At 44.3% G+C, this 288,358-nt stretch overlaps 1 protein-coding gene across 1 annotated transcript; it reads left to right on the top strand.

Moving 5' to 3' along the window:
* The first annotated feature begins 62,962 nt into the window (after positions 1-62,962).
* Positions 62,963-266,299, top strand: LOC124775761 (sodium/hydrogen exchanger 9B2-like). The gene is made up of 12 exons (XM_047250591.1): positions 62,963-62,980; positions 63,047-63,392; positions 169,609-169,732; positions 182,544-182,743; positions 194,445-194,619; positions 196,385-196,567; positions 208,951-209,126; positions 212,968-213,074; positions 216,936-217,100; positions 242,014-242,157; positions 243,973-244,074; positions 263,176-266,299. Exons 1-12 carry the CDS (start codon positions 62,963-62,965, stop codon positions 263,494-263,496), a joined length of 2,061 nt encoding a protein of 686 aa, XP_047106547.1. The 3' UTR covers positions 263,497-266,299.
* The last annotated feature ends 22,059 nt before the right edge of the window (positions 266,300-288,358 follow it).

Below are 288,358 nucleotides of genomic sequence, written 5' to 3'. Positions count from 1 at the left end.
GCCACTGTATGTGGTTTTGTTAATTCACATACAACACTTCGGCAGTGAATTCGTTAGACAATGCATGTTGTAAGCTTACAGAATGGGTCAAAGGGTTCCATATGCGTACGAAAATAGGAGAAAATTAGAATTAGAAAGTGTGTTCGAGAAATCCGAGTATCCTCCTATTCCTGCTTTTAATCTCGTCTATATTGTTCCAGTATTGAAGTTGCGACGCCTTGCTGATAAGAGTGGACGCAGTTACACTGTTGATGAGCGGATATGGGCGTGTGTATGGCTATAGGAACATCCACATATAGGGAAAACAGTGACAGGGACAATGAGTGCACTTTAGAAATTGCTTTGTCAGTAATGCAGACTGTGGTTTTCTGGTGAAAGGAAAATCACCATGAAGTGCCAAGATTTTCTCTTGATATGGGCTGGGATGTCATTACGAAACCTGATCAGACCAATTTTTTTGAAGGGTACATGAACGGAAATTCATATTTGGACATATTGAAAAAGTGGTTAAGAGTTGGGGTCGAGGACCTGAGACTAATGGCTCAAATATAGTCACGGCAGGGAGGAACTCATGCACATTTTCGTATTAAGGTTTGTGAGTTCCTTGAAGAATTGTAGGCCGCGTGATTGGGCGTGTTTCAGAAACATCTTCAGCCCCACTGAAATAAGTATCACGAATCCCGGACCTTACCAGGCTAGACAACTCATTACAGGGAATAATCACTCCCCGTGTGGCTCAATGTCGGTACAAGACTAAAAAATTGTGCGAAACCATAACTCGTCAGATCCTCTAAAAGATGTTAAGGAGGACTTGGAGAAACATAGATCACTTTTTAAGGCACTACGGTGCCTACACAGATCAGTTGGATACGTCTATTTTATACTGAATGGTTGTAATTGAAGTACAGCTACTCACAGAGGTACTGTGTGTGTTGTAAATATATAAAAAAATGGTTCGAATGGCTGTGAGCACTATGGGACGAGGTCATCAGTCCCCTAGAACTTAGAACTACTTAAACCTAACTAACCTAAGGGCACCACACACATTCATGCCCGAGGCAGGTTTCGAACCGGCGACCGTAGCGGTCACGCGGTTCCAGACTGAAGCGCCGAGAACCGCTCGGTCACAGCGGCCGGCTTGTAATTATCGTATGGTAGCGAAACTTGGTAGGTATGCTATGCGTTAATGCTGAACTGATTTACGCTGGAAAAGAAATTAGTTCCAATTGTGATTACCAGGTGCATATCTGGCGCTATATGTTGTTTGTATAAAGGTACCGCATCCACGCTCCCGTTTGACAAACCATAACGTGAGTGAACAGTACAGCTATCGAGAAGTGAGGCACTGCGCTATTAGTGAAACTGTTTTATGTGAACGGCAGCAGTTACAGTGCTGCATTGAGAGAGTATCGTCGACTGAAAAGTCTGAGGAGACGCCCGATGTCATTAAATGGTCTAAAGAAGATAACGAAATTCGGAAACACGAGTGAGCTTGGTGTGGCACCTAAAAGAGGAAGGCGTCCTATCCAGGTGCAAATTATTGACGAGGTTTCTGTTGCTGTAACTGACCATGAAGCTCATGCTCGGGGTGAGCTAGTTATCGTGCAGTCTCATCCCATGGTCAGCAGTACAGAAAGTCTCCCGGTCTACTTTACACTGATACCCGTACAAGGTCCAGATGGTGTGGCAACTGAAACCACATGATCCGCAGAAACGTTCTGAATTTTCGTTTCGGTTTCTGGCACGTACCGGAGTTGATGACATGTGGCCGGGCAATATTATACGCAGCGGCGTGACACATTTCTACTCTACAGGATGTGGTGAATACACAGAATTGACGAATTTGCGGCATTGTTGAACAGCACCTTCTGCGATAAGAGCCATCGCACTCACTGTACGTGATTGTGTGCTCTGGATTGGCAAGTACCTTTATTTTCGGTCCGTTCTTCTTTGAAGAGAGTAACCCAAGTCAGGTGCACCGTGACATCTGCAAGTTATCGAGACCCCTTGTACAGGACATGATTCCTGCAATGGAAGAATACTACTGTATGGAAACCACATTTTTCATGCAAGATGGGATAACACCTCATGTCGCTCGCCCAATGAAAGATCTGTTTAATGCAACCTTCCTCGAACGTGTTGTCTCCAAAAGTTTTCTAGATGCATGGCCTACAAGATCACATGATCTGAATCCATGTGACTTTTGAAACTGGGGATATCTAAAAGAACGCCTTTGCCAGAGTCACATACGGTCTCTACCTGATACGAAGTCCGGATAAGGGAACGCGTGCTCATTATATTCCATCGGAAATGTTTCCAGCAACTACTGATCACATCTGTCTCATATTCAACAAATTGTGTAAGCGTCGGTTAACATTACGTCTGTCTCACCTGTTTGACTTTTTCTGCCCACGTCCCGTTCCTAATTCCTTACTTATGGAAACATTTCTATGCGTTTTTCTTGCATTCACAGCGCCAGATTTGCACCTAGTGACCAAAACTGGAACTTTTGTTTTCAGTGTAAATCGGCTCCGCATTAGAAAACCAACCAAGTTTCGCTGCCATACGATAGCTATAGCCCTCAGTGGACAGCGTAAGTAGAGGAACTTTAATTACAACCAAGAGGCGTTAAGTGCGCAACAATACAATATAGTTTTTGATATAGGAATACAGGGACTTCTTGGACACTGTACTGCTGCACTGCATAGACCTGCTTCTCTTCAAGCAACTGAACGAAGTGTCGCAGCGGTCTAGTCATCGGACTCGCATTTGGGAGGTCTGAGCTCTTCCGTTTGTCCTGGGTCATACGCTTTAGCAGATTGCTGAGGTGGTTCCCTTGAAAAGAACGCTACCAGTATCGTGCGCCATCCTTGTACACTCAGAACTAGTGTTACGTCTGAACCCGTCAGTTGTACTCTTCGGCACAAAATTTCTGACATTTCTTTGAGACTATCTAGTAACTGAAGGAAAGAAAACGAAGTACAGATGCGGCTGCCATTTGTTCGTGGATAGTAGCCATCAGTCACAATCTCTTCAGCCTAGATAATCTTTATTTTTGGAAATGGGCTACCAAATGGCACTCAAGATAACATGCCCATTATTTGATTAGCTTTTTCCATCGTTGTCAACAGTATCGCACAGTACAAATTTTCCGATTACGAGATCTATACAAATGGCAATCATCTCTGAAACATGAAAAGTGCTCTGTATGAACCGAAGTGGGAACAAGATTAACAATAAGATGGCGCACTACTGCTGTAACAATTGGGGAATTCACAAAAAGATCTCCTTATAGTTTTCAACCTTTCTACTAGTTTGATGCCGCTCACAATTTCTCCCTATCTTCCTCTCTTCTGTTAATGTAGCAAGACACAAAGAAATTATAGACACTAGCTATCAGTGGGCATTGATTTGTATCTACATCTACATTTATACTCCGCGAGCCACCCAACGGAGTGTGGCGGAGGGCACTTTACGTGCCACTGTCATTACCTGCCTTTTCTGTTCCAGTCGCGTATGGTTCGCGGGAAGAATGACTGCCGGAAAGCCTCCGTGCGCGCTCGAATCTCTCAAATTTTACATTCGTGATCTCCTCGGGAGGTATAAGTAGGGGGAAGCAATATATTCGACACCTCATCCAGAAACGCACCCTCTCGAAACCTGGACAGCAAGCTACACCGCGACGCAGAGCGCCTCTCTTGTAGAGTTTGCCACTTGAGTTTGCTAAATATCTCCGTCACGCTATCACGCTTACCAAATAACCCTGTGACGAAACGCGCCGCTCTTCTTTGGATCTTCTCTATCTCCTCCGTCAACCCGATCTGGTACGGATCCCACACTGATGAGCAATACTCAAGTATAGGTCGAACGAGTGTTTTGTAAGCCACCTCCTTTGTTGATGGACTACATTTTCTAAGGTCTCTTCCAATGAATCTCAACCTGGTACCCGCCTTACCAACAATTAGTTTTATGTGATCATTCCACTTCAAATCGTTCCGCACGCATACTCCCAGATATTTTACAGAAGTAACTGCTACCAGTGTTTGTTCCGTTATCATATAATCATACAATAAAGGATCCTTTTTCTATGTATTCGCAATACATTACATTTGTCTATGTTAAGGGTCAGTTGCCATTCCCTGCACCAAGTGCCTATCCGCTGCAGATCTTCCTGCATTTCGCTACAATTTCGTAATGCTGCAACTTCTCTGTATACTACTATCAATGGGGCAAGTTAAAAATGTGTGCTCGATCCGGGTCTGCTGCTTACTAGGCAGACGTGCTGACCACTACGCCATCCGGACACAGCGGTTACCGCAATCGCATGGACTAACCTAGCACACCTCCCGTCAGACCCAAATTCTCGACATGTACCACACACTACTGATGTAGTGCCCTGTTCATTAGGCTCGCTACTCGCGGAATCTCTTCATTGTCGTAAGTGTTCGAGCTTGGCGTGCGTCTGCACTGACGGGATCACAGGCTGTCATCGCCGTAATTATATATTCGTTGTGTCTGTTCTATCGGATCTGTCTGTTCTTTCGGACATGCCCGAAAGAACAGGCACCACATAGACACTGAGGTTATTTCTCGCAATTTTGCTTCTCTGTCAGCACTGAAAACTCTACATACACGGCACTGACCTCGGTCGTGAAGGGAAAGCCGTCGCCCATTGCATTGTCTGTGGTGAGAGGTAATGCCTGAAATTTGGTATTCTCGGCACGCTCTTGACGCTGTGGATCTCGTAGTATTGAATTACCTAACGATTTCCGAAATGGAACGTCGGATGCGTCTAACTCCGACTACCATTCCGAGTGCAGAGTCTGTTAATTCCCGTCGTGTGGTCATAATCAGGTCGGAAACCTTTCCACGTGAATCACCTGAGTACAAATGACATCTCCGCCAATGAACCGCCCTTTAATGTCTTGTGTACGCGATGCTACCGCCATCTGTATATGTTTGTATTGCTAACCCATGACGTTTGTCACGTCAGCGTATTTTCACTGGTGTCGGGCGTCACTAGTAACTGTGATACACCAAATACAAGTTGATAAAATCTACTCACCAATACAAAAATCGCGCAAGGGTACTGTATTACGTAATGGAGAGAATTGTCAGAGACTCCAGCCGAGCTGTCGCTATGTAGTGATGCGCTTTTAACAATGCAAAACTTTAAGTACGCTGCAGCACACTTTTACAGTAATGAATGCTCTGATAGTTAGCTTGAACTGGTGGCTATATATTTCTGATAACATGCGAATTGCCTTTTAACGTTGGAGTAAGTGATGGCAGGAATTGTATGCCTCTCCGGTTGGGAGTCACTTCACTTATTATATATTCCCAACGTTATTGCAGATAAGTGTCACACATTAAGCTTCATACAGATAAAGGAAACGAGTTTAATTAAAGATGCATCAAACGCTCATTGCTGTCACATTTCTTCACGCATTTAATTGTTCGTAATTTCTTATTGACATTTTGCTTTTAGTTCTGAAGCATGTTAGCAGCTCATAAACCGATATGTTTTATAGTCAAGATATTTTACTTTATGAATAATGGTTGCTCTTGTATGTTCTTCTACGATTATTTCAACTGCAATTGAGCTACACCGCTAGGCTTTGTTTAAAATTGTTATCACTAGTATATTTCCGTACATTCGGGCTAAGGGGGGGGGGGGATGAGCTCTGACGTCACATTCATTCACATCCCAGATCCGTTCGATTGGGTTCAGATCTGGAGAATTGGTGGGGGCGGGAGGGGGGAGGCAGCATATCAATTGGAAGTCGACACTGTGCTCCTCGATCCACTCCATCACACTTGTGGCCTTGTGAAATGGCGCATTATCTTGTTGAAAAATGCCATTGCAGTCAGGAAACATGATCGTCATGATGGGGTGTACCTGGTCTGCAAACAGTGTACGATACTCCTTGGTCTTCGTGGCGCCTTGTACGAGCTCCACTAGATCCATGGATGCCCACGTGAATGTTTCCCTGAGCATATTGGAGCCGCCGCTAGCTTGTCTCTGTCCCGCAGTACAGTTGTCATGGAGCTGTTCCCCTGGAATACGACGGACTCGTGCCCTCCCATCGGCATGATGAAGAAGGTGTCGGGGTTCATCAGGCCATGCAACACCCTGCCACTGCCACAACGTCCTGTGCCGATCGGCACGTGCCCATTTCAGTCGTAGTCGCCGATGCCGTAGTGTTAACATTGACACATGCACGGGTCGGCGGCTGCGGAGGCCCATCGTTAGGAGTGTTCGGTGCTCTGTGTGTTCAGACACACTTGTACTCTGCCCAGCATTAAAGTCTGATGTTAGTTCCGTCATAGTTCTCCGCCTGTCCTGTTTTACCAGTTATGCCCAGCCGACGACTTCCGACATCTGTAATGAGGAGTGGCCGCCCAACCCCACGACGTCTGGACGCAGTTCCACCTCGGTTTCGCCACGTGTTGAAGACACTCGTTACAGCACTCCTCGAACACCTGACAAGTCGTGCAGTTTTCGGAATGCTCGTGCCGAGCCTCTGGGCCATCACAACTGCCGTCGGTCACACTCAGATAGACCGAGTTCCTTCCCCATTCCACAAATGGTACTAGGAGTAAATGCTCCGTGCTGTGTCTGACTAACAGTAATTCCTCTCCAGGTGACGCTGCTATCGCCCGGACGTGTTTATGTCGATAGTAGGTCGGCGGTCATATTGTTCTGGTTGATCAGTGTATCTCGCATTTGTGGCCAAGATTCCAAACGCACGCCTGTGCGGAAATACTCGGCACGGAACGCAGCCGGTTCGATTTCTGGCAGTGGAAGAAATTGTCACAGGGGGAGGGGGAGAGAGGTGTTGTCTTAAAGTGCCTTGCTTCTAGATTTTCCGCCAATCTCCTGGATTAAAGTCCAGACCTCCTCGCAGTGAGGGCATGCGACACTGTCGATGGCGATCCGACCGTCAGGGGAGGGCGTTGAGCTTGGTAGCCCCGTTGGTGCTATTCGAGAGGAGTAGGATATGTGCCGGCACCACGTTTCACTCTCTCCCTCGTCTCACACAACACAAACGTGACACCACAGTTTAGAAACTTATATTACACTCAGCTAAAATCAAGAAATACACTTAAGATGCAACTCTCACAATTTGCGAAAAAAGGGACAATTGTGCGTGGACGAAGACACCTTTTCCGATTAGACGCGTGAAACACTACTTTCACTCTGAGTCTCGCAATAACAACGCCCTACATTTCTTTTGTTATTAATACATAAATTATCCCCTCACCGACTACTATGATCCATGCCGCGGTGGTGTGGCTTGTGTGCCTCAATGATTAATTGCCATACCATAGGTGCAACAAGATCGGGTAGTCGAGTATGGAAACACCGTCTTCGTAATTACAAGGCGGTCATAATTAAACTCTAGGTACTTAAGAGAGCCACTTTGGAAAACGAGTGGTCGTAGGACAATGAAACGATGTGGAAGCTTTTGTAAATGCATCCGGAAGATAAATAACGAAAGAAATAACGAAAGAAACACATTTTAATTTCCACATGATAGGCTATCATAAGTTAATTGTGTACCATGTTTACCTTCCAGATTAGAAGTGTTGCTCAATGTGACGACCATCTGCATGCATGACAGCCTGTGACCGCATTAAAGATATTATTTCACAGTTGTTCGCAGCATATTTCAAACGGTGGACCGGGGAATATTCAGCTGTAGTGACACAGGTCGTACGCTCTTGAAGATCGCACATAGCTTCCAGCATTCTGAGCCATGGCAACAGTAACTTCGTCAACAATTTTTGGCGCAATTAACCGTCGAACTCTCCCAGGAGCAATTCTCAAATCGCCAGTTAATTCGAACTGTTCTCCAACGCCGGTGCGAAAACAGGACCTCTCCGTATTCTTTTAATGAGTCGATACTCGCGCAGAATAGTAGCACTATTGCTTTACGAGTAAAGCCCTGCTCATCTAGCCCAGTTCCATGTTGACTGCCTGCAACTGTAATGCACACTGAAACTTGTGTTTCACCCCTCCGTCGCCATACAAGTATCGGTGCTTAGCGGCAAGTCACGACACTAACACTGCAACAACTGAAACCCCGGAGCTCATTGTCTGAACATCACTCCAATAAAGAGCGATACCCATACGATAAACAGTTTTGCGCCTACACTGTAGCGTAAGTTTAACTGTAACTACCCCGTATTTCGACACTAACCGCTCTCTTTTTTTTCTGCCTTCGAACTAGGCGGCGCAGTGATAACACACTGGACATTCATTCGCGAGGATGATGGTTCACATCCCCATCAGCCACTCAGATTTTTCGTAATTTCCTGAAATCACTTGAGATAAATTTCAGGATCTTTCATCTGAAAGGGCCCTGCCGATTTTCTTACCATCTTTCCCCAATCCCAGCCCACGTACCGTCTCTATGGACTTCTCGTCGTACTTGACGCTAAACCCTAATCTTCCTTGTTTTGCATCTCCTATGATAAATTTCGAGATGTCACACTTCTATGATTCACCTGTAAATCTCATTTGGCATACTTCAGACGAACCTGTTCGATAATTTTTACCAGGAAGTACACATTGTAAGATTCAGTAACGCTGAACAACTGCGAGTGAAAGCACCAATAGGTGATATAATGTGACTGGGTTGACACAGCTCCACAGCGTAGTCATTGTGTGTACTAATTATCCTGGCGTCAAAGTTTCACACGAAACTGAAAGACATTGATATAATTTGAAAAGGGTTGCCACAGACAGAAGTTACTATGTGCTTATATAAATTATCAAAGGAATAGGTAATAGAAACACAACAAGAAAACAGTTCTATGAAGAACGCACATATCTGCTTTGCATTTAGAAATGATTAATGTCGCAGTCGAAAAGTGCGTAAAGGAAAAATATAATAGGGGTAGACAAAGGCTGAGAGTCGGGATGTTGGTTGTAGAAGGCATGTAGACGCATTAACAGACCATACAATGAGGTGACAGTAGTCCTGGGATAGCGATGCTCACATACACAGATAGTGTAAGTGTCGCATACACGAGGTAGAAAACGGCAGTGTATTGATGGGTTTGTCATGAGTACTCAAGTGATTGACGTGAAAAGGTTTCTACCTGATTATGGCTGCAAGAAGGGAATCAACAGACCTTGAACGCGGAATGGCTGTTGGAGCTAGACGCATAGGAAACTCCGTTTCAGAAATCGTTAGGGAATTCAATATTCCGAGATCCATAGTGCAAGAGGGTGCCGAGAATACCAAATCTCAGCCGTTACGTCTCAACACGAACAGTGCAGTGGCCAACGGCCTTCACCTAACGACCGAGAGCAGTGGCGTTTTCGTGAAGTTGTCAGTGCTAACAAACAAGCAACACTTCGGGAAATAAACTCAGAAATCAATGTGGGACGTACGACGAACATATCTGTTAGGGCAATGCGGCTAAATTTGGCGTTAATGAGCTGTGGCAGCAGGCGACCAACGCGTGTGCGTTTGCTAACAGCACGACGTCGCCTGCAGCACCTCTTCTGGGCTCATGGCCATATCGTTTGGACTCTAGGCGACTAGAAAATCGTGACCTGGTCAGATGAGTCCCGATTTCAGTTGGTATGAGCTGATGGTAGGATTGGAGTGTGGTGCAGACCCCATGAAGCCGTGGCTCCAACTTGTCTAAAAGGCACTGTACAAGCTGGTGGTGATTCCATAATGATGTAGGCTGTGTTTACATGGAGTGGACTGGGTCCTCTGGTCCAACTGAACCTATCTTTGACTGTAAATGGTTACTTTCGGCTTCTTGGAGACTATTTGCAACGATTCATGGACTTTATGCTCCCAAACAACAATGTGATGTCACCAGGCCACAAGTGTTCGCGATTGGTTTGAAGAACATTATGGAGAATTCGAGCGAATGATTTGCCCACCCTGATCGCCCGACGTGAATCCCATAGAACATTTATGGGGCATAAATGAGAGGTCAATTCGTCCACAACATTCTGCACCGGCAAAACTTACGCAGTTATGGACGGCTGTAATGGTAGCATGGCTCACTATTTCTGCAGGGGACTTCCAACGACTTGTTGAGTCCAGGCCATGTTGAGCTGCTGCGCTACGCCGGGCAAAAGGAGGTCCGACACAGTATTAGGAGGTATCCCACGGCTTTTGTCACCTCAGCGTATACCACAATAGAACCAAAAGTGTTCTCGTACACGTCGGTACACAAACGAGCCGTTTACGAGATAAGGGCAAATGTGTGGTAGCGTGTCGCTTCCATGTAACACAGCGCCTTCGTTGATGTTGGAAATTGCAGATTCATGAGGTTTAGACTACATGTAAACCCCACTATTAATGAAAGCGATTATTTTTAAGGCACGAACTATTTTTTGAGCTCATCCAGATCCCTGCCTTATTTAACAACAGTCGACGGATTGAACTTTGCACGTCTCTCGTACATGCTACCTTTAATAAGAGAGATAGTTACCTCAGTCTTGCTTGTTTGTTGGCAAAAGACATTCTCTTCAGGCACCACAGGAAAATAGTACACAGTAGACGCAGTCAGTCGCTGCGCTGCCGAAGGTAATGAGACCTTCAAGCCTGTACTCTCTTGCCTTAGAAATATTGATGGAGGTATGCTTAAAACATAAACAAGGGTCAAGCAGATCTCGATATAATAATTATTCTTTGTTGAAGCTTTGTTAACCTCCTAGTGCAAATCTGAACCCCATTAAATACATGCAAATTAAAGCTACATAGAACGCGCTAGTTACTAATATACACTGATGAGTCAAAAGACAATCTCATTAATAGTGTGTTCCTCCACCTTTGGAACGCAGTACAATAGTGATTCTGCGCGGCATGTCGTTGGTACATTTCCCAGGGCACGTCATAGTAGATGTCTACGCGCGGGTCACGCAAATCCCATAAATTAGCGGGTGGGGATTTGTGGGCGCGGACTTGGAGCCCGATGGCATCCCTGATGTTTTCCATGGGGTTCAGATCAGGGAAATATGTTGGCCAATTCACTATCATGCACCTCAGAGTACCGTAGCATTATTATGATTTTGTAACGCGGTTTGTTATTCTGCTAGAAGATGTCATTACTGTCAGAGAAGACATCAAACGTGAAGGGATGGAGGTCACCCGCTATAACGTTCGCGTAGTCAAATGGTTCAAATGGCTCTTGGCACTATGGGACTTAACATCTGAGGTCATCAGTCCCCTAGAACTTGGAACTACTTAAACCTAACTAACCTAAGGACATCACACACATCCATGCCCGAGGCAGGGTTCGAACCTGCGACTGTAGCGGTCGCGCGGTTCCAGACTGAAGCGCCTACAACCGCTCGGTCACAGCGGCCGGCGTTCGCGTAGTCCATAGCAGTTATGATGTCTTCAGTTACTATCACAGGTCCTATGGTAAATGTCCGTCACAGCATAATATTGCCCCCAGCGGCCTGAGACCGCGGTACGGTCCATGTTTCGAGCAACCGTTTGCCTGGATGGCAGCGTGAGCATGGGAACTCGCAGGCGTCATCTGCTGCGAAGCCCCAGATCTGCCACACATCGCCGCCTATCGTGCTTTATTGAGCGGGCAGGTCTCCGATCTCCGAGCTCTGTGACGAGGCATCGACGTCTGACACCTTTTCACCTACTCCTTGTTTCATAGTCCCTCAGCCAGTCTCCATAGATGATCACGATAGCAGCACGCGAACTACATACTCGCTCCTAGACGCCGTACCATAACAATCTGCCCATTGTCAAAGTCGCTTACGTCAGTGTATTTCCTCATTTTGGGCCAGTATCGTCACTAGAATGATTCGCCATTCATCTCTACACCGCTTATACACTTTCCTTAGCGCGCTACGTGCCCACAACGACACCAGGCGGCATTCATTTACGCGGTAGGGAATAGTATTATATTTTTGCTCCTCAGTGTGTTGTTTCTTGTCACCATGTACAATGCTGTAAGATGGTCGTATAGTACAAATCATTTGCGTCGAAGGAGCCTACCCGACCAGTTGTAAGTAAAAAACATAGAGAAACATTAATCCCGCAAATGATAATCGGCAACAGGGAAAGAGCAGACACTCTAAAACACTTCTGAGCTCTTGCATTAAATGCTTCTTTTATGTGGTTATGCGCCAAACCTGTGATATGAGTCCTGTGTGTCACCTATGTTGCTCGTGTCAGCACAAGCGATTTATAAAGAAGACTGCAATTCGGATAAGAACTAAACAAATATCTCAGCACGTATGTCATCAGCTGGTAAGACACCACGTACTATTTCACTCGAATGGAGGAATTATTTTTTAATAAGACTTCGGTCGATTATTTGTGAAGCTTTTCTCAAAACTGTTGTTATTGGGACCGGGCCGCGGGTGTCTACACTAACCATCGCCCCGTAATAAGGCGAATTTCAGCTGTGATTGGCAAATTGAGAGCTTTGTACTACGAATATAATGCCGATTGGGATATCTGTGTATGACTTGACTGTATGTCACATATGGTATGACAAATTGACATTATCTGTGGTTGCTTCTTTTGTAAATGGCATATCGTGATATCATTGTAGCGACAGGTTAAAGTCATTGCGCTTGACGAAGGCAGCCGTTATCTGTTTTCGGAACTTCACGTATGAAAAGAAAACGGAGGAACGTATTCAAGGGGATTTTTATTTTTTGTTAGGATATCATTCTGAACTTACCGACCAATCTCTGCAGGATCATCCATGACAGCGCAAGACGTCCGTCAGTGTTCTAATTGCTAGAGACATTTATCCGTGCCGTTTCCTCGAACAAAAGTTACAACTTCCAGCCAAATCAAGTTAGGTTGGTTAGTTGGTTGGTTTGGGGAAGGAGACCAGACAGCGTGGTCAACGGTCTCATCGGATTAGGGAAGGATGGGGAAGGATGTCGGCCGTGCCCTTTCAGAGGAACCATCCCGGCATTTGCCTGGAGTGATTTAGGGAAATCACGGAAAACCTAAATCAGGATGGCCGGACGCGGGATTGAACCGTCGTCCTTCCGAATGCGAGTCCAGTGTCTAACCACTGCGCCACTTCGCTCGGTATCAAGTTAGGACATAAGATAGCGCAAAGGGGTAAATGAACACGTTTGAAGATGACAGTTGGAAACGGATTCATTAGGGACATATCAACATTTCTGAAGCTCAACAATTTGGTGATGTGATCGTGAAGTGGAAACAAAAGAATGGTTCAAATGGGTCTGAGCACTATGGGACTCAACATCTGAGGTCATCAGTCCCCTAGATCTTAGAACTACTTAAATTTAACTAACCTAAGAACATCACACACATCCAGGATTCGAACCTGCGACCGTAGCGGTCGCGAGGTTCCAAACTGAAGCGCCTAGAACCGCTCGGCCACACCGGCCGGCGAAGTGGAAACGCGAAGCTCATGAAATCAGGGGAAGGAATATCACGAGTTCCAAAGTATAACCAACAGTTCAACTAATCAATACGTAAGGAATTAAAAAAGAGTGGGGAACAATGGTCGAGGAGCTCCCCATAAGACATGTAGTTCCGTAGTCAATGGTAAGCGACGCTTGAGGTGGTGTAAGGAGCCACGCTACCATACAGTGGATGACTGGAAACGAGTGATTCGGGCTGGTAAGTTACTCTGTACCTTGTGTTAATCCGATGGATGAGGTTGGTTTGTCGAATCCCTGGAGACGTACCATCATATGTAGTGCCAACAGTGAAGTACAGATGACGTGGTGTTACTGTATGAGGTTTCTCTCGTGGTTAGGATGTGCGTCCGTTATTTTTCTTAAGAAAATGTTGACTGCAGAATGATATAAACACACTTTATAACATTGTGTTGTGCGTACAATAGAGGAACAATTCGGATACATAATTACATCAGCATAAGTATGCACCCTGTTGTGAAGCAGCATTTTTGAGACGATGGTTTGTGGACAATAATATTCCTGAAATGGGCTGGCCTCCGCAGAGTCTCGAACCCAGAGGAACACGTTTGGGATAATTTAGAACGTCGACTTCTTTCCAGATACGCTGCGTCCGACATCACTAGCTTCTCTGGCTTCGGCTCTTGACGAAGAATGGGCTACCATTCGTCCACAGACACTCTGACACCTAGTGGAAAGTGTCACCAGAAGAGTTCAAGTCGTCATGAAGCAAAGGACGGACACATCCCATATTAATATTCCCGTTTTGATCAGATAACGTCTATCAAGAGGCACTTGGAAGACGGTCGAGGCTAGTGGGTGTTAAGTGAAGAACACAGATTCTGTCTTGGCGTCTGTACACCAAAAAACGCATCTGGCGTGTTATTTGCCCGAAGTAATGTGTTATCGATAGAGATTGTCAAGTTGATTCAGTATTTCTAGATTTCCAGAAGACTTTTGTCACCGTTCCATACAAGCTGCTTTTAATCAAACTGTGTGCCCATTGAGTATCGTCTCAACTGTGTCAGTGGATTCTTGATTTTCTGCCAGAAAGCTCGCAGTGCGTAATAACTGACGCAAAAGTCATCTGGTGAAACTAAAGATATATCTGGCGTTCTTCAAAGAAGTGTTATAGGCCTTCTGCTATTAATGATCTTTACAAACGATTTAAGAGTCAATCTGAACAACCCTCTTAGATTGTTTGCTGAGGATGCCGCCGTAAACCGTTTAGTAATCAGAGGATCAAAACAAATTACAGAATGATTTAGACAAGATATCTGCAGTGTGATCCTGAACAATAAGAAGTGTGAGATCCTCCACAAGAGCCCTCGAATTGCTCCGTCAAATTTCGGCTACAAGATCAAACACAAATTTAGAGGTAGTAGATTCAATTAAATATCTAGGGATTACCATTACGAACTACTTAAATTGCAACATACAGGAAATGTGGAGACGGTGACCTAAAGACATTTATTTAAATCTACTATAAAGACAGCCTCCACTACGCTTATCCGACAGCTTCTGGAATATTGCTTCCCGATGTGAGATCTTTACCAGAAAGATGATAAATCGAAAAAATTCAAAGAATGGCTGCTCATTTCTATTATCGTGAAATGGGGCCCAAGATATCTCTGATATGATAGGCAAGTTGGAGTAGCAGTACTTCAAACAAAGGTATTAATCGTTGCGGCGAGATCTTTTCACAAAATCTCAAGCACCAACTTCCTCCTTCGAATGATAAAATATTTTGTTGACTCCCAGCTAAATAGGGAGAAATTAGATCTTGCATGAAAACATTTAGGTGTTCTTTTTTGCCGTTTGCTATTCGGGAGTGGAACAGTCAAGAAATAGTCTGAAAGTGGTGCACCCTCTGCCAGACACTTAAGAGTGAATTGTAATCAAGTAGATGATGTAGACCTAGAGAGAGGCATCTATCGCAGAACGCAATGCTTGTAAATCGGCGAGATGTACTCTTATAATGCGACAACGTAAACGCACGTACTTCTCGCGTTGCTGAACAGTCTCTCGGGATCTACATGTACATCATCTTCATACTCCGCATTCTACCTAGCGGTGTGTGGAGACGGGTATTCCTGGGAATGATTGTCGGTAAGCCTCTGTGTTAGCTCTAATTTCTGGAATTTTCTCGTCCGTGATCATGCACAACTTTCTTAGCCAGAACGATGACGAGACACGTTCTACATAAAATAGCTTGAGGACATGATTGGATGATATCTGATCCGACTTGGATTGTCTACAATTAATCTTGAGCAACTGCGACAGCGGAAGAAGGAAGGTTGGCACGTTATACCCCAAGATGACATCCATCCACACTATCGTCTCCGCACACGATAGTACGTGTTGTATCCTAGAGAAGTCTAAATAATAGCTGAAATTTTTTTCATACACGATCTGGCTGCACGTGTATGACCTCTGATTGTGAACACATGCAATGTACAGCCGGCCGGAGTGGCCGTGCGGTTCTAGGTGCTACAATCCTCAGGCATGGATGTGTGTGATGTCCTTAGGTTAGTTAGGTTTAATTAGTTCTAAGTTCTAGCCGACTGATGACCTCAGAAGTTAAGTCGCATAGTGCTCAGAGCCATTTGAACCAACATGCAATGTACAACTCACGTAATTTGTAAACTTTCATTGAAGTGTGACTATCTGTTCAGCACACATATTTATTCGTTTTTCAGTGTTCGTAGTGTGTTGTTAGCACTAGATTATGAAATACAGAAGAAATCACGATTTATTGCTGTTTAACTTCTTTCGTAATCACGACTGTCCAAATAATATCTTGTTGATTCAAACGTTAGACGGCAGAATAAAATTTAATCTGAAGAGGATGTAGGAATCACAATATTGTATAGATAATGTTACACGATAGCCTTGTATCTCAACATCGCTGGGCGCTGGTGCACGATGACGGAAACTGAAACAGCTGCGTCCACTTCTCGACAACTTGTTGCTGTCTCCTGCAGCAGTAAGTGAGTTTTCTTGTATCGATAACAACTAATACCCCGGGCGGAATGGCCACCTCATGCGGAACACAATCGTGTCGGGTTCGGAGATCGAACTGTGACGCAAAACGACCTGCATGTGGGAAAATTCTCATCAAGAGTCTTTGGAATAAGTCCGAAACTTCAGTTTCAGATTCTTCTGCATCAGCACTGCCCCTTGAAGCGTAAGGCTTATTCAAAAAAATGGTTCAAATGGCTCTGAGCACTATGGGCCTTAACATCTGTGGTCATCAGTCCCATAGAACTTAGAATTACTTAAACCTAACTAACCTTAGGACATCACACACATCCATGCCCGAGGCAGGATTCGAACCTACGACCGTAGCGGTCGCGCGGTTTCAGACTGAAGCGCCTAGAACCGCTCGGCTACCAGAGGCCGGCGTAAGGCTTGTTCTTGCAACGGATGATTATAAGATGCTTTACGCCGCCACCTCTTCTGCCCTTGCCGGCCAGGTACTGTCTGTGAAACTTATCTTCCCCCACTGAAATTAAATTCGGCTTCCTTCAGGCGATCTCGGCTGCGGAATCACTGCGAATTATAAGATGAAACACGACAATATGTGAATTCCGACTAATTGTGTGCCAGGAAAAAGCACTAGTGAAATTGCACAACTCTACGATAATTCGTCCTACCGCATGCAGTGCCATAGTACAAGGGTTGCACAGAAATATGGAAACACCGGAAGAAATTCAAGCCTAAACATAAATTCAGATACTATCCGAGCCTGCAGGGTGCACTGTTGTTTTTGACCACAGCAGCCGGCCGGTGTGGCCGAGCGGTTCTAGGCGCTTCAGTTTGGAACCGCGCGACCGCTATGGTCGTAGGTTCGAATCCTGCCTCGGGCATGGATGTGTGTGATGTCCTTAGGTTAGTTAGGTTTAAGTAGTTCTAAGTTCTAGGGGACTGATGACCTCAGATGTTAAGTCCCATAGTGCTCAGAGCCATTTGAACCATTTTTGACCACAGCACCTGTGCCGTGTCCTCAATACGTTGCAAGCGTCGGTCGTGGTCACAACAGTGTTCCGTGTAGCTGTGAGTGCATTCGAACGTGGGCAGTTTGTTGATGCTCGTAAGGTGGGTGTTTCCAAGGTAGTCGCAGTGTTTGGTGTTTCGAGATGCCCATATCGAATGCAGGGAAAGCGGAAACACATCGTCCGATAACCCACAACACAGGCAAAAGTGTGTGTCGAGAGATCCTGACAGGTGGTCGTTGAAGAGGGATGTGACGACAAATATACAGCTGCAAAAGTCACAGCAGAACTGAATGTCGCACTCGTGAATCCTGATAGCAGGAAACCAGCACGATGTGAGCTCCATAAGCAGGGAATTGCAGGGCGAGCAGGAATTCCGAAACCATTCATCAGTGGTGCAAATGCCCGTAGCAGCGAAACGTAGTGCCCTGAGGATGGAGCAATGAAAGATTTTGACTTAGTCGAATGAGTTTTGTTTCACACTGTTTCCAATTTAGGCGGGATTTACGTCCCAAAAGTGAACCATGGCGGGGATTCGGTGATGATTTGGAAGGTACATCGTAGTATTCTGTAGGACATATGATTACTCTGCAATATCTCATTATTGTCAAGGTTTATGTGACCAAAGTGGCTCTGTGTATCTGACATCAATAAATTTTCGCCACTCCAAAATAGTGAATAAGGAAATTTTTAGCTACGAAATTAAACAAAAACCTCAATTAATTCAGTTTATTAATCGAAGTGTGCATTAAATCATCAGTCAAACATTTACAGTACCAAACTATTAATTTGATATATCTGGATGAAGGGTAGAGCGTCTAAATCAACAATATTTGCAAAGTCGTACCATGATTGCTGAAATGTTAGTATCAAAAGTTAGATAGCGCTATAGGAGGGTACGCGTGAGCATCTGTGGCTGGAATCGAAACCATACTGATCGTAAAATTCTGCAACAAAGTCTTCAGAGTGAAAACATCTCACTCTCTGTCTCCCTCACTCTTTCGCGGGCACACACACACATACAGAGATAAACACCCCCCTTAAAAAATCTCTCTCTCTATCTCTCTATCTCTCTCTCTCTCTCTCTCTCTCTCTCTCTCTCTCTCTCTAGGGAGAAGATATAAACACTAACAGGTCGATAGCAGACACCTCCACCACTATCAAAACAAACAAAATACCAATGTGTGTGTTTGTGTGTGTGTGTGTGTGTGTCTGTGTGTCTGTCTGTGTGTGTGTGTGTGTGTGTGTGTGTGTGTGTGTGTGTGTGTAAGTACAATCTAACTTCTGCACAATTTCAGTGCAGTAATGTGTTCATTGTAAATAAGTATTATAGTAGTTGTTTTACATGTTTATTACCTTATAAATAAATAAAAAACTTGTTTATTTTAAATTCAGTGCATTGGTATTTGTAAAATGACTTTCATATAGTGTTCATTAAAAAATGACGATCATTCCACGTGGGACCTGTGGAATGGTACATTAGCTTATTTGTTTTAGTTGTAAATATTTGTCATGTATTGTTGTTTTTCTGACATGTTCCACATCCTGGAGGACCTCCTCACTACGGATCAATTGGAATATATATAAACCTGACCTGACCTGACCAACACCTCCCGCAATAAAGCGAAAAGCGTTTGGTCTGAATAAGACTTTTATTAGAGTTGCTAAAGACGGAGCTTGAAAATCACTCAAACTCAGCAGTAGCGATTTGACTGTGCCCCACGGTTCGTCGCCGGCCGCCGTGGCCGAGCGGTTCTAGGCGCTTCAGTCCGGAACCGCGAGACTGCTACGGTCGCAGGTTCGAATCCTGCCTCGGGCATGGATATGTGTGATGTCCTTAGCTTAGTTAGGTTTAAGTAGTTCTAAGTCCAGGGACTGATGACCTCAGATGTTGAGTCTCATAGTGCTCAGAGCCATTTGAACCGTTTGAACCACGGTTCGTCTCGCTGTTGCGGCTAGATCTCACGGTGTTTATCTGTAGGTGGAGGATGATGTGGTCCTGAAAATCAGTCACTGGTTTCGCTCCCATTATCTGCCCCTGCGGCTAAGTGCGACTCAACCCACGTATTCCAACTCCGCCAGCTCATCTGCTCGGAGAGGTGCCTGGCTGCTCGGCTGGCGATATGCGGCGAAGATGTCTTACGATGAAGTGTGGCGATGAGGTGATATTGTTCCGTCTGGTTCCGAGAAGGAAGACTCGGGTTTCCGCTTTTTCATTCTTCGCGTCGTTTTTGATTAGCCAATGGTATTCCAAACGCTGACCAGTAAAGCGATGCCATAAAAGAAACGGGTCCCCTCTCTGTCTCTGATTTCAGAAAGCTAAGCAATAAAACGTTTCCTAACATCTGGCGCTGAATATCTGCGTTCTGCCCTCTCTCTGTCTTTTTCTACGGACAATAAGGTGAGTACTCGACAGCACAGTCATGTCTCTGTTTCTGTCTCCTAGTTTATTTACGTTATCCAGTCCAGGCGTCTCTTACATCAAGTTAAACATTCTGTCTTTGCAGTGACAGTGTTCGGTGGTGCCTCACGCTCACAAAGGTGGTTTGATGGTTCTCACTTCACGTTTCGATCTTTATCTCCTGGGGGCGGTGCGTATTTCGAAAAACGCCCTGTTTTCTACGTTTTTCTCGCAAAAGCATGTTTCTGGACCTTACTAAGAACGGCATTTCTCCTCCTTCCACATTGCATTGTAAAACAGTTTCTGCTGGTGTTCTTACGGGAGATGCTGTTGTTACTTCAGTGACCGGCGCCGTGTGACGTCGCCTCAAAGGAAAGTTAGTCAGTCTCGTGGCGTTGACCTGTGCGGCTCACGGCTGATCCCTTCCGGGAACTCGTAGGGAGTTGGCCTTTCCTGTCATCCTGCTTGACCTAACCACACCTGCTCGCTTGCAGCTCAACTTCATATGTTTTCAGACTGGTCCTTTATTTATACTGAACCATGCAGTATAGCATAAGAAAGTAAACTACACATCTACAGATTTATGTCTTATTGGTTTGTCGGGATTAATTGTTCTGATATGATTAGTCTTTTCAACTCTGATTTTGCACAGGGTGAGTCAAGAGGAAAGCTACATGCTTTGAGTAATTGATAGTTCTGAACAAACAACTTCAAATGAACATACCGTGTCCGACATATAGGTGTTTGAAAATCACATGTGTCAGTCGCCATGTCCTTCATCACCAGCGCTCACATGCGAATATAACCAACGCTACGTTAAGCTACTTAGTGTTGTCTTTCCTGACCATTTCAACGTGCACTTCACTGCAGAAGTGTACATGTTGCTTAGCTCACGTTTTAGTACAACGGTGGTTACCCAAGTGTACTACAATTTTGTTATGTGCACAGTAAAAAGAGTAGGGGTCAGTGTAGAGAAACTGCCACAGGTCTTCACACATGCAGATTATCGTGACATGACCTCTGTGTAAGTGTTTTACAGTTATAATTCTAGAGCTGCTGTTCACGAAAACAAATGACGATTTCTTAATCACAAAGTTCCAGATTGGCAGATTGAGTGAGCTTAGTACGCTTCCCATTGTTCGTGTTGTATCTGAATGTCCCAACCAACAAGACCTTAGTGAAGTTAAGAACATGTTGAAATGGTAAAACTCAACCCCACTACCAGCTCTACAGGAATTGCTGCACAGCTTGGTATTCCACAAACGTTAGTGATGAGCACAGTACATGAGCATGGTCTGCATCCAAAACAATGGCAGAGTGTGCAACATCTGCATGTAGGCGATGCAAAACGAAAGGAATTCTGTCAATGGACCATTAACAAAGGAAGCTGTATTCCGCCAATGCGCCAATGGTTCAAATGGCTCTGAGCATCATGGTCATCAGTCCCCTAGAACTTAGAACTACTTAAACCTAACTAACCTAAGGACATCACACAACACCCAGTCATCACGAGGCAGAGAAAGTCCCAGACCCCGCCGGGAATCGAACCCGGGAACCCGGGCGCGGGAAGCGAGAACGCTACCGCACAACCACGAGATGCGGACTATTCCGCCAATGAAAGCTGTGTTCTACGTAAGAGTATTTTGTTCACTGATAAGTCAACATTTATCCGCAGTGGCATCAATTACACCTGAACCTCTCAAGTGTGGGCAGATAAAAATCTGCATCTTACTGTGGGAACAAATTTTCAACGATATTTCTCTGTGATCATGTGGTGCGGTATTACTGATGACGAACTCACCAGTCCAGTTGTTTTACAGAACTGTCTTAATGGAGTACGGTATCTTCATTTCCTTCTAAATGTGTTACCAGAATAGTTGGAGGACACTCCTTAGGCAACAGGACGTCGTACGTATCTTCAGCATGACGTAGATCCTGTGCATTCTGTACAGGCAGTGACACAGTACCTCACTGAAACGTATCCTGGGCGTTGAATCAGTTGTCGTCGAGTTGTTTTTTAGCCACGGAGGTCGCCGATTTTACTCCATTAGATTACTGTTTGTGCGGTTAGCTTAAGAGCGAAGGCTCCAAGCGCAAAGCGGACACAAAGGAGAAACTTCTGACTTGTGCTTTACATGCGTGTGTTCAAGTAAATGACCGTTAAGCTCAGATCAGCAGTACTGCAGCTGTCTACAAAAGCTGCAAAATTCCATGGCAATTGACAGTGGACTTTTTGAACATCTTTGTGAGGAAATGCGGAAACTTAAATAAAACGTTAGGTTACAATGTTTTGTGTACTATCGCCCACATTTGTCCTGTTCCCCACTGTTTTGACTAGTTTCCTCGAAAACCCTTAGCAACAGGACATATGTTCATCTGAGGCTTTTTGTTCAGAATCACTAACATTATCACCCCTAAAAGCACATACTTTTCCTCCTGATTCACCCTGTATTGGGGCGGGACAGTTTTTTTGAAAAATGGTCGAGTGACATCGTAACTTTTGGTCGCTTAGTTTATCGTCTCGCTGATGGATGTTAACAAAATGGTTCAAATGGCTCTGAGCACTATGGGACTTAACTGCTGTGGTCATAAGTCCCCTAGAACTTAGAACTACTTAAACCTAACTAACCTAAGGACATCACACACATCCATGCCCTAGGCATGATTCGAACCTGCGACCGTAGCGGTTGCGCGGTTCCTGACTGGAGCGCCTAGAACCGCTCTGCCACTCCGGCCGGCCGATGGAGGTTAGTTTGGTGATGCTGGGTAACCAACGTACATGGTTTCAGATATGGTGGTAGAAGACATTATTATCAGCAATGTTAAACCAGTTGAACTATTGTAGTCAAATTGAAAGGATGGTGACTGTTGTTCTGTACCTAATTACTAGACTATCCAGGTTCATTATTCATCGTCTCTTAAACCTCTCATACACCGAAAGCTTATGATATGACACCGTCGATCTCTTTATTCATCCCCATACCCATCCGTAACAACATAAACACAACTGCATTGCACTATAAATTATCAACACTATAATGGTTCAAATGGCTCTGAGCACTATGCGACTTAACTTCTGAGGTCATCAGTCGCCTAGAACTTAGAACTAATTAAACCTAACTAACCTAAGGACATCACACACATCCATGCCCGAGGCAGGATTCGAACCTGCGACCGTAGCGGTCGCTCGGTTCCAGACTGTAGCGCCTAGAACCGCACGGTCACTCCGGCCGGCAACGCAATAATGGTACATGCTTTCCAGACTACAACGGAGACAAGGCACAAGACAACCCTTATCCCAGTATTTCATTATGTACCATGAATCCATTAAAATGGCTCACAATGTTTCTGTTTGTTACATATTGTACAGATTACATTCTTTTCTCTCAACTGAATCATGGTTTTGATTTCTTAACACGCAGTAGTACATTATTCCTTCATAATACCTCCTTCGTCTCTTTGGCGAAGAGAATCCTTGGTCCAGTTTGGTTTGGAATAAACGGTGTGCAAATCAGATGAGAAATTGCTACGTTGTCGCAGCAAATAACAGTTGGGCGCTTTAATTGACGCCTTTAGGCTGGGCACACAGTGGAAACTCACAGCAAGCACGGCCTACCTCGCCGTTCTAATCGCCGCCGTCGGCCCATGTTTGACTTCCGTATTTCGTGGCCGGCATGAGAAAACACCGTGCGAACGGTGAGTCAGCTCCTGCAAACGAAATGTCCCTCGATATGCTTTGGCACTCCAGTGACTTCGAAAGTTCCCAAAATCAGACAACTTATAACACCACGACATATGTTGCATAACAACTACCCAGTTACCACGGTTTTCTAGAGGAAGTCAGCACTTTTTTAAGAATCTGGCACTGCTAAACTTAACAAACTGGGGCCTTTTTCCGAAAATGACGCGTCTAAAAGTATAATTAACACATGCAGGTCTAAAATTCAAATATATATCCCAAAATTCCTGGTTTATTGCCTTCAGTCAAAGTATTACAACGAGAAGAGTAGTAAAGTTTTAACGTACCTTTTGTCGGTTGCGTCGGGAAAACGTACTAATATACGTTCAACTGCTGGACTGTTCGCTCTTTTGAATGTGGACATATCACTATCAAAATTGTTTTCGACCTCTTTGTGGTCCAAATGAATATTTTACAGTGACTTTTGTATCAGGAAACTATTGCGAAAATAAATTGCTACAGTATTATGTTTACAGTATTATGTTTAACTACATGAAACACAAACGATGCTTCCGTAGCTATCCCTTTTTCTTGGTATGTACTTCCATGAGACGTGAAATAAGAACTTACCTCCAGCTGCGTTTCCGAGGCCAACTCATGTGCTGCACTGCTTGTTGTTTTTTAACGTCATTTTTGCCTTCTTGAGACATACTAACACATGATAGGCGCACAGTACAGTAAGAATTATAATCATCTTTGCTAAGCCCTGAGTCAGCCTTACATCATTCATCATTAAACTTAATTTTTAATCTCAACTTTTACTACTTTTTCGGAAATGGTACTATATTAGTTCAACTGACTGGTGACGAATCCATTTACAAAAATAGCTTCATCATCATCACAAGTCGTTGTGTGCATTGTTAAGTGTCGTGACCCCAGAACCAAGCGTCTCGATCTCGGACGGTTACCAGCTTCTCTTGGAGCCTGCTGAAGAGGTAGACTGAAGATTTGATTTGATCTATCCACCTGCTCGCTGCTCTTCCTCTCGATCACGTGCCATCGATGTTCCCTTACACGATTGTTTTGTTTAGATTTTATTTATCCCTTCTCACAATATGGCCAAAGAACTAGAGAATTTTTTGATTGACACAAGAAGAAAGGAGCCTGGAAATACTAAGTTACTCAATAATGGACACATTTGTTCTTCTTGCGATCCATTTTATGTGCAGCAACCTGCGCCAGCACCAAAGCTGAAATGCATCAATACGATCTCTCTGGCCTCAAGCGTCCACGTTTCGCAACCATAAAGAACCGGAAAACACGAATGTTTAAACAAGCCGGATCTTTGTGGTATTCGTTATCGCTGTATTCTGCCAATGATGGTGAGCTTCTTTATAGCCACTCGCCCTAGCGTGATCCGTCTTCTTATCCCTTCTTCACTGCTTTACGTGTCGCAGATGATTGACCCTAGACAAATGAAAGAATTCAAGACTTCCATTTCCTTTGAACCTGTGCTCCTAGCTGAGCTATCACGAGTTTGAACTTACTGAGATTGATGTCTAAACCATATGATAGACTAATGTCCTTTACTTTTGCCAGTTGCTCAACATGTTCACCTTCGCTGCTGGCTAAAAGCAGGTGTCATCAGCAAATCGGAGTTGTTAGCAGTTCTATCGTCATCTGAGATGCTTTTAGTCCAACTATCAAGAGCGTTCCTTATGACATGTTGTGCATGGATGCTGTTCAGTTGCGAGGATAGAGCACAATCTTGTCTGACACATTTTGATATACTGAAGAAATGAGACGTTCCAGCACTTGCCTTCACAGCTGCTAGGTGATTACTGTACAGACTGTGGCTGTCAACTGTGGTGGGACACCTAACTTTCCAAGCACTTGTCACAACTTTTCCTAGACATCACAGTCAAATACAAGGAAGCAGATGATAACAGAAATACAGAACTTTGCGATTTTTCGCTTATTTGTTGTACGTTAGGAGTCTGTTTACAAATTCCTTTTCCTTCAACAAAAGCTGCTTGTACTGTGGATATGTGTGGCTGAATATACTGTTTCAGACGTCGGTTTCAAGACGTAGAGCAAATTTTTGCTTGCGTGGGTTATGAGATCAATAGTTCGGTTGTTGGAGCAGTTCACAATTGACCTCTTCTTGTGTAAGGAGATGAAGAGGGACTTCGACCAGTCCTCTGGCCACTCCCCAGTTTCTTATATACCTGTCACAATGCAGCACATAAACACCTCTCTGCCCCATTTCTTTGATCCTCTCCCCAGATATAGTGTCTAGACCGGAGGATTTAGAGTTCTTCGGATGTTGAATTGCTTTTTCTATTTCGCTGCGTAAAATTGTAGGTTCTAATGTAAGTTGCTCAACTGTCCGCACCGTTGTTAATTCCAGAATATAACATTTCACAATACAATTTCCTTCTCGTAACACCGTCTTCCTTGTCTCCGACGGTGTTGCCATCCTCATCGTCTACCACTCACATAAGAGCATTAATGTTACCTCTGAATTCTGTTTGATTTTTTGAAATGAACAAGATCTTTCTTTCCACAATTTAGTTGTATTTCTTTGCGCAGGTGCTTATATCTTTATTGATCCTGGGTAGTGTGGATGCCAGGATTTCTTCATATTGCTCCTCTCTTCAATTAACTGTAGTATGGACTGTGATATTCAAGGTTATTTTGCACTTTGTGATCGTTCTGATGTCGTTTGTGACGATAAAACGACTCCCCTTCATTCGGTCCCATGTTTGTGATGCTGGTGCTTCCTTATCAAGACTGATGTAGTTAAGTTTTGGCCTTATAAGGTCTCTAAATTCCCGAAGAGTGTTCTTTTTTTGGGCCTTAGTTGTGTTTCATCGCTCTTCTTAGTGTATTTGAGCTGAATCCCATTTTAATGAACAGCAGATTGTGATCACTTCCAAAGTCAGCTCCAGGAAAGTTCATACTGTCCAAGACCGAAGTCTTGCAACGTCTTCGCACTATAACGAAGTCAGTCTGGTTTCTATCATCAGGTTATATTCATGTGTATAGTCATCTTGGGTGATGTTGGAAGATAGTGTACAGTTAGTCATTTCGTTACTCACACAGAAACCTAGTAAGTACCTGCCTCGAAAAATGGTTCGAAAGGGCTCTGAGCACTATGGGACTTAACATCTGAGGTCATCAGTCACCTAGAACTTAGAACTACTTAAACCTAACTAACCTAATGACATCACACACATCCATTCCCGAGGCAGGATTCGAACCTGCGACCACAGACTGTTAAGTGCGTTTCTTGGGTATTATGTCCAGTTTTAGCATTGAGGTCTCCTTGAATTATTGAATGTTCTTTGTTAGAGAACTTAAAGCACGTATCCCAGTTATTCACAGAACTCCTGTGTCTCCTCGTCCTTCGCTGTACCAGTAGTGGCATGGAGCTGAATGATGTTGCGTTTACATGGGGGAGCATTAGTTTGACAGAGACTGATTCTGTCAGTAACGAGTTCATAACCGATAACACAGTTGTTCGAATTTCTAGAAACTGTTGCAGCACCATTTCTGGCTTGGTCACCACTCCGTGAAAAGTACACAGTTTTCCTTCCTTGGGTCATGAAGTGTCCACTTCCTCTCCAGTGAGGCTCACTAAAGCCAAGAATGTCCAGGTCATTCGCCTTAGTTCTCATTTTATTACGGTAAATTTTCCCATTTGAAGTTGTACATGCACAATCCATGTTGCAATTATTCTTGCAGTACGCAGGGATAATTTGCACTGTGGTGTTGGACTAACGACTACTTTCAATCCTGCTGCCCCTCCCCCTGTCACCCTATCCCCCTCCCAGAAGATCTGACTGGGGAATTTGAAGCACAGGATAATTTAGAACTGAGGTAAGTCATGGATTCTTATGGGGAAATTATCAGTGGTGGTTTCCCGTTGCCTTCCACTGAGCTTCAAATCCTGTCTGCTCATTGAATCAGTACCCCGCTTGTGTTGGTTACCCAATCTTCCGCTATGTTGCTTGTCTTAACGGAGGCACCACGCGAGGGTAGGAAGTTTGAGAGTTGAAGTGACAGAGGCTAATAGAATCCTCCTGCTGAGTTATTGAAATTGCGTATCACCCCCATATTTTCTTGCCAGGTTCTCAAGGTGTTCATAGATAGCCCACATTATTTCCAGGGTTCAAATACTTTACAAGCTGGGAGAGGCACAGTGATAACCACTAATCGCCCTTTTTATTGGTCTTACTGAATGCGAACTGAGTGTAGGTTTGCCAACTTGTCTCTGCAAGGACCAAAAAAACCCGAATTTTTAAATTCAGTTATATTTATGAGAGTGGCTATTAATTTAAACACTCGCATAATGTTATTTGAAATGTTATCCGCTTTGGTGTGATTGGAATTTTTACGTACCCTAACAAGATTTGACCTGGAGTTTGATTTTCATCAGGAAAATCAAGACAGTACCGCCTAAATCTGGGTGTCTAATAACCCTGATCGTAACACAAGTGCTAATGTGATATGCGAGGAAGTTTTATTTGCACATCTATTTAAAGGAGTCGTGTTTACTTCTAGTATATGAACGGACATAACATGCCGCCACAAAAATGCATTTCTTAGACGAAGTATTGACAATGCAAACTCATACAACGCATCGATACCTTCACGTTCAGCGGTTAAAAAGCTGGTAGTTGCACCATCTAGTGTCTTAGCCGAACACAGAGTTTAAGGAAAGCTTTTGTCTGCTGAACAGCAGAGTGGAAGAAATCCTAACTTACAGACAGAATCGAACGATGACAAGTTATGTGGCTCAGTTACTATAATTTCTGAAATATAACAACTGTGGGGACCTGTAACAGCAATCATCTCTTAATCACAGTGTCTATTATCATACTCTACCGAACTTGGACTAATGAGGAAAGCCAAATTCCACTAGTGTGAAGTTTCCACTTTGTTTCCATTTACCAACAGATACGTCAATCGCAATTACTTGGTTGCCGGACAGCCAACATTTTCAGTAATAAATTTCATTTGGATTTCAACAGAATATTCGTACAAGAGGCATTTTCTGCTATGAACTCATTTTTCACACAGCAGAGATTACGGAAGGCTATTACGTCTTACTTCTCTTTAATGATAGATCACTAGTAGTATAAAATTTCTGTCTATTTTCCTCGCAAAGCATTTTTATTAACATATGACCGGTTTCAGTACATCATGCAACGTTATGAATAGCACGTCAATGTAAACTTCTGTATCACAACCAGCAGACTGAAACAACAAAAAAATAAAATTACTAATAGTATTGCCGTGCCTACATCACAGTGGCTGTCTCACCATTCTAGATACTTCATTCACTAACGTGTGAAAGGTGGGGAATATATTTAGTTATTGCAGTTTGGTACCATTTTACTCGTCACGTTACTATTCCAAAGTTTTAGCATAGTACTTACATTAAATGCTTCACTCGCCAATTTATCCGTCTCATGGTGGAGATTTTGTTGACTCTGCAGAACTTCGGAATCTATTATTTGTTTGTTGTTCATGTCTCTGAACTTTGATGTCGTTCCTCACCTGCCAACCAACCTTACGTCACTGACCCTCCTGGTACAGTTGCCATTGCGACCGTATTCCCGCTAAGCCTCTACCCGCTAATTTCCCCGACAGGAGACGATTGACACCTGGTGGACTGGACGGAAAGAATTAAGCCGTTGGGTGCGCCGGCCTTACAGTCCGTCGGTTATCATCAGTTGCATCCCCTCAACCGTCGCGCGATGTGGCAGGGATTTTCCACACATTGAGACGTGATGATACAAGCTATTATTTTCCAATCTCACGGTTTAAATGCACAGTCATCGTAGAAAAAGCGCTATGTGTAAAATATTATTCTTCAAAGGGAAACCATTTCACTATTTGCTTTTGTGTAGTGTATAATCATTTAAAATTACCACAGTTCTAATTGCAATATTAACTCCCTTTATCAGACCCAAATCCCGAAAAAACCGTGGTTTACATAGCTCCATTTTGGGAGTGAATGGTGAGTAAGTAGCTCCTTGCCTGTATGAAGCCCATCTACAGGTAGCTTTCCCATGAAGCGACAACAGAACAACAAACAACACAGAAATCCTAAATCAGGCTGTCGAAACAAAATACTGCATCCAATCTCCACCGAGTACGAGGCTGGTGAGCTACAACTGTACTATGAAACTCAATTATTCAGAACAAACTTAAGCATGTTTTTAATGATATAGTTTATGATATTTCCATAACGCTTCAGTAAAGTATTTTACCTATTACAGAAACGAGGAAAAGCGTCCGACGTGGCGCCAAAAAAGAAAAAAAAGCACCGTAGACGTACACGAAATGTGCTAAATTCAAATAATGTTCTGTTCAAGCAGAGAATAAGGCAAACGACGGGATAGTTTCGGTAAGGACACCATGATTCACTCTTTCTCTCATTCTTCTCCAGTTGAGTTAATGTTCGGCCTTCAGTTCTCTCTCTTTGACAATGCCTAAACGTCATCAGACAAAAAATGCAGAGAATAATGAAAGTAGGAAGCTGTGTGTCACAGGCTTAAACGCACTCTTAAGCAAGTCGTTTTGCACAGAATGAAATTTACTTTTAATTTTCTTTTACGCATTTATTATGGGCAACTCTACACCAATATCTTGCGGGTAACTCCACGAGACAAGCAGGCTGCCCGCGTATAAGTAAACATTTGCTCCATACACATTTTGCGTGCAGTAGTGCTGTATATCAGGAGAGATTTTATCTCATTCCAGAATTTATTTATTTTTTATGTATTCGTGGCAGTAATGCGAAACCGTGCCACAGTATTTAAAACACGTATTTTAAGAAAAAACATCACGAGACACAGTGCTATGAGTAATAGACGGTGCATCTAGTCGACATTCAGTTTCATTCCATTTATTAGGCGACATATAGAAGGGGTCGTTGCAATGACCGTGTGTGTCTTCTTTTCAGAGGTTCTGTTTCTGATACGGGAGGCCCGTGCACACTGTCTACAACAGTGGTTCCCAACTTTTCCTACCAGGTGCCCCCTACCCCACCACCTCCCACCCCCATCTATGCAGCCACAGAATATCTCATGCCCCCATCCTTATTAATTTATTTACTTATTTGCTTCTTTCGAAGAACTTTACTTGACAGTAATCTGCAGTCCAAACTTTAGTAAAAGATGGTTTCAAATGTATAGTAACAGAAAATTATACTGTTTCAACTAGCTGTTCTTTCACATTCAAGACCATTTCTTCGATAGTACGTTGCACAGTGTTGTTTAAAAGATGTATCTTGTCTGTTTTTCCTAAATGTGTTCTACCAAAAAGAATTCTAGTTGTTTTAAGAGTATGAGTTTTTTGTTTTTTGCCATTAAGACAGTAATTTCATATGATGTTCCAATAACATTCTCACTTTCCTGCTGCACTCCAGTTTCATGCGATTTAAAGTATTTCTTTTTCCAGCAAAAAACTCTTTTTTTATTTTTCAACCCCGGGTGAACTGTTGTCAGATGAGGTCCCAGACGGATAGGCCGCAATGGGTCGTCACTGAGGACATTTCTAACATTGAGTTAAGAATGCAGAGTGCAGACCGAAGAACGTGGTGTATCAACAATAACTAGGTGACGCACAAGACAAAACTGATGTTGCTAAAACTACAAAAAATGCATTCGCTAGCACTACAAAGAATCCAAAATGTTTTACTTGTCTGCCGTAGTAGGTATCTGCTTTCAAATGAGGTCTCTGCGCCACCCGGCCCCACTTAGTCTATGACGATTGATGTTCGGAGTCGCGTTATTCCCTCACGGCCGTTTCTCGCAGCAGGTGCAGGTGGAGCAGCTCTTGGAACGAGGCGATACATTTTGGCGCCTGGACTGACATGCCCTTTCCCCGAAATTAAATCCCATCGTAATCAAATCCCATCGAGCACGAGTGGAGTGCGTTGGGAAGACGTACTGTAACACGTCCATATGCACCAACAACCATCCAGAAATTGTAAACAGCGCTAAATGGAGGAATGCAAATTTCTACCACGAGAACTCCTTAACAACCTTGTGGCTAGCGTGAGAGCACGTTGTAGAACGTGCACTGCAGTCCGTGGTGCACATCCTATTCAGAACCATGTCCCGGATTTTACACTGTCCGGATGACCACAATAAATAGCTGTGACTTCAGTGTAATTTATGTTTTTGCACATAAGTATCATTCCGTTCGTCTGATTGCGTACTTCTCTCAGTAAGATTGTATACTATAGTGCAACAGTTCTTTCTACGTGTGGTACAGGTTTCATCTAGCTATGTTTCTTGGTAGTAATACACCGTACGAAATTTACATTGGTCCTTAAGTTTTGCACACCAGTGCATCTCGTCATGGGTTGACAAGACACTGGTATGCCACCACTTGCCTGTACTGCTACTGGCGAGCTCTGGTGTAGAGTTGAAGCACCGTGGAATGACGTACCTGCTATCTCCCACCCAAGACAGTTTGGCTAGATGCCCAGCGCAGTTCATAACTGTTATAACTGCCACATATTGTAGGGGAACGAGATTTTCTAGATATTTCCTAGCAAAACTTTGGAAACAAATAATTTCGTTGAGTGGAAGTGAAATCTCGTGCTAATTTTGAGTATGAAGAAACAGGCTTTATTAGTAGAACTATACACATTTTTGCTATCGAGGATAATCGTTCAGAATATAAAGTTTTAATTATTATGTAAGAAGATTTATTAGGGGACAAGTCATGTTTTGTGTATTTTATTATCGAGGTAACTTAAAATATAAACGAATCCTAGCAATATGGCAGATCTGTGTACTAAATTTCGCACCATGGATACTCTTAAATCACTCCTCAGAGCTGAGAGGTCATCTACATCTACATGGATACACATTTAAGTGCTTGATAGAGGGTTCATCGAACCACCTTCACACTAATTCTCTGTTATTCCACTATCGAACAGCGCGCGGAGAAAACGAATACCTATGTCTTTCCGTGCAAGCTCTGATTTCCCTCATTTTATTATGATGATCGTTTGTTCCTATGTAGGTCGTCGTCAACAAAACGTTGACGCGTTCGAGGAAGAAACTTGCTAATTGAAATTTCGTGGGAAGATCCCGCCGCAACGAAAAACGCCTTTGTTTCAACGATGCCCATCCCAAATCTTGTATTATGTCATTGACACTCTCTCCCCTACTTCGCGATAATACAAAACGTGCTGCTCATCTTTGAACTCTCTCGATGAACTCCGTTAATCCTGTCTGGTAAGGATCTCAGACCGCGCAACAGTACTCCAAAAGAGGGCGGAGAAGCGTAGTGTAGGCAGTCTCTCTAGTAGATATGTTACATTTTCTAAGTGTTCCGCCAGTAAAACGCGGTCTTCGGTCTGCCTTCCCCACAACATTTTCTATGTGTTCTTTCCAATCTAAATTATTCGTAATTCTAATTCCTAGGTATTTAATTTGCGGGCCCTCGATTTGACTGATTTATCGTGTAACCGAAGTTTAACGGATTTCTTCCACTCCATATGTGGCATACAGCAAACCAGTGCTTAACAGTATTGGTTAAAAACAGTGTTGGTTGCAATTTTAGTTTTTTATTTTTCAACTACGCGTTTCCGAGGGAGTCCCTCGCGTCAATTTAGAAAAGCTTTTACTGAGTTTAACGAAGGCGATGTTGGCCTGATTTATTCGACGACGCCCATTGGCTACACTGTCTAAAGGATTCTTCTAAGAAATACCAAATTAAGTTAACCTGAAGATGCCTAAATAAAGCGAAACGCGTAGTTGAAAAATAAAAAACTAAAATTGCAACCAAGACTGTTTTTAACCAATACTGTTTAACGGATTCCTTTTGGCACTCATGTGGATATCCTCACACCTCTCATTATTTAGTGTAGATGGCTGTCATGTGGAGGAACCTAGTTCGGTTCTCCGCACTGCCGAGAACTTTTCCTTGGTGGGAGGACTGGTGCGGGGTGCACTCAGCTTCGTGATGCCAATTGAGGAGCTGCTTGACCGAATGGCAGTGGTTCAACGGTCTGGAAAGTCTACGAAAACGTTTGGGAGAGCAGCGGTGTGCTGACCACACGCTCCCTCCTCAATCCCCCTCCCCGCCTTCACACCGCATCAGCATGTCGCCTTAAGGCAGAGAATGTCACGGCGGCCTGTAGACATCGCTTGGGCCTTCACGGCCAGAACGAGGAGCTCGTTCTTTTACTCGTCCCATTCACCTACAAATTTAATGGTGTATTCTCACTACTGTTCCATATATGCACAGTAAGCGAGATTTATTTATTTATTTGCTATTTTTAACGGCTAACAATGAATTTACTCGGATGTGGAAGGAAGGAGAGAGTTTAGGGTCCAGTCGATGACGATGCCATCACAATCGCAGCATAAGCTTGGCAGCAGATCAACTCGTATGCCGCTTTCGGCACCAGGCTCTGTGTCGGAATTTTTTTTGTAGAGAGACAACTGCCCCTCTCGGAAGGTCCACAACAACAGTGTTATTGATGTTGTGACGTAAGGAAAGTTACGTACGAGAGCGCAGCCTCGGCGAGGACGCAGCAACAGATTCGCGACGGACAGTGGGCTGTGCCGCGCATGCGCGCATCTGCCTTGCCCGCGCGCGCGTCTTCCGCGGGGTCGCAGTCCTTTGCAGGCTTGGTCGACGTCCGCATGCATTTCCTCACCGTCTACACAGGTAGGAGCGGACGCGGGGACGGACGGCCGCGTTCGTCGCACTCTTATACTCTCGGTCCAGCGGCTATACGGCAGGAATGCAGTGACCATGTGATTAAACAACGAATACTTTTGTTGCTATTCACCGAAGAAGTTAAAAAACGATTTACTCCAATATGCATCGCTATCTATCTTAATCTAACATTCTTTATGCGACATGGACGTGAAATTTTCTTCAGCACACGGAATAACTTGCAGCCTCTAAAATATGGAGCTTTTTCGTAAAAGTGATTCCAGTTTCTTTCTTATTTCCAGCACTTTTAATTGTTGATTGTTTATACAGGGTGGAGAAAAATACAATCAGAACGTCGAAACCAACAAAACTTTCCATATAGCAGTGGGTCGGAAATTCCTCGTTGTGGCCAGCCGATGTGACTGAGCGGTTCTAGGCCCTTCAGTCGGGAACCGCGTTGCTGCTACGGTCGCAGGTTCGAATCCTGCCTCCGGCATGGATGTGTGTGATGTCCTTAGGTTAGTTAGGTTTCAGTAGCTCTAAGTGTAGGGGGCTGATGACCTCAGATGTTAAGTCCCATAGTGCTCAGAGCCATTTGAACCATCCTCGTCGTGGAGTTACGACCACAGGACGACAGTCAACCTGCGAAGAGCGCGTGGGCACTGGTCCAGTAAGCGAACGTGTTTTGTGACCACGATAATCATGACACGTATCCGTGAGGGTGCGCAACTTTGTAGCGGTGTTGGAGGCGAAAATTCGGGCATTTGCTGTTAAAAATTCCTCTTGAAAAAAAGGAGTGTTTAAAATTTAGTTTCATTTCCATCATTTCTAGTTCACTCTTACCTATCTACTACTGTTGTTAGAATAAAAGTTCACTCATGCTCTCTGTAAGTCGCCAAAAATTAAGACAAATGACCTTTAATTGCCATTATTTTTAATGCAGCACCTTAACAGTACCACATGTCGAATATCGCACTGCAGTGCTATTCCTGTAGTCCAGCTTACAAGTTAATGTCATTACAATAGTTTTAGCGCAGCTGGTTTAACAGTCAACATGCACCCAGTAAACTTCACAGAAAATTCGCACGGAACATAGTCTTGGATGGAAATTTATGCTTTGCCTAATACCAGCCTAATACCAGCTGAAACCATTATCTTCGCCTAATTTAATCAGTAATTGTGCTCTTTATCATAACAGGCACTGGCTGTCGTAAGATAGTTTAAATGCATAATCTGTGCGCACGTCGTTGTTTGGCTGTCGTTTAATGGCCGCAGCTCCACAACAATTAATTTTCGACCCAATGCTGCTTGGAAAATTTTGCTCGATTGGATGTTCCCTAGCCTGCTCTGACCTTATTATAATGTTATTTTTCTCCAACCTGTGTAGTGCTCTAATGTCACTTGCGCACGCTGCTCATCATACATGTTCTCGATGCCCACAGAATGTTAAGGCCAAATGTTAATTCAGTTACGGGCATCTCACACACTCAATAAGAATAAGCGAAAAAAAAGTCTTCCGCATATATCGACACAGAGTCGAGAGTAAAATTTATTCGCATAGTTGGACCATTCTTTCTCTGTACCGGCAGTGAACGTGTTGCTCTCAACTGCGTTAAGAAGCCATAGTTTCATTTCCTCCAAGTTTCTCATGGAACGAACTGAGATTTGTAAAATTTCGTTACATTACGTGTCTTTAGCCATTTTATTACCAAATAAAACCAGCCTCGAATCATTTCGACAGCTCACTGCTATCATCAGATGCCTAAGTAAATATTGGAGACTGTACCGAATGTTACCAGGAGAGAATGGTTCAAATGGTTCAAATGGCTCTGAGCACTATGGGACTTGACTTCTGAGGTCATCAGTCCCCTAGAACTTAGAACTACTCAAACCTAACTAACCTAAGGACATCTCACACATCCATGCCCAAGGCAGGATTCGAACCTGCGACCGTAGCGGTCGCGCGGTTCCAGACTGTAGCGCTTAGAACCGCTCGGCCACTTCGGCCGGCACCAGGAGAGAAATTCACTTTTTACTCTCAGTCTCTTATTACCTGATGTAATGTGACGATCCCTCGCCAAAAACAAATATAATATGTAAGTTAATAGGTCGAACGTGTGCTTGTTCTGAAAAATGCACAAGAATGAGATTTGATCATGACATACGTATGTTTAGCAGCACAGTTAACGCAGTGAACAAACTGAGATTCAAAATGGCAAAAAATTCTGATGGTTTTTAATGCAGCGTAAAATACCCGTATAGGCGCATGAATGAGCAGTTTGCTATCTCAAAACGTTTTACCAATTTCACTCTGCACCTAATTTAGTGAAATTCTTAGAATCCTGTTCGTCTCACAAAAGTCATCTGAAAATATTCAGGTATTGTGGCTATAAACTCACTTATCTGGATTTACGTTTTAAAATAGCCACCTGAATAATACAGAGCGAGGTGACACAGTGGCTAAAAGCACTGGACACCCATCGCGAAGATAGTGTTTCAAATCCGCGTCTGGATGGCCGGAGAGTTTGCCAATATTGCTGAAGGCACATGCCAGGGTGATTCCTTCGAAAATTGCACGGCTGATATTTTTCTTCATTCCTCTCCAATCCAAGTTTTTGCTCCAATTCTAATGGCTTCGTCGTCGACGAGGAGTCAGGCACAAATATTCCCACCACCTACGCGTAATTGTTGTTATATTTATTTCACACACGGTCTCAGTTACTCAATCTGGCTTTTCCCTATAATACTGACAGAACTAACATCTTTATCGAGGCATCTGTCTCACCTCTTTTTAACCTGAGACAGCGGTCTTAAGAGGTCGTGTGGCAGCACATTTAGACTGGAAACTTTCATAGTCTTCGTCAGGCCAGCTTGCTGGTATATAACTAAAAAGAAGACCAGGGCTACGTGAGGTATATTTTTCACTGTTAGTATCTTTTTCCGTTAAATCGTACTTTATACGAGGAGAACAACATCAAGGAAATCGATTTCACACTCCATTCGTGTTGCCCATTTGAATAATTTTCTGGATATTTGAACTGTCTAAAATGATTAGTACGGTAACATACTGACATTAAATTAAGTGTGAAGGAGTCCAGTGAAGTTGTTACGGTAGCCGTACGTGGACATTTTACAGACTCTCGAGAATGGAATCTTATCACAAGCAGAACGTTGTAAAAAGCATGTACACCTAATGTTAGTATACTCTGCTACAAAAATGGTTATTTTTGCCTTAAAATCACAGTAATTAACGATACGGCTAACAAGACTTGTTGTTGGTTTAAGGGTGTAGGAAGACATGGGAAAGATTAGTTTTCGAACATTTTAAACAAATGCTAGTGAGATCTCATGCGAAAAATCTGGAGTTAATTAACATTCGTTTGATACTGTAACTAATAATTAACACACACTGTGTCAATAATCGAAGTTGTAGCTGTGCAGTTGTTTCGTCATGTTAAGCGTATCGTGTACTATAAATAGCCATTGACTACTCCCGTGTTCGGCCGCCTCCATAGCGTAGTAACAGCCGGCACGGTAGCTCAGTGTGTCCGGTCAGTGGGTTAATTGCCCCCTGTAATAAAATAAAAAAAAACTCAGTGAATGGATCAACGATGAACTTGAACAAGCGTCATGGGACGTCCGCCCCGAACAAATACAATGATCAATAACGAAGAAAATGAGATTAAAAAAAAAACAGAAAGTGGTCAGCATGTCTGGCGTCCATCCGGAGAGCTCGGGTTCCGTTCCCTATACTGCCCGCGATTTTTTCTTTGTTTTGTTACTGGACTGGAGCGGGGTACACTTAGCCTCGTAATGTCAAGTGAGGAGCTACTTGACCGAACAGTAGCGGCTCTAAGAACTGGAACGCTGACGGCGGCCGTGAGAGCGGTATGCTGACCTCACGCCCCTCCGTACTGCATTCAATGATGCCACCATCAGAGGACGACACGGCGGTCGGTCGATCCCGATTGGCCCATCAGCGCCAGAGCATGGTGCTTTGCTTTGTTACTTCTTTGTCCAAGAAAGTGGTCGCGAATCGCCAGGAAGTCTCCGTTCACGCAACCATCATCGTCTGCTTTTGCAACTGAAGCACTTATCTAGTAAACGAATAGCGCTGTAGAATCACCGCCACTTGGAGAGATAAGAACAGATGAAACCTCTAGTCGCTCTGTCATTCAACAAGCGGGTTTCTGGGAATGTGTTTTTCATATAGCAACTTTGTACAAGGCGTGAAAGATTTATTATACGAGCTAAAAACTGTAACTCTATGACGTGCGCACAATTAGGTGATCAGTTTGGACAAGCTGATTCACTTAACGGGAAATATTATGTCTGGCACAGTTTGGAGTACATCTGCGTGAGTGAATAACGAAACATTGTTCAGCTATTAGAAATTCGGGAGTTGGGGTTGGTGGGTGCTAGTGATCACTTCCGTACAAGTGAAATGGCTCTTAGTGTGAGGAACGTGATTTCCAGAACCTCTGAGTCGACGAATCATTTCTAGAGCAGAATATTCTCAGTGAGAATGTTCAATATCATATCCCACTAGAGGGGCCTAAAATACAGTTTCACAGATAAGGATTCACTTCCAAATAGTGGTAGGTAATGGGGGAAAATTAGTGTACATTATCGAGCAGTAGGCCTACAGCAACAGACACTCGTTACTTCGTGTTCGCTTTCCTTCGGGTTACGCGTCAACATGCAACACAACTGTAAACAACGACATGACACAGAATACCAACCCATCTTGTCCGCAATGTCGTCCCGTAAAGATGCCCTTTTTCGTGTATACTCAGATGTTGTATGCCCCATTAAAAACTGCGTGGAGTAACATCAGAGCTGAAGACATCGAATGTAGCCGAGTTTTGCTCTCTTACCAGTCGCTATTTTTTGTCCAGCTGATAAATAACTCATTTAATTTCGAGAGAAAGCGAAACAAATCCACATTTTTCTGCGAAATATCCCAACGTAGTGGTACCGGACTGATGATGTGGTAAGGACTGAAGACTCGTAGACAGATGGAACTCCACGTCGTCCTGCAACCATTCTTCGAGTGTTCTAGAATGAGAGGATGAAAATCCGAACATTTTGTCCGGCCATTTACTATAACCATTAGTAATAGTTTATTTTTGTGAATGACAACCTAATCAAATCAGTTAGGTGGAGTAGGCGCTGCACTGCAAGGTAAGGGCACCAATCAAAGGCCATGATCAAAGGGCGTTATGGCCTTACAAGCAGAACATGTGTGGGATTCGCTTGGAAGGTGTGTTACAACTACGACAGCTTCGCTTCCACCCCCCCCCCCCCCCTTTCCCAAATTACTCCAGAGCTGTAGAACATGCAGCTTCACAGGAATCAAATGCAGAAAATAAATGCGTGGTATAATGACTGACGTCATCTCTCAATATTAGTAAGTGTAACTTACTGCGTATAACGAGTACAAAATAAATGCCCAGTCTTGGAAAGCGGTAACATCTGTCAAGTATCTAGGTGTAACTATTCAAAATGATCTCAAATGGAATGATGAGATTACGCAAGTAACGAGCAAGGCGAACTCTAGATTGCGGTTATTGGTAGAATCCTGAAGCGATGCAGTCTTTCAACAAAGGAAATTGCTTACAATACGTTAGTTCGCCCAGTCTTTAGAGTATTGGTCGTCTGTATGGGACCCTTACCAGTTGGATCTGATTGAAGAGATTGAGAAGGTCCAAAGAAGAGCGGCAAGATTCGTGGCTGGAACATTTAGCCATCGCGAGAGCGTCACAAATCTCATAGAAAGTTTGAAGTGGGACACACTTGTAGATAGACGACGCTCTAAACGGAAGGGGCTGCTCACTAAATTTCGAAATCCGATCTTCGCCGAGGATGTGGAGCATATATTATTACAACCAACCTTCAAGTCGCGCAATGATCGCCATTCAAAGATAAGGGAAATTAGAGCTCGTACTGAGGCGTTCAGACAGTCGTTTTTCCCTCGCGCGATCCGTGAGTGGAACAGGGGGGGACGGGGGGAGGGGGGGGAACATGACTTTGGCGCGAATTGCGCCCTCCGTCACACACCGCTTGGTGGCTAGCGCAGTATATATGTAGATGTAGAAATACCTTTGAGGAACTTATCAATGATTTTGTGAAATTCTTTCCACTCTGTTACAATCCAGTACTTTGTTAAGAGACGGTAGTTACGACTGATTATCCTGCTCGTGACATTCCTCAAATGCGAAAATTACTCTCACATCACAAACTTTTAGACAAGAATTATAAAGACACTATATTACACTTTTTTAAGCGCATCTGGAAGTAAATATTTCTGTGTAGGATATCAAAGTGAGTAAAGAGCGTATATTTTCATTATGTCTTATCATATCAGATAACTGTTTTGATTGTTGTATTAAAATTGTCTAGTACAAGAGTTATTTGAGGCAGATAAGCAGAACTTAATATTCGGCTCCATCTTGTGCATGTTTTTTGTGTCATCAGTCCTCTGACTGGCTTGATGAGGCCAGTCACGACCCTTCGCCTGTGCCAACATCTTCATCCCAGAGCAGTTCTTGGACCCAACGTCTTCAATTATTTGTTGCATGTATTCCAATCTCTGTATTCCACTACAGTTTTCACCGTAAGGGGTTTCAAACAATTTGATCGTTTCTTCAGTTCGAGATACGAATGGTCCAGTGAGTAGCGTAGTGGCGGTGAAATGCCAATGAAGAATAAAACTTGTTTGACAGATCATAGAAAAGATGATTTGTTGTAAGCCACTCCATGAAAAAGAAGTCTGCAACAGCTGAATTAATTTTAGATTCAGTAAGTATTAGTAAGTTCAGCTTCGCTTACTTCTTCGGAAGACATTCCTGCGTTTATCATGCATCATTCAACTCTGAAACTAAAATTTTAGATAATGCTGCAGACAGAAGAGGAGAGAGAAGAACTATTATTTTGGTTTATCAGCAAAATATTCAGATGGCACGTTAAAATTCCAGTACAATCATAATGACCTGGCTACCTCGACACTTGATATGAACGTCTGAAGGATATTTCCCGGAATCAGGCGTCAGCAGTGCGTCACAATGAAGAACAAATTACGCCAATATCTTTTACAACGCCATTTCGAAATAAAAACGGAATGTGTTAGTAATTAGTGAAGGAACGTTTAAGGAAGTGGAGGCAAAAGATGTTCTTAATCATGTCAGAAAACTTGTTATCACAATGATATCACAACACGAATCAAGCGATCTTCTCCTCATAGATTCCGTCTGATGAGGCACGGAACGTTTATTATGTTGGCAGACCACTTAGTTGCTTGTCTGTAGCTGTGATAGCAACGTTATTCTGAGAAAGGTAAGGCGTGCTGCTGAATTTCCGCCACTGCCAGGGGGTCTGTAATCGCTACTGTACAGTGTTATGTTCCGCTACACGGTGCGTGTTGAATTGATATTTACATTTGGTCTCATTTTTGCGTGAATAATTAGGTCATTTGACTAGATAAAAATCTCAAACTTCTTCTGGTGCCCACCTTCGAAAAAATGTAAAGAATGGCATTGTGTCCAACAGCCTGTTAGTTTCCACTAGAACTGTATGGGGAAATACATCTACATCTACATCTATACTCCGCGAGCCACCTTACGGTGTGTGGCGGAGGGTACTTATTGTACCACTATCTGATCCCCCCTTCCCTGTTCCATTCACGAATTGTGCGTGGGAAGAACGACTGCTTGTAAGTCTCCGTATTTGCTCTAATTTCTCGGATCTTTTCGTTGTGATCATTACGCGAGATATATGTGGGCGGTAGTAATATGTTGCCCATCTCTTCCCGGAATGTGCTCTCTCGTAATTTCGATAATAAACCTCTCCGTATTGCGTAACGCCTTTCTTGAAGTGTCCGCCACTGGAGCTTGTTCAGCATCTCCGTAACGCTCTCGCGCTGACTAAATGTCCCCATGACGAATCGCGCTGCTTTTCGCTGGATCATGTCTATCTCTTCTATTAATCCAACCTGGTAAGGGTCCCATACTGATGAGCAATACTCAAGAATCGGACGAACAAGCGTTTTGTAAGCTACTTCTTTCGTCGATGAGTCACATTTTCTTAGAATTCTTCCTATGAATCTCAACCTGGCGCCTGCTTTTCCCACTATTTGTTTTATGTGATCATTCCACTTCAGATCGCTCCGGATAGTAACTCCTAAGTATTTTACGGTCGTTACCGCTTCCAATGATTTACCACCTATGGCATAATCGTACTGGAATGGATTTCTGCCCCTATGTATGCGCATTATATTACATTTATCTACGTTTAGGGAAAGCTGCCAGCTGTCGCACCATGCATTAATCCTCTGCAGGTCCTCCTGGAGTACGTACGAGTCTTCTGATGTTGCTACTTTCTTGTAGACAACCGTGTCATCTGCAAATAGCCTCACGGAGCTACCGATGTTGTCAACTAAGTCATTTATGTATATTGTAAACAATAAAGGTCCTATCACGCTTCCCTGCAGATTTTGAACCGTTAAGAATGACATGTTGTGTTCTTTCTTCTAGGAAATCCTGAATCCAATCACAAACCTGGTCCGATATTCCGTAAGCTCGTATTTTTTTCACTAAACGTAAGTGCGGAACCGTATCAAATGCCTTCCTGAAGTCCAGGAATACGGCATCAATCTGCTCGCCAGTGTCTACGGCACTGTGAATTTCTTGGGCAAAGTTACACAGTATTATGACAGGCCAATTAACTTTTACTGAATGCACACAGATGCACGACACTACTTTCCATTATAGTCACCAAGCGTCTGTAAACAACGGCCGGGACGCTTTACCAATCGCTCACTTTCTCGACGACAGGAATCCGCTCCTGCGTCACGGAGCCATTTGTTAACCGCTGCTATTGCTGCTAATCAATTCCTGGACATTACCATCAGTGGTCGATGTCGATGACCTCCATACCCGATTAACATCTGTCACGTCTGCGCCCCTTGGTCAGTTTGTTGGATCATTTCACTACAGCTGGACACGGAACTGAACTTGGTCCATACATCGCCAGAATTTCACGGGGAATCTGTTTGCATTTTAGACGTTTTGTCCACAAGAATCGTATTGTCACGCGTGCTTCAACTTTGTAGTACGCTTCCAGTTGCCGCGCCATTTCATTCGCACACTGTTATGCACCTGTAGCAGTGCCGCAGCAGAACTGTGCCTGCGGAAAACCCGGCGCATGTACTCACACTTAACGATGCGGCATTCTTGTTGCGCAGCGGTCCTGGCGAGGCCCACGAGCAAGACAGGCCGTGGCTTGTACGTCACAGCACGACACACTGCAGGTCTTACGACTGCCAGCAGATGTCTCCAGCAGGGAGCGAGTAACTATTTCAGACGAATTTAAATATTCTCGACTGCTTGTTTAAATGTATGCAAGTTCTCGATAGCACATGACAAAATTAAGACCTTTGGTGGGTAAATTTTCAATTAAATATTGATTTCCCGTGGGCCCAGTACAGAGCCGAGCGTTCGCGAAGTGTGGCGAACAAGCCGATTAGTGTGACGTCACAAGTTCGTTGCAGGGCCTGTGTATCTCGTTCGCCCCGGGTCTTGGCGTGGGACGTCATGCCTAACTTACTGTATGAAGTCCACTCGCAGACACTTTCGTACCTGTACTCGTTCTCAAATGCACAATGGATGTGGAAACACCAACCTCGTAAGTCGTTTACAGCAGAAATCACAAGGCGTACACGGCGTGGTCGATGAGGTGGCTACATCCATTGTACATTTGAGAATGAGCACACGATCGAAACTATCTATTACTACTTAAAAAAGTAATCATTTAAACAGTCTGATGGAAACTCAACATTGTCCTGTTCATGCGTGTGTGTGCGAGAGAAAGAGAAATGGCGGGGAGGGGGCGGGGGGTGAGGGAGGGAACGAGGCAGGCAAGAAGATGGAGGGGAAGAGAAGGAGGGATGATTAGTGTTCAGTGTCACACTGGCCACAGAGCACAAGCTGTGATAAGAGAAGGACGAGGAAGTAAAACAGCCACCTACTTTTTAATCATATTGAGGTTGAAGCTCGTCTGCCCCTGCTTGACTACAAATACGTACACCAAAAATGTTTTGCATCACCCCGGTTCCCAGAACTCCTGAAGACAGACGTTGACTGTGGATATTGTATCAAAGACATAGTCCCTTTGACTGTTCACAGATGTCACTAAACCCGCCCAAAGATGTAAACGATCATGCACGAGCAGCACCTATTAGACGGAGGGGGTCCGACACCCGATCAGTTCCAGTCATTCCACTAGGAAGGAGGTACACGGCTCGTGTTGTCTGTAGTTCAACCACGCCTAGACAGACTGTCAATACCGCGATTCTATCGCTTCCGCATTGTTACTTTGTGCCAAGAAGGGCTCTCAGCAAGGGAAGTGTCCAGGCGTCTCGGAGTGAACCAGAGCGATGTTGTTCGGACATGGAGGAGATACAGAGAGATAGGAACTGTCGAGGACATGCCTCGCTCAGGCCGCCCAAGGACTACTATTGCAGTGGTTGACTGCTACTAACGGATTACGGCTCGGAGGAACCCTGACAGCAACACCACCATGTTGAATATTGCTTTTCGTGCAGCCACAGGACGTCGTGTTACGACTCAAACTGTGCGCAATAGGCTCCATGAAGTGCAACTTCACTCCCGACGTCCATGGCGAGATCCATCTTCGCTACCACGACACTATGCAGCCCGGTACAGATGGGCCCAATAACAGACCGAATCGACCGCTCACGATTGGCGTCATGTTCTCTTCACCGATGAGTGTCGCATATGTCTTCAACCAGACAATCGTCGGAGACTCGTTTGGAGACAACTCAATCAGGCTGAACGCCTTAGACACACTGTCCAGCGAGAGCAGCAAGGTGCTGGTTCCCTGATGATTTAGGGTGGCATTATGGGGGGCCTAGGTACGCCACTGGTGGTCATGGAAGGCACCGTAACGGGTGTACGATACATGAATGCCATCCTCAGATCGATAGTGCAACCATATCGGCAGCATAATGGCGAAGCATTTGTCTTCATTGGCGGCAATTCGCGCCCCCATCGTCCACATATTGTGAATGACTTCCTTCAGGATAAAGACGTCGCTCGACTGTAGTGGCCAGCATGTTCTCCAGACATGAACCCCATCGAACAATCCTGTCATGGATTGAAAAGGATTGTTTATGGGCGACATGACCCACCAAGCACTCTGAGAGATCTACGTTGAATCGCCGTTGAGGAGTGGGACAATCTGGACCAACAGTGTCTTGATGAACTTGTGGGTAGTATGCTACGACGAATACAGGCTTGCATCAATGCAAGAGGACGTGCTACTGGGTATTAGAGGTATCGGTGTTTAGAGCAATCTGGACCACCATCTCTGAAGCTCTCGCCTTATGGTGGTACAACATTCAATGTGTCGGTTTCATGAGCAATAAACAGGGCGGAAATGATCTTTATGTTGATTTCTATTCCAATATTCTGTACAGGCTACGGAACTCTCGGAACCGAGGTGATGCAAAACTTTTTTTTTATTTGTGTAGATTTGTTTTTGGAGAGGGTCTGCCTTGAGAAAACACAATTTCCTTATTTTTCTTTTTATTCCCGAGACATATTTTTTACGAAACAGGAAAAATACTTTTTACTACAAACACACATATAAATTTGAGTTTCCAAAGTCAGTATTTACATATTTGAAAAACCGATAAGATTTTATGTATATAATCTTGTTACCACATTCTGTGGATTTCCTGGATTTTACGTATTTCAATGTTCTTCTTCTGTTTCACAGTTTGTCATCTGCAACCATATAGAACTTAACGTAGAACAGTTCTATATGGGCCGGCCGGGGTGGCCGAGCGGTTCTAGGCGCTTCAGTCCGGAACCGCGCTGCTGCTACGGTCGCAGGTTCGAATCCTGCCTCGGGCATGGATGTGTGTGATGTCCTTAGGTTATTTAGGCTTAAGTAGTTCTAAGTTCTAGGGTACTGATGACCTCAGAAGTTAAGTCCCATAGTGCTCAGAGCCATTTGAACCATTTTTTCTATATGGCTGCAGATGACGAACTGTCAAACAGGACAACCACACTGAATTACATAAAATCCATGAAATCCACAGCATGTGGTAACTATATATATATATATATATATATATATATATATATAATTTTATCGTTTTTTACATATGTAAATACTGACTTTACGAACTTAAATGTATGTATGTAATAGTAGTAAAAAGTATTTTTTCTGTTTTATAGAAGATAATACAAAACCCACTGCTGATGCTGTAACTTCAGCAAAACATGTTTGGGGAATAAAAAGAAAAATAAGAAAATTGTATTTTGTTCAAGGCAGACCCTCTCCAAAAACAAATCTAACTTAGTTTTTAAAGGAACCTTCCAAACAATTTAATCAAGAGATTTATAGAACCCACGGAAAACGTCAATTTTAATGGCCGGTTGGGGATTCCACAGAGAGGGAAGTTGAAATGGGGCCTCCCGGCCAACAATGCCATACGATCATTTCATTTTTTTTTTTTTTTTCATTGCACAAAACGTTTCCATCGACGCGCACTGATCGTTGTTAAATTATCAAACACTGTTTACTTTCCCAAACGAACGCCATGCGACCACTGCCAGAGAAATCTCTGGTCAACGCTTACTGGTCTTCGTTTAACATACACTCGGCCAATTTCATTGTGAAGGGATTATCACCCAGGCGAGAAATGGGAAGTTATTGCAGAGAATGCGGGTTGATAGAGTGACAAAAATACACAGCAATGATTGGAAGTGCTCTACGAATACCACCATGGACTTCCTACTTCCTCTTCTAGTAACTTTGTGTGTGAGGACACAATTTGGCATTCAAATCGGACTATCTCAAGTCGTGTACTCTCATCTCTGTAAGCGCAATACCTCCGGATACCTGAAGTAACATATCAGCAAGTTATGCATGACTTCGAACCATTTTAAAAACTGTGATCACTGTAGACATTACAGCTTTTTTTAATATCTTGTGTTCCTGATTTTATCTGGCATATTACACTGTTTGCACTCGATCAATCTTACCGGATCATGGAGAGTTGTAACTTATCTTTGAAGCAGAATAGTGCAGCCATAAACCAACGGAAGAAATGTCGTGTACGCCATCTGCATATAGCGTTCACTTTACTGCACGAGATTCCGTATTTTAATCGCTTCCGTAGGTTTTGACAAGACATAGTCGGAGAAACAGTCTGACACTGGACTAAACAGCAACAGGAGACGACCTAGCGATACAACCAAGCTGGTCAGCGCATCAAGCCAATGGATGTTCATCCAATACAAAGACTTGATCCTGGCCTGGTTGTCCCCCAGATTCACAAACTAGCAATTTTATACTATAATGACAGTTCACCCGGAATGTTAACTGTTTCCATGTAGCAGCCCCATTTGAACTTCTTACATTTATTTAGAGAGTATAAGAACTCTGCGAATCATTCACATGACACTATTACGTTTTAGTGTGCATGTAGCATCAATAGATGGCAGCTCCTACTGGATGGCCAGAACGCTCGCTTGTCGCAGCAAGCAGAAGGAAGTAACTTATGCTGTAGATGTTTGAGATGATCTACGTTCCAATAATATAATAATTTGATGGTTAGTTGCAGTTTATTCTTATTTTCATACGATAGCACTCCGTCATCAGGCCACAAGTGGCCCATCGGGACCTTCCATCCGCCGTGTCATCCTCAGCTGAGGATGCGGATTGGAGGAGGGTGTGGTAAGAACGCCGCTCTCCCTATCGTTACGATGGTTTTCTTTGACCGGAGTCGCAACTATTCGGTCGAGTAGCTCCTCAATTGGCATCACGAGGCTGATTGCACCCCCGAAAAATGGCAACAGCACATGGCGGCCCGAATGGTCACCCATCCAAGCGCCGGCCACACCCGACAGCGCTTAACTGCGGTGATCTGACGGGAACCGCTGTATCCACAGCGGCAAGGCCATTGCCCCTCATATGATAGAGTTTTATGTACATTGAGAGACAAACACTTATATGAGGCATCTTAGTAACGATATCAGACTTGTAACAGGCGAGTACTTATGGTGAGTTCCAAATGGACCCACTGGGAGAAAGTGAACGCGAAGTAAGGTTACGATGGGAAATTTTAAATTTGTGAATTAAGTGGATATATTACTTTCAGATGTCCGGGTTATGCGATAAAATGATTCTGGAGTTTCTAAAAAAATGTTCAAATGTGTGTGAAATCTTACGGGACTTAACTGCTAAGGTCATCAGTCCTTAAGCTTACACAGTACTTAACCAAAATTATTCTAAGGACAAACACACACACCCATGCCCGCGGGAGGACTCGAACCTCCGCCGGGACCAGCTGCACAGTCCATGACTGCAGCGCCTCAGACCGCTTGGCTAATCCCTCGCGGCTCTGGAGTGTCTGACGAATGGTGATGTACGTGGTGAGGAGCTGTTTTTGGCGGTTTTGATGAATACTGTGAAACTAACATTACCACGGAAAACATGCAAGATATACCTGAGGATTCCTTAGTGACGAGGGAAAAAACACTAATCTGAATATGTCTCTGATCTGTCTGTCATTCTTTATCATCTGTCTGTCATTCATTATCCGACTGCTTCAGGTACTTCTAACAAGTAACCTACTGATCTACGTAACGTTTCATTAGTGCATAAGCTTAGTGTAGCACAGAAAAAGAGAAATACAGTGGTAGTAAAATTCAGAAGCTGTGATTTTGGTGTGTCTAAACTTGATACTCTCAGAAGGTCCTCACAGATCTGTCTCATCCAATTTTTGAAAAAATAATTAAATTAATATTTTGTGTAAATGAGACTATCTGAAAAAGACATAAATCAAAATGGTGTTTTTAAAGAACCCCATAATTCTGGCTAAAGGGTTAAGTGGTGCGTACAGTAATGCAAATGTATGGGTTTAGTGGTTATTGCGTGGAAAGAAGAAAGATGTACGTGACAATATGGGCTTGGTAGTAGCCAAAAGACAGAATAAAGGCTAAATGAATTCTGGAGTTAATTTCAGCGAGTAACAGAGAGTATGTCCGCTGTTGTTTTCTATCTACATAAATGATCTTTTGGATAGGGTGGATAGCAATGTGCGGCAGTTTGCTGATGATGCTGTGGTGTACGGGAAGCTGTCGTCGTTGAGTGACTGTAGGAGGTTACAAGATAACTTGGACAGGACTAGTGATTGGTGTAAAGAATGGCAGCTAACTCTAAATATAGATAAATGTAAATTAATGCAGATGAATAGGAAAAAGAATCCCGTAATGTTTGAATACTCCATTAGTAGTGTAGCGCTTGACACAGTCACGTCGATTAAATATTTGGGCGTAAATTTGCAGAGCGATATGAAGTGGGACAAGCATGTAATGGCAGTTGTGGGGAAGGCGGACAGTCGTCTTCGGTTCATTGGTAGAATTTTGGGAAGATGTGGTTCATCTGTAAAGGAGACCACTTATAAAACACTAATACGACCTATTCTTGAGTACTGCTCGAGCGTTTGGGATCCCTATCAGGTCGGATTGAGGGAGGACATAGAAGCAATTCAGAGGCGGGCTGCTAGATTTGCTACTGGTAGGTTTGATCATCACGCGAGTGTTACGGGAATGCTTCAGGAACTCGGGTGGGAGTCTCTAGAGGAAAGGAGGCGTTCTTTTCGTGAATCGCTACTGAGGAAATTTAGAGAACCAGCATTTGAGGCTGACTGCAGTACGATTTTACTGCCGCCAACTTACATTTCGCGGAAAGACCACAAAGATAAGATAAGAGAAATTAGGGCTCGTACAGAGGCATATAGGCAGTCATTTTTTCCTCGTTCTGTTTGGGAGTGGAACAGGGAGAGAAGATGCTAGTTGTGGTACGAGGTACCCTCCGCCACGCACCGTATGGTGGATTGCGGAGTACGTATGTAGATGTAGATGTAGATGTATGTGGAATGAGGAGATTCTCCACATAATGGGCTAAGAAAGGGACATGTGGATGGCACTGACAAGAAAGGACAGACTGACAGGACATCTGTTAAGATGTACTAGAGGGAGCTGCAGAGGGTGAAAACTGTAGGGGAAGACAGAGACTGCAATATATAAAAAAAAAAAAAAAAAATAGCGAGGAAGTACTACTCGGAGGTGAGGACGTTGGCACAGGAAAGGAATTTGTGGCGAACCGGGCCGCGCTAAACCAGTCAGAAGGCTGATGACGTAAAAAAAAACAGCGGGAAAAGGGGTAGAGAAGCGAGCCGGTCGCGGCTGGCTGCACAGCGAGCGGTGGTGGTGCCGGCCGGCGTCCTCCGGCAGCGCTGGCTCGCCTTCCTCCGCTCTTATCGTTGCCATCGACCTCTTGCGGCGTCGCGGCCCCTGCCTTTGTGGGTTCTGCGGCGCACGACGCGGCCGCCCGTGCACGACCTACTTGTGCGATAGCGCCAGCTCTGACACCCACCGCCGCCGTTCGTCCCAGCCCTGTGCCGCGTTCGCTGTTCTCACACAACTGATCGCACTTCCACACAGACGAACCGCGGGGTCGAATAGAAGCTAGACAGGGCGGTTCCGTGAACACGTTACAAACTTTCATGAGCGATGGAGAAGGGTAAATGTTTCAATTTAAGGTAACGATAGTGCGTTTTCTTGTTGTTAAACGATAGCAACACGCAGATCTCAAAGATATGGCGCAGCCACCAGCCTTAATATGTCAGAAATGTAAAGACTGCTATCCAGATTATCGACTATGCGAACAAGAGGTGATCGTATTGTTTACCCAATGGCACTGCACACCAACACGCCAGCCGGCCATTGTGGCCGAGCGGTTCTAGTCGCTTCAGTCTGGAACCGCGCTGCTGCTACGGTCGCAGGTTCGAGTACTGCCTCGGGCATGAATGTGCGTGATGTCCTTAGGTAAGTTACGATTAAGTAGTTCTAAGTCTAGGGGACCGATCACCTCAGATGTTAAGTCCCATAGCGCTCAGAGCCATTTGAACCGACACGCCAGTATTGTATGACGACCTCGAATGCAGTCTGGCAATGCTCAATCCCCTCGGAGCCTCCACACACGGATACAATCACCGTGATGTTATTCAGGACGACGTGTACGCAGTGTTCTGCGTCCAGTGTTGATGGGCCCCCTACTGCCGCCACACCTCTCCTGCCACCGCAACAAGGGGAGCCGCAACAATAGTCGGCGCGCTCACAGTCGATGGAACTCCAAAAGCCGTCGCATTGTCCATATGGATACTTGTTGCAAACGACTCTAGTTCAAGTTGTGCGACGTGGCTGTGCGACCCTACACAGCTGAGCGAACAATATCATCACGTGTTACAAGTAATATGTCATCCTCTTGGGCGTTGGTCTCGATTGGACGCGATCCTGCTGCTGTCAAATTCTGATACGTACTGGGTTCAAATGGTTCTTAGCATCATGGGAGTTAACATCTGAGGTCATCAGTCCCCTAGACTTAGAACTACTTAAACCTAACTAACCTAAGGACATCACACTCATCCATGCAAGAGCCAGGATTCGAACCTGCGACCGTAGCAGCAGCGCGGCTCCGGACTGAAGCGCCTAGAACCGCTCGGCTACAGCGGCCGGCTCTACGTGCTGGGAGACGTTTCTCCTTCTTAAAGTAAACATTGCCCGATCTTCACACAAATAACACATTCTAATACGATCTCTGAATGATATTGCTTTATTTACAGAATGTAGATGGTGTTGGTTCTACCTGCTTAGTGCGGTTGCAGTGATATGCTAATAATTCGCATATCCAACCACACAGTACTCTTGTACTAATGCAGATTACACATCATTCCAATTTCACGACAGTTGGATAACGCCTTCGTGGTGTTGTAATTTTAATGCCAAGCAGTGCATTTTTGTAAGTCATAGATGAACTACATATTATTCTGCCCTGGCGATAGTTCACAGCATTGCAATATTGGCTTAGAGTTATGTTGCAACAGTGGTCCCAGTGACGAACACCAATACCGTTTTCGATGTACTAAATAAACACTCGAGTCACCTAGAACAATAGAATCGTCTGCAAGTGTGGCAGAACAAGCTTTTCCTTAAATTATTGAATGAGAATGGCAACGCACTTTAGTTCATCGTAAAGCTTTCGCTAACGTCTACAGTACAGTCAGATGTATGTTCGACGTCAGCATGCAATAACTACTCATAGACTGCAAGTGGCAGCACTAGCAGTGGAGGGTGCACAAAGCACGTTGGGGGAGATGCGGAAAAAGAATGCAGTCATTGTCGTATGCGAAAGCGAAATGGGCATGATCATTGGCTTTCGGACCAAGGGTGGAAGCACCCCCGAAACGAGTAAGTTTGTGACTGTTCACGTACCCCCGTGATTAAAATAAACAGCGCATGGCAAAATGGCGTTATCCAAAACCGTCATGGCCATAAGTGACAAGGGTGAACGAACGCTACGAATATGTGTACGGGTGGACAGACGTGCAACTGTTGAGTAACTGACCGCCCAGGTGAAGCAAGGGGCTACCAACAGTGTCTCCTCATCGACCGTTCGGCAAACGTTGCTTCGTATGGGACTTCGCAGCAGGTGTCCGGCTCATGTACACACGCTGACTGCTGCTCGTCAATACCGGAACTTCACGTCCACCGAGTGGCGACTGGTGGCCTTTCCAGATGAATTGCGTTTTGTGCTCCATCTGACGTCGTTGGTTTGTACGGAGTGAAACGTCTGAAAGCAAATTCGCTGCAACAGTCGTCGGAAGGGTCCAGACCGGAGGAGGGAGCATTATGGTCTGGGAAATTTTTCGTAGTATTCCCTGTGTGATTTCGTTATGTCCACCCTTACATGCAGTTATGTTTTCTTCGGCACAATGGCATCTACTAGCAGGACCATGCAACGTGTCACACAGCTCACAGTGTATGAGTATGGTTCTAAGAGCATCAGGATGCGTTTTCCGTACTCCCCGGGCCACCAAACTCCCCGGATTTAGACCCGATCGAGAATATGTAGGACCTCCTCGATCGCGCTGCTCGCAACATGAGTCGTTAACCGAGAAGCCTAGCACAGCTGGCCACGGCACTGGAATCGGCTTGGCTCCACATCCCTGTCGTTACCTTCCAGAAACTCAGTAATTCTCTTTGTTCACGTCTCGCAGCGGCCCGCGCTAAAAAATGTGGTTATTCAGGCTTTTGACAGGGCGTCACATTAATCTGACTAGACAGTGTATTTATACAGGATGTCCCAGGAGGAGTGGTCAGTATTCGGAATCATGGCAGAAACGACCGTTCGAAACAAAACAACAACAACAAAAAATTTAAAAAGTCAAGTAAACATTGGCTCTAAAATGCATACTTTAATGGCTATGAGGACTTTTTCATATTCGATATTGTGGATCAAATCTCTTCTACTGCAAGCTCTTTGCTATCTGTATTTTGAGACGATTTAGTATGGACCAAAACAAGAAAACTCGTCTCAGAATGGTCGTTCCTGTCATACTCCTGATCATTCCTCCCGGGACACCCTTTATATATTGAGCTCCGGCAATAGAGCCCTCGCTTGCATTAATTCATTACAATCTTCACAGTACTTCATAAGAAAGTAGATATTGCCAAGTAGGTACATTTCTGCTAGCGATATAAATTAAATGAGCGTATTACCTGTGCCAATAATGTCTTTTTAATTCGTCCCCCGTTCAAAAAAAGTCGATAGAACACTGGTAATGATATCATTTCAAACATCACAGAGCAATTCCCAAAACAGCTGCTTAATAACATTGTGTATATGATGAAAAAACTTGAGAAGTAGGTCTTTTTCGCACAGTGTTGTCACCAAATAGCTGTACAAGTAGTACTTCACCATCCATGATAGTAGTTGTAGGACAGGGAATCGACATCGGCGCCTAGACGAGTATGAAAGATGGTGATTGTAGCTCGTATGACTCGTAAATGCTGTTCAGAAAATGCCGTATTAAGAATGAAATAGGGATTCCTTAACTACTTGTTAGCCATAGACGTCTTATCGCGTTAGCGCATGACATACTAAATCGAAAAGGATACTTTCAGTGGAAAAACATTTCTGTAGCCTGTGGAAAAACTGGAAGTTGCTCCTACATCTCGTGAATATGGAGGATGTGTCAAAATTTCGAATTCTAATCTCCAGCGTTTCGCTTTCCAAAAGAAACCCTGCTGGCCGATGCATTCTGCTGATGGAACGTTCCTTTTTCAGTTGCAATCCTTGCATTTTCACAAGCATTTTTTCTTTTGTTTCTGAATTAATACCATGACCATTCTCTGAGCATACCGAGAAAATTCCGTCGCCATAATAAAATTACAAACATCTGTTTGTAACTTTTATGAAAAGTTGACGTTCGATCACCAAAATGTGATGAAATAAATTTTCTCTCTCACGAGCTGTTGCCAGTTTCGAGGTCTGGGCAACAAGCCATCTAATTAGTGGCCCTCCAGAGTTCTAACTATTGTCTGCAGAGCAGCCCCTTACGCCGTCACAGCACATTATCGAGTGGCCGCTAACAGCTTTATTCCCGTGCGAATAGGTCTGTCATTGGCGAGTTTACCCTTGGTCGTGACTCTGGTACCGAGCGCTCACGGCTTGCTAGTTAGTGAGTCCATTGTGTCGAATGCGTCATTATTGGTCCCTTCACACAGCACACGTTCTGCGAAAAATGACCTGATTCCATAGCCTTCTTACATTTCTATGTTACATTACAAAGAATTAACGGTACACATCAATTTCGTAGCTGTTTTTTGGTCTCCTCTTTCCTTAAATTTATTAAATAGCTGGCTGATCTCTTGTTTCCACCAGGATACTTGCTCAGATGAATAACTGCATGTCGCTCTGTAGAATACCTAAGACCAGGAGGAAGTCCCTAGTCGTAGGCATTCTAAAACCTGGTAAAGAACCAGATGACCCTAAGAGCTACAAGCTAGCTTCATTACCATCCTTTATTTATAAAATTTCCGAAAGGATATGATATCAACAGGCTCGCAGAAATACTGAAGCATCTTCTGATCCCACAACAAGCTGGCTTCATAGAAGGCAAATGTCGCACATTGCAGGTATTTAAACCAACGCGGCACATCGAGGATGGATTCGAGGAAAGAAGAAACACTGAGGCTGTGTTCATAGATCTATCAGCTGATCACGACACAGTCAATCAGCTCTTGCTCCTACGCAAAAAAGATTCAAACCAAGTAAAGACTATAGCATGACACAACCGATTGGAAATCACCTCCACAGTAGAAGACCCTTTGTTGATTTCCAAGAGCAAAGAAGATGGTGGAGAACACAGAAGAATGACTTACCGCAGGGTAGTGTACTGGCTCCATTGCTTTTCAACATCTATACTAATGATCAGCCACCCACTGTCAGAAGGCACTCAAAGCTTTATATACGCAGATGACTGTGGCATTACAGCCCAAGCAAATAACTTTGAGACCGTCTAAAAGAAATTATCAGAAGCTCTTGAACTACTGGCTGTCTATTACAAGGAAAACTAACACAAACCTAACCCGTCGAAGACACAAACATGTGTTTCTCACCCGAGAAATTGACAAGCGTCAAAGACGCTACAAGTAGCATGGGAGGGGAAACGACTAGAGCATTGCACGACCCCAAAATACTTGGGTATCAGATTAGGTAGAGCACTAACGTATGAGAAACATTGAATGAACACGAATCATAAAGTAGCTGCTACAACAACATCTTGTGTAAACAAGGAAACACTACATGGGCTGCACAACCCGTATCGACATCTACATCTAAATCTACATTGATACTCTGCAAATGACATTTAAGTGTCTGGCAGAGGGTTCATCGAACCACCTTCACAATTCTTTATTATTATAATATCGTATAGTGCTCGGAAAGAACGAACAGCTACATCTTTCTGTGCTGCTCTTCTTTGAACTTTTTCAATGTACACCGTCAATCATATCTGGTAAGGATCCGACATCGTGCAGCGGTATTCTAAAATACAGCGGACAAGCGTAGTGTAGGCAGTCTCTTTAGTAAATCTGTTATTTTTCTAAGCGTCCTGCCAAAAAACGCAGTCTTTGCTTAGCCTTCTCCACAACATTTCCTATGTGTTCCAACTTAAGTTGTTCGTAATTATAATTCCTAGGTATTTAGTTGAATTTAAGGCCTTTAGATTTGACTTATTTATCGTGTAATCGAAGTTAAACGGATTTCGTTTAGCACTTACGTGCATGATCTCACACTTTTCGTTACTTAGGGTCAATTGCCAATTTTTGCACCATACAGATATCTTTTCTAAATCGTTTTGCAAATTTTTTTGATGTTCTGATGACCTTACTAGTTAACAAACGACAGCGTCATCTGCAAACAACCCAAGACGGCTACTCAGATTGTCTCTCAAATTGTTTATTGGGAGCAAATGCGTTAGTTCTCCGAGGAGAAACTCTTTCGTTGGTATGTTCTGCAGTACAATATTGCGCACTGGTTTGGCTCCGTAGCGCTCATGTGAAGAAGGTTGACGCTCATTGGAGTGCAGCTATGAGAACCATTAATGGTACAGTCAGATCTACACCTACATGCTGGCTGCCAATACTATCGAACATCTAGCCAGCTCATTTTCGTAGAAAAGGGTCTCTCTACAATCTTTGCCATCAAGTTTCTAAAAGTGAATCAATCCCTCTTCACGAAGATTTACTCTCGTTCTCTCGGAAACGCCTCAGATCCAGGAAAGCAGCAAAGGAAGGAGTTCAAATGCTCTCCACTGGGTTCAGCCGGGACTTTATATGGAAACGTGAGCGGCAAGCCTCGAAAACACGGAACCACGAACTTACTGTCAACCCAACTGTTGAAGTTTCAGCCCTTCATCATGTTAGTGACGTATGGGCCTAGCTTAACAGATTCCGGACTGGAGAAGATTTGAGGGAATACAACATGTTTTAGTGCTGAAGAACATACCAATGAAAGAGTTTCTCCACGGAGAACTAACGCATTTGCTCCCAATGTACAGGCTGCGAGATTCCTCACTGTTTACTCGAGTTTGTATCTTTTATCGCTGTGTTACAAAGGAGTTTGTGATGTGACGGCGTTGTGTCTAATGTGACACCATGGTATTTTGGCTTAACGTTGTATTTGACTAGGCCAAGAGAGCCAAACCGCAGGCTGATCTTGGGTTGGGCGAAGCTAGACGATTAGAGAGGTGAAAAAGACATGTTTACGTTTTACAAATGTTATGTCTAAGATACCATGATCCGAAGAGTTTAGTGAGGCTATTTGTTAGGGGTTTTTCACATTCAGAAATATCTTCACTCTGATATGACATTCGAAGGCCATCTGCACGTTGGGATTTCCGGTAGGTCAAGTTCAGCAGGTCTGCTGTGTAGAGACTGAATAACAACGGAGCAAGAACAGGACGATAAGGCAACCCATCACTGAGTACGCGCCATCTGCTTTTCTTTTAACTTTGGTGCACTTTAAACTGCCGATTGCTCAACATGTTGCGTAAGAGGGCATTGTTTTCAGAAAATTCAATATAAGACCCTTGCCGAAATCATACCACTAACAGTACGTATTACTGTGGTGATATTCAGACAATGAGCGATATTGCAAATGAGTGCCCTAACAGACGCTTCCCTGGTGGTATCGGGAGTCTATATGAAGAATCTGACGAGGCGATGCGCTGGACTGTTTCGAAACTTCTGTGTAGTCTGAGTCGTTGAATGTTTACATAGTGTAAATAGTGGCATATGCCTATTTTTTGGATAAATGTGTGTTGGATTTGTTGTTGTAATTGATGCACACGATAATAATAATAACAACAATAATAATTATTATTATTATAATAACGGGCACACAGACAATTAGATGTCACTGCCTCCGTATAAGGATTAGGAATTTTACTTTTAATGTTGTTGGTTTCGAGCACACTAACAATTTTTTTCGTTAACAGCGGGATCTTGTTTGATTCTGCTACATTTCATTGTTAGCATTTTGATAGAGCGGATCACTTTGATACAATGGATTTATGATAGAGAATGTAGTATGCCTTCCAGGTGCTCTGAGTGTGTTATTGAACGAGCATACAGGTGTAGAAATACACTTTTAGCGGAAATATTTCACTGGGGCTGGATTGACAACCACTTGTTCACAAGTGCAATTACGTGTATTAACTCACTAAAATTTTCTACAGCTTTATAGTATCTCACATTTCAGCGCTGTCCGTACGCGTTACATTTATGTAACAGCAGGCGTCGACAATCTGATATTCTTCCCCACAAATTGTGACTGTAAAAATAATAAGAAGGTGGTGCACAGCGGCGGTTGATAAATGTCATATAGAATGTGAGTAAACAGACTGAAGGGGAGGAATAACGCCAAATTATTTGGTTTGTAGAATAGTGAATTACTACCCGCTTCCTTAACCGAGGCACATTACTCACACCTGTGCGGTGGAGCTCTTATTCTGAAACTTTCTGTTCGAATGCTGAAGTGAAAGAAATATCACCATCAGGATCTGATCGGCAAGGGAGGAGATGCAGCGTGAAGTTATTGATCATTTTCGTGGATTCCATATCTTTACGCAGTTCACGTAGAGTGAGAACGTATGACAACATTGAAACTTCCTGGCAGATCAAAACTGCGTGCCAGACAAACACTCGAACTCGGGACCTTTGCTTTCGCAGCGAGTTGTTTTGCGTGGCACTATCACAGCACAGTCCTACACTAAAGTTTCAAGCACCTTCTTGCTTCCCACTGTTGAAGAGCAATTCGGGGATGGCGACTGCATCTTTAAACACGATCGAGCACCTATTCAAATGCACGACAGCAACATCCCTGTAATGGACTGGCCTGCACAGAATTTCTGACCTGAGTACTAAAAAACACCTTTGGGATGTTGTGGAAGGCCGACTTCGTGCAAGGCCTCGCCGACCGGCATCGATACCTCTCCTCAATTCAGCGCTCCGTGAAGAATGGACTGCCATTCCCCAAGAAACCTTCCAGCACCTGATTGAACGTATGCCTGTGAGAGTGGAAGCTGTCATCAAGACTAAGGGTGGGTCAACACCATATTGAATTCCAGCAACACCGATGGGGGGCGCCACGAACTTGTAAGTCAATTTCAGCCAGGTGACCGGATACTTTTGAGCACATAGTGTATCAGCACATTTACAAGCTGTATTACATAATAGGAACAGCGCGACCGTTACGGTCGCAGGTTCGAATCCTGCCTCGGGCATGGATGTGTGTGATGTCCATAGGTTAGTTAGGTTTAAGTAGTTCTAAGTTCTGGGGGACTGATGACCTCAGAAGTTAAGTCCCATAGTGCTCAGAGCCATGTGAACCATTTTATTACATAATAAAATAGTGGTTGATAGAATGCGTGTTATTAATATAGCCCATAAGGCTACGGCCGAGAGGCGGCGTGTGGTATGTTTGTCACATCTGAATAAAACTTATACACCGACACTGAATTAATAACAATATTAGTTTGTCTGGCGAGACTGGAGGTACTTAATTAAAATCTGTGGTCTGTCGACGTTAAGAGACGTTATAAACACGCTATTTGTAGTTTAACAGACGGATATCGTCAATGTTCATGACGTTGCTGTAGGCATGTCTTCGTCGCGGTTTGCTACCTCGTGCGATCATTGTTTTGGTGTTGCTCCGCGAGCCGATCAGTGATCTGCAGACGGCCGCAGATGGCCGCACAGGTTGCCGTACGTCTTGTAATTCACAAATATTTTATAATGTTTTTTAGTGTCTTTTAACATTGAGAAACCATAGAGTAAATATCTCTGGAGTGAGCATTCACATGCGCAGAACAGATTTTGTGTTGTCAACATACATTGTCGGCCTGGTCACGTGATCTCGGGACACCGTGTTTGTCCGTATAGCGCCCTGTTTATTTAGAATGTCACTACATCCCTAGTACAGACGGATTCTTTTCGTACGTGTCGTGGATTATTTATATATGTTGCGCAGACATTTTAACAGTATCCATTTTATACCGGGAATAAACCAGCTACGTAACTTTTAAGGGCAAGTGATATTACATTCTGCTTCTTTGCGATAGGTATCATAGTTCACATGCACTCGATTTTTGGTAGTTTTCGGTATGATACGGCACTTTATAGTATTACAGAGCCTGACGTACATTTTTGCAGTGATACTCCTGCAAAACGACTTGACAGTACGCTAGTACTTTTGCAAGAGTCCGAAAAACACCGAATTTGCCACACATTAGCGATTATATCCCTGCTAATTCGTCCTTTTTACTTGTATTTGTGAGTATTTATTTTCTCGTTTTTGCGACCTAAAGCACAATTTTTCTTACTGGTGGCACTTTGAGGTATTTATTTAACGCATTTTAAGTACTTTCTCCCAGTTTATTAAATAAATAGTAGACTGAGTAATCTATATACATAATCGACAAGTTACTGATAAATGCATGGAGGATAGTATTTACTGAAACAACTAACCTTTCACTTTCCTGTTCCACTAGCAAATTCACGAGAGGAAGCGATTGTTTGTAAGCTTTTGTACAAGTCGTGATATCTGTTTTATAGTCATAAAATAGTAGAAAAATAGGTCTACAGAATCAAGCCTTAATTATTAGGCGTCTCGAAATTTTTAAACATGTACAGTGTCTCTTACTAATATGATAACTATAATTAGAGCTACATGGTATGTACCCATGAAAAGTTACTATTCCTCCTTTCACATATTTTTCTTTGCATCCGTAGCAACAACAGTAATTCACCCTCGCTATTACACTATCAACAAGCGTTGAGACACAACAAAAACTCTTGATATTATAAACTTCAAACGCTGCAGAAAGCACACAAGCACAGTGAAGTCCCGAAAACACGTGACAATCCTGGTTTAATGTTGACAACATGCGCAGAACGCAATGCTCACTCCAGAGATATTTACTCTATGTGAGAAACCGAAGATTATTATTAAGTACCTCCATTCTCACCAAATAAATTATTATTATTACTAATTCAGTGTCGGATTATTCGTTTTATTCAAACATGACAAATGTACCAGCCGCCACATGTCGGCAGTAGCTTTGTGGGCTACATTAATAACGTGCATTCTACCAAACCATTATTGCATTGTATGAGGTAACACGTAAATTTACTGACACTTGGACAGGTTACTCTTGTAACCGATACATTCGGGTACGTTCTAGTGCATTTGATGTTTGATTTTTTAACTGTATCGTAATATTTTTATTTCGTAGAGTACTTGCTAATTAATTATTTTGCTGTTGTCTGCAGATCTGAGGATGTTTCATGTCGAATAGAAAATGGTTAGTTAAAGAAAAACGGGTATAATCAAGACGAATAATAAATTAGTTTGAAAATTATTGACTGCGGATTTGTTCTCTGCGGACATACGTCAGTTTTCCAGAAGAGCTTTATGGAATCTGACTTCTGCCGAAAATGTCTACTGACTTGCCACTTACTGCACTTCTGTTACGTTGAATAATTCTCCTCAGTCGTCGTTGATCCCGTTCTTGCAGGATCTTTATCCGGTCGCATCAATGTCGGAGATTTGATGTTTTACCGGATTCCTGATATGTAAAACTGGTACACCTGCCTAATATCGTGTAGGGCCCCCGCAAGCACGCAGAAGTGCCGCAAAACGACTTGGCATGGACTCGCCTAATGTCTGAAGTAGTGCTGGAGGGAACTGACAACATGAATCCTGCTGGGCTGTCTATAAATCCGTAAGAATACGAGAGGGTGCAGACCTCTTATGAACAGTACGTTGCAAGGTATCCCAGAAATGCTCAATACTGCTCATGTCTGGGGAGTCTGGTGGCCAGCGGAAGTGTTTAAACTCAGAAGACTGTTCCTCGAGCCACTCTGTAGCAATTACGGATGTGTGGGGGGTCGCGTTGTCCTGCTGGAATTGCCCAAGTCCGTCGGAATTCACAATGGACATGAATAGATGCAGGTGATCAGACAGAATGCTTGCGTACATGTCACAGTAGTGTCTAGAAATATCAGGGGTCCCATATCACTCCAACTGCGCACACCACACACCACTACAGAGCCTCTACCAGCTTGAACGGTCCCCTGCTGACATGCAGTGTCCATGGATTCATGAGGTTGATTCCATACCTGTTCACGTTCATCCGCTCGATACAATTTGATGCGAGACTGTTCGACCAGACAACATGTTTCCAGTCATCAACAGTACATTGTCGGTGTTGACGGGCGCAGGCGAGGCGTAAAGCTCTGTCTCGTGCAGTCATCAAGGGTACACTACTGGGCCTTCGGCCCCGACGACCCATGTCGACGACGTTTCGTTGAATGATTCGCACACTGACACTTGTTGATGGCCCAGCATTGAAATCTGCAGCAATCTTACGAAAGGGTTGCACTTCTGCCACGTTGAACGATTCTCTACAGTCGTCGTTGGTCCCGTACTTGCAGGATCTTTTACCCGACGCTTCGATGTCGGAGGTTTAATGTTTTACCGGATTCCTGATATTCACGGTACCCTCGTGAAATGGTCGTACGGGAAAATCTCCACTTCATCGCTATCTCGGAGATGCTTTGCCCATCGCACGTGCGCCGACTGTAACACCGCTCACTTAAGTCTTGATAGCCTGCCATTGCAGCAACACTAACCGATCTAACAACTGCGTCAGACACTTGTCTTACATAGCCGTTGCCGACCGCGGCGCCGTATTGTGCCTGTTTACACCTCTCTGCATTTGAATACGGATGTCTACACCAGTTTCTTTGGCGCTTCAGTGTATTTGTATGACGCGAATGCAGCAGCCATTGAGGGCGCGACTGATTTGACCGCTGGTTGTTGCAGATGGCGGCGACGCGGGCAGCGATTCCAACCAACAGCCGCCGGCCTCGCCGCCCGCGGGGTCCACGCTGCCGGTGCCGCCGGCGGCGAGAGACAGGTCGCCGTCCCCGGGAGGGACGGAGACCCGCCACCGGCGCGTCAGCATCGCCTCCGACCCCGTCGTGGCCAACGAGCACGACCCACCGCGCCTGCGCCGCATCAGCTCCGTCTCCGAGCCGCACGAGCGCCGCAAGTCCATCCTGCACAACCCGCTGACACCCCCTCCGCCCCCGCCGGGTTCGCCGCCGCCGCCCCCGCTCGACGGCTTCCCGCACCTCGGCCTCTACACGCACGGGCTACCCTCGCGTTCACCGCTGCCCTCGCCGCCGCCCATACACCGCGACGGTGAGTACGCAGCACTCTTGGGTTCTCTATAAATATTGTACAGGATGTATCAAAAACAATTATCCAATCTGGCACGTCTGCATCCAGTTTGGCATGTCTGTATTTCTGAAACTTTTAAACACATACAAAGAATTTTGTTTTGTGATGAACGGAAAACACAAAAAGTTGTTTTCATACCATTCCGTAGGTTTTCAATGTGCCCCCCTTGAGATGCACAGTGTATGTCAATGCGGTATTCAAATTATTCCCACACTGCAGCAAGCATGTCCTGAGTTACAGCTTCCACAGCTGCTGTTATGCGATGTCTCAGTTCATTCATTGTTGTTCTTAACGGAGGCACATCAACAGAGTCTTTTATAATTCCCACAAGAAATAATCACAAACAGTCAGGCCCGGTGATCTTGAAGAGCAGTAATGTAAAGCTGAATCATTTGGTCCAGTGTGACCGATCCATCGCTCAGTAATGCTTCGATTAAAAAATTCCAGCACTTCCAGATGCCAGGCTCGCGCTGCCCCATCCTGTTAGTAAATGAAGTCGTTTGAGTCAGTCTCCAACTGTGGGAAAAGAAAGTCCTGTAATAGTGTTCTCGACAAAGAATAATGGACCATGCACCTTCTCCCGTGAAACTGCACAAAACACATTCCATTTTGGAGAGTCACTCTCATGTTGTACAACTTCATGTGGTTGTATCGTACCCCATATTCTCACAATACGAGGTTTCACCTTTCACATTAAATGGATGTTGCCTCGTCGCTAAACAATAAGTGTGGAAGAAAACAGCCATCCTCCATTTTGCCAAGAACTAAATTGCATAAGTTGTTTGGCGCCGACACGAAGAGCTTGAAGTAGCTGAATTTTCTATGGTTTCATGTGTAAATGTCGACGCAACATGCGCCAGACGGACATCGGGGGCACGTTGAGCTGTCGAGCTACACAACGAACTGATTTCTGCAAACTCCTTGTGAAACTATGGTGGATGCGTTCGACTTCTGTGTCAGGCACTCGGGGACGGCCCGGCGATTTGCCTTTACACGAACAATCTGTTTCTCGCCAATTGTTCATGCCATCGTCTAATGCTCTGTAGGATCCTCACCAGCTATTATTGACCCGCACTGCGCAAAACGTAGAACACAAAACGCTTTCTATTGGCCCGACATAATTTTTACTAGAACAGAAGTGGGCGCACACTGCTGGTACCTAGCGAGAACCACGTAAAATTCGAGAGTTTGCTCTTTCCAACAGTACATTGTTCACGCATATATCTCAAGTAGCAAAACAGTTATGATTTTTTTAAAATCGAATGATTCTTTTCGATACACCCTGCATATATCGTTCACCATAAGAATAACCCTGATGTAAACATGAACAAACGCGAAGATTCGTCAGCAGCCGCAGCACACGTACACGGCTGTTGTTACGCTCTTGGAAGTAGGTCCTACTTGCGTATTATTTTTTTTAATGCATAACGTTGTGCTGTCTGTAGTAATGTTGTTTTACTTTGCTACCGGTTTCGGTTCTGAACCATCACCAACGGCAGCTGTTCAGCACATAAAAGTCGACAATGTGACAAAGCCAACAGAAAAAATGTTAAATCGATCAAAACATGAAAATTATCACAAATGTATCACATGTCAGACATGCTTTGAAGTAAGATATCACTGGAAACCATAATTGCCAAGATAACATAAAATCAAGAGTTGTAACAAGATAAAAACATGTTGGCACAATGACACAAGGACGACAAGTTATGTACGGCAATACAAGTCAAAGAACTTCAAAGTCAAAGATAACAGTCTTGACTGAATCCAAAGAAGTTGCCAGCAACCAATTAGGTGATAATCACATTACAGTACTAAAGCATAAATAGTTCTTCACTTGATTGAGATTACATAAAAGCACCAATAAAATAAAATATAAAATTCAAGTAAACAAGTTTGCTGAATGTAAGAATTACAATATTTTACAATCCATTTAACAAATACAAGCTACAGATCAATCGATGAAATTAAAATCAGTCAAGCGATCATACAAAAATACACATTAAATTAAATTAATATGAAGGAAATACAATTTTTAAGAGTGAAGAAAAATTTAAAAGGGCTTTAGAATATGTAGAATCAAACATATGAAATTTTATACATATGACACATTATAACGAAAAATTTTTATAAAGAAACTTAACTAAACTTTTACACATTGGTTAGAAAAATATGTCATGCAAATGAGTAGACAATCATAAAATGAAATTAAAATTCTATTTATCATATAGATATAAATAAATAAAAAGACATGGTATGAATCTACACAGTAACACAGTGGTTAACAAATATTTCATCAACATTGCTACATAGTCATCAGACACAATCAAAAAAGATCATTTAGCATACTGATAAATACTAACAAAGGAAGACAATACTGAATTATAAAATCAAAACACAGAGAAATGATCATATCATATGATTATATATATTTATTGACAAAACTAGGGATACAATGGGGAAAATAAGCTGTGGCTTTTAACACTGTCCTTAAACATATTATAAAAGTAATACAACTGTGAAAATAATAAAATATTATGGAAGTGTTTGTAGGAAGGGCATAAGGAAGAGGAATTAAATATATGATAAAACTTACAAAGTCATGATGTCAAAAATTGACACAGTCATAAAAAGTTACAAAAGGAAAGAAGTAAGGGACATATCCTACAAAGACATGGAACTTACAGAAACGTTCAAAACAGAGACCACAATAATTATACCCAGTCTAACATACATGATATTTCATATCAAAAATAAATAGAAATAGAACACAGATGCCAATACATAGAATTTGATCAGAGTTACCGACCAGAAAGCCAAAACCATTGATGACAATATCTACATTCAATCATGATGCTAACCATAAGCTGTTATATGGTTAGGAAAGATAAATTATAAGGAGAAGTGTTATTAATATTACATCAAATGTTCGTTATCTTTGTTATTATGTTTCAGTAAATGAATCTTTAAGATATTCTAATACATTAACAGCCATCAAATTTTTTCTTAATTATATTTTAGCTATAAGCTTTTATTTCAACAATCGTGGACAGTCGCAGTCTCTCTTTATTGTGCCCTGCTTATCGCGCTGTTAAAACAGTGCTTAGGTGAAAATGGCTGACGTTGCTTCCTATTCAGTAGTGAGACACGCTCATAGAAACATGTTGTTCGTAATGTTTTTCACAATTTTACAGGAAAAAAATCAGCATTGAACTTTTCTGAGGAAATGTACTTATTAAATTAAGAGCTACTAGAGTATAGGCTGCATTGTGGAGTCGTTAGCATTGAAGAAAGAGATGGGTTCAAACTTCATTTTCGTCGTTATTTATTTGGTTTGTTCAGATGTCTGTCTGCTTAGCTTAGTGGTAACATGCTTGCCTCCCATGCAGTGGACCTGGGTTCAATTCCCGGCCCGATTTTCTCCGCTCATGAACTGGGTGTTGTGTTGCCCTCATCGTCATTCCATCCTCATAATGGGCACGCAAGTCGCTCAATGTGGCAACGACTGTAATAAGACTTGCACTTTGCGGCCGAACCCGAATGGGACCTCCCGGCCAACAATGCCATATGATCATTTCATTTCATTTGGTTCAGATTATAATACCTACATCTTTTATGTGTCAAATTCATCAAATATATGCTAATTAAAACATATCTAATCATGTTAATGAAAAATGAACCTCTCCTAGTTTTAAATAAATAAAGCACGCAAAATTCCTGTTTTCATTAGGAAAATAAATTCTTTACTATTCATATTTTATAAAAAATTGTTACCAGGTTTGGTTAAATTAAGAAAACATGACAATCAAATTTTTATAACAAAAATGAAAAATCAAATATTTTCATTGGATTATGCCCATTGATGTGGTCTCTCACGAGCCAGAGTGATAAGTGTTGCGGAAACATAGACAACAATAATTTTTGCAGCATTGAGCACACCATAAAATGCTGCATTTCTACATTTGCCACTGTACAATTACAATATGAACCCAACACAACTGATCTGGAGAAAAGTTAAGGAATTTGCGGGGAGAAATAAAAATACATTTAAATTGTCAGATGCAGTCCCGCACGAAGCATTGTCTCGCGTCACTGTCGAACGCTGGAGGGATACAAAATGGCATGTGCCGTAGATGAAAAGCAGAAAATGGGTTGCTTGTATGGCTTCAAGGATTCTGTTGTCGATTGAGTCATTATCAATGTAGCAGATGACAGTTTCAGTACTGAAACGTATTTCGCGGATTTGGAGATGAAAGAAACTGAGAGATTACCAGGCGACTGACAGTAACTAATACCTTCAATGTCTTCAGTATTGAACTATACCGTGAAATCCCTGCAATAAGCTTTTGCGTCACACATTTCTAGTGCAGAACAATTACCTCAAATTTTAGTTACAAAATTTTGTACTCTTGTTTGTAATTACAACGCTATGTTAGCTACGAACAAGAGCATGATATGCTTTCCGTCTCCTCTGCTAAAAAGGGGCGGTATTGCTGGTGTTTTGCTGAATATTATGTCATTCTGTTTAAAAATTAAATTACATTCGAAGCTATATTGTTTCTTTCTCGTTACTTTTTACGTCATAGGTGCAACTGCTAACGTCACTGCAGATTAGTTAGACCAGCTGAGTAGCCAGTACGGTCCAAATTAAATGGGCCGGTAAAGCTGTTGTCCTGTATTATCGCTCAGTCGACATAAGGTATCATTAGCCGGCCGCTGTGACCGAGCGGTTCTAGGCACTTCAGTCCGGAACCGCACTGTTGCTACGGTCGCAGGTTCGAATCCTGCCTCGGGCATGGATCTGTGATGTCCTTAGGATAGTTAGGCTTAAGTAGTTCTAAGTTCTGGGGGACTGATGACCTCATATGTTAAGTCCCATATTGCTCAGAGCCATTTGAATCATTTGAATGTATCATTATTACCGTAATTGGTTCCACTCGAGAGAGCTTCCGCTCCTCGTGAAACGAAATCCGGTGAGATCCCACCAAACGCGGAATAATACATTGTGTAATGTTGATATCTAGTTTTTTCTTATGATGAACACAGGACAGGCCTGCCAACACTTGAATTGCCGAAACTGGGCAAAGACGTCGAAAATACTGAAAATTTGGGCTAAATCGGATTATTTTCCCGGACACATATAGTTTGTGTACGATAACTTGGTCGACAACGCGGCACATCTGGGCGGCTCGGCGCACGAGATAGATTGTTGGCGGCTTCTCATTGTTCTCAACAAAGAAGTATGGAAAGTATGGGTATTAGGGGTATAAGAGCAGATATGTCTATTGATGACTGATGAAATTGTACTGAACAACGTTACATTAGGGTTTACCTCATTTGAGACTAACATTTATATCTAATACGAGCAGTATGTTTTTATGTTGGTTAGTACCTCCAAGTGTGTGTGTGTGGGGGGGGGGGTCAGAGTAAGTCATTAAAGTTTATTTTCCTCTGGGCAGCAGGTCCGGTATCGAAATGCAGACGCAGGGACGCAAAATGGATAGCCTATACTGACAGGCGTAGTGCACTTCATGGTGCAGTTACGACCGTGTAGAAAAAGTCAGGTATTAAATTATGTGAGGTCTGTAAGACTCAGAGAAAGAACAACTCAACACACTGAGGTGAGTACTTATTGGGCCATCAATTATCACAGTATCTGTACCTATACCCCTATACCCTGTACATATAGGAGATTGTCTAAGAGTCATCACCACTGGTTTTTTAATAAAATATGAACAAACCTAATCACGCGCCAGTCCCCATTCAGTGAATTTTAATTAAGATCTGTTAAAATCTATATTTCCAATAAATCTAATTTCTCCAGAAACAGTGAAAGGTCCCGATTGACCCTGGACAGTTGTACAAACAAAATTTAAAAAATAAAAAAAGGCCGCTTTTGTACACCTGCAAAATTAGGACAAATCTGGGTAAACCTGGATGTATGATACTACTATCTACAACCTAGAGTCACGTGGTCTACACCACGAGTTTATCCTTGTATAGACTGTATCATGAAAGAAGAGCCCTGACATTGAAAATGGGTATTGAGGTATCTTGGACGAAGTGACCTTCTCGATGCCAACCAGCCTTGAAAGCCATGGACCAAACCATTCAGGTAAATGTAGTATTTATTGATTTCTAAAAAGCTTCGAGTTAATACCACACTTGCGCTTATTATCATATGACTATCAAACGAAATCCGTGACTAGATTGAGGATGCAGCATGTTATCTTAAATGGAGAGTTATCGACAGATGTGGAAGTATCTGCAGGCGTGACCTACCGATGAGCACAACCGAATGAAAACAGTCGGTTTTTGGAAAACAATCGACTCATTCGGTTGTCGTTTTACGTATTATATGTATGCATCTGTTCTTTCGGATATGTGCGAAAGAGCAAACACCACGCATTCATATAACTGATTCTAGTAGATTGGCAATGAATCCACCTTCTTCAGTGCAGATGAGCTATTACGTCCGACCTCCGCAGGAAACTCAGGTTCGCGAACATGGAGGAAATGGACACCAACTGCGGACAGATGGCGCTCAGTGAGAGTGTGGGTCGGCCATGAGACGTGCCGAGGTATCACGCGTAGTTGCGATGAACACTGCATCCCGGATGGCGCAGTGGGTAACACACCTGCCTGGTAAGGAGGAGATCCTGCGTTCGAGTTCCGGTCTGGCACAAATTTACACTCGTCGCTGCTGATTCCGCGGTTCCGGTCTGGCACACATTTACACTCGTCGCTGCTGATTCCGCGTACCATTCCAATGCAGCTGACATAGGTAATGCTCTCTCTTTCATTTCCTTTCTCGCCCTCAACCATCAATTTACATATAACGGAAAGTAGTTTTACGTATCGGTTGTCTATCCATTCCTTGTTTCGAGTGAACCGAGTCTGTGAGAGGAACTGAATCGAAACAGTCGACGCATTCCGGCGTATTCAGTTTGAACAGAAACATTCGATCGTTTTGCAGGCGCATCATCAAACATAGTTTGATGATGTAATGTTTTGATTTGTGTCTGTTTTATGGGCATAGCTCAACATCACTTTTTAGTCTGCAATCTTCTGAGCTCTTACAGACCCTGTATCTAACATAGCATTTCATTTTAGGGATACAAGTGCTCTAAAAGATGGAAAACGGCTGTCACAGAATATTATGAAACTTTGGTGTTTTTACCAACATGAATTATAAAATCATATAATACTCGAGAAAATCTAGATACTGCAAACATCTTTATGCCCCAGAATGAGATTTTCACTCTGCAGCGGAGTGTGCGCTAATATGAAACTTCCTCACAGATTAAAACTGTGTGCTGGACCGAGACTCGAACTCGGGGCCTTTGCCTTTCGCGGGCAAGTGCTGTACCATCTGAGCTACTCAAGCACAACTCCTGAGCAGGAGAGCTTCTGTAAAGTTTGGAAGGCAGGGGACGAGGTACTGGCAGAAGTAAATCTGTGAGGGCGCGTGCTTGGGTAGCTCAGATGGTAGAGCACTTGCCCGCGAAAGGCAAAGGTCCCGAGTTCGAGTCTCGGTCCGGCACACAGTTTTAATCTGCCAGGAAGTTTCATCTTTATGCCCCATTTATGAGGTTTATTATTCATGTATTGTCTATAACCAAATCTTCGTTTGAAAGGAATGATGATTTCATCAACAGGTGTATATTCTTCAGGTTTAGTTTTCAAGAAATTTTCTCTGAGGTCATCAACAGGGTTTAAAGTTAAACTTTTTAATCATATGCAGAGGCATCTCTGCATAACACATTGACGTTGTCATTGACATAAAAACGTGGTCTGAGCTTATGATATGGTTCCTTGGCACATTATCAGTAACAATAGGAAAGCAAGTACTCATTACTCAAAACGTTCTATAGCTTAGCATCTTCACTATGGCATAGTAAATGTGTATACTAATCAACTGTTCAATTCAAAGAGCTTAGTATTAATACCGGTACAGCTTTTTAACTGAGTACAGATTTGTATGTTGCGAAAAATTTTCACAAAATACTAGGTTTTGACAATTTATTTCCTACATACTCTTCATTTACTATGTGTTGAATGTAAGCAATCCCCGTTTTACAGACAACCATAATCACAAAACTGGTTGAAGTACATTATAGGTGTTAAATTATTGCATGGTGGAGGAGAAAACTGCTGCATATTACAGACAGAGTCCACAAGTTCGGTATCACGATATCTCCATCTTGGTGTGAAGTGTAATTCATCATTCCTTGTATCTACACTCCTGGAAATGGAAAAAAGAACACATTGACACCGGTGTGTCAGACCCACCATACTTGCTCCGGACACTGCGGGAGGGCTGTACAAGCAATGATCACACGCACGGCACAGCGGACACACCAGGAACCGCGGTGTTGGCCGTCGAATGGCGCTAGCTGCGCAGCATTTGTGCACCGCCGCCGTCAGTGTCAGCCAGTTTGCCGTGGCATACGGAGCTCCATCGCAGTCTTTAACACTGGTAACATGCCGCGACAGCGTGGACGTGAACCGTATGTGCAGTTGACGGACTTTGAGCGAGGGCGTATAGTGGGCATGCGGGAGGCCGGGTGGACGTACCGCCGAATTGCTCAACACGTGGGGCGTGAGGTCTCCACAGTACATCGATGTTGTCGCCAGTGGTCGGCGGAAGGTGCACGTGCCCGTCGACCTGGGACCGGACCGCAGCGACGCACGGATGCACGCCAAGACCGTAGGATCCTACGCAGTGCCGTAGGGGACCGCACCGCCACTTCCCAGCAAATTAGGGACACTGTTGCTCCTGGGGTATCGGCGAGGACCATTCGCAACCGTCTCCATGAAGCTGGGCTACGGTCCCGCACACCGTTAGGCCGTCTTCCGCTCACGCCCCAACATCGTGTAGCCCGCCTCCAGTGGTGTCGCGACAGGCGTGAATGGAGGGACGAATGGAGACGTGTCGTCTTCAGCGATGAGAGTCGCTTCTGACTTGGTGCCAATGATGGTCGTATGCGTGTTTGGCGCCGTGCAGGTGAGCGCCACAATCAGGACTGCATACGACCGAGGCACACAGGGCCAACACCCGGCATCATGGTGTGGGGAGCGATCTCCTACACTGGCCGTACACCACTGGTGATCGTCGAGGGGACACTGAATAGTGCACGGTACATCCAAACCGTCATCGAACCCATCGTTCTACCATTCCTAGACCGGCAAGGGAACTTGTTGTTCCAACAGGACAATGCACGTCCGCATGTATCCCGTGCCACCCAACGTGCTCTAGAAGGTGTAAGTCAACTACCCTGGCCAGCAAGATCTCCGGATCTGTCCCCCATTGAGAATGTTTGGGACTGGATGAAGCGTCGTCTCACGCGGTCTGCACGTCCAGCACGAACGCTGGTCCAACTGAGGCGCCAGGTGGAAATGGCATGGCAAGCCGTTCCACAGGACTACATCCAGCATCTCTACGATCGTCTCCATGGGAGAATAGCAGCCTGCATTGCTGCGAAAGGTGGATATACACTGTACTAGTGCCGACATTGTGCATGCTCTGTTGCCTGTGTCTATGTGCCTGTGGTTCTGTCAGTGTGATCATGTGATGTATCTGACCCCAGGAATGTGTCAATAAAGTTTCCCCTTCCTGGGACAATGAATTCACGGTGTTCTTATTTCAATTTCCAGGAGTGTACATTATCTCACTACTAACCGGCCAACTGGCATCTGTAGCTGAGTTCTCTATCCAATCAATCAGACGCATGTCGTCTACATCAACTTTGTCTTGATTTCTAATCTCAGCAGTCAGGTTTTGGGGAATTTCTGTTGTATGACAGCTAACTTCTTCCAACTCAGTTGCTACTGCGTTTCCTTCATCTGCAGCTGAAAGAATGCCCTCGTCAGAAACATCTCTTTCAAGAGTTAACATGAGTCCTGAAGAGTTTCAGTATCCTTTAATCCTTAATTAATTTGAAATGAGTAACACATAAAACAGACTTTTTTTACAACTACAGTGTACGTACTGCATCCTGTTTTATATTCTGAAATGCTTTTCAGCAGTTTACACATAAAATAATTAAATTCCTAACCGTAATAAAAATTAAGACTAAATAATAAATTATTTCCAAACAAAATGTCCAATGTAACCAAATGGCACAGAAGCCTTAAGCCTGGTCAGACTAATAAAAATATTATAAATCAACGCTTCAGTAACTGGAAAAAGCTGCATTGTTGGAATAAAATCTTACTTACCTTCCGTGTCTAAATTGACAAAAGGCTTCCTTAACCTCAACAGCACAAACGAAAGCAATTTGTTTTACCAACAACTGAACACTAATTATGAAATGAAAGACATCTCTGAGAGCCTCATTAACGCTTATCTCCTGCAATCAATAGGAACGTCTCTTAACTAACACAACATAAGCACCTCATATTCGTATCTGGGAACGGGACTGAAAAACAGACGTTATTGTGTGAGGTAGAGGGGCAGGCAGCCTGATGCATTCGTAAAATTATGGCAAAAGTTCTTAAATCTCTGTACAGGCCTGAAGGAGCCTTCTGTTGCCCTTTTGGTGATTATGGCAGTTATTCTGTATTTTGAAATACAGTTATCAGTTCTAACAAAAAAACTGACTAAATAACGTAAGAATTCTTTATTGAAGGAAATGTAACTCAATGCTAACGTAGAAATGTCAATGCTATTTGGAAAATATCGTTGTTTTATAGAAATAATATTGATTCTCAGATATCGATGTTATACTGACGATATGTCAACAATATCATGACTCCATCAGATAATGGGTTTCCACAATTCTATTTCCTATATACCGTCCATTTATTAGATGTTGAATGTAAGTACTCCCAATATTCCACACAGCCATCCAAATAAACTCACTCAAACGAAGATTCATGAATTATCACATTCATACACTGCATCTCAGCCTATTTATAAGGTAATAGTCTAATTATTTTTTAATAAACTCATTTTTCGTCTTGGTATTCTAGATATTTCACATATATCACACAAATTCGTGTTTTTCACTCATTGTAAACGTTTAAGCCTCGGTTAATGTATTTAAAACTGCCCAGTCGGTGAATTGCCAAAGGCTTTGCCACCGGTTACCGTCAGATCACCGACGTTAAGCGCTGTCGGCTTTGGCTAACACTTGGGTGGATGACAGTTTGGGTCTGCCGAGCGCTGTTGACAAGTATGGTGCACTCAGACCTTGTCAGGCGATTTGAGAAGCTACTTAACTGAGAAGCAGCGACTCTGGCCACGAAAACTGACCATGACCAGGAGAGCGGTTTGCTGACCACTTTGCCCTCCGTATCCACATCGAATGATGCCTGTCATCTGAGGATGACACGGCGGTCGGACGGCACCGTTGTGACTTCCGAGGCCTTTCCGGACAGAAAGGAATCGGTGAATTCCCCTCCTGTCTGAATCTAACGAATCTATATCTCCCCTGCTTATCTTAAATCTACAACTCTTTACAACCTGTCGTAATAAGTCAGTGCAATGTTGTCTGCGGGAAACTACCCATTGATGAAGAGGTATATTGCATTCTTCTCTGTGTGAGATGTAAGCAACTAAGGTAGCGAAGTGGGAAATGGACTGCAAAAGCAATGTGCGGAGTCATTTCACAAAAGAAATGCGACAAAATTTAATATTTCAGGGAAGGGATTTCGCAAATGTATGGTCACATCTCGTTGCAAGTACTGCACACAATCAAGCAAATGAGATGCGCACTTGTCTTGCACTGCGATCCTCGACTCAGCAGAAATATCCCTCTGTTTGTCAAAACCTGTAGCAGACAGTTATAGAACGCTGTAGAGACATGAAAAATCTCAAGCATGTGTCCTCGACGCTTAGTGTTTTAATAACACAGGACTTGAATGTTACTGCGACTTCTCTCCCAATAGAGAGGTTGCTTACAAAAGCTAGCAAAACCATTATTGTAAAAAGGAATAACCCAAGCAGTAATCTCTTAAATGTCTCTTTTGATTCGACTCTTAAAAAATATTGTAAAGAAAGTATGTATCTCTTGTTTCAGTCACAATATATGCTCAAAAATGGTGTAACTTCCTTTTTTAAAAGAAAGAGATAGGGCAAGAGATAGAAAAAACAGAAAATGATTATACGGCGTTGTAAAAGTGAATATACACGATATTTTACACATCATCAAATCTTTAAAGAGTGAGCCTATTCTTGAATTAAATTTTCTTTGTTAGTATTTAAACTGACACAGCTTTCGAATGTGATGCCACTGAATCAACGCTGAACTGACGTAAACTACGGCAACTTAACGAAATGTTACTGTTGATGATTTCCATATAAACTTAAAAAAATTATTTTCTCTTTGTATCTTTATTAATACAAGTTTATTGTAATTAGCGAGCTCTATTAATTTTCTTTAATTTCAAAGCAATGTAAACGCTGCACAGTACTTTATAAAAATGTAACTTATTTCTTGATAACACTTGTTTAAATCGACTGTGCCAGACCGCTCATTTAACAAATTTAAATAGTACCAGGTTTCTAATTCAGACGTTACAGATATGGAAAAGCACCAGTTTGTGAGGTATGACAAATACTTACAACTTTATATTTACAGAATTTCAGTCGCATAAACTACGAAGAATTTAATTCCAGGTCGTTAGCTCCCTGAAATTTAGCAAAGCATCTAGTATTATAAAGAGTTTAATATAGTAGGAAATACAGCTGACAAGAGAAATTGTTTATTTATTATTTGATTATATATGGTAATATTAACAACAACGAAGTCCAAGAACATCACAATCGCATTCGTCGATTCCACATTTGTAAATTCCAGAATTTTTTGACATCACTCGTTACAAATATCTTGTACACTATCTGTGTGTCTCAGTTGTGCGACTGGATTCCTTACTTCCTGTCAAGAAAGTCACAGTGCATAGTAACTGATGGCAAGTCATCTAGTGAAACAGAAGTGACAGATGTGAAATAAATGGTTTAGGTGACAACTGCGCAGCCCTCTTAGATTATTTGCAGATGATGGTGTCTTTTACCGTCTGGCAAAGTCATCAGAAGATCAAAACGAATTTCAAAATAAAAGTGGCAATTAGCTCTAAACAGCAAAAAGTGTTAGACCATACACATGTGCGCTAAAAACATCCGTTACACGATAAGTTACGCGATAAATCACATATATTTAAAGTTTGTCGATTCAGATAAATGCCATTCTATCACAATTACGGACGACTTAAGTTGGAACCATGACATAAGAAACATTCTGAGGAGACGAACCAAAAACGGCATTTTATTGGGAGAGCGCTTGCAATTAGAGGATGCAACAAATTTAATAAACTGCATATTCTGCGCTTTTCCGCCCTCTTCTGGATTATTGCTGCTCGGTTTGAGATCGTTTCTAGACAGGTATACGGAGATATCGAAAAATTTCAACGAAGGGCAGCTCGTTTTATGTTACCGCGAAATAAAGGAGAGGGCGTCATGGATAGGACAAGCGCGTTGGGATGGCAACCAATTAAAACAAAGGCACTTTTCGTTGCGTGCGCGAAAACTGAGTCACCAACTTCTCGTCTGAATGCGAAAATATTTTGTTGAATATCCCAGTACAAAAGGAAGAAATTATCGTAGTAATAAAAGGAAAAGAATCAGTACTCGTACGGGAATATTTAGGCTTTTATTTTTTCCCATGTGCTGTTGGAGAGTGGAAGGGTGAAGAAATACTCGAAAAGTAGTTCCATGAAGTCTGTGTCAAACACTTACCAGTGAATAGTCCAGCTGAATTCGTTGACATGTATGGCATCTCATTTTTAGACGTTGACCAAGTCATCCTCAGTTTTATTTGAAATGCGAGTTACCTTCATAAGGAGTACCATTAGATGGAGCTTCCTTCAAACTAATGTGTGGAAAATAATATATGTGACTACGGTTTTTCCATTAAGAGAGAAAAGCACAGTATTTTGACGTCATTTGGCTGTTTAGAAAGATACAAGACGTAAAGAATTAAGTAAAACGACGATATACACCGCTATCCAGATATTGTTCTGTTTTTAGTCAGTTGTTTGAGTAGAGTGAAAACAAGACTTCCCCTATAAATTACACGCTGGGTTTTTGTCCAGATTTTCATAGCTGTAGGAAGAGTGGGAAGTGGAGAAATGGGGTATGAAATCGGTCAGCGAGAGTTATAGCTTCGCAAAAGTAATGTTTAATTGCTTGAAAGTAAGCAGAGTAATTAAGAAAAACTTAATTAGTGATTTGAAAATAAATTGCAATATTTCTCGAATAGCTACTGCTACCCATGGAAACCAGGTGTCAGAAAGTTCTATTTAAAATGTAGGTATTTTGCATAAAACAGTTGCGTTATTGTGATATTTCATTTCCAAAATGGTTTTCTTCCAATCAAGTACTAAATTTAGGATATTTAGAGAACAGGAGACACTGGAAGACAAATGAGGTGTCAAAAAAATTAACCTTTTGAAGGTCTAGCAATTATGCACGTAAAAAGTAACAGTGATGTGACAGTTAATTGTCGAAATATATTACTTCGAATCAAGTGTAAAGTTCAGGACATTTCGAGAACATACGGCGCTAGAAAGGCAAGTGAGGTGTCCACAAGATGAAGCTTTCTGAAGGAAACTTGAAAATAAAAAATCGAAATAAATCCGGTCAAATGTTTTGTGAAACGATTTGTATAAAAGGAAGAAATGAAACTGATTAGAGAAACATTTGAGGCGCCTCTCAATGAAACTCGAAATCGCGTACAGCAAATGAGGTGCGTCAATTTTTTCTCTGACCTATTTTATTCCTTAATTTTAGACAAATAATTTCAGGGAAAGCAGAAAGGTGGAAGGAGTATATAAAGGGTCTATACAAGGCCGATGAACTTGGAGACAATGTTATGGAAATGGAAGAGGATGTAGATGAAGATGAAATGGGAGATATGATGCTGCGTGAAGAGTTTGACAGAGCACTGAAAGACCTAAGTCGAAACAAGGCCCCGGGAGTAGACAACATTCAATTAGAACTACTGACAGCCTTGGGAGAGCCAGTCCTGACAAAACTCTACCATCTGGTGAGTAAGATGTATGAGACAGGTGAAATACCCTCAAACTTCAAGAAGAATATAATAATTCGAATCCCAAAGAAAGCGGGTTTGACAGATGTGAAAAATACCGAACTATCAGTTTAATAAGTCACGTCTGCAAAATTCTAACGCGAATTCTTTACAGACGAATGGAAAAACTGGTAGAAGCCGACCTCGGGGAAGATCAGTTTGGATTCCGTAAAAATATTGGAAGATGTGAAGCAATACTGACCCTACGATTTATATTAGAAGATAGATTAAGGAAAGGCAAACCTACGTTTCTAGCATTTGTAGACTTAGAGAAAGCTTTTGACGATGTTGACTGGAATACTGTCTTTCAAATTCTGAAGGTGGCAGGGGTAAAATACAGGGAGTGAAAGGCTATTTACAATTTGTGCAGAAAGAAGAAGGTAGTTATAAGAGTCGAGGGACATGAAAGGGAAGCAGTGGTTGGGAAGGGAGTGAGACAGGGTTGTAGCCTCTCCCCGATGTTATTCAATCTGTATATTGAGCAAGCAGTAAAGGAAACAAAAGAAAAATTCGGAGTAGGTACTAAAATCCATGGAGAAAAAATTAAAACTTTGAGATTCGCCGATATTGTAATTCTGTCAGAGACAGCAAAGGACTTGGAAGAGCAGTTGAACAGAATGGACAGTGTCTTGAAAGGAGGATATAAGATGAACATCAACAAAAGCAAAACGAGGATGATGGAATGTAGTCGAATTAAGTCGGGCGATGCTGAGGGAATTAGATTAGGAAATGAGACACTTAAAGTAGTAAAGGAGTTTTGCTATTTGGGGAGCAAAATAACTGATGATGATCGACATAGAGAGGATATAAAATGTAAACTGGCAATGGCAAGGAAAGCGTTTCTGAAGAGGAGAAATTTGTTAACATCGAGTAGAGATTTAAGTGTCAGGAAGTCGTTTCTGAAAGTATTCGTATGGAGTGTAGCCATGTATGGAAGTGAAACGTGGGCGATAAATAGTTTACACAAGAAGAGAATAGAAGCTTTCGAAATGTGGTGCTACAGAAGAATGCTGCAGATTAGATGAGTAGATCACATAACTAATGAGGAGGTATTGATTAGAATTGGGGAGAAGAGAAATTTGTGTCACAACTTGACTAGAAGAAGGGATCAGTTGGTAGGACATGTTCTGCGGCATCAAGGGATCACCAATTTAGTACTGGAGAGCAGCGTGGAGCGTAAAAACCGTAGAGGGAGACCAAGAGACGAATACACTAAGCAGATTCAGAAGGATGCAGGTTGCTGTAGGTACTGGGAAATGAAGAAGCTTGCACAGGACAGAGTGGCATGGAGAGCTGCATCAAACCAGTGTCTGGTGTGAAGACCACAGCAACAACAACAATTTCACAAAACGTTTGACTATTGACTTTTCAGTTTTTTTATTTTACATATTTTTCCATGAAGACGCTGATAGTTTGAAATGTTTGCACCTTTCCGTTCCCAGCAGTGAATATGCTTTACCATGCAGCTTCCGTGAAGAACATCCATCAATAATTTGCTTCGACTGTTAATAAATTCTACCGCTATTGCCAGTTCCGTGCTCGATGGACGGTCCCTCATAGCTTTCATCGACCAGTACTGGGAAGTTAGACGGAAGTCGTTTTCGTAAAACGACACCCCGGCAAGTGGGAGCACAGGAGTTCCATGACGTGGCTTGACGATCTCTTGACGTCCAGTGTGAATTGGGCTTACATCAGCACTAGCATAGCCGGGAGGTATCTGAGTGCCGCAGTGGAAACGTGCAACGAGTCAGTACGAGTACCGGGAAGGTGGCCTCTGCGGAGTGGTGGCGGACTGGTCCGCGTGCCGAGGCCGCTCTGAGGCGCCACAGGTGGCGCTGGTGGCGGCGACGCCGGCGTCCCCAGAGCGCGCCGCCTGGAGGAAGCGCCCAATTGTTGGCACGCGTTGGCGCTCCCACACGCATGCGTCCCATGTAGCGCACGCACTGCCAGCCTGCGATCGGCCTGCAAAATGTGGCGCACATCCAATGCTGTCCACTGCCCGCGGCTCCTCACATTTTCTGCCAGTCAGGGTGGGTCCCATAGTTCGTTAAAAATTACTTGATAGTTGACGTCTGTCACTTTTCGCTGCAGTGCTGCCACATCGGCTATCGCTCTGTTAAAGGAGACACGCAAACACGGTGGGTCCCTTCACAAGCGCTGAAATTCTGTTCATGTAATGCGGAGCAGTGCTGGAAACTGGTGCCACTAGATGCGGTGGGAGCGCGAGATGCTCTGTCCACAGCTGATTTTCAATGACCAATGACTGAACTGCGGGACAATGCGTGCCATGAATTTTCATTCGTATCCTAAACTAATCAAAACCTCATCAGGTTACCTTCCATTCAGAAGGTTGTTGCACGCAGCGATTGTTATATTGACTTGTAAATAATAGATTTCAGCTATCACTCGTCCTTTTGAAATTTTATTGACAGATCTAGATTTTAGCTAGAAACTAGCCATTCTCAATGAACTGTGGATGTAGCCCGACCAACAGGCAATACATGCATTGATCAAAAATGATAGTGCATTGAGAATGCAAAAGGACGACTGATAGCTGAAATCTATTATTTACTAATCACAATCACTTAATACTCGTATGCAATGTGTCCGAGAAAACGGCGGTCAGCCAGCTGCGGCAGAACTATTAAACATGCTCGCTTTGCTTGCGGCGATTAAAGCTGACCTGTACGAACAAACTCAAGACAAAATTCAGCTTTAGCTTTAGCGCTAAAAGCGAACTGTAACTTTTCGTTTTTTCTACGCGAGCTGACGTGACACTGAGCGATGAGCAGTCCTGGTTGAAACTCATATACAGGCTATAGGCAACACTGGCAGATTCCAAACGAAAGAAGAATGTTAAACGGAAAAATAAGAGCAAGTAAAAAGTCAAGATGCAACAAAAGAATAAAAATAGAAAAATTAGACTGAAATCAATTAATTGAAAATAATAATACTCAGTCTTTTTGGGAAAGATTTAAAGAAGAAATAATATATTTTCATGTGTCACTAGTCGAACCACAATCCTGTTGCACCGTAGACTGTGACGTTACCACTGGATGACCTTAAAATCGTATCGCCATATTTAATTGTCTATAGAACGGATTTTCCCCTTGAAGTATGAAGTTTATATACTGTAGGCCGATCTCTCTGATGATAATTGAATATTTAAAGCCGAATCGCGTCTTGTGCGAAAGAATCAAGTAGTGTTTGGCTAATGGTGTGTACCCAATGCGCGTATTTCGTTACCATTAATTGACCATTTGTTGTGGAAGTTTGGCAACGGCGAACACTTCAGGCGTGACGATGAGAGCTCTGATTCGGGGAAGACGCCTCCAATACGTGAAGTGTCAACTATCAAGTAATTTTAATCAGTTTATAGCTAGGACAGAGAAGGGTGTGGGTATCCGAACGGAGGTTTTGTTAAACAAGAGTTAAATTGATACAAGGTCAATATATTCTCCAACACAGAATAAATTTGGGCGCGCCTGTTTCGACCTGCGAGACCGTCTGCCAGTCAAAGTGGTTATACAAAGATGTTCGTGTTGGCGTCGTCATAAAATCCGAAGGATAAGAAGCGAGAGGAGATGGTTCGCGTCATAGCTAGCTGACCAGTCGGTACCAAATAGAGCATCTAGCCCCTTTCCGACAGGCGGTGCGTAGTGAATTGTTGCTTAGCACGTTTCACGGGAACGTACAAACCCTGGAGAGGTAAGGGTCCTATGCGGCCCGTGGGCCGCAATGAATTGTACTCGAACACTGCAGACAAAAATTTAAGCGGCAAAATTTTAGAAATAAAAATAAAAATTCATTCTACCCCCAGACTGGCTGGGTGACCTGCACACACCTTGGTTCTTGTTCTCTGACTGTCATACGGTAACTTTTCCCTGTTGTCCTTTGTAGCATACACTCGACCAATGTAATTCCCATGAACAACAAAATCCATTTTTTGTTGACGATGCCGCCGAGAGGACCTTTAAACGTTTAACGTGTGGCAGTTATGGCACTGAATGTAAATTACATTTTTTAGGTTGAGTCATGTGATTTACTTCACTTAATGCTGTTGTTGTATACTCTAATTTCCACTCACAGGTGTGAAGATGCTCTCGTCTGTAGAATAAAACAAGTAATAAGGATAAATAATCCGTGACGGGTGGCGATTTATCTCTACGTTAATAATTCCTAATGGTGGCTGTGTCCCATGTAGACGATATTTCGTTTGTTAAGACTTATATTTACTGCGAGAATTCTGGGAAAGACACTATAAGTACACTGCACATTTCGAAGGAGTTATTGAATTTCATGGTTATGTATACACTGCCTGACATTAAAAGTGAAGAACCGAGAAGACATAGTCGGGTATGTAAATGATTAGAGTAGGAATACTCTGTGACAGGTAGAACGGCCAGCAAAGTGCTTTAGTGTTGTTCTTGTTTAGTATTGTTACCAGACGTGATAGGATATACAAAAGTACGTGAATAGCGCCAGATGTTGAGAGAGAAATGAAATTATCGTATGGCATTATCGGCCAGGTTATTCCGTGTGGGATTGTTCGGCAGCCTAGGGCAAGTCATTTTATTTGACGCCACTTCGACGACATGCGTGTCGATGATGATGAACTGATGATAAGGATGACACAACACCCAGTCCCCGAGCTAATAAGATCTCCTACCGGGAATCGAACCTAGAACCCTTCATGGCAGTCAGCCGCGCAAACCACTCCGCTACGGAGGCAGACGGTTGAGTGATCACTCTAAAGAACACGGAGATGCCGCTTACTCGTGTGAGACAAAATTTGAAAGAGGGTTCATTGTGTGTTTCCATTTGGCCAGCTGGTCGAATCATACAATATTCAGATTTGTGGAGCATTCGGTAATGGTACTAGCCTGATGTTGGACTGCGTGGAAACTCGTCAAAGTCCTCTAGGTTCGAAAAGCAGCCGAACTAGCGAATTCGGCCCCATGTGCGGACTGCCGTTAACCACGCAACACAGACGGCTGCGTTTGGAGTGGGCCGTGATCGGGAAGCATCGACTACTGATAAGAGGTGTCGTATTGTGTTCAGCGGTAAATAGTGTTCCTGCACTATCTCGAATGACCATTGTCGGCGAGTACGACGGCGAGCTGTGGAGAGGTCCTATTCTACCAATATTTTGCAGAGGCACAGCGGTGTCACCCCTGGCGTCGCCGTGTGGGAGTGGCAGAACTTCGAGTCACGGCTGGTAGTGATTGAGAGAACTCTTGACAGCTGAACGGTTGCGTCACGAGGATCCTGCATACCCGTATGTTACCTGTCACACGCCAGTATCGTAGTACCATTTTTCAATAGGACAATGTTCGTCCGCAAATGACACGTGTGTCTAAGAACTGTCTTCCTGATGCTGAGGTACTCCTGTGGCCAGCAAGATCTTCAAATGTGTCCCCGATACAATAGGTTGGCAGTATCTCGCACGTCAATTCCGTCTCAGCGCCAGTATTCAGAATATCAAGGGCGAGTTACAACAGGTGTGGGCCAGCTTGGCCCAGGAGAGGATGCCACGCCTTTATGACACCCTTCCCAATCGAAGCAGGGCGTGCATCAAGGTCAGAGGGAGTACAACGCCATACTGATACATGGGCTTATACTAGTAATTTCTTTGTATATGACTCGATTTTGTAATCATTCCAATAACAAAAAAATGTTCAAATGTGTGTGCAATCTTGTGGGACTTAACTGCTAAGGTCATCTGTCCCTAAGCTTACACACTACTTAACCTAAATTATGCTAAGGACAAATACAAACACCCTTGCCCGAGGGAGGACTCGAACCTCCGCCGGGACCAGCTGCACAGTCCGTGACTGCAGCGCCCCAGACCGCTCGGCTAATCCCGCGCGGCTATTCCAATAACAGCACATACAATTTCAACCCCGTGAAGTTTCCGCTTCCTCTTCTGGGTGCTTCACTATTTTTGAAAGGCAGTGTCAATAAACAATTAGACTTATTCGTACAACAGACTGTCATGTTTTTTGTCTGAGACCTACTGCCAATATTTAATTTGCAAAGTAGTTCGCGTCTCCGGCTCTCACTTAGTTGTAAGGTAAACGTTCCAAATATTCGCATTTGGGTCTCCATCTTCCACACTACCGACTCGTCTGTTAGGCCGTTCTGCCCTTAGGGGTAGAGAACGAAAAAGAAAATGTGGGAAAGTGCATGACACCTGGGAAGTGGTTCAGGTCTTCAGTCCTGCTAGAATTTTGAGGCTGTTATCCAGATCGGACTAAAAGAGAAGTTCGAAGAAATTCAGAGATACGTTATTGGTTTTGCAATCGCCTACCTCAGTCAGTAACCTCAGGGATCTCACAAGGAGTACTTCAAATATGGACGACCATCTTCTTGTGAGAATTAATATTTGAGACAAACAATTAAACATGGGAAACCTGTTTACACCGTACGTCTTGTGGTATGTCTATAAGAACTAGATACGACAAACCTGAGCGCGTGCGGAGTCATGTAGTCAATCATTTTTCTCGCAATCTCGTCACGAGCGAAACAGGATATTCATAGACTAACGATATCAAGTACTCTTTGCGACACACTCTACATACGGAGAATCTTACACGACTGTGGGATCCTGAGCATGGCCGGTGGTGCACATCTACAGAACGTCCGATTAGTCTCATTTTGATGTCTCAGAATAAAGCGAAACACAAGGGTTCAGCTTGCGCCGCGAGGACAGGCATGTGTTTTTGAATTATCTTTACTGTGGGGCTCCCATGTAAGCATCTGTCTACTTTGGCTTCTAAATTCATGTGAAATGTAGAATACGGATGAAAAATAAGTAAATCAATTGTAAACTTTAATGTGTGATGAGGATATCTCAAAATGGCAGATATTTCGACATTGATGTTCTGACTGCATGGCAGAAGTAGCCAAAAGTGACTGTCTTTGAACAAAAACCCGGAGATTCAAGAAACTCCGTAATATGTCCCAGCAGAAACCGAGTCATGTCAACGTTCTGCGCCCTATTTCTCAGGCAGGATGTCGTAACCTAAGAGATCGCATCTATAGCTCGGAAGCAATTTCAAACTGTTTCAGTTACATAACTGATAAAGAAAAAACAGTGGGCCAGTGGATATCTGATAGATAACAGGTAAACGTCCTACTTTACATTTAGAAGTGATGTCGGAAATGATACTGAGGGGGGAAGACATAAGAAGGTCGCACAAGTGACTCAACGGCCGAACGAATCACTGGAGTGATTAAGACTTATTTTGACTAGGGACCTGGGGAAGATTTCGTCCCTCCTCCTTAAACTGTCACCCTGCGTTACTGAAGGGAAAAATTTAAATCGTTCCGTGTTCAAAGACTCGGGAGTGAACTTTGGAATGGTCCCCAATGCTCTGTAGTAACATCGAAGGCTACGGGACGTGTTTAGGCATTCTAGTAATCTTTCTCTATATACACGAAAAATTTAATTCGCTAAATCTTTCATTTTTCTCAAATTTTCGTTAATGACAAACATAATTGCTAGGGAAATGGAAGAAGCTAGCAATTAAAGGAACACATTAGAAGAAAATATCACTCCAAAAGGACACTTGACGTATAACGTGCCATCACCATCAAGGTCATTAGAGCACCCTAGTTAGTTCTAGGCTCCACAAGAATAACGAAAAATGATGCCATTTCTACTCATAAGACTACAGCGTAGCATAGTAGAGCAATAAAATGAATTTCTGCCTCATATTCCACTTTCTCGATACGGTCGCAAAGGGGTCCATCAAAAGGACGAGGCACTGGTGCACTGGTGGGTGGTAGTGTGGGTACATTCTGCGCTCTCAGCAATCCCGTGTACGTACAGTTTGGAAGAAAACATTCTAAAATTTTCGTATGAACGGTAGATTCGCTTTCGTCGTATTTCCAAGAGAGCAGTACAGAAAGGCAAGGATGCAACCATCTAGTAAAGGGAACAGCTAGCGAATGGCCTGAATTATGTGGTTACAGTATCCTACTTACAAACTGCTGCGTGACGCAGTTTATGAATTGGCGCAGGGAGAGAGATTCGTCATGCTATACCATCATCATAACCTGAATTTCATCACGACTAGTTTCTATTTCATTTGCTTTTCATTTTATTTACTTTAGCAATAAAACCTAGTAGTCTAATTAAGTATTTACTATATATGATGAATGATCTTGTAGCTCCCCATATGTCGCAAAGCAATTTTGACCTTGATAAGCATTTTCCCAGTATACGCTTTTGTTTCTCCGACTACGGAAACGACGATTCCCACGAGGAAGAACATACCTTTTTTTCTGCTTAGGCTAAATGCACTTCTGTCCTGAACTTGGCTGTTGCTTCATTATCACGTTGCATTTCGCGTTTCTGACACACGTGCTATCGTGACAATCTAGTTACAACCGGCTGACGATGAGAAGCCTCTTGTCAGAAAGTTCATATGCTCCAATTATATATCACAAATCTTACTTCTCTGGTCACAGGCTATGTTACTGAATCTACTATTATGTAAGGTGATACTATAAATTAATGTCAGATGTTCCTGACAGCTAGATAAACTGAAACGACTAATCAGTGGAGCTCCTCGTCTGTTCGAAGCAGACTATGCGTCAGTATTAGCGAAGGTGTGAAAATGATAACTCTCGTCAACCAGTTGTTACCTAATACATTGGTATGCAAAACAAAATCGAAAGAAGCTTTTTTATAACGTATCACCGTCAAGTAACATGGATCGATGAAATTCGGACCACACACAGAAAGAACTGTGACTGTATAGTACAAAAGGTAACGGAAAGCTATAAGTAATGAGAAAGACAGAAATCGCAGTTTTACTCAAATAATTCAATTGAAGCCGCAGCGGTTCATGATGGTCCGATGGACATTACAAGAGGCGGTGATTCCTAATAGAGTGTGTAATTACTACGCTCGGCAGTGGATCGTCTGCAACGTATTTCAATACTGGCCACAATGTTGATAAGGAGTTCTTGCGGTAGGGTATTCTATTCTCCCACCAGCGCATTTACAGCTGCCCAACGCATCCCACACGTACTCGGCGGAATTTCAGTCGGGGGGAACGGGCAAACAAGTCCATTCGCCGAATACCCTGTTGTTCCACAAGCTTCTCCGCCTGCATTGTCATCTATAAAAATAAAGTCGGGGCCGTATGCATCCCTGAAAAGACGCACCCGGGGAAATAATACACTGTCATAATTACGTTGACCGGTGAATGTACCGTTTCAAAGATCTGGAGGTCAGTACGCTCATGCAGCTTTATGCTTCAGCACAACTGGACCACCAAAACGATCATTTTCGTTTATATGGGCGTACGCTCATTGGTGAGATGTAGGGACACGTAATGCGTAATGCAAGCAGCAAAATTGTCGAACACGATCGTTTAGGTGGTTCAAGCATTATGGAGTGGGGAGGGATAATGTTGCGCAGGCGTACCGATCTCCAGATCTTTGAACACGATATACTCACCTGTGAACGTTATTTGCGACACCCTACCCTTCCCCATGTGCGTCTTTTCAGCCGTGACTTGATATTTACGGATGGAAATGCGTGGCCGCATCGAACTGCGCTGATAGAGAGCCTCTTGGAACGGGAGGACATCAGGCGAATGCACTGGCCTGCCCCTTCCTCTGACTTAAATTCCAACGAGCACGTGTGGGATGCGTTGGGGAGACATATTGCAGTACGTCCATATGCACCAAAGACCATCCAGCAATTGTCAACAGCGCTTATGGAGAAGTGGAACGCCCTACCAGAAGAACTACTTATCAACCTCGTGGCCAGCATGGAAGGAAGTTTCAGGACATGCACTGCAAACCATAGTGATAACACACCCTATTAAGAACCAAGGCTTTCGACACCGTTCCTCACAACCGTCTTCTAACCAAACTGCGTGCCTACGGAGTATCGCCTCAGTTGTGCGACTGGATTCGTGATTTCCTGTCAGAAAGGCCACAGCTCATAGTAATAGACGGAAAGTCATCGAGTAAAACAGAAGTAATATCCGGCGTTCCCCAAGGAAGTGTTATAGGCCCTCTATTGTTTCTGATCTATATTAACGACATAGTAGACAATCTGAATAGCCGTCTTAGATTGTTTGCAGATGATGCTGTCATTTACCGTCTTGTAAAGTCATCAGATGATCAAAACAACTTGCAAAATGATTTAGATAAGATTTCTGAATGGTGCGAAAAGTGGCAGTTGACCCTGAATAACGAAAAGTGAGAAGTTGTTCACATGAGTACTAAAAGAAATCCGCTAAATTTCGGTTACGCGATAAGTCACACAAATCTGAAGGCTGTAAATTCATCTAAATGTATAGGGATTACAATTACAAATAACATAAATTGGAATGATCACATAGATAATATTGTGGGTAGAGCAAACCAAAGACTGCGATTCATTGGCAGAACACCTAGAAGGTGCAACAGGTCTACTAAAGAGATTGCTTACACCACGCTTGTTCGCCCTATTCTGGAGTATGCGTTGTGGGATCCGCATCAGGTGGGACTAACGGATGACATCGAAAAAGTACAAAGAAGGGCAGCTCATTATGTATTATCGTGAAATAGGGCAGATAGTGTCACAGACATGATACGTGAATTGGAGTGGCAATCATTAAAACAAAGGAGTTTTTCGTTGAGACGGGATCTTCTCATGAAATTTCAATCACCAGTTTTCTCCTCCAATTGCGAAAACATTCTGTTGGCACCCACCTACATAGGGAGAAATGGTCATCACGATAAAATAAGAGAACTCAGGTCTCGCGCAGAAAAATTTAAGTGCTCGTTTTTCCCACGTGCCGTTCGAGAGTGGAACGGTAGGGAGACAGCTTGAAGGTGGTTCATTGAACCCTCTGCCAGGCACTTTATTGTGAATAGCAATTTTTGTGGCGGCGTTCGTAGCGACAAACAATTCGCTGTAGAAACGGCTTACGAAGTCACCGCCACACTTTTAATAGCGGGCCGACCGGTCCGCTGGAACAGTGAACAGAAAGATGAAAACCCAAACACTCTGATTAAATAAAAGTCGGTACTTATCTTTATTAACGAAGATACAGAAGCACAGTAGTGAACTCAGTGTCTACAGAAATCTGTCTAGTTCGAGTCGGAGCGGCTAGGTCAGCGTCGGCTGACGACAAACAACAACTCTGCTGCGATGAACACACAACTGACTAGCAAGTACACAATTCGGTGGCGAGTATACAACTGAGCGGCGAATACAGAACTGTCCTAGCGCTCGCGACTCCAGAGCTTAAGAAAACCCAGAAGCCAGCGGTGGCGCGCGCAGACTTGCGGCGATTTCCTGTCTCGCTGGCGCTGCTTATGCGGACGGCGTCCGGACTTTGATGCTGCCAACCTTTTGGCAGCGGGCTCGGGTGGAATTACTGGCTAGGATATAACAGCAATCACGTAGATGTAGATGTTCCTGCGACTTTTCGTCTGAAAGCACATTCCATTCACTTACCTTCTCCACTATACTGTTGCAGTTCTTTCTATGTATGGCCCAAGTTTAGGGCGAGCCATGTTACTTGGCAGTAACGCCTCATGCGAAAGTTACCTTTGTCCATAACATTTGCGTGCCAGTGTAAATTACGCGTTTTACGACAATGATCAAACTGAACCTTAATCTGAAAACCTGAAATAAACTGCTCGAAACCTTTTTCTTGAGCAGCCTGCATCACTGTGAGCGTGGGTAGGCTTAGACTGAAGGGGAACAAGGAATGAAAAAATAATCTTGTAAAACTAAAAAGAAAAACTTTACTGTAAAAGAAAAACAAGCAGAAGATTAGATGAGTAGATCACGTAACTAATGAGGAGGTATTGAATAGAATTGGGGAGAAGAGAAGTTTGTGGCACAACGTGACAAAAAGAAGGTACCGGTTAGTAGGACATGTTCAGAGGCATCAAGGGATCACAAATTTAGCATTGGAGGGCAGCGTGGAGGGTAAAAATCGTAGAGGGAGACCAAGAGATGAATACACTAAGCATATTCAGAAGGATGTAGGTTGCAGTAAGTACTGGGAGACGAAGAAGCTTGCACAGGATAGGGTAGCATGGAGAGCTGCATCAAACCAGTCTGAGGACTGAAGACCACAACAACAACAACAACCAAAACAAAGGGCGCGTATTGGAAAGTGAAAATCTTTGCACTGTGTCATATCAAATTCTGCTGCTGGTTAACATTCAGTATCATGCGCTCCACGCCGTGAATTATAACAAGCTTGAATCCTTCTTGGCATGCTGTCCACAAGAGGGTCGAAAGTTGCTACTCCCTACGGTTACCCAGTGTGTGAAGAGGGTTCCTGCGATGTCACATTGCATGATTCATCTAGTCCAAAGCACATTCAATCGATTTCCTGTGATCATGTGTCGCAAGCTATTCTGTTCGGTTGATTACTGCCTCTTGGACAAAGGTCTTCTCGAGATGGACGCTGTGTAGGGCCTACTTGTACTCAAGTTTTACTGAATTGATCGCGTTTTACACAGCTAATGTTAATCATGCTTAACAAACAGAAGGCAAAAAGTTCTGCTGCATAATTCAAACTATGTTGGAAGAGCATAAAATTTGCCAATTTGGGGTCCACTCCTATTCGGTATATGTGTGAATGACTTTTCATTTAACATTCAACGAGCATAGTTGCCATTTTTAGGGACAATGCTAATGTTATAATAAATATCATTAGAGAGAAAACCACAGAATAGACTAATAATGCTGTTTTTCAAAGAATTATTAAATGGTTCTCTGAAAATGGACTCGCTCTTAATTTTGAAAAAAAAAAACACTATATTCAGTTGTGAAGGACAAAAGCCCCGTACCAGCAACTGACGTAACACGTTAACAAGAGGCAATAAACAGTGCGGAGTGCTGGAAATTTTTGGGTGTACATATTGAAGGAAACGAACTAGAAGAAGCATATTGCCGAGCTTTTCAAACAAATTAGTTCAGCTACTTGCTAGTCTAGGAAACAAACCAATTAACCTCGCTGACACATTTCACGTATTACCATTTAAAAATGTCTTGTGGAATAATTTTCTGGGATAACTCACCGCTTAGAAAGAAAGTACTGATTACACAAAAGTGAGCAGTAAGAACAATATGTGGTGTTCATAAACGGACGTCATGTAGATACCTCATCAAGGAACTAGGAATTTTAACTGTTAACTGCACCATTGCTACAGATATGTTCCCTAATGAAATTCGTCATAAATAATCCACCACAATTTGAGAGGACCATCAACGCTAGAGGAATATATTACCTGTATTATGCTTTATTAGAGCCGTTACTGGCTCAGGAAGGAGTTCAATAAACAGCAACAAAACTTTTTGATCATTCGTCCAATAAAATAAAATGTCTGACAGACAGCACAGCAAATTTTAAATCTAACCTGAAATCGTTTCTTCTGGACATCTGCTTGTATTCCATGGACGGATCTCTGTTTGAAAACTAACAGCTTGTAAAAAAGAAAAAAAGAAAGAAAAGCTTTCTTTTTAGGTGCAGTTGCATTATTAGGACCACAAAATAATGTGTTCATCAATGTTATCGCTACTCATGTATAAGTGTCTTGTAAACTGACTCATTCCCCATTATTTCGATTACACAATCGTTCAAATGATTTATGGAAGGTGTTACTAACTGACGTGATCGTCATGAAAGACAAACGCGCATCGCCGAAACCGTGACTGTAAAGTTGAACAATAGACTGGAGGATCTTGTTCCGGTACTGCACAACCTGCAAATTACCTTCGATGGATGTTCAAATGCGTGTGAATTTCTAAGGGACCAAACTGCTTAGGTCATCGATCCCTAGACCTACACACTACTTACGGTAAGAAGAACACACACACCCAAGCCTGAGGGAGGACTCGAGCCTCTGGCGAGAGGGGCCGCGCAGTCAGTGACGTAGCGCCTCTAACCGCGCGGCCCCTTGATAGAGATAAGAGCCATTTTGACACCCAACCTGAAACCGACCGAAGACAAGACTGATACACCTCCCGGGTGGACGCGTGAGATGCATGCCTGGGACGTGCGTTACTATTTAGCCTCTTCCATTCATTTCTGGGCGGTCACACAGGCGTCAGAGAAATACTGGATTCGTCGGCGAAGTGAACCTGGCGCCGTTAACCCAGCAATTCGGCGGACAAGTTCCCGCACTGACAATCCTTCTTTCCGCAAAGGGACCATTCGCGCACTGTCGAAGCTCGAAATGATCTTTAGGGGCAAGTTGACAGACTGAAAGGCCCAACTGGACGGTCCACATAAGCCACGTTGTTTCCTCTACGATTGGAGATTCTGCTGAAACGGGCTGGGAATGCAGATTTACTTTCAACTCTAATACGTAGGTATGCAAACGTTTCCTACGGTCAAAATAGTAATGAGAAGGAGACTTTCGGTAAAAAAAAGAACCAGGCAAACTGTGAGCGTGATTCAAAACTTTTTTCTCCACTTAGAAGCGTAGAGTTGACAGTTTCCCACTGCAGATTGTTAACGAAGATCCGAGAATACGAAGATACTTTAAGTAATAGAATCCAGTACGGTGTCCTGGACGCCAAGTGTTCAGACACCCGGGTATCGTCATGAATGCCACAGGAAAATATGACAGCAACGCTCTTGTTTTCTTTATATGTGTATAAATGATCTAACGATCTAACAGGCAGGTGAGCAGCAACCTGCAGCTGTATACTGATGACGCTGTAGTGTATAAGAAAATATCGTCGTTGATTGCCTACAAGAGAACAGAGGATGATTTACAAAAAAATGATGTGATGAATGGCAGCGTACTGTAAACGTAGAAAAATGTAATTTAATGCAGATGAGTAGGAAAATAAACCTGTAAGTTCAATTACAGGCGTGCTATTAGCTTGTTACAGGTAGGTTCTATCAATACGCTAATATCAACGAGATGCTTCGTGAACTCAGATGGAAATCCTTGGACGGAAGACGACGTCCTTTTCGCCAAACATTGTTGAGAAAATTTAGAGAACCGGCATTTGAGGCTGACTGCAGAACTATTCTACTGCCGTGAATGTACATTACGTGTAAGGATTATGAAGACGAGATAAGAGAAATTAGGCTTCCTACGGAGGCGTATAGGCAGTCCGTTTTCCCTCGCTCCATTTGCTAGTGGAATAGGACAGGGAATGACTGGTACCCTCCGCCATGCAAAATATGGTGACAAGCAAAGTATGTATGTTGATGTAGATGCGCTAAAGTACTGCTGTAGATATTATGAAGAAAAGATGATTTGCATTTGTCTCCAACAGAAGTGAAGGAGACAGAGACAGATTCTCTGGAAAGATACAGTATTTTCTTAACTATTATGTATACGTTTCCTAAGACTTCTGTAGAAGTTCCTGGCTGGGTTTCCTTCGCTGGGCCACTGTTTCATCTCGTGTTATTATCATCGATGGACTGAACTGGAGTTTTCTCTCTTGCCGTTGCACGATATGGAGCAAAATTCTCCGTCAAATAACAATTGCCGGCCGGTGTGGCCGAGCCGTTCTAGGCGCTTCAGTCTAGAGCCGCGCGACCGCTACGGTCGCAGGTTCGAATCCTGCCTCGGGCATGGATGTGCGTGATGTCCTTACGTTAGCTAGGTTTAAGAAGTTCTAAGTTAGAGGGGACTGATGACCTCAGATGTTAAGTCCCATAGTGCTCAGAGCCATTTGAACCATTTTGAATAACTATTAGGATTTTATGATCATATTCCCGTTACTTCAAATACTTTTGCTATCGTAACTATTGTTGCTGTCCAGCAGTAGGTGTTTCTTAATAAATCGCCACAGAGTTAAGAATACTCATGCACGAATGTTAAAAAAACTAAAACTAAACTACTTCCGAACAAGTCTTGGAAGACCCATCGGTACTGACCGGCCGCCGTGTCATCCTCAGACTATGGGCGTCACTGGATGCGAATATCGAGGGGCATGTGGTCAGCACGCCGCTCTCCCAGCCATTGTCTTTTTTTGTGACCGGAGCCAAACGAGGGCTGAGTGCATCCTGCTTGCCAACAGCACTCGGTAGACCGGACGGTCACCCATCCAAATAGCTGGCCAAGTCCGATAGCGCCTATCGTCGGTGATCTGACGGGAACAGTTATTACCACTGCGGCAAGGCCGTTGGTGCACTAAAATTTAGTAAATGATAAATGTATCGTTCGATTCCATCACTTGACAGACAGCTGCTACTGTTTGGACAAGGGGACAGTACTATTTAGAATTAACCACTCGTACAATGAATTGAATTGCAGTTCCTGTTTGGGTGAAACAGCCTATACTACGAGGTGCAGACGTTACTTGCGATCCTAAAAGACATAATCGGCAGTGAGTCGGTTCTAAAACAGCTCTCGTTCCACATCAGAGCAAGGAATGAAAGGTATTTAAAAAAAAATAGCTTGAGCATGTGAGAGACAATTTTTGTGTCCCTTGCTTGTATAGCACGTCTCTGTTTCACTTAAAACATTCCCGTTTAATTTATTTTCGTTGTAGAGCCACTTTCGTAACTCACGTACAAACAACACGATTACTGAGTATGAGAATTATTTCTTCCGTCAACAGCAAACAACTCTCACAGTTGACATAGCAGTACTTTCCAGGTAAATAGCTTGCTAGTTCTATTTTTTTTTAAGACTGAGATTTTCTAAAAGTTTACCTTGGTTCTACGGTAACGGCGGCAACTGGAAATCACCTGCAAAATATTCCCAATTGGGATATCCTCTAACCCGTATCAATTGTCCTGATACCTGACTGAAAAAATTTTGACTGTGCAATGGCTAGTGATCGACCAGCTCGTCATATCCCTCAGAGAAGAAAGCGAAAAGTGTACAAAGGTATCTTTATTAATAATCTATACTATGACTCTGATTCTCAGACACCTAAGGTAGAGTAATCTACTGTCGAAAGAAGTCGACAAAAAACCCCATTGTGCCAGTGTTTCAGAGCTATTCCTCGGTCTCACACCCTTACCAAAGTGAGATTAAGAAAAGAGGCAGAGGAAACTACTCTGTGATTCGTTATTCGTTTCTAGTTAGCTATTGAGCGTCACGGGAACGTTCAACAAAGTTCATTGGCAGACGCTGCAAGAAAAGTGGAGGGCCTCACAGATTTTCGAGGATCCAGATTCCAGTAAGTGCAAAAATACATACCGGAGTGGAAAAAGAGAGAGTTTAAAGGCTTATACAACAATCCTTCTTCCACTTACGGGAAATTTGGTCAAGGGCATTCGTCTTCGAAGAGAACGCACTAAGTTTTCCTGTGTCGTCTACACTTGGCAGGAAACAGGCATTGGACAGCCATTGTAACGATGCGTAGTGACGTAAAAGAACAGACAACTGCTTTATTCATCATGGGATCCGGGTAAGAAAGCGTTTTTGTTAGCATAAAGTGTAACACGCGCACCTCGCAGTTTAAGTGGCTTAAACCAGTCACTGCAGTTTAATTTATTGTACTCGTAGTTAATTCTGCTTAGTACTTCCTTTTCGAGGTGGTGGCAGCTGCTGTTATGCGGTGGGGTCTAACGATACATTTGTCAGTGTACAGCGATGGTTTATTCAGAAATGCGTGCTGTTGGACAGCAATGGTGAAGATAGGACAAGTATTTCAAGTAACGGGAATATGACCATACTCTCCTCATGTTTATTCGGCGGAGAATTTTGTTCCTTCTCCTTTAACGGCAATAGAGGAAACTGAAATTCAGACCATCGAGGATAATAATATGAGAAGAAACAGTGGTCCAGCGAAGGAAATCCAGCCAGGCACTTGTAAGAGGGAGCTGGGATTGCAATGCCAAAGGCACTCACCCTTTTCTGAGATCCGTGCTTTGCCAAAATTATCGTCAGTTGACAGAAGGAAGTGGAAGGCGGAAAAAACGGAAATCCTCTTCGCATCACCGGTGATGAACACTCGGACAGAAACAGAAGAATGAGGTGGGGATGGAAAACCGAAGAGAAGAGAGAAAAACAAAATAGGATGTTCTAGGACAGACAAACCTCATTCTGCAAAAATGAAATTGCTTATAAATCCTCATAAAATTAATTCCAGACGAAAATGTATTTGTCCGAGGAGCGGATGTGATTTTGATGATAATTGGATACAGCGTGCAGAATGGTGGCAGGTAAACTGTTCGGGTTATGAAGCTGTAGGATGTTATTCTCTGTGACCACTGCTGAAGAATTTAAAGAGCAAACTATTGCCCGACTAAATGCGTACTGTTATCCACCTGTGCGATTTTATATTCTCCCTCTTACTGTGTTTGTCTTAAGAGCAAAAACGCATTCATTTCTACAATGATTAATGAATGCAAGCTTAACTGACAGAATAATGTATAAACAGTTAGGGTTTTACAACAAAAAATAAGTAGTTACCTGACGAATCCTTAAATGTGAGCACTTACCTGACCTTTCCTTACCATCCCCGAATTCAACAGGTTGGGTGGGCTGGAGGAGGGAAGGGTATACGTCGTGTACCCTCCACCACATATCTCCGATTGCAGAGCTCAGATGTAGACGCAGGTTTGTGACACGGATGGCTGATAGTGACATAAAGATATGACAGGCTGTAAACATTGTAAGTAGGCTGTTTAGGTTTTTATGTTGGTAACGTCACGTAGCGCTCTGTATGAAAATCACTGGCTGTGCTGTGTGCAGTCTGTGGCTGGTTGGCATTGTTGGAATATTCGCTATCGTAGTGTTGGGCAGTTGGAAGTGAACAGCGCGTAGTGTTGCTAAGTTGGAGGTGAGCCGCCAGCAGTGGTGGATGTGGGGAGAGAGATGGCAGAATTTTGAGAGCGGACGATCTGGACGTGTGTCCATTAAAAAGAGTAAATTTGTAATACTGTATATCATGAACTGACACATATATTCTTTTTTAGGGATCATTGAAAGTCAGACTGCGTTGCGCTAAAAATATTGTGCGTCAGATTAATGTTGATCAGAATAAGTAAAGAGAGAAATGTCTGAGTACGTTCAGTAATGCTCAGATGTTTGAAAATCAAATAACGTAAGGGGTTTACCAGCAAATTCATTTATAACTTTCCAAAGGGGATGTTACAACCTTATTCTTGGAGCGGAACAGCTGAGGGACTTATTCTTATGGCACTGTTCGTCAGACTGGTGTTTTATTTGTGTCCCTGAATTGGAGACCTTTGAACAACATTTTGCTATCACTGGTAGATAATTTATGTTTGAACACTTCCTTAATAGATATCCAAAAGTTAAGAAAAGCCCTACAAAACAAGTTTCATAAAATGCAACTTCATACTGCGTCTCCAATGGAAGTTTTCTCGACAGTAAAATCGTCAGGTGCTTATGATGAAACCTGCACTGAAATAATGAAATGTTGTTCAGTTTGAACTTAGCAATATATTGAATTGCTTATTTAATGAATCTTTTCACATTAATACTTTCCCAAAGAGACTTAAACAATCTATTATCAAGCCACGTCACAAAAGGATGATAAAACATTAACAAAGAATTACCAACCATCTCATTACAACAAACATTTTCTAAAAAAAAAAAGAAAATCGCGATTATCGTGCGTATTAATAATGAAGCGCCTGAGTTCAGCTACGTTTGCAGCCCGCATGAAAGCATGATTGCTGCTGTAGCTGAGATCAAATGGAGAATATAGTTAGTTCCGTAGTTTCCATTCACTAATGAGTCACAGAATGAATTCGTGTGACAACTCAGCCTGCAGACACACTGTTTTCAGAATATACTATGAAAGTGGGTTATAAGAATTATATCCGACGATTAATTCTAAAATATCCTGCAGAGTTCTCTTCAAGAAACGGTATTTTTACAACTACTTTACAATGTATGTACTCACCATTGTCCTTTGACAGTATCGACTTTTCTCTTTTCTCAAAAAATAGTGAAAAGCATAAATATAACACTACCACAAAAACCATCCAGCACAGAGGCTTCAAGAGTTAACATTAGTACTTCGTTGTTGTCAAATCCTACCTTGGGCAGGAAGGTCGTAGGATCTCTCACCAATTGAGAACATTTCGATCATTGTGTCGCAGTGTCCTCCAATCATCTCGAGATTTTTACGATCTAACGCGCCAGTTGGACCGTATTTGACACGATATCCCTCAGAAAGACATCGAAAAACTGTTAATCAGTGTCAAGCCGAATAACTGCTTGCATAAGGAACAGATGTGGACCAACGCATTATTGACTTGCTCAGTGAAGCTCTTTGCTCTTGAATAAATCATACATTTTTTTCTGATATTGTAATCATTTGTTCGTCTGCGTGTGTACATCACATCTACCGATTTCCACCCCGTTCGGATAATTATTCTCGGTGAGTCTTTTTTTTGTTTTAGAGTGTATGTTTTGTTCCATAAGCCAATGGATAATCCATAGAATCCACGGAATAGGAATAGTGTGATGTAATTTATGTCATTGTTACTGAATTCTGATAATCTTTGATGAGCCTGTTGTTGGAAGAAATCATCTCTCGTGATTTCATTCGGCGACTTAACTGGAACAGATCCACATCAGGAACATAGAGATATTTATTGTAATATGTAGGCGGGTTGGATGTTATGTCTAGCATATGATTAACATGAGAAGTGTTCAAAGGGAGAGGTACAAAACAATACTGTGGGCACAACTGAAGTCAACTATCCCTCTGTTTCACAAGCTGAAGGATTACCTGTTCCCAGAATTCCTGTGGCTGTTACAGGAGTCAGTCCACCATCGTCCGAGTTGAAGTTCTTGCCTCTGAGATGTTTATTTCTAGGATGAAACAAGTCACAGAGGGCATGTTCAGGTCTTAGGACGGATACTCAAGTTGCTCCCACTCCAACTTGGCCATTACAATTTGTGTGATCTTGGAGACGCGGGCACACGTATTATCATGGAGCAGAATCATTCCCTTCGTCAGCAGCAAAGGACTTTGAACTTGCATAAGCTACAGAATGTCTCACAGTTCACGTCACTGTTAACGTCCATGCTCCAGGATTTTGAGAAGTATCGGTCCTCGGAGTCTAAAAAGACGGTGAGCATTGCCTTGCTTGCTGAGGGCACAGCTTTGAATTTTTTAGGGGGAGGTGATATCACTACATTTGCGTCCCATTACGTTAACCCAAAATGACATATGCGAATTTCAACTGGTCTGGTTGTTACGGCGTTTTGTACCTTTTCACTTGATTATAATTTTCTTGTGAAGGTACAGAGGAAGTTGTTCACTGAATCAAGAATATGGTACGGCCTGTGGAAGGACCCAGAGACAACTACATTCTTCTTGAGACCAACACACTCAGTACTATCAAGGCTAATGACGACAATGGTTATCTTTTCACACCAATACACTTCGTTTTCCTCCTCTGCAGTACTCTCGAAATCAAGTTTACGAAAGTAAAATATAGTAGTACAGTTCCGTGTTCTGGCCTTAGACGGGCCAATCAGGCTCGACCGACCTCCATGTCATCCTCTGACAATGGCGACACTGCATGCGATATCGAGGGGCATGTGATCAGCACACCGCTCTCCTGGTCGGTTTCGGGTTTCCCGACCTTATAACCCCTACTGATAGGTCGAGTAGCTCCTCTAGTGGCCTCATGAGGCTGAGTGCATCCCGTACCAGTCAGTACTCCGACTGAAAAAAAAAAATCGCTGGCAGTAACGGAAATCGAACCTGCCACCCCCCCCCCCCCCCCCCTCAAGGCAACCAGCCACACTAACCACTCAGTTAGAGGGCTGGACATATTTATAACGATTACAGTAAATAAAATTTTTCTTGGGCACAATGTCCTTTACTAAACTCTACGAGATGCAGAGGCTTCCTGATGTTACAATTCCAAGGACAATCTGAGGCTGGTAACTTATCCTTTGCTATATGGTTATAACTGTTCACCGTAAAATTCTTGAAGATGGAGACTTGATCTTCCAAAATAGCAAATAACATAGGGATGGCATTAACTGAAAATTTAACCATCGTACTAGGAACTTCCAATGCTCAGAAACGTTTCACTTGTTCTACTGTGTCAGCCTGTGTTTATCAGATCACGGGTGGTCCTTTCTACTAATCTTCATTAATTTCGCTTTTCCTTTTTGGTGCATAAATCATATTTTATATTTAGTTTGCTCACCATTCAATTTAATAGTTCTTTTAAGTCATGTTTAATCTCCGGTAATTAGAAATTTATATTTGAACCAGAGAGCAAGAGTAAGAATAGAAGGTGTGATGAGTGAAGAAATTGAACTGGGAAGAGGTGTTTGCAAGGTTGTTGTTTATCACTAACACTGTTCAATATCTATCTGGAGGAAATTATTAATAAAAGTTTTGATGGAAGGAGAGGAGTTTGTATAGGGGGTCGGAGAGTGGAGTGTATACAATTTGCAGACGACATGGTTGTGATGGCAGAGAGTGCAAGAGAGATGGAACAAATGTCAGCTGATATAAACACAAAATTATAAGACTATGGAATAAAGATTAACAACAAGCAAACGAAAAGCATGATAACTGGGGGAGAGGGGAAAAAATACCGTATGAAAATAGGGGGAGAGGAAATAGAGCAAGTGAATAACTACAATTACTTGGGACGTGCAATAATGGATGATATGTATTGCTGAATAGAAATTAGGAAAAGAGTTGCAATCGCAAAATAGGAATTCAAGAGGAAACAGAAATTACTTTGCGGGCCATTAAACAAACATCCGAGGAAAAGATCTGCCAAATTTTATAGCTCGAGCATTGCACTGTATGGTGCGGAGACCTGGACATTGAGGAAGGAAGATGAAAGAAGATTGGAGGCACTAGAGATGTGTATGTGGAGAAGAATGGAAAAAGTAAAATGGGTAGACCGAGTAAGGCATGAAGAAGTATTAAGAAGAGTTGGAGAAGAAAGAAACATGCTGAAAGTCATCAGAAACAGAAAACAGAACTGGACTGGAATTGTTTGAGGAGGGACTGTTTATTGAAGGAAGCAATAGAAGGAATGGTGGAGCGAAAAAGGGTAAGAGGAAAAAGAAGGTATCAAATGCTGGACAATATCAAAGGAGACAAATATTCAGACAAAAGTGGAAGACGCTTAACCCATGACAAGACCTGCCATAGGGCAGAATATCATACTACTACTACTCTCGATCGTAAGAACTACGCCATCTGCAACACCGATAGTTTCTATTCCCTTGTGCTATTATTAATATTTCACACAAGGTTGTTATAACTGATTAAAGCGACTTCACGGAGTTGCTGTAGCTAGATTATTTGACATATTGTCGTAGGGCTTTGCATACACATAGAAAAAAAATCAAAGAATTTTTTTTTTTTTTTATATTAGTGTTCCACATGTGGCCCCTTATCCTGCAGATATCAGGTTCTTTCCACATTCGAAGAAGCATGTTCCTAACACTCTGTTCAAAAGCACTGTTGATGTAGGCTCGCAGTTCTGAGAGTTTTGTTGGTACAGGTGGCGTAAACACTGAATCGTTCACATAGCCTCCTACAAAAATATCGCTTTGGGTTAGGCTGGAAGAGAATGGAAGCCATAACATTAACTGCTGAGCGTCAACCCCAACACGAATGATCCATAGGTTTCTGAGTTTCTTGTTTAAGAATTCATAAACATCATGATGGAAGTGTTGTGGAGTAGCATCCTGTCGGTAGATGAAATCCGCACTGTCATTCTCCAGCTGTTGCATGATCCGATTTTCCAACGTATCGAGATACACGTGTCCTGTAACGGTATTTTTTCAGAAGAAAAAGGGGCTATAAACTTTAAACCGTGAGACTGCGCAGAACACAATAACTTTTTGTTGAATCTCGAGTATGCTGCACAGTATCATGGGGATTCTCTGTCCTCCAAATTCACACATTGTGGCTCTTCACTGTGCCATTCACAAAAAAATGTTGCTTCATCGCTGAAGATGAGTTTCTCACAGAAACTGTTGCAACAGTGCCGAAAATTCACTTTGTCACCAGCAGTCAGGGCTTGTAGCGATTGCAAGCGGTAAGGCTTTGACTTCAGTCGTTTCCTAAGGACCAACGAATCGGTCGGCTGTGGTATGTTCTGCGCTCTGCTTGCTCTTTCCGTCGACTTCTGTGGGCTACGTGCGAACCTCTCCCGCAAGTAATCGATAGTTTCTTCACTCACTGCCAGCCCATTGATTTCCCCTTGCAGAGGCATCCTGTAGCTTCAAATTGGGCATACAATCACCAAATGGTGTTGGTAGTTGGTGTGTCTTTGTTGAACTTCGTTCTGAAATGTCGTTGCTCTGTTACGGCAGACTGTTGTGAATGCATTTCAGGCACAATATATACTTCCTCGACGCCTGTCGCCATCTTACCCAACCGCTCACTGTTGCGCCCTTGAGTTGCACCCTGAAGTTCAGGTGCAACAAAACAAAATTTTTGAGTTTTTCTGTATGAGTGTTGAGTTTTGTGACAATATGTCAATTAATGAAACAAAAATGAATTTATTAAATTGCTTCATTCATTTATGATAAGCTTGTATTTCTTTCCAGTTTCTTTGTTTTCTCATTATATGAATTTAGCGAAAGTAGTGATGTGCTACAATCTTGCCTCCAGACCTTCGTAACATAAATATATCTTTCATAGTTTCTTCCTATCTTTTCACCAACTTATTATTGATGTTATTATTGTTATAAAACCTCCATTATTCTCAATATTTCGAACATTTCGTTCTGCTCTACCAAACTGTTTAGATTATACGAAATATTGGATGTGTATGCTAATATGTCTTTATTGTTCTGGGTATGTCACAATAAACAGTACTGACAATAAGTTTTTGAAATATGGTGTACCGATAATTGATGAAGAAATACTGAACAGAATCGGGGAGTAAAGAAATTTATGGTGTAACTCGACTGAAGTAGGATATGAATTGATGGGACACATCCTGAAGCAATTTTGTCAAATAAAGGGATGATTGGAGACCGTGGCTGTTGTATGAAATAAATTGTTGATGGTGTACACTTTTTATTTAAAAAGTACTGTCACCGGTTTCGAATTTCTCACAATTCACCATCAGACGGTTTTGCCATGCTTTCATCAAAAAAATTATACATCATTTTCCTGTGTGTTGCCCTAGGATAAACAATAATTCACAATTATAAACGTGTAACCAAATGAATGCGCTATATATTTGTGTTGGAATGCAACTTACATGAAATGTCCATCTGGCGCATTTGTTCTTCCAGTTTTATTGAAATGAAGTACATTCTCAATTATATTTGTAGTTTCACAGTCACAAACGTTGCGCTGCAGTGTAAATCACTTTCGTTAGGTAACGAATCGGATTTTCAAGCCTTGAGGTATCAAGGTGTGTTCTTTGTTGCTAATCTCATTAGTCATAAACATCAGTTTCGCATCTATAGGAAACTCACTACCACAGATGTCGGTATTGACAACTGCTCGTTTCCTATTAATATATGCATCTCTACTAACAGTAAATTCCACTGAAAAGTGAGCCATGATATAAATCTCTTCAAGGCTCCTTACAGTAAATCAGGAATATACAAACTCCAATGTGATTCGTGTCCAAAATTCTACATTGGTCAGACAGGCAGAAGTTTTGAGATTAGATACAAAGAACACCTCGATGCCTTAAGGCTTGCAAAATTAAACAGATCTACATTTGTAGCCCACATTGCAGAAGAAAAGTGGAAAACACTGAGCCCGCATCTCGTGGTCGTGCGGTAGCGTTCTCGCTTCCCACGCCCGGGTTCCCGGGTTCGATTCCCGGCGGGGTCAGGGATTTTCTCTGCCTCGTGATGGCTGGGTGTTGTGTGATATCCTTAGGTTAGTTAGGTTTAAGTAGTTCTAAGTTCTAGGGGACTGATGACCATAGATGTTAAGTCCCATAGTGCTCAGAGCCATTTGAACCATTTGGAAAACACTGAAGGTAGCATGAAAATATTACATTTAGCAGAAAAAGAGCCCACTACGAATATATTAGAGGAAACAGAAATACATACACACAAAAACACTTCCCCTGATAATATCCTTAATGATCAGACTGAATTGGCCAACACCCCTTTCCTGAAAAACTCCCAGAGCGTACTTTCTATGCTCCAATATAATATATTTCTACACCTATCAAGTAACTAATCTTATAATATTGTATGTAGTCAGTATTATTTATGGCACTAAATACTAATAAATTATAATGTACCATTGTCATCGAAAATGAAGGAACACATAAGAATTTCACACACTTCTTGCACACCTTCGTATCTCTATCGTTATATAAAATAAGTTTGTAGTGCTACTCAAAGTCTGTTCAAAAAAGTTCTCCAACTTCGTCCATAAAATTTTTCTACGCTTATCTTTTACTTATTGTGCATGGTCTCCGAAATACTCTCCTCAATAACTGATACACCGCTCCCAACGCGGTCCCCACTTCCGGAAACAGCCTTGATATGCCTCTCGCTGGATCGTGAGAAGTGCCATCTGCGAATTTTCTTTCATGTCGTCTACCGTTGCAAATCTTCGTCCTTTCAGCAGGTTTTACAACTTTGTAAATAAAAAAAGTCAGCAGGGGCCAGGTTCTCATTTGTGCGATCTAAAAGCTCTTCACAAATTGTGAGGGGAAGGCCTTTCTGGTCTTGACTCATGAGTCGTGGGACGATCATGGTGACAGCACGATGCATTCAGAGATGCTGTGCCAAGATATCATGACATGATCCAACATAAATGTTACATCCTCCTGCAATGTCTCTCGGACAATCAGTCTTCGATTTGCACGCACAACTTCGTTGACGTTCCTGCCATGAGCGTCGTCGGTAGATGTCGAAGGACGTCCTGAACGAAAGTCATCTTTACCATCCGTCCGTCACTTTTCAACCGTGTGGACACTCGTAACACCGAGTGCGGCGTAAGCACTCATCAGCGTAGGCTTCCTGCATCATTTGGTGTGTCTCTGTGAAGGTTTTCTTGAGTTTCACGCAACTCTGCCATCTAGAAATCCGCAAATAGTGCGAGACAACGTTCTACCCAATACAGAACTGAACAATAACTACAATCATACAACAATGACTTCCGGCATACAACAATGACTTCCGGCAGTTACACATTAAACACAGACGTGTGCAGGGATGCCAACTTCGTTTCGCTCCAGCACACCATTGGCGCGACATTGCGAACGTTCCGGATTTTTTGAACAGACCTCATAATTCACAAAATCCGACGAATTTATTGTTTCTGTCTGCATGTAATGCCCTAGTTTTCATGCAGAACACTTTGTCAACCTAAAAAAAAGTAACTGACGCTTCCTAAAAAAAAATAAAAAAGACGTATGTATCTTTGTATCACTGCACTGCAGCATCTTCGACACTCACGTACCTTGTAAGATGTGTATTTGTTTTTGCATGTTGTCAAAATGGTTCAAATGGCTCTGAGCACTATGTGACTTAACTTCTGAGGTCATCAGTCCCCTAGAATTTAGAACTACTTAAACCTAACTAACCTAAGGACATCACACACATCCATGCCCGAGGCAGGATTCGAACCTGCGGCCGTAGCGGTCGCGGGATTCTCGACTGTAGCACCTAGAACCGCTCGGCCACTCCGGCCGGCGCACGTTGTCAATTAGAACATGTGTTGCACATTGAAAACTCGTTTCATGACCTAAAGAGAGTGATTTACAATGCAGTGCAACGTTTGTGTCTGTGAAAATACAAACGTCATTGAGAATGTATTTCATTGCAAGAAAACTGCAAGAACAAATGCACCAGATGGACGTTTCACGCAAGTTGCATTCCAACACAAATATATAGCGCGTTCGTTTGGTTACACGTTTATAACTGTGAATTATTGTTCATCCTAGGGCATCTCACAGGAAACTAATATATAATTTGTTTTGATGAAAGCATTATATTGGTTCAAATGGCTCTGAGCACTATAGGACTCAACTGCTGAGGTCATTAGTCCCCTAGAACTTAGAACTAGTTAAACCTAACTAACGTAAGGACATCACACACATCCATGCCCGAGGCAGGATTCGAACCTGCGACCGTAGCGGTCTTGCGGTTCCAGACTGCAGCGCCTTTAACCGCACGGCCACTTCGGCCGGCGAAAGCATTATAAACCGGTCTGATGTTGAACTGTGAAAAATTCAAAACCGGTAACTATAGTAAAGACGGTGGATGTAAGCTGCAGTTGTTATATAAAGAGAAGAGTTCTGTACGAGAAAGGCTAACTTGGAGAGCTGCATAAGGTTCAGTAACAGCTACTTATCATATTCGCCGTACATTCTGTGGGGAACTCAGCATACTGTTCCAGTCTGAGGGCGCTTTGTGGTTCATCTTATTGTGTCTGACGTCTGAGCTCCGACACCATTATCTACGGAGAGCCGTTAGCACCTGTGCCAGTAAAGATGTTACGGCCATTACTCATCCTCAGGAAACTTCGATTCAACAGTTAAAGCGCAATTTCGGCTGCTGACTGAATGGAATATTATTCACGATTTTACGATCACTTTCTGGTCTGTGTATAGGCCAGAGTAAAGAGGTGCGGCGACATTCACGTGGGAAGTTGATGATAACGCAATGTACCATTGTCTCCGTCGGGGCGTTGGGTCCACACAAGGTTCATATCCGCTGCGAATTGTCATGACTCCGAGTCCATACACTTTCTACTCAAGATCTCTCCTTTCTCACAGAATGGTAGCCATCTTGAGCTGCATTCAGGAAAACGCTATAGAATTCCAAAGTTACCGTCATAGGAAACGCGTAAGCATCTCTCTTGGCGATAAAAATTCCTATTACCAAGACTGAAACTGTATTCTTCGGCAGCTGCGACTTTCTCAGGCAATAGACATTATTGAAATTACAAATGGTTCAAATGGCTCTGAGCTCTATGGGACTTAAGATCTGAGGTCATCAGTCCCCTAGAACTTAGAACTACTTAAACCTAACTAACCTCAGGACATCACACACATCCATGCCCGAGGCAGGATTCGAACCTGCGACCGTAGCAGTGCGCGCTTCCAGACTGAAGCGTCTAGAACCGCCCGGCCACCGAGACCGGCTTGAAATTACAATTAGATTTTAACACTGTAGGTTTTGAACGGACTGCAGAGACAAAGCACTCATCTTTCTACGGGCAAACGTACGAATATCAAGGTTGTAAACAGTCTTCTTGAAAGCACTGAACTGGCTCCTACGAGTGGTCTCCGTGTGTCGAAGGCAGGTTGCAGTCCATATCCAGCGCCTAATTTCTTCCTTGATTTATTTTTAATAACCTCGAGGATAGGAAATAAATCCAGAACAGAAAATAAGCAGTGAGGCAATAATATGGAGACAGACGTTGTTGCTAGGCAAAAACTCTTTATTATTCGAAAATTTGATTGTACGAGTATAACATTTTTACACTTTTACACCCTAATTTTTACGATTTTCTAATAAGCCATTGTTCCATATCCGTTCACATTAACTTACATAGCTCGCATCTTAAGCGTATCCGAGCTCATTTTTCTCGAAATTCTTATTGAGACGCATAGTTAAAGCCTCCCAGTATACATCGCAGCAATCTAATCACTTGATGGATACGTTCGCTTCTGAATCCCAACAGTCTGAAGTTCAGTTTTGTTTGTTTCCTCTTGTCTTTATTTCCCTTCTCCTTTCAGTCAAAATGTTCATTTTCGCTTAGTATCAGATACGACGTAATCTGATATTACCTTAGTCAGCACATTACAATGCATTCTTACGCTCCCCATTTCTTATCTCTACTATTTTTGACAAAAGTATCGTAACGCCCTACACAGTTGCACTAACACACACACTCACTCACACACACACACACACACACACACACACACACACACACACACACACACACACACACACACACGCTACCTCACGCGCTAACTCACGAACAGTAGCGACTCGGTCCGGTTTCGCATGGTAAGCAGTAAATAAGTACACTGACGGAACAAAAATCGCAACAACAAAAGGGAGATGTGCGACATAAACAAAAGTTGTTAGGCGTGTTTTTACATCTGAAAGATGACGCATTCAAATTTTGCGCCAGTTGCATAAGAGTGGCGCTAGTAGCGCCACTATGAAGATGCAAATCAGGTTTTCTTTAAATACTCGCTGTAACGGTAATGAGCATTAGTTGCGTTTGAGATTGGACGTGGTGAGCCGATGTTAGTCAAGAATGCCTTTAAGGCGACAAAGACACCATTGTCAACACTCACTGACAGTGAGCTAGCTGGCCGCTGTGGCCGAGCGGTTCTAGGCGCTTCAGTCCGGAACCGCGCTGCTGCTACGGTCGCAGGTTCGAATCCAGCCTCGGGCATCGATGTGTGTGATGTCCTTAAGTTGGTAAGGTTTAAGTAGTTTTAAGTCTAGGGGACTGATGACCACAGATGTTAAGTCCCATAGTGCTTAGAGCCATTTGAACAATTTTTTGACAGATACGAGAAGCTGAATGTTCCTTCAACGAAATTGCAGAAAGACTTGGCAGGAATGTAGCCACTGTACAGGATTGCTGGCAGTGGTGGTCACCGGAATGTACAATCGCAAGAAGACCGGGCTCCGGACGGCCACGTAGCAGTACTGAGAGGGAAGTTCATCATATTCGGCTTGGAGCTTTTGCGCATCGTACTGCATCTGCAGCAGCAATATGAGTAGCATTTGCCACTACAGCGACACAACGATCTCATACAAATCGGTTACTTCAAGGACAGCTCAGAGCTAGACGCCCTGTAGCATGCATTTCATTGACCTCAAACCTGCGCCGTTTGCGACTTTAGTGTTATGAAGCGAGAGCTTGTTGCAGGGTAGGGTGGAGGTCTGTTGTGTTTTCTGATGAAAACTGGTTCTGCCTCGATGCTAGTGAAGGCCGTATGTTCGTTAAAAGGAGGGCAGTTGAGGGCCTGCAGCCAACCTGTCTGCTACATGGACACACTGGACCTACACCTGGAGCTATGGTCCGGGGTGCCATTTCGTATGACAGCGGGAGAACCCTCGTGGTTATTCCACGCACCCTGACTGCAAATTTCTACGTCAATCTTGTGGTTCGACCTGTTGTGCTGGCATTCATGAACAGTATTCCAGGAGGTGTTTTCCAACAGGATAACGCACGCCCACATATCGCTGTTGTAACCAACATCTGTACAGAGTGCTTGGTCATCAGATCTGTCTCCAGTCGAGCACACACGGAACTCATCGGACCACAGCTCCAGCATCATCCACAAACAGCTTTAACCGTCTCTATATTGACCGATCAAGTCCAACAGGCATTGAACTCCATCCCACAAACTGACGTCCCGCACCTGTAAAACACAATGCATGCACATTTGCATACTTTCATTCAACATTCTGGCGGCTACACCGATTATTAATGTACCAGCATTTCACATTTCCAATGGCTTATCTCGTGCCTAAATCAACCTGTCTACTTGCAATGTTAATCACTTAAATATTTTACCTAGACGGATGTACTCCAGAAATTTCATTATTCTAAATTAATTATTTTGTGGTGCTGCGATTTTTTTCCGTCAGTATATCTACCGCCAGATGACTTGTCTGATGTAGCGGTAATAAATTATATACGGAAACCTTCGTCGTGAGTCAATCTATTAGAGAACAAAAAAAGCAAAGCAAAGCTGCACTATCAAAATTGTTATAATAATTCCTCAGATTAGCCTTCATATTCAGACAAAAAGACGTACATAATAATACGTGTAGATCGTGGCGAAGTTTCGCTGATCTCTTGAGCTGCAGCGGTCATTTACTTTGTTGCTTTTCCTGGCAGATACCGTCTTTTCTGTAGGTGGCCAGCTCGTAGCCCCCATCATTTATGAATAATTGGGATCAAAGGGATGGAAAAGAACCTGGATGGGAAAGAGACAGGAAGGAAATAATGACTTCCATCCGCACAGAGTACTGCGGCAATGCAAAGACGAGAGTTGAAAATTTATGTCGGTTGTAACTCGAACCCGGATGCTCCTCTTCTCTAGAATGCCTGCCTTAACCACCTCGGCCATCCGGACCCGCTTTTCGCCCCTCCCCCCCCCCCCCCCAAATTCCCAGGTTCCCGCTCGCCGCACCGCAACGACCTCCAACCATCAATGGCTCAGTCCTCTAGAACTTAGAACTACTTAAACCTAACTAACCTAAGGACATCACACACATCCATGCCCGAGGCAGGATTCGAACCTGCGACCGTAGCGGTCGAGTGGTTCCAGACTGTAGCGCCTAGAACCGCACGGCCACTCCGGCCGGCCATCCATCAATACTCGTAGTTTTCTGGTGCCCGTAGGAGTTGAGACATTGGTTGTACATCCATACTGAAACTTTCTCATCAAACAGCTGTCGCGCCCATACAATTATAGTTATGAGTGATATTTGTTGTGACGGAGACCACAATGCTCCCATGACTACCACTAAGTGATCCCCCAAGCGACAATTACATATAGAGTAATTAACAATAAATATATTGCACACTCATCGTTTCTATAATTAAAAAAACATACACAAACTTTCCTCCTGAATCAGCCTATGTATTAATGAAAAGCGTATAAAATCCCTACAGTAGTTCCTTAGATTAGCCTTCACATACGATCGCAAGAACGCAGCGGGAGCTTTATGTTATTAGACCAAACTTGGAGTAGAAATGACTAGCCATCTATAATAAAATGTGGCACACAGTCTATGGGATGGGAATAGCCGTGAAGGTGGTAAGCAATAGTATGTAAAAATAATCGAAATTACCAACATTAGTGTCGAATCAATAATTTTCACGGTCGATAGACTCATGATGATAATCCCAATGAGATGCAACTCATATTTTATTCGAATAGTACGAATAAATATCTGTAGTACCGTGTAGAAGGAACCGAACGTGCAGGAAATCATTAGATAAATGAGTAGCGAGGCAACATTAGAAAATTAACATATAGAAGTTACGCTCACGTTTGTGTCGACAGATTATTCTTAAGGAACAGGTGCTCGTGCTACTGCTGATAAAGCGGAGCACTGTGATTTTTTATCCTGTAAATCACATCAAAATAAAGATGGAAGGCTAAATTGCATTGTGCCTCAGAATATAAATTGTTCCGAGGTAGGATAAATCACAAAGGCTGCAGCGGGAGTGAAAATAATCGTGTTTGGTTTGCAGATAAGCTGGTATTTACACAATCTCCCCGCTGAACCTGATTCTGTGCGTTGTTACCATTATTTTTTCCTGTTATGGTGAAACCAGGCGCAGAGATCGTCGAGGAAAGCGATAAGCTGGGCGATGGCTGACCGTGTTAAACTGGGGCACAATGCGATGAAATATGTTGCAATGCAAACGCAAGAACGGTCGAACTGAGTATACCAACAATTTACACTGAACATTCTAATATGCTAATATGCATATGACAGCACTTTGATGGCTCGTAATCGTCACATCACCAAATGTCCGCTTTCCAGCGGAATGAAACTGCTGAAACATGTAGTAAACTTGTAGACTCAATAAGTGATAATTAAGATCATATTCAATAGATAGTAAGTTTGACTGAATAGCAAGATTATTATTCATAATTAATTTAAAGCTACAAACATGGCGATCTTGCATCCATCTAAAGAGAATAAAGGGTGTGAAGTATGTAGGACTCTAAGGAACTTCTTTTCATATAAAAGAATTTTGGTCTTATGTCAAAGGGGTAGGTGGATCAAAGCAAAATGTCCAGACACTCTGTGACCAAAATGGTACTGAAACAGAGGATGACAGACTAAAGGCCGAAATACCAAATGTCTTTTTCCAAAGCTGTTTCACAGAGGAAGACGCACTGTAGTTCCTTCCCTAGATTGTCGCAGAGATGACAAAATGGTAGATATCTAAATAGACGACAGAGGGATAGAGAAACAATTAAAATCGCTCAAAAGAGGAAAGGCCGCTGGACCTGATGGGATACCAGTTCGATTTTACACAGAGTACGCGAAGGAACTTGCCCCCCTTCTTGCAGCGGTGTACCGTAGGTCTCTAGAAGAGCGTAGCGTTCCAAAGGATTGGAAAAGGGCACAGGTCATCCCCGTTTTCAAGAAGGGACGTCGAATAGATATGCAGAACTATAGACCTATATCTCTAACGTCTATCAGTTGTAGAATTTTGGAACGCGTATTATGTTCCAGTATAATGACTTTTCTGGAGACTAGAAATCTACTCTGTAGGAATCAGCATGGGTTTCGAAAAAGGCGATCGTGTGAAACCCAGCTCGCGCTATTCATCCACGAGACTCAGAGGGCCATAGACACGGGTTCACAGGTAGATGCCGTGTTTCTTGACTTCCTCAAGGCGTTCGATACAGTTCCCCACAGTCGTTTAATGAACAAAGTAAGAGCATATGGACTATCAGACCAATTGTGTGATTGGATTGAAGAGTTCCTAGATAACAGAGCGCGGCATGTCACTCTCAATGGAGATGAGTCTTCCGAAGTAAGAGTGATTTCGGGTGTGCCGCAGGGGAGTGTCGTAGGACCGTTACTATTCACAATATACATAAATGACCTTGTGGATGACATCGGAAGTTCACTGGGCTTTTTGCGGATGATGCTGTGGTATATCGGGAGGTTGTAACAATGGAAAATTGTACTGAAATGCAGGAGGATCTGCAGCGAATTGACGCATGGTGCAGGGAATGGCAATTGAATCTCAATGTAGACAAGTGTAATGTGCTGCGAATACATAGAAAGAAAGATCCCTTATCATCTAGCTACAATATAGCAGGTCAGCAACTGCAAGCAGTTAATTCCATAAATTATCTGGGAGTACGCATTAGGAGTGATATAAAATGGAATGATCATATAAAGTTGATCGTCGGTAAAGCACATGCCAGACTGAGATTCATTGGAAGAATCCTAAGGAAATGCAATCCGTAAACAAAGGAAGTAGGTTACAGTAGGCTTGTTCGCCCACTGCTTGAATACTGCTCAGCAGTGTGGGATCCGTACCAGATAGGGTTGATAGAAGAGATAGAGAAGATCCAATGGAGAGCAGCGCGCTTCGTTGCAGGATCATTTAGTAATCGCGAAAACGTTACGGAGATGATAGATAAACTCCAGTGGAAGACTCTGCAGGAGAGACGCTCAGTAGCTCTGTACGGGCTTTTGTTAAAGTTTCGAGAACATACCTTCACCGAGGAGTCAAGCAGTATATTGCTCCCTCCTACGTTTATCTCGCGGAGAGACCATGAGGATAAAATCAGAGTGATTAGAGCCCACACAGAGGCATATCGACAATCCTTCTTTCCACGAACAATACGAGACTGGAATAGAAGGGAGAACCGATAGAGGTACTCAAGGTACCCTCCACCACACACCGTCAGGTGGCTTGCGGAGTATGGATGTAGATGTAAATGTAGATAACGAAATTATTCCGTTGACTCTAGCTCATCGAGTTCATGGATATATACATCTTTCTGCACCCTAGTTAATCAAACGACAAAGTTTGATTTGTTCTACAACTCAGTCAAATTGGTGGTACGAACGAATGGTGAAAAAACGCTAAAATTCGAAAGGAAGCAGCGAAGGTTGGAGTTTATTGTGCTGTCGAGAATGAGGGCGTCAGCTGGGGAACGAGAGCTCGCAAAGGCATAGATAGAGCGGGGCGAGAAACCTGACACGGTATTGTTAAGACAACTGCCTCGGCACTCTCTTGAAGAGATTTGAGGAAACTAACCATTATAGCTGGAGGTCTATTTAAATCCTTCTCCTCCCGTGAAGCCATATTAGAAAGTTACTGCCAAAGCAAAGAGAGCTTCATCTCCGAATAAAGCGTAGTCAAAAATTAGAGTACAATGAAAAGCTGAATGATGCCAAAATGAGAGCTAGGAAAGCGACGCGAGAAATATTCCACGAATTTCGAAGAGTAACTTTGTCTAACGATCTGACTAAGAATTTTAAGAAGTTTGGGTTTTATTTAATGTCTACAGGGTCGAAATCATCTGTTCAGTCGCTTGGTGATCATAGTGGCACTGAAATATAAGATAGCTCGGGTAAGGCCGAAATACCGAATTCGATATTTCGAAGTTGTTTTTCCGCGGAAGCCTGTAATACGGTCTCTCCTTTCAACTATTGCAGAACAAAAACGAATTTACACTGTTCAACAGTGTAAAAGCAACTAGGCGGTATGGGACACCTGTGAGGCTCTGCAGAGATTATGTGAAAGAACTTGTTCCCCCACTATTGACGACAAAATCTTCTTGAGATATTCCGCAACTGAAGAGATATTTAAGATAATTCTCATCTATTGTTCCGTTTCAGTTGCACATTTTTAATCAGATTACATGTTTTGTTCAATCTGGATCACCTTCAGATCTGAGTAGTGTCAGCAGCCTGTCTTGTCTACTCAGAACCACCAACTACTTAGATTAGAAGATGTTCCAGAGTTATCGAAACATGCAGTCTAATTAAAAACATGCAACTGAGACGGAACAATAAATGAGAATAATCTTTAAGTTGTTCCCCTTCTAGCAGTAGTTTATCTTAAGTCACTGGAGCAACAAAGGGTACTTGGTGACTGGAAAAGAGCACAGGTAAATCATTTGCAAGAAGAGTGGTCGGACAGACGCTCATAACTGTAGGCCTATATCACTGTCGTCAATCTTCCGTAGAATCGTGATTAGTTAGTGAGTTACATGTTCCGTAGATCATTTTGAACGACATCATAATGATGCTGAGCGAGCCATTTTACATTCACATCACAAATCAATTTGTCATACGGCTACATTCTTAACATTTCTAAGTTTTATTATACTAAAAGGAAAAGGATATATAGATGTGAGTTAGTAATTCCTACCCAACACCTTTCATCATTACCACATCACAGCGATATAAATTCGTCGATTGAATAGAAACTGTCAAGGAGAATCTTTCTCGGTTTGTTTTATAATTTTACTTTGATGTCTGTCAGGCATTTTATATCACTGGGTACGTGATCAAAAATTGTTGTTGCAGCATTGTGCACCCGTTTTTGTGCTAAAGACAACCTTAATGTGGAGGAATGTGGTACTGCAATTATGCACCTCATTGTTCCTTTTGAACTGTAGTGGATTGTTTACAACAAACTTCTTGAGGCAATAAATACACTGTGAAGCAGTAGTCACAATGCCCATCTCCTTAAACAGGCGCTACAGTCTGGAACCGCGCTACCGCTACGGTCGCAGGTTCGAATCTTACCTCGGGCATGGATGTGTGTGATGTCCTTAGGTTAGTTAGGTTTAAGTAGTTCTAAGATCTAGGGGACTGATGACCTCAGATGTTACGTCCCATAGTGCTCAGAGCCATTTGAACCTTAAACAGGTGATCGTGGTTGAGCACCACATATTATTCTTATTGCACGTCTTTGAGCAATGAAGACATTCCTTCTTAAAGATGAATTACCCCAGAACATTATTCCACATGACGTTATTGAATTGAAAATATGCAAAATATGTCAGCTTACTGATTTGTCTGTCCCCAATATTTGCAATCATTGTAGCCGCAAATGTCGCTGAACTAAGTTGTGGCACATGTTTAGGACGTTTTTGGAAATTGAAATTCTCCCCTATAAATAATCAACATGGATTCCGCAAACAGAGGGCGAAAGAGAGTGCGAAACATAACTCGCGCTGTTCCTCCATGAGATCCAGAGTAACGTAGACAAAGGTATTCAAGTTGAGGCAGCACTATCCTTTAGAGAGCAAAATACCAGTTTATTGAGTACTGGAGCAGATTCACGATTGGATATAGGACTTCTTTGCAAATGGAACTCAGTACGTCGTTGTTAGAGGAAAAATTACACATGTAGAGGTAATTTTGGGAGTGCACCAAATGAGTGTTATAAGGCCACTGGTATTTACCATTTATGTCAGTTATCTGGCGGACAACGCTGGGATTCCGTAAGGCTACTGGTGGACGCTGTTGTCTACTGGAAGGTTGCAGCGCCGGAAAACTGTAGCGAACTGCTGGAAAACCTACAGATGATTGATGACTGGTGCAGAGATTGGCAGTACATTCTGAACGCAAAGCTATGTGACGTATTGGGCATAAATAGGTCAAGAGATCCACTACTTCGCGATTGCGCTATTGGCGGCAGTCACTGAAAAGAAGTAACCAGCATAAAATACTTAGCAACAACCATATGGAGCGACCTAACATGGAATGTAACCACCATAAAATACTTAGCAACAACCATATGGAGCGACCTAACATGGAATGAACACATAAAAAATGTAGGAAAAACAGATTGCAAGTTGAGATTTATTCAGAGATCCTCGAGGAAACGTGGCACGCAAAACTCTCCTTCGAACAATTCTTGAGTACTGTTCATCAGTCTGGGATCTTACCAAGTAGGATTAATGAAGCGATATGGAATATCTTCCTAATAGCGGCACGTTTCGTCACTGGATCGTCTGTTCGGGTTCGAGAGCGTTACGGAGACACTGAAAAAAGTCCAGCGACGGTACAAGAGAGGCGCTGTGCAACATGAAGAGGTTTACCGTTGAAATTTCGCAACCTCACGTTCCAAGAAGAGCGGGATGACATATTACTTCCTCCAATATGCGTCTCTCAAAATGAATGCGATGACAAAATCAGAGAAATTAAATGCCATACGGAGGTTTACCGACTTTCATTTTTCTCACGAGCCATTCTATAGTGCAACAGAAAAGCGGGACGAGATAGTGGTACCAAAAGTATCTTGAGTCACATACCGTAAGGTGACTTGCGCAGTATAAATGTGGATCAAGATACAAATTAAGCACGTCGTTACCACTGTGCGAAGTGTGCTCTATCTTCTGTCGTTTTTCCGTGTTGTTGTTGTTGTTGTTGTGGTCTTCAGTCCTGAGACTGGTTTGATGCAGCTCTCCATGCTACTCTATCCTGTGCAAGCTTTTTCATCTCCCAGTACCTACTGCAACCTACATCCTTCTGAATCTGCTTAGTGTATTCATCTCTTGGTCTCCCTCTACGATTTTTACCCTCCAATACTAAACTGGTGATCCCTTGATGCCTCAGAACCTGTCCTACCAACCGATCCCTTCTTCTGGTCAAGTTGTGCCACAAACTTCTCTCCTCCCCAATCCTATTCAATACCTCCCCATTAGTTATGTGATCTACCCATCTAATCTTCAGCATTCTTCTGTAGCACCACATTTCGAAAGCTTCTATTCTCTTCTTGTCCAAACTATTTATCGTCCATGTTTCACTTCCATACATGGCTACACTCCATACGAATACTTTCAGAAATGACTTCCTGACACTTAAATCAATACTGGATGTTAACAAATTTCTCTTCTTCAGAAACGCTTTCCTTGCCATTGCCAGCCTACATTTTATATCCTCTCTACTTCGACCATCATCAGTTATTTTGCTCCCCAAATAGCAAAACTCCTTTACTACTTTAAGTGCCTCATTTCCTAATCTAATTCCCTCATCATCACCCGACTTAATTAGACTACATTCCATTATCCTTGTTTTGCTTTTGTTGATGTTCATCTTATATGTGTTTGATGTCCTTAGGTTAGTTAGGTTTAAGTAGTTCTAAGTTTTAGGGGACTGTTGACCTCAGAAGTTAAGTCCCATAGTGCTCACAGCCATTTGAACCATATTGGACTGCATGCAGACTCGTCGCCAAGGTTCCGAGCGACCATATCTGTTCACCACAAGTGAGTATCGCCATATTGTGCATTAAGAACATCGTAACCCTTCAACATGTGCACCTGTTATCCGAGGACTTCTGGACTTCCTGTAACATTCTGTCTCATCCCGCACCTTTGGTCGGGGATCAGCATCATCCAGACTAGAGAATTACCGTCCCCTCTACGAGGTCTGTTCAAAAAATTCCTGAAAGTTAGTATTTTTATTTATTTAGCATATGGCTAATACAGAAATATCATGAAATTAAATTACATATACATATGTACATATTGACACACAAGAAACTTAAGTTTGTCTTTACAACTGAATATCCAGTCGTTCAATCCAGCGCACTGCATCTGGAGTTGCTAGCAGGAAGTCCTCTTTGGCGCCGTGATAGGCTCGAATCCTGCATTCACTGACAATGTGGTGAACAGTCTGGTATGGAGCCCCGCAGTCACAGGCTGGATCAGGCAGCTTCTTCCACTTAAAGAGAGTATCCCTGCATCGGCCACGGCCGGTACGGATTCTGTTGAGAGTAGTCCAGTCTCGCGTGGTAGGTCGAATCCACTTGGAAGTTTAGCACCTGAGAAGATGTTATGCAGGTGCACATCTGTCACTGCTACCCACCGACATTTCCATTCTTCAAGAGGTTTGAAATCCTTAGCAACCATGTCAGCACCATAGCACAGAGTTGGATAGTGTGATTTCAGTCTCTTACGATTTAAAAGTGGCAGGTCGCTATGCACGGGTAGGTTAGAATTCCTGGAGATCTTGTGTAATTCTCTCATAAGGGCAGTACATCTGCGTAGATCAGGAGGCATTATACCGGTTAACAGTGGAAGACAATAAACTGGAAAGTTAGTAAATTCGCACCAATGGTGTGTTGGAGCGAAATGCGGTTGACGTCCCTGCACACGCCTGTGTTTGATGTGTAACTGCCGGAAGTTTCATTGTTGTATGTCTGTTACTTATTGTTCAGTGCTGTATTGAGTAGAACGTTGTGTCGCCCAGCATGCGAAGTTCTAGATGGCAGAGTTGCGTGAAACTCAGGAAAACCTTCACAGATACACACCAAATGATGCAGGAAGCCTACGTTGATGAGTGCTTAAACCATACTCTGTGGTGTGAATGATTCACATGGTTTAAAAATGGCCGGACGGAAGTTAAAAATGGCCCTCGTCCAGGACGCCCTTCGACGTCTACCGACGACACTCGTGTCAGCAACGTCAACGAAACTGTGCGTACCAATCTAAGACTGACTGTCCGAGAGACTGCAGAAGAATGTAACATATCAGTTGGATCATGTAACGAAATCCTGACACAGCATCTTGGAATGCATCGCGTTGCCGTCAAGCTCGTTCCACAGCTCATGAGTCAAGACCAGAAAGACCTTCGCCTCGCAATGTGTGAAGAGTTTTTGAATCGCGCACATCAGAACGTGATGTTGCTTAAGAGAATCATAACGTGATGAGACGTGAATCTACGATTACGATGCTGACACCAAGGTACAGTCTTCACAACAGGTCGGGAAAGGTTCTCCAAGACAAAAAAAAATAAAAAAATAAAAAAATCTCGTCCGATCGGGTCAAATGCCATAGCAATGCTGATAGTTTTCTTTGACTTTGAAGGATTAGGTCATCATGAGTTCGTGCCCCATGCAAAAACTGTTAATCGATGGTACTGTCGGGATGTGCTGCGATGCCTGCGAGAAAATATAAAAAGGAAACGACAGACGAGGTAAAAGAAAATTCGCAGACGGCTCTTCTCGCTATCCAGCACGAGGCGACCAACACTGCTTCCAGAAGTGGATACGTCGCTGGCAGCGGTGTATCAATTGTGGAGGAGAGTATTTCGAAGTGGACCACGCACAATAAAAGGTAAGAGTAGAAAAATGTTGTGAACAAAGTTGCGGAATTTTTTGAACAGACCTCATATAGTAGTAGTGCTGTGATCGGTAAACATATATTGGTGATGAAAGGCGTCGTTTTGTGTTCAACCATGAATCGAGGTTCTGAACTACCTCAATGGCAATCGTCGGTGAGTACGACGATTACCTAGGGAGGGGGTCCCTTTCTTCCAATTTTTGGAGAGTCTCACCAGTATTACTCCTTAAGTCATGGTGCGGGGAACCATCGGGTATGACTTCAGGTTATGGCTAGTACTAATTGGAAAAACTCTGACGACGCAAAGGTATGTCATGGAGATCCGGTATCCTCATGGGTTACCTCTCATGCGCCAGTACTGTGATGCCATTTTGCACAGTGATTCCATTTTGCAGCAGGAAAATGCCCGTCGACACAAGACCCGTGTCTGTACGAACTGTCTGCGTGGTGCTGAGGTACTCCCGTGGCCAACAAGTACCCCAGATCTGTGACCCCAAATTCAGTACCCAGGATATCAAGCTCCAGTTATAACAATTGTCGGCCTGCTTGCTTCAGAAGAGGATTCAACGGCTTTATGACACCCTTCCGAATCGAATAAGGGCATGCATCGAGGAGAGAAGGGGTGTATCGTCATACTGGCAAGTGGACTCATATTGTCAAGTTCTTTCTAAATTTGACTCGCTTTTGTAACCAGCTGGTGCTCAAAATGATGTCCCTCTGTGGTAAGCCTGACATCTCCTGAACACATTAGGAAACACTCGATTGCCGAAATCTGGGAAATGAGTAGCCGAACCCTGCCATCCAGCTCTTCGAGTGTGTGGTAACTGGTGCCATACACCTTGTCTTTTAACATTCCCCAAAGATAAAAATCACACGGATTTAGATCTGGACAACGAGGAGGTCAATCAACTATCCTATCGTTAGAAACACTTCGTATTGCTGCCGTAGAAGCATTGGCGATGGGTGACCTTGCATTGTCCCACATGAAATAACTTTACATCTTTTTTTAGGTGTTAGTTCTCGAAAAAAAGGCTGCACTACATTTTTCACATTCCTATCAGAAAGTATTGCTTCGTGGAAAAAGATTGGTCCAATAATTTGTCTTGCACTAATTGCACAACTCCGTAGAAATGTTGGAACACATGAGGCAATACTGACCCTACGACTTATCTTAGAAGAAAGATTAAGGAAAGGCAAACCTACGTTTCTAGCATTTGTAGACTTAGACAAAGCTTTTGACAATGTTGATTGGAATACTCTCTTTCAAATTCTGAAGGTGGCAGGGGTAAAATACAGGGAGCGAAAGGCTATTTACAATTTGTACAGAAACCAGATGGCAGTTATAAGAGTCGAGGGACGTCAAAGGGAAGCAATGGTTGGGAAGGGAGTGAGACAGGGTTGTAGCCTATCCCCGATGTTATTCAATCTCTATATTGAGCAAGCAGTAAAGGAAACAAAAGAAAAGTTCGGAGTAGGTATTAAAATCCATGGAGAAGAAATGAAAACTTTGAGGTTCGCCGATGACATTGTAATTCTGTCAGAGACAGCAAAGGACTTGGAAGAGCAATTGAACAGAATGGACAGTGTCTTGAAAGGAGGGTATAAGATGAACATCAACAAAAGAAAAACGAGGATAATGGAATGTAGTCGAATTAAGTCGGGTGATTCTGAGGGAATTAGATTAGGAAATGAGACACTTAAAGTAGTAAATGAGGTTTGCTAAATAACTGATGATGGTCGAAGTAGAGAAGATATAAAATGTAGACTGGCAATGGCAAGGAAAGCGTTTCTGAAGAAGAAAAATTTGTTAACATCGAGTATTGAGTTAAATGTCAGGAAGTCGTTTCTGAAAGTACACTCCTGGAAATGGAAAAAAGAACACATTGACACCGGTGTGTCAGACCCACCATACTTGCTCCGGACACTGCGAGAGGGCTGTACAAGCAATGATCACACGCACGGCCCAGCGGACACACCAGGAACCGCGGTGTTGGCCGTCGAATGGCGCTAGCTGCGCAGCATTTGTGCACCGCCGCCGTCAGTGTCAGCCAGTTTGTCGTGGCATACGGAGCTCCATCGCAGTCTTTAACACTGGTAGCATGCCGCGACAGCGTGGACGTGAACCGTATGTGCGGCTGACGGACTTTGAGCGAGGACGTATAGTGGGCATGCGAGAGGCCGGGTGGACGTACCGCCGAATTGCTCAACACGTGGGGCGTGAGGTCTCCACAGTACATCGATGTTGTCGCCAGTGGTCGGCGGAAGGTGCACGTGCCCGTCGACCTGGGACCGGACCGCAGCGACGCACGGATGCACGCCAAGACCGTAGGATCCTACGCAGTGCCGTAGGGGACCGCACCGCCACTTCCCAGCAAATTAGGGACACTGTTGCTCCTGGGGTATCGGCGAGGACCATTCGCAACCGTCTCCATGAAGCTGGGCTACGGTCCCGCACACCGTTAGGCCGTCTTCCGCTCACGCCCCAACATCGTGCAGCCCGCCTCCAGTGGTGTCGCGACAGGCGTGAATGGAGGGACGAATGGAGACGTGTCGTCTTCAGCGACGAGAGTCGCTTCTGCCTTGGTGCCAATGATGGTCGTATGCGTGTTTGGCGCCGTGCAGGTGAGCGCCACAATCAGGACTGCATACGACCGAGGCACACAGGGCCAACACCCGGCATCATGGTATTGGGAGCGATCTCCTACACTGGCCGTACACCACTGGTGATCGTCAAGGGGACACTGAATAGTGCACGGTACATCCAAACCGTCATCGAACCCATCGTTCTACCATTCCTATACCGGCAAGGGAACTTGCTGTTCCAACAGGACAATGCACGTCCGCATGTATTCCGTGCCACCCAACGTGCTCTAGAAGGTGTAAGTCAACTACCCTGGCCAGCAAGATCTCCGGATCTGTCCCCCATTGAGCATGTTTGGGACTGGATGAAGCGTCGTCTCACGCGGTCTGCACGTCCAGCACGAACGCTGGTCCAACTGAGGCGCCAGGTGGAAATGGCATGGCAAGCCGTTCCACAGGACTACATCCAGCATCTCTACGATCGTCTCCATGGGAGAATAGCAGCCTGCATTGCTGCGAAAGGTGGATATACACTGTACTAGTGCCGACATTGTGCATGCTCTGTTGCCTGTGTCTATGTGCCTGTGGTTCTGTCAGTGTGATCATGTGATGTATCTGACCCCAGGAATGTGTCAATAACGTTTCCCCTTCCTGGGACAATGAATTCACGGTGTTCTTATTTCAATTTCCAGGAGTGTATTTGTATGGAGTGTAGCCATGTATGGAAGTGAAACGTGGACGATAAATAGTTTAGACAAGAAGAGAATGGAATCTTTCGAAATGTGGTGCTACAGAAGAATGCTGAAGATTAGATGGGTAGATCACATAACTAATGAGGAGGTATTGATGTTCTGAGACATCGAGGAATCACCAGTTTAGTATTGGAGGGCAGCGTGGAGGCTAAAAATCGTAGAGGGAGACCAAGAGATGAATACACTAAGCAGATTCAGAAGGATGTGGGCTGCAGTAGGTACTGGGTGATGAAGAAGCTTGCACAGGATAGAGTAGCATGGAGAGCTGCATCAAACCAGTCTCAGGACTGAAGACCACAACAACAACAACTGCACAACACACTCCTATTTTCACATCATGCAGAGGTTGTTGACGTAATTCGTGAGGATTTTAGGAGCTCAAACGTCGATTGTTCTGAGAATTTACTTACCGGGACAAATGCAGCCATACTTCATCAGAAGAAAACGCATCTCATGATCATCTTCCGCATCGTGTGTAGACTGTAACAGCCAGCTGCAATAACGACGTGGAGCCCCTGTACCTGAGTTCCTCGGTTGATACACTACCGTTATTTTGTATGATTTCAATTTCAGTCCACAGCTCTGTGAGCAGATGCTCTTCGCACACCAGTCAAAAGTGCCAAACAGAGCAGAGATTTTCTCGGACTTCTTTCGAATTCCTCCCCTATCTCGCCTAATTTATTCTCTAGGCCTTCATGTTCGTAACACAGATCCGCTTAAAATTTCTGCACTAATCTGCGTATCGTCGAATCATTGGGAACATGCACACCGGAATATCCATTCCACATAAGCTTCTGTTTTTGCATAGTTCATTACAACAAACACTCATTACAGGGTCCCACTGTCGCACTCATTATTTCACCTCCATCATGAAAACGATCATCTTACCGAATGGGAACTCGACAGGAAACTGGAACAAACCACCCGAACACTCAGTCGCACTCGCGCACGGTGTTTCTGAGGACCGGGCCCAGCGCCGTACGGGTAGGGAAAGCCCCGGACTCGGCGCAGTTGCGATAACGACGTCTAGCAACAATATTTGAAGCCATTAAAAGTGACAAAAAAACTCAAAATAAAACACCAGTGCATTCAGTCGCACAGTGTAGGGGGCACGTGCAAAGTATTGGTGTCCGGGAACTGCGCATAGCGACAACCGGCAGAAGCAGCGGCAACGGCCGGCAAACGCGCTGTTCGACCGGCGGTCCCCTCCAGGGCGTCTTCCGTGAGACACCCTGTATTTACAACAGACACTTGACCCTTCCTAACATACGTTAATATTTCCAGAGTCTCTGCTTCACTTAAATACTACAAATCCCTTTAAATCCTCACCTTTGGCATCCGCCTACCTTCCTCAGCTCGCATCCTATACCATCATCTTTTTCCCATATATTCTCTTCTAGGAACACCTTGGAACCTAATACATTAATCGTAAAAACCCAGGTCTGGCATCCGCTATCATATACACTAACCATCAATCCTGTGCCCTGCTGCACCACTGCATCCGTATCCCACCGTCCACACGCCTCCATGTCTTATCCATCCTCTCCCACCAGAACTTCAACCTGCTCCTACTAATTAATGATGAAATTCGTCCTAAGACATGTCCTACCTTCCAGGTTTAGCCAACAAGGCTCCACATCAACATCACCTCAACCTCTCGTTTTCCTCTTTCCTCCATCCCCCCCACTGTCGCACTCATTATTCCACCTCCAACACGAAAACGATCATCTTCATGCAACATAGCAGCATTAACATTAGCGTCAACAAAATCATTTTAAAAAGTTTTAAAATTATAAACCTTGTTCACTGATGAATATATTTGAAATGTCAGACTTTTTCATATTACTCTATAATGTCCATTTAAGACTACTTTAGGTGACAATGACGCATTACTGGACGCTCTCTTTCCAGTTCAAAATCTTTGCATATCTCACTCTGGCAGCCTATCTTTCCTCTGACCCTCTCCAGTTTCTATTGGTTTAAATGGTTCAAGTGGCTCTGAGCACTATGCGACTTAACTTCTGAGGTCATCAGTCACCTAGAACTTAGAACTAATTAAACCTAACTAACCTAAGGACATCACACACATCCATGCCCGAGGCAGGATTCGAACCTGCAACCGTAGCGGTAGCTCGGTTCCAGACTGTAGCGCCTAGAACCGCACGTCCACTCCGGCCGGCCCAGTTTCTATTCATCATTCACTTCCTCAAGACTGTGGATCACTTACCTGTACTTTGTCTGGTCTGAGACGTCTCGTCGATTTAATCCAGCCTGTTCAAGATCCTTTCTCACCTCCCTGAACATTTAGGTCTGCTGTAAACTGAAATGAAAGGAAAATAAATAATAAATGCATACGCACCTCGCTCCAATACAACTCTGTTCTCTGCCCCCAGAGAACCGTCAGACCACCCAAACCCTAAACACACACACACACACACACACACACACACACACACACACACACACATACTCACACATCAAGTGTCAGATTCACCTCTCAAAGTCTAAGACCAAAAGCAAGATTCAGAACTCCCATCGTTCAGCTGTTTGCTATCTTATTTTTTTATCATGTAAACTGTGACACAGTGCATGTATTATAGCTATAACTCGAAATATAGGAAACTACGGAACTCACACTGTGTGTTAACAACGTATATAAAAAAATTGTCTGTTTTCAATCTGTAAATACTTTCTTAAGAGCTGAAATTCTATTGTGGATATAGTAAAAAGCAATTTTTCTTGTTATTTAATAGAAAGAAAATTTAAAAATCGTAAGCGAAACCTGCCTGAAAAGAAAAAGAGGGAAAAACTGTATTTGGTCAAGGCAGAACTTACCCAAAAACGAACTGAAATGCTGTAAATTATGTTAAACATGTTTCTTCAGCCTCTTCTCATACATCCTAAACAGATGTCTGTAAGATTTGAGTCTTCCTTTATAATAAATTGTTTTCCACATCTTAAAACTTCGTCAAAAATGTGGAACTTTTCGCTGATGAAAAGTTTCGTCTGCTACCGGTCCGCCCCCTTTGGAGACTTGAAATAATAACAAAGGAAAAGAAAACAATATGTCAAAGCCTGGTTGGAATCCAGAAGTACTCAACTCGAAGTATAGATAACGGTTGTTGTTTCAAACAAACGACTACGGTAGAAAGTACCGTCCTCACAAAGCTTTCATTTCGAGTTCGACTATGCTACGTTGTTTAATATTTGTTTCGTAGCTGTTAATAGTGAATACGCTCAGCGAATTTGTAAAGGCTGATAAAACTGGTCATCGTTATGTGATACAATAGTTTAATCTGAAATGCCTTATGCCAACTAATATTAAAGCTTAGCTAGATTATACTTTGGCATAGTCTCCTCCTTCGTGTAGAGGGGTAAAATATTGAGTGGCAGAGCTTAAGCGAGACTATAAAAGCCACCAAGACAAGCATTGCAGTGGTCGACCAAATGAGGAGACCACGATAGAAACTGGGAAGAAAATCCACAGAATGGTATTAGATGACCGTCGATTGAATGTGCGCTAGCTAGCAGACATCGTAGGCATTTCGAAAAGTGCAGTACATCGCATACTGACTGAAAATTAAGAGTTTAGGAAGCTGTGCGCAGGATGTTTGCCGCGTTTACTCACCAGGAAAAGAGTGTTTCAGTCGATTGTTTGACAATGTTTCGCTGCAAAGAAGCCGAGTTTTTGCGTCGATTCATAGCCGTGGATCACTCCACATCTGAGACGAAGAAACGGTCAAAAGAGTAGGCTGAAAGAGGAGCATAGACTCCAGAAAAGGCGAAGATAGTTCCATCTACAGGCAAGGTCACGACATCAGATTTTCGGGTTGTGCGTGGGATAGTTTTCATTAAATATCTTCTCAAAGGAAAAGCAGTCAATGGCGAGTATTAGGCCTTATTGCAGCGTTTGGGTCATTAAATGCAAAAATGGTCGCAATTAGCGAAAAAGAAAGTTTTGTTTCATTACGAGAATGCACCAGTTCACACGTCGATTATTATCTTCGCCAAAATTAATTAGGTAAAGTTTGGCAGCCTATTCGCCAGATTGAGTCCCCTCTGATTATTTCCAACTTGAAGAAATGGCTTGGCGGTAACAAGATGAGGAGCTGGATCTGCAGTTGACTGCAATTTTGCGGCGCTAGACGGTTCTCACTATAAATCAGTTACAGAAGCTAGCGTACATGCTGAAGAACGTTGCCGGTAGATGCGCAGTCAACAGGGCACGCGTGGAGAGAGCGGTAATGGTGAGAATTGCCGGTAGGCGCCGTAGAGTATATACCGAGCGCTGGAGGGAAAGTGCCTTTGTAAACTTGTTGCCATGTCCAAATTATCTTCTTTTGCCAAAACAAAGCGGGGTTTACACAATGCCACCTCTCTAGCATGCTGTGCAGATGCAACCGCAAGAGAATTCTGAAACAGTGGTTTATCGAGTTTATTTTTGAGGAAAAGTAAGGTCAATAGCTTACGATAAAGCAGATTCTCCGTAAAAAAACGAACGTGTTATTTCTTCACTTATGTTTTTTTTTCAAAATCCATACCATTTCTCGTTTCACCAGTTGTCGATGGCTCTTAAAAATTAGATTCTTTCATCGAAAAAAGTCTGTAGTTAGTGGAATAACATGGTAGATAATGAAATTTTGCAAATAACTATCAGCCAAAATACTCTCCTCTTTGTGTGCTATCATTTGCCAAAACCTCATTTCTATATCTCAAACAGTTTATGAAATGTGAGGAATGTTGTGGGTATTCCACTCTGGCTTCCTCGCTGGTGCATCCTACCACAAATATGTGTGCTACATTAGGTCAATTTTCTCGACATTGGTGGCAGACTGCGGCTCCCACCCAAGTCTAAAGCAAAATTAAATATGTTAGCTAAATTTCATATGCAACAACATATTATGTTATATTCACCAAACTCAAAATGATAGCGACCCGTAATTTTCATTGCAAACTTCTTCGAATTTCGGGTGGTGTCTTATTTAATTTCAAATATCGCAATAACTACGACTATTAACGAAATCATGGTCACGTCATCATGAAGCTGACATGTAAAGCTATAAGTAACGCAAAACAAACGAACGAACGAATGAACTCGCCCATCGCTTTGGACAAGAACTGGTCATGCGCATCGGCTACCATGCCCTGCACGAAGTCTAATGAACATCATTGTGAAAAGTGTATCGAGCTGAAAAGAGGTTATGTAGAGAAATAAAAATGCTTTTTCCCAATTTCCTTCAGTTGTTAGGTTTCGTAATTCCGGGACAGTCATCGTATAATAACACAACTTGACAGTAAGTCATCGAGTAAAACAGAAGTGATTTCTGACGTTCCTCATGGTAGTGTTATGGGCCCTCTGCTGTTCCTTATCTATATTAACGAATTAAGAGACAATCCGAGCAGTCGTCTTAGGTTGTTTGCAGATGATGATGTCGTTTATCGTCTAGTTAAGTCATCAGAAGATGAAAACAAATTGCAAAACCATTCAGAAAAGATATCTGTACGGTGCGGGAATTGGTATTTGACCCTAAATAATGAAAAGTGTGAAGCCATCCAGATGAGTGCTAAAAGGAATCCTTCAAATTTTGGTTACACGATAAATCACTCAAATTCAAGGGCCGTAAATTCAAGTAAATACCTAGGAACTTATAATTACGAACAACTTAAATTGGAAATAACACATAGAAAATGTTGTAGGGAAGGAAGAACACTTAAAAATGCTACAGATCTACCAAAGAGACTGACTACATTACCCTTATCCGTCCTCTTTCGGAGTCCTGCTGCAGTGTGTGGGATCCTTACTAGATTGGATTAACGGAGTACACCGAGAAAGTTCAAGGAAGGGCAGCTCGGTTTGTATTATCGAGAAACAGAGCAGACAGTGTCACAGACATGATACAGGATTCGTAGTGGACATCAATTAAACAAAGGGTTTCTCGTTATGGTAGGATCTTATCACGAAATTTCAGTCACCAACTTTCTCTTCCGAACGAGAAAAATATTTTTTTGATGCCGACCTACAGAGAAACGATTATCAGAATAAAATGAGGGAATCAGAGCTCGCACTGAAAGATATAAGTGTTCGTTTTTTCCGCACGCTGTTCGAGAGTGGAATAAAGAGAATTGTGTGGAGGTGGTTCGATAAACCCTCTGCCAGCCTTCCTGGTTAGCCATGCAGTCTAACGCCCTGCTTTCCGTGCGGGAAGGCGTCCCGGTCCCCGGCACGAATCCACTCGGCGGATTAGTGTCGAGGTCCGGTGTGCCGGGCAGTCTGTGATGGTTTTTAAGGCGATTTTACATCTGCCCCGGCGAATGCGGGCTGCTTCTCCTTATTCCGCCTCAGTTTCACTCTGTCGGCGATTGCTGCGCAAACACTTTCTCCACGTACGCGTACACCGTAATTACTCTATCACGCAAACATTAGGGTTACAATCGCCTGGTGTGAGACGTTCCCGGGGGGTCCACTGGGGGCCGAACCGCACACTAACTCTGATACGGCGTGGGGCGGCGGTGGGGTGAGTGGACTGCTGTAGCCTGTTGTGAGGATGTGTACCACTGCGGGCTACGGCGGGGTTGTAGCCTCTCCGTCGTTTCTACGTCCCCAGTTCCATACAATACAATACAAAGCCTCTGCCAGGCCCCTAAGTGTGATTTGCAGAGTACTCATGTAGATCTAGAAGAACAGCATCTTGAGAATGTTTCAGTCGACTGACTGGCGATAGTTCGTTCCGAAGAAGCCGATATTTTGCGTCGATTCGTAGCCATGGATGAAATAGGGTTCAAATGGTTTAAATGGCTCTAAGCACTATGGGACTTAGCATCTGAGGTCATCAGCCCCCTAGACTTAGAACTACGTAAACCTAACTAACCTAAGGACATCACACACATCCGTGCCCGAGGCAGGATTCGAACCTGCGACCGTAGCAGCAGTGCGGTTCCGGACTGAAGCTCCTACAACCGCTCGGCCACAGCAGCCGGCCTGAATCAGAGTTCATCAGTCCACATCTGAGACAAGGGAACAGTCAAAAAACTGGACTGAAATGGGAGCATAGGCTACAGAGAAGGCAAAGATAGAGCCATATGCAGGCAAAGCCTCAGCTTTTTGGGATGCGCATGGGATGATTTTCATTATCACCCTCAAGGAAAAGCAATAAACTACGAGCATATGCAAACTTATTGCTGCATTTGAGTCATGAAATCTAGCAAAAAACGACCGCATTTAGCGAAAAATAAAGTTTTATTTCATCTTGACAATGCACTTGTTCACACATGAATTATCACAGTGGCCAAAATCAAATCTGTTCGCCAGATTTATCCCCCTCCGATTATTTTACGTTTCCAGCGTTCAAGAAATAGCTTGGTGGTACAAAAGATTTGCCAAAAATGATGAGCCGGAGTCTGCAGTTGATGCTTATTTTGCACTGTTCGACGGTTCTCACATGACATACGTACATCTACATCTACATCCATACTCCGCATGCCACCTGACGGTTTGTGGCGGAGGGTACCTTGAGTACCTCCTTCTATTCCAGTCTCGTATTGTTCGTGGAAAGAAGGATTGTCGGTATGCTTCTGTGTGGGCTTTAATCTCTCTGATTTTATCCTTATGGTCTCTTCGCGAGATATACGTAGGAGGGAGCAATATACTGCTTGACTCTTCACTGGAGGTATGTTCTCGAAACTTTAACAAAAGCCCGTACAGAGCTACTGAGCGTCTCTCCTGCAGTGTCTTCCACTGGAGTTTATCTATCATCTCCGTAACGCTTTCGCGATTACTAAATGATCCTGCAACGAAGCGCGCTGCTCTCCTTTGGATCTTCTCTATCTCTTCTATCAACCCTATCTGGTACGGATCCCACATTGCTGAGCAGTATTCAAGCAGTGGGCGAACAAGCGTACTGCAACCTACTTCCTTTGTTTTCAGATCGCATTTCCTTAGGATTCATCCAATGAATCTCAGTCTGGCATCTGCTTTACCGACGATCAACTTTATATGATCATTCCATTTTAAATCACTCCTAATGCGTACTCCCAGATAATTTATGGAATTAACTGCTTGCAGTTGCTGACCTGCTATTTTGTAGCTAAATGATAAGGGATATATCTTTCTATGTATTCGCAGCACATTACACTTGTCTACATTGAGATTCAATTGCCATTCCCTGCACCATGCGTCAATTCGCTGCAGATCCTCCTGCATTTCAGTACAATTTTCCATTGTCACAACCACTCGATACACCACAGCATCATCTGCAAAAAGCCGCTGTGAACTTCCGATGTCATCCACAAGGTCAGAAGCTACTGAACATTGCTGTAGAAAGTGTACCGAGCTGAAAGGAGAATATGCAGAGAAGTAAAAGTGTTTTTCCTAATTTTTTTTTTTTTTTTTCGTTGTGAGGTCGGGTACTTCTGGGACAGCCCTCAGAACGCACAGAATCAGTAGCTGTAGCCGTTGAAAATACGAAAAAATGGAAGCGACAACTCGGCTGAAAGCCCGAAAGCGCAGCATTGAAGTGGAAATCGTGTCGTGCCCCGTCGTTTCCCCCCCTGGCGGATGAAAGCGCGTAGCCCCGACAGCTCGCGATTGGTCGGGCAGAGCACTCCGTCGGCCGGCCGCGGTGGCGCTAATGCGGCGAGGCTGCGCGCCGGAGCGGCCAGAGCGGGCTGAGTCGCCATGCCGTGGCGCAGGCCGAGCTTGCGCATCTTCTCCACGGCCCACGGCCAGCTCTCCGTCGTCGTCACAGACTGCTCTGGCGATGCCGCTGCGCCCGGGACTGCGGCCGCGCCAGAGCCTCAGGAAGCCGTCGGTGAGTCCTGAGCGTCTCCGTAAGCCGCCCGGGGCGCCCCGGGCTGAAATACTGCTGCTGTTCGCAGGGCACGGGGTTCCTTCCACAGCCGTTTACGCGATTTTGCACATCGTCTGCATTAAAGCTGGAGCCTTTCTATATACGTGTGGGTGTCTTCACCGGTAGTGTGTTTTGCTGATCGCAAAACAAAACGCAAGTGCAGCTGCGGACGGCGTTAACGACCTTCTGATGGTTACATGTTGGTGAACGCTGGGAGACATAATTATTAATCGAAGATTGTTGAGGAAGCTAGAGTTTTACTGCTATGGCCGGTTTTGGGCTATCGTGCCCGTAGTTCGACGGCTACATTTGTTTCATAAAAGTCGGCAGCATGTCGCAAGCTCTTGTACTTTATTGTAATACTTTAGCAGTTAGCGCCACCTTAAACGCTGTGTAGGTGACTTGCATAATAGAGAAAAACATGTTCACGCGCTATACAGTCTATAAAACAAAGTGAGTGAATTATATGCACTTACAGTTAGACTGGACGGATTTTTGCCTCGTTTTCGTTCTTAAGCCTTTCTGACATGAAAACATCAAGGTGTTAGGCAGTCATAACGGTATCAAAATTTTTATATCGACAGAGTTTGTCAGGACTCCAATACAGTTTGTACTATGTGCTGTCATCCAGGATAATGTGTGTAAACGGTAAGTAATAGGTAACGCATGAGCTATGGAGCACAAGAAAAGCGTAACTGTAAGCGTCTGTCATGTAGAGCTCCTTCGGGGAACTTGAAGCGTTAGTTTGTAGTACCAATGTTACCGGATTCGAGCCCTGCTCTTGCCAGTTTTTGTACTGTGATATGTGTGAGACTGCTGCACGGGACAACATGCTGCTGACTGTTAGGAGTTTTAGGCAGTGTTCTACAGGCAGTCGGCTTTTGCTTCGTTTATTTGAAAGCAGCAAACCAATAGAACACACTTGCAGTTTCACAGAATAAACAGAAACAACAGGAACAGAAGAATAGAGAAACAGTTGCCTCACACACGCCGAAGTATTAATAACAATAATAACAGTAATCATGAGATTGCTAGTTGACAGCACCGCGGTACATCTATAAACTCCGAACAATCCTTTTACGTGACACGAACAAGTAGTCCCATATGAGTTTTACACATACTACATTCGGATTGCGCGGCCCCTCCCGCCGGAGGTTAGAGTCCTCCCTCGTGTGTGTGTGTGTGTGTGTGTGTGTGTGTGTGTGTGTGTGTGTGTGGTGTTCTTAGCATAAGTTAAAGTGTGTAAATCTAGGGACCCATGACCTCAGCAGTTTGGTCCGTTAGGAATTCACCAGCATTTGAACATACTACATTACAAAATCTGGTACGACCAAGACTCGAACCCGCGACCGTTTCTACGAGGAATCAACGCTCTATGGACTTCCCCACAGGAGCTCCACACAACAAACTCTCAAGGTTATGTTTTTCCTGTGCTCTATAGGTCATGTGGTACTTACCGTTTATGCACGTTCTCCTGGACTATAGCGCATAGCACGAACTGTATCGGTGTCTTGGTTGATAATCTATCAATGTACAACGTTTGGTACCGGACTGACTGACATCTGGAGGCTTGGGTGTGAGTGGGTGCATAGTGTTTACGTCTGTACAACACACACATTGTATTTGAAGTTGCAACTAACATGAACATTGTGAAGCGTTTGTGCGACACAACTGCTCGTGGTATGTGTGTGCTGTTTACACGTAAACACTTTGTGCCTCCTCCTCAGAAATGCACAAGGGCGAAAACAACACGAAACAGCGTTTACTAGAACCAATTAAGCGCATATAACTCACCCAGTGTAGAGGTTATCAATTTCAGTCATTAACAAATTGTTCTGTGTTGTTAAAGCCACCCACGCAGTATATAAGGTGGCACTAACCGCTATGTAATCCAGCAGCGGAAGACATGTTGCTGACGAATATAATACGGATGCTTTATTAAAATGAGTGCATCTGTCTAATGAGCATCATAGCTCGAAACCGTCGTGGCAGTAAAATAAAGCTTTCAAAAGCATTTGTGACTGATTGTTCTTCGTCGATATTCCTTGATTCAATAGCATCCACGGATTTCTACAAAATCCAGTATGGATAAAACAAAAATAAATTTCGGGAGGGACTCAGTACAGCTGGATCCAGTGTGATATTATTCCCATTGAAATCTTGATCGTGACGTCACACATGAAGCCTAGCTCGAGGTCCGCGGTTAATTGCGAAGGGACAATCTGGTTGTGGGTTGGCGAGGCCAACAAAAACATGGCTCTAAGCACTATGGGATTTAACAGCTGAGGTCATCACTACTTAAATCTAACTAACCTAAGGACATCACACACATCCATGCCCGAGGCAGGATTCGAACCTGCGACCGTAGCAGCAGCACGCTTCCGGACTGAAGCGCCTAGAACTGCTAGGCCACAGCGGCCGGCGGAGCCAACACATAAGAATACGACATGAAGACTGCGATAACACGTTAATCTGTAGCACAGTTCGAGATATATGGTCTGTCCATATTTATTCACCTTTCGTTAGAAATAATTAAAACTGCATGGTAGATCGGAAAAGCTATGCCCCGTAACAGAAACATCTCCGGCGAGTATTTTGGTACATATAATGTCCGTATATCACACATAAACTGCCGAAAATAACAGGGCCGTAAGGGGTGATGCACAACATAAATTTGACGTGGTTACAAATATCATTTAAACTGAAATAAATAGAGTAGGTGCCAGGACTCAGACTGGGAAACTTAAAGGTAACGGCTGAGAACCTTCATTACCTCTAAAATTCTTCTGGCACTTGCCAAAAATTCCACATTTCAGTGTTTCGTTTACGAGAAGAATGACAGATTAGTGGGTTATTGTAATTTCAGATTAAGCCGTAGGTTTCTTGATACTTCGATGGATTAGCTTACACCTTGCAGGATAGCAAGAGCAGACTGCTGCAATAGGACATCTGTGGTATTCAAACCTACTTTCGAGGGAATGAAAGCTTTACGCCTCTTAATGTTCAGGAAAATGAAGATTATCGTTTCTCTCCCACAGTACTTCGTGAATGCTCACATTAATTCATGACCGACTGGAAGAATGTAACACAGGCTTTATTTTCCAGATAAGCAAAAGAATGGTTTGACTGATAATACCCCTCTTGGTATTCGGTTGCGTGCTGATACGAGGGTAATCCCAAAAGTAAGATCTCCTATTTTTTTATAAGTACATAGACCTGTTTATTTCTACAACGGTTTACATCAGTTTACAGTTTGAACATTTAGCTGTTTTTCGACATAATCACCATTTCTGTCGATGCATTTTTGTAGGCAGTTTTTGTATGCCCATGTCATACCAGCTCGCCGCCATGCTATTTAGAAAGTTATGAACCACTTCTTTCACCTTTTTTTTTATACAAGCGAAGCAATATTTAGTTCTGAGCGACTATAGTCATTTTAAGACTTTTTGTACAAGGGTTACGGGCAATGTATCGTAAGTACCACGTCACAATCTGTCCATCTGTACGCCTCAAGGCCGAATATAGTGGTACTAACGTCTTGTCCGTTTCAGTAGAAGTCACAGACAACTTTTAGTTTTCATATACAAGGCACACATACACAAGAAAATACCACAATGCGAAATTGCTTTAGCATCGGTACTTTACTATTTTTGAAGAACACTTCCAAGTTTAACTTACTGACAGGTTTGTGTATGAAAATAACATTAGGTGGTGCCAGGGAAATATGGTTGCTATTACCGTGTTGACTGTGGAACAGAATATTCCTGAAATCTTACAAAGTAATTGTTTATGTGTATCGCTTGTATATATTTTTGTTTATACCAAATCCAGCAGGAAACCCTTTATGACTCACGGACCAGATTGCTGTGCAGGCAACAACTCTTCCGCTGGAGTGATCCAAAAAAAAAAGATTATAAAACTGTGAATCGGATTTGAAATAGGTTACCTGCACACAACTCGCGACGAGTGTTGCAGTAACATTTCCTTCGTTGTGTGAGTGGGAACAGAGACGAGGACTAGAACCAAACGCCTGCTTCAAATCTTTCTCAATGGACAACGCCTAATAATCTAAATACTGTGCAGGGAGACTTAAAGCCAAAAGCAAGCTGCGACTGCGCACTTCTTAGTTCTCTCAACAGCCCACAAACAATCGGTTTAACTTTTTTTTTACTCTATGTAATTCTATGCGTCGCAAGAGGCTATTCTCAAATACCAGTTATCCCAAGAATTGAACCAAAATATTGTGAATGGAAACATTGTTTCAATTCTATTGAACAATAATGTAATTTCACGAGAGATACAATGAAGCTGCTTTTAATCAAGAGTATTGCATATATTTTCTTCTGCTATGAATTTTTGCCCCCGCGGCTTCATAATTAGCACACACAGCTAAAATTTTGGTATTTTTGAGAGTACCCTTCTGGTTTTCGAAAAGAGCAACATATAAACTGCATAAAAAGTGAACTTACCTGAGGAACACTCAGCAGACAAACTGTCGAGATCTCTGAAGTAATCCAAAATGGAAACAAGTATTTCACGATTTAAAAAAAAAACAAAAAAAAACCTTCTGTTAAGGCGGAAGCGCTTCGTTCGCGACTCGTAACAGTACCGAGATATAATAAAATGCAGTTAGCGCATAGATTTTATTTTATTCAGAGATCGCCGAAACAGTAATCACTGTTGTTAATAAGTTACTTGGGCGTGAATATATCGTTGTAGCTTGTAAAAGAGTGAATTGTCAGGAATTTGTATTGTCCCCTAATTTATTACAATAATCACGGACAATAATGAACATTTATGTTGTCGCTATAACTCTGATGCAGTAGACCTAACTTCTTGCTCTCTTGCTCTGCAGTCTCTTGTTATTCACGGTGACGTAGACTGAACGCAATCACTTAATGCATGAAGAAAGAACGTAAATATTAAGATGTTACGAGAACGCCGTTGGACAAGATGTTTTCTGGATTCCACAATTAGATTTTTCTTTTACTATAATATTTTAAGGAATGTCGTACTTTATCAGTGTGAACAAATACTCTATTTCAAAGCTACTAGTTTTGTTACTATTCCTTTCTGTAATGAATGTGTATTTTCCTTGTATAAGACGGGCTAAAAGGTGCTTCCTGGTATCTAATAGAATAACACGAAAATTGTCTTTATATCTGCGTTGTCTATATCTTGAAATTTGTTAGTGATGGTACGTATTAAAGACCTCTATGACCAATTGCACAATTTCTGCGAGAAGAATGCAATATGCAGGTAGCCTCTCAATCGCTCCTGTATTAAAATTCAGAGTTAAGGCGTCACCAACTTATTTCCAGTATGCTAAGATAATGTGGAAAAATAATTTTCTAAGTGACTGAGTAACAATTACTCCTGGGAACTTGACATAGCCTGCTACCGATGTAGTACACTCCTCTTTGTTAGTAAGCATGATTGATACAAACACTAACAACTGCAACGTGTCAGCGATTGAGTGGTTTAGGTTATTTACTATTTTTATCTCTGTCCATTAAAACTGTCTCTCTTCTCTTCTATAGGGATATTTGCGATCCCAATTTCAGTTGGTTCTGGTATAACAAGGACGGAATGTCTCAGAGGTTGCGTGTCGGATAATATACTCAAATGTATGGAATTCCGTCCTATTCCGTTCTAGTTTTATTCCTGGCAATTAAATTAGTTATCGTTTCTAGCAATGCTTTCTATAAATGAAAAAGCGTCGTTCGAATTCCAGGTTAAAACTCTAGTTGTCACTATAACTGGATAGGTTTCTCAGTTCCCATACCTCGAGAACGGAGTTAGAACCATGCCAAGTGACGCATTGTTGCATTTGAACCAGATGTTGGGTAGAGAACCACTTCACTTTTTTTTATTGTTAACAACTGCGTAAACAGAGGATTTTCTTGGCATCAGAAGTTCTTTTTCTGTTGGTATCAGGTAAGTTTGTTGTGTCCTACATATTTTCACTTTAGAATTCACACGACAGCTTACAGAATCATTGTATTTCTCTTGTCTGGGTTTAGTATTTTATTACGTTACAAGTTTACAGTCTACACATAAGTAACGTTTTTACCGAAATACAACTGAATGCTTTAGAACAAAAAGAGTTATATATGATGTGACACTCTTTGGGACACTAGAGTTAAGAGAGGCGTTGTAGAGTTTGTGTACGGGGTATATTACCTCGCAAGCCTGATTTTTTTTTTCTTTTTTAAAACCTATTTTACTTTTTAGAGTAAATACGTTTTAAGTAAACCTTTGAGGATAAATAAAACTATGAACATCACATCCTGAAAGATACCGGAGGCTAAAGGAGACCACTTCAGGATATCAATTTGGAAGAATGCGGTTCTCAAAACTGTCACTAATGAGTAAGAAACGTGGTATCAGCATGGAGCAGAGGAAGTTAATGACAACGGGAAACGAAGGCCACATCTCTTCTATTAACTCCACAGACCATTAAGCTAATTTATGGCTCGCTGTTGTTTTATATGCCCACGCGAGTCTATCTCGTGCTAGCTGCGAGTTGTTCGGTGGCCAGCGGGCCTGTCTAGAATTCTACCAGGTACAGGCAACAAAAAAGATAGTGAGGTTGATGAGGAAGTCGTGGCGAGACTACAGACTTCTTTAGGGACGATTAGAAGATACAAGTGAAATGATTGATGTTTTCCCGGTATTATTGATAAACCGTGTGTTTTTTAGAGGTCAAGCAGAGTCCATACCTTCCGTTTGCAGTCTAGGCAGCGAGTACATAACATTAAATCACAGCACCTGACAGAGTACTTGGCGCAACCGTCGAAATATTGCACGGATAGCAGAATACATAGTTACCTTCCGGCCACAAGTATTACTCGACAAAGCGATCTGTAGACCCGTCGCGGAAACTGATTTGGGTATGTGATTAGGTACACTTGCGTCCCAGTTGTGAATTGTTATCCTGCAGTGCAAGCACAGTAAGACGGAATATGACTCCGAATTTAAGTCGGTGGCGTGTAAATTACAGCAGGAGAGAGACTGTTGTGTGCAGTGACACACAAGTATCCACCCCCCAAGGAGCAAGAGGCGAGGTTCACACAAGAGAGAACTCATTGACGATATAGGTGAAAATGTTGTTCCGTAGCAATGTCAGAGATATTATAAACACCACAATTTGTCACACAGTTGGTTTTCAGCGGTAGCAAGGGAATCCGAGGAAAAAAATTCTCCGTGTGAGGTTTGGTAAAATAAACTTGCCAACGTGCAACATAACACATTAGATTTTTAGGAAATAATTAACAGAATTAAAGCGGCAGACGAAACTTTGATTCCAAAAAATTACTATCAAATAAGTCGTCAAAGTAATGACCTCAGAGGAGTGTCGTCGAGCCAAAGTGCCTGTCAGTTATTTCGGTATGTTGATAATTTTTACTTTTGGGCCGTTTAATTACAACGGAATGAGACACAATTTTCACGCCATACGTGTTCCGCCTTTATTCTTTGTAAGGCATCTTCAGCGGCAGGTTCTGTGGATGTAGTTCTACAGGTCATGTGTTTCTTGTTCCATTTTTGGCGCTGTTCTTCTCCTTATAATTGCCATTTGAATTTTTGTTTTCCAGACTCCACAGTACTAGGAACTGTCGGTAACACCAACCAATACGCAGCGTCAAAACATGTGTTCAGTTCCTAGTGAAGTCTAGAAAACACCAGTTCAGGTGGCAATTATAAGAAGAACAGCGCCGAAAATGGAACAAAACACAACGTGTAGAATAATACCCATAAAACCCGCCATTGAAGAGACATCTGTATCACTAAACGGCTAACCCGGTGCACGATACCCAATTGCAGGTTGCTTACATAATAGCTTGCAGGAGCAGTTCAGATTTTTGCAATATTGTGTATAATTATTCACCAAATTTAAAAGCTGAAAATGCTGTCATGACCTACACTTAAGACGCATGATCCCATCGTAAAGGTTTGGCACAGTAAGAGCAGTAGGCCTATTTCAGTTAGAAACTGTGTAAATGTCTCCTGGAGGCAGCGTAAATCACAGCGCTCAAATTAGCCCACTGTATATTCATCCAGTATTTAAGAATGAGAGTACTTAGCGACTTTGCAACAAACGTCACACACAATTTCAAACCTTTCCGAAACTTTTTCTCGCTGACACCTTCAACAAAGTAATGAACAGAAAAACGATTGTCTTACTAAATTTTCGCGGTTCATGCAGTAAAACCTCAGCACTATGCATGACGTTTTAATTTATTACTTTTATACTACCAACTATATTTGCATCACATTTTGCCGAGAGCATCCATATACGCCAATGAATGTACTTGTAAAATTTTATCGTAAGACTCATAGCTCAAGAGATATGACTTCATAAACAATGAGATGCGTGAGAAGCTAGCTGTTTCATACATGGGAGTTAGATTCCCTAAAGAATCGTGGATGGAGGGTTACTGGTTGGTGTACATAAGTGCAACTCGTGAGCGCTCCACATGTAACAGGGAAGTAGTCCTATCTTTGGTCCTCGTTTCTCGGGGTTAAGCACGGCAGTGCTGCAACCCTAAAGACACCTCTAATCTGCTTTGACGCACAATAATGCTTTTATTTTGTTCTCAATATCAACCGTCAATTGTGACATTCTCTAAAACAGATCTGAATGTTTTTTTTCCAGCCGGCCGGTGTGGCCGTGCGGTTATAGGCGCTTCAGTCTGGAACCGCGTGACCGCTGCGGTCGCACGTTCGAATCCTGCCTCGGGCATGGATGTGTGTGATGTCCTTAGGTTAGTTAGGTTTAAGTAGTTCTAAGTTCTAGGGGACTGATGACCACAGGTGTTAAGTCCCATAGTGCTCAGAGCCATTTTTTTGTTTTTTCCAGACGCGGGCTATAGCTTCTCATAATTTGAGTAATTTTTTCTATGAAAAGATAATTGTAGCAAGAGTTAAGGAAAAAGGATAATAGATAAACTGGAGCAGCGTGCTGAGGTGACAAACACGGCTCACGGATTCCGTCCGATACCGCACTGGATAATGGCAGCCTTCACGCTAAGTGTCTAACGGCTGGGCCGCGTAATTGAGGAACATGTTACAAAGGCAGGAGAAATTTATCTACGAGAAGCGGGATGGCCGTGTCACAGTAATGTAAATGTCAGAGTAAATACTACAGAGCAATTTCAGGTTTCGAGCTTGTCTCGCTAGCAATTGTTCTGCCATAAATTGAACTTCTGTCATCTAGAGGTTTTCTTCTTTCTCTGTTTTGGAGAACATAAGACTGACAACATCCAACTGAAATCTCTCAAAATAGCACTTGAAATGGTCGAGCTGTTATGGGTCAATTTACCTGAGCTCTAAACCGACGTTCTGGAAAGGAAATGTCGTAGTTCTTCTCAAATAGGCTCTACCTTGCAAACGTCTTTTGCGGAAGTGTAAATTGTCACTAGTGTAAAACATATGGTTTACGCTGTATCTGTGAGAAACATTTCTTAGAGCGTAAACTTCAATGCACATCTGGCAGGCTGTTCGCTGTCGGAGTCGTTTTCGCTGCGACGTTTACACTACTGTTGCGTCTGACTTACTTCAGGAAGCCACCAGTGAGCCCTCATAAACGGAAATATGGAGAAAGCTGTGAACACGGGTTTTCAATACGAAGCTGTCGCACACACCTGATAGTATCTTACAGAAATAAAAAATATTTTTTACTTACTAAAAACACTGAGATATTGGAACTAGGTACATTATATGCACCTGACCGGAAAACTATAAACATTAATCGTGCGCTTTACATAAGAGAATAAGAAATTTGGAGTCCATCTGGATAACTAAGGGCAATTCTACAAATTAACACTGCTCACCTGCTCCCCTGAATGGAATACAGCTTGAGAAACTGTTGTAATGTGTTCCTTGTAACTGCTTGAAGTATCTTGTAACCAGTCAAAATCTCACAAGACCTTAGAGATATCAGAAATTCAATTTGTAAGAAAGTGATGGTCAAGGACTAGATAAAAGGAAAAAAGCTACCCTTTTTGTACCTCTTACATACAAGAATGTAAGTAGAAAATAAACTCATAATAGGGAAATGATTTAAAATTAATGTTAGGCCATATCTATGGTCTGTTTTTTATCTTATTTAGATATCCACATTTATAAAAGATTGCTGACTCATACTGTTGGGTAACTCTCAAAACAAAGCATATGAGTTCGAATCCAATACGCTGAACAATCCCTTTTTCAGCAACTGGCTTTAAAGGCGAGATGAAACGGTGGCTCTGAATAACTGTTAATATTGATCCGTACGTCGAACGGGGACATGAAGTAGGGCGTCATCCCAGTTGCTCATAGGGACGGGTAGGTTTAGCACCACAGGCAACTTTTTCGCTTCGTCGACGTAAACACTCGACACACGCCAGTGTCGGCGACACTAAAATATTGCAACAGAAGCTTAAGTCGCCGTTGTGGCGTAAAGCCCAACAGTTTTCACCATGCTGAGTCAAACAACATCAATAATAATAATAATAATAATAATAATAATAATAATAATAATAATAATATGAACGATATAATGTTTGTAATATCATAGTATTCTAGTTTCTCACATATATAAGCATCAAAAGCAGTGACAAAAATTATATTCCAAATAAACGAGATCTCACTTCACTGAACATAAACTACAGATGAACACGAGTTTGACCGCTTTTGAAATGTTAATCTTATTCATTCATCAACAGTCAATGCGTTAAGTACCACCCTACAAACTAAAAGTCCAAAAAGCCGATGGTCAATGTCAGTTCTAGAATTTGTCAGTTTATGCAATGGTTCGACCTCACGTAAATCTGTAGCGACGTGTGTGTGTGTGTGTGTGTGTGTGTGTGTGTGTGTGTGTGTGTGTGTGTGTGTTTGTTTGTGGGTGGGTGGTTGTGTAGGTAGGTGATTTCTCCTGCAACAATGTGGGGGAATCACGCACACGGTTATGACAAATGGTGTCTTCTTATTTTCGAGATCAATCTCACCCGATTCTGGGCAAGAGTTTTACTTTATGTTGTGATAACGTAAGCCTTTCACCATCATAGCACTATCTGCGGCATTCTCGAAGAAGAAATTCATAATCACTGTACCCGCTCAAAATCCGCTCCAGTGGCTCGTTGTACACGCATCAGCTGTTGAAGTGTTAGGTAAGCATTCTCGTAGACCCGAATCCGACAGTGAACACTTCGTAGACCAAGCCCGAGTAACTCTGGCCGCAACTTTGTGTCGAAAAGACCGCACTCGGGTATAGGTTGTACCGCAATTTTCTCGACGGGCAAGACACACTATCGCTGGAAGACTGGACTTATTTCGTATGAGAACGATGCACGGATGTCTCGCAACCTAACCTGTTGTCAATTTCTAGAATTATTTCGAAAGAAACATTATCGAACGTAAAAGCTGCTTTTGTGAATGGCTGATATGATCGCATTGACGTAATTTCATGGGCGTATTCTGTAGGTTCCGCAGTTTGCTGTAATTCTGCTATAAATGCGTCACGTTTGTCGAGTGAGCTAGAAATTTTGGAAGCTCAAAAGGAAGAAATTGCTCAATAGCTCACTTCGCATTTCATCTTGGGAACATAATTATACTTTCCTTCATCATTATTTTAAAAGTTATGTCAAAGAACGAAAGTAAAACCGAGAAATGGATCTTGAAGCTTAGCCCCTTTTCAATATGTATTACTCTTGAAGACATATCAGTTACGTATGTGCCAGTAAAGCTTTAATAAACGGCATAAATGGCCTGTTTCCTAGGCCGAGTATTCTTCTAAGTAGACGGTCCCCACAGCCGTCCAGTTGGAAATGCGTCTCATCGCTCAAGATGATGATCCTCGGAAAACTGAGAGCCACATTTTTTATTTCCAACGCCTGTCGGCCAATTCACGCCACTGAAAAGAACGGTTGTTGAGCCTTGTAAGGCCGTAGATGATCCTTTGTTAGAATTCGCAGCGCTTACTGTGATAGACTGCGCATCAAAGTTCAGAGACTTTCGGTCAATCTCTCTCATACTGACTCAAAATTTTATGTAGTCCGTCAGTACGATGTCGCATTGTTGTCTTCTCAGTAATTGAGCTACTTTTCCCAAACTTTTCAGTTACTCATCGAATTTTCAATAAATTGGATATACAGACCAAATCTGGTAGACAGTTTCCGAAGTTCCCTAAAGAATATTACCCGTATTTGTAATCAGATTTGACGATGACAACGTGTTGCTATATGGTAAAGAGATTCATTTTCACACATCGAAATTTCTATAGACGAAAAGTAATAGCAAACGTTCCCAACTCATCGGAATGAAAATGTCGAGCAGTTTAAATTGAGCATTCTTATTGTCGCATCCAACACAAACGTGAAAATCAGTACCAATATCTGTATTGCAAACAGTGACAGATCATATATTATTTTTAAATGAGATTTCATTTCGGTGGACACAGGCGATACAAGTCTTTCGCAGCCTTAATAAAAGCCAAGGAGCCCCATTTACATCTTAGTCAAAAGTGCGTAGTCTCAATGAGCAATCCTATTTCCCCTTGAGTAATCGATTAAAGAATCAGGCATGCTACAACTTTTTAAGGCCGGGAGATGTTTGCAAACACAAGTGTAGCACAATATTGATCAGTGATGGAACTACTCTTGGATTCATAGTTATATACTAAATGTAACTTAGAAAAACTGAAACTTTAAAACTGTTCGGCGTGACTAGGAGCGCAATCTTCAGCACGTTTTAAGCAATAGGACAACAGTGTCTGGTCCGTACTCAAGAATTTGAGAACTCGTACTGGCTCCGTTACAATGGGGGCGTTACTGAGTTCCAGTGAATTACGATTAAGGAGCAGCGCATTCGTCCGTGACCCTCATTATCCTATAAAGCAGTGAAACGGCTCTGGCGTGGGATGCTCCTCTAACAGTTATCACAGCCGCTGTTTTCTGCGAACAGTCAACCACTGCAAAATGGGTACTCTTCTGGAGGAAGTCGGCGTACTGACCTGTAAGAACGGGAACGGAAATGAGAGTCGCCAGCGGGAGGTGAAGCACCGTCTCCCGTCTGGCTCTGCCACGTGTGTGCAGCGAGGTTTTTCTTTACAAAAATCGAAAGTGTTTCAAAACTTAGTGTTACAGGAAAAGCATTGACTTAGTAACTTTCTTAGTATTTAATCGTAAGGGGCGGTGCACTTGCTACTTCTGTTCGTGTACAGAATGAGTCATAGCTTCGCGTCAGAAACGAATACTTCTCATTTAATGTAGGGACAGCAAGGGTATCGTACCCAGAATTTCGGACCGTGATTTCATTGCGTCTCCATTCGACTAAAGCTCCAGTGCTTCCCGTTGCTGAGGCATTTGACTGTTCACTTCTTCGTTGCTTCATTCAAGTAGTTCTAATTTTGACTTCTTTCATTTTGTTCTAGTTTGTTCCACTTGTGAAATACATTACGTTTGTATTACTCTGTACCAACAGTTCTGCTCTGCATATATTTCTTTATACCAATCATTACCCTTATAAAACTAATTACAGGTCACAAATAGTGCTGCCTAAATTCAACGGCAATATATTCCAAAGCGAATTTCATTACATGCACATCGATGTAAACTTTAATCTTCTGTATTCGCCGAGCGCACACGCACGGGCTCGCCATCTTTTTGGGCTATTCAGACTTCTATTCCATGTGAAGAGATTATTTGCTTTTTCATGACACCAAGACGTCTGGAGTGTAATCCTCAACAAACACCAAGGGCCACCTGATTAAGAATAAGAAGCCGCTTCTTGTGTCCCGATTGCTCAAATTTTGGAGATTTTTTTTTTCTGCCAGTAGCATCTCCCCAGTGTCGGGAAAATCTACACCGACTTTATAATCTGAACGAAACACTCAATGAAAGCCTTACGTGTAAGCAAATTTCCATCAGAAATTGCTCTGTTCTTCCACTACTTAGCCTGCTTTGGAGAAGTTAGGATATTACTGAATTTCCGTCGGATGAATTACTAGAAGTGAACAGTATTTTCAAGGTCGTCCGTTGGCTATGCTACGACACACAAATAATTAAGTAATAGGATCTAATTAATCGTAAAAATAGACATCTTGTGTAAGCAACACCCTGCTTTTGGAAATCTGGCTCAAAACTGCCAACAGTCACGTAGAGTTTTGCCTGATTGTCAGTGAGGTTCAAATGGTTCTGAGCACTAAGGGACTTAACTGCTGAGGTCATCAGTCCCCTAGAACTACTTAAACCTAATTAACCTAAGGACATCACACACATCCATGCCCGAGGCAGGATTCGAACCTGCGACCGTAGCGGTCGCGCGGTTCCAGACTGTAGCGCCTAGAACCGCTCGGTCACTCCGGCCGGCATTATCAGTGAGCATTACTCATCTGTGTTGAAGCTCGCACACACGTAAACTGTTTGTTTGGAGCGTAATTCGAACCCAGTGAATACGGTGATGGGGTTTTCGCTTAACATCTGGTCGACAAGGACCCACTACTTGACGATCTTTTGCGAAGCATTCGAACGTAGTCACCTTTAGTCAGCGTCTGAAGGTGAGGTGAGGCACGTACAGAACTGTGCAGAGATCGTTAGCACCCCGGCTACGTCGATGGATCACGTGACCGAAATATCGAGGGAAAATTATTAGCAAAAGTTCTGCACTGTACTCAGTTATAATTAACGAAAGTCTACTCACATTTTTCAGTACACGCAAACATGTGACAGCAATCATTTCCGGAAATTACTGCAAATCCAGATTGGGGTACTAATAAGGAGGAGAGGACCAAAGCTCTTCTAGACATCATGGCCTTATTGAATTTACGAAAAAGATTTCCCAGATCATCTCAGTGATTGCTTTTTCCTTGGATGATATTTTTTATTAAAGTTTTCATTTCGTATTGCAAGCGCTATGTCGCAGTCGTTAGGACACTGGCCATTCTGATATTTCCTGATTTATGTCAACGTGTGAATTCAGGCCATTTCCCACAATTTAGACTGTTAGAGGAGAAAATTAACAATATATCGTACATACATTATCGTGTGTTGCTCTCCTGTACAGAAAACCATGCCGAAATCTCATTTTAGTATATTCACCTAATCTGTCGCCACTGATAGACTGCTGTCAGGAACGCTCATTCCCTTGCCATTTGTTAATAACCCGATTTAGGTTATTCAGACTTCTCAAAATATTTTGTGCTACTAGTCTTTTATGGGCAAACTTTTTTCATAATCAGTATCGTATCAGTTAACTAAACCCTACCATTTGGTATAACAACCGACAGACCGTGTACATCAGTTTCTATTTTCCACGAATTTTATGTCAAGCATTTGTGTTTGTAGTTCATTATCTTCCAGCCGAGGAATACCATTAATTTATACTTCGTAATTTAATCTGATCCCTGTCAACGTACTGCGCTGAAGTTTTATCATCTGACTGGATACTGACGAAATTATCTTAGGCATAAATCATTGTAGCAACAACAAAAGCTAAAATCACCGCGTTCATATCCAAATTCCATAAACAGAAACAGTGTGGTAGCGCAGATATGGAAGGTGGCCCTAATCGTTGTGGAGGAAGACATTCTGATATCCCGGACCGGCGAGACTGGAAGCCCGTCGGAGGGCAAGAAACTCCTAGACAGCCGCTACAGAGCGCGAGCTGGCGTCGCCGCTGCAGTGTTGGCCGCGGAGCCACGCCCATTTTGCCGGCTCATCAAGCTCGCGGCCGCCCTGTAATGCTAGCAGCACGGCGGCTCTGTCTTCAGTCGTGATTCCACTGCCCTCTTGTATCGTTGTTTTGGTTGCAGGATTCACTACACCTTAGGTTCTCGTCCCAGAACTACTCCTTGAACTATTCCGCTGTGCCGTCTCCGTTGTCTGCTTTTTCTCTTGTTGTGGTCCTCCTGTTAACTCTCGGTGACTCGCTATCGACTGATTCGGCTGGTCGGCCTATTCTGGGGGTTCTCGAGCAGTTCCCGATCTTAACAGGTGCCCCATTCACGCATTTTTCACTTCCCAGGCGGACAGCCCCCCACCCTCTTTTCCTCCATTTAACTGTGACAGAGGACTGGGACACGTATTTGCAGCAGCTGAAACAGAACCGACGTGCCTTTCAGGTCTCTGATGACGCTCTTCAATGGTCACTGTTCCTTTCTTGGATTTCCCAAGAGACGTTTTTCTTGTTAAAATTATTATTCTCAATGATTCTATGTGGGTGCATAGCAACTAGTTTCATTAGTACCACAAGCAACTTCGTCAGTCACCTCGCTTGTGAGTGAGTGATTTACAAGATTTTTAGTCGCTTTTCCGAATTCACTTGTGTGAACTCGACTTGCTAAACCTTGTGTACATACTCCTTGATTCTAGATGTAGTGGCCGAATTGGCTCCCGATCTAGAAGTACTCGCGCAGCCCTGAAGTTGGACAGCCCTTCCTTGGACGATTTCTTGAAAATTGTGCATGCTTTCACACAGCTTAATTTCCTGATGAGCTCAGCACCCTGCCTTATGCCCTTTTCTGCATCACATTCACTTCTTTCAGCAATAGATGGCTCTCCGTATGGCGCAGGAGCAGTGATGGTGCATAGCAACTACACTGAAGAGCCAAAGAAACTGGTACACCTACGTAATAACTTGTAGGGCCCCTCGAGCACGCAGAAGTGCCGTAACATGACTTGGCATGGACTCGACTAATGTCTGGAGTAATGCTGGATAGAACTGATACCATGAATCCTGCAGGGCTGTCCATAAATCCGTAAGAGCACGAGGGAGTGGAGATCTCTTTGAACAGCACGTTGCAAGGCATCCCAGATATGCTCAATAATGTTCATGTCTGGGGTGTTTGGTGGCCAGAGGAAGTGTTTAAACTTAGAAGAGTGTTCCTGTAGACACTCTGTAACAACTCTGGACATGTTGGGTGTCGCATTGTCTGCTGGAATCGCCCAACTCCGTCGGAATGCACAATGGATATGAATGTAAGCAGGTGATCAGACAGGATGCTTGCGTACGTGTCACCTGTCGTATCTAGAGGTATCAGCAGTCCCATATCACTCCAACTGCACTCGCCCCACACCATTAAAGAGCCTCTACCACCTTGAACAGTCCCCTCCTTACATGCAGGGACCATGGATTCATGAAGTTGTCTCCATACCCGTACACGTCCATCGGCTAGATAAAATTTGAAACGAGGCTCGTCCGACCAGGCAACATGTTTCCAGTCGTCAACAACCCAGTTTCTGTGTTGACAGGCCCAAGCGAGACGTAAAGCTTTGTGTCGTGCAGTCATCAAGGGTACACAAGCGGTTCTTCGGGTTCTAAAGCCCATGTCGATGATGTTTCATTGAACGGTTAGCATGCTGACACTTGCTGATGGCGCAGCATTGAAGTCTGCAGCAGTTTGCGGAAGGGTTGCACTTCTGTCACATTGAAAGATCTCTTCACTCGTAGTTGGTCCCGTTCTTGCACGATCTCTTTCCGGCCACAGCCATGTCGGAGATTTGATGTTTTATCGGATTCCTGATGTTCATGGTACACTCATGAATTGGTCGAACGGGAAAAATCCCCATTCATCGCTACCTTGGGGACTGTGTCCCATCGCTCGTGTGCCGACTGTAACACTACGTTTAAACTCACTTAAATCTTGATAACCTGCCATTGTACCAGCAGTAATCGATCTAACAACTGCGTCAGTTGTTGTCTTATATAGGAGTTGAAGATCGCAGCGCTGTATTCTGCATGTTTACAGGTCTCTGTATTTGAGTACGCATGCCTGTACCAGTTTCTTTGGCGCTTCAGTGTATAACGGTACTGAGCAACCGATTACTCATGTGTGAAAAACGTTGACACCTGCTCAAAGCAACTACTCTCTGATCTATAAACAAGCTTTGGTAATTGTCTTTGCAGTTAGGAATACCCACGTTTACCTATTCAAGACTGTTCGTTCTCACTAATACTAGAAACCGCTGGTAGCACTATTTGGGCTGCGCTCCCAGCTTTGAGTGGTTCACACAAAAGCTACAGTGTTGGGCACTTTTCCTCAGCTCCTTCAGTTATACCATTGAATACAAGCCCACAAAACAGCAATGGATTTCGAATGATCTATCTTACTTACCTTTGGTACCAGACCTGTCCCTTGACCAACGGGAAAGTTCCTGTTTCCACATTTACATGGAACAGTGGCAGACCTTGGAAGTGTTTCCACTATGGCTGCTCAAATCTCTGCAGTCATGCACTTCAGACTTATCTTATGCAGTGTGTTTTCCATGGGTGGTCCACTTACATGTCAAAGAGCTCTGGGTCTGAGCTTGCCTCTTCCACTGTGCCAGTAATCATCAGTGTTCCGCTGAACTGGATGTCATGGAGCACAGCTGTTCCACCATGAAGTGCAGCCGTTCCACTTGTGCCTGGTATCAGGGTCCTCCGCTGAAATCCTTCTCCCCCTGGACCAACACCCGTGTTTTCCCTGGGACCATATCCATCTGGAATTTGCTGGCCCCTTTCTGAACTCTACGTGGCCCACTGTCGTGTACGCTTACTCTAACTACCCATTTGTAGTCAGCATGGTACCCACCACCAACGCCACCATACTTCTTTCAATCATCCAGGTACTAGCCATTGAAGGGCTTCCCTCAACCATTGTCAGACAATGGACCCCAGTTCATGGCGATGATTATCGAACAATTCTGTGTCGCAAACGGCATCAAAAACTTATGAAGATTCCGAGGGTTTTTGGAATGCCATCATGCCGGCTTCATCCACGCCTACCGACTGCACTGCTGTCAGGTGGCTGAATCGAACTTGGATTGTCCGCCCTTGCCAGTCCAACACTTTCATGGGTATAAATTATGCTACAGGGCGCCAGCGGAATTCCCTTGGACACAGGCATGGAGGTAGAAGTCACATGCAGCCTCTGCATCCTTATCCATCGTCGTCAACAATGCGGGTATAAACTTCCTGGCAGATTAAAACTGTGTGCCGGACCGAGACTCGAACTTGGGACCTTTGCCTTTCGCGGGCAAGTGCTCTACCAACTGAGCTACCCAAGCACGCTTCACGCCCCGTCCTCACAGCTTTACGTCTGCCAGTACCTCGTCGTTTCAATCTGCCAGGAAGTTTCATGTCGGCGCACACTCCGCTGCAGAGTGAAAATCTCATTCTGGAAACAATGCGGGTTGCTTCCACCAGCTGGTGGGCTCCAGTACCAAGACTACACTGTGCAGGCAGTTCGCCTTCCAAAGCATCGTCCGGGTGCTTCCAGCCCCATGCATACATTTTAGAGTGGAGGGATCTTGTATGCTGGTCTGGCGAGTTGGAAAGCCCACACGAGGGCACGGAACTCGATGGCAGCTACTAGACTGCATTGCTAAATCTGCGAGCCCTGACGTCACCGTTGCAGCGCTGGTTGCGCAGCCACGCCCATCTTGCTGGCCTGCAGCCACCCTTTAAAGGTAGCAATGCAGTGGCTCAGTCTTCAGTCATGATTCTTCTGCGCTTTGGTATCGTTCTTACTACGTGTCGTTGTTTTGGTCATAGTATTCGTTACACCTTAGGTTTTAGTCCTTGGATTAATCTTTAGACTAGCTAATCTGCCATGCCGTCTCCATTTTTGTCTTGTTGTTGTCGTCCTCCTGTTCGCTTTCAGCAACTTGCTGTAGAGGGCCTTGGCCGGTCGGCCCGTTTCTGCAGACTCTAGGGTCGTTCCCCGTCTTGTCAGGTTCCGGTCACTCTTGACTCATTCATTGTCACAAATCAGTACGTAAGTAGAGTAGTCACACGTACATACGTCACAGATTGCTAATTTAGCTCCTAGGCCTATAACTACGAATGAGACTCGTGATAAAGAAATTAGCCCATAAGCAATAAGCATGAGCCTGCCTCGTGCTACTTCGTGCAGACCACATGTAAATAAGACGAGCCAGCCCGTGGTATGTCACTCGGGACAAACAACAAACACGAGTCGGACTCGTGTGTAAACAGTTCTCTTAATTCAGTTCAGTTCTTAATTCAGTTCTCTTAATTCAATTACATGTACTCTTTCGCTGCGTTGACATGTATCTGTTACAATCCCCCAAAAGAATTAAGCAACTCATTTACCTAACATGTCAGTAAAAAATATCTAATCGTGATGATAGCAGTGATTCATGTGTTATTGCGGCCAGTGATTCGGTGGGTCCTACCGATAGTGATTGTTGCGATATTCTATTACCTATACAAAAACGTCCAAGATGATGAATCATTGAAGATAATACTGATGATGAAGACAGTATCACTCAAGTCACCAAAGCAATGGATTTGGAAAGAAGAAAATAACAACGCAAAAATCGGGGGGGTATACGCAGAGCACCAATTTCGGAAAGATAAAATGGTTCAAATGGCTCTGAGCACTATGAGACTTAACTTCTGAGGTCATCAGTCTCCTAGAACTTACAACTACTGAAACCTAACTGACCTAAGGACATCACACACATCCATGCCCGAGGCAGGATTCGAACCTGCGACCGTAGCGGTAGCGCGGTTCCAGACTGTAGCGCCTTGAACCGTTCGGCCACACAGGCCGGCTCGGAAAGATATGCACATCAAGCAACGATCAATGAAAATACGAGAAATATAACTGATGAAGCATGGATCCCCGTCGGCTGCAATGAAATTAAAATATACTTCGCGTTATGCATAATAATGGCTTAAATAAAAAAACTAAAAATTCGAATGTGCTGGTCTAGAAGAGTCATCATAGAAACACAGAGTTGAGGAAAGCTATACCACTGCAAAGATTTTTGCAAATCAATAGCTTTTTACATTTTGCAGATAACGATATGACTGTTAAGTTGGGTCAATATGGCGGTAGATTTTGTTAAATCACAACTTAAAAAAGGGAATGTATAATGAGAAGCTGCTGTGGCATATTAGCATTGAAGTGGAAGGATAAACGGCACGTTCATATTATTTCTACAAAGCACGAAAGAGTACAAATGACTGAACAAATCACAAGTCTATGAAATCCTTCTGTCAAACCAAATGTACTGTTGATTACAAAGCGGAATGATTGGTGTTGACTGTCAAGATCAGATATTAGCTGGTTTCCCTGTTATGAGGAATAGACTTCAAACAGTAGGATTATAACTTAACATGCTGTCACAAGTTTATAAAAGAAGTGGACTGCATCGACAGGAAATATACAAGTGAGACTACATATGCAACATTGGAGTCCTTCCCGAAACACACAGATCCCACGCCATTGAAAATTCATCCAACAAGAACTTACAAAGTACGTATAAAAAATAAGAAACGAGGGGGAACGACGTCTGAATGTAAAAGATGGAGTTCCGCTACTTGTACCTCATTGTTTCGAAAAATATCACTCAGTTGGTGATCGATATTTGCTACGAGTGTTCTCAAAACATAATGTAACCCAAGTATTAATTGATAAATTGTTACTGATATATTATCCACTTGCAAGTGATAAATCATTTTCGTTCACTGATGAATAGACCGGAATTACTTCCCAGGCATCTTAAAATGTTTGTGCTCAAATGTCGTTTCTTTCACAATTCCTTTCGTTGCGCCGAAATACACGAGTCATACAACGCATGTATTTTGCACAGGTTTGAACCCACCACTAACAAGCTCAGTGATTCGACGCGCGATCGATCATTCTTGCTCACTGTGGCCCGAGCGATTGGCAGATAGCGAGTAGGCCAAGGGATTAAGTCAGCTTAGTTTCAACGTCTGTTCTGTTTCCTTTTTTTTCTGTAGTTAAGACACATTTTTAATTACCGCGGGATTAACATTTTAAATTTCATCGTACAAAATGAGAAAGCAATGATAATACTATTATAATTTTTGTTATTATACTGTTTATTTTAATAAGATTGTTACACTTCGTTACTGGAGAACAATTTCTTTCAACGAAGTGTGTGGCTAAAAGGAGAGAAAAGGTTTAGCGCCACTATCTTATCCTGATCTAAAATAACGTGGTACTACTTACCGATGCTGAGTCGAGGTTATCATAAAGTTCAGTGCACTTTTGCTTAATGACACAAAATACAGATTTTTATCCACTGGTTTGTCTACTTTTGAGATTTTAAAGTTAAATGCAAACAGGAAATTCGTAAGAAATGAAAAACGTGAGACCAAATATACGTTCAACGCCAAATGTTGTTATTGTGATGGATTAGATAAAAAGAATAGCGTCATCTTTGAAATTTCGTTTTAACGTCGTATTTGTGAAGCTGAAAGTTTCTAAAGATATACACCTACCAATGTAGACAAGAAGGGATTTGGTCAACACTGCGCTATATTCAATTGCCCGACTAATTATTACACCGTTCAAGTTACCAAAAACGGAATAAAACATTTTCGGGTACTGATCGAAAACATGCGTCAAATACAAAGAAAGTAGGAGGGCAGGCTGGAAAGTAAAACCTCCGAAATTACTTGAAAACACTTAGAGCTTTACAAATAAAACAAATGTTATTAACATTCTGCATCCTTGTTTTTCACCTCTAGATGGCTCCGAACTGTAGCGTAACGTAACTATGGCAGTATGAGAGAAACAACATGCTATAAGAGTTTCGAATTCTAAGAGTCCGTTGGCACATGGAGCACCCTCTCTTTCAGCATGAAAATGCGAGACTACACACACGCGCAGCGACATCTGCAACAATCCGACGGCTCGGGTTTACTGTCTTTGATCAACCTCCATACAGTCCCAACTTGTTCCCATCCTATTTCTGTTTCCAAAACTTAAAAAACCATCAAAGACTTCACTTTGATAGTGATGAAGCGGTTGAAGCATAGATGCGGTTATGGCTCCGTCACCAAAGTCAAATATTCTACAGTGCTGGCATCAACAAATTGGTCATTGATTGTGAGAAATGTGTTCGTCGCCAGGGTGACTATGTTGTGAAATACGTATCTAGAAATGGAGAATAAAGGTTTAGAATGTTGATAACGTTTATTTTATTTAAAAGCTTCGAGTTTTCACATAATTTCGGAGGCATTAGTTGCCAGCACGTCCTCTTAATTTCATCGCCATTCCCTGCCCAGTGCCATCAGTACATAAACCGGGACGTTACGAGGTATTGTCCAAATGAGCGTGGGATCAACGAGTGAACTTCACACATGCCGAAAGAACGGCCGTTGCCCCGAATAGCGGGCGATTGTTTCTCGACAGGAATTTCTTCAGTTTACTCGGTGGATTAAGATTAAGAGAACAACAGGCTCTAACGTAGTTTCGAAAGCAGAATTCCGAACTGTGATCGCAGTAGTTCTGTTCAGCCTTTAGTAACGCGATAATTCATTTAATCCTCTCTGGATCAACGAAAGTAGGGAGGAGAGAGAAGAGAAAGGAATAACTAGGCTAATATGAGTATCACTATTGGTCTGAAAAAAAGCACAGTTGTCATCGACGTCGTGTAAGGCAAATCTATCTATCTCTCTCTCTCTCTCTCTCTCTCTCTCTCTCTCTCTCTCTCTCTCTCTCTCCGTACGATTTGCTTTCTTGTTTCTGTGATCCTCAGTCCAAAGACTGGTTTATGCACCTCTCCGCGGCTAGTCTAACCTGCACAAGCCTCTTCATCTCAGCATTTGTACTGACACTTACATCGGTTTGAACCTGCTTACGTATTCAAGCCTTCGCCCGCCTCTACGATTTTCACCCCCTCCCCCTCCCTTCACTGCACTTCATTAGCAAAGCAACGATTTCTTGATGCCTCAAAGTGTGACCCATCAACCAATCCATTCTTTTAGTCAAGCTATGCCATAAATTTCTTTGTTCTCCTATTGGATTTAGTTCCCCCTAATTAGCTATCTAATTTACCCTTGTGATCATCACCATTCTTCTGTAATGCCAAATTTCAAAAGCTTCTATTCTCTGCTTGTCTGGACTATTTATCGTCCAAATTTCATTATCGTTAAAGACTATACGACGGATAAATACCATGAGGAAAGCCTTACTAGCACTGAAATTTTTATTAGATATTAAGTTTTTTCAAAAATTCTTCTTTCTATTACCAGCCTGAATTGTATTTCTTATATGCTACGGGCATCCGCAGTTATTTTCCACCCAAATAGCAAAACTCATACACTATTATAAGTGTCTCATTTCCTAATCAGATTTTCGCAACATAAATTCCAGACCTCTGCCCAGAGAATCAAATGGCCGGCCGCGGTGGCCGAGCGGTTCTAGGCGCTTCAGTCCGGAACCGCGCGACTGCTACGGTCGCAGGTTCGAATCCTGCCTCGGGCATGGATATGGGTGATGTCCTTAGGTTTAAGTAGTTCTAAGTTCTAGGGGCTGATGACCTCAGAAGTTAAGTCCCATAGTGCTCAGAGCCATTTTTGAGAATCAAATGTGGACTCTCACCAATAACTCTGTTGAAAACGAGAATTAAAAATTAAAAAAAAATAACTCTTTCATGAAGCTACATTGGACTATGGCGCACGTGTACCTGTATGACATGATATGGAATTAAATCAATTTTCGTGCCTTCTTGGGAAACTGGATGCCTCGTTGCTTGATTTCATATTTCGTTTTTACTTACAAGAAATGTATGCAGTTGTCATTCGTAGCCGCTGAACATGAAGAGATTACTTCTGGTATACATTTCATAATATATATAATGCTAATTCTATCATCTCGATTAGCAGAACAAAGGAATATGTTTTCATTAAAGATATTAGCGAATTTTATCGGTGAATTTGCTTTTTAGATCGGTCTGTTCATATAAACAAATTGAGGCTTTTCCGTTATATATATTGCCGAATTAGTGTATTCCACAAACTCGCTCAGTGCCAATAATACCCCTTGGCACTCTAAAGAATAATACCTCAAGCTGGTGAAACTTCGTACTCCATGAAGCGCACTTTAGCGTGAATCTAGAACATCAGAGTATATCTATCGGTTTATGGGGTGCACAACAGCACTGATAAGCATTTGCAGCTTGTTAATAACGTTCTTTCAATAACATTTCACTTTCGTCACAATAACGGCTGCATCTACAAGCGGCGATCAAAAAATTTCCGTGCGAGGCCGTTGCTGCAGCTTATATGCAACCCAGTGCGACTGCGATGTGAGTGTAAGCACCGGCTCGTAGGCAAGGGATTAGAGTGACATTTGTGTCTTTCAGACGTGCCTCATCCATTATGGACAACAAGTGATTAGGGCGGCCCGGTGCATCACCATTCGGGCGCTAGCTGAAGGTCTCGACGTCAGCTTCCGTTGCATCACACACATTATCCGGATGACTGTTTGTCTGAAGCACTCGATGCGTGTCAGTGTTGAAGACAACACGTTCGCTGAGCGCTTTGTTGCAGGCGATGAAAGTCGGTGCCAACACTGAAAACCGGAGTCGATAGCGCCGATGATACAGTGGTGTCATCCATCGTCCCAAAAAGTTAGCCGGCCGGAGTGACCGAGCGGTTCTAGGCGCTACAGTCTGGAACCGCGCGACCGCTACGGTCGCAGGGTCTCCATATCGCAAGTATTGTAATGCAAAAGTTACGCTAACTCAAGTGGGAGACCCTCGAACGCCTTCGGTCCCTTTAGAAAAGGCCTTGAAGGGTCGACGATTTATGTCGGACGAGAACGTGCAGATATGCGACATGCAGTTACGGAATTCTACACGCAGCAGGGAACTGTGTTTTAGCAAGCGGGTGTCTTCAGCCTGGTGAGTCTGTGGGATGACTGCCTCAACGCTGGTGCCGATTTCACATGACTGGCATACAGATTCTGGACGGCCTTCGCACAAAAACATTTTAATCGACCTTCATATTTTAGTTTGAAAGCCTGCCATTCTTTCCGAGACTGTGCCTGAATGTTAATTATAGATGACGAACCCAGTTTGTCGTAAAATATGCACCCAGACACCGAATATGAGCCATCAATAACGATACCTGACTTCAACAGGAGTTCAGAGACAGCAACGAAGAGGGAGTTACTCAGAAGTCGCACAACTGTAAACCACAGTACTTAGAACAGTAACTGCAAACATCATTTGATTCTGCCTCAGATCCTTATAACCTCGAGTTGTGCAGGACAGAGGTTTGCCATTTGTTCCCTACACTACCTAACAACCTGAAAACAGAGAGCTCATGTGATGAAAGCAATAAATTACGACGACTTTATTTCCGCCACCGTTTAATTTGAAGAACTGTATCAACGTCGCGTTTTCTGGATTGCTGAAATTTCTTGCGGGAAATAAATGCAAAGAGTGCAAGCATGAGTTGCGTAGCTGCTCAGAAACGCAAAGTTTAAGCGATTGGAGCACGTTTTATATGAAACAAAGATTAACAACTCAAACACGAAAGCAAGCTACGCATGTTAGGATTTGTGAACAAAGGGCAAGTGGAAGAAAATGAGTTCTCGGAGCCCAAAATGCACGAGAGATCAAATATAACACAAATTACACGTTTTGGCTACGAACAGACATAGCCAGAACATGTAAACATCCCTTCCGAACAACATAACATAAAACGGAGTGAATATAACTTTACATATTGTTTAGAAATGCGCATTCGAGGAGAGAATCTGTTTATAAGACCTTTGAATTTAAATGAATTTAATTCGGTGACGGATACTGATCACAACGTGTTCTGAAGGAACTGAAAACTAGAACGACGACCGCAAGCACAGTAAGTCCACGTGCAAAAGGCAACACGAAAAGGGCACGATTTTACCTAATTTCAACACACTCGCGGTTAATAACCCTGTGAATGCGACTCGAATGCTCGCAGCTTTAAAGGTACGTTGTCCAAGACGCGACGCACACTAGCGACTGCGACGGGTCGCTACGTGACGTCAGAAGTTGCCTGCTGGCGCATGCGCAGTTCGAGTTTGGGATGCGACGCGCGACTGTTGCGGCAGCTGCCGCAGCACTGCACCAGTGAGCAGTGTTGCGACGGAAGTCGCACGACACAAAGACGTACGGCTGCCAGAAAGATATCGAGCCAGTCAAGGAAAACTGAAATGAGCCACTCACAGGATGTGATGCTCTGTGAGCTGGTCTCGCAACATCCTCGCCTTTACGATTTGAAGAACCATAAATATAGAGACACTATGTTCAGAGAGAGAATTTGTGAAGAAATTGGTGCACAGTTGAAACTGGCAGGTGAGTGAAATATATAATATTTTCCCATTAATGCAAATTTTTCAGGCCTGTTATGAAAATCAGTATAATCCATGCAGATGTAGAATTAGAATGATGAAAATGAACTTGAAGGTCAATTTTCGCATTACTCTTTTTTATGACGATAAAAATTGAAAACGGCAAGTACATTATAAAATGAACAATCTAAAGTACAACGAGAAAGTTACATTTTACAATTCGTTTTTGAGGAATGCGTTTCTCAACAGATTGCGCAAACAGTATGCTGCAATAAGTAATTTGTCACATTCACTTCAATTCATTGGTAGAAGATGGTGCTCAAAAAACTTGTGCCAAAAGTGCACTACTGTTTTACAAGGCCCTTCTGGTCTGACACAGTTCACAATTGAAATTCGTCTTTTGTAAATCCTGGAGTCATCTTTTGAGTGCAGCTTGGCAAGATTAAATGTTCATGTCATCCATAACGATGTATGCTGTCAGAATATAAGAATATGGAAGTTCATTTGGATGGGAATGAAGATTCAGTCGGCTATGAAAGTTGCCTTAGCTTGTTCCTAAAGTTTCTGCATGGGAGAAACTGACAAGTATAATTTGGGGAAATTTTGTGAACAAGCACGGACATTATTTCTTCCACATTTCTGCCAGTGTATACTGTAGACGTTCAGAATCAAAATTCTAGAAATTTTTAAGGTGTAACCCTATCTTGTTGTCAAGAACTTGAAACAATGCAATGACGCTAGCATGTGCTTATTGTTAATAAACTTATCTTTCATTGGAATTTTAGGTGAAATGTGCAAAAACAGATGGAGGAATATTCGGGACTCGTATCAGAGAAATAAACGAGAAAGAAAACTTGGAACAGGTTCAGATGCCTCAGCAAAACCAAGAAAATGGGTTCTGCTTGACCACTTGGCTTTAAGAAACCTACATTTCGTGGCATTTTAAATGAAATTGTCAAGAGCATATGGACAAATATTAGTAACTCATACCGAAGAAATATGACATAAAATGGTTTCATTAGGTCCAAATGTGTCAGCGAAACAAAACAAATGCATTCTCTATCGTGTGATGACCACACGATTCTCGTTGCGCGTCGACAGAACTGGCGGCTAGTCGCGACGCTCCCGGAGATATATGAGCCCAAATCTCGGAAACGGAGATCGATATCATTCTGATCTCAACTTTAAAAATAATTTCGATATGTTAGCTTCTTTTCATCGGCAACGATGTATGACCTAACGTGAACCATACGTAAAGTAGCCAGCGACCACATTTTTCACTGTACACAATTCAAATTTTATGCAGTAGGTTACTTGTAAATTAAGTATTGGAATAACTGTGACGAATATCGGAAAAATAGACACCTCATTATCAAGCTGTGATGTGAAATCGTAAGATACGCAAACATCAATTTTTTGTGCCTTTTACTTTCCTCACAATTGATAGAGAAGTAATATACAGCGAAAAAAAACACGCAAAACCGGAAGAGATACTTTTCAATTTTTTAGAGTAAAAGGAGAATCTGTATCGAAAAACTAACTCTGGGAGCCGATGTAACTTTTTTGCATTAACATACAGTATTTTTTACAGCAAGAAAATCGGAATTCTTATTTTTCTTATGTATTTGAATCCGCCGCCACCGACCGGAGCTTGGGAAACGGCGACGACTCCAGTCGTGTTGCGGCCGTGTCGCCGTCTGCCACGGTGGGGAAAAGAGGAGGGGGCAGCGTCGCAGTCGCAGCCAACTGTCGCGTCTTGCACAACGTAACTGAGCCATTTTTTTTTGCTGGCTGAATGCGCCCATATCGAATACACAAGACAAGTGTCCGGATACTTGTGCTCCGGCTTGCCGCCCAGCTTAGGAGACGAGAGAAGCTTTGTGTTTCAAACTTCCTGAGGGAGCCAGCCCAACTATGCGCGTCTAGCACTGTTACCGGCATTTGTCAAAGCTCTAGCCTTCGAGCAAGAGACCTCTGCCTACTGCACATCAAGGATCCCAAGAAATTGGGTCGCTGATTGGCTAACGTTCAGGACGTCACAGTGCAACTCGGTGGAACCACAAAACTAGGTAGTAGACGTCCGCCATATTCGATTCTCCCTTTTTCACTGTGCTCGTATTATAAGTTGTAAGTTATAATAGTGCGTCGGTTCAAGCCTAAGGCACAATGAAGACTTAACAGATACACGGTGAAACAGGGGCTCTTAAGTTTTTTTTAATGCATATATTCTGGCAGTGGTACCCACAGTGTAACGAAGCGCTCAATTTTATCCACATCACTTCATTGTTCGTTCACTTCACCTGCATGGTCACATCGTATTCTGACTGAAATATTTAAACCATAGCTGGCCGGGGTGGCCGAGCGGTTCTAGGCGCTACAGTCTGGAACCGAACGACCGCTACGGTCGCAGGTTCGAATCCTGCCTCGGGCATGGGTGTGTGTGATGTCCTTAGGTTAGTTACGTTTAAGTAGTTATAAGTTCTAGGGGTCTGATGACCTCAGAAGTTAAGTCCCATAGTGCTCACACCAATTTTTTTTTAAACCATACGATTTTAATAGATCCGATCAAATAAAATAACGACATTGTAAACGCCATAAACCGGATTGAAAGTGTGTCGATGAATTAACTTCAGTATGCATTCTTAGCAAGCCAATTCTGAAACATGTTTTCTTTATGAAGGAATGGGATTCTGAATAATGTTAATGGAAAAGTATTTTGCGTTCAGGGATCTAGTTCTTTATTGAAAAGTTTAACACTGAACAAAATATTGTCAGAATTTCTCATTGCTCAATCGTTACAGCTTTAGTCCTATACTACTTCACGAGGATGGGGAATAGTCAATTTTCGTGACGATCAGCCGTGGAAGTCTCAAAGTACACAAAGATTACGATCTACGAGGAACATTGAATAGTTAAACAGGCGAACTGATGTACAAAAAACGGCATTTTTACTAAAGAGACTTTTGCTACTTTTCAACATAATCCTCGCCAATATTAATGCACTTGCTCAACTAGGAACTATTTTTTCTTTTTTTTTTTACACCAAATGCAAAGAAGCCTTTGTTTTGTTGCTTGACTCACTTTCCCAAAAATTCTTTGACCACCTCGTTGTTGCTGAGGTTTATTTCACGTAATGCCTCCTTAAGTGGAGCAAACAAATGAAAATCCGAGGGAGCCGAATCGGGACGCAGGGAGGATGAGGAAGTGTACCCTAACCAATGTTTTCCAACTGTTTCTTGATTGAACAGGACGGTGAGAGACAAGCGTGATGGCGCTATTTGTTCTAAATAGGCTATTAATAGTGGCTGGTCTTTTATGTGTATTTCTTCTTTTTCCAAGTTTAGGAAAAGGACATCTTTCTCTGGGCGTGCTGAGAAAAACTTATGTTAAGTGGAATCTTCTTGCCTGACACTTCCGGTATCTATACATGCATGTATTATTGTTTCGTAGCTCATTGAGAACTTGTAAATTTCTCAGAATCTAAATTTATGTCGAATATCAGTGACGTATGTTGCCAGTTATTGACCAGCATTGCCGCTTAATCACAAGAAAAATAATTTATTATGATACCATGTTCAAAGTGTAGAGAGATTGTAGAAAATGCAACCATGTCTATTATCTAATGCCTCTAGCTTTACTTTCCATACGTACCAAATGTTAGTGCACATATTTCTAAATGGACGCCATTCGTGACGCCGAAGAGGCAGATATGTAAATGTCTCCGGTATTGTCATTGACGACAGGAAAACGTCTCACTTCCAGAAATGGAGTCAGGGGTACAACAGATTTGAGCACTCGGATTATGGTGTCTTCTCTAGTATGGAAGGAGTCAACATACTGGATTCATTGCCAGTTAATTATGTTAAGAGATCTGTCAGTCTCCTACTATATAGCCTAGCATAAAATATTGGTCTTGGCGAAGATTAAAGTAAGAACCAAAATATATTTGACAAAGTGAATGCATTCAGAATAGTCAAGAGTTCTTGTCCGTATGTTATCACCATATTGGAGCTCCATACGTCTCTTACTATAGATTCGCTCGACCCTGAGTTTAAGGCTGAAAATTATCAGAAATATAACGAAGTACACAGGGTGAACCAGAGCTCCGACAACATTTCTGGTGGTTCGTTACACAGTTATTGGGTATCGTTTTATTTCTCCTCCTCCTCCCCCCCCCCCCAATTAACTTTGTAATAAATTTTATTGAACTGCTGATATGTGCACAACGCAGATATTGGAAACACTCCATTCACTCAAAAATCGCCCACAAGCTTGGATTCAGCACTACACGGTTTGTTTCTCTGGCAGTGTTAGTTAACAGTGATTCTCGGCAGTACGGGTAGGTTTACTGATCAGTTGCCCTATAAATGTCTCATGTACGGGTTCACTGAGTGCGTTGGAACAGCGCCACACAGACGCTACGCTGATCTGTTCCCGCTGCAACGACAACCACATCTTTTGCATCTGTGTATAGGCGGCTACGTGAAACTAGAACATTCCGTGGCACGTTTGGTGACTGTACATTGTAGGATTTTCCCACTGTTGTGAAAGTATTTTGTCAGAAACAGAGATGGCTGGGGTAATAAATGGAATAAATCATAAATACATTAATACTCTTTAATGAGCCAAGAAAACACTCAAAACACATATCTGAACGATCTCTGAAACTTTCACTGAACTTCGTGCTCAATCCGTATAGGTAATTGAATGTAACTTCGTAGCAGTACCGGATTGGTACTCGATTCCGGAACCTCTGCCTTTCGCGGGGAAATTATCTACTGACTAAACTATCTAAACACGGGTCACTGCCCGTTCTCACGGCTCCGCCAGAATCCCCTCTCCTACATTCCAAACTTAAACAGTTTTCTGCATACCTCGCTGGATTAGCAGTCCTGGATGAAAAGATACTGTGGAAAATTGGCTTAGCCAATGTCATGGGAATTCGTCCAGGACTGTTTGTCCTGTAAGGAATGCAGAGCTACTTGTGAAAACTTTGGAAGGTAACAAGTAGATTATCGCATAAGTAAGGCTGTGATGGTGGTTAGTGAGTTGGGCCTGAATGGTCGAGTAGATAGGGCATTTGCTTGAAAAGGCAAACGTTCCGAATTCGATTCCCGGTCCGGCACACACTTTTAATCTGCCAGGAAGTTCCAAATTAGCATACACTCCCCTGCTGATAGAATATGCATTAAGAGGATTTATTTAGCGTGGTATGGAATCCTACTCCGGCAGGGATAGGAAGTCTGAAAGTTAGCAGGCTCGGTGGATATGTTTGTTACTGACATTTATTCCTCGTGACTACCGTTGTGACTAAACCAAATGCTGTAACGATTGAAAATAATTTTGAGTGTTGTTGCTATGTAACGGCGCCAGTTGTTAGTCACCTGATAGCAGTAGTGCCAAGCAAACTGTATCAATTAGGGAGTGCAGAAGGCTGACAGCCACCTAAAGTTTAAGTGTCGCGAGAACCACCCTTATATTGCACTGCTCTCCCGTTCTCGACGTATTCAATACTCAAAGTAATTTTGGAAATAAAAAGGTTCGTAGTAAATAAGAAAGCGGATCTACCATGATAACTGAAATGTAATTGAGAGGCGCACCTGTTAAATTTGTAAGGGATTTCTATTGCAGTAATACTTGGCACCTATTGTTGAATCCGAGAGCACACGGATGACAGAATATCAGGTTAAGGTTTTGCCTTCCTCGCCATATGATAACTTTACCATTTATGTTCATATTATTCTTCACTATGAATCAGGCCCTAATACTCAGATAAATTTTATGTACGTTAGCCACTTCTAGATCAATATGTCTATACTGGAAGCATGTAGAATTTGGATACCGGTTCACTCGGACAATCGTAAATAGTTAATTTTTCACTGCCTCTCACGTCTTTTAATAATGAAACTACAATTGCACACTCTCGCCTACACATTCAAACATGAAACAATGGATTGGGATTCTGCTATACACACTCGACCAATCAACTATCTTGCGTGTTGTACTTTTGCAGACATGTGGAAACTTACACCAGCGCCAAGCCATGCATGAAATATGAAATGTAAGAGACGAAATCGTTTTCTCAAGCACTGTCCTCAATTACCTGCTTTAGATAGTTATTAAATATTTTCTTAACCTGAGGGACTAAGAATAATTGGGACTATTTTTGTCTCTATGACGATAACTCGCAATATCGCACCTCAAAGTCGTATGGGGATTCCCCCCCAGAAGTATCAGTCCAGCGCGCTTTCTTGCTATCAAATAGGTATTCCTACGCTGGATTTGTTCTAGGAGCTTTCAACTTCCCCACGCACTTGGCACTCCCTAATACTTCCGGTCACGTAACTCTGTGCGCCTGCCCGCTCTGTGACTCAGAGCCTTCTACACAGATCGTTCTGACTTACGCGTACCCAATATCATCGGAGTACTTTCGTTCACATTTGTTTGGACAATAAAGTAAATAAAACAATTCACGTTGCCTTATGGGTGGCGTGAATTCTTTCAGTATATTATGTGTGAAGCTCTTGAGCAGTTATTATTGTAAACATTATTCGTGAAAGTTTTTAAATGAAACTGAAACTGAAAGTGAAAAATGGAGAGGGTACATTTACATGCACTACATAAAGTATTTGGTTGCTAGAAATGAAATGAACTCCTAGGATCAGTCGTAGATAAAGCAGGTTGCTGTCTTCGGTTTATAGATAGAAAACTTGAGAAATGCAATCAGTCTATAACAGACTATATACCCTAGAATTTTGCTAAAGTTTGTGGGTCCCCACACCAAAATGGACTAACAGGGATGTGGAACGTATACAGAGAAGAGTAGCACGAATGGTCACGGGTTGGTTTTACCTGTGGGAGTGTGAGAGAACTGGTCGACTCTTGAAGATAGGGCCGGCCGGGGTGGCCAAGCGGTTAAAGGCGCTACAGTCTGGAACAGAGTGACCGCTACGGTCGCAGGTTCGAATCCTGCCTCGGGCATGGATGTGTGTGATGCCCTTAGGTTAGTTAGGTTTAAGTAGTTCCAAGTTCTAGGGGACTGATGACCTTAGAAGGTTAAGTCCCACAGTGCTCAGAGCCATTTGAACCATTTTTGACTCTTGAAGGTAGTTTCCATCTATCTCGAGAAAGTCTACTTACAAAGTTTCAAGAACCGGCTGTAAATGATTACTCTATGAATATACAGCAACCCCTTACATATCGCTCCTCTAGGAATTGTGAGGACAATACTAGATTAATTACAGCACTCTCAGAAGCACTTCGTGATTCTTAATTACGCTCTACACGCGAATGGAATCCCCAGAAAGCCAATGACTCACCACCTCAACTCCACGACGCCTGCCGACCGAGTCTTACATTTCACGAGCTCCAAGCCATTCCACGAAATTATTTTACCCTAGCTGAGAACTGGACGTTGCCTGGGTATGTACTCATATTTATTTTAATTCTGGTACTCAGTCTTCTTCCTCCCCCTCTCGCTATCAATTTCCTCCCGCCCCCGCCCCCCCTCTCCCTCTGGATTTCTCCCCCTTCTCTCTGTCCATCTCCTCCCCCTCTCTCTGTGCCCTACAATTATATAACTTTGTAAATAGATTCAGCATCGTTGTGGATACTTCTACCTTTTTTTTCGACTATCATCATCATCAGAAGGAATAAATTCAAACTTGGTTGCAATTATTCACGCTTTCAGTGTTTACGACGTCACATCCCCTGAACTATGGGCCGTACAACGATGTAATTTTACACCTATATTCAGTGCTATATGTGAACACTTTCTGCAAAATATGTCGTGAATACAATTAGTAGTAAAGAAGCCTGACGTGACATTTTTACTGCATGAACAGCGAAAATGTAGTAAGACTTCCTCTCCTTCATCTTCATGTGAAGGTGTTACAGCGAGAAAATTTTTTGTAATGGTTTGTAATTATGCGTAAAGTTTGTTACAAATCACTAAGTGCTCTCATTCTCAAATACCATATGAATAACATCTGAGTACTCGCTCGTCCTAGCCTATACTTCTTTTTCACCCCCTACCCTAGCCCCATTTTATAGGTACGTACGATGGTTCTTCGCACGCAGAGATTCTTTCCATATAGTAATTGGTATGTGTACCAAGTTTGGGTGAAGTCGTTCCAGTAGTTTCGGAGATGTAGGGCAGACATACATACATACGTACTTACATATATAAATACATACATTCTTCTAATATTTGTGACTCTTTTCCCGCCATCCCATTTTGATGAAATATGGCCTATATGGTGCCTCTAGCTACGCTGAGAATACTAGCGAAGACCCCCCCCCCCATAAAAATCCGACTAGTGGTTCTGGAAATTAGTGTGTTCAGACAGACAAAGTTTTGAATCTCGATCATTTTTCGGTCATCAGATTTTGCTGCACTGAAGCCTGTACAATGCCACAAGCTATGCTCAAGCTACCTGAGAAAACCCCATCAAAATTCATCTCTAGTTTTGGAGATTAGCGTTTTCAAAGACAGACAAGACGGTTGTACAGAACTTTCATTATGACAGATTTAGGTCTTCCAGGCAGTTACAATCAGAGCCGGAATGTAGCCATTCTCATTGGCCATTCCCTTCTCCTTCTTACGATGGTTCTATAACGCGCTGCATTATGGCACGATTTAAACAACTTTTTGTGCAACTGAAGTTGGAAATATACCAGCCGTCACGTGGAAATTACTCTCACTCGAAGCCAATTTTGTAGACTCCATCCACAAGCCATTTAGAATGATTAGAAAAAAGCAGCACAACAGCTTCTGACTGAAGCATACAGGCATCGTCTGGAACTGAGATGTCAGAAGACGACAACGACGACGTGCCGCAGTTAATACACACATCAAAAAAGTTTCACATCACCTCGGTTCCTAGAGTTCCGGAACCTGTACAGAAAATTGGAATACACATCAACATAAACATCATTTCGGCCCTTCTTATTGCTCATGAAAACAACACATTGTATGTTGTACCACCATTCAGCGAGACCTTCAGAGGTGGTGGTCCAGATTGATATACATACCGGTACCTCTAATACCCAGTAGAACGTCCTCTTGCATTGACGCATACCTGTATCCGTCGTGGCATACTATCCACAAGTTCGTCAAGGCACTGTTGGTCCAGATTGTTCCATTCCTCAAGACGGTTCGGTGTAGATCCCTCAGAGTGGTTTGTGGGTCACGTCGTCCATAAACAGCTCTTTTCAATCTATCCCAAGCATGTTCGATAGGGTTCATGTCCACCCTAGTCGAGCAATGTCGTTATCCTGAAGGAAGTCATTCACAAGATGTGCACGATGGGGGGCGCGAATTGTAGTCCACGAAGACGAATGCCTCGCCAATATGCTGCCGATATGGTTGCACTGTCGGTAGAAGGATGGTATTCACGTATCGTACAGCCGTTACGGCGTCTTCCACGACCACCAGTGGCGTACAGCGGCTCCACATAATGCCACCCCAAAACAGCAGGAAATCTCGACCTTGCTGCACTCGCTGGACAGCGTGTCTAAGGCGTTCAGACTGACCGGGTTGCCTCCAAACACGTCCCCGAAGATTGCCTGGTTGAAGGCATATGCGACACTCATCGGTGAAGAGAACGTGACGCCAATACTGAGCGGTCCATTCGGCATGTTGCTGGGCCCATCTGTACCGTGCTGCATGTTGTCGTGGTTGCAAAGATAGAGCTCGCCATGGGAGTCGGGAGTGAAGTTGAGCATCAGGCAGCATATTGTGCACAGTTTGAGTCTTAACACGACGTCCTGTGGCTGCACGAAAGGCATTATTCAACATGGTGGCGTTGCTGTCATGTTTCTTCCGAGCCATAATCCGTAGTTAACGGTCATCCACTGCAGTAGTAGCCCTTGGGCGGCCTGAGCGAGGCATGTCCTCGACAGTTCCTGTCTCTCTGTTTCTCCTCCATGTCCCAACAGCATAGCTTTGGTTCACTCCGTGACGCCTGGACACTTGACTTGTTGAGAGCCCTTCCTGGCACAAAGTAACATTGCGGACGCGATCGAGCCGCGGTATTGACCGTATAGGCACGTTTGAACGACATACAACACGAGCCGTGTACCTCCTTCCTGGTGGAATGACTGGAACTGGTCGGCTGTCGGACGCCCTCCGACTAATAGGCGCTGCTCATGGATGGTTGTTTACATCTTTGGGCGGGTTTAGTGACACCTCTGAATAGTAAAAGGGACTGTGTCTGTGATACAGTACCCACAGTCAACGTCCATCTTAAGGAGTTTTGTGAACCGGGGTGATGCAAAACTTTTTTTGGTGTATATACATAAGGCTTCTCAGGTAACTGCTCCACTTGTACTAATGAAACGTTCTCTTCGTTGCGAGCAGAGAACGGGAAACCGCCTTTCCTATACAACGATGGCCTGCCGCTGCCCAGCAAGAAGTTCTCCACGGCGACGGGCAGCAGCGCCTTCTACGAGAAGCAGCAGCACCCGCTCGACGACCTGCAGAGGTGAGTACCCGCCAGCCACTGCTCACCCAGCGCTTCCGGGCTGTTTACGCACTCCAGTATCCGACGTGAAAATGTCGAGTCCTGTGACCAGTGTTGAACTAGTCGACCCGAGCCGTTCACTACTTCAAGCGGAACCAGAGAAACAAATCCATTACCATTAGTAAATGATAGGTGTTGTAAGTAGGCTGTTTAGTTATTATATTGATAACGCCACGTAGCGCTTTGTATGAAAATCACTGGCTGTGCTGTGTGCAGTCTTTGGCTGGTTTGCATTGTTGGAATTTGCTGTTGTAGTGTTGGGCAGTTGGATATGAACAGCACGTATTGTTGAGCAGTTGGAGGTGAGCCGTCAGCAGTGGCGGATGTGCGGAGAGAAACGGGAGAATCCTGAGGTGGTCGATATATATTCAGTTCATGAGATCCAGTATTACAAATTTACTCTTTCTGATGGACACAGGATTCTCCCGTTTCTCTCCCCACATCCGCCACTGCTGACGGCTTATATACACTCCTGGAAATTGAAATAAGAACACCGTGAATTCATTGTCCCAGGAAGGGGAAACTTTATTGACACATTCCTGGGGTCAGATACATCACATGATCACACTGACAGAACCACAGGCACATAGACACAGGCAACAGAGCATGCACAATGTCGGCACTAGTACAGTGTATATCCACCTTTCGCAGCAATGCAGGCTGCTATTCTCCCATGGAGACGATCGTAGAGATGCTGGATGTAGTCCTGTGGAACGGCTTGCCATGCCATTTCCACCTGGCGCCTCAGTTGGACCAGCGTTCGTGCTGGACGTGCAGACCGCGTGAGACGACGCTTCATCCAGTCCCAAACATGCTCAATGGGTGACAGATCCGGAGATCTTGCTGGCCAGGGTAGTTGACTTACACCTTCTAGAGCACGTTGGGTGGCACGGAATACATGCGGACGTGCATTGTCCTGTTGGAACAGCAAGTTCCCTTGCCGGTCTAGGAATGGTAGAACGATGGGTTCGATGACGGTTTGGATGTACCGTGCACTATTCAGTGTCCCCTTGACGATCACCAGTGGTGTACGGCCAGTGTAGGAGATCGCTCCCAACACCATGATGCCGGGTGTTGGCCCTGTGTGCCTCGGTCGTATGCAGTCCTGATTGTGGCGCTCACCTGCACGGCGCCAAACACGCATACGACCATCATTGGCACCAAGGCAGAAGCGACTCTCATCGCTGAAGACGACACGTCTCCATTCGTCCCTCCATTCACGCCTGCCGCGACACCACTGGAGGCGGGCTGCACGATGTTGGGGCGTGAGCGGAAGACGGCCTAACGGTGTGCGGGACCGTAGCCCAGCTTCATGGAGACGGTTGCGAATGGTCCTCGCCGATACCCCAGGAGCAACAGTGTCCCTAATTTGCTGGGAAGTGGCGGTGCGGTCCCCTACGGCACTGCGTAGGATCCTACGGTCTTGGCGTGCATCCGTGCGTCGCTGCGGTCCGGTCCCAGGTCGACGGGCACGTGCACCTTCCGCCGACCACTGGCGACAACATCGATGTACTGTGGAGACCTCACGCCCCACGTGTTGAGCAATTCGGCGGTACGTCCACCCGGCCTCCCGCATGCCCACTATACGCCCTCGCTCAAAGTCCGTCAACTGCACATACGGTTCACGTCCACGCTGTCGCGGCATGCTACCAGTGTTAAAGACTGCGATGGAGCTCCGTATGCCACGGCAAACTGGCTGACACAGACGGCGGCGCTGCACAAATGCTGCGCAGCTAGCGCCATTCGACGGCCAACACCGCGGTTCCTGGTGTGTCCGCTGTGCCGTGCGTGTGATCATTGCTTGTACAGCCCTCTCGCAGTGTCCGGAGCAAGTATGGTGGGTCTGACACACCGGTGTCAATGTGTTCTTTTTTCCATTTCCAGGAGTGTATATATATATATATATATGACTTTTTAACATTATTAAGGTAAATGCATTGTTTGTTCTCTATCAAAATCTTTCTTTTGCTAACTATGCCTATCAGTAGTTAGTGCCTTCAGTAGTTAGAATCTTTTATTTAGCTAGTTCTATTGCAGTAGTTTGAGTAACGAAGATTTTTGTGAGGTAAGTGATTCATGAAAGGTATAGGTTATTATTGTTAGTCAGGGCCATTCTTTTGTAGGGGTTATTGAAAGTCAGATTGCGTTGCGCAAAAAAAAATATTGTATGTCAGTTTACTGTTGATCAGAATAAGTAAAGAGAGAGATGTCTGAGTACGTTCAGTTTTGCTGAGCTGTTTGAAAATCAAATAACGTAAGAAGTTTACCAGCACAGTAATTCATAAATTTTTCTAATGGGATGTTTCAGTGTGTGGCTGATATTCTTGAAGGTCGCTAAAGCAGTTGTTCGTACGATAACAAGATTCAGACGGACGACGTATTTCCGTGAATCATGTAGAGTTATAATTTCATTACTTCAATCAAAGACTAATACCTCCCCCTAGAGCGGCGAGTGTCGATCGTGGGGTAACCTGTTCGAACCCTGTTAGTGGAAGAAATTTTTCATTCATTGTATTTGGGTGTAAAAGGAATCAGTGGTGCGTAGAGCAAGTATCTGATCACCACACTTGCACTAAAAACAATAACAATTCAAATTTAAAAAAAGGCCAACGATCGCACGCAATCTGGTTCACCATTACCAGTGTCACCGGGGTTCGCACGATCACTGCCCTGGGAGCAACAAACACTTCGTACTGACTGAGTCACTGAGTGATACCTTCAACCCCTAACGTATTGCTACCGGGGTAACGATCAAGTGATGATGCTCATGTCTGACAAGTGATAGCAGTAATATTGATCAAAGTATGTGCGACCTGAGTAACGGTTTTATCAGAATATTAATTACGATTGTAGCTGTGTCGCTGGCGGGCGATGCCTGTGTTCGCTAAAACCTGTTGCATCGAAGACATAAACTTCTTAAAGAAATGAGGCAGTAATTAAAGAAACTCTTCTGGCTTGGCGGATGAACCTATGCCTTTGATTTTTTTCAGCAAACAATCTCATTCGACATTACTTCACGATTTCTTTCATCCGTATCGTCCTTCTAAGACATTCCTCTTTCTCGTGTGTGACTGCTTGGCTCCTCGGTCAAACAATTAAACCTGGTACTATGGAGAAGCCTTTTCCGTGCTAGTTTACCTAGTTTCTGCAAAAGTAGAACATGTTGATGTAGGCTGATTTGGAAACCTTTCCTTGTGAATTCAAAGAGCGACCAATACAGATATCGTTAGTAAACCTGGGTATATCACACAGTGTAGATTTTTCCTGTTACTAGGAATACCACTAAGAGGTCATATAATCGGCACCGTCAAATATCACTAAATTAGGCGTAATTTTGACTTATTGAAACCTGTCCCATTAGAAGGTGCCTCATCCGGTTCAGTATGTAATAGACGGTTCTAGAAGATGTTTGAACATATTCTACAACCTATCCTCCTTATTTCCATTATATTCATTTTTACTCAGAATATAAGCATAAGCTTTGAAAAACATTATGGTGCGTTGGATAGCTTAGGCACCTGCTCAGTTATTCAGTCAGTGGGTAATCATCGTATTATATTTTGGATATGTGTAGTAAAATCAGATTTACGATATTTGTATTTAATGTCTTGAAACTAAATTCGTTTGTGACCACGCCAACTTACTCCAGACATTCAACTGGAATGAACTGGCGCATTATTTTCTAATAACATAAATCAACCTTTAAAGTTCCATCTCAACTTCACACAGTAAACAAGTTTTCTTGTGATACAGTACTGTGCTTACCAACAACCTGTTCAGTGTACAGGTATACATAGCTTCCGCAGTGACTAGTTCCTGCACGTAGCTACTGTTTTCGCATGGAGGTAACCGCAACTGTTTCACCGGCCCTTAACCTTTTTAAACAACTCTGTAATTACTTTCAAATAAATCCCGCAGTCATTATTTCCCGACATTACTGTTTCTCTTGTATACTAACTACTTGGAGGGACATACTAAAAAGATACTGAAATATCTAGTAATATTGTTACTGCAGAAACTAGGCACGCTGCATTCTTAGAGAACTTTTTCTTTGCTTACAGGACCGGCAATCTTGAGAATTGTATCTTGAATATTTTACACATTAAATTTCAAAGTTCCCCATTGTACTGGTTAACAATTTTGGCCTGAACTTAAAAGGCCATTAAGCTAATGAAAAATAGGGAAACAAAATAATAGGCTGAAGATTCACCAACACTAAGCTTGAAAAGACTTGAAATTTTGAGTCACTAAGTGAAAAAACGAAATAGTTTGCAAAGGTATTGAAACTGCCTGTTACAAAAGCGTTGAAAGTAAGCTGATGAACACACGGTAGCTACGTTCCACGGCGTCATCTCGATTGCTGTGTGATCAATGGTAGAATACAGTACCTTATGAGAAGTAAAAAAGCATACTTTAAAGTGGTACAGTAATGCACATTCGTCAACGCACGCTCATACCACAGGCGAGGAAAAATTAAAACCATTCAAGGTGTTAACGCCATTAACTGACAGTCTGTTAAACCAGACGCAGATATTCTGATCTAAACGACAAACACGTCATTAGTTTCATGCTTTTAATGCTGTATCAAGGACAAACGTCGCTATAGAAACACTTCCAGCTTTCAAGACTTCGCCCCTGGTTCTCCTCCTGAAAAATATTTGGATATGTGTTTGTGTTCTCCAGAGATGTACGTTGTGACCTAATTAAGTAATTAAACTAAAGTAATTAAACAAATTTATAACCAAGTTTATATGCCAACTGAAGACCTGAGTCGAAACAAGGCCCCCGGAGTAGACAACATTCCATTAGAACTACTGACGGCCTTGGGAGAGCCAGTCCTGACAAAACTCTACCATCTGGTGAGCAATATGTATGAGACAGGCAAAATACCCTCAGACTTCAAGAAGAATATAATAATTCCAATCACAAAGAAAGCAGGTGTCGACAGATGTAAAAATTACCGAACTATCAGTTTAATAAGTCACAGCTGCAAAATAGAAGCCGACCTCGGGGAAGACCAGTTTGGATTCCGTAGAAATGTTGGAACACGTGAGGCATTACTGACCCTACGTCTTATCTTAGAAGAAAGATTAAGGAAAGGCAAACCTACGTTTCTAGCATTTGTAGACTTAGACAAAGCTTTTGACAATGTTGATTGGAATACTCTCTTTCAAATTCTGAAGGTGGCAGCGGTATAATGCAGGGAGCGAAAGGAAATTTACGATTTGTTCAGAAACTAGATGGCAGTTATGAGTCGAGGGACATGAAAGGGAAGCAGTGGTTGGGAAGGGAGTGAGACGGGGTTGTAGCCTATGCCAGATGTTATTCCATCTGTATATTGAGCAAGCAGTGAAGGAAACAAAAGAAAAGTTCGGAGTAGGTATTAAAATCCATGGAGAAGAAATAAAAACTTTGAGATTCGCCAATGACATTGTAATTCTGTCAGATAGAGCAAAGGAATTGGAAGAGCAGTTGAACAGAATGGACAGTGTCTCGAAAGGAGGGTATAAGATGAACATCAACAAAAGCAAAACGAGGGTAATGGAATGTAGTCGAATTTAAGTCGAGTGATTCTGAGGGAATTAGATTAGGAAATGAGGCACTTAAAGTAGTAAAGGAGTTTTGCTATTTGGGAAGCAAAATAACAGATGATGGTCGAAGTAGAGAGGATATGGCAAGGAAAGAGTTTCAGAAGAAGAAAAAAATTGTTAACATCGAGTATTGATTTAAATGTCAGGTAGTCGTTTCTGAAAATATTTGTATGAAGTGTATCCATGTATGGAAGTAGAACGTGGACGATAAATAGTTTAGACAAGAAGAGAATAGAAGCTTTCGAAATGTGGTGCTACAGAAGAATGCTGAAGATTAGATGGGCAGATCACATAACTAATGAGGAGGTATGGAATAGAATTGGGGAGAAGAGGAGCTTGTGGCACAACTTGACTAGAAGAAGGGATCGGTTGGTAGGACATGTTCTGAGACATCGAGGGATCACCAATTTAGTATTGGAGGGCAGCGTGGAGGGTAAAAATCGTAGAGGGAGACCAAGAGATGAATACACTAAGCAGATTCAAAAGGATGTAGGCTGCAGTAGGTATTGGGAGATGAAGAAGCTTGCACAGGATAGAGTAGCATGGAGAGCTGCATCAAACCAGTCTCAGGACTGAAGACCACAACAACTACAACAACAACATAACCAAGTAGCAACAAACGTTGCTCTTATCGGCGAAGCATGGTAGCTAAATGTTACTACGGTATGAGAAGTATACTGTGGCCTAAAAGTTTTTCCGAACATAAGAGTTTACTTTCATATCACTGCAAATTAACAACGCTTAGCAAAACCGGAATAAATAGCCAATTCATCCAAATTTCACTGTCATGTGCAGTTATAAATCGTTGTATTCTCTCCGTACACTCATTCTGACAGAAAGCGGATCTCTCATTTTATCGCAGTTCGCTTGGTCGTGTATGAACTACTAGAAGCACAGCCTGAAATTACACAGAGAATATTCAGCAGAGTGTTTGGAGCTTAAGATAGCGTTCTTCATACCAGAACGTCATGTTCCGAAACGCATCCGATACAATTCCAGACTGTCAGGTAGTGAAAAAATTACGAGCTTACGAAATATCGGACCAGGTTTACGATTAGGGTCCAGAACTTCCTAGCAGACAGAAAAGAACGAGCCGTGTTTAACTGGGTAGATCAGTCGGACGTACAATTAGCTTCGTACGTTCCAAAAGTGACCGAAATAACGCAGTTACCATTCATGGCATACAGGGTATTCAAACGCTATGGTGAACACTCTCGAATATCTTGTTGTATATAAGAGAGTAGCAGTGACAGAAAATGGCCCAAAATGCAAACAGACCCGCAGATGATTTGCGGTTGATACGGACTAGCACATAGTCGGAACATTTACCAGCTGGACATGCGAACTCCGCAACTGGCCCTCAACTTCCCCTACCGCCAGTACGAGAACTCTGCAACTGACAGTAGACCACTTGGGCACTTCCCGCAGCACACTAGTAAGCCATATTGTAGGAGCGAATCAATGCTAAGTAGAATGCTACTACATTTTTATTACAAAATTTTGGAAGAAGATGAAAACTGTCTGACAGAATAATGGCGTAAAAGAAAAGAAATACAATATTGAGCTTCAGATGTATTTAATAAGATATTTTTAAGCTAACGATAACATTTAAGCTTAGTACTAAACACAGTTTAGTAAATTCAATCTGTCTGTTTCAGCATCGCACAATTTTGTTCTGGAGCTGTTTCTTCGATTTTCTTGTCAGCTTCTGATGTGAAACCAGAGCCGCTACCACGTAGCCAAACGCAGGAATGTAATATTTAAATGTTACCTTGAGTCGACTGAAACAGAGTTAAAAAGAAGATGAAAACTCCGGCACGCGTTTGTCGTTGAAGTGTAGAGGACTCCTCTGCTCAAATACACGTAAGCGCTCTTCTGTCTGTAGAACAAGCTGCGGGCTCCCTGTTGGGTGTTAGCGCACTGCTGGAACCCTTTGTCGACCTTTTCTGAATTGCTGTGTTAGTGTCCGCCATTTTATGTGGCCACTGGCAGTTGATCCTCAATGTAAACAACGCTAAGTAGCGCATAAATAACCGGAAACACTCACTATTCTTGGAGTAAATTTTTCGAATACCTAAAAGCACGCGTAAAGTGGAACGACAACAAAAACAGATTGCAGAAAAAAAAGCAGATGTTAGACGGAGCAAATGTAATTCAGTGATGAGAGCAGTACCTTACAAAACCCTGGTTGATAGATTCTTGAGTATCGGTCGTCAATCTACGATCCTTAACAAGTAGTAGTAATAGAGGAGATACAGAATATACAAATAACAGCGGCGATTTTCGTAACGGATTGGATTAATAAGTGCGGCAATGTCAGACGCTAGTAAAAAAGACAGTTAATAGTTAAAATTTAGAGCGTGAACGTTTCGAGAAGCTGGGCAACATATTACTTACTTCTGCATACATCTCCCGAAATGATCACGGCTGGAAAAGCAAACTGTTGCTCATTCAGACTGCCGTTCTTTCCGATCAGCATTCGCGAATTGTGTGGAAAAGGGGCAGAACGATAGGACTCTAAGTACCCTCCACCAATTTTTTCCAAGGTCCAATCTGTCGCGAAATTAAAACCTCAGTGATAATCCAAAGAAATGGCTCGGAGCACTATGGGACTTAACTTCTGAGGTCATCAGTCCCCTAGAATTTAGAACTATTTAAACCTAACTAACCTATGGACAGCACCCACCTCCATGCCCGAAGCAGGATTCGAACCTGCGACCGTAGCGGTCGCGCGGTTCCAAACTGAAGCGCCTAGAACCGCTCGGCCACTTCGGCCGGCTAATCCAATGAAGCTTTGTGCGTCACATCTGTGGCATGTGTACCTTCGTCAATCGCGTCACGTCGAATTTTCAGTTTTGAGTGGACATCGAGCACGTAAAGGTGCCTAGAACAATAGCCCACTGTCAAGTGCGAAGCGCACGCTGTCATTAGATTTCTTCACGCTGAGTGCTTCCGTCTGGTTTCATGCAGCCGACATGAGTCATGCGTGGCAACAAAGTGCGGCAGTGGCGCAGGAACTTTGAAGCAGGACGTTCAGACGTTCATGATGTAGGCAATCAGGGAAAGATTTGTCAAACGATGATCTTGTTTATTAAATGGACCAGGTGATCAGAGAAGTCGTCTATGAAGGTAAATTCAAAGCAAGCATAGAGAAATGTTTTAATCAGGAATTGTCCTTTTCAAAGACAATTCTCGGCCGCACATTGCAGATACAACAGAAACGTTCCTGCAGCATTTTCGAGGGAAAGTATTCGATCAGCAACCATACAGCACGGACTTTGCTCCCTCTGATTGTCATTTCTTTGCTCACACAAACCACTGGCTGTGACAGCATTTTGGCACAGACAAGAAGCTGGAGACAGGCGTAGAGACTTGGTGGAAAGTATTGGTGGCTGCCTTCTATGATGTGGGTACTGGAAAATTGGTTCAACGCTAAAACAGTGAGTCCGAGCGGTGATTATGTAGAAAAGTATCTGGAAGATGTAGCTAAATGTTAGCGATATTAGGTGTTAATTATTTCACGACCGATCGGACATCAAAGGGGGGGAAAAGCCCTTGTATTTAAGGGGACCACACACTGCCTATCTAACCCATGTTAAGTTAGGCAAGTATTTGACCCATTTCTGAAAAAAATATTTTTACTGTATGTTACATGATGCTAATAGTCGCGTTTACTAAAATCTGCTTTATCTATTTTATAGTTTTTAAGAAATATTTTTACATTTATTAAATGCTAAGTTTTTTCTGAAAAAATAGTTTTTGTGAACTTCTTAATGGGGGAATATTAAGGAATGTAGTACCAGAGGTGGCGTTTTATGTTGTGCAGAGTCTCTGAAAATTTCATTTATCTATGATAGTTTCTGATATAATGGGGCATATGTACTGAAAATTTTAGTTTGCGGGAAATTGACTTTAAAGAAAAAACTTTTGAAATTTGTTACTTACAGTTAATTAAAACTGTCCTGCTGCATATGATGGCCCTTCTTTGGCCTCTAGCAGGTCTTCCAGCTTCTTCTTCTTCTCCTTCATGAATGTTTGTCTTGCTTTCTTGGCCATATTAGATGCAGACCTGTCTGCATCGGATATCCTCATTTTATCGCAGTGTTGCAGCCCAGTGATCATATTTTCACCAGGATTAATTCCCAGCTTTTTCAGAACCCAACGCTTTCCAATATTACCACAATTGAATGTAATAACAGCATCATGAACTCCTAGTTTCATTTTATGCATGCCTACAAATACAGTTTTAGGAATGCGGTTCCAAATTATGCTGCTGAAACATTCATTTGGCTTCTATGTCTTCCCATGCAGACATTTCCTTAGGTCAGGATGAGCCAAACCTCTGAAAATAGGTTTAATTGCTGTAATAACAGCAGCAGGAAGAGAATGCTGGTGAGAATAAGATTCTCCAGTTGCCTGAGTCCTATTGTATTTGCACTACGCATTTTCTCTGGATGGACACAATCCATGACATGGCTTATCATTAGTAGAGGACTTATTATGGCCCAAACATCTCTTCATTGCCTCCAGATTTTCTTTATTTCTCCTATTTGCCTGCCCATAGTATACCTACAAGTTTTCTATTTCAGTTTTAGTTAACCGACCCTATCCGGTCAACAATTTTCAATCTTCTAATTTTTTTCTCTCATAACAACAGTTAGTTTTCTCAGCCTTGTTCTCAAACGTTTTTTAACATGGGTTACACATTCTATTTAGCTAATAATGGCATTTCCATATGGCTTAGAGTTGACAGTGGGTGACAGAAAAGTGGGCGTGGCACATAAACACACGTGGTCGGAAAATGCTCTTCAAATGCTCGAAAAAATTTTTTTCAGCAAAATCCTTTTCAGAGTAATTTAATAAAACCTTAATCTATCGAAATATGATGAAAACCGAAAATAGATTTTTTTAGACCTGAACCACAGTGTGGTCCCTTTAAGTAATAACTCCACAATCAGTCATACAACTTTAACGCAGCTGCATTGACGATAATGTATGTAGAACAGCACGTTCTGTTTCGCTCTTACCGCAAAGCAGATCCAACCCACTGCTGCTCACCGGTTGCGCGTCTTCTCAGCAGCGGATAACACTAGTCAGCTTCGTGAACAACGCCGCTTCGAGCAGGTCGAGGCACAAACGCGGTTATCGTTGTCGCCGGTTCCAAGCGAAGGTTGCGGTATACGCATATGCGTAATTTAGCTTCGCGCTTGAAGAGAGTTTGCATCCCGCAAACTTTCTTTCGCCTCGTTACGCATAGTTGGTCGCTTACCACCACCATCAGTGATGACAACTCCCAAGAAATGGAATACAAATTTACTGAATAACTCGCTACGAGCACGTTTGATGCTGACATTGGCTACATCATTTACAGCCACCGTGCCATGTGGTCGCAGCAGCTTTTAGGCATGTCAGCTGGCGCCAATGACAGAGCCTGAAGTACCACCCGCCCCCCTACAATGAGATGGCCGATTTTTATCGCCAGGACTTCGCTACTCGTATTGCACGTGCAAAATCGGCTGTTTCCTCTTACCCTGTCTGTCGCTGCTTGCCCCTTCAAACGTTCCCTTAGAAAAATTATGAATGACTGCGCTGGTAAACTACGTTATTTGATACAGAGACAGCTGAGTAAAACTGAACGTACTCAGACAGTTGTCTTTATGTTGTGTACGTAGTTCCGCATAGTCAGCGCGTACACAACTTTCCCACTAGAGCGCGCCCCTCTAAGCACAACAGCGCAGGCGCAGTGCTCGTCCGTCTCTGCACTACGAGATGGCGCTGCCATAGAGACGTACCAAATTCTGCTTCCGCCAATCCGCGTATTAATATGTAACGCAGCCAGTGAGGATTGCTGCTAACGTAGAACCTTTTCTCCTCGCAGATCACACTCGCGCAACGATACATGAACGTGCGAGGTATTATAACGTGTGTACAGACCTCCTGTTAGTCAGTCTGCATTTGTATGCACCAGTCTGCATTTGTCTGCACCAGTCTGTGCCAGTCTATAGACAAGTTTCAGTCTACGCCAAATAAGATTACCATATTCCTGTACATAGTCATGAAGATAAATGTATAGACACTTTTGTCAAGTATCAGAGATATATGTGAGAATAAGATTAACGCACCAATACCAAAGGAACTTCAGATTGTCAATTGTAAATAGTATCCAGAACCAAGTAAAGTAATTTTTATGCTTGTTATTATTTTAAGAAATATGTGTGAAAATTAATCAAGTTCTGTTTAAAATTGGTCACCGTCAATCTGCTACTTTGTGTGCAAGTGGCATTTCTATTGTTTGACCTAATGGCAGAAGATAAACACGCCGCGATAAGACCACAAAACATGTTGCTGACACTCGCCTACTTCGTTAGAGCGACAAGTCAAATAATCTGATGGTGTGTGTACTGAAGGTCTTACAGTACGCACACCACACTTTACTTATTCTGATCATCACTAAACTGACACAATATTTTTTTAGCGCAACGCAATCTGCGCAGTCTGACTTTCAATAATCCCTACAAAAGAATGGCCCTGACTAACAATAAGCTATACCTTTCATGAATCACTTACCTCACAAAAATCTTCGTTACTCGAACTACTGCAATACACCGAGCGCCATAACTGCCAGCTAAATAAGATTCTAACTACTGAAGGCACTAACTACTGATAGGCATAATTAGCAAATGAAGGATTTTGATAGAGAACTATCAATGTATTTATCTTAATAACGTTCAAAAGTCCAATATATATTTTTGTGACATCCAATTAAACAAATTTTCTTTTTCTGATGAACACACGTCCAGATCGTCCGCTCAAAACTCTGGCATATCTCTCCACACATCCACCCACTTCTACCACTGCTGGCGGCTCACCTCAAACTGCCCAACGCTACGCGTTGTTCACATCCAACTGCCCAACACTACCCCAGCGAATATTCCAGCAATGAGTCCAACCAGTCACAGACTGCATACAGCGCAGTCAGCGATTGTCATACACAGCACTACGTGACATTACCAACATAAGAACCTAAACAGCCTACTTACAACCTCTTTAAGCAGACATCTCGTAGAACGATCATACGTCCATAGTCGAAGTTGTCTTTGACTAATGTCGATTTTTGTAGCAGTAGTCCTAGCGGTCAACTGTGGGTACGGTGAGTGAGCAACAAGAGCCTTGGCCGGCAGGTCGTGGTGGTTCCTGCTGTTCAAGCGGTGCCACCAGAAGGAGACGACGCCGTCGTGGCAGCCCGCCTTCTGGCCGCGGCTGTGCCCGCCGCCCATCTGCCCCTCCTACCGCCGCTTCGCGCGCGTCGTCGCCCTCGTCATCATCCTGCTGCTCTGCTGGGTCGTCACCTTCGCTGTCGTCGGACACGACGCCGGCCCCGGTACGTCCCCTGCAGCAACTACTTCTCATACTCTGCACGCACTGTGGGCCCTCCAACATGGCCTAAACAACGTCCACAATAAATCTTTCCTTTTTGCGATCACAAAATTTTTGGTCTTTAGACTACCGATTTCGGTCACCGACGACCGTCTTCAGATCTGCAGAAAAATGGGAAAACAAAGTACAACTAATGGACAGTACTCATATCAAAACAAAATATGCCATAATGAGAAGTATTACTATCCTCATATATGTGGAAAACGTTTAAAATACACTGAAGTGCCAAAGAAACTGGTATAGGCATGCATACTCAAATACAGATATATGTAAACAAGCAGAACACGGCGCTGCGGTGGGCAACGCCTATACAGGATGTTACAAAAAGGTACGGCCAAACTTTCAGGAAACATTCCTCACACACAAATAAAGAATTTATGTTATGTGGACACGTGTCCGGAAACGCTTAATTTCCATGTTAGAGCTCATTTTAGTTTCGTCAGTATGTACTGTACTTCCTCGATTCACCGCCAGTTGGCCCAATTGAAGGAAGGTAATGTTGACTTCGGTGCTTGTGTTGACATGCGACTCATTGCTCTACAGTACTAGCATCAACGGGTTAGTGTTCATCACGAACGTGGTTTTTGCAGTTAGTGCAATGTTTACAAATGCGGAGTTGGCAGATGACCATTTGATGTATGGATTAGCACGGGGCAATAGCCGTGGCGCGATACGTTTGTATCGAGACAGATTTCCAGAACGAAGGTGTCCCGACAGGAAGACGTTCGAAGCAATTGATCGGCGTCTTAGGGAGCACGGAACATTCCAGCCTATGACTCGCGACTGGGGACGACCTAGAACGACGAGGACACCTGCAATGGACGAGGCAATTCTTCGTGCAGTTGACGATAACCCTAATGTCAGCGTCAGAGAAGTTGCTGCTGTACAAGGTAACGTTGACCACGTCACAGTATGGAGAGTGCTACGGGAGAACCAGTTGCTTCCGTACCATGTACAGCGTGTGCAGGCACTATCAGCAGCTGATTGGCCTCCGCGGGTACACTTCTGCGAATGGTTCACCCAACAATGTGTCAATCCTCATTTCAGTGCAAATGTTCTCTTTACGGATGAGGCTTCACTCCAACGCGATCAAATTGTAAATTTTCACAATCAACATGTGTGGCCTGACGAGAATCCGCACGCAATTGTGCAATCACGTCATCAACACAGTTTTTCTGTGCACGTTTGGGCAGGCATTGTTGGTGATGTCTTGATTGGGCCCCATGTTCTTCCACCTACGCTCAATGGAGCACGTTATCATGATTTCATACGGGACACTCTACCTGTGCTGCTAGAACATGTGCCTTTACATGTACGACACATGTGGTTCATGCACGATGGAGCTCCTGCACATTTCAGTCGAAGTGTTCGTACGCTTCTCAACAACAGATACGGTGACCAATGGATTGGTAGAGGGGGACCAATTCCATGTCCTCCACGCTCTCCTGACGTCAACCCTCTTGACTTTCATTTATGGGGGGATTTGAAAGCTCTTGTCTACGCAATGTAGAGACGCTTCGTGTTCGTATTGTGGACGGCTGTGATACAATACGCCATTATCCAGGGCTGCATCAGCGCATCAGGGATTCCATGCGACGGAGGGTGGATGCATGTATCCTCGCTAACGAAGGAAATTTTGAACATTTCCTGTAACAAAGTGTTTGAAGTCACGCTGGTACGCTCTGTTGCTGTGTGTCTCCATTCCATGATTAATGTGATTTGAAGAGAAGTAATAAAATGAGCTCTAACATGGAAAGTAAGCGTTTCCGGACACATGTCCACATAACATATCTTCTTTCTTTGTGTGTGAGGAATGTTTCCTGAAAGTTGGGTCGTACCTTTTTGTAACACCCTGGCACAGTTGTTAGAACTGTTATTGCTACTACAATAGCAGGTTATCAAGATTTAAGTGAGTTTTAACGTGATGTAATAGTCGCCGCACCAGCGATGAGACACAGCATATCCGAGGTAGAGATGAAGTGGGGAGTATCCCGTACGACCATTTCAAGAGTGTACATATCAGGAATCTGGTAAAACATAAAATCTCAGACGTTGCTGCTGCCGCTAGAAGATCCTGCAAGAACGGGACCGACGGCGATTGAAGAGAATCGTTCAACGTGACAGGAGCGCAACACTTCTGCAAATTTCTGCAGATTTCAATGCTGGGCCATCAATAAGTGTCAGCGTGCGAACCTTTCAAAGAAGCACCATCGACATGGGCTTTCGGAGCCGCAGGCTGACTCGTGTACTCTTGATGACTGCACGACACATAGCTTACTCCTCGCCCGGGCCCGTCAACACCGACATTGAACTGTTGATGACTAGAAACACGTTGCCTGGTCGGACGTGTCTCGTTTGAGTGTGTCGAACGGATGGACACACACAGGTATGGAGACTCCCTTATGAATCCGTGGACTGTCCATGTCAGCAGGGGACTGTTCAAGCTGGTGGAGGCTCTATAATGGTGTGGGGCGTGTGCAGTTGGAATGATATGGGACTGCTGATACGTCTAGATACGACAGGTGACACGTACGCAAGCATCCTGTCTGATCACCTGCTTACATTCATGTCCATTGTGCATTCCGACGGACTTGGGCGAGTCCAGCAGACAATGCGACTCCCAACATGTCCAGAGTTGTTACAGTGTGTCTACAGGAGAACTCATCTGAGTTTAAACACTTCCGCTGGTCACCAAACTCCCCACACATGAGCATTAATGGTCATATCTGGGATGCCCTGCAACGTGCTCTTCAGAAGAGATTTCCACCCCTCTTACTCTTACGGATTTGTGGACAGTCCTGCAGGATTCATGGTGTCAATTCCCTCCAGTACTACTTCAGTCGTTAGTAAAGTCCCTACCACGCCGTGTTCCGCCACTTCTGCATGCTCGCGGTGGCCCTACACAATATTAGGCGGCTGTATCAGTTTCTTTGGCTTTTCCGTGTATGATGTATACCCGTTTTTAAACATTTCCTAATATCAAGAAATACACACAAAATCAACTTAGCATCGACCCTCGTGTTTGAAATGTGGTGTAAACTAGGCCACAGCGCCGGCAGTCATTTTGTTAACAGCGCTTTCATAACTGAGGTACAGAGACACAAAATGTGTGTCGTAAGCCCGTTAGATGTCACTATTACAGACCTACACATATTCATCAATTACACAGAGTGCAATAAAATGAAAAAGTGTAGTAGGTAAAAACTGTTGGGCTTGGAAGGTGTATAATTTACTGTCATTATAAATTGAAATATATAAAAAACGCGAATGAAGTTAAATTGTAAAGTTATTAAAAACAAAATATTAAGCGACGTTACGTGATTCTGACACACATTTGTGATCTTAGAAAAAAAGTAGCCACATGACCAAGGAGCTAGCCAAATAACAATGACAAAATAACTGGAGAAGGAAGCCAGCTAGATGCAACAATGCTACGCTGCATTCCGGTCGCTACTACATCCTTTGGCTTTATCTAGTTATATTATCATACTTACGTTATTTTGTTAGCTCCTTAAGCCTGTTCCTGTGTATGTTATTACTTTTTATCTAAAAATCGGCGAAGTGCGTTCCAGCATCTCACATTGTCACTTAACTGTTTCCTTTCTATTCATTTTAAAATTTAACTTTATTCGTGTTTTAATATTTCATTTATTACTGCAATAACTTTTACATTTTGTAAAGCGGACTATAGTTTTTTTTTCTTATTGTGCTTTTCGTTTCATAGCTTTTGTAAAATTGTTTAACTGTCCAATATGTGTAGGCCCACTGTAGTGACATCTGACGAGCTTAGTACACATATATTTTGTCTGCTGTACCTTAGTTTATGAAGCGTAGCGCTTTGAAGAGGATAACTGCCGGCCCTGTAGCCTAGTTTACAATATATTTTAAACGCGTGCGATGGTGCTGAGATGATTTTGTGTGGTTTTTTTACGACGCGACTATGACTTCATCATATTAGATGTTTTAAAACGGATATGTCTCGTCATATTTTAAACACGTGTTTTCCACATGTATGAAGAATGTAATACTTATCATTTTAAGGTGTAGACTAACCATTACCCATTTTTCTGCAGATCTGGAGACGGTTATCGCTAACCGAAACCGGTAGTCTTGTGACCATAGACGGAAATTAAAAAAAATTATTCTAAATTTTCTAGATCACGTTTTATTCGCAACTATGTCGCAGTTTAAGAATGTGTGCCGTTTTCCGTTGCGGATCTTGTCAAGTTTTTGCTGCAAACTTGATGATGCAACAGTTCACGTTCAACACTATTTAGATCCACAGACGATTTCGATAAAACTATCTGTCGCACACACTAGATGATTAGCAACACAACTAATAAAACACACTGTTGGTCATTAAGGTTGCGCCCGTAGGAAGGTTAGCAAATCACGACATGTCGCTTGTTATACGGATATAGCATAGTATGTCAACACATGATTAATTCTTTAGGTGATCTGTAGGTGTACAGTGTGCGAAATTTAGTACAGAGAGCACCAATTGGACACCAACGTCAGCTCTAACCCGACTTGCCATAGAACCGAACTGAGCTTCGATAACGGATACGGGGTATCCATTCCATGCAGCTTCAACTCAGTGCCAGAATTGGTCAACTGTACTAGCTTGGTCTGTAAAGGATCGACAGATGTTTTCAGTGGATGGGAGATCTGGAGAACATTCTGGAAACAGCAATATTGGAACACCCTTTGTATCAATGTAGATAGGACACTACAGGCAACGTACAGACTTGCAGTGTCTTGTTGAAAAATAACATCACGGAGACCTCTAAGATGAGATGCAACCACTGGCCTTAATACAACAAAAATGCATAGCCTTCTGCTCAAATTATAGGCTGTGTGACTAGAGGTGATAATGCTTGTGTGCCCAACAGCATTCCGTAGGATGACATCAGGTTCTGGGCCTGTATGAAGAGAAGAATGCAGTCTGTCAATATTATTTCTTCTCAGATCCTCGACACGCGGATATGTCCATCGTGAACTGAACTGTACACAGAACCACGACTCGACTCAAAATACGACGTGGTGCCATTTCTGTCTCTACTGTCGTAGGGCCGACCACTTTCGGGGCTCCTCTATTGAAGCGTCAAGGGGAGCCGCAACAACGGTCGCAGCACTACAGCCTATGGTGCTCCAGACTTCGTCACATTATCCGTGCGGATACTTGGCTTGCTGCAAATAAGCCCGTTTCCTGACTCAAGCCACGTGTCATGGCTCAACAACCCTGCACGAGAGAACAATGTTTGTCCTCTCGGATGCTAGTTAAGTTGACCTGTTGACATCCTGCACGGCGTGAACCCATATTGGCTGGATAGTTGAAAATCGCGGAATGATAATCAGCAGCCTCGATAGGCCGCGATTTTGGCACTGTCAAATTCTTACATGAGCTGGTATCCATTTTTCCTTCTTACACGAGGCATTAGACGAGCTTCTCAGAAACAACACACATTCAAATGAGATTTCTGAATGAGAAAAACCAATGGTGATCTTTCATGATAGGTTTAACACAATCTACATTGAGCCCTCGCCTATTTACTTTGTGTGGTTGATCACATATGCTAGCATATGCTAGCACGAAATACACTTCATGCCATTTCATGTTTCTTGTACGCAGATTTCATGCTGTTAAAACTTTAAGGACTAGCAGTGTAGTTACAAAATTCCTATCCCAGCCAGCGTATCACTGGAATGAATACCTTCCATGACGTAAATAAGAGTGATACCTCGTAAAACTTCAACGTAACGTACATTTACCGTTTGGTCAACCACGGTTCACGAGCAGCTCAGTGGTGCCCACAAGCAATCTCTCGATAAGTGCAGTAAGATGAAGAACGTAATCTTGATATTTTTCCTTGATCTCTCAAAGTTGGCAAGGCATATGTCAGGATGACTCCTTTCGAACGGTCGTGGTCGACTTCATTTTCCCACCTCATCCTATCCGAATAGCGTCCGTCTATAATACCTTCTTGGTCGACTAGGTTAGACTCTAACCTTTATCCTTCTCTCTTCATTCAACATTTTTGTGGCGGTGTTCGTAGCGACAAACACTTGGCTGTAGAAATGGCTTACGAAGTCACCGCCACACTTTTAATAGCGGGCCGACCGGTCCGCTGGAACAGTGAACAGAAAGATGAAAACCCAAACACTCTGATTAAATAAAAGTCGGTACTTATCTTTATTACGAAGATACAGAAATACAGTAGTGAACTCGGTGTCTACAGAAATCTGTCTAGTTAGAGTCGGAGCGGCTAGGTCAGCGTCGGCTGACGACAAACAACAACTCCGCTGCGATGAACACACAACTGACTAGCAAGTACCCAATTCGGTGGCGAGTATACAACTGAGCGGCGAATACAGAACTGTCCTAGCGCTCGCGACTCCAGCGCTTAAGAAGCCAGAAGCCAGCGGTGGCGCGCGCAGACTTGCGGCGATTTCCTGTCTCGCTGGCGCTGCTTATGCGGACGGCGTCCGGACTTTGATGCTGCCAACCTTTTGGCAGCGGGCTCGGGTGGCATTACTGGCTAGGACATAACACTCCTCCCCCCCAAATCGCCGCACCGTCGTTGAATAATGACGTGGCGAGCGTCGACGGCGGTGGAGGGGTCTGGCCGCAGGCGTAGCAGAAGAGACCGGGGCGGAGACTGTTGTCGGTGGCAGTCCCCGGTCCGCACCCCAGCATTGGCTGCGCGGGGCCTCGGGAAACACCGACTGAAAACCGAGGTCAGGGCGCACGCCTGTGACCACGGGCGCAGCTTCTGGTACTGGACGCGACGGGGCGTCGGGACCCACGAAGAGAGGCAGCGTCTGCTGACGCTGCGTCGACGGCTGCTGAGTGGGCGCCGGACAAGGCGCTGCGGTGTCAGACTCCTTGGGGGTGCCCAAGGAAAGCGGCTGCAGGACAGGCTGCACAGCCACCGCTTGGGAAGGCGGCCCGGCTGAGGGGTCGACGTCCATCAGCTCCGAAGGCGGTGGCGACTGAAGAGGGACCGCAGGCGCCGGAGCGACCACTTAGGGCGCTCCCGGATAAAGCTGCGCGGGAGGCATCAACGGGACGGGCTGTCGGCGTGGTAGCGGCGACGGCTGCTGCTGCTGCTGCTGCTGCCCTGGGGGCGGCAGCGAAGTCGGAAGGCGCGGCTGGAACCCGCCGCGGACCAAATCTGTGGACAAAGAACGAGCGGCAGAATCCGGGCGGCCAGCGCGGCGCAACTGGTTCAGATGCCTCCTGTGCACCCCAGTAGCACCTTGAACAGTATAAAAACCGCGACCCTGGACACTTATCACGGTACCACGTTCCCAGCGACGGCGACCGTGATAAACTCTGAAAAAAAACGGCGTCATTGCGCTGAAAACGCGTGCGATGCTCATAAGCGGCGGGTCGATCCGGGGGGTGCAACAACCGTAGTAGGGTGCGATGACGACGGCCGTGGAGAAGCTCCGCAGGCGAAGGGCCGTCGCGTGGCGTGGTCCGGTACGACGACAGGAACGTGATGAGGGCCTGCTGACGAGAGTGCGTAGCACGAAGGCGGTCCATATGATCCTTGAATGTGCGTACAAAACGTTCCGCTGCACCATTCGATTGAGGGTGGAACCACTACACGAAGCTGGTCATTCTCGGTGCGTAACAGCAAAACTCCGTGCGAAACAGACAACAGATGACGTTGCGGATAATAGCGACGAACCACAGGATCCGATATGTCCTTTGCCTTGGACGGCCAACCACGTTGAACAAAACGTAATAGTAAACTCAGATGAGGATCCGTAGCTGTCTCACGTGCCACCTGACGATAATCAATCGGAAAATCCCGGAGGGATTGATGCTCATCGGCGTCAATCTGATGGCAAGAGTCTTCAGAGGAATCGAAGACATCATCCGCAGCAATCGGCAATCTAGAAAGCGCGTCAGCGTTTGCATGCTGAGCTGTAGGGCGATACAGTATCTCATACTGGTATTGTGATAACAAAAGAGCCCAACGTTGTAGTCTCTGAGCTGGCCGCTGAGGAACTGGTTTAGACGGATGAAACAGTGACGTCAGGGGGCTTGTGATCTGTTACTAAATAGAATGGTCTACCATAAAGGTAGTGATGGAATTTTGTGACACCGAACACAATAGCCAACGCTTCCTTGTCCAATTGGCTATAACTACACTGAGCTTTGTTGAGCAATTTAGATGCGAACGCAATAGGACGTTCGGTGTTGCCGACTCTGTGAGACAACACAGCACCGAGGCCGAAAGAAGAGGCATCACAAGCTAACACCAGAGGCTTGTTAGGGTCGTAATGGACCAGACAACGATCATTCAATAAAGCCTCTTTAAGCTGCCGAAAGGCAGATTGGCAATCAGCTGACCACACAAACGGAACATTCTTACTGCGGAGACGATGCAACGGTGCAGCAATCTGTGATGCATTAGGTATAAACCTAATATATTACGTCAATTTGCCAAGAACTGCTTGCAATTCATTCAGATTGCGAGGGGCGGGCAAATCACGAATAGCTGCTAAATGTGATTGGGAGGGATGAACGCCTTGAGCATTAATAACATGTCCCAGATACTCCAGCTCCGTAAGGAAAAATGAACATTTATCGATGTTGCAACGTAGGCCTGCCTGAGACAACACTTTAAACAAACACTCCAAATTACGGAAATGTTCAGCAGGCGTCCGACCGGACACAACAATATCGTCTAAATAGTTGCAACACGATGGCACATTAGCCAGAAGTTGTGACAAAAAACGCTGAAAAACAGCTGGAGCTGACGCACAACCAAAAGGCAAACGCAGAAAACGGAACAACCCCAACGACGTGTTTATGACAAAATACTGTTGTGATTGCTCGTCGAGGGGCAATTGCAAATATGCTTCACGGAGATCAATTTTGGAAAAGAAACGAGCTTCCCCTAACTTATCCATCAGCTCGTCCGGTCTGGGCAAAGGAAAAGAATCAATGACAGTCTGAGGATTAACTGTCGACTTAAAATCAGCACACAAACGTAACTTGCCAGACGGTTTCTTTATAATAACTAAGGGAGAAGCCCACTGGCTCGCTGAAACGGGTTGAATAACACCGTTGTTTTGCCAACGACGAAGTTCATCTTCTACAGGTGCCCGGAGGGCGTGAGGCACTGGACGAGCACGACAAAATCGAGGCTGAGCATTATCTTTTAACGTAATATGAGCGGCAAAGTTCGCAGCACAACCTAGTTCGTCTTTAAATATGTCACTGTATCGTTTACACAACTCGGTTATGCTGTCTTGAGGAACAACAACAGAATTAATTTGCAACACATTGTCTTGGATAGACAGGCCAAACAAGTCAAAACAGTCTAATCCGAAAATGTTTACACTGTCTGTAGCGCGGAGCACTGTGAATGAAACTGTTTTTGTATTGCCACGGAATGTGGCTGGCACGCTATATACACCTAACACAGGAATTTGTTCGCCACTATAAGTAGCCAAAGAATGTTTTGCCGCTGAAAGTTTAGGGCGGCCGATAGCCGCATACGTAGCACTATTTATGAGAGTCACAGACGCACCAGTGTCTAATTGAAAATTGAAGGTCTTATCCTGGATGCGTAGCTTCACAAATAGTTTATTACACTGTCTCTGGATCGGTGCAGTGGAGGCGGAAGACACAAAATCAGCGCGTTTAGCGCGTGTTCGCTGCTTACGACAACTCGTGGGTTGTGCGGGTGGAACAACAACTCCCGCTTCACTTGCAGTCTGTACATTACTGTTTACAGCGTTTGAATTACGCTTGGGTCGCATAGCAGAGGGCTGGGTGGGTGGCTGATTGCGAACAAGTTTATTACCCACACGAACCGTGGAAGAGTCTTTAAACGCGACCTTCTGGGCGGGCTGGCTTTGAAGAACATGAATATCCATGGGCTGGGCAGCACTAGACTTGTTCTTGCGTTTACGCAGACAAACAGTCTGGATGTGTCCTTTCCTTTGACAAAAGTGACAAACCGCGTTTCTCAACGGGCAACGTTCACGAGGATGAGCAAGAACACACTTAGGGCAAGACTTAACTTTATCATTTTGCACACGCGGCTGACGAATGTGTTTAACATGACGCGGCCGGCTAGTGTTTACAGTCTGTCTCTGCCGGTGGGGCCGCGGGCGTGACGTAACTTGCTTAGCACAGGCAATTTGAGAAATACATGGCTGATCTCACACTCAGCATAGTCAAAAGTATCTTGGGCTTCAATGATGTTCATCACAGTCTCTAATGACGGGTCAGGCAACTTTAAGATAGCAGCACGAATACGAGAATCTGCAATGTTTTGCGTAATAGCGTCTCGTAACATGACATCACTGTAGGAAGCTCCACACACACAATTAAATCGGCACTGACGGGTGAGGCCCCGTAAATTTGTTAACCACTGTTTATTAGATTGATGCGGCAGTTTCTTTAATCTGAAGAACTTGAATCGGGCTGCTGCCACATGAACTCGCGACTCGAAATACTCAGCAAGCTTGTTAACAACAACGTCATAGTCTAAAGCTTCTGGCTGGGATTCCGGGAACAACGTACAAAGGAGTCGATAGATTTCCACGCCTGCAGTGGAAATTAAATAAAGCTGCCGCTCAGTACCTGTGATTTTGTAGACTGTCATGTGCGCCTGCAACTGCGCGAAATATTCTTGCCATTCTTCTCTGGATTCATCAAAAGCCCGGAACTGTGGTGCTGCCTGTGCTTGTTCCTTTGGTGTTGGAGGATTAGCCGCTTGTTTGGCGATTGCTTCCACCAGACGTTGTATTTGCTGACTCTGTAACAAGATCAACTGTTGTAATTCGGCAGACATAGTGAACACAAATTAAACCAGCCCCCAAAATTCTATCGCTACAATTAGGAAAACCAGAAACAAGTTGAACCAGCCCTGCACACGAGTTCGGAAGTCCTCGTCGCCAGTTATGTGGCGGTGTTCGTAGCGACAAACACTTGGCTGTAGAAATGGCTTACGAAGTCACCGCCACACTTTTAATAGCGGGCCGACCGGTCCGCTGGAACAGTGAACAGAAAGATGAAAACCCAAACACTCTGATTAAATAAAAGTCGGTACTTATCTTTATTACGAAGATACAGAAATACAGTAGTGAACTCGGTGTCTACAGAAATCTGTCTAGTTCGAGTCGGAGCGGCTAGGTCAGCGTCGGCTGACGACAAACAACAACTCTGCTGCGATGAACACACAACTGACTAGCAAGTACCCAATTCGGTGGCGAGTATACAACTGAGCGGCGAATACAGAACTGTCCTAGCGCTCGCGACTCCAGCGCTTAAGAAGCCAGAAGCCAGCGGTGGCGCGCGCAGACTTGCGGCGATTTCCTGTCTCGCTGGCGCTGCTTATGCGGACGGCGTCCGGACTTTGATGCTGCCAACCTTTTGGCAGCGGGCTCGGGTGGCATTACTGGCTAGGACATAACAAACATGAAGATACAAACTTCGTTTCCTGCCTATGTTAAGATTAATCTTGTGTTCCTGTCCCCAATGGCAATTTGATTTCAAATTAACAACACAAGGAGGCAAAAAATCGATACAGAAAGCCAGAAATACTTGAATTGCAACTGACTCCTCCTGCATAGAGATATGTTTTGTCTGTTGACCGCTTGTTGGGCGTCGGCAGGTGGTCAGCTGTTCAAGCTGGCGCTGCTGACGCTGACGGCGCACGTTGGCGGCTGGTTGGCCACGCTGCTGATGCTGCCCTCGCTGCTCGGCATGCTGCTCGTTGGAATCGCCTTCCAGAACCTCGGTGTAGTCGACATCACCGGGCCCTACGTAGAAGTCTGCTCCGTGCTCAGGTAACGCAGCTCTCCACTCTCCAACTTACTCTCCTGAGCGAACTTTTGACTCGAGGACCCAACGTTGATGATCATATTTAGAGAAAGTAATACACTTTTCTTGCCTTAGTACACTACTGGCCATTGAAATTGCTTCACCAAGCAGAAATGCAGATGATAAACGGGTATTCATTGGACAAATATATTATACTAGAACTGACATGTGATTACATTTTCACGCAATTTGGGTGCATAGATCCTAATAAATCAGTACCCAGAACAACCACCTCTGGCAGTAATAACGGCCTTGATACGCCTGGGCATTGAGTCAAACAGAGCTTGGATGGCGTGTAGGTACAGCTGCCCATGCAGGTTCAATACGATACCACAGTTCATCAAGAGTAGTGACTGGCGTATTGTGACGAGCCAGTTGCTCGGCCACCATTGACTAGACGTTTTCAATTGAGAGATCTGGAGAATGTGCTGGGCAGGGCAGCAGTCGAACATTTTCTGTATCCAGAAAGGCCCGTACATGATCTGCAACACGCGGTCGTGCATTATCCTGCTGAAATGTAGGGTTTCGCAGGGATCGAATGAAGGGTAGAGCCACGGGTCGTAACACATCTGAAATGTAACGTCCACTGTTCAAAATGCCGTCAATGCTAACAAGAGGTGACCGAGACGTGTAACCAATTGCACCCCATACCATCACCCCGGGTGATACGCCAGTATGGTGATGACGAATATACACTTCCAATGTGCGTTCACCGCCATGTCGCCAAACACGGATGCGACCACCATGATGCTGTAACCAGAACCTGCATTCATTCGAAAAAATGACGTTTTGCCATTCGTGCACCCAGGTTCGTCGTTGAGTACACCATCGCAGGTGTTCCTGTCTGTGATGCAGCGTCAAGGGTAACCGCAGCCATGGTCTCAGAGCTGATGTCCATGTCCCTGCAAACGTCGTCGAACTGTTCGTGCAGATGGTTGTTGCCTTGCAAACGTACCCATCTGTTGACTCAGGGATCGAGACGTGGCTGCACGATCCGTTACAGCGATGCGAATAGGATGCCTGTCACCTCGACTGCTAGTGATACGAGGCCGTTGGGATCCAGCACGGCGTTCCGTATTACCCTCCTGAACCCACCAATTCCATATGCTGCTAACGGTCATTGGATCTCGACCAACGCGAGCAGCAACATCGCGATACGATAAACCGCAATCGCGATAGGCTAAAATCCGACCGTCGGAAACGTGATGGTACGCATTTCTCCTCCTTACACGAGGCATCACAACAACGGTTCACCAGGCAACGCCAGTCAACTGCTGTTTGTGTGTGATAAATCGGTTGGAAACTTTCTTCATTTCACCACTGGCGCCAACCCTGTGTGAATGCTCTGAAAAGCTAATCATTTGCATATCACAGCATCTTCTTCCTGTCGGTTAAATTTCGCGTCTGTAGCACGTCATCTTCGTGGTGTAGCAATTTTAATGGCCAGTAGTGTAATTAGAATCAACAATTTGGAAACTCGTCCTTCAATATGTTTAGATCTGTGTCTTACAAACATGTCAGCCTCTACGATTTTGTCCTCTACAACTCTCTCCTGTACCATGCAGGTTATTCCCTCATGTGTCAAAACATGTCCAATAATGCTAGCCCTTCTCCAATTACAGCTTTATACATATTCCCTTCCTCACCGATTCTGCGAAGAGCCTCGTTACTTACCTACCTTGTGATTTCTCACCTGGCAAGCCACTGGTAATGAAAGCGTTGTGCCTGCAGACGCATCGCGCTGGTTATCATCCTGATCCGAGCCGGCCTCGACCTGGACCCGGGTGCCCTGCGGCGGCTGGCGGTGCACGTGCTCAAGCTGGGGCTGGTGCCGTGGCTGGCGGAGTGCGCAGTCATCACCGTCATGGCGCACTTCCTGCTCGGCATGCCCTGGATCTGGGGTTTCCTGATGGGGTGAGCAGCCACTCTCTCACTTCCGTCGACTTTCAAAGGATATACGTCACTGTGTCAAGGTGAAAAGGTGAAGGTCGCGCGTTCTGGCCTCACAGGCCAATCGGGCCTGACCAATCTACATCTACATCCATACTCCGCAAGCCACCTGACGGTGTGTGGCGGAGGGTACCTTGAGTACCTCTATCGGTTCTCCCTTCTATTCTAGTCTCGTACTGTTTGTGGAAAGAAAGATTGTCGGTATGCCTCTCTGTGGGCTCTAATCTCTCTGATTGTATCCTCATGGTCTCTTCGCGAGATATACGTAGGAGGGAGCAATATACTGCTTGACTCTTCGGTGAAGGTATCTTCTCGAAACTTTAACAAAATCCCGTACCGAGCTACTGAGCGTCTCTCCTGCAGAGTTTTCCACTGGAGTTTATCTATCATCTCCGTAACGTTTTCGCGAGTGCTAAATGATCCTGTAACGAAGCGCGCTGCTCTCCGTTGGATCTTCTCTCTCTCTTCTATCAACCTTATCTGGTACGGATCCTACATTGCTGGGCAGTATTCAAGCAGTGGGCGAACAAGCGTACTGTAACCTACTTCCTTTGTTTTCGGATTGCATTTCCCTAGGATTCTTCCAATGAATCTGTCTGGCATCTGCTTTACCGACGATCAACTTTATATGTTCATTCCATTTTAAATCACTCCTAATGCGTACTCCCAGATAATTTATGGAATTAACTGCTTGCAGTTGCTGACCTGCTATTTTGTAGCTAATGATAAGGGATCTATCTTTCAATGTATTCGCAGCACATTACACTTGTCTACATTGATATTGAATTGCCATTCCCTGCACCATGCGTCAATTCGCTGCAGATCCTCCTGCATTTCAGTACAATTTTCCATTGTTACAACCTCTCCATACACCACAGCATCATCTGCAAAAAGCCTCAGTGAACTTCAGATGTCATCCACAAGGTCATTTATGTATATTGTGAATAGCAACGGTCCTATGACACTCCCCTGCGGCACACCTGAAATCACTCTTACTTCGGAAGACTTCTCTCCATTGAGAACGACATGATGCGTTCTGTTATTTAGGAACTCTTCAATCCAATCACACAATTGGTCTGATAGTCCATATGCTCTTACTTTGTTCATTAAACGACTGTGGGGAACTGTATCGAACGCCTTGCCGAAGTCAAGAAACACGGCATCTACCTGTGAACCCGTGTCTATGGCCCTCTGAGTCTCGTGAACCCAATGGTGTCATTGGGTGCGATATGGAGGTCTTATGGTCAGCACACTGCTTTCCCGGTCGTTGTTGGGTTCTTGATCTTGGAACCGCTATAAACCCATTGAGTAGCTCCTCAGATGGCCTCACGAAGCTGAGTGTATCGCTTACCTGTCCTCCCGCCTGTCAGTACCAGGAATCGAACGTGGGTCTCCTGCAATGTGGTCAGCCCAGTGACTTCTCAGCTACAGATTCGGTCACACACCACTGTGTACTAGGCCAGAATTTATCATCAAACTATTCAGGCACAGTTAACGGACCGCCTCACCACGAAAAACTGCCGTGTTGAATAGGTGTGGTCAAACATAAGAGGGCAACCTGCAGTTTCTTACAAGGGAACCGGAACCTCCCCATCGCACCCCCCCCCCCCCCCCCCCCCAGATTTAGTTATAAGTTAGCACAGTGGATAGGCCTTGAAAAACGAACACAGATCAATCGAGATAACAGGAAGAAGTCGTGTGGAACTATGAAAAAAATAAGCAAAATATACAAACTGAGTAGTCCATGCGCAAGATAAGCAACATCACAGCAGATTGTGAGCTCAGAAGCGCTGTGATCCCGTGGATAGCGTGAGCAACTGCGGTACGGGAGGTCTTTGGTTCAAGTCTTCCCTTGAGTGAAACATTTTTCTTTCTTTATTTTCGCAAAGTTATGATCTGTCCGTTCGTTCATTGACGTCTCTGTTCACTGTAATAAGTTTAGTGTCTGTGTTTTGCGACCGCACCGCAAAACCGTGCGATTAGTAGACGAAAGGACGTGCCTCTCCAATGGAAACCGAAAACATTTGATCGCAAGGTCATAGGTCAACCGATTCCTCCACGGGAAAACACGTCTGATATATTCTATACGACACTGGTGACGTCATGTGCGTTACATGACAGGAACATGTTGTCGACCCACCTAACTTGTACACTTGGGGAATGGGTAAAAAGATTCTTCTACCTTGCCCGATTTAGGTTTTCTTGTGGATGTGATAATCACTCCCAAAAAAGTGATGAAAACATAAGAGATTGTCACATAAACTGCAACAAATGAATGCAACAGTTTCACAGTCGCACAGTTTTCCCTGTGTTCTGTCACAACATAGATATGTTTTTAACGTTTTCAAATTTTTCCTTGCGTAGACCGTCAAATCCTGCATATGTCCAAGCAAATCTGAAAATGTCCTGGAATTTTGGAGAGCGAAGTTGATTATGTGTGAGTGCCTGAACTTTGATAATTGTCTGAAAATACAAAATTTAACTTTTCACTCGAGGGAAGGCTTGAACCAGAGGCCTCTCGTACCGCAGTTGCTCACGCTAACCACGGGACCACGGCGCTCCTGAGCTCACAATTTCCTGTTATGTTGCGTATCTTGCGCATTGACTACTCAGTTTGTATATTTTGCGTATTTGTTTCATAGTTCCACACAACTTCTTCCTGTTTTCTAGATTGATGTGTGCTCAGTTTTTTAAGGCCTGTCCACTGTGCCAACTTATAACTAAATCTGAGGGTGGTGCGATGGGGAGGTTCCCTTGTTAGTACCTGCATTTATGTTCAAGCATGCATTTTTCGCATTGTTACCGCATTACCCGTGTATCCTTTCAAACCACTTTAACACTAAAACTCTTCGGTTTACTGCCGAGTGAGTTTGCCGAAATAGCGCTTGGCTTCCAGGAGTGTCACTCCCAGTGTTATCTGCCCAAGAAACACGAGCTCATTTAACAAAGCCTTCACACATGGTCTCTATGCGATAGTTGTCTAGGAACGTCTTGCAGACGTTTCTTTCGGTTTTGTATTACTGAGACACACAGTCGCTTCAAGTGGAATGGAGTGTAATGAAATGCGCGCATCCCTCGCGCGTGTTTGGCGGGCATCTAGCCACTGCCCACGTATGTCCAGCAGCAAGTGGGAAGTTGCGACACTTCATGCTCCGGCTGCCTCTGGCTACACAGATCGCTGTCACGTTATGAAACACAGGGATCTGCGTATTTCTGCAACGCGCTTTTCGTTAGACAATAGTATTACTTCTTGGATTCTGTATGCCCGTTGCAGCAGTGTCATTACGAAAGGTTTCAGATAAATCACTTTAACGTAGGTATACGCAGCGGCAATATATTTAGGGTGCGTGTCGTACTGTTAACAACGAGAACTGATGTTTCGGCCGTCATTTGTAGAGGTCCTCTTCAGAGCTATGAATCTGCTGTTATGATTGTCACTATGTGGTAAAAGTATCTGGAAATCTGTTAGCTAATGAGGTATGTCCCCACCTTTCGCCATCGTAATGGCTTGAACTCGGCTAGGGGCGCTCAGACACGATATTGATTGTCTGTGGAGAAATGGCAGCCAATTCTTCCTCAAGAGCCGAAACTAGAGAAGGTAATGGTGTTGGACTCTCGGGTCTGGAGCGAAGTCGCCGTTATACGAGGTACGTTCAATAAGTAATGTAACAAATGCCTTTTTTTTTCTTTTTTCTTTTTAAGTACGTCTGTATTATTTAGGATTCCAATACGCCATATTATCCCTCCGGCCGGTGTGGCCGAGCGGTTGTAGGCGCTCCAGTCTGGAACAGCGCGACCGTTACGGTCGCAAGTTCGAATCCTGCCTTGGGCATGGATGTGTGATGTCCTTAGGTTAGTTAGGTTTAAGTAGTTGTAAGTTCTAGGGGACTGATGACCTCAGATGTTACGTCCCATAGCGGTCAGAGCCATTTGAACCCCATATTATTCCCCACTATCTGGGCTGCAAAACCCTATTTTTGAACACAATCCTCGTTTGGTGTGACGGCCTCACATCACCTTACTGGGAGGGCCTGTACATCCGAATGGTACTACTTTACTCGCCGACGTCGGAGCCAACGACTTCGTGAATGAATAACCTCCCTATCATCCACGTACTGCTTCCCGCAAAGCGCATCCTTCATTGGACCAGACAGACGGAAGTAGGGAGGTGCAAGATCCGGCTGTAGGGGTGAGGAAGAATAGTCCAATGAAGTTCTGTGAGTTCCAGTCGGTTGCGCAGATTTGTGTGAGGCCCTGCAATGTATCGGAAGTAAAGTTCGTTTGCAGGTTTGTCTCGACGAACACGATAAGTCGTTCCTTTGATTTCTTGAGGATAGTTCAGCTGTGTGCCGCCGGCCGGCACGTGGGAGATCGGACAGGTTTGCGCCACCTTGTTGCCAAGATGACAGACGCCTCGCCTAATGACGCATCGTGGCTTTTTTTCACTGCCATTGGGTCTCCGTAGACATTCTGTAAGCACCTGTGAAATTCGATGACAGCTCGCCATTTCGAACGCTACGTATAGCACCGCCACCTCTCGGAACTTCATGACACCTTAGATGCTGAAGCGGGAATATTCCGCGATGGTCCACAACAAATTCCGCATTTTTTCAACCGAAATTGCCCAATAAAAATGTTGCATTCCTTATTGAACGCCTTTCGTAACTCATCCCAAAGGTGTTCCGCTGGGTTCAGATTGTGACTTCCGACAGGGCAGATCGCTTGAGGAATGTTGCTCAAAAATGGTTCAAATGGCTCTGAGCACTATGGGACTTGACATCTGTGGTCATCAGTCCCCTAGAACTTAGAACTACTTAAACCTAACTAACCTAAGGACATCACACACATCCATGCCCGAGGCAGGATTCGAACCTGCGACCGTAGCAGTCGCGCGGTTCCGGACTGCGCGCCTAGAACCGCGAGACCACCGCGGCCGCCACAGGCAACGTTCACCAAACCCAAATTCTTCCTTCGGATGTTACAGGCTATAACGTGATCAATCATTCACCTCACTTTGGAGTCATCCACTGTCCGGTGGAGTCTCTCTTCACACCACTTAAAGTTCGCTCTGCATCGACTACAGATTCGTGTCGCTGATGAGGAGTTGCTCGACCATTGAACCCCATTGTTTCAAACTTTCTGCACACTGACATTCGGTCAGCTGGAATGCAGGTAGCATTTTGGAATTCACGAGTGATCCTTCTGCTGGTTACATACGATTTAATACAACCACCCTCCGCAATGCACGACTATCGTACGTGACGGACCACCTGATCTTTATTTAGCTGTGGTTGTTCCTTCGCGTTTCCAGTTCAAAATCGCATCACCAGAAGTCGATTTTGGTGGCAGTAGAGGGATTGAAATGTTCTGATGGATTTGGTAGTTAAATGACAGCCAATGACTAATCAGTGCTGGGAGTCACTGAGACCTTCTGACCACCCCATTCTCCTGTTACTGCTTATCTACTGACATCACAGTACTCTCCGTCACCTTTTACACTAGCGGGTCAGCATCTCGTGTCATCTAGTGGCCAATACAACATTGCATATGGGTGTGCGGATACTTTTGAGCTGATAGTGTATACTGACCTACTTCGTTTGTCACGTGACAGATGAAGACACTATTCTGAAACAGCACTGGACAGTGAAGTCAAGAAACCTGAGGAGGAATGGTTGTACAGAAGCTATTTTGGCGAAACCGGGTGACCGATTAGCATTCGCATGTACGGTGAGACAGGGGCCATATAGCAAATCAGCAACAGCTGAACGCCACCTGGATTGTAGGTGGCCGACCAGTCAGTTGTCCTCTAGAAGACCGTACGCTTGCTCGGCAAGCACGGATACAGGAGCGGAAAATAAGGCAGGCTGTTCAGATAACCAAACACCCCAACAGCATGAATAGGTAGGACGGTTACAAACTGCCGATGGCTTGGTTGCTGGCTACCCCAGTCTAGCAAGCCAAGTGTGTTCGCCAGCCAGCAGTTCCTCAATATACGGATTCAGCAGCATCAACAATTGACCACTTCCGACGGCTTTCGATGTCTCGCTGATGGAATACGCTGACCCTGGGTGCAAGGTGCCAACTAGCTGTTGCCTGCCGATCACCAGCTGGGGTAAGCAGGTAACTACCGTTCCACGGGCACCATTACTCTGGAATAACCAATGACAGGTCAGAATAGTGCTGTCAGTTGGTCAATTGTCACGTGACAGCAGAAGTTTGGCAGTGGGGAACTGTATCGAATGCCCTTGGAAAGTCAAGGACCACAGTATCTGCCTGGACGCCTGTATCTACTGATTTCTCATTACATATAACTTTTGTTGTCACGTGGTATATACTACTTTGTTAGATACCACGTGACAACCGAAGTTATATATAATGATAAATCAGTAGATACAGGCGCCTAGGTAGATACCGTGTTCCTCGACTTCCCAAGGCATTCGATACAGTTCCTTATTGCTGTCTAATGAACAAAATACGAGCATATGGAATGTTGGACCGACTGTGTGACTGAAGTCTTTGTAGCAAGCAGAAGACAGCATGTTGTTCTGAACGGAGGGAAGTCTTCAGATGTCAAAGTAACTTCGGGTTTGCCCCCGGGGAGTTTTATAGGGTGCTATATATAATCAAGCAGGTAACGTCGGAAGTTCCAGGAGGCTTTTTACTGTTTCTCTTGTGTACAGAGAAGTCGCGATGGTAGAAAATTGTAGCGATATGCAGAAACACCTGCGGAAGGAAGTCAAATAGGGTTCAAATTCCCGTCGACATGACGGTGATTAGAGACAAAGCACAGGCTCGGATTGTATCAAGGATGGGGAAGGAAATCGGCCGTACTCGTTCAGAGGAACCTTCCCGGCATTTGCCTGGAGCGATTTAGGGAAAGCACGGAAAACCTAAACCTGAATGGCCGGACGAATGCGAAACCAGTGTGCTAACCACTGCGCCACCTCGCTTGGTAACACCTGAAAAGGATCGACACTTGATGCAGGGAGTGGTAATTGACCCTCAACATAAACTAATGTAACTACTGACGGAGAGAGACCCCATATTGTATGATCACACAATTGCAGTCCAATCACTGCAAGCAGTTACTTCTATAAGAATAGGAATATGCATAAGGAGCTATTTGAAATGGGACGTCCAAATAAAATTAATCGCGAGTTAGGCGGGTGCCAGACTGAGATTAATTCAAAGAATCTTCAGGAAATGTAGTCTATCAAAAAAGGAAGGAGGTTACAAAACACTTGTTAGACCAGTACTTGAATATTGTTTGTCAGTGTGGCATTCGAACCAGACTGGTTTGATAGAGGAAATCGATAATATCGAGAGAAGAGCAGCACATTTAGTAACGGGTTCATTTAGTAGCGCGAAAGCGTCACGGAGACGCTCAGTTAGCTGCTGTGACAGACACATCCAGAGGCGTCCTCATCACGTTATAGTCTACTGCTCAAGCAGAGTGAACCACTACACTGGTCCTCCTCGCGAAGAAACCATAAAGATAAAATTACAGAGACCCGAACCCACACGGAGGTTTACCAGCAATCTTTCCTTCCGCGAACCATACGCGAATGGAAAGAAAAAGGGACGTGACGCGGGAATGCAAGGTGCTTTGCAGAGTATCAATGTATATGTTTAGATGAACACAATCATCTGTCTTTCTGTCGCCCTGAAGACTACCGTTGCAAAAGATGGTTGAAATGTAGCTTTATAGTTGCTTTACTGCTAAAAAAAGACGCCGCCTAACACTCAAAATGATTTTATTCAAATTTAATTTAAAATTTTTATGTACGCGATGTAGTACCACTTTCCTAATTTCAAAAGTAAATGAAAGATTAAGACGCTGGTTTCGTATTCGAACTGAGTGGATACTAGTTAGTCATTTTCCTAGATGAAAGTGGGAAACTGACTAAAATGCTCGCTTGGTTGGCCGATGAACCAGTCATTCATTAGAAGAGCAGATAGATATCAGTATACCACTCACCTCTCTGTCTCATAAGAAAAATGACGAGTCTTAATGTAGGTGTGCTTCAGTGCTGCACAGTAGTCATTCCATTTGTTTGGATGAATACCACGTAACTTTGAACATCTTATGCGGTGCTCGCTGCTTCCTGTCGATGATTGCTCCTGCTAGCGATCGCGCTCAGCAACCCCGTGGCAGTTTTCTGCTGCTCGTTGCTGCCTATGTTCCTCGTCGTCTGTTTATTGTTGGTAATTCCAAAGTGGTACTGTGAGGTAACCTTAGCTGCTCCTCTCCATTTCTTAATGCAGTGTAGATTTAGGTTTGAAACTTTATGGCTGATGAAATCTGTGTGCCGGATCGAGACTCGAAACTGGGAACTTTGCCTTTCGCGGGCAAGTCTTCTACCGACTGAGCTCTCACAGCTTTACTTCCACCAGTACGTCTCCTCCTACCTTCCAAACTTTGCAGAGGTTCTCCTGCATACCATCCGGGACTAGATCTTATGGAAGAAAGATGATGATCTTGCGGCAGGAAAGCTGTGAGGGCAGATCCTGAGTCTTGCTAGGATAGCTCATTCAAAGGGAGCTTTCCTGCGAAAGGCAAAGATCATAAGTTCGAGTACCGGTTCGGCACAGTTTCGATAGGACAGGAAATATCAAATCATCACAAGCTCTGCTGCAGAGTAAAGATTCATTCCAGATGTAGATTCTCCGCGATTCTCGTAACTTGCTCAAGGCGAATGATGGGCTGGTTCATTCCAAAGGGGAGAGCCAATTTCCATCACCAACCCGGGCCAGCACTTCATCTCTAATGCCCCTTTTACACGAGTGATTTTCGTGTTTCTATCGATTACTCGTGGCGTACCGCTAGCATTTTATTCCTGTACTGAGTTTCGCCTGTTTACATGTAAGTCAAAATCGTCCGTGTTGTGAGAGCTGTCTGTTTTGCAGTTTTGTACCTGAACGGTGACTGAGATTATAATGGGTCACTCATCTTAAAAGAAGCCAAATATAGTAACAGAATTATGACACTAGCAAAGACAATAGTGTTTAACGATCAACACAAAATTAATAGATGATGTTCTTGATAAGTCTTTGATAAACCTTCCATTCTGCTGAGAAATGAAAGAATAGAAAAGATGTCGTCCAAAAATTTAAAAAGACATCTATTGGTTTCAGAATGTATATTCATACAAACACATTAACATTACTCAGAAGGCAGCAGATAGCAAACTCTTACTTTCTCTCATTTTCTGAGTGACAAATAACACCTAAAATTACTTCCTCGTTCAATAGATGCGACTTTTTCTCTATTGAAAAAAATTTCGTTTAAAAACATTCATACACTTATGGGCAGTGTAGACCTTTCTTTGTCACACTGTTGTGAAACTTCTAAATCTTTTTGGTTCCTTCGGTGGAAGAAAACAGTCGACCACAATATTACTGCACCTGGGAATGGGGACGGTTCTATTGGCGTACTGTAAATCGGCAAAAAATTGGGATTGATAGTAGAAGAAGAACTGACTTGAAAGCATTGACAGTACGACACGTTTTACTTAACCACCCCTGTAATTATTTACTGTAGCATCACCGCGTGTTTCCAATAAAGGGCAAGTAAATGATGTCATGCTTTAGTAGTATAGTGTCACGAAACAAAATCAAAGGAAATGGTAAAGATCAAGAAGCACAAAATCCATTATTATGGCCTGAGTAACCGTGGCGAGAATGTAAGAGTGTAAATGAAAAATGTGCTGTTTTTTCACAAAATGCGTTTCCAGTGCTATTGTGTTGACGGTACTCTGTTCCATGTTCATAGACACGAGCCAGCTGCTAAAAGTCTCAAACACGTGCTAGTAGATGCGGCATGGTCTTTAGGCAAACTGTTCGTCCCTCTGGAATTCCAAAATTTAAGAGTTTCATTATACGATCAAAAGTATTTGGACCCCCTCGAAACATAGATGTTTCATATTAGGTGCATTGCGCTACCATGTACTCCATATCACATTGCACTATCACAGCACAGGCCTATATTGATGTTTTAAGCACCTTCTTGCTTCCCACTGTTGAAGAGCAATTCGAGGATGGCGATTGCACCTTTCAACACGATCGAGCACCTGTTCATAATTCACGGCCTGTGACGAAGTGGTTACAAGACAATAACATTCCTCTAATGGACTGGCCTGCACAGAGTCGTGACCTGAATCCTATAGAGCACCGACCGACATTGATACGTCTCCTCAGTGCAGCACTCCGTGAAGAATGGGCTGCCATTCCCCAAGAAACCTTCCAGCACCTGATTGAACGTATGCCTGGGAGAGTGGAAGCTGTCATCAGGGCTAAGGGTGGGCCAGCACGGTACTGAATTCCAGCATTACCGATGGAGGGCGCCACGAACTTGTACATCATTTTCAGCCAGGTGTCTGGATACTTTTGATTACACTATGAGAAGTGGTTTGACTACAGTTCTACTGACTTAAAACCTAATGTTGTACTTCCATAACTGTATTTTCACAAATAACACATAGCGCTCCAGTATTGATGACACTTCGACTAAAGACTTTCTTCCTGCTATTTAATCGAAAACTGAAATTTTTAAGACCTTGGCTGTGTACAAAATACAAGCTGGTTCCCGCAGAAAAGAAAACAGCGACCAACCACTGTTAATAATGTTATTTGCATAAACAAATAGCGCCGTTGTTGTTTTCGAGCAGACGGGTTCATTTTCAGACGGCTACTCACGTTTATGTTAAATTTTTTGTTGCTTATGTAAAGTACTGGGGAAAAAGCTAACAAGTTATTATAAGTGGCAGGTGGCGGTTTTCTTCTTTGCGGGAATCACCTTGTAAAAACTTTCTTATTCACACTTGGACAAACTTTCCCGGTAGGTCACTTACAACGTTGTTAATAAAGCATTTATTTTCTCATTTGTTGACATCGGACCTAATCAACTGAAGAGTGGAAATAGGAAATATTCCACATGACAAATATGACTTGTCAGGAGAATGAATAAAACAAAAAATTGCTCTGAGCAATATGGGACTTAACAGCTGAGGTCATCAGTCACTTAGAACTACTTAAACCTAACTAACCTAAGGAAATCGCACACATCCATGCCCAAGGAAGGATTCGAACCTGCGACCGTAGCAGCCGCGCGGTTCCGGACTGAAGCGCCTAGAACCGCTAGGCCACAGCGGCCGGCCAGCTGCAGCTCTGTCTCAGTGCACTTACAGTTTAGATAAGTTCTTTGACTAGGCCAAGGGTCTCCAAACGTTTTAGTCCGCGAGCCATATTGACTCCTCCACGAAGTCATAAGGGCCAAGATCCACCTAGTGGGATTAAAGCACTCCATGATCACCGTAGTGTAAGGCTAAAGGTAAGATGAAATCGCAAAAATCTAAGGTTGTGGGAATAGCTAGCACTCACTGAAACGGACTAAGATTTTTATTTAATTACATAATTTTTATTGGTGGACGTACCTGACCGAAATTCTGGAGTATTTTATTCTGGCGAATTTCATCGACAAAAAAGTGTCATTGCACATTCTGTATGTATTTTACGACGTAATCAAAAGAAAGTGAAACATCGCTTAAGCAGCATCTTCCATAATGATTCATTACTAAGGCTAGTCGCCGAAGTGGCGTCCATTTGAATGACTTGCACCAGATTCGTGAGTAGAATAAAATGCTGGAATAAGCTTTTGGCGTGAACTACTTCTCGTTTTTATTTTAAACTACATACAGAACATGAGTTTTTGTACCTCTCTTTGGTTTTTCCGTTTCTTTTCACAGCTTATTGTTGACCTCAATGGTTGAGCTACTTCTTCAGTTTTACCGGCATGAGTAATGTAAACCTGCAGGTTGAAGGTAAGTAAGGGCAGGATTTGGGCAACTATATGTCTTATATGGCTGCATACCATACTTATTGTGATAAAAATTACACAAACTGCTATTGTGCTAGTCTGTTAACCGTTCTTTTTTTCTTTTTTTTCACTATCGCACGGGGCATGGTCTGTCTGTTTATTGTGGATAGCCACAAGTTTAACCATGACCTTCCGCTTTGTAAAGATAGAGCTCCGACAATGTCGCGGTGTATTGGCCGCGATAGGCCTAGAAACTCAATTGTTGGCAGTATAGGTACCACCTCAAATATTTGGCGGGCCGGATACCGGGGATGTCCGGCCGGCTAACGCGGGCCGGTTTGCCGGCCCTCGAGAGCCGGTTTCGGCCCGCGGGCCGTAGTTTGGAGACCCCTGGCACTAGGCGATTCGTCTTTGTTGCCCATTCAGAGCCCTAGCGACGTTCTTAACACACGTAGCGGATAGCGAGAGCAGAGCAGCACAGCCTCAGCGCAGCGCAGCGTGGTGACGTCGGTGCTGTCTTTTGCTGCGGCAGGTCGGTGGTGGCGGCGGTGTCGCCGGCGGTGATCGTGCCCGGGCTGCTGCGGCTGCGCGCCAAGGGCTACGGTGTCAGCAAGGGCATCCCCACCGTCATCATCGCCATCTCCGGCATCGACGACGCCACCTCCGTCGCCGTCTTCGGCGTCGTCCAGAGCATCATGTTCTCCCAGAGTGAGTGCCCCTAAAACTTGCACGCTTGTCACTCCCAGTACCGTAAACCGGGCATACATTTACCGCCGTGGTTACTTTGACCACTCAGACACTAAACGTTTTACAGCTCTCTGCTGTCTCTGTTAAGTGTTTAGTATACATAGTTTGGTGGTAAAGTTCCATCGGTATACACTCCACGATTCAGTGTAGTGTCGATTTTCCTCCGCAAAAGTTTATGAACCTGTTGCAACTTACAATTGTATACGAAAATCTGTTAAAATCAGGTTGTGCAAAATTCATCCATATCATTTTACTGCAAAGCCATTGGTGTCTTCAACTGTGTCACGCATGTTACTCGATTAATTCTCGAAACAAATCACTGATTAGTTTCTTCTTCACTTGCATATATCTACCAGTATGTTACGATTTCTGAGGTCGTGTGCACGATTTCACTGTTTTGAGACTACTTTGACCACTGGTCATTGTCATCCCAGAAGTACAGATACACGTAGTTTGGAACTAAGGAAAGAAAAAAAACATTTATCATCAGTATATGACGAAAACTCATGTAATTGTTAATGTGGCTACAACTAACAAAAACAAATGTCATATATTGCAATAAACACAAGTTATTGTTGCTCAGGCAATGATTCAGGTATAGCACATAATGTCAAATATCTCCGGAAACAAGTAACGAAGTTTGTTTGGTTACAAGAGCCAGATAATGCCTCGATAAAAGAAGAACATATAATCTTGGTTCCAACTGCACCGGATGTTTTGAAACTAGAATTTAGGTTTAAAATGGCTGAAACTGAAGGTATTATGCTAAACATCCTGGTACCTTTCATTGTACTTATACTTTTAATGATGGATCACAGAATTTATGTATCATACTAGGTTTTTTTCTTTTATGAGGCTTAATGAAGCACTTAGGAAAACTTTAGATCAATTTATTTATTTCTGGGTGGTGAAAGTTTCATTGTATTTTTGAAATATTGACGACAAATAGAATGCTAATTGACAGTTGTGGTGGAAGCAAGGCCAGTTAATGTGTCCCAAAATTCATGCAAAATTTCACCACATGCAGTTTTTTTCGATTACTTCCTCTGCATTTAAGGAAATGTACTGTACTAACGGGCGTGTAATGCTTTCATACAAGTCCCTATGTTTACTACGATAACTATCACAGACGTTAAAAATTCATGACAGTCACATTCGAATCTGAAAATCGGTCAAAAGATACCCGGTTGACGGTACTTTGCGCAGCAAACCACGTTTCGTGTTACACATGTTTAAAAGTGCTGCTGTATTGGAAACGCTTGCTACAATCAAGTAGAGAAGCGCTCCATATCCACCAGCCACCAGTGCTGCTATTGTGTCTCATCCTGTGCATATTAGTAGAAATATTTTGCTAAGCTCGTCACATAGAAAAAAATTTTGTTATTCATGTAGCCAAAAAGGTTTCACTGGCGCTGTTAGATCCTCGTGGATTTTATTTGTATACTGGCTTTTTGCCCGCGTGTATACAGTATATCTGTCACGTATTTATCACATTTCACACATATTTGTACACATTTCACCTGCCTCTGTAGAAAATTTCGTCCCATTGTTTCATTTCAGTCCTGAGGAAACTGCCTGGGTAAGAAGTACGCAGTGCGTATTCTTGCGCCCTAGTTGACGCATTGAACAACACAAATAAGACACAGAGTGCACTTAATACTTTTAAAGTATTCCCCGTCAACTAAACTAGGAAGAAATACCAAAAGACTTTTGAAGTTCTTAACATTTTTACATGTCACCCTTCTTTCCGATCATAACCTGTAGGACTTGGACCTGCACAGGTAGGAGTGGGGATTAAAACAACGCGACACAGAAGTAATGAGTCACTTGTATATTGAAAATTGTTGAAATTGCCCCCAAGTGTTGTTTGTGCTTCTGTTTCACAGTTCTTCGACCTCACTCTCAGCCATAGGTTACTAGAGCTGTCTTCCTGTCTCAGTAAGTTTTCTTTTTTTTTTTTTTTTTCAGATGACAAGTGATATCTGTGCCAAGTTTGGTATACATTGATTAAGGCGTTACACAGATATTCTGCTGTGCACATGTCTTTGCACCCCTGTCACTACCTCACCCCTAGGACTTAAACGTCGTTGCGCCAGTCACCAGTGAGCCAAGTGACGACTAAAACTATGGATTCGATACTGATATCGTTCATTAACTAATATTTTTACACGTCACGATTTTCTACTCCCACTCACACCCCCAGCGGTATGTCACACTCACATTATCTGTACACAAATAATAAAAATTATATGTGTACAGAGAATTTGGCTGAAATTGCTCCAGATATCCCAGAGTTAATCTTCTGTGTCATCCCCTTTTTCAACTGCACCCCCACCTGTATGTTTCTCTCCAGAACTTAAGTTGTGTATGTATCAAGACTGGTTGAAATAAATCTAGTTATTCAGTAGGAGATGTGGGACATTTGAACATGCATACATTTGAACATGCATACATTTGAACATGCATACATTTGAACATGCATACATTTGAACATGCATACATTTGAACATGCATACATTTGAACATGCATACATTTGAACATGCATACATTTGAACATGCATACATTTGAACATGCATACATTTGAACATGCATACATTTGAACATGCATACATTTGAACGTGCATACATTTGAACGTGCATACATTTGAACGTGCATACATTTGAACGTGCATACATTTGAACGTGCATACATTTGAACGTGCATACATTTGAACGTGCATACATTTGAACGTGCATACATTTGAACGTGCATACATTTGAACGTGCATACATTTGAACGTGCATACATTTGAACGTGCATACATTTGAACGTGCATACATTTGAACGTGCATACATTTGAACGTGCATACATTTGAACGTGCATACATTTGAACGTGCATACATTTGAACGTGCATACATTTGAACGTGCATACATTTGAACGTGCATACATTTGAACGTGCATACATTTGAACGTGCATACATTTGAACGTGCATACATTTGAACGTGCATACATTTGAACGTGCATACATTTGAACGTGCATACATTTGAACGTGCATACACTCGTACGTGCATACACTCGTACGTGCATACACTCGTACGTGCATACACAATGAACATGTATACGTACATAATTCTTTATAATATACTAGCATCTTTTTCCCACAGTTTCACTTATCTATGAACCCAGCACACAATTCACACATACCTCCACCTCCTCCTCCTCCTCTCCTCTGTCTGTCCACAACATCCTCCCCACCCCTCCCCGTCTCTCACTTAATCTCCAGCCCCCCCCTCCCCACCCCCTTTGCCCATCTGCACATGTAGCCCCTGCAAGGCATACAGATGCTATCTGCACTATAACCTCTCGAGCAGGCCAGCATATATGTCAGGAGTTGGAAAAAAAACAAAAAAAACCTCGGTTGAAATCAATTAAGTAATTACACACACACACACACACACACACACACACACACACACACACACACACACACTGTATATATAAAGGGATACAGACTCGCAACACAGTTGTGTATTATAGAAGTGTGGTCAATATTTGTTATTTAACCATGTAAAGATACAGCACATTGCTTAGCTGCCTGTGTTCCCTTGTTTGTCAAGTCTGTCACAATAATTAGTTAGATTGAAACGGTGTTCTGAATCTGGATTCGAAACCAGAACCTTACTTTGCAATGCAAATCAGGCATGACTCAGTTCCTGTCCTCAGAAAGCAGAGACCTGAAGCTTTGAGTATGGGTCGTGAGTCACTGCAGAGTGAAAGAGCTAGTCTGGAAACAGTTTGTTAACGTTTGTTCACAGATAGTCTGGCGTATCAGATTGCGCAGGGCCCGGTGTCTGTTTTCGGCGGCATCGGCTTCGGTATCGTCTGGGGAATTCTCGCCAAGTACATCCCCGAGAAAGACGATGTGAGTATGCTATTTGGGTACGGCACTAGAGATAATCCTTGAGAAACCAGTCCTTTTGTGGTCAAATTGTGCTCACTTTCGATTTAGTAATGCAATTGAAAAACTGGTCTTTATAGAAATTCTTTCCTGATTGTTAATCTCCAATATTATACATTTTATTACAAGCAAGATGTGCTAGATACGTTAATGTAATGTTTTAAATATTATTATTATATACCAGTGTATGCGCCATTACGCAGTAATAGTGGTGGAAGAAAGGTAAAAAAATTTTAGTTTTACTGCCTGCTGATTAAATAAATTATTGCCTAAGTATTTACTAAATATTTATATAGCAGTGCGCATATATTTAAGGTAGAAATTACAGGATATAGGTGATTGTCTAAAAACTAAAAGGAACCATTTCAGAAAAATTACTTGTTCACCTTGTAGGCAGCACATACATTCAATTTCTTGTCCTAAGTCGTAAGGTGTCTTTTCCTGTGGTGTTTCCAAATATGCACTCCGGTCAACGGAAATAGAATGTTTATGACGTGGATAATTCTGACTCGGTTTTTTTATGAAATAGCATTTTTATTACATTTAAAAAATCGTAATTGCGTTTCGCTTCCATGCATATTAAGATTTAAGTATGTCTAGACAGTGATTTAGTTGATCTTGACTTCAGTTTTCAAGCATTTACTGAAAATTCTCATATACACATTCCCGCATTTCTCTACCAACTTTAGCCACTTCTTGGTTGATTACCTCTTAAGGGTTTTTGGAGCCAAGAGATGTTGCCAAAGCTTGAAATGACCCAGCCTCGTAACAAGCCATTAACGGCGTCCACAAATAAACGTGCAATGTGCTGGTTTGCATCATTTTGTAGGAAATAGACATTTAAAATGTTATATATACGCAGTTTTCTCAGTTATGCACGCAACAAAGTGTTCCCCAGGTGAACGTAATGCACCATATTCATCTTTAAAAAATATAATTCAGTAAACCCAAAAACTCAAAGTAATAACTCTGAATGGTTATTTTTGCAACACTACTGGATATTCTGCTAACTGATCTCCGTACTCAAATAAAAATGATCTGCATCGCTCATGATTAAGGCATATTCCTTTCCTTTAATGAGCACTTCCAGTCGAATGGCAAAGTAAAATTACGTTTAATCTCGCGCCTTAAGCTGTTCAATAGTACGCATATTTACCGATGAAAATTTAAATGCTTCCGTACCATTGTGCCCACGAATTCACGACTTGACTTTAATTCACCTTGGGCTCCGAATCAGTGCCGACCTTTCGCTCTCAATGATTTCCGAAGTCGTTATAGTGGCTTCTCATTTACAATACCTCGTGTTTTCAGACTGTAAACGCACCTGGCAACCTTATTGTGGCTGGGAACGGTATCTAGGTGCTTCAGTCGAAACGAACGTGAAAAGTGACACAGTTGCCTTGACACAATTGCGCACATACGCAAACAAGTGGTTGTTTATCTTTTACTGCTTCACCTCTACACCGTTATGATTTAGTGAAGCCAATGATTGCTTATTTTCCAAACCCACTTTGCCTACAACCGCACCACATACTTATCTCAGTTTCGTTTCTATAGTGTGGAGAATGAGTCAGGCAAAAAATTAAAATTCATGGGTTGCTAAACGTGAAGCTTCGTAACCACAGAAAGTCACTGCTTCTATGTACCCTGCCGCTACAGCGAATGCATTACACATCCAAAGCAATTTTTATTGACACGTAGTCACTAGTATTTACAACCTCGACAAATCAAGATTCTATCTTCACAGTGCCTTCACACAGGAACCGTACACTTACTTACTCCTGGGCATATATACATTATGTTTGAAAATCTTTGCACGAAACGTCTAGAGGTGGGGAACAACTTTTGTTACAGACAAAAAGTTCGCTGACGCCTCCCTCTCCCTGCTGGGTGTCGTTTTATTGAATTCGCCAGCCAGGGATAACGAGATTTCACTGAACTAGCAGTGTCTACTAACAACGGATGTTGCGTCTGCAGAATGCCTGCCCTAAACAACTGGCAATAATTTTCAACAAGAAAACCTTAAGAATGAGTGTGACAAAGTGGAAATAGACATTTTAGAAGCTCGGTCTACCCCCTTCCACGCAGAGCACGTGACTGGACTAAAGGAAACACGCTGTGCATAAACGCTACAGAGTGCCTACCCCCTGTCGCCTTTCAGGGGCATAATCAGTTATAAAAGACGTCTGTGTCAACAGGAAATGTTAGCGAACATTCTGCCTCGAACAAAAGTTGTTCCCCATGATGCGATCTGTCACCCATGAATGTTTGATGCAAAATCTTTGAAACACTCTGTACGTCGATTGATATAAGGAGTTTTCCGGTCTTGGAGCCTTATTTTATGCTCATGTGCAACATTTTTTCCTGTAAGAAATTTTTTCATACAAATCTTTTTTAATACACAAAAGTACATACCTAGCTATGCAGCACTAAATGGCGGCCAAAATACCTCTGCGCCGATACCGGAACTAAACAGTTCGCATGATTAAGGATGAAGTACAGGTCTGTAAACAAAATTAAACATATGTAAATTATCTGAATTAAATTCTCTGTGGCGTGAATCTCGAAAGTCAAATTTCCTTAAGTGCATTTCAAACTGGCGGTCACTTGAAAACGTAGGCACTGTAAATCAACTTATTATGTTGCCTTAGACTATAAATAAATAAACAAATGTTATGAATGACATCCTTAAATCCGTCGTCAAAATGACATGCCCGATTATGATCAATCTGGATGACTTTCAGTTGCAAATATGTGTTTAGGATCATAAGTCCAAATTAATGAATTCATTGCTTCATTGTTGTTATGCGGATTGGCTCAAAGGCCTCGCTCCATCAGATCATCGTGTCAGATGTTTGTACGTATCAGCAATAACTTTGATAACCTCTCTTTAGCGGTGGCTTATGATCAAAAGTATCCAGTTTCCCGTTCACCTCAGCTTGCTTCCATTTACCTAAACTTCCAGAACAGTAATGGTGCCGTAGATTGTCACTCGTTGAACTCCTGTGATAGTGTAACCATAACCGGTTTTTTAACCCAGTTTTGACGAAAACACACAATCGAGACATCTGAAGGGGACTTACGTCGCCATTTTCTTCGACCTAGAATGTTACAATAGCTTCATAGAGAAAGAGATATCAATAGGAGTCGCAAAGGGCCCAAGTGCCGAGAGCGGCTAGAGTGGGCGTCTGCGCACTTCCATTGAAACGTGGTTTTCAAGTATAAAGAATAATTTCCCAACAAAATCGATTTGATCATATGTTTTAAGAATAAAAGAATTCAAAATATGAAGAAAAGAGATCTTTCGCAACCTTGAGATAAAGTTGTCATCAGTTGGTAGAGCACTTGCCCGCGAAAGGCAAAGGTCCCGAGTTCGAGTCTCGGTCGGGCACACAGTTTTAATCTGCCAGGAAGTTTCATATCAGCGCACACTCCGCTGCAGAGTGAAAATCTCATTCTGGAAAGTTGTCATCAATCTGAAGATTGATTTGAACGTCCCAGTGCTTTACTAGACATAGAGGTGATAATGCCATTGCCTTCCTATGACCTGTAAACTGACTTATCCAGCGTATAGTTTAACGTTGACTCCGAACAACAGAATTTTTCGCAGCAGCAAACTTTGTGAGATGGAGTGATAAGTGGCAGATAACATTCTAGGACTGATCTGGGACTCAACCCAAAACTTTCGGGTACGTATCTAGCAGTTAGGTCAGAGACGCAGTGAAATATGTTAATAGCCCGTTGTAAGTGCTTTTGTAGTCATTAAGACGCAGCATGAGCGCAGTAGACGTACAAACTGAGCGAGCCACTGGCGGTTGCCCACAGCCGTACGTGATCCCGCTGCGGGTGCTGATGCTGCTGGGCGGAGGCATGCTCGCCGTTTTCGGCAGCGAGACCATCGGCTTCGACGGCGCGGGGCCACTGGGCTGCGTCTCTGCAGCCTTCGTGTCCTGCGTCTCCTGGAGCAGCCAGGGGCTCGACGTAGAGGACGTAAGCACCTCAAACCTTCCTTCTCGTCTCCTCCTCGTCTTCTCCTCCTCCTCCTCGTCTTCTCCTCCTCCTCCTCGTCTTCTCCTCCTCCTCCTCGTCTTCTCCTCCTCCTCCTCGTCTTCTCCTCCTCCTCCTCGTCTTCTCCTCCTCCTCCTCGTCTTCTCCTCCTCCTCCTCGTCTTCTCCTCCTCCTCCTCGTCTTCTCCTCCTCCTCCTCGTCTTCTCCTCCTCCTCCTCGTCTTCTCCTCCTCCTCCTCGTCTTCTCCTCCTCCTCCTCGTCTTCTCCTCCTCCTCCTCGTCTTCTCCTCCTCCTCCTCCTCCTCGTCTTCTCCTCCTCCTCCTCCTCCTCGTCTTCTCCTCCTCCTCCTCCTCCTCCTCCTCCTCCTCCTCCTCCTCGTCTTCTCCTCCTCCTCCTCCTCCTCGTCTTCTCCTCCTCCTCCTCCTCCTCCTCGTCTTCTCCTCCTCCTCCTCCTCCTCCTCGTCTTCTCCTCCTCCTCCTCCTCCTCCTCGTCTTCTCCTCCTCCTCCTCCTCCTCCTCGTCTTCTCCTCCTCCTCCTCCTCCTCCTCGTCTTCTCCTCCTCCTCCTCCTCCTCCTCGTCTTCTCCTCCTCCTCCTCCTCCTCCTCCTCCTCCTCGTCTTCTCCTCCTCCTCCTCCTCCTCCTCCTCCTCCTCGTCTTCTCCTCCTCCTCCTCCTCCTCCTCCTCGTCTTCTCCTCCTCCTCCTCCTCCTCCTCCTCGTCTTCTCCTCCTCCTCCTCCTCGTCTTCTCCTCCTCCTCCTCCTCGTCTTCTCCTCCTCCTCCTCCTCCTCCTCCTCGTCTTCTCCTCCTCCTCCTCCTCGTCTTCTCCTCCTCGTCTTCTCCTCCTCCTCCTCCTCGTCTTCTCCTCCTCCTCCTCCTCGTCTTCTCCTCCTCGTCTTCTCCTCCTCCTCCTCCTCGTCTTCTCCTCCTCGTCTTCTCCTCCTCCTCCTCCTCGTCTTCTCCTCCTCCTCCTCCTCGTCTTCTCCTCCTCCTCCTCCTCGTCTTCTCCTCCTCCTCCTCCTCGTCTTCTCCTCCTCCTCCTCCTCCTCCTCCTCGTCTTCTCCTCCTCCTCCTCCTCCTCCTCGTCTTCTCCTCCTCCTCCTCCTCCTCCTCGTCTTCTCCTCCTCCTCCTCCTCGTCTTCTCCTCCTCCTCCTCCTCCTCCTCGTCTTCTCCTCCTCCTCCTCCTCCTCCTCGTCTTCTCCTCCTCCTCCTCCTCCTCCTCGTCTTCTCCTCCTCCTCCTCCTCCTCCTCGTCTTCTCCTCCTCCTCCTCGTCTTCTCCTCCTCCTCCTCCTCCTCCTCTTCTCCTCCTCCTCCTCCTCTTCTCCTCCTCCTCCTCCTCCTCCTCCTCGTCTTCTCCTCCTCCTCGTCTTCTCCTCCTCCTCCTCCTCCTCCTCGTCTTCTCCTCCTCCTCCTCCTCCTCCTCGTCTTCTCCTCCTCCTCCTCCTCCTCCTCGTCTTCTCCTCCTCCTCCTCCTCCTCCTCCTCCTCGTCTCCTCCTCCTCCTCCTCGTCTTCTCCTCCTCCTCCTCCTCCTCCTCCTCCTCCTCGTCTTCTCCTCCTCCTCCTCCTCCTCCTCCTCGTCTTCTCCTCCTCCTCCTCCTCCTCCTCCTCGTCTCCTCCTCCTCCTCTCCTCCTCCTCGTCTCCTCCTCCTCGTCTCCTCCTCCTCGTCTCCTCCTCCTCGTCTCCTCCTCCTCCTCCTCCTCCTCCTCGTCTCCTCCTCCTCCTCCTCCTCCTCGTCTCCTCCTCCTCCTCCTCCTCCTCGTCTCCTCCTCCTCCTCCTCCTCCTCTTCCTCCTCGTCTTCTCCTCCTCCTCCTCCTCGTCTTCTCCTCCTCCTCCTCCTCCTCGTCTTCTCCTCCTCGTCTTCTCCTCCTCCTCCTCCTCGTCTTCTCCTCCTCGTCTTCTCCTCCTCGTCCTCCTCCTCCTCCTCCTCGTCTTCTCCTCCTCCTCCTCCTCCACGTCTTCTCCTCCTCCTCCTCCTCCTCCACGTCTTCTCCTCCTCCTTCTCCACGTCTTCTCCTCCTCCTCCTCCACGTCTTCTCCTCCTCCTCCTCCACGTCTTCTCCTCCTCCTCCTCCACGTCTTCTCCTCCTCCTCCTCCACGTCTTCTCCTCCTCCTCCTCCACGTCTTCTCCTCCTCCTCCTCCTCCTCCTCCTCCTCCTCCTCGTCTTCTCCTCCTCCTCCTCCTCCTCCTCGTCTTCTCCTCCTCCTCCTCCTCCTCCTCCTCGTCTTCTCCTCCTCCTCCTCCTCCTCCTCCTCCTCCTCGTCTTCTCCTCCTCCTCCTCCTCCTCCTCGTCTCCTCCTCCTCGTCTCCTCCTCCTCCTCCTCCTCCTCGTCGTCGTCGTCGTCGTCGTCGTCGTCGTCGTCGTCGTCGTCTCCTCCTCCTCCTCCTCCTCCTCCTCCTCCTCCCCGTCTCCTCCTCCTCCTCCCCGTCTCCTCCTCCTCCTCCCCGTCTCCTCCTCCTCCTCCCCGTCTCCTCCTCCTCCTCCCCGTCTCCTCCTCCTCCTCCCCGTCTCCTCCTCCTCCTCCTCCTCCCCGTCTCCTCCTCCTCCTCCTCCTCCCCATCTCCTCCTCCTCCTCCTCGTCTCCTCCTCCTCCTCGTCTCCCTGCGGGTCCGGGGTAAGAATAGGCCCGATGTATTCCTGCCTGTCGTAAGAGGGGACTAAAAGGAGTTTCAACCGTTTCGGCCTTCCATGTAATGGTCCCCCTTGGGGTTTGACCTCCATTTTTCAAAATTCTACAGAAGTACGAGCCTTTTGGGGAAGGACACCTTATGTGGTGTATCACTGGTCCTCCGTGCACTAAGACCTTGGCACTCAGCATTGTAATGGTGTTGTAACCATACCCACTATTCATCAAATTGGTCCTAAATGCCTGATGGGTTGTAAAAGTTACGCACATAGTGCGCCCCCATCTGCACCTACGATCATGATGGACTTTCCATGGCACCCGAAATCCAGCACGGTAGCCAGCCCGTTGCGGTGGGGTCGTCATGTACCCTCTAGGTTGTAGCCCCCTGACAACACAGGGATCGTACTGCCAATACCTGAGCTGCACCCTCCCCACGTCGGCCAAGGAATAGATGCCCGTCTCCTTGGGGCATCATGACTACCGGCAACGGTCATCCTGCCAGGTGGCCCTTGCTGAGGCTGGGTGGCGCCCGTGGGGAGACCCCCTGGTCGGAGTGGGTGGTATCGGGGTGGACGTTTCGCAGATGAAACGTCAACATGTATCAGGTCGCTCTGCGGCCGAGTCATTCAAAAAGAAAAGTACTGTCTCTGGTTCTGGTTCTCCTGCCCTTTCCCCCTTGGCCACTCCCTGGGAGGAAGGACAGGCCAGGCGGCTTGGGGGCGGAGTACTTCCCCCGCTATTTGGTCTGTTCTCGGACCAATGGGGGGATGTTCGCCACCTCCAAGCCCATGTTCTTTGTTCAGCACATCGAGGACATCTTCGGGGAAATCGAGGCTCTCAGCAAAATGCGTTCGGGGTCCGTTCTTATGAAGACCACCTCCGCCACAAAGTCGGCGGCGCTCCAGGCGTGTGACCAACTAGGGGACATCCCAGTGTCCATTGTCCCACATCTGGCACTGAATAGGACGCAGGGGGTTATTTTTCATCGGGACCTCCTGCTACAATCTGATGAGGAGCTCAGGGCCAACCTGAAGCGCCAAGGCGTGCATTTCGTCCGGCGAGTCCAGCGCGGCCCCAAAGACCGTTGCATCGACACCGGGGCCTTCATCCTCACATTCGAGGGGGACGTTCTCCTGGAGAAGGTAAAGGTGATGTGCTACCGGTGCGACGTGCGACCTTACGTCCCGCCTCCTATGCGCTGTTTTCGGTGTTTGCGCTTTGGGCACATGTCGTTACGGTGTGAGGCTGAGCCCCTTTGTGGCGATTGTGGACGTCCTCTTCGTGAGGAACATACATGCACCCTACCACCTCGGTGCGTTAATTGTCCTGGCATCCATTCGCCTAGATCCTTACACTGCCCCGCGTATCAGAAGGAGAAGAAGATTCAAGAACTCAAAACTTTGGATCGTCTCTCTTATTCTGAGGGCAGGAAGAAGTATGACCGCCTCCATCCCGTGACGTTGACCACTTCGTTTGCCTGAGTCGTGTCCACTCCTTCCACGATATCCTCACCCCTATCCTGTCCCCCCTTCACCTCCTCCCCCCATCTGGGGTCTATGCCTCCGCCTCCCAAATCCCTCCCTTCCAAATCCTCCTCCCCCGTGACCCCCGCCCCCTCTGCCCCAGGGGCCACCCTTCCTCCTCCTCCCCCCCACTGCCTGAGAAGCGATCCTCTTCTCAGGCGTCCATCGGGGATACGTTCTGGACCCCAGCTTCCGAGGTCCGGTGTTCCAAAATGGACCCCGCGTGTGAGGACCTTCTTCGGGTCCAGCCCACCATCCCTGCGCCTCCTCGGACTTCCAAGAAGGCCTCTAAGAAGAAGCCTCTATCCCCCTCTCCACCCCGGCGTGTTTCGTCTGACGCTCCATCCGTGAGTCGCTGCTCCCGGCCGTCCTCAGTTTCGTCGGGACGCTCTGCTGCCAGACGCTCAGCTGGCCTCTCGTCGGCAAATGATGCTGCCCCTCCTACACAACCCAGGACAGCGGCCGCAGCTGGCGACGACTCGATGGAACAGGATCCGCCTCCCGCCAGTTGTAGCGTTGTTCCCTCGAAACCTGGCCTCCGCGGCCGTCGAGGTGACCAGCTCTTCCCCCGTCTAGTTCCCCCTCTTTTTTGACTAGCGATGGCCTTGTTACATTGGAACATAAGAGGTATTCAATTTAATTGGGAGGAATTACAACTGCTCCTCCGCCCGCACTGTCCTCTCGTCCTTGGTCTCCAGGAAACCAAGTTGTGCCCGACTGACCATATTGCCTTTACCCACTACACCTCGGAGCGGTATGACCTCACCCCTGTGGACGGTATCCCAGCTCATGGTGGGGTCATGTTGCTCGTTCGGGACGATGTCTATTACTGTCCCATCCCATTGACCACCCCACTCCAAGCAATAGCTGTCCGTATTACTCTTTCTGCTTTTACTTTTTCAGTTTGTACCATCTACACTCCATCGTCATCCACAGTTAGTCGGGCTGACAAGATGCACCTGATTGTTCAGCTTCCCCTGCCGTTTTTATTGTTTGGCGACTTCAATGCCCATCATCCCCTTTGGGGCTCTCCTGCATCCTGTCAAAGAGGCTCACTCTTGGCGGATGTCTTCAACCATCTCAATCTTGTCTGCCTCAATACTGGCACCCCGACTTTCCTCTCGGACTCTACTCGTACCTACTCCCACTTGGACCTCTCAATCTGTTCTACCACTCTTGCCCGTCGATTCGAGTGGTATGTCCTTTCTGACACCTATTCGAGCTACCACTTCCCCTGTGTCATTCGTCTCCTGCACCACATCGCATCCCCACGTCCTTAGAGCTGGAACATACCGAAAGCTGACTGGGGACTTTACTCCTCCCTGGCGACCTTTCCGGACCACGATTTTCTCAGTTGTGACAGTCAGGTCGAATACCTCTCGGCTGTTATCGTCAATGCTGCCGAACGTTCCATTCCTCATACTACCTCTTCACGTCGCGTTTCTGTCCCCTGGTGGAATGAGGCTTGTAGAGACGCTGTCCGTGCTCGACGACGTGCTTTACGCACCTTTCGCCTCCATCCTACGTTGGCAAATTGTATTGGATACAAACGACTCAGAGCGCAATGCCGTAGAGTCATCAAAGACAGAAAAAAAGCTTGTTGGGCCTCTTTCACCAGCTCCTTTAACAGTTTTACTCCCTCTTCTGTCGTTTGGGGTGGCCTGCGCCGGCTGTCGGGCATTAAGGCCCACTCCTCGGTACCTGGCCTGACCTCAGGTAATGAGGTCCTTGTTGATCCTGTGGCTGTCTCCAACGCCTTCGGCCGGTTTTTCGCGGAGGTTTCAAGCTCCGCCCATTACCACCCTGCCTTCCTTCCCAGGAAAGAGGCAAAAGAGGCTCGGCGACCTTCCTTCCACTCGCTGAATCTGGAAACTTATAATGCCCCCTTTACTATACGGGAACTCGAACGTGCGCTTGCACTGTCCCGGTCCTCTGCTCCGGGGACAGATGCTATTCACGTTCAGATGCTGGCACACCTTTCTCCGGCGGGCAAAAGCTTCCTTCTTCGTACCTACAATCGCGTCTGGACCGAAGGTCAGATCCCCATGCGTTGGCGTGACGCTGTCGTTGTTCCTATACCCAAACCCGGGAAGGATAGACACCTTCCATCTAGTTACCGCCCCATTTCTCTTACAAGCTGTGTCTGTAAGGTGATGGAGTGCATAGTTAATGCTCGGTTAGTCTGGATTCTTGAATCTCGACGGCTACTTACCAATGTCCAATGCGGCTTTCGTCGCCGCCGCTCCGCTGTTGACCGCCTTGTGACCTTGTCGACATTCATCATGAACAACTTTTTGCGAAGGCGCCAAACGGTAGCCGTGTTCTTCGATTTGGAGAAGGCTTATGATACCTGTTGGAGAGGAGGTATCCTCCGCACTATGCACAAGTGGGGCCTACGCGGTCGCCTGCCCCTTTTTATTGATTCCTTTTTAACGGATTGAAAGTTTAGGGTACATGTGGGTTCCGTATTGTCCGACGTCTTCCTCCAGGAGAACGGAGTGCCTCAGGGCTCCATCTTGAGTGTAGCCCTTTCTGCTATCACGATCAATCCAATTATGGATTGCATTCCACCTAATGTCTCAGGCTCTCTCTGTCGATGACTTCGCGATCTACTGCAGTGCCCAGAGAACATGCCGCCTGGAGCGCTGCCTTTAGCGTTGTCTAGACAGCCTATACTCATGGAGCATGGCAAATGGCTTCCGGTTCTCTGAAGAGCAGACGGTTTGTATCAACTTTTGACGATATAAAGCGTTCCTTCCGCCATCCTTACATCTCGGTCCCGTTGTTCTCCCATTCGTGGAAACAACTAAGTTTCTAGGGCTCACATTGGACAGGAAACTTTGTTGGTCTCCGCATGTCTTTTATTTGGCGGCCCGTTGTACACGTTCCCTTAATGTCCTCAGACTTCTTAGTGGTTCATCTTGGGGGGCGGATCGCACTGTCCTGCTTCGCTTGTATCGGTCCATAGTCCGATCGAAGCTGGATTATGGGAGCTTCGTCTACTCGTCTGCTCGGCCATCCCTCTTACGCCATCTCAACTCCATCCACCATCGGGGGTTACGTCTTGCGACGGGAGCCTTCTACACTAGTCCTGCCGAGAGTCTTTATGCTGAAGCTGCCGAATTCAAAATTGACCTACCGGCGCGACGTACTGCTGTGTCGGTATGCCTGCCGGCTGTTGTCAATGCCCGACCACCCCTCTTATGAGTCCTTCTTCGCAGATTCTCTCGACCGTCAGTACGGGTTGTATGTGTCTGCCCTGCTGCCCCCTGGAGTCCGATTCCGTCGCCTGCTTCGACAATTGGATTTTGCCCTCGCTACCACCTTCAGAGAGGGTGAGAGCCCGACACCACCTTGGCTCCAGGCACCGGTTCATATTTATCTCGACCTCAGCTCACTCCCGAAGGAGGGTACTCCGGCTGCAGTGTATTGCTCACGGTTTGTCGAACTTCGTGCTCGACTTGCCGGTCACACATTTATTTACACCGATGGCTCCAAAACTGACGATGGTGTCGGCTGTGCCTTTGTCGTCCCTTTAAATACCGGCTCCTCGACCAATGTTCCAGCTTTACGGCCGAGCTTTTTGCTCTCCATCAGGCCGTTCAGTATGCCCGCCGCCACCGCCATTCTTCGTATGTACTCTGCTCTGATTCCCTCAGTGCTCTTCAGGGCCTTGGAGCTCCCTATCCGGTCCATCCCTTGGTGCAACGGATCCAGCAGTCCCTCCATTCTTTCGCTGATAATGGTTCTCCTGTCAGCTTTCTGTGGGTTCCCGGACATGTAGAAGTGCCTGGGAATGAGGCTTCAGATGCTGCAGCCAAGGCTGCAGTCCTCCTGCCTCGGCCAGCCTCCCGTTGTGTCCTGTCATCTGACGTTCGTGGGATTGTTTGTAAGAGTCTTGTGTCGTTGTGGTGGGATGCTTGGTCATCCCTCCAAGGAAACAAGCTCCGGGTAGTAAAACCGCTCCTAACTGCTTGGACAACCTTCTCCCGACCATCTCGGCGAGAAGAGGTCCTTCTGACCAGGTTGCAGATTGGGCATTGCCGGTTTAGCCACCGCTACCTGCTCTCCAGTGACCCAGCCCCACAGTGCCCTTGTGGTCATGCATTAACAGTGCGCCATGTTTTCTTGTCGTGTCCCCAATGTAGTCAATATCGTGTTGTCCTGTCTCTGCCATCTACTTTACAGGATATTTTAGCTGATGACGCTAGAGCTGCTGCTCGTGTTCTTCGTTTTATTGCTTTGACTGGCTTGTCCAAAGACATCTAACTCTTTCACTTATTTTATCTGCATATTTGTAAGAACTTTCTGGGGTCCCCCCCCCCTTGAGTTTTACTAGATTCTATGTGCTCTAACAATTGTGACTGGGCGCTAATGACATCAGTAGTTGAGCGCCCTTAAACCTCCTCCTCGTCTTGTCCTCCTCCTCCTCGTCTTGTCCTCCTCCTCCTCGTCTTGTCCTCCTCCTCCTCGTCTTGTCCTCCTCCTCCTCGTCGTCTTGTCCTCCTCCTCCTCCTCGTCGTCTTGTCCTCCTCCTCCTCCTCCTCGTCGTCTTGTCCTCCTCCTCCTCCTCCTCCTCCTCGTCGTCGTCTTGTCCTCCTCCTCCGCCTCCTCCTCGTCGTCGTCTTGTCCTCCTCCTCCTCCTCCTCCTCGTCGCCGTCTTGTCCTCCTCCTCCTCCTCCTCCTCCTCCTCCTCCTCGTCGTCGTCTTGTCCTCCTCCTCGTCGTCGTCTTGTCCTCCTCCTCCTCCTCGTCGTCGTCTTGTCCTCCTCCTCCTCCTCGTCGCCGTCTTGTCCTCCTCCTCCTCCTCCTCCTCGCCGTCTTGTCCTCCTCCTCGCCGTCTTGTCCTCCTCCTCCTCCTCCTCCTCCTCCTCCTCCTCGCCGTCTTGTCCTCCTCCTCCTCCTCCTCCTCCTCCTCCTCCTCGCCGTCTTGTCCTCCTCCTCCTCCTCCTCCTCCTCCTCCTCCTCCTCCTCCTCCTCCTCCTCCTCCTCCTCCTCCTCCTCCTCGCCGTCTTGTCCTCCTCCTCCTCCTCCTCCTCCTCCTCCTCCTCCTCCTCCTCGCCGTCTTGTCCTCCTCCTCCTCCTCCTCCTCCTCCTCCTCCTCGCCGTCTTGTCCTCCTCCTCCTCCTCCTCCTCCTCCTCGCCGTCTTGTCCTCCTCCTCCTCCTCCTCCTCCTCCTCCTCCTCCTCCTCGCCGTCTTGTCCTCCTCCTCCTCCTCCTCCTCCTCCTCCTCCTCCTCCTCGCCGTCTTGTCCTCCTCCTCCTCGCCGTCTTGTCCTCCTCCTCCTCGCCGTCTTGTCCTCCTCCTCCTCCTCCTCCTCCTCCTCCTCCTCCTCGCCGTCTTGTCCTCCTCCTCCTCCTCCTCCTCCTCCTCGCCGTCTTGTCCTCCTCCTCCTCCTCCTCCTCGCCGTCTTGTCCTCCTCCTCCTCCTCCTCCTCGCCGTCTTGTCCTCCTCCTCCTCCTCCTCCTCCTCCTCCTCCTCCTCCTCCTCCTCCTCCTCCTCCTCCTCGCCATCTTGTCCTCCTCCTCCTCCTCCTCCTCCTCGTCTTGTCCTCCTCCTCCTCCTCCTCCTCGTCTTGTCCTCCTCCTCCTCCTCCTCGTCGTCTTGTCCTCCTCCTCCTCCACGTCGTCGTCTTGTCCTCCTCCTCCTCCACGTCGTCGTCTTGTCCTCCTCCTCCTCCTCCTCGTCGTCGTCTTGTCCTCCTCCTCCTCCTCGTCGTCGTATTGTCCTCCTCCTCCTCGTCGTCGTCGCCGTCTTGTCCTCCTCCTCCTCGTCGTCGTCGCCGTCTTGTCCTCCTCCTCCTCGTCGTCGTCGCCGTCTTGTCCTCCTCCTCCTCGTCGTCGTCGCCGTCTTGTCCTCCTCCTCCTCGTCGTCGTCGCCGTCTTGTCCTCCTCCTCCTCGTCGTCGTCGCCGTCTTGTCCTCCTCCTCCTCGTCGTCGTCGCCGTCTTGTCCTCCTCCTCCTCGTCGTCGTCGCCGTCTTGTCCTCCTCCTCCTCGTCGTCGTCGCCGTCTTGTCCTCCTCCTCCTCGTCGTCGTCGCCGTCTTGTCCTCCTCCTCCTCGTCGTCGTCGCCGTCTTGTCCTCCTCCTCCTCGTCGTCGTCGCCGTCTTGTCCTCCTCCTCCTCGTCGTCGTCGCCGTCTTGTCCTCCTCCTCCTCGTCGTCGTCGCCGTCTTGTCCTCCTCCTCCTCGTCGTCGTCGCCGTCTTGTCCTCCTCCTCCTCGTCGTCGTCGCCGTCTTGTCCTCCTCCTCCTCGTCGTCGTCGCCGTCTTGTCCTCCTCCTCCTCGTCGTCGTCGCCGTCTTGTCCTCCTCCTCCTCGTCGTCGTCGCCGTCTTGTCCTCCTCCTCCTCGTCGTCGTCGCCGTCTTGTCCTCCTCCTCCTCGTCGTCGTCGCCGTCTTGTCCTCCTCCTCCTCGTCGTCGTCGCCGTCTTGTCCTCCTCCTCCTCGTCGTCGTCGCCGTCTTGTCCTCCTCCTCCTCGTCGTCGTCGCCGTCTTGTCCTCCTCCTCCTCGTCGTCGTCGCCGTCTTGTCCTCCTCCTCCTCGTCGTCGTCGCCGTCTTGTCCTCCTCCTCCTCGTCGCCGTCGCCGTCTTGTGCTCCTCGTCCTCGTCGTCGTCGTCGCCGTCTTGTGCTCCTCGTCCTCGTCGTCGTCGTCGCCGTCTTGTGCTCCTCGTCCTCGTCGTCGTCGTCGCCGTCTTGTCCTCCTCGTCCTCGTCGTCGTCGCCGTCTTGTCCTCCTCGTCCTCCTCGTCCTCGTCGTCTTGTCCTCCTCGTCCTCGTCGTCTTGTCCTCCTCGTCCTCGTCGTCTTGTCCTCCTCGTCCTCGTCGTCTTGTCCTCCTCGTCCTCGTCGTCTTGTCCTCCTCGTCCTCGTCGTCGTCTTGTCCTCCTCGTCCTCGTCGTCTTGTCCTCCTCGTCCTCGTCGTCGTCTTGTCCTCCTCCTCCTCCTCCTCCTCGTCGTCGTCTTGTCCTCCTCCTTCTCCTCCTCGTCGCCGTCTTGTCCTCCTCCTCCTCCTCCTCCTCGTCGCCGTCTTGTCCTCCTCCTCCTCCTCGTCGCCGTCTTGTCCTCCTCCTCCTCCTCGTCGCCGTCTTGTCCTCCTCCTCCTCCTCCTCCTCCTCCTCCTCCTCCTCCTCCTCCTCCTCCTCCTCGCCGTCTTGTCCTCCTCCTCCTCCTCCTCCTCCTCCTCCTCGCCGTCTTGTCCTCCTCCTCCTCCTCCTCCTCCTCCTCCTCCTCCTCCTCCTCGCCGTCTTGTCCTCCTCCTCCTCCTCCTCCTCGCCGTCTTGTCCTCCTCCTCCTCCTCCTCGCCGTCTTGTCCTCCTCCTCCTCCTCCTCGCCGTCTTGTCCTCCTCCTCCTCCTCCTCGCCGTCTTGTCCTCCTCCTCCTCCTCCTCGCCGTCTTGTCCTCCTCCTCCTCTTCGCCGTCTTGTCCTCCTCCTCCTCCTCCTCCTCCTCCTCCTCCTCCTCCTCCTCGCCGTCTTGTCCTCCTCCTCCTCCTCCTCCTCCTCGTCTTGTCCTCCTCCTCCTCCTCCTCCTCGTCTTGTCCTCCTCCTCCTCCTCCTCGTCGTCTTGTCCTCCTCCTCCTCCTCGTCGTCGTCTTGTCCTTCTCCTCCTCGTCGTCGTCGCCGTCTTGTCCTCCTCCTCCTCCTCGTCGTCGTATTGTCCTCCTCCTCCTCCTCGTCGTCGTCGCCGTCTTGTCCTCCTCCTCCTCCTCGTCGTCGTATTGTCCTCCGCCTCCTCGTCGTCGTCGCCGTCTTGTCCTCCGCCTCCTCGTCGTCGTCGCCGTCTTGTCCTCCTCCTCCTCGTCGTCGTCGCCGTCTTGTCCTCCTCCTCCTCGTCGTCGTCGCCGTCTTGTCCTCCTCCTCCTCGTCGTCGTCGCCGTCTTGTCCTCCTCCTCCTCGTCGTCGTCGCCGTCTTGTCCTCCTCCTCCTCGTCGTCGTCGCCGTCTTGTCCTCCTCCTCCTCGTCGTCGTCGCCGTCTTGTCCTCCTCCTCCTCGTCGTCGTCGCCGTCTTGTCCTCCTCCTCCTCGTCGTCGTCGCCGTCTTGTCCTCCTCCTCCTCGTCGTCGTCGCCGTCTTGTCCTCCTCCTCCTCGTCGTCGTCGCCGTCTTGTCCTCCTCCTCCTCGTCGTCGTCGCCGTCTTGTCCTCCTCCTCCTCGTCGTCGTCGCCGTCTTGTCCTCCTCCTCCTCGTCGTCGTCGCCGTCTTGTCCTCCTCCTCCTCGTCGTCGTCGCCGTCTTGTCCTCCTCCTCCTCGTCGTCGTCGCCGTCTTGTCCTCCTCCTCCTCCTCGTCGTCGTCGCCGTCTTGTCCTCCTCGTCCTCGTCGTCGTCTTGTGCTCCTCGTCCTCGTCGTCGTCGTCGCCGTCTTGTCCTCCTCGTCCTCGTCGTCGTCGTCGCCGTCTTGTCCTCCTCGTCCTCGTCGTCGTCGTCGCCGTCTTGTCCTCCTCGTCCTCGTCGTCGTCGTCGCCGTCTTGTCCTCCTCGTCCTCGTCGTCGTCGTCGCCGTCTTGTCCTCCTCGTCCTCGTCGTCGTCGTCGCCGTCTTGTCCTCCTCGTCCTCCTCGTCCTCGTCGTCTTGTCCTCCTCGTCCTCGTCGTCTTGTCCTCCTCGTCCTCGTCGTCTTGTCCTCCTCGTCCTCGTCGTCTTGTCCTCCTCCTCCTCGTCGTCGTCTTGTCCTCCTCCTCCTCTTCCTCCTCCTCGTCGTCGTCTTGTCCTCCTCCTCCTCCTCCTCGTCGTCGTCGTCGTCGTCGTCGTCGTCGTCTTGTCCTCCTCCTCGTCTTCTTCTCGCGCCTTTTCGCAACCCAATCTAGTTTCAGACTTCACAACAACTTTGTTAGTGACACACATTTCGTCGACCTACTCGTATAGTTTAGCGCGCTTGCTAGAAGGTAGGAATCGAATTCGTGCGGCTGACTATTTACGCTGCAAGTAGGCTGTCTACAGTTTTAAGTGGTTTTCCACGTTCATTTACCGTGTTTGGAGGAATAATTCCGATAAAATTATCTGTGTAGTAATTGTGTTTCAAAACGATCTGTTGATTTAGAATTTCTTGAGGCTAGTTTTGTGTGTGACAATATATTTCGATTTCTTAAAGAACATTGATTAGTGACCTTTCTTGTACAGTGTGTAAAACCTTGACAGGCCATTCTATATCTTCCGCTATATGTCGTTGTGTTTTAAATTGGTGGACTGAAGTTGATGCAGTCGCTCTCTGATGTGGTCTCTGTATCGAATATTGAAATTCCGACCAGTTTGACCTATATGGAAATTAACACATACATTACACTGAAATTTTATATATGCCTGGATTTGAATATACAGTTGGCTTGCTTTGTCAGGAGCGTAGTGGTGTTCGAAAATTGTGTTGTCGTCTGATATGCAAATTTTATTTAAGTGTGTTTTAGTAATGCGTTAATTGCGAGATATCGTGCTTTGTTATGTAGCGAGTATATATACAAATTTCTGTTTCGTTTCTAATTCTATTGTCAATGTCATACCCTTACTTATGATGGGTTTTGATTCTATAAATGTCATATACCTGTACAATAAACTAAGTCTATAGCATCCACCATAGGTTCCACGCCCCCCCCCCCCCCCACCCCCAGGGGGTCCACAACTCTTTTGTGGATACGTGCGTAGCGAGCACGGGACCCCGAGCTAATGTGGCCCTCCTTCCTTTCCGGGCTGCATACCCTCCCTTTCCGCATCCTTCCCCGTCCCCCATCTTCGCCCCCCCCCCACCCCCACCTCTGGCTCTTTCCTTCCGTTTCTCCCCCTCTGGGAGTATGGTTTGTGCCTACGTCTGGCGACGGACGCTCGAAACTGTTACAAATTCCTTGCTTTCTACACTTGCGTGTCTTCCTCCTTCCTCTGTCCTTCTCTTTTCCTTCCCTTTTCCTTCCCTCTTCTCTTTGCCCTTTTCTCCGCTGCGGCGTTTGAGATCCCTCTCTTTTCCTTTCCCTTTCTCTTTTTTCCTCCCTGTGCGTGTCTGAAGGCCGAACCACGCACTTCCATGCGTAGCCGGTGACGGGGTAACGCGTAATTCCCCGACCCGGGTAGACAGGTAGGACACGTACGTACCCCCTGATAACGGCCAGGCCCAGATAGGGGTGATTACCCGAGCTGATACCTTCCGAAAGTGCCGATTTGTCCCTCCGTCCGTTTGTCGGGAGGTGTGACCTGAGGTGTGAACAATCACCTAAGGCGGGAGTGAACTCAGAGAGGCCCCTACAAGGGAGGAGCGCGCCATCGGAGACGTCGGTAATCATGGGGGATTCTTCCGCAATGGTTTCCTCACCTTCCACTATGTCTGCTCACAAGCGTAAGTTCACTGAGTCTCAGCCACAGTCAGTTCCTCCATCGTTGCCACAGTTCCTTGTTGTTTCTCGGTCTGACGAAGGTCACGACTTCTCCACGGTCAACCCTTTCATTATTCAGAAAGGTGTCGACGCAATTGCAGGTCCTGTAAAGTCATGTTCCAGATTACGGAATGGCACCCTGTTGTTAGAAACAGTCAGTGCCCTCCAGGCACAAAAATTGCTGCGTACCTCACTACTACACATCTTCCCTGTCCAGGTGGAACCGCACCGTACTTTAAATTCCTCACATGGAGTCGTTTATACACGCTCCCTCGATGGATTGTCTGACGAAGAAATTCAGCACTACCTGTCTGACCAGGGCGTAACGGCTGTTCATAGGGTTGACACGAACGTCATTCCAACCCGCACTGTCTTCTTGACGTTTGACAAAGTTCAACTCCCATCGAAAATCAAAGCAGGCTATGAGATAATTTCCGTTCGCCCTTACGTCCCAAGCCCTATGCGTTGCTATCGGTGTCAGCGGTTCAATCACACCAGCCAGTTCTGTTCCAATCCGGCCAAATGTGTAACGTGTGGCAAGGATGCCCATGAGGGTGCTTGTCCACCTCCTTCCCCTCGCTGCATCAACTGTATGGGTGACCACGCTGCTGCCTCTCGAGATTGTCCCGTTTTTAAGGACGAAAAGCTCATCCAGGAAATTAGAGTAAAGGAAAAGGTGTCGACCTTTGCTGCTCGAAAATTATTCGCCAGTCGACAGCCCACCGTGCCTCAGAAAGGAAAATGCAGCACTGTCCTTGCTTCTCTTCGGCCAACAAAGGAGGCGGCCATGGAGACTTGCGACCTCACCTTTAGTGCCACGGTCGTCAGATCGGCCAGCGCAAAGATCGCCCGTTCAACCTCACCACTTTCGACTGCCCACTCTATGGCTCACCCTTCATCGGGTTCTGCTAAATCTCGAGCCCAAAAGTCAGACACCAAGACTTCGAAAAAAGAGCATACTCGTGAAGATTTTATACGTACCCCAACTTCACACTCACCGGTTCCTCCTTCCTCTAAACATCATACTTCCAAGAAGGCTATAAAGAAACCCAGTTCATCTCCTTCTCCGCCAAGGCATGTCCCATCTACAGCACCACCTGGCGGAAATCGCCCTCGGCCGTCTTCTGGCCGATCGCTGGTGGCAGGAGCTGCTCCAGAACAGCCTATGGACCAGGATCTTCTGCCTTTGGCTGAATGCCATTCCATGCTGTCGGTCGCAAGCTCCGAGCAGTCGTTGAGTTGACAGTGACCTTGATCACATTGCTCCATTTTCTGTTCACCCTATGTCCATTATCCACTGGAATATCCGCGGCATTCGAGCCAATCGGGATGAATTGTCGTTCCTCATACGATCCTACTCGCCGGTCATCTTCTGCCTTCAGGAAACAAAGCTGCGTCCCCATGACCGCTTTGTTCTCCCTCATTTTCAGTCTGTCCAATATGATCTCCCCTCTGTTGAAGGCACTCCAGCCCATGGAGGACTCATGATTCTTCTCCATGATACTCTCCATTATCACCCAATCCACTTAAACACTTCCTTCCAAGCTGTCGCCGTCTGTCTTTCCCTTTCTGGATACACGCTCTCTCTTTGTACTGTATACATTCCATCGTCCACACCAATGGCACGAGCTGGTCTCCTTCATCTTCTGGTTCAGCTTCCACCCTCCTACTTGCTGGTTGTGGACTTCAATGCCCACCACCCGCTTTGGGGATCTCCACATCCTTGTCCACGTGGCTCACTATTGCTAGACGTCTTCCATCAAGCAGATCTAGTTTGCCTCAACACTGGGGTCCCTACATTTTTGTCTGCCTCCACGACAAATTTATCTCATTTGGACCTTGCGGTCGGTACTGTTCCGCTAGCTCGGCGCTTCGAATGGTTCGCCCTTGATGATACACACTCGAGTGACCACTTTCCATGTGTCCTTAGACTGCAGCCTCAACTGCCATATATGCGCCCGCGACGCTGGAAGTTTGCCCAAGCCGACTGGACACTTTTTTCGTCTCTAGCGACATTCGATGACCGTCACTTTCCCAGCGTCGACGATGAGGTCACACATTACCGACGTTACTCTTACACCTGCGGAACGTTCAATACCACGCACCTCCGAATTGCCCCGGCGCCCCCCAGTTCCTTGGTGGAACGAGGCATGCCGTGACACAATACGTGAGCGGCGACGTGCTCTCCGCGTTTTCCGCCACCATCCTACTTTGGCCAACTGTATCCGCTATAAGCAGTTCCGTGCGCGATGCCGTCGTGTCATCTGCGATAGCAAGAAGGCAAGCTGGAAATTCTTTATTAGCTCATTTAACACCTTCACTCCCTCCTCGGAAGTTTGGAGTCGGCTTCGACGGTTCTCAGGCGCGCCTAGTTTCTCCACGGTCTCTGGGCTCACTGTCGCGCATGATACATTAGTGGACCCCGACGCAATTTCTAACTCGTTGGGTCAGCCCTTTGCTGAGATTTCGAGCTCTTCAAATTACCCGCCAGCGTTTCTCCCGAAGAAACCTGCAGCGGAAGTGCGACCTCTTGCTTTCTCCTCTCAAAATCGCGAAAGCTACAATACTGTTTTCTCCATGCAGGAACTCCAACATGCACTCTCTTCTTCTCGCTCCTCCGCCCCAGGACCGGACGGTATCCACGTCCAAATGTTGCTGCATTTATCAACCCATAGTCTGCGTTACCTCCTTCGCCTTTATAATCGAATTTGGACCGACAGTACTTTTCCCAGACGATGGCGGGAAGCTATCGTCGTTCCTGTTCCGAAACCTGGAGAGGACAAACATCTCCCCTCTAGCTATCGCCCCATTTCTCTCACGAGTAGTGTCTGTAAGGTTTTGGAGCGTATGGTGAATTACCGTTTAGCGTGGTGGCTGGAATCCCGCAGTCTTTTAACACCTGCCCAATGCGGATTCCGAAAGCATCGTTCTGCAGTTGACCATCTTGTTGCTCTCTCCACTTATATCATGAACAATTTTCTCCGGAAACGCCAAACAGTAGCAATATTTTTTGATCTGGAGAGAGCATACGATACCTGTTGGAGGACAGGCATCCTCCGCACACTGTTCTCTTGGGGCTTTCGAGGTCGGCTGCCCCTTTTTCTTCGCGAATATATGGCAGAGCGCACATTTAGGGTGCGGGTGAACACTACTCTCTCCCGTACTTTCTCCCAAGAAAACGGGGTACCCCAGGGCTCCGTGCTGAGTGTTGTACTGTTTGCCATTGCCATCAATCCAATTATGGATTGTCTCCTTCCTGATGTCTCGGGGCTCGCTCTTTGTGGACGATTTTGCGATCTACTACAGCTCTCAACGGACCAGCCTTCTTGAACGACGTCTTCAAGGATGTCTCGATCACCTCCACTCTTGGAGCATCGCAACCGGCTTCCGTTTTTCTCCCAGTAAGACCGTTTGTGTTAATTTTTGACGACATAAGGAGTGTCTTCCGCCCTCCTTACATCTAGGTCCTGTCAACCTTCCGTTTTCAGACGTCGCTAAATTCTTGGGTCTTATGTTTGACAGAAAACTGTGCTGGTCCTCCCACGTTTCCTATCTTTCAGCTCGCTGTCTGCGATCCTTAACAGCCTCCGTGTCCTGAATGGTACCTCCTGGGGAGCGGACCGAGTGGTCCTTCTCCGCCTCTATCGCGCCTTAGTGCGCTCGAAATTGGACTATGGAAGCATAGTCTACTCCTCTGCTCGGCCGTCTATTCTTCGGCGTCTCGACTCTATCCACCACCGAGGATTACGTTTAGTGTCTGGAGCTTTTTACACCAGCCCTGTGGAAAGCCTTTATGCTGAGACTCCTGAACCTCCGCTGTCCAATCGGCGAGCAGTCCTTCTGAGTCGTTATGCTAGCCTTCTGTCTTCCATGCCTGCTAATCCAGCCCGTGACATTTTTTTCGACACCTCCTTTGATGTAGGGTATGCAGGCCGCCCCTCCTTCCTACTACCACCGGGAGTCCGCTTCCGTCAACTGCTCCATTCTCTTTCCTTCCGCTTTCCTAAAACCTTCTTGACAACTTGGGGTACAGCGCCGCCTTGGCTCCGTCCCCGGATCTGCCTGCTCCATGACCTTTGTCGATTTCCCAAGGATGGTACCCCTTCACTTGTTTATCGTCGGGCATTTGCTGCTCTATGTGCACAAATGACGGACGCCACATTTATTTACACCGACGGCTCGAAAACATCGTTAGGTGTAGGGAGTGCCTATATTGTTGGCGACACCCCAAATCACTTTCGGCTTCCCGACCAGTGTTCGGTTTATACTGCGGAGCTTTACGCTGTTCTCCAGGCTGTCCACTACATCCGCCGCCATCAGCGGATACAGTACGTTATCTGCTCAGATTCTCTCAGCTCTCTCCTCAGTCTCCAAGCTCTTTATCCTGTACACCCTCTGGTCCACCGGATTCAGGACTGTCTGCGCTTGCTCCACCTGGGGGGCGTCTCGGTGGCGTTCCTCTGGCTCCCGGGACACGTTGGTATCTGTGGAAATGAGGCGGCCGATATTGCAGCCAAGGCTGCAGTCTCTCTTCCTCGGCCAGCTATTCAATCGATTCTCTTCGCTGATCTACGGAGCGTACTATGTCGACGTGTTGTTCATTTATGGCACACGCATTGGTCGACACTTACCCATAATAAATTGCGGGACATGAAAGCTCTTTCTTGTGCTTGGACCTCTTCCTCCCGAACGCGTCGTCGGGAGGAGGTAATTTTAACTAGACTCCTGTTAGGGCACTGTCTTTTTAGCCATCGATATCTTTTAAGCGGCGATCCTCCCCCACTCTGTCCCCACTGCTCTCAGCTGTCGACGGTAAGACACCTTTTAATTGAGTGCCCCTATTTTAATCCGTTACGCTCCCGTCTACAGCTATCGCCTGATATATCGTCGATTTTAGCAGATGTCACGCGCTCAGCCGACCGCGTTCTCAAGTTTATTAGTGCCAGTCAAATGACGTCAGTCATTTGAAGCTCTTTTTGGGGACAACCAACCCCTTTCTGTAGTGGATTTTTAAGCCTTCCTTCTGCTTTTAGTTTCTCCAATTTTATGACTTTCGTTCCCATTGCTGCTGGTTTTCAATTTCGGCTTTTTACTGTTTCCTAAGTCACGGACCGGGCGCTAATGACCATAGAAGTTTTGCGCCCTAAAACCAAAACAAAAAAAAACTGTTGTCCCACTGTCCACAGGTCCCCCTCGTTGTCGACTGGTACCATGGTGGACCAAGAATGTAGTAGTCGCTGACCAGGACAGCCGACGGGCGCTGCAGTGATTTAAACGACACCCTTCACAGACCAACCTCCTTGCTTTTAAGCGTCTCCATGCTAATGCTTGTTACCTTATTAAGCAGAGTGAAAGGGAATGCTGGGAGCGCTGTTTTTCATTCCTGGGGAAGTATGCCTCTTCATCGCAGGTTTGGTCCAAACTCCATAGCCTTCTGGGCCGCCAGCGACAGTCAGCTGTCTGGGGGCCTTAACCTCAAATGTGCTCTGTGTACTGATCCACTGGTTCTTGCAGAACACTTCGCGACGCACTTTGCGACAGCATTAGCGTCCTCTTCCTATCCTGGTACCTTTCTCTGACAGAAACGCAGAGTAGAACAGACGCCCCTCTGTTTCAACCTGCACCACGCTGAGCCCTATAATGAACCCTTTACAGAATGGGATTTATTGCAGGCTCGTACGTCTTCATGAGACACGGCCCCAGGCCTAGATTCCATCCACAACCAGATGATCAAACGCTTGGACGTTCCCCAGAGGCAACATCTCCTCAGAGTCTTCGACCGAATTTGGATCATGGGTGCTTTCCCACCACAATGGTGAGACAGTATAGCTATTCCCGTCCTTAAGCCCGGTAAAAACCCAACGTATCTCGGCGACTGCCCGAGTAGCCTGATGAGCTTACATCGTAAACTGCTCGAGAAATGGTTAGCTTCAGATTATGTTGGGTACTCGAATCTCAGAGCCCTATGTCACTTATCGATGTGGCTTCTGGGCAGGATGCTCTCTTACTGATCATTAGTAACAGCAATCCGACAGACTTTTATTAACTGCTGACACCTTGTATCAGTCCTCGTTGACCTGCATAAGGCATATAACATGGCTTGGCGCCACCACATTTTAGTTACCCTCGATGACTTGGGCTTCTGTGGCTCTTTTCCGATTTTTATCCACAAGTTTTTATCTCACCGGCTCTTCTGAGTTCAAATTGGCACTTCACTCGGCGTCCCTATTATTCAGGAGAACAGTATCCCTCAGGGTTCTGTGTTACGTGTCACAATCTTCCTCATAGCCATCAATTGGTTTGTAACTTATGTTGAGCCTGTGGTTACCATGGCATTGTATATCGACGATTATTGCATCTGGTGCAGCTCCCATTCAGTAGCATCTGCTGAGTGCCGGCCCCAAGGGATGTCTCCCTCCTGATAACTGGCCACAGGTAGGATTGTCAGTTAGCATGCGTCTCCCTTCCCCCTGTTGGGATCTGCATCTCCACTCACTGGAATGCACCCCATGTATCTCCTCCCATACTCTCCCTTGGATGATGCCTAGACTGTGGATTAGGACTGATCTATTCAAAGGTCCTGTCGCCCCCTATGGTTTTCTGGCGTCTTTTACATGCCATCTTTGCAGAGTTCCGGGGAGCCACTGTCTTCTACACAGAAGATTCTAAGACAATCTATAAGGTGAGAAACGCTTTCAGTAGTCCTATTGGCTTAGAACACCATTTATTGCCGGAATGGTGTAGGTGTTCACAGCAGAGCTTATAGCCATTCACAGAGCCCTCCATTTTGTTTCTCAGGCCGCCCTCCAAAGTGTGTTAATTCGTTCAGACTCAATGAACAGCCAGCAGGCTATCGACCGATGCTACTCTCGTCACCCTCTGGTCTTTGCTACCCATGATCTCTCTGCCCTTGGCTGTGTCGCCTGCTCAGTTGCCTTTCTTTGGGTTCCCAGTCGTGCAGGCATCCCAGGGAATGAACTGGCTGACCGTTTGGCTATAGAGGCAGGTACATATCCCTGCTACGCTTCATGATTTCAGCTGCAGATAGACGGATCTACGTCAGATCTTTCTTTGCTCAAAAGTGGAATGACATGTGGTGTGCTACAGCTCACAGTAATAAACTCCACGCAGTCAAGATGTCTATTGCAGTTTGGCGCTCTTCAAAAATTCAAATGATTCAAATGGCTCTGAGCACTATGGGACTTAACTTCTGAGGTCATCAGTCCCCTAGAACTGAGAACTACTTAAACCTAACTAACCTAAGGACATCACACACATCCATGCCCGAGGCAGGATTCCAACCTGCGACCGTAGCGGTAGAGCGGTTCCAGACTGTAGCACCTAGAACCGCTTGGCCACCCTGGCTTGGCTGGCGCTCTTCTTTCCGCTCTTCCTTCCGCTCCTCTTGGAAGGAGTCCACTGTCTTATGCCGTCTACACATTTTCATACCACGCTCACCCATTGTTTCTCCTGTGTAACGAAGCACCCCCAACAATGTAGCTGTGGAGCCAGACTGACAGCACTCCACATGTTGGTGGAATGTCCTCTTCTTTTGTCCCTTCATGCTAAGTATAGTCTTCCAGATTACTCAATTTTAATATTAACAGACGATTAACGGATGGTTGAACTGGTCCTGAGTTTCCTCCGCGAAAGTGGCTTCTATTTTCAGATATCAGATTTGCTTTACTCCTGTGGCAAGAGCAGGGTGGTTGTGGTTGGGATCTTTCTTCGTCTTCTCGATATGGGGCCCCATTACCCCTCCCCCAAGGAAAGAGACCGCCCTTTTTTCCAACTTTTAGATTTGGTCTCACCTTTTATGCCTTTTACTGTTTGTGTTTTAACTTCATTATTTTATAATTTGACTCCCCTGTCTGGATCCGTCCACTATTAGAGGGACCTTCTTTCTTCCGTGAGTAACTTTGGATTCACGGGACCGATGAGCTTGCCGTATTTTCCCATAAACCCTCTCAATCAATTAATCGATCAATCAATCAATAACGTGGCTAGTAGATACACAACCAACAGAGCATACAAGGGGAGTGTGTTAGTGGTGGGGGCTGTGTGCAGGCACTGGAGGAGGAAAGCCGTTCTAAACTGAAGCCTGCGTTCATATAAGTTTGTAAATATTAAGTGGAGCTCCTCCAGGCCCGTACTTGCATGGCAATCATTCAGAAAGATCTACAGTCACCTCTCTTTTGGTGAGTATTTAAAAGGAATTCCGCTGAAAATGCAACAAACGCAGCGATTTATTTTCCCCTGGCTTGTTAACCATTTGGTAGTTCCAGAGAAGCGTCATCAGTGGCTAATTTGAGTGAAACCTACATTTATTTTCTTGACATGTTAAAATTTGCTTGTTTCTCCAAAACACTGTGGTGTTTACATAACTGCGAGAGAACTGTGGAACATTGGTTTAGTGAGTTCATTAAGTGAGGAATTGAGGATAAGGATGGTCAATAGCTTATGAAAAAGCATATAAACATGTAATGTATTCACTTATGTTGTCCAAAATCCACAGCATTTCTCGTTTCAGCAGTTGTCGATAGTACTTAAAATTGCAATATTTCATCGAAAAAATTTCTAGTTGAATAACAAGATGGATAAGAAAGTTTTGCATAGTAATATTCTAAAATACTTTGCTCTTCGCGTGATATCATTTGCCAAAATCTCATTTCGATATCACAAGTCATTTATGAACCATAAGGAATGTTGTGGATATTTCATCCTGGTTTTTCGCTGGTACATTCGATCGCACATGTATGTGCTACATCAGGTCAGTTTTCTCGACATTGGTGACGGATAGAGACCTCCACTCAAGTCTAAAGAAAAATTCAATATGTTAGCTAAATTTCATATGGAGCAACATATGTTATATGCACCAAACTCAAAATCATAGCGACCCTCAGTTTTCACTGCAAACTTTTTTCGAATTTCAGGTAGTGTCTTACTTAAATGCAAGTATCACAATAACTACAGTCCTTGACGAAATGATGGGCACATCATCATGAAGCTGACATATAAAACTATAAGCAAGGCACAAATGAATTTTTTAATTAAATTGTTTCTGTAATATCGTTTGAGAAAGATTACAGGAAGTGCACCTGGATTCTGCCATTGAAGCGCGTTGCCAACCGGCCGAAAGCTGGTAAACAATGCTGGCCTCCCCTTCCGCACAAACGAATGTCCTCGCCCAGCGCTTTGGACGAAAACTTCAGTGCGCACTGGCCACCGTATCCTGCGCGGACCCTTCATTGCTCAGCAACAACTTTACACACAGACTGCCTCACACTAGGGCGATATGTCTTCTTAACTATGGCCCAACATCCTTACAACCGCAAAAACTACGGATGCGACACTTCTATCGGTCGTTTTGGATTGTCGTCTCCTTTCCACAAATCTGACTTCAGCACCTGGAATTCTAGAGTTGTCTTATACCCAAGATTATTCCCTTTCTCAGATAATAAGCCATATCTGTTCCAAATTTATATCGCTATAGTTAGTACGCATTTTAAAATGTCAGCCCCTTGCCACCAGAGGGGTTTTTTTTTTTTCTGACGCGTGTAGAGTGTGGTTGATGATTGAGTATGACATTATTGACTGACAGTCAATGATATGGAACAGAAGCTATAAAAGCTAGTCATAATTTTGGAAGTTGCATTTTCTGATGCGAGGATAGTGGTGATAGTTGGGGGAATTTCTTGTTTCAGCTTGTTTAGTCTCTTGCATAGAGTTGCTTGCTGTACGCGATACTACTCACATGAAAGGAATGGGATTTAAATCACCTAACGTTGAGTCGCGCAAAGAATTTGGAGACATTCTAAACACTTCCTAACATTTTCTTCATAGTCTACCGCATGTCCACTCTGCAAACCACAGTGTTCTTCGACGGGGAGGATAGGGAAGCGAGCAGACTGACTTCATAGTGCTGATAGCTTCTACGCTGCAGTTCTTTCTACGTTACGTCCGTGAGTTACACACGCTCTCTGTAAGTTGAGGTATGTTGCCGGGTAGTTTAACATTGGTGATATATAACTGCCTTTGGACGTTGCGTCTTTTGCGAGGAGATCCGTGTACCCGGTTTGTTGGTGATCTTTGTTTGGTGGTATCCAGAGAAAGCTCATCAAAGATCCTCACCGCTGTAGCTCAAGCATCTTCTGCATTACGTTCGTAAGCTGGAATCTGTTGTCCCTCCGTATTGCTTGGGTGTTGCGGGCAAAAGGAGTTGGTGATCTTGTTCATTGCAAGCGGACAGATGAACTGGAGACGGCAACTGTCTCTGTCGTACACGTCAGCTGTTGTGCAGTTACGGCCTGTCAAAATTAATGGTTACATTTTTTAATCTCCCTGTATACATTTTCGACACTTAAAACATTATTGTTAAGATGTTATATTTTTCACTTTCAGAATCCAGTAGCCACAGCGTTCGAAATATTTTGGATGATCTGTGAGCCAATTCTGTTTGGAATAACAGGCACTCAGATAAAATTCAGCGATCTGGACGGAGACGTTGTATCCTTTTCCCTAGCCTGTCTCATCACGGCAATAGTGGTAAGTAAAAGTCGTCAAATTTATATGTTTTCAATAGTTACTCGAAGTTTTAACTAAGAAACATTTCTGTAGTTAAGAGCATTTCAACACGCAAATAATTAGCCCTCAGTCGAGTAGGCACCGTTCGCAGGTTCTACGCAAGGTGTTCGTAAGTCGACCACGATTTCGTAATTTTTAACAAGTATCTGAAGCCGTGCTGTTACTAGTGCTTCCCACAGCTGCAAAAAGATGTGACTTGAGTTCATTACAGGAACTTGACAATCAAAAGGTCTTTATAGAACTTCAGTTGTGTTAATATCGGGGCAAATAGGATCAGGAAGGAAGTATTTCGAAGTTGTCCTATCATCCAGTTGAAGACACTTCAGACAGCGTAACAATCTGCATTATTTTCTTGAAAACTCCATTCTCGCCATTGGAGAACAAATACATACGACTGATATTCAAAACATCAGATCGAAAGTAGTATGTAATATCTGCAGAAGACAGTCATCAGATCACTCTGAGTGAAGTGGTTTTGGAAAGGAAGAAACTATTGACTGCTAAAATCTAAACTTATTCATTGTAGATTCTGTTGTATGTTGTCTGAATTTTGTGTACCAATGTGGGCGTAAACTATGTAAATAAATAATGTGACAAAATTTAATGTCACTGGCATCATAGGATCTCCAAGTCTTAAGTTTTATAACATCTGCCTCTGTAGCTGGTTGGCTATTGTTTCTGACTGAGATGAATTGAGGGAGTAGTTGAAGGAGAAATGAGGAGAAATGTGACTGAAGAGTGGACCTCAGTCTCTTCACTCTCTCTCTACTCGACTAGGTCACAAGGAGCAAATAAATGCTGTTTCGCAAAGTTACACGGAGCATCCCACAGCGTGCAATGGCAATGTAGAGTACAGACACGTCCACTAAGTGTTTATTTTGCACAGAATGCGTCAACGCTACAAGGGATACGTAAATTAGTAACTAATACAGAAACGCAAAGGAACAGTTTTTATGTAAATCACTGCATGTCGCTTCGTACTAATGATGGAAAATTAATTGAAGTGTTCTTCCGGAACAAGCCCCTTCCTTCACCACAATCGCTGCTCTCTCTTCAGTTGACAGACTTAAGCAACTCTGGTTTATGACTGCAGACGTCAAGGGCCCGGGAGAGTGGTGTGCTAAAGGCGCCCAGCGACAGCTGTAGGGGCTCCAGCGACCTGTCTGACTGTGTGTGGACACCGGCAACTGCTTATGGACCCTGCCTGCCTGCAGTGATGGAGTGGTTGCTGGCAGGTAGCAGTCGGAGCAGTTATGTAGAGGTCTACTGGTCGAACCATGGACCCGAACATGAACCGGCCACACACAAGCGAACTGGTCGAGGCAGATCTCGGCAGACGGGTTGGCAGACTCGTCCGCCCGTGTATAGGTGCCTTAACTATATTACGCTTTATACTGACGTCCCACGAGACCTTAGAAAGACACTGAGGTCTGTAAGCAGCCGTTGGATCACTATGCCGGATCAGAGAGTTCATTACTTAAATTTAGGAAGTTTCACCACAGATGCATCATAATACATTACAAAATACTTCATACGTACATAACTTCAGCGAGTGAAGAACCGTAAATTATACGTGAGGATACACGTACAATATATATTTACAGAAGGTTCGACATACAGGAACTTTGGAAGAGCAAACTGTGATAGCGACTGAACCAATACAATACAATACAATACAATACAATATGATATGTTAGCAAACTACACCAGAGTCTCCGTCAACACAGTTTTGCTTTAACATAAAATGTTGTTCTTACCTTATTTATTTTCTTGCAGTTAAGACTGTTGATCACGGTTGTGGTTGGGATTGGCAGTAGACTGAACCTGAGAGAGAAGATTTTCGTGGCTTTGGCATGTATGGCCAAGGCGACGGTGCAGGTGAGCTTTTAGTTTCATAATACCATATTAATACAGCGAAGATTCTTACTAATGGTTAGATACTGTTCTCACTGCAAATAACCGTAAACCAGAATGTGTAATGCATAAATTAATGTGCAGTTAAATGTTCATGTGACAATATACTGTTTTATACGCACAAGTCAACAAATGCACTTCCCCTCAGGGGATCCACAACTCTTTTGTGGCTACGTGCGTACCGAGCACGGGACCCCGAGCTAATGTGGCCTTCCTTCCTTTCCGGGCTGCATACCTTCCCTTTCCGCATCCTTCCCCATCCACCATCTTCGCCCCCACCCCTCACCTCTGGCTCTTTCCTTCCCTTTCTCCCCCTCTGGGAGTATGGTTTGTGCCTACGTCCGGAGACGGACGCTTGTAAATGTACCGCATTCTTCGCCTTCCTTGCTTGTATGTCTTCATCCTTCCTTTGTCCTTCTCTTTTCCTTACCTCTTCTCTTTACCCTTTTCTCCGCTGCAGCGTTTGAGACCTCTCTTCTTTCCTTTCCCTTTCTCTTTCTTCCTCCCTGTGCGTGTCTGAAGGCCGACCCATGCACTTCCATGCGTAGCCGGTGACGGGGTAACGCGTAATTTCCCACCCCGGGTAGACAGGTAGGACACGTACGTACCCCCTGGTAACGGCCAGGCCCAGGGAGGGGTGATTACCCGAGCTGATACCTTCCGAAAGTGCCGATTGGTCCCTCCGTCCGTTTGTCGGGAGGTGTGACCTGAGGTGTGAACAATCACCGAAGGCGGGAGTGCCCTCAGAGAGGGGCCCCCACAAGGGAGGAGCGCGCCATCGGAGATGCCGGTAATCATGGGGGATTCTTCCACAATGGTTTCCTCACCTTCCACTATGTCTGCTCACAAGCGTAAGTTCACTGAGTCTCAGCCACAGTCAGTTCCTCCATCGTTGCCACAGTTCCTTGTTGTTTCTCGGTCTGACGAAGGTCACGACTTCTCCACGGTCAACCCTTTCATTATTCAGAAAGGTGTCGACGCAATTGCAGGTCCTGTAAAGTCATGTTCCAGATTACGGAATGGCACCCTGTTGTTAGAAACAGTCAGTGCCCTCCAGGCACAAAAATTGCTGCGTACCTCACTACTACACATCTTCCCTGTCCGGGTGGAACCGCACCGTACTTTAAATTCCTCACATGGAGTCGTTTATACACGCTCCCTCGATGGATTGTCTGACGAAGAAATTCAGCACTACCTGTCTGACCAGGGCGTAACGGCTGTTCATAGGGTTATGAAAAGGGTTGACACGAACGTCATTCCAACCCGCACTGTCTTCTTGACATTTGACAAAGTTCAACTCCCATCGAAAATCAAAGCAGGCTATGAGATAATTTCCGTTCGCCCTTACGTCCCAAACCCTACTCGTTGCTATCGGTGTCAGCGGTTCAATCACACCAGCCAGTCCTGTCCCAAACCGGCCAAATGTGTAATGTGTGGCAAGGATGCCCATGAGGGTGCTTGTCCACCTCCTTCCCCTCGCTGCATCAACTGTATGGGTGACCACGCTGCTTCCTCTCGAGATTGTCCCGTTTTTAAGGACGAAAAGCTCATCCAGGAAATTAGAGTAAAGGAAAAGGTGTCGACCTTTGCTGCTCGAAAATTATTCGCCAGTCGACAGCCAACCGTGCCTCAGAAAGGAAAATACAGCACTGTCCTTGCTTCTCTTCGGCCAACAAAGGAGGCGGCCACGCAGACTTGCGACCTCACCTTTAGTGCCACGGTCGTCAGATCGGCCAGCGCAAAGATCGCCCGTTCAACCTCACCACTTTCGCCTGCCCACTCTATGGCTCACACTTCGTCGAGTTCTGCTAAATCTCGAGCCCAAAAGTCAGACACCAAGACTTCGAAAAAAGAGCATACTCGTGAAGATTTTTTACATACGGCAACTTCCCAACCATCGGTTCCTCCTTCCTCTAAACATCATACTTCCAAGAAGGCTACAAAGAAACCCAGTTCCTCTCCTTCTCCGCCAAGGCGTGTCCCATCTACAGCACCACCTGGCGGAAATCGCCCTCGGCCGTCTTCTGTGTCGCCGAGGCGCACTGCTGGTGGCCGATCAACCGGCCAATCGCTGGTGGTAGGAGCTGCTCCTGACCAACCTATGGATCAGGATCTTCTGCCTTTGGCTGAATGCCATTCCATGCTGTCGGTCGCAAGCTCAGAGCAGTCGTTGACAGCGACCTTGGTCACATTCCTCCATTTGCTGTTCACCCTATGTCCATTATCCACTGGAATATCCGCGGTATTCGAGCCAATCGGGATGAATTGTCGATCCTCATACGATCCTACTCGCCGGTCATCTTCTGTCTTCAGGAAACAAAGCTGCGTCCCCATGACCGCTTTGTTATCCCTCATTTTCAGTCCGTCCGATATGATCTCCCCTTTGTTGAAGGCACTCCAGCGCATGGAGGACTCATGATTCTTCTCCATGATACTCTCCATTATCACCCAATCCATTTAAACACTTCCTTCCAAGCTGTCGCCGTCCGTCTTTCCCTTTCCGGATACACGTTCTTTCTTTGTACTGTATACATTCCATCGTCCACACCAATGGCACGAGCTGATCTCCTTCACCTTCTCGGTCAGCTTCCACCCCCATATTTGCTGGTTGGGGACTTCAATGCCCACCACCCGCTTTGGGGATCTCCACATCCTTGTCCACGTGGCTCACTATTGCTAGACGTCTTCCATCAAGCAGATCTAGTTTGCCTCAACACTGGGGTCCCTACATTTTTGTCTGCCTCCACGACAAATTTATCTCATTTGGACCTTGCGGTCGGTACTGTCCCGCTAGCTCGGCGCTTCGAACGGTTCGCCCTTGATGATACACATTCGAGTGACCACTTTCCATGTGTCCTTAGACTGCAGCCTCAACTGCCATATATGCGCCTGCGACGCTGGAAGTTTGCCCAAGCCGATTGGACACCTTTTTCGTCTCTAGCGACATTCGATGACCGTCACTTTCCCAGTGTCGACGATGAGGTCTCGCATATTACCGACGTTATTCTTACACCTGCGGAACGTTCAATACCACGCTCCTCCGAATTGCCCCGGCGCCCCCCAGTACCTTGGTGGAACGAGGCATTCCGTGATGCAATACGTGAGCGGCGACGTGCTCTCCGCGTTTTCCGCCACCATCCTACTTTGGCCAACTGTATCCGCTATAAGCAGTTCCGAGCGCGATGCCCTCGTGTCATCTGCGATAGCAAGAAGGCAAGCTGGAAATTCTTTATTACCTCATTTAACACCTTCACTCCCTCCTCGGAAGTTTGGAGTCGGCTTCGACGGTTCTCAGGCGCGCCTAGTTTCTCCCCGGTCTCTGGGCTCACTGTCGCGCATGACACATTAGTGGACCCCGTCGCAATTTCTAACTCTTGGGTCAGCACATTGTTGAGATTTTGAGCTTATCAAATTATCCGCCAGCATTTCTTCCGAAGAAACGTGCAGCGGAAGTGCGACCTCTTGCTTTCTCCTCTCAAAATCGCGAAAGCTACAATACTGTTTTCTCCTTGCGGGAACTCCAACATGCACCCTCTTCTTCTCGCTCCTCCGCCCCAGGACCGGATGGAATCCACGTCCAAATGTTGCTGCATTTATCAACCCATAGTCTGCGTTGCCTCCTTCGCCTTTATAATCGAATTTGGACCGACAGTACTTTTCCCAGACGATGGCGGGAAGCTATCGTCGTTCCTGTTCCGAAACCTGGAAAGGACAAACATCTCCCCTCTAGCTATCGCCCCATTTCTCTCACGAGTAGTGTCTGTAAGGTTTTGGAGCGTATGGTGAATTACCGTTTAGCGTGGTGGCTGGAATCCCGCAGTCTTTTAACACCTGCCCAATGCGGATTCCGAAAGCATCGTTCTGCAGTTGACCATCTTGTTGCTCTCTCCACTTATATCATGAACAATTTTCTCCGGAAACGCCAAACAGTAGCAATATTTTTTGATCTGGAGAGAGCATACGATACCTGTTGGAGGACAGGCATCCTCCGCACACTGTTCTCTTGGGGCTTTCGAGGTCGGCTGCCCCTTTTTCTTCGCGAATATATGGCAGAGCGCACATTTAGGGTGCGGGTGAACACTACTCTCTCCCGTACTTTCTCCCAAGAAAACGGGGTACCCCAGGGCTCCGTGCTGAGTGTTGTACTGTTTGCCATTGCCATCAATCCAATTATGGATTGTCTCCTTCCTGATGTCTCGGGGCTCGCTCTTTGTGGACGATTTTGCGATCTACTACAGCTCTCAACGGACCAGCCATCTTGAACGACGTCTTCAAGGATGTCTCGATCACCTCCACTCTTGGAGCATCGCAACCGGCTTCCGTTTTTCTCCCAGTAAGACCGTTTGTGTTAATTTTTGGCGACATAAGGAGTGTCTTCCGCCCTCCTTACATCTAGGTCCTGTCAACCTTCCGTTTTCAGACGTCGCTAAATTCTTGGGTCTTATGTTTGACAGAAAACTGTGCTGGTCCTCCCACGTTTCCTATCTTTCAGCTCGCTGTCTGCGATCCTTAACAGCCTCCGTGTCCTGAATGGTACCTCCTGGGGAGCGGACCGAGTGGTCCTTCTCCGCCTCTATCGCGCCTTAGTGCGTTCGAAATTGGACTACGGAAGCATAGTCTACTCCTCTGCTCGGCCGTCTATTCTTCGGCGTCTCGACTCTATCCACCACCGTGGATTACGTTTAGTGTCTGGAGCTTTTTACACCAGCCTTGTGGAAAGCCTTTATGCTGAGACTGCTGAACCTCCGCTGTCCAATCGGCGAGCAGTCCTTCTGAGTCGTTATGCTAGCCATCTGTCTTCCATGCCTGCTAATCCAGCCCATGAAATTTTGATGTAGGGTATGCAGGCCGCCCCTCCTTCCTACTACCACCGGGAGTCCGCTTCCGTCAACTGCTCCATTCTCTTTCCTTCCGCTTTCCTAAAACCTTCTTGACAACTTGGGGTACAGCGCCGCCTTGGCTCCGTCCCCGGATCTGCCTGCTCCATGACCTTTGTCGATTTCCCAAGGATGGTACCCCTTCACTTGTTTATCGTCGGGCATTTGCTGCTCTATGTGCACAAATGACGGACGCCACATTTATTTACACCGACGGCTCGAAAACATCGTTAGGTGTAGGGAGTGCCTATATTGTTGGCGACACCCCAAATCACTTTCGGCTTCCCGACCAGTGTTCGGTTTATACTGCGGAGCTTTACGCTGTTCTCCAGGCTGTCCACTACATCCGCCGCCATCAGCGGATACAGTACGTTATCTGCTCAGATTCTCTCAGCTCTCTCCTCAGTCTCCAAGCTCTTTATCCTGTACACCCTCTGGTCCACCGGATTCAGGACTGTCTGCGCTTGCTCCACCTGGGGGGCGTCTCGGTGGCGTTCCTCTGGCTCCCGGGACACGTTGGTATCTGTGGAAATGAGGCGGCCGATATTGCAGCCAAGGCTGCAGTCTCTCTTCCTCGGCCAGCTATTCAATCGATTCTCTTCGCTGATCTACGGAGCGTACTATGTCGACGTGTTGTTCATTTATGGCACACGCATTGGTCGACACTTACCCATAATAAATTGCGGGACATGAAAGCTCTTCCTTGTGCTTGGACCTCTTCCTCCCGAACGCGTCGTCGGGAGGAGGTAATTTTAACTAGACTCCTGATAGGACACTGCCTTTTTAGCCATCGACATCTTTTAAGCGTCGATCCTCCCCCACTCTGTCCCCACTGCTCTCAGCTGTCGACGGTAAGACACCTTTTAATTGAGTGCCCCTATTTTAATCCGTTACGCTCCCGTCTACAGCTATCGCCTGATATATCGTCGATTTTAGCAGATGACACGCGCTCAGCCGACCGCGTTCTCAAGTTTATTAGTGCCAGTCAAATGACGTCAGTCATTTGAAGCTCTTTTTGGGGACAACCAACCCCTTTCTGTAGTGGATTTTTAAGCCTTCCTTCTGCTTTTAGTTTCTCCAATTTTATGACTTTCGTTCCCATTGCTGCTGGTTTTCAATTTCGGCTTTTTACTGTTTCCTAAGTCACGGACCGGGCGCTAATGACCATAGAAGTTTTGCGCCCTAAAGCCAAAACAAAAAAAATAAACAAATGCATTTGAGGGTAGTCATTTTCCTGCGTTTGCTGTTACATTTTTGAAATAACAACTTTATTTCATTTCGTCTGCTTGGTTATTATTAAGCTACATCTGCTACATACCTTTGAGTAAAAAAAACTGAAAGCACGTAGCATCATACGCACTGATCTGCCAGAACATTATGACCATCTATCTACTAGCCAATACGTCCATCTTTGTCCCGGGTAACAGCGGCGATGCGTCATGGAATGGAAGCAATGCGGCCTTAGTAGATTGCTGGGAGTGAATTGGCACCACATGTGCCCACACAAGTCACCTAATTCCCGTTAACGTCGGGGAGGGGCCGATGAGCTCTGGCGCCACGTCCAGCCACATCCAAGACGCGTTCAATCTGCTTCAGATCTGGTGAGTTTGGGGGCCAGCACATCAACTGGAACTCGCCGCTGTGTTCCACTCCTGGAGTTGTGACATGGCGCATTATCTTGCTAAAAAATACCAGTGCCGTCAGGAAACGTGATCGTAATTATGGGTGTACGTGGTCTGCAACCAGTAAGGTGCTCCTTGGCCGTCATGGTGCCTTGCACGAGCTCCATTGGACCCTTGTATGCCCACGCGAATGTTTCCTAGAGCATAATCGAGCCGCCACCGGGTTGTATACATCCTGCAATACAGGTGCCAAGGAGCTGTTCCTCTGGAAGGCAACAGACTCGTTCCCTCCCGTTGGCATGATGCAGAAGAGATCTGGATTCATCAAACCATGCAACGCTCTACCACTGCACTAACGTCCAGTGCCGATTGTCGTCACGTGTCCGTTTCCCCCCCCCCCCCCCCATGGGGTCCACAACTCCTTTGTGGACAGGTGCATGGCGAGCAAGGAATCCTGGGCTCGTGCAGCTCTTTCCTTTCCACGCTGCATACCTTGCCTTTCCATATCCCTGCCTGTCCGCGATTTTCTCCCCCCCCCCCCACCCCCCGCCACTTCCCTTCCCCTTCTCCCTCTCTTTGGGAGTATGTTTTACGCCTACATCTGGAGATGTACGCTTGGGAATGAATGGTGTGTCTTCTTTTATCTCTACAATATCAAGTATTTGAGAACTCTTCTCTATCCTTTTCTTTGTTTCTCCCTTTTTTCTTTGTTCCTCCCTTTTTTCTTTGTTCCTCCCTTTTTTCTTTGTTCCTCCCTTTTTTCTTTGTTCCTCCCTTTTTTCTTTGTTCCTCCCTTTTTTCTTTGTTCCTCCCTTTTTTCTTTGTTCCTCCCTTTTTTCTTTGTTCCTCCCTTTTTTCTTTGTTCCTCCCTTTTTTCTTTGTTCCTCCCTTTTTTCTTTGTTCCTCCCTTTTTTGTTTGTTCCTCCCTTTTTTGTTTGCTTGTTCCTCCCTTTTTTGTTTGCTTGTTCCTCCCTTTTTTGTTTGCTTGTTCCTCCCTTTTTTGTTTGCTTGTTCCTCCCTTTTTTGTTTGCTTGTTCCTCCCTTTTTTGTTTGTTCCTCCCTTCTTTGTTTGTTCCTCCCTTTTTTGTTTGCTTGTTCCTCCCTGTGTGTCTGAAGGCCGATCCACGTGTAGCCGGTGACTGGATAATGCGTAATTCCCCACCCCGGGTAGACAAGTAAGACACGTACGTACCCCGTAGCAAAGGCCAAGCCCAGGGAGGGGTAGTAAACCAAGCTGGTACCATCCGAACATGGCGATTGGTCCCTCCGTCCGTTTCTCGGGAGCTGTGACCTGAGATGTGGAAAATCACCTCAAATGGGGGGGGGGGGGGGGGGGCACTAGGAAGGAGCACGCTGTCGGAGACGCCGCTAACCATGGGGGATACTTTCACAATGATTTCTTCTACTTCTACAGCTTTTGCCCACAAGAGAAAGCTAGATGAGTCTCGGCCACAGAAAATTCTTCCATCAGTGCCAAAGTTCCTCGCTGTTTCTTCATCCGACAAAGGCCAAGACTTCTCAACAGTAAACCCTTTCATTATTCAGAAAGGTATCGATGCAATTGCAGGTCGTATGAAGTCTTGTTCCCGATTACGAAATGGCACCTTGTTAGAAACAGACAGTGCCCTCCAGGCACAAAAATTGCTTTGAAATACACTGCTATACAGCTTCTCTGTCTGGGTGGAAGCGCCCATCATGCAGGGTGGTTTATACAAGATCACTCTAAGATTATCAAATGGCGATATTCAAAACTATCTGTCTGATCAGGGAGTAATGGCCGTACATCCAATAATGAAAAGGGCTGAAAAGGAATTGGTAAAGACCCGCACTCCCTTCTTGATGTTTGACAGAGTTCAATTTCCATCGAACATTAAAGTGGGATATGAGAATTGCAGTTCGCCCTTACATTCCCAACCTTATTCGTTGGTATCAGTGTCAGACGTTTAATCATACCAGCCAGTCGTGTCCCAAACGGCCAAATGCGTTACCTGTGGTAGGGAGGCCCGTGAGCGTGATTGTCTACCCCCATCCCCCCCTTGCAGACCATATAGATTGCCCTGTTTTTAAAGATGAACGAACTGTTCAGAAAATCCGAGTGAAGGAAAAGGTGTCTACCTTTGCTTCTCGTTAGTCATTCGGCAGTAGAAAACCCACTGTGCTCTCTGCAGGTAAATACAGCACTTTCCTCGCTTCTCGTGGACCTTCTAAGGAGGTAGCCATGCAGACTTGCGATCTCACCTTTAGCGCGACGGTCGTCAGATCGGTCAGCCCAAAGATCGCCCTTTCAACCTCCCCACTATCTTCCACTCACTCTAAGGCTCAAACTTCATCAGCTCTTGCTAAATCGCAGGCCCCAAAATCGGACGCCCAGACTTCCAAAAAACGGCCTACTCGTGAAGATTTTTTTTCCATACCCAGATCTCACAACCATCAACTCCTCCTTCATCTCAGCGTCCTGCTCCCAAGAACGCTCATAAGAAAAACAGTTTCTCTCGTTCTCCGCCACGGCGTATCTCTTCTACAGTGCCACTCAGCAGTAGCCACCCTCGGCCGTTTCTGTATCGCCGCGACACACTGCTGGCGGCCGATCAACCAGCCGCTCACTAGCGGCAGGAGCTGCCCCCGAACAACCTATGGATTAGGATCTTCTGCATCTGGCTGAATGCAATCCCACGCTGCCTGCCACCGGCTCTCAGCAGTTGCTGAGTTGATGGCAACTGTGGTGAGATTTTTCGGCCGGCCGATGTGGCCGTGCGGTTCTAGGCGCGTCAGTCTGGAACCGCGTGACCGCTACGGTCGCAGGTTCGAATCGTGCCTCGGGCATGGATGTGTGTGATGTCCTTAGGTTAGTTAGGTTTAAGTAGTTCTAAGTTCTAGGGGACTGATGACCACAGATGTTGAGTCCCATAGTGCTTAGAGCCACTTGAACAATTTTTTTGAGATTTTCGTTTTTTCGTCCACCCTACGTCAATTATCCATTGGAATATCCGCGGAATTCGCTCCAATCGGGATGACTTGCCGATCCTCTTAAGATCCTACTCCCTGGTCATATTCTGTCTTCAGAAAACGAAGCTAAGTCCCCATGATCGCTTTGTCTTCCCTCACTTCCAGTCAGTCCAGTTTGATTTCCCCCCTGTTGCTGGCATTCCAGCACATGTGGGACTTACGATTCCTCTTCATGATACTATCCATTATCACCCAAATCACTTACACAGTTCCTTCCAAGCTGTCGCTGTACGTCTTTCCCTTTCCGGATTTACATCTCTTTGCACCATATACATTCCATTGCCCACTCTAATGGCAAGAGCCGGTCTCCTTCATCTCCTTGACGCCCACCACCCACTTTGGGGATATCCGCTTCCTTGTCCAAGAGGCTCCCTATTGATCGACCTCTTCCACCAAGCGGATCTTGTTTGTCTCAACGCTGGGGAACCTACATTTTTGCCTGCCTCCACGTCAACCTACTCTCATTTGGACCTTTCGGTCGGTACTGCTCGGCTACCTCGGCACTTTGAATGGTTCGCTCTTGCTGATACACACCCGAGTGACCATTTTTTCATGTGCCCTTCGATTACAGCCACAACTGCCATCTATGTGTCCAAGACGCTCGAAGTTTCGCCAAGCCGGTTGGACTCTTTTCTCATCTCTATCAACATTTGATGACCGTCAATTTCCTAGCATCGACGAACAGGTCACTCATGTTACGGAAGTTATTCTTACAGCCACGGAACGCTAAATACCTCGTACCTCCCCTTTGGCTCGGCACCCACCAGTTCCTTGGTGGAACGAGGCGTGCCGTGACGCAATATGCGAGCAGAGACAGACTCTTCGCGTTTTCCGCCATTGTCCTACGTTGGCCAACTGCATCCGCTATAAGCAGTTACGTTCGTAATGCCGTAGCAGCATACGCGATAGCAAAAAGGCAAGCTGGGATTTCTTTACCAGTTCCTTTAATACTTTCACTCCCACATCAGTTGTTGGAGTCGAATCCGACGGATATCCAGCACGTCCAGTTTTTCTCCGACTTCTGGGCTAACTGTCGCACAGGATACCTTAGTGGACCCAGTCGCAATCTCTAACTCATTGGGTCGACACTTTGCTGAGATTTCGAGCTCTTCAGATTACCCACCAGCCTTTCTCCCGAAGAAATGGGTAGCAGAGCGACCTCTTGCTTTTCCCTCCCAAAATCGCGAAATTTATAATGCCGTTTTTTTTCTATGCGGGAACTCAGACATGCACTCTCCTCGTCTCGCTCTTCTGCTCCGGGGCTGGATGGTTTTTTCAGTCTTCTGACTGGTTTGATGCGGCCCGCCACGAATTCCTCTCCTGTGTTAACCTCTTCATCTCGGAGTAGCACTTGCAACCTACGTCCTCAATTATTTGCTGGATGTATTCCAATCTCTGTCTTCCTCTGCAGTTTCTGCCCTCTACAGCTCCCTCTAGTAGCATGGAAGTTATTACCTCATATCTTAACAGAAGTCCTATCATCTTGTCCCTTCTCCTTATCAGTGTTTTCCACATGTTCCTTTCCTCTCCGATTCTGCGCAGAACCTCTTCATTCCTTACCTTATCAGTTCACCTAATTTTCAACATTCGTCTGTAGCACCACATCTCAAATGTTTAGATTCTCTTCTGTTCCGGTTTTCCCACAGTCCATGTATCACTACCATACAATTCTGTACTCCAGGCGTACATTCTCAGAAATATCTTCCTCAAATTAAGGCCGATATCTGATATTAGTAGACTTCTCTTGCCCAGGAATGCCCTTTCTCCCACTGCTAGTCTGCTTTTGATGTCCTCCTTGCTCCGTCCGTCATTGGTTATTTTACTTCCTGGGTTGCAGAATTCCTTAACTTCGTGACCATCGATCCTGATAAGTTTCTCGCTGTTCTCATTTCTACAACTTCTTATTACCTTCGTTTTTCTTCGATTTACTCTCAGTTCCTACTCTGTATTCGTTAGACTGTTCATTCCATTCAGCAGATCATGTAATTCTTCTTCACTTTCGCTCAGGATACCAATGTCATCAGCGAATCGTATCACTGATATCCTTTCACCTTGAATTTTTATTCCGCTCCTGAACCTTTCTTATATTTCCATCATTGCTTCCTCGATGTACAGATTCAACAGTAGGGGCGAAAGGCCTTTTTAATACGAGCACTTCGTTCTTGGTCGTCCACTCTTATTATTCCCTCTTGACTGTTGTACATATTGTATGTGATCCGTCTCTCCCTATGGCTTACCCCTACTTTTTTTCGGAATTTCGAACATCTTGCACCATTTTACATTGTCTAACGCTTTTTTTGTTGGGTCTGCAGATCCTATGAACGTGTCTTGATTTTTCTTTACTCTTGCTTCCATTATTAACCGCAACCTCAGAATTGCCTCTCTCGTACCTTTACGTTTCCTATAGCCAAACTGATCGTCATATAGCGCATCCTCAATTTTCTTTTCCATTCTTCTATGTATTATTCTTGTAAGCAACTTAACGCATGAGCTGTTAAGCTAATTGTGCGATCATTCTCGCACTTGTCATCTCTTGCCGTCTTCGGAACTGTGTGGGTGATGCTTTTCCGAAAGTCAGATGGTATGTCGCCAGACTCATACATTCAGCACACCAACTTGACTAGTCTTTTTGTTGCCACTTCCACAAATGATTTTAGAAATTCTTATGGAATGTCATTTATCCCTTCTGCCTTATTAGATCTTAAGTCCTCGAAAACTCTTTCAGATTCTGATTCTAATTCTAATACTGGATTCTCTATCTCTTCTAAATTGACTCTTGTTTCTTCTTCCATTACATCAGACAAATCTTCCCTCTCATAGAGGCTTTCAGTATATTCTTTCATATATCCGCTCTCTCCTCTGCATTTAACAGTAGAATTCCCGTTGCACTCTTAATGTTACCACCCTTGCTTTTAATGTCACGGAGGGTTGTTTTGACTTTCCTGTATGTTGAGTCTGTCCTTCCGACAATCATTTCTTTTTCAGTGTCTTCACATTTTTCCTACAGCCATTTCGTCTTAGCTTCCCAGCACTTCCTATTTTTTTCATTCCTCACCCACTTGTTTTTCTGTATTCCTGAGTTTCCCGGAACATTTTTGTACTTAGTCCTTTCATCGATCAATTGAAGTATTTCTTCTGTTACCTTTGGTTTCTTCGCAGTTACCTTCTTTGAACGTATGTTTTCTTTCCCAGCTTCTGTGATCGCCCTTTTTAGAAATGTCCATTTTTCTTCAACTGTACTGCCTACTGAGCTATTCCTTATTGCTTTATCTATAGCCTTAGAAAACCTAAACCGTATCCCGTCATTCCTTAATACTTCCGTATCTCACTTCTTCGCGTATTGATTGTTCCTGACTAATCTCTTAAACTTCCGCCTATTCTTCATCACTACTATATTGCGATCTGAGTCTATATCTGCTCCTGGGTACATCTTACAATCCAGTACCTGATTTCGGAATATCTATTTGATCATGGTGTCATCTGAAATCATCCAGTATCACCCGGCCTTTTCCAAGTATACATCCTCCTCTTGTGATTCTTTATCAGAGTATTCGCTAACCCGTACTATATCTAGATTGAGCCTTTGCATTTCCCTTTTCAGATTTTCTAGTTTCCCTACCACGTTAAAGCTTCTGACATTCCACGCCCTGATTCGTAGAACGTTATCCTTTCGTTGATTACTCAATCTTTTTCTCATGGTAACCTCCCTCTTGGCAGTCCCCTCCCGGAGATCCGAATGGGAGACTATTCTGGAATCTTTTGCCAATGGAGAGATCATCATGACACTTCTTGAATTACAGGCCACAAGTCCTGTGGATACAAGTTACGTGTCTTTAATGCAGTGGTTTCCATTGCCTTCTGCATCCTCATGCAGTTGATCATTGCTGATTCTTCGACCTCTGGGGGCAGTTTCCCACCCCTAGGACAAGAGAGTGCCGTGAACCTCCATCCGCTCCTCCGCCCTCTTTGACAATGCCGTTGGCAGCATGAGGGTGACTTCTTATGCCGGAAATGTTCGGCTGCCAGTGCTCCTTATTAATCAAAATTTAAGCAGCGGCGGGATTCGAACCCAAAACCGAAGACGCTTTGATTATGATTCAAAGACGCTACCCACGTCCAAATGTTGCTGCATCTATCATATCCTAATCTGTGCTACCTCCTTCGCCTTTATAATCGACTTTGGGTGGACAGTACCTTTCCCAGAAGATGGCGGGAAGCTATAATCATTCCTGTTCTGAAACCTGGGAAGGACAAACATGTCCCCTACAACTATCACCCAATCTCTCTCACGAATAGTGTTTGTAATGCTTTGGAGCGTATGGTAAATTGCCGCTTCTGCTGGTGGCTGGAGTCCCGAAACCTTTTAACAACTGCCCAATGCGGTTTCCGAAAGCATCATTCCGCAGTTGACAAATTGTTGCTCTCACCATTTACATAGTGAACAATTTTCTCAGGAAACACCAAACGGTAGCTATATATTTTAATCTAAAGAGGGTATACACTACCTGTTGAAGGACCGGCATCCTCTGCACACTGTTCTCTTGGGACTTTAGACTTCGGCTACCCCTTTTCATCCTTAAATTTATGACAGAGCACATTTAAGTGCGGGTGAACGCTACTCCATCCTATACTTCCTCCCAAGAAAACGTGGTGCCCCAGGGCCCTGTGCGAAGTGTTGTGCAGTTTGTCATCGCCATAAATCCAATTATGGATTGTCTACTTCTCGATGTCTTGGGCTCCGTCTTTGTCGACGATTTTGCAATCTAATACAGCTCTCAACGGACCAGCTTTCTTGAACGTCGTCTTCAAGGCTGTCTCGATCACCTCCACACACGGAGCATCAAAACCAGCTTCCGATTTTCCCCCGTAAGACTGTTTGTGTAAATTTTTGGCGTCGAACGGAGTTTTATTCCCCTTCCCTACATCTAGGCCCTGTTGACCGTTCGCGGACGTCGCCAAAGTCTTAGAACTTGTTTGACAGAAAACAGTGCTGGTCTTCCCACGTTTCATATCTTTCAGCACGCTGTCTGCGATCCCTCAACACCCTCCGTGTTCTTAGTAGTACCGCCTGGGAGCAGATGGAATGGTCATCCACCGCCTATACCGTGCCTTAGTGCACTCGAAATTGGACTATTGAAGCTTCGTTTACTCCTCTGCAAGGCCCTCTATTCTTCGGCGTCTAAATTCTGTCCACCACCGTGGATTGCGTTTTGTGTCTGGAGCTTTTTACATAAACACCGTGGAGAGCCTTTATGCTGAGACTGTCCAGTCAGCGAGCTGTCATGAGTCATTACGCTAGTCATCTGTCTTCCGTGCCTGCTCATCCAACCCATGCCCTTTTCTTCGTCGCCTCCTTGGATTTAGACTATGCAGGCAGCCCTACCTCTCGACTACCACCGGGAGTCTGCTTCCGTCAACTGCCATATTAACTTCCCATCCAATTTCCTAAAACTTTCTTGGCAAAAGGGGCTACGACGCCAACTTGGCTTCGCCCACGGACCTGCCTTCTCCATGACCTTTATTAGCTTCCCAAGGATAGTACCCCCCACCTTCCACCTATAGTTTATCGTCAAGCGTTTGCTGCTCTAAGCGTACAAATGGAGAATGCCACATTTATTTACACCGACGGCTCCAAGTGTCGGGAGTGCCTATATCATTGACGACACCCCTATTAGATTTCATCTTCCCGACCAGTGTTCGGATTTTACTGCGGAGCTTTACTCTGTTCTCCAGGCTGTCCAATACATCCGTCACCATCAGAGGCTACAGTGTATTATATGCTCGGATTCGCTCAGCTCTATTCTCAACCTCCAAGCTCTTTATCCCGTCCACCTTCTGGTCTACCGGATTCAGGACTGCTTCCACATGCTCCACTTGGGGAACATCTCAGTGACATTCCTGTGGGTCCCAGGGCATGTTAGTATATGCGGAAACGAGGCAGCTGATATAGAGGCAAAGGCTGTTGTCTCTCTTCCTCGCCCCTCTGTTCACATGATTGCCTTTGCCGACCTATAGAGCATTTTATGCCGTAGAGTTGCTCTTATATGGCACGCACATTGGTCTGCAGGATAATAAACTATGGGACATAAAACCTCTCTCCTGTTCTTGGACCTCTTCCTCCCGGCCCTAACTAGACTCCGGATTGGGCACTGTCCTTTTAGCCATCTACATTCTACACCTTTTAAGTGGCGACCCTTCCCCGCTTATCATCACTGTTACCAATCATGGATGGTGAGACAACTTTTACTCCAGTGCCCCTATTTTAATCCGCTACGCGCCCGTTTACAGCTGTCGCCCGATCTATCTTCCCTTTTAGCAGATGACGCGCGCTCAGACGATCGCTTTCTTGAGTTTATTAAGTGTTAGTGAGATGACGTCGGTCATTTTAAGCTCTTTTCGAGGAAAACCACCCCCCTTCAATAGCATATTTCTAAGGTTTCCTTCTGTTTTTATCTTCCCTCCTTCTTGAGTTTCTCTTCCATTGCTGCTGCTTTAAATTCCTGTTTTTACCCTTCACTAGGCCACAGAAAGGGCGTTTTTGACTGTAGCTGTTTTGCGCCCTAAAACCATAACCTAAAGTATCCGTTTCAGTCATAATTCCCGATGTTGTAGTGTTAACACTGACTCATGCATAGGTCGTCAGCTGCGGAGGCCCATCGTTAGAAGTGTTCCGTGCACTCTGTGCTCAGACACGCTTGAAGTCTGCCCAGCATTAGTCTGATGTTAGTTCAGCCACAGTTGTCGCCTTTCCTGTTTTACCAGTCTGCCCAGCCTACGACGTCCGACATTGGGGCATATCGAAAGGAACTTTGCACAGTAATCAGAATAACACAGGCACTGCAGTATCTTATTATCTCCTGATACTGGGCAAACGACTTTAAAGTACAAAGTCTGATCTGTATGGGAATATACATAATGGATGTGTGAGTACAGATCGTAGATGGATGGTCGACGACATATGGAAGTTTGGGTCTGATAGGGAGTTGTGCACGAATAGCCAAATGGTAAGGAAACCTCTCGTGAGTCCCGGTCCAGCACAAATTTTCATTGTCTTCATTCCATTCTATAGCTCATAGTAGTCCTTATTCGCAATTTAGGATTCATTTGATGTGTATTGTAAAGAGTGGTGGCAAACCAACCCTCACGACGTCTATACATGTTTTCACCTTGGTTTCGCCACGTGTTGAAGACACCACATTACTCCTCGGACACTGGACAAGTCGTGCAACTGTTTTCGCATTCGGGAGGACGACGGTTCAATCCCGCGTCTGGCCATCTTGATTTAGGTTTTCCGTGATTTCCCTAAATCGCTCCAGGTAAATGCCGGGATGGTTCTTTGGAAGGGCACGGACGAATTCCTTCCCTGTCTTTCACTAATCCGATGAGACCGATGACTTCGCAGTTTGGTCTCTTCCCCCAAACAACCCAACCCAAGTCGTGCAGTTCCCAAAATTCTCGTGGTGAGCCTCTGGGCCATCACATTCTACCCTTGATCATACGCAGATTGCGCACCATCCCCATTCTACACACAGACAGCACTCTCACTGATACTACATGCACAATGCGTGTGTCTGACTAGCAGGCATTCCTCGCCATGTAACGCTGTTATCGCCTGGGCGGGTTGACATCGATAGTAGGCGTGTGGTCATAATGTTCTTGTTGACCAGCGTTAAGTATCAGTTTAAGCTATTATTTGATGTGTATTTTATTTTCAATATGGAAGGAAGGAAGGAAGGAAGGAAGGAAGAAAGAAAGAGTTCGCTTCTCAAGCAGATCAGACCTGAAGCTTTTTCTTTTTTTTTTTCGAAACTATCTCTGGCTGGTAAATTTTATACCCCATTTGTCCATTCCCACTGTTCGTTATAAAAATTGGGAAAAAATCTATTGTCATTTTTTCGAGTCTTGTTTTCGGTCCGCTCTGACATTTGACAAGGAGACACAATGTGCAATTAAGTTTAATTACATAATGTGAGTGAACACTGTTCGTAAGCCGGCCGCTGTGGCCGAGCGGTTCTAGGCGCTTCAGTCCGGAACTGTGCTGCTGCTACGGTCGCAGATTCGAATCCTGCCTCGGGCACGGATGTCTGTGATGTCCCTATGTTAGTTAGGTTTAAGTAGTTCTAAGTCTAGGGGACTGATGACCTCAGATGTTAAGTCCCACAGTGCTCAGAGCCATTTGAACACTGTTCGTAAGTCATACAATGAAGGCTTTCACGACCGGATGGTACTGTTGTTGATAATTATCAATTATTATTCTTCCGGGTTGTATGGCCATGGTCCATGGAATTCTTCTATCCCTAACGTTTCTTCCAATACTACGTTGGACATCCTCAGAGGTATGCCTGGTCCTACTGAGTCCTGCCGACTGACGAGTCGGGCGTCGGAGAGCTGCCTAAATACCGAGGAAAGTGGGCGTGGTCTAGCTTGCACATAGTAGCAGAGAGAAAAGTAGTCAAAGATAAAATGTAACTATCGATAATCATCATCATCAGTTATCTGCTATATTAGCAGGTGCTTTGCCTCTCCATTTTCTGCGATCCATTGCTTCCTTCTTTAAGGCTGTTGTATGTTGTACTGTCCATCATGTCATCCAGTATCTGGAATCTCTTCCTTCCTCGCATCCTTTTCCCTTCTACATAACCTTTTAAAACTGTTTTTATCAGTCCGGTCATTCTTTCTTAATATATGCCCAATCCAATTTCTTTTTCTTCTCTTTATTACATCTAGTAACTGTCTTTTCTCTCCCACTCTTCTCAGTACCTCTTCATTTTTTACTCTGTCCATCTTATTCTTTCCATCTTCCGCCATGTCCAGATCTCAAAAGCCTCCAACCTTTCTCTGTCTTTTTTCCTCATAGTCCGTTTCAGCACCATGTAGAACAACACTCCATACAAGACATTTTATGAGTCTGTTTCTGAGTTCTCTGTCCAGACCGCTGCAGAAAATTCTCCTTTTCTTATAAAACGCCTCTTTTGCCATTGCTATCCTTGTTTTAATTTCTGTGGTGCACTTCCAGTCGGTGTCTATCCTGCTTCCAAGATACTTAAAATTTTGCACCTGTTCTAGTATTTCTCCATTCAGCATAATTTTTATTTCCTTATTTCCTCCTAGTGCCAATACTTTTGTTTTATTTGTGTTAATTTTCATTCCATATTTTTTTCCGTTAGTTGCAATGGTGTCCACCAAATCCTGTAGTTCTTTTTCCCCTGTAGCTAGAAGGACCATGTCATCAGCAAATCTCAAACACCCTACTCTTCTTCCTCCAATTTCTACTCCTTTGTCATTTAATGAGCATTGGTCAATCATATTTACCAAGTAGAGGTTGAAAAGAGTAGATGATTAACAGCATCCTTGTCTTACTCCTTTTTGTAGTCTGATCCAGTTTGTACTTTCTCCTCTCACTTTAACTGAAATACCGATAATAGTCCGTCATAGATAAAAATCACTTAGGAATAGAATAATTCCATGGACCACGGCCATATAACCCGGAAGAATTATCAACAACTGTTCGTAAGTGTCGGTTGGCTCCGCAATGAGACGCGTGGTGTGGTGTCGGGCAGGCGGCGCTGTGCTCGCAGCCTCTGGAGAAGGTGAAGGAGACTGGCGGCACGGAGGAGGAGCTGACGTGGGGGCAGCTGATGCAGACGACGTGCGTGCTGTCCATCCTGCTGACGGCGCCGCTGGGCGCCGTGCTCATCATGCTGTCCGGGCCGCGCCTGCTGCGCCGCCTCGCCACGCCGCCGCCAGAGGGCTGGAGGCGCAGCGCGCGGCCCTCGCTGCGCGACATCTCCATCATCGACGAGGAGGAGGCGGCCGAGAACGACGCAGACGCCGTCAGCGAGCTGGGCTCCACCGCCGGCTCGCCCCGGCACGACACGTAGCGGCTGCTGCCCTCCCCTCCCCTCCACACTCCACCCGTCTCTGCGCTCGGGACGACTGCGGCTCACCAAAACATGCTCAGGTCTCACCGTCTGGCGATCGCGCTCCGTCGCTTTCCGCCGCCAACGCATTCCTCGCTCCTGCGAACCTCCTCTACTTCCTCTCGTGCTTCGCCAAGTGCTAGCGCGACCAGCACATTTCCACTGCAACTGCCTAAGAGAGAAACGGAACTCTTGGTGGGAGAACACGCTCAAACCCAGCGCGCTCTGTCTTGCAACTGCGATAGTCAGCCAGTCACGAAAGAGAGCCGCACAGGACGCGGCGTGGATATTTATTCCAGCTTTTCTGGTTCCTAAACTACAGCTGTGCCACGCGTATGGAGCTTCAGTAGTGTGTTCTTGATATCTGGAAACGTGTTTTGCTCCGTGCACGAGCGAAGCGTCCGTTCTGTAGTATTCGCGGCTTGAAACTACTACTCGCAACAAACTTCATAACAACACACTAAAAGCACATTTAAAGTCAACACTGACTGCAATCTTCAAAACGAAGCTCTCGTAGAGTGAACAGATGTCTGAAACTGAGTCATCTCAGTTACGCTGAACGACCCTAAACTCTTCCGTCCACGATCGTAAAGACGACCTCACAGACGCTTGTATAGTGTTCTTCTTGGAGGACAGATACGCCCCAACAAGCTGACGTAACCCATAGAGAATTTGGACCAACATATCTTCCACCACACTCCAATTGTCTGTTAGCATCTGTCCTAGTATTTGTTACCTTCAGACTCAAATACCGACCATATCCGGAGATAGTCTGCAGGCCACTGACCATTGGCATGCACAAAATTTCTTACACCCTAAACATGTCATACAGTCATAATGATCACATTCTAGCAACATATGGAGTCGTATCTCCTCCATTCCCCCCCCCCCCTCAACCTCCCAAAAAAAAAAAACGCAGTAGGTAGATTACATAGCCATAACAAGTTACATGTTTCCCCCACAGATCAATAAAGTATTATTGTGTGAGGACATTCAGCATAAAATCCGTAATCGGGGTGCATTTCAATATTTAGCCTACACAGTACTAAGAGACAGCGTCCAGCCATAACGAAAACATTTGCCCAATCGTCTTAAATCACATTTATTCATCACACTCCTACATCCACACGACGTAAACAGTTTCTTACACACAACACCGATTAAATTGTCACTGGGCGGCCATATCCGTGTCTAGTAATACACGTAAATCACCTATGTTAGGCTTTTACAGGTACAGTGCCGAAATATTTATTTCAACCTACAGAGATCACCGTTTGTATTATTTTGAAGTCTAAGCCGTCATTGGTAACACACATCCTAAGGTCAGCCTGTCTGTACATTAGTTATAATTATGAAATCCTTCTGGTAGTCGGTCAAAAATCGACCTGAACGATGCTCCGGACATTAAAAGAACGCGGCAGAGTATCAGTTGCAGCTATATAGTTAGCTTCATTGCAGATAATGATGATCCTTGCCTAACGATGGTAAGATATTTCAGTCGCGGCCATAATTTTAGACACCACGATGCTGTTGACCAAACAGATAGCCCCGAGACGTTTGATATGACACTACCTACAAAGGGCGATGAGCCATGGCAGCTGACCCCAGACTATCTTCTTTCCTTGATGTCAACGTATAAATGACACCACTGAAAACGTCCATTACAATGACAACATCACAACAGACAGATGCTAACCGTAAAATATTAATAAATGGAAGAACGACTGCCTGGTTCTCCTCACAACCAGCGTTACACCAATATAAAGACTGACTTCGCTGGGGTTCTCCTACAGAGCGACCTCAGCGCATGTGCAAATAGACTGCCACGTTGACAGTAACTTTAGAGTGCTGTCCGCTACACTGCATACGGAGAGCTCGTGAGCTCAGCTACGAACGATGTGCCATGAAACCTGAGCATGTTTTGTTATTCCCTTTGCATTAGCCGCACGAAATTTAAGGTATATTGAATGTTTCTACCGTGGTGGCGACATTGTTCCAAGGAGAGTACACTCTACGGATAAGTTGCCTTTTAAGTAGTTTCTGCCACGTGACTGAACAGTTCTTTCCAGTTAAGTTTAATGTCTTCGCGTCTCACATACTCTCACCTACACAATGCCTTCTATATTTTCATTTAATTTTTCTTTAGTCTTCTAGTTAACTTTTCTCGTATCCTCCCCTACCGTTCCTTTGTTCTCTCTTTGGACGCAGAGGCAAAAACGTCGGTCATATGCCAAAGAATGACCTCTTTCATTCTGTTACCGCCAACCAACCATTTTGAAACAAGCTAAAAAGGTTTGCGGCTATTAACAAAAGGTGTTACATTACACTGTTATGTATAGCGTAATATATGAACTGAACTGTTCTTCCACTATTATTCCTGGATGTACAATGGAAAGTGCTACAGTCTACCAGTGCAGTTATTACTGATAGCAACTACGACAGTATTTACAAAGCTGAATTCAGGTGCTTATTAAACTGATAATTGTGGACGTCACAATTTTTATGTAGACACAGAAATGTCACTATGTATGTGATGTAGTGAATTAGTTCACTAATTACCTTATTTTTATGTAAATAGCTACAAAACTACATTGTATAAAGGGACCTATTTATATGTAACATTGGTCTAGTGATTTTTCTATTCCTGTAAAGTACTGTAACGTGGTGTATATGTTGTGTTGCACGATATGCTTCACACTAGAGTCATTCAAAAACCAGATAACTGGGCATATTTGAATATTAATAAAAAGTTGTAACATTTTTTTGTCTGCTTCTAATTATTCCCGAAGACCATCACACTTCCTTTGCCAGCTAACGTTTACATTGCGTCAGGACACATTTCTGACAGAAGAAATCACCGCATTACCTGTAGCGTCAACAGATGATCATATGATTGCTGTATACAGTAAGTTGTGTATTCCGGTTTGTCAAGGTTGCACCGCTAAGAAGAAACTGTACAAAAGGTTGATACAGATGTTTCATGACTGGTGAAAAGAGCAAACTAAAGCCTCATTCCAGCGACTAACACAAAATTAATATTAGCTGTGAAGCTGACGAGAGGGCCTCTACAATACGTATTGGCATCGTATCAAAGGGCATTAGATGGTCGTTTCAGATACCTCGCCAGGATGCTTCTGTACCTGTTCATAATTCATTGGCAGTAGTTGTTGGATGACTGTGTTAGGCCACGAGTTGTGCCCCTCTCTCAAAGTAATCATTATTGCCTCACAGACTGAAATCACGTCCTTCACGACGTACCTGCCTCTAATGATTTCGATGTCGACGGGAATTCGAACCGTAAGCGTCCTTTTTCACACCATAAGCACACACTTCTTGCTATGTGTGGTAAAAAGTCTAAAGCTGAGGTACGCATTAAACGTAGAGGCATTCACCTGCCACTTGTCCATTTCACACACTCCGGGTTTCGTCTTCCATTGACCTTCCACAGCCCGTTCTACTACAAAACAGCAGTTAAGGGGGGGGGGGGGGGGGCATTATTCCGCAGTGGCTCTAGATGAGCTGTCGAGTTACGATAACGTCCTAAAACTAAATCTAACTAGAAACCGATGTCTGTGACCTTGCTCAATCGTGAAGCAAATAGCACGCTGAATTAAGGACGTGAAATTCGAGAGCATGTTACGAGAACTTCTTTTCAGTAAGCATTTTTCACAAGTCTCGAGACGATAAATACACTTACTACGTCTCCGATTCGTGATACCTAAGTATAGGCTTCTATCTTCCCAAATGAGGCAATAGACTCAGACACAAACGAAGAGTTTTGCCCTCTGTTATCAGTGATTACTGAATGGCAAAACTGCTAGGTCGGTGGAACGTTCGAGGAACATTTCGTAGATTTATATGATGTGTCTGACGTGACTATATCCGTATAGTTCAGTGAGATCCTCCGAAGGTTAGAGGATAGCGACCTTGAAATCTGACGCAAAAGTCTATCTTTAGTCCTGCCGAACTTCTTATTTTTTTTATGTCATCCGAACGGCTGACGTCCACCTAGCTTCGTGTGACCAAATAAGCTGCTCGATAAAACAAGCGACAACACTGTCACCCAAGATCAGAGTGACCATACGTCCCGATTGATCGAGATTGGCCCATTTTTTGAGGCTCAAAAATTTGCCCCGACTTTTTTAAAAAAACAAGCAGTTTGTCACGATTTTCAAGGATTATTTTCAGACATTTACAAAGTGGTTAAAATATTTTCTGAGTGTCGATTTTATAAACTATCAATTGAAACTGACATTCCGTACGTTGGTACCCCCTGATAATGTACAGCTTAAGCACTGTAATTGTCGCGTACAATTCTTTGCTTTTGCTTGCCATTGCTGTCAGCACTCAGTATCAGTTTCGTGAAGTGCTAGCACGTCGTGGCGATGCCGAAACGAAAATCAAAGTTTTCGGAAGAGCTTCAGAGGAAATTTCCTTGCTTCACTGCTACAGACGATGACTGTTCAGCAAAATGTAACGTATGTAACAGTGCTGTATCCGTGTCTCATGGTGGTGCTGCAGATCTCAAGCATCATATGGAATCAGAGAAACACAGGAAGAATCGTCGATCGGCAGGTTCCTCGCAGAAAATGACGAGATTTTGTAACTTCAAATACACAGGAACAGAAAAACGTAGTTGCAGCAGAAGGAACCATGTCATTCCATGTTGTTAACCACCAAAGCTATCGTTCTAATGACTGCAGTGTTCAACAAAACAAAAAAATAAAATCCTGATTCTAAGATAGCAGAAAATGTTTCGTGTGGAAGAACAAAGTGTGAAGTAATTATCAACAATGTTATAGCTCCGCATTCCCAGAAACAGGTAATAGCTGCTGTAAACAGTGCAAAATACTTTTCAATATCTACTGATGCTAGCAACCATGGGCATCAGAAAATTTTTCCTGTGATAGTTCAGTATTTTTCTGTAAGTGAGGGTGGACTGCAGACGAAATTGCTTGATCTTGATGAATTGCAGAACGAAAAGTCCGAAACAATTTCCAATTATCTTTCTCATGTTATACAGTCATTCAGTATCATCTCAAAGTGTGTTGCATTTGGTGCAGACAATACTAACTGTAATTTTGGGGGGTTAATGAAGAAAAAGGGTAATAATGTTTTCATACCTGAAAGAAAAATTAAAAAACTCTAACATTGTTGGCATAGGTTGTCCAGTTCATGTTGTTCATAACACACTTCAAAGTGAAACTTCCTGGCAGATTAAAACTGTGTGCCGGACCGAGACTCGAACTCGGGACCTTTGCCTTTCACGGGAAAGTGCTCTACCAACTGAGCTACCCAAGCACGACTCACGCCCCGTCCTCACAGCTCTACTTCTGCCAGCATCTCGTCTCCTACCTTCCAATCTGCCTCGGTCCGGCACACAGTTTTAATCTGCCAGGAAGTTTCATATCAGCGCACACTCCGCTGCAGAGTGAAAATCTCATTCTGGACACTTCAAAGTGCTTGTGATGTTTTACCTGTTGACATTGACTGCATTGTCATGAAGTTGTACAACTATTTTCATATTTTTCCTATTCGTGTTGCAGAACTCACTGAATTTTGTGAATTTGTTGGTGTCACTTACAAAAGTTTACTTTTCCTTTTCCAAAACAAGGTGGTGGCTTTCATTGTTGCCAGCCATAGAAAGCATCTTGAAAATGTATGAACCTTTGAAATCTTACTTTTTGTCACAGTCTAACTCAAAGTGCCCTGCAATCTTAGAGAGTTTTTTCAGTGATCCTATAAATGAATGTTATTTACTTTTTGTACATTCACAAATGAGTGTTTTCCAACAATCCATTCTGAGCATTGAGAAACAGAATAATTCCATATGTGAAGTATTAGCAGTCTTAAATAAAGCTTTGACAAGTCTAAATTCAAGGAAACGTGAACATTTTGTACCACTAAGTGTGAAAAAACTGCTGAATGATTGTGATGACCAATCTGTTAAGAAATTTGACATAGCAGTATCAACGTTTTATGATGCTTCAGTAGACTATTTATCCTCATGGTTACAGGGAATAGCAGAGTTTTCTGTATTCTCATGGATGATGCTCACAGAACCACCAGAATAGTCAGTAGTTGGAAATACTTTAATGTGGCTAAATGAAAAGGGCATTCTAGTAAATGACAGCCTCTTATTTGATGAAACACTTCATATACAGTCATTTGTAAAACAAGTGGAAACAGGCAGTGAACAATGGAATCAGTTGATGGCACATGAAAAATGGTGGAGGTTTTTCAGATCTTGCCAGTGTAATGAACAGTACAGAGAATAGCTTAATATAGCGCAGTACTTCATTTCAGTCCCTGCCCACAATGCAAATGTTGAAAGAGTTTTCAGCTTATTATCGTCACAGTGGACAGATGAGAGGAATAGATTTACGGTGAGGAGCGTTAAGTGTATTTTACTGACCTGTTTAAACTTCAGTAAATACAGTTGCACTGACTTCTATTCGTACCTATTAGGCAAACCTGAGTTGCTGAATGAAATTTCATCTTCGAAGAAATATGATTCCCGTGTGGAATCCACAAAACCATAAATTCCTTGTGTTCACTAAGAACTTTTTTTGTAGTGATTGTTACTGTATGTCTTTCTACATTCTGTGTTATAAATGTTACATTTCTTAAGTAAATTTCTGAAAACTTGAAATGTACTTATGTACTTCTTCATTCTTTGTTTGGTTTTACACACACACACACACACACACACACACACACACACACATATATATATATATATATATAATCAGTGAAGGCTATATTTGCAGAGGAAGAAGAAATGTTAGCATTAAACGTGATATTTAACGAGAAATAAAAATTGTCCCACTTTTTGGCCAAGAAAATGTATGAAAGTCCCACTTTTGTCTGAAGAAAATATGGCCACCCTACACAAGATGATTAAGGACTTACAAATCGAATAAGTTGCGCTTGACAGTCAGATCCGCGACATACACTGTCGGATAAAAATATAGTGCACCGTTTTAGAAGTTTCCAGTTCAAGACTTATTGTTGCAACAGAGCATACTGAATACACGAAATGATTACATTTCAAATCAATGCAACAAGCAGTTAGCAGGTGTGGACCCATGCTGAAACACCTAAATTATTAGTACGTGGTGTAGCCTCCGTGGGTGGCAATGCAGGCGCTGACTCGGGAATTTAGTCTATGGTAAAGACGGCGAGTACTGTCCTGCGGTACGGTATACCACGCCTGCTCGAACTGTTCACGTAGTTCTGCAAGATTTCTCGGTTTACGAGTCGCCCGAGTCACTTCTTGTCTCATCATATCCCACAAGTGCTCGGTTGGAGAGAAGTCTGGAGAAGGTGCTGGACAGGGATCTTACTACACGTGCAGAGAGAGTTGGGTTTCACGGGCAGTGTGTGGACGAGCATTATACTGCTGTAACAACACATCACCTTCCTGTTGCGACAATAGGCAAAACCGGGTCGGAAACATTCGGCATTTACCGAACGCTGGACTTCTCCTCCAGTGACATCAAAGGTAACCGAGAGCTGTAGCTTATCGCACGTCAGACCATAATGCCTGGTGTGGAGCCAGTGTGTCTTGGACGAATGCGCTCTACGAGACAGCTCTCACCAGGTCTAGGTTCTACTCGTCAACGACTATCACTTGCGTGCAACTAGAATCTGCTTTCGTCGCTGAAGCCACGGCATTCGTCTTCCAAGTGATCCTCTGACGGCTTCATCAGAGCTGTGCTCGTCGATGGTGCGGCTTGAGTGGAAGACGAGCTAGCGGTGTGCGTTCCCGTAATTCCACTGCTAATAACCGGTTCGAAACAGTTCGTGTTGACACGTCTAGGCTCACAAGTCTTCTTATCTGTACGATCTGCCTCTGGTGCCCTTAAAATATGACGGTCCTGGTAAAGCACTGTGCTGTGTTGACGTCCAGAATCTTGTCTGTGGGTGTAAAGATGTTCACGTTGTAGCGACCCTTTTTTCTATCCCGACTTCCGTATCTTGCATGAAAGTAGGAGTGTTAATTTATCTATACATTGACTGGTATTGAGGGGTTTTGTTTTATCCCGGTTAGTTCTTAAATTAACCGCAGTGAGTCACTACACGTATTGTCTTCCCAGTTCTGAAGGAAAAAACCATAAGTAAATTAATACTAGTGTTTTCAATAGAGTCTCGTTCACTTTTTTCAGTTACTAGTCTGCAGTTTATTCTTAGTGAAAATCACGTAACCTAATTATTTATGAACCTAAATCGAAGTAAAGTTCAAGACGAATAATTAGTTTCAAATTAACACGTTATTTTATTTAACAATAATTATTAATAAATCAGTTCATTCAAACGATCGCATTCAAAGGGGTTCTTTGAATAAGTATCTAATCTGGAATCCTGTCAATATCAGAGATACTAAACAATGTTCTGTCACTTTCGATAAAAAGATTGCTCCCGTTTAATATCCATAAACTGTCACGAACTATGATTACTAGTCGCGTGAAGTAAAGCTTTTCCACTATCACAATACAAAGTCCGAATCTGTCCAAAAATCATTAATTCCGTAAAATATTTAAATCTTCGCACGAAGTGACGTTAAAGTCAGAGAGATTATTGATCACCTCCCCGGTCCTCTAATATGACAAAAGTTCTAATTCTGATCTGAAATGAATGCTTCCCAAAAAGACAATCTCGTCGCGATTTATTCTCGCGCCCTGGTTTAATAAAGCTCCTATTGTTGCTTCCTAAAGCTGTACGTCCTAATTGACTTCGAACAGACTACAGGATAGAGACTGGAGTATCATAATTGCATTGTATGTCTATTTATATTTTAGTAAACGCTATCTTTGGTGTTCAAGACCTACTTTCTGTGACTATAATATTGATTTTCTCATATATAAGAATAACTAATAATTTAACCATTTCTATCGTTTTCCCCCCTCCCATGCTTCCAAAATTTATGAGTAAAATTCTTTTCTTTTTCTATTATTTTTCTACTATAGATTTCCCTCTTTGTCTCTTATTTCTATTTCGTAAAGTACTACTTGTGGAGGGGCTTGGGACATTTTCTGAATTAATATTTCGAGGGCATGGGGGCTAATTTGGGTGCTATTTTGGTTTATTAACACCGAGAGGCGTTGTAGGTGTTACAACGTGACCACTGATACACCAGCATCGTTGCACAACTGACGCAGTATGTCCAACTTGTGTGGCAATTCCCCGAAAGAACCATTGCGCCAATCAGAAGGCCACAATTTGACCCATTTCAAACTCACTCAGTTGGCTGCAAGAGGTAGCAGCGCGTCTATGTGGTATGGTTGTCCGCTTCAAGCATTTGCACCACACCGAGCCTTCTGGCTGTGAGCAGGCCCTGATCAAACGCAGACACGGATGCACCCTGGGAGCCATGCCACTACGCTATCTATTGACGGAAGGTGTTGAAACCATTAGCAGGACAACTGCTATCCACCAGCTGGCATATGCAGTCATCGAATCAAAATCGGCTTCGTCTTTCCAGGTGTGTTAATTTTTTTCCGGCACTGTGTATTCGTAGCTAATGAAGTACTTTTTTTTAACGTATTAACAGCTGCCAATAGAAAATTATGGGCCACTGAGTAACACTAGAAAGTAAACTAAAACGCTGAAGTGAACTGAAAATAATTTTCAGTTATAGAACACAAATTTCACATAGTATTGAAGACACGTGGTTTTCATTAAGAAATACATTTATAGATTAAACTGCGGACTTTTTGTCTTTTTACAGGCTAAGTAGTTAGTTTAGAAACACAAGGTTTGAATATATCCAAACTAGGACTGACTGCCATGCTCCTTTTTTTAGAAAAAAAAGCAGTTTCGCCCTTATAAACGAAAACTGAAACCAAGTATTTGCGGGCGTTACAAAAAACTGTTTGTTTACAAATATAGTAACTGTTGGGGTAAATGCCTCCTTCATCTAAAATCCACACATTTGTAATAACTGAGCAATAAATTAGAAATATGTCGCTAGAAGCACGTCCTGCATACACCCAAGTCGGGACCTCCACGCTAAATGTTTGTCTGCACTCAGTCAACGTAAAATTTGTGGCAAAGGGCACAAATACATTGCGTCCTTTCTGTCAAATCAGAAAATGAAACTCCTCTATATAAGTTCGAATGTCTCTAATTTATGCTCGTTGTCAGTTTGCTAGCGGAATGTTAGAGGAAATAATACTTTCGTTAATCCACCTTGGTGAAAGGGTCCCGCATCTACGGACGTTCAATTAATAACTGATCAAGAAAGGTTACGTAAGTGGCCTCCTTCGTGGCTGAAACACGTTCCCTCAGAACTCTGCCGATAAATCTCGGATTGGCACTTAGCTTCCGCATGGTTAGAACATCAGGCCATTGCACCTCAAAGCGTTCTAAACGACACCCATGAGTACATCATGTTCGTGATTTGATTTCAGCATAGGGAAACTAGGGAAACGATATCATTAATTTGTCTGTTTACGTGACTTCCATTACATTTACAATGATCATATGTCTGTTCTTGGACCGCCAGCAAGTCGTCGTAGATTTCGTGACCGTTATTTAACATGACCCCTGTATACAATACCGAAATAATTACATACATCACTTTATACTTAAATCATCACACAAAATCCTTGAAACTGATTTTTGCATTTAATTAACTTGTCAAAATTATCAAAACATAAATATAAGTGCAAACAGAGCAATGGTGGTACGACACTTCAAATTATTTGTTTAGGGGTAACAGTAAAAGCAACACACACTTTCGATAAATTTACTTTCATAAAATTACTGATTCACAAATCATTGGCTGTTTAACTTTTATGGAAACTGACTTCAAAAAACATTGCTAAAACAATCTTTCCTTGGCACAGAGAAAAAAATCTCAGCACGTGGGAGGGAACAGTTCAGTACTTTATTGAGGTAATAACGGTACAGGTAAAAATTTATTATGTACGGATTGGAACAGTTCCATATACTGTTAGCACTTTAGAGGAAAAAAACTAGAAATACGTTTTACAGTTATCGCATAGTGCAATAATTTGCCTGGAAATATACGGCGCTGTAGAGAGTGAGAGTCAATCTAACCTACAGATAAAAATGTCTACGTGGTGTCGATTGTCAACAATAGTACTTTATCCTAGGGGCCAGCTTACGATTGCTCTCTTCCATACTGTGTGAGACTTGTACAAGTTAAGGAACTCTTATTCTTTAAACTACTGAAAATATCTCACAAAGCAGCTTCTTGGCACGAACACATAGGCACCTATAGGTAGCCTGAACACCAGTATATTCGTGTTCTACAAGCATCCTTGCAGAGCACTCTAAATACGGATGTCTTCCTGTTTTGAGCGGGTGTTTGGATACGTGTATCACTTCAAACTCGTTGCACATCCGTCTCACCAAACGAGAGCGCTATCTCATGTTTGTTGTTCGGGTCAGGATTTGTAGTGGGTGTAGAGGCTGAGCAAGTGAGGTGGTGGCACCACAGGTGCAGGTGCAGTACACACAATTCTTTCCTGTGCAGTATTCCTTCCAGTACCACTCAATCCCTCCTGCATTAAATGTATTCGCAACTGCAAATATGGACAACCACGGGACCAGTGGCGGATTTACATATAGGCCCACTAGGCACGGGCCTAGGGGGCGGCACCTTAAGGGGGCGGCCTTTTTTGCTCTGTGCTCAATTTAACCTTTTACGTTTTAAAGTAACTGCGCTTACAAATGACAAATTTCTAATGTTCTTAAACAACTTGCTAGTTTAAATAAGCCTTAGGAACGAAATTCAACAATACAAGCTTGGAAATATACATAGTTTACTTGTTGACTGAATGGAAATTTAACATTAGGTTTCTGTCTGGTATCATCTTCATGACTGTTCCGATAATTTTGAAGTAAGCTGTCAGGACAGCAATCTACAATACAATGTTTGAAACGTTATTATTCCGATAATGTTGTCGGCTTCTATTTAAACCTACGATATTTTCCCTGTGAAAATACCGGGACCCCTGAAAAGCTGCGATAAACTAATCAGCAGTTTCTTAAATACTGTAACATGTCTGGGCCTCAGTATGTAGAATCCGACTCTACTTAAATTTCTTGTAGAAATTACGGGAAAGTATCAAGTCAGCCCTCAGTTACTGTAGTTAATGTGAAAGCTCTGTGGTCTTCAATATCTGAGCTTGGATTTAACGACAACTGTTTAATAAAACATGTTGATACTGGGAATGTTTTACATTTTTAAACACATGTTTATACGAAAAGAACATAAGCAGAATATCTAATAATGTGTGTAACACACTTCACAACAGTTTAAAAATTTTATCTATTTATTTACTTAGTTACTTTCTTTGCGCAATGATGCAAAGTTCCCACTCTGTGCAATCGAATAGTACGTGGCACTTCAAATTTTATATTATACTTCTTAACTAAGCTTTCTTTCTTCGAGGATAGGTTATTTTTATTTTATGTTGAAGCAAAAGATGCATTTGCGTGTAGACATAACATCAGCGTTCACACAAATGACAGCACACGTCAACTGCCAACAAGACTACTTAAACTTTGTAGTCTGTCTTCTCTGCCCACGGAAAGCGCTAAAATGTTATAAGAATAATTGGGATAAGAATCGATTTATCACACCTCATTGCAACAAATTGCAAAAATTATTTGCTTTTTAAATTAGAAAGACAGTGTCAAGAATATTCAGAACATATTTGCGTCCCAGTTAAAATTCCGGCGACGCGCGAAACAGAAGCCAAAAAAGGGACTGTCCCGTTTTCTTTACGAGACGAATTCCAGTTGGCAGGTGTGCTTCTACTGTTCACTGACAACCGAGAAACAGGCGACAATGAAATTAAACTGTTCTGCACTGTCGTTCTTTCATATCACAGTTACGTCGAGCAATCGGAGTTGGCCAGTGTTCATCGCTCCGTGTTTAAAGGAAAACTCTTTGTGCTCGTGTGCCGTGTTTAAAGTAAAAAGCTATATGCTCATGTGCGGTGTAGTACGGTAGTAACTGGATAGTATTTCTTTCCTTTTACAATTTTTTTTCTTTTGTTTTGACTGTTGGATGACAATTTTGTAAGTGCTTTAACATGAATAACAGCGAAAAAAGCAAATGTGCAAAATTAAGTGGGGCGGCATTTCGGAAATTATCGAAGGAAAGGCGAGAACAAGAAGCCAATGTTATAAAACTGCTTGGCAGAGTAGATAAATTTTTCGCAAAAAATGTTGCTGGTTCGACTTCGAGTTCAAACAGTACGAATGATATTACTGGCACTGCAGCTGTTGCAAAAGAAGTGAAACAGACGAAACAAAAGTTTAAAATCAAGAAAAACAAATTGTTCCTGATTTCGAGTTTCACGAAAAACTAAGTGTCGAGTCAGACATCGCAAAAAGAAATAACCTCGTTAGTGATGATCCTGCAGACTGGTGTGTCAATGAATCAACAATCGACATTCTCTTACAACGTGGCATTAATCAAAATTGTAACGGTGATCTTTCTAATTCAAGAAGATCAGTAGGTGATAAAACCAGATATTTGAACAAAAATGTATTTTATCGTAAACTTTTAAATGGTGAATCAACTTTGCGTGCTGTTTTTTTAGCACCATGTAAATTGTTCGGAGGTAAGGCCGCGATTTGCTACTAATGGTATTGCAAAACGGAAAATTATTTCTAATATTTTATCTCTTCATGAGTATTCACTTGAACACAAAATCCTGAGTTATCACTATTAACAAGAAAAAAGTCACTTGGAACAATAGATAAGCATTTCGACTCATATGTTGAGACACAAAAAATGTACTGGCGCAGTTTGTTGAAAAGGGTGTTTGCAGTAGTGAGGAAGCTAACAAGTCGTGGACTTCCCCTACGTAGAGACGATGAAAGATTCCATTCATTACATAATGGTCAATTTATGATGTCTCTTGAACTTATAGCCGAGGTTGATCCTTTTCTCGCAGAGCACATTGAACGATATGGAAATCCAGGGCACGGACATACAGGTTATCTTTCTTCAACAATCTGTGTACCAAGGCTGATTGTTGGTTTCTTCGTCCTATATTACCGATTGCTGTACAATCCCTTCCGTGTGTTGGAAAACGTTTCGAAAATATGAGAATCCAAAGGGCGTACAGGCAGTCGATCAGTTCCGCACTTCTCGATCTACACTTCGAAGAAGGTGGCTTGACTCTAGTATTTTGTAGCAGCGCACCACATGGTGGGTTCAAGGCCAAACTAGCTCCAATTCAAAGAAAATAAAAAATAATAGGAAACTAATGGAAATCTTTTTCTTGAGAAGGTATTCGTCTGATTCTACACATTATAATTTTTCATTTGAACAGAAGTCTTAACTCTGGCTAGAAACCTCTAAACATGGGGTGAAGTTAACGGTCAATTGGTATCGTTATGAACACAGAGACAACTCCTCAAAAATATCTGTAGACTACTGTTCTCAAGTTAACAAGCGGAGTATCGGAGAGGGAGACTGCATGATCAACTAATACACTAAGTATTCTACAACATTCTTTAGTAAAACAGACACATCCGACGAAGCTACTACTGAAACAGGTGGTCCCGCCTCAAGCTCTCATAACCACAACAAAAAAACAAAAAAAATCAAACAAATATATGCGTACAATGACAAATCAAGGAATATCTATCCTGACGTTATGGCTGTAAGTAACATTTATTGAGTCACTTGAAACATCTTAACGCCAATACCTTCGTTCCTCTCTACCAGCATGTTGTTAAAACAAGCCACCCGTATTTGCAATTTGGACATCAACAAAAGAGTGTTCTATTGCAGGCAAGGTCAGACCACCCAGGCAGTGACCAGTGGAGAGTGAATTTTCCATTGGCCGAGGGGCAGTCGCCATGACTTTACCGCCTGAGAGTGCGGCTTTGAACTTCTTCTTCGGAGGAGAGGTGGTGTGACGGCACACCGTGGACTGCCGATTTGTTTCCGGTTCAAAGAGATCAACCCATGTTTCATCGCCTTCGTCGATGTTCGGCAAAAATATTGTCACGGTGAGTCTCATAACGCGCAAACAATTCCACACAGATGGTACTTCGTGTTCTTTATGGTCTTCTGTTAGACGGTGAGGAACCTAGTGAGCACGTAACCTTGAGCACGCAGGTGGTCGGACAGGTTTAAGCGATCTTGTTCCGATGAAGACAGACGCCTCGCACAACGACTCACCGTGCTTTTGTTCACTGCCATGTGTCTGTAAACATTCTGCAAACGTCTACGAATATCTATGATGCTCTGGGGTCCCGCTTTAAGAAACTCGATGACGGCTCTTTGCTTAGGCCGCACCTCGCGTTACAGATGCTGTTTAGAAGGCTACGTAAAACACCGCCACCATTCGGAACTTCATGAAACCGTAGGAGCTGAAGCGGGAATATTCCACATGTCCAGCAACAAATTGCGCATTTTTTCAACCTAAGTTGGGCGAGAAAAAAGTCTTGCATTACTTGCTGAACGCCTCTCGTACATTGAATAGTCCGTGATAGTACACCAACAAATCGAGTAGCTTAATTCATTGTGCGGTTATGGGCACATCCAAAGACGACGGCTCCTTCCTGGCATTCTACCACGTCTGCAAATAGCCCTTCTTACCGCGCTGGTTCCTTTCAACCGACTGACACATACACACCACTTCACCGCCAAGACTTACATCAGCAAAGGAGATTCATATTACCACGTGGTACCAGTAATACGAGTATACCATCTTGTATGTAAATTGAAGGTGGAGAGGGGAAGAAAGGAAAGGAAATAGAGAGGATCAGTGCCGTCAGCTGCATCGGGACATGACGTCGAGTGAAAATGTGTACCAGACCGGCATTCGAGCCCGGGCTCTCCTGCTTACTAGGCAGGTGCATTAACCTCTGCGCCATCCGGCATGTAGTATTACCTAAACTGCGCGGACTATCTAGGCAGCCCTCAGGCCGATCCACATTCCCATCGAGCGCCCATATCTATAGCGCTCCATAGCGACCGGTGCGCGCTTTTTAATACAGAGTTTCTATAAAAAAAGTGTCCTAGTTATGAATTTTAATAGTATCAACCGTTTTTGGTTCAAGATCATAATAAAGAGTAACTGAAACAGTTTTAGGTAAGGCCGGCTGGTGTGGCCGAGCGGTTCTAGGCGCTTCAGTCTGGAATCGCGCGATCGCTACGGTCGCAGGTTCGAATCCTGCCTCGGGCATGGATGTGTGTGATGTCCTTAGGTTAGTTAGGCTTAAGTAATTTTAAGTTCTAGGCGACTGATGACCTCAGATGTTAAGTTCCATAGTGCTCAGAGCCATTTGCGTCTTAGGTAAGTGATGCGCGAGTACTGCTCTTTTTGTTTTCCTGCTTGCAGCGCCACATTAAAAAAAAAATTGTTCAAATGGCTCTGAGCACTGTGAGACTTCTGAGATCATCAGTCCCCTAGAACTTAGAACTACTTAAACCTAATTAACCTAAGGAAATCACACATCCGTGCCCGTGGCAGGATTCGAACCTGCGACCGTAGCGGTCGCGCGGTTCCAGACTGTAGCGCCTAGAACCGCTCGGCCACCGTTGCCGGAGGCGCCACATATGCAGAACGGTTATTCCTGAGCGTAAAGTATTTCGTGTTGTGCAGTATTCTAAGAGTGGATTTTAAATTCAGTTCAACATGCGTTTCGTTTAAAGTTTAATTGTGATCCCCCATGTGGGACCAACACCTACCAATGGTATAATCAGTTCGAAACTGCCGGATGTTTGAGTGAAGTAAGAAGTGTCTGAAGATGATGTTGACCGTGTCGCAGCATCTTACCTTCGTAGTCCTAAGAAATCTGCTCAGCAAACAAGTCTTAAGCTTCGGTTACCAGAGGCGACAGAGTGGAAGGTTTTAAGAAAACGTTTACACGTGCGCCCATACAGGCTGCGGTTGGTACATGCTTTAAAGCTGTTTAACTATCTGGTGACATTATAATTTCCATACAAATCTTGTACATAGCTGGGCGTTCGGTGTCCCCGGCACTAGAATCTGAGGCACATGGAAAACGGAGGTGAACCCGACCATAGATCAAAAGCTGAGAGGGACGCGCAGCAGTTACGGTACTGCACTCGTATTCGGAAAGCACAGGGTTGAAATTCCCAGCCGGGCAAATATATTTCGTTTTCCCGTGGCGATTTATATCTTCAGATGAAGACCAGGATGATTCCAAACATCACCGTTGCCGATTTCCATTGACAACCTTGTATTGAGTCATCTGGATTATTGCATTCAGCTACGTGACATGGTTCTACTTATTGAACTACGAGTTTCGGGAGAACAAGCTCCTTTAGCTTCAGTGCAAACGCAATAACATTAATTGTTTTTCCCCCCACGGGAATATACCCAACGCCTTAATTTTATCAGCTGTCCACGAAACATCAAAAGTTTCCCCTGTCACTAATTAAAATATAGCATAGTGCAATAATATTAAATTAGTAGTCTTCCCCAACCGAAAGTTATCCAGCATCATGTGTTCGTCAACTATCTAACAAACCATTAAAAGTTCTCCAGTCTACTCATTATAACACAGTCATATCATGAGGTTTCATGTAGTAACCTATATCCTTAACGTCGGTTTACTACAGAATTCTTTAGCATATTTTAAATTCGAATATAATAAATTTTCTTGAGACAGGAAAGGTTTTGTACGTAAATCAGCGCGGATTTATCGAACGATATCCTGCGAACCATGAATGAAAGGCAAAAGGCAGGTTTCATATTTCTAGTTCTCCGGAAAGCGTTAGATACATATCCCCATTGCAGATTTTTAATTAATGTCCGACCATACGGAATAGATCCTCATATTTGTGAGTGGCCCGTAAGAAACCCAGTACAAACGCCGACTGTTCATCAGAGACAAGGGTATTGTCAGAAGAGCCCGGAGAAGTGTGTCAGGAGCGCATTAGTTGCCTATATAAATAAACAGTCTCGTGGATAGGGTGAGCAATTTTTTGCTGATGACACTGTAGTGTGCGGGAAAGGGTCATCGTTGTGCAATTTTATGAGCATGCGGCATGAGTAGGAAATACCATGTTCGAATACAGTATTAATTGTGCCACCTCGATTAAATATCTAAGCGAAACGTTGCAAAGCGATATGAAATAGAACGAGCACGTAAGGTTGGCCGTAGGGAAGACGAATGATTGACTTCGGTTTATTGGGGAGAATTCGAAGAAAATGTGCTTCCTCTATAAAGGAGACCGCTTATAGAACTCTTCTTGTACGATCTAGTCGTGAGTACTTCTCGAGTGTTTAGGAATCCCACCAGGTTGGGTTACAAGAAGAAATCAAAGTAATTCAGAGGCGTGCTATTAGATTTGTCTCTAGTAGGTCCATCAACAAGCAGCTATTGCGGAAATGCTCCGTGAACCCAAATGGAAATCCTTGGGGGGAAGGCGACGTTCTTTTCGCGAAGCACTTTTAAGTTTAGAAAACTGACAGAACGCTACTACGGCCACAAACGTGCATATCGCGTATTTACCGCTCAGACAAATTAATAGAAATTATTTTTCGTACAGAAGAATATAGACGGTCGTTTTTCATTCGGTGCATTTGCGTGTGCAGTGGAAAGTGAATGACTAACAGAGGTACAAAGTACACTCCGCTGTGCAACGTTTAGTGGCTTGCGGAATATGTATGTCCAAATGGCTCCGAGCACTATAGGACTTAACTGTTGAGGTCATCAGTCCCCTAGAACATAGAACTACTTAAACCTAACTAACCTAAGGACATCACACACGTCCATGCCCGAGGCAGGATTCGAACCTGCGACCGTAGCAGCAGCGCGGTTCCGGACTGTAGCGCCTAGAACCGCTCGGCCACTCCGGCCGGCAATATGTATGTAGATGTAATTAAAGATAATGGGTTATTTAGAGATACAACAAGAAGGTATGTGCTTCACTGCATGGCTCTCTATGCTCTTGTAAGTAAAGTAGAATGTTACGGCGTCACAGGCACTGCTTCAAAATTTTCAAGTAATACCTCTCTAACAGGAAGCAAGAGAAAAGCAAAATTTGTCTACTACGACAAAAAAAAAAACAAAAAAAAACCACCACGAATCAAACAAACACAATCTCACAATCTGAAGAAAATATAAACATACAGTAAATGAAGCAGTCAAAAGGTAATATAGACATCTAACAACCGAAGATGACTGAAAGTGCAAAACGGAATTAGATTAGGAAATGAGACACTAAAAGCATAGGTGAGTTTTGCTATTTGTGCAGTAAAATAACTAATGTTGGCCGAGGTAGAGAGGGTACAAAATGTAGACTGGCAATGGCGAGAAAAGCCTTCCTGAAGGAGAGAAACTTGTTAACTTCAAATATACATTCAAGTGTTAGGAAGCCTTTTTCTGAAGCTATTTGTCTTGAGTGTAGCGTTGTATGTAAGTGAAACGTGGGCGATAAACACTTCCGACAAGAAGAGAAATTTTTGAAATGTGATGCTACAGAAGAATGCTGAAGATTGGAATGGTAGATCATGACGTAACTAATGAGGAAGTACTGAACAGAATTTCAGAGAAAGGAAATATGTGGCATAATTTGACTAAAAGAAGGGGTCGGTTGATAGGACACATTCTAAGACAATAAGGAATCACTAATTTAGTATTGGATGGAAGTGTAGTGGGTAAAAATTGTAGAGGAAGATCCAGAGAAGGATACAGTAAATGGGTTCATATGGATGTAGGTTATAGTAGTTATTCGGAGATGAAGAGGCTTGCACAGGATAGAGCAGTATGGAGAGCTACATCAAATCACTCTTTGGACTGAAGACCACAACGAGAAATTGGAAATTTGTGGTAAGTTCCTATGGGACCAAACTGCTGGGGTCATCGGTCCCTAGACTTACACACTACTTAATCTAACTTAAGCTAAGGACAACACGACCACCCATGCCCGAGGGAGGACTCCAACCTCCGACGGAGGGAGCCGCGCGGACCGTAGCAAGGCGACCAAGACCACGCGGCTACCCTGCGCGGCACACAACGAGAAGCAAGTGTACAAAAATATTTTGCTAACTTGACAGGATCACCCTCCAGCTATGTAATTACCCCATGACTCAAAGGATATTGCCTAGCAGACTCAAATACATAGCACCGACACCCATCAATAAACGAAGGACGTGAGCAAACTACCTCTAACTACAGACCTATTTAACGTCTCCCGGTGTTATAAAACGTTTTTGAGGAAGTGATCTACAGCAGCATACTGATTATTTTTTTACAACATAACTTGTTAAGTGGCTCTCATATCAAGGGAGCAAGAGAAGGAGAGTGTGCGTGTGTGTGTGGTTGTGTGTGTGTGTGTGTGTATCAGATACACTGCCTGACAAAAACTGAAGCACTCAGAAGTCAGAAGGAATGGAGAAAACGAAACGAAGCTTCACGGGCTGAGAAGGTATGTGATATTTCAGTGTTTGCAATATCGTGTCAAATTTTACAAGGAACTTGGCAGTATGAATCCACTTATCAGTATAAGGTTGCACGCCCTCTGGCATGGATGTGTGCATCATTCGACGGGGAAGAGTGTCATCAAACAGTTATATCCTCTCCTAAGGCACTCATGCCCACGACTATTGTAAATGGTACTTAAGATCCCGTATGTGACACTGGAACACAGGTGATGTCCGAGCTGGTCCCATACACGAGGGTGGTTTGAAAAGTTATCGGGATCACCACGAGAGGAACGAGTTGTTCACATGATATTCATTGGACTGTTGCCTGTAAACACGTGCCAGATCAGTGCTCTTGGAAGAGAGCTGTGGCGGTGACGTGGCTCTGTTGTTGTTCCCGCGTAGTGATTTGTGAGGATGGAAAAAATCGAGATTCGAGCAGTGATTAAGTACTTCGTAAAGAAAGGTATGAAAGCAAAGGACATTCATGCCGATTTCCAGAATACACTTGCGGACTATGCTCCTTCATATTCAACTGTTGTCAAGTGGACAAATAAATTTAAATTTGGTCCGGAGAGCTTAGATGATGATCCGTGAAATGGTCAGCCAAGATGTGTCACTACTCCAGAAATCATTGCAAAAGTGCACAAAGTGATCATGGAGGATCGCCGATTGAAAGTGCGTAAAGTTGTTTACGCTTGCCAGATGTCATCTGAAAGGGTATATCACATTTTAACTGAATAATTAGAAATGAAACAATTATCTGCAAGATGGGTGCCGCGACTCTCGACGCTGGATCAACATACATGTGCTGTCGCCATGGCAAAATTACATGAACTATGGTATGAATTGTTGCCACACTCGCCTTATTCACTAGATATGGCTCCGTCAGACTTCCATCTCTTCCGAAAACTGAAAATTTTTCCAAATGGACGAAGATTCACTCCAAACGAAGAATTGGTAGCCGGAGTTGACAACTATTTTGCAAGCTTGGAGGAAGCTCATTTTCGAGATGGGATCAAGGCACTGGGACATCGTTGGACCAAGTGCATTAATCTACAAGGAGACTACATTGAAAACTAAAAAAGTTTTAGTGATGTAAGTACTTTTTTCTATTCCGGTCTGAGAACTTTTCAAACCACACTCGTATGTTCTATCAGGAACAGAGCTGAGCATCTTGCTGAAGACAGGAGCGCCTCAACGTCATGCAGACAGTTCAAAGAGATACGTGCTGTTTGTGGACGAGCATTGTCGTGTCGAAAAATGGCACTACGAAACTGTCTCATGAGAAGCAGGATGCCCATTGACGTTCTATTGTGCCGTCAGAGTACCCTCAATCAGTACATGCCATGACTTGAAGTCACATGACCAATCGTGTGGGGTGATACAGAATATTGCAGAGAGTCCAAAAGGAGAATGAGGTCCCTTTCAAATTTTATCAAGTACTGATAACGCAGTCTCATAGGAGTACGTGGCATCTCCGTGCCCTTTACCGTGATCACTCAACATCTGACTCAGTTCACGCCCGTTATGTACCCTATCAGGCCCAGTAACAAAATTAAACACGAACCACATTAATGCACTCTGGTAATCATTCACACATCCACCAACAGGTGTGTACATGTATGAAGTTCCACTGATATCAGGCCATGTCTTCTGCGCGCTTCACTTTTCTTACAGGCAGCTTATGATCTCTCAAATAGATCTCTGGCAGAGCTCGTCAATAAAACCTATGACCTTAACATTCCCATGCTAAGGCCAATCACAAAATTCTACATGGGAAGCTAAAATAATATAAAATTAGTGAAAATCCTCCCATGTAGATGGAGTCTAACTTTAATTGTAGACTGCAGAGGGTCGCATCCAGTAACTGCAAAACATGAGTAACTCTAAATTGAGAATGGTGTCACATAAAATGCGGAGTCCTACAAGGTTATGTTTTGATTCCACTCCTGTTACTAGTTTATATAAACACCCTTCCAAAATCTTCTAAATGATTCTTCAGGACTATAATGTCTGGCGATAACAGAAGTGTACTGATCAGGCAACACACTGAGTTGTACGAGGCATACTCCAAATTATAGCTACAAATGCCTACAATTGGTACACATGGTACACAGTAACAGTTTAATTCATACTCCTATGAAGACTATTGTTATGCCACTTCAAACAAATAAAAATTACCTACTGGTACTAGAAACAGACACAGTATGAAACTGTATGTGTTAAATTCCTTGGAATCTAACTTGGTCACTAGCAAAAAATGAAGTCAGCACACAGGTAAACTAATCAAGGAAGTCAGTTTAATGTCTTTTGTTCTTGTATTTCTCACTACACAGACTTGAAAACCAGAATGCTTGAATAGTTTATATGTTTTCACTCCTAGCTACCTACGGAATTTTCTGCTGGGATACTGCAGCAAAAAGTAGCTTACTAACACTTTGAGGTAATCAAATAATCACAACTCTGCAAAGGCCCAGGGATACCTGCACTCACTTTCAGTACATGACTAATCGATGGCGTTTGTTGTCCAGTCCAAAGTAGGCCTAAGACTTACCTGATTATTTTTTTACAATATTGATTTAGCTTGTGTAAGCACAAATAGTTCATGGAAGTTTAATGACCGTTTTTATTAAAGTTATTTCTAACTGCTACTATCATTTATTAGTAACTGTAATATTTATTTATCCTTTGATCATTTTATAGAACGAGATGGACGAGTCACTTAAAAACAGATATATAGAATGTAGCGCAACGGCTCAGGCACCAAAGCCAGAATCAGTTCTGTGTCCTGCCAAACAAGAAGACGGCTCCCACCATCCCGTAGCTGTCATTGCACCCCCGACCCACTACAGTAGATGATGTAACATGGCAATAAATTTTCTTCCTAACTGTGTAGAAATGCAACGAAAATCTTATGCAATAATTCACGTCTCATTGATTCTACAGTCTCCCTCCCTCCCTCCCTCTCTCTCTCTCTCTCTCTCTCTCTCTCCCTCTCTCCTCTCTCAAACATCCCCTCCCCCCGACACACACACACACACACACACACACACACACACACACACACACACACACACGCACGCATACACACACACCAACACACAACAGTAATACCACTCTACTCAAACCACGTGACTCATTTAATTTCACTTACGTAATTACTGTTGTTCTTTGCCAAGCTCACTTCAACAGCCTTCTGTGTGTCTGGCCACTTGAAACATTCAAAACAAGGGAAGAGCAGCAGAAACATTCTTTATGCACAAGACACAGTAAAGCACATCACATGTATTCTTAAACAAAGTAAGATGCCTTTGTTAATGTGAATGATTCGTGTATTTCTCCATGCTGTAAAAACTATTGGATGATAGCACCTTTTTCAACTCTTTCTCAAGTATACCAAATATTTTATATGTTTTTAATTCCACAGGAAATGCAATGAAGATTACTTTAGGTTTATAGTATGTTTTCTGATGTAGAGCCTTCCCATGTACTTCTCTATTGAAAATAATCCTAGTTTCTAAGTACATAATAGTGGCTGTGCTGAAATTTCCAATGTTATTTAAGGATCACACACTTCGATTTATACACAATCCTGGAAAAGGCATAATTTTAATATCCTTTAAAATTTTCCTGTTTAATTCCTTATTGGTAACACATTTCATTGTTATTATTGCTCGTTTTTAAATTTTCAATGTTTTTTTAGTAAAAATTGTATTTTCTCAGAATGTTACTCCATACCATAACAGACTAAGTTTATTTTCATAGAAAGCACATAGCAGTATTTTAGTGTTACAACAGCCCCTAACCACTCTTGAGACACAATATTTATTCAACCTCTTTTTAGTAGTTCAACATGTTTTTCCATCTGTAAAAACTCATAAAAACTTCGAGCACAGTGTTTGCTCAATGCTACAGTCCCAAAATTCTAGGCTTATATTGCTTTTAATGTTCGTTCATGTATATCTGTAGCTCATCCATACCTATTCTTCTCATTCACAACGATACAGTAGTCTCTATATCATCTTCCTGCTTCTTATTTTGTCAAGAGAACTTCTGCTCTAAATCAGCGTCATCGTGTTCTTTAATAAAAATGTTATCAATACACAATAATGGCTCTGCTTCTCACAAATGGTATGTAAAAAACTAGAATAACACAGAGCCCAACACAGAGCCTCGAGGTCCTTTTTTTGTTTATATATGTATAGCTATGGTGTTCTTTTAATCATTGACAAAGGTCTTCCTAGGCACTTGTGGGTTTTATTGTTCTGAAGAAGGTTTAGTTATCTACGCCGAAACCTTGGTTAACACTAGGTGATTTTTTCGCAATCGAGGCAGGTTTCTAGTTTTTTAATAAATTGAAGTGGAACAATTCACGAATAAAGACTTTCGAAGGAAAGTGTATGAAGGACTGCTTTCCAAGG

The sequence above is a fragment of the Schistocerca piceifrons genome, chromosome 2, assembly GCF_021461385.2.
Source record: "Schistocerca piceifrons isolate TAMUIC-IGC-003096 chromosome 2, iqSchPice1.1, whole genome shotgun sequence".
NCBI classification, from domain to species: domain Eukaryota; kingdom Metazoa; phylum Arthropoda; class Insecta; order Orthoptera; family Acrididae; genus Schistocerca; species Schistocerca piceifrons.
This window is presented reverse-complemented; position numbering and strand designations above follow the sequence as displayed.

Bases quoted from the DNA above. Each gene is read 5' to 3' on its own strand.
- LOC124775761 (XM_047250591.1), top strand. The intron at 169,733-182,543 runs GTGAGTACCCGC...CTTGGCCGGCAG, and splicing joins CCGCTCGACGACCTGCAGAG to GTCGTGGTGGTTCCTGCTGT. The intron at 194,620-196,384 runs GTAACGCAGCTC...TTGTGCCTGCAG, and splicing joins GAAGTCTGCTCCGTGCTCAG to ACGCATCGCGCTGGTTATCA.